The sequence below is a fragment of the Schistocerca gregaria genome, chromosome 9 (assembly GCF_023897955.1).
Source record: "Schistocerca gregaria isolate iqSchGreg1 chromosome 9, iqSchGreg1.2, whole genome shotgun sequence".
Taxonomy (NCBI): domain Eukaryota; kingdom Metazoa; phylum Arthropoda; class Insecta; order Orthoptera; family Acrididae; genus Schistocerca; species Schistocerca gregaria.
The window spans coordinates 99,334,495-99,614,905 of NC_064928.1; the positions used below are offsets into that span (position 1 = coordinate 99,334,495).

The window sequence follows — 280,411 nt, forward strand, 5'->3', positions numbered from 1 at the left end:
AAATGTGAACACCATGAGTTTTAATTAACGATCGACACTAGTATTACGCAAAAAGGGGGTGTAACAGATGAGACTTCTGCAGTTCTAAGTGAAGCCTTATGCGCTCAAAAATGCGGCATCGCGTGCGTTCATTACCTTGTCGGTGTTAAGCAGCGTCAGGGCGACAGCGGCCGGCGCAGTAGCCATCCAGCCCGCCGTCTCGGAACCAACTCTCTCTAACTTCTCCTTACTACAATTTACCGAAGTTAGTTAAAAAAAACTATCTGGCTATGTTTTTATCTGACCAATCAGGGTCTCAATGTTAACCTTAAGCTCCGCCTACAAAAATTCTGTCTATCCAATGAGAAACGTTATACTTTTCGTGGTGGGGCAATGTTTTTAAAGTTTGCAACGTAACAGAGACGCTAAAAAGTCTCAAGCTAAAACCTGCAGCTAGTGTGGTCCTTTTAGCGTTATCGTAAGATCTATACTGCTCTTCTGGAGGGCTCTATCTTTTAACATGGGCTGGGGAGTGATCCTAATGTAACAGACACGCGAAAAAGTCTCACGCTAAAACTTGCGGGTGGTAGTGGCCCTTTTTGTGTTATCGTAAGATCTATACTGCTTTTCTGGAGGGCTCTAGCTTTTAACATGGGCTGGGGGTTGTCCTTGACATACCTGAGACGCGAAAAAGCCTCACGCTAAAACGTGCGGGTTGTATAGTTGTACAGGTAGGCTCGCGGCGTGGGTGCCCAGCCCCTCCCTTTTCTAGCTTAACACGGTTCTGCTCTCGGCTTCTGTCCTCGTTTCTCCCCTCGGAACTGCGTCTGCCTCACGGTGGGAAGGTACGACATGCATTTAGGCATTCTTGTGTTAGTCTGTGGTATTCCATTTGCTCACTCGTTACTCGTATTACTTTGGTTAATTTAATGTCACGGTTTATTCCGAGCTATGTGACATACCACTGGATTTGCTTATCATGTCAGGGTTTTCATGTAAGGTGTTGGATTTGCCTGACACCTTACAAAGGTTCAAAAATCGGGTGTAAGTGTAGTGCGTCCTCTGAGCCAAAATCACAAAAATTAGTGGGTGGCCATATATGTACACTACTGGCCTTAAAATCGCTACACCAACAAGAAATGCAGATGATAAACGGGGATTCATTGGACAAATATATTATACTAGAACTGACATGTGATTACATTTTCACACAATTTTCGTGCATAGATCCTGAGACATCAGTGCCCAGAACAACCACCTCTGGCCGTAATAACGGCCTTGATACGCCTGGACATTGAGTCAAACAGAGCTTGGATGACCTGTACAGGTACAACTGCCCATGTAGCTTCAACACGATACCACAGTTCATCAAGAGTAGTGACTGGCGAATTGTGATGAGCCAGTTGCTCGGTCACCATTGAGCAGACGTTTTCAATTGGTGAGAGATCTGGAGAATGTGCTGGGCAGCGCAACAGTCGAACATTTTCTGTATCCAGAAAGGCCCGTACAGGACCTGCAATATGCGGTCGTGCATTATCCTGCTGAAATGTAGGGTTACGCAGGGATCGAATGAAGGGTGTAGTCACGGGTCGTAACACATCTGAAATATAACGTCCACTGTTCAAAGTGCCGTCAATGCCAACAAGTGGTGACCGAGACGTGTAACCAACGGCACCCCATACCATCACGCCGGGTGATACGCCAGTATGGCAATGACGAATACACGCTTCCAATGTGCGTTCACCGAGATGTCGCCAAACACGGATTCGACCATCATGATGAGGTAAACAGAACCTAGTTTCATCCGAAAGAATGACGTTTTGCCATTCGCGCACCCAGGTTCATCGTTGAGTACACCTGTCTGTGATGCAGCGTCAAGGGTAACCGGAGCCACGGTCTCCGAGCTGATAGTCCATGCTGCTGCAAACGTCGTCGAACTGTTCGTGCAGATGGTTGTTGTCTTGTAAACTTCCCCATCTCTTGACTCAGTGATCGAGACGTGGCTGCACGATCAGTTACAGCCGTGCGGATAAGATGCTAGTGATTCGTGGCCGTCGCGATCCAGCACGGTGTTCCGTATTACCCTCCTGAAAACACCGATTCCATATTCTGCTAACAGTCAATGGATCTCGACCAACGCGAGCAGCAATGTCGCGATACGATAAACCACAATCGCGATAGGCTACAATCCGACCTTCATCAAAGTCAGAAACATTATGGTACGCATTTCTCCTCCTTACACGAGGCATCACAACAACGTTTTACCAGGCAATGCCGGTCAACTACTGTTTGTGTATGAGAAATCGGTTGGAAACTTTCCTCATGTCAGAACGTTGTAGGTGTCGCCACCGGCGCCAACCTTGTGTGAATGCTCTGAAAAGCTAATCATTGGCATATCACAGCATCTTCTTCCTGTCGGTTAAATTTCGCGTCTTTAGCACGTCATCTTCGTGGTGTAGCAATTTTAATGGCTAGTAGTGTATCTCCGCTTGCTCATCGTCAGTTGGCTCGTGAAGGACACCGATCTTTCCTATCCTGTATTGTTACTGGTAATGAGAAATGGTGTCTTTATGCTAACTCAAGGAAAAGAATTGAGTGGTTGAGCCAAGACTATGCAGCAACTTCCCGTACAAAGACCTTCACCCATACGCAGACATAATGTCATGCATGGAACAGCGGCGGTGTGGCGTACTGTGGATTGCTTCCGCGATGTGTAACAATGAGGGCTGACATTTACTGTCATTAGCTGAGACGTCTTGCAGGCGCAGTCCAAGAATAACGACCAGGAAGAGTGCGTGAAGTGACACTACTCCATGATAACACCCTCCTGCATTCTGTCAGACTGACAAAAAACACTGTACAGGAGTTGGGTAGGAAAGTCATACCGCATCCAGTTTATTCACCAGACCTCGCGTCTTCAAGATTATCACCTTTTACTTTCTTTATGGAACAACGTCCAAGGACTTCCCTCTCCGGATGAAAATGCACTTCCAACATGGCTCGACGAGTTCTTTGGCTCAAAACCACACTATTTCTACAGTCGCAGAATAGAAAAGTTACCTTAGCGTTGGAAGACAATTGTAAATAGTGAAGGAGAATGTATTATTGATGAGGAAAGGTTCTGTTACGTTTATATGTTGCGTTTATTAAAATTATGGAATGCACTGCGAAAATATGCACCCACCCAATATTTGTTGTTGTTGTTGTGGTCTTCAGTCGTGAGACTGGTTTGATGCAGCTCTTCATGCTACTCTATCCTGTGCAAGTTTCATCATCTCCCAGTACCTACTGCAGTCTACATCCTTCTGAATCTGCTTAGTGTATTCATCTCTTGGTCTCCCTCTACGATTTTTACCCTCCACCCTGCCCTCCAATACTAAATTGGTGATCCCCTGATACCTCAGAATATGCCCTACCAACCGATCCCTTCTTCTTGTCAAGTTGTGCCACAAATTTCACTTCTCCCCAATTCTATTCAATACCTCCTCATTAGTTATGTGATCTACCCATCTAATCTTTAGCATTCTTCTGTAGCACCAAATTTGGAAAGCTTCTATTCTCTTCTTGTCCAAACCATTTATCGTCCACGTTTCACTTCCATACATGGCTACACTCCATACAAATACTTTCAGAAACGACTTCCTGTCACTTAAATCTATACTCGATGTTAACAAATTTCTCTTCTTCAGAAACGCTTTCCTTGCCATTGCCAGTCTACATTTTATATCTTCTCTACTTCGACCATCGTCAGTTATTTTGCTCCCCAAATAGCTAAACTCATTTACAACTTTAAGTGTCTCATTTCCTAATCTAATTCCCTCAGTATCACCCGACTTAATTCGACTACATTCCACTATCCTCGTTCTGCTTTTGTTGATGTTCATCTTATATCCTCCTCTCAAGACACTGTCCATTCCATTCAACTGCTCTTTCAAGTCCTTTGCTGTCTCTGACAGAATTGCAATGTCATCGGTGTACCTCAAACTTTTTATTTCGTCTCTGTGGATCTTAATACCTACTCCGAATTTCTCTTTCCTTTGCTGCTTGCTCAATATACAGATTGAATAACATCGAGGAGAGGCTACAACCCTGTCTCACTCCCTTCCCAACCACTGCTTCCCTTTCATGCCCCACGACTCATAACTGCCATCTCTGTACAAATTGTAAATAGCCTTTCGCTCCCTGTATTTTACCGCTGCCACCTTCAGAATTTGAAAGAGAGTATTCGAGTCAACATTGTCAAAAGCTTTCTCTAAGTCTACAAATGCTAGAAATGTAGGTTTGCCTTTCCTTAATCGTTCTTCTAACATAAGTAGTACAAAAAGAAAATGTTAGGAGCAGTAATCTGGCAGTAAAGAGCGTGCCTGGAACCGAGAGTTTTCCGAATCGAATCCTGTCCAGATGACAGAAATTTTGTTTGTCGTTGCCTTCACTTCTTAGCAGTGAATACGGAAGGACTCGTGGTTCGGATTCCATATTAGATTGTAGGCCCCTTTCTCCTTAGCAATACTGTTGTAGGTCAGGGACACGCAGGTCACCGAATCGGCGTACAATCTAAAGATGACGATGTTTGGTTTGTGGGGCGCTCAGCTACGATGTCATCAGCACACGTACAAAGTACCAAATCTTTCACAGTCCAATCTAGCCACTGTCACGAATGATGATGCAATGATGAGGACAACACAAACACCCGGTCAGAGAAAATTCCCATCCCTGCCGAAAATCGAACCCGGGACCCCGTGATCCAGAGGCAGTAGCGCTAGCCACTACATCTACATCTACATACATACTCAGAAATCCATCATACGGTGCGTGGTGGACGGTACCTCGTACCATAACTATCATCTTCTCTCCCTGTTCCACTCCCAAACAGAACGAGGGAAAAATGACTGCCTATATGCCTCTGTACGAGCCCTAATCCCTCTTATCTTACCTTTGTGGTCTTTCCGCGAAATGGCGCCAGTTCAATTGTACTGCAGTCAGCCTCAAATGCTGCTTCTCTAAATTTCCTCAGTAGCGATTCACGAAAAGAACGCCTCCTTTCCTCTAGAGACTCCCACCCGAGTTTCTGAAGCATTTCCGTAACACTCCTGTGATGATCAAACCTACCAGTAACAAACCTAGCAGCCCGCCTCTGAATTCCTTCTATGTCCTTCCTCAATCCGACCTGATAGGAATCCCAAACGCTCGAGCAGTACTCAAGAATAGGTCGTATTAGTGTTTTATAAGCGGTCTCCTTTACAGATGAACCACATCTTCCCAAAATTCTACGAATGAACTGAAGACGACTATCCGCCTTCCCCACAGCTGCCATTACATGCTTGTCCCACTTCATATCGCTCTGCAGTGTTACGCCCAAATATTTAATCGACGTGACTGTGTCAAGCGCTGCATTACTAATGGAATATTCGAACATTACAGGATTCTTTTTCCTATTCATCTGCATTAATTTACATTTATCTATATTTAGAGTTAGCTGCCATTCTTTACACCAATCACAAATACTGTCCAAGTCATCTTGTATCCTCCTACAGTCACTCAACGATGACACCTTCCCGTACACCACAGCATCATCTGCAAACAACAGCACATTCCTATCCACCGTATCCAAAAATTCATTTCTGTAGATAGGCACTCCAGATGATACTCTCACCTCCGATGAATACTCACCATCGAGGACAATGTTCTGGGTTCTATTACTTAAGAAGTCTTCGAGCCACACATACTTGGGAACGCCACTGAACCACACCTAATTATTGTTGTCTGCCGGCCGCGGTGGCCGTGCGGTTGTAGGCGCTCAGTCCGGAACCGCGTGACTGCTACGGTCGCAGGTTCGAATCCTGCCTCGGGCATGGATGTGTGTGATGTCCTTAAGTTAGTTAGGTTTAAGTAGTTCTAAGTTCTAGGGGACTGATGACCACAGATGTTAAGTCCCATAGTGCTCAGAGCCATTTGAACCATTTTTTGAATTATTGTTGTTTACAAAATTCACATAAACTTTTCTGCTTCAAAGGTGGAGCGATGCTCGTGTCTGCCACAGCGTGTGACGTTTCCTGGAGTCTGTCCAGTCTTCTGCTGGAGGGTCGGCCTATCTCTCACCACGTGCAGTGCAGGGCGCTGCTCTGTTCTTCCTTTGAGAGTTTCCACGCCGTGGCTTCCTCATCAATACTGTAAGACCGCCTTGGCTCTCTCTCTGTCTGTGTGAACGCGCTAATCTCCAAAACTACTACACGAATTTTCATGAGGTTTCCACGTGTAACTTGATCGCAGCTTGGTACTACATATATGCTTTATTTCATCAAAACAGGATCATGGAAAAAAATCGTGATTTTAAGGAGGGTAGGACATGAAACGTGCCGACTTGAATCGGAGAGGTACCACAGGACATTTTAATTTACACTGTCTATACTTTTATAAATAAATTCATAAAACTTTGTTAGCGTGACCAGGAAAGATTCATGATTCAAACTCATAGCAGAGGAAGTTCAAAAACATAACAAAACAATTTTTTTCATGTGAAATTTCATCATTTTTTCACTTGGTATTGGCTGCATTTGTTGCTGTAGGTACACTTTTGTTCATAAGTAAGAGAGATTCTTCGACGAAATTTGCACAGCATACAAACCATACTTACAGGTGTATGAAACTCTAGAATTTCCCAAATCTGTTAAAAAATGTGGTAAAAATTGAGATAATTAGCTATAAAATTCGAGTTTTCTCTAAACTTGAAGTTTAAAACGTAACAGCTCACTCATTTTTCCATAGATTAAATAAATTCTAGAGTTTCATACACCTGTAGGTATGGTTTGTAAGCTGTGCAAAATTCATCGAAGAATCTCTCTTACTTATGAAGAAAAGTGTACCTACACCAACAAATACAGCCAACAGTAAGTGAAAAAAATCATGTAATTTCACGTTTAAAAAATATTATTTTTTCGTGTTTTTGAGCTTCCACAGCTATGAGTGTGAATCCTGAATTCTTCCTGGTCATGCTGACGAAGTTCTATGAATTTATTTGTAAAAGTATAGACAGTGCAAATTATAAGGTCCACCGGTGCCCCTCCTTCTCAAAGTCGTCCCGTTTGACGTCCTACCCCCCCCCCCCCCCCACCCCCTTTAGCTTTATTTAAAATTGTTTGCTCAGGTTACTACTTCGGACGATTAATTGTTATGGCGTAGAACACCAAAGAACAAATAGATGGTGCTGCTAGTTTTTTAGTACATTAAATAATCAATAGACGTCACCGATAGATTAAAATCACCGACAGATTGAAAACCAGTCGAAAGCCAAGATCGAACAAAATAATTTTTTTTATTCAGGACAATCGGTTTCAGCAGTCTTAGCTGTCATCTTCAGGTCTTAACATGTTTATTTTACTCTGAAACGCATGCACAAGATGTCAACTTTGGAAAAACGTTGCGAACTTAAGCACCAACCCAATATTTACAACCGAGAGTTTGCGGAATCGAACCCTGGTCGGACGACAGAAATGTTGAGTCTACCTTTAATCTGGCCTTCACATCAAAACAGTGCGAATATACCTTGCACACCGTTTTAAGTGGGTTTGCACTGCTTGGGACGTGTCCGGCACTAGTAAATAGATGTGCTGTTGTGTACCATATTTATATCATGCAGCAAGTATGTGGACATGTCCTCCTGGACAAGCTGCTGTGTGTTTTCAAATATTTCAGCGATGACTAACGTTAATAATAAGCTGCATTTTATCCACTTGACGTCTTTGGCATGGGGTTTAGCGTAAAATGAGCATGGTTTACCACCAAAAAAAATGTTTACGGCCTGAAGATGATAGCTAAGATGATCTCGAATAAATTTTTTTTGTAGGATCTTGGCTTTTGAACGGTTTTTAACAATTAAAATAGATCTCTCATAATGAGAAATTCAATCAGTGGCAAATCTACACTCCTGGAAATTGAAATAAGAACACCGTGAATTCATTGTCCCAGGAAGGGGAAACTTTATTGACACATTCTTGGGGTCAGATACATCACATGATCACACTGACAGAACCACAGGCACATAGACACAGGCAACAGAGCATGCACAATCTCGGCACTAGTACAGTGTATATCCACCTTTCGCAGCAATGCAGGCTGCTATTCTCCCATGGAGACGATCGTAGAGATGCTGGATGTAGTCCTGTGGAACGGCTTGCCATGCCATTTCCACCTGGCGCCTCAGTTGGACCAGCGTTCGTGCTGGACGTGCAGACCGCGTGAGACGACGCTTCATCCACTCCCAAACATGCTCAATGGGGGACAGATCCGGAGATCTTGCTGGCCAGGGTAGTTGACTTACACCTTCTAGAGCACGTTGGGTGGCACGGGATACATGCGGACGTGCATTCTCCTGTTGGAACAGCAAGTTCCCTTGCCGGTCTAGGAATGGTAGAACGATAGTTTCGATGACGGTTTGGATGTACCGTGCACTATTCACTGTCCCCTCGACGATCACCAGAGGTGTACGGCCAGTGTAGGAGATCGCTCCCCACACCATGATGCCGGGTGTTGGCCCTGTGTGCCTCGGTCGTATGCAGTCCTGTTTTTGGCGCTCACCTGCACGGCGCCAAACACGCATACGACCATCATTGGCACCAAGGCAGAAGCGACTCTCATCGCTGAAGACGACACGTCTCCATTCGTCCCTCCATTCACGCCTGTCGCGACACCACTGGAGGCGGGCTGCACGATGTCGGGGCGTGAGCGGAAGACGGCCTAACGGTGTGCGGGACCGTAGCCCAGCTTCATGGAGACGGTTGCGAATGGTCCTCGCCGATACCCCAGGAGCAACAGTGTCCCTAATTTGCTGGGAAGTGGCGGTGCGGTCCCCTACGGCACTGCGTAGGATCCTACGGTCTTGGCGTGCATCCGTGTGTCGCTGCGGTCCGGTCCCAGGTCGACGGACACGTGCACCTTCCGCCGACCACTGGCGACAACATCGATGTACTGTGGAGACCTCACGGCCCACGTGTTGAGCAATTCGGCGGTACGTCCACCCGGCCTCCCGCATGCCCACTATACGCCCTCGCTCAAAGTCCGTCAACTGCACATACGGTTCACGTCGACGCTGTCGCGGCATGCTACCAGTGTTAAAGACTGCGATGTAACTCCGTATGCCACGGCAAACTGGCTGACACTGACGGCGGCGGTGCCCAAATGCTGCGCAGCTAGCGCCATTCGACGGCCAACACCGCGGTTCCTGGTGTGTCCGCTGTGCCGTCCGTGTGATCATTGCTTGTACAGCCCTCTCGCAGTGTCCGGAGCAAGTATGGTGGGTCTGACACACCGGTGTCAATGTGTTCTTTTTTCCATTTCCAGGAGTGTAGATCGCCTTTAATACTCTCATAATAAGAAATTCAATCAGTGGCAAATCTATTTCGGGGCGTTTAAGTCATTGACAGAATTAAGGCTGCATTTTATCTTTGCGAATACAAACTAACAACAAACTCTCTTGGCTAGGATATCCCAGTTATTGATCCCGCTTTGGGTATTAAAATCTTAACGACATTGCTTTGCTTCTTTCGACATGTTGTATCGGAAAGACCACTTTATTCAATTTGTTTTCTGATATGAGTGCCTACTCATTACTTTTGATTTCGTCTTGTTTACGCACAAAAATGCGTAGAAATCAGTCAAGTATTTCTGAATAATCCATAATGGCTAAAAGGGTGAAGACTGTGCAGCCTCAAGAATCCATTGACTATCAGAAACATCAGGCCTTGACTCTCTATTTCGAAACTTCTCCCGAAAGCGAGATGCGACGTAACTCCGACTGAGAGCGTCATGTGTTATCTCGCTTCTCAGAAGCCTCTTCACTAACAGAGGCTTCAAGTACTTTGTCTCCAACGTAATATCATAAAAGTGGAAGTTCTTGCGATAAATGGCTAGACGAGCGAATTTTTATAGGCTTTTCGCTTTTAACGTGCACAATTCGCTGTAGGCTCACCGTACGACATGATGATAAACAAAGCGCAAGGCCACATGCTATCTGCGGCGTGCTCGGACGTTAGTGCCAGTAGCTTTGTACACAGCCAGTTATAGGTGGCTCTCTCCCATGTATGTGAAGCAAACAAATTCTTCGTTCACGTCCGGTCATACTGCCTCAAACTTGCGCATAAAAAAGCTTTAAAAGTCAAAAATAAATTCCATTTATACGAATTCTCGGGCACAGGTATAAATGAATGGTGAGGCGACGCCGGATTTCTGAGCTACTAAACCAATATACACTATGTGATCAAAACTATCCGGACGCCCCGAAAAACATACGTTTTTCTTATTAAGTGCATTGTGCTGCCACCTACTGCCAGGTACTCCATATCAGAGACCTCAGTGGTCATTAAGACATCGTGAGAGAGCAGAATGGGACGCTCCGCGGAAATCACGGACGTCGAACGTGTTCAGGTGATTGGGCGTCACTTGTGTCATACGCCTGTACACAAGATTTCCACACTCCTGAACATCCCTAGGTAAGCTGTTTCCGATGTGATAGTGAAGCGGAAACGTGAAGGGACATGTACAGGATAAAAGCGTACAGGCCGACCTCGTCTGTTGACTGACAGAGACCGCCGACAGTTGAAGAGGGGCGTAATGTGTAATAGGCAGACATCTATCCACACTATCACAGAGGAATTCCAAACTGCATCAGGATCCACTGCAAGTACTGTGACAGTTGGACGTGGGGTGAGAAAACTTGGATTTCATGGTCGAGCGGCTGTTCATAAGCCACACATCAAGCCGGTAAATGCCAAACGACGACTCGCTTGGTGTAAGGAACGTAAACACTGGACGATTGAACAGTAGAAAAGTGTTGTGTGGAGTGACGAATCACGGCACACAATGTGGCGATCCGATGGCAGGGTGTTGGTATGAACGTCATCAGCCAGCGTGTAAAGTGCCAACAGTAAAATTCGGAGGCGGTGGTGTTACGGCGTGGTCATGTTTTACATGGAGGGGGCTTGCACCCCTTGTTGCTTTGCGTAGCATCATCACAGCACAGGCCTACACTGATGTTTTAAGGAACTTCTTGCTAGCCCACTGTTTAAGAGCAATTCGAGGATGGCGGTTGCATCTTTCAGCACTATCGAGCACCTGTTCATAATGCACAGTTTGTGGCGAAGTGGTTACACGACAATAACATCCCTGTAATGGACTGGCCTGCACAGAGTCTTGACTTGAATCCTACAGAACACCTTTGGGATGTTTTTGACCGCTGACTTCGTCCCAGGCCTCACCGACCGACATCGATACCTCTCCTCAGCGCAGCACTCTGTGAAGTATGGTCTTCCATTCCCCAAGAAACCTTCCAGCACCTGATTGTACGTATGACTGGGAGAACGGAAGCTGTCATCATGGCTAAGGGTGGACCAGTACCATACGAAGGGAGCCACCAACTTGTAACTCATTTTCAGCGACGTGTCCGGATACTTTTGATCACATAGTGTATGTTCAATAGATTAGCTTGTTGACGCATTTGTACCTTTCGTGCTGTGACTGTACCGTTTTTTCACTGCAAAATCACACGCATTAACCACAAGGGGTTCATAGAGTTCGACTGATCATTCTTGAACCCATCAGCTACGTTGTCAATTGAAGGTGCCTTGAAGTAAGCAGTGCTCCACAGATGTTCAGCAGGTGACGACGTCGTGAAACGGAGCGAAGTGGCGCAGTGGTTAGCACACTGGACTCGCATTCGGGAGGACGACGGTTCAATCCCGTCTCCAGCCATCCTGATTTAGGCTTTCCGTGATTTCCCTAAAATCGTTTCAGGCAAATGCCGGGATGGTTCCTTTGAAAGGGCACGGCCGATTTCCTTTCACATCCTGCCCTTGCCCGAGCTTGCGCTCCGTCTCTAATCACCTCGCTGTCGACGGGACGTCAAACAGTAACCACCACCACCACGTCGTAAATTACCCGGATCATCTACATACATACTCCGCAAGCCACCGTACGAGGCGTGGCGGAGGGTACTCTTTACCACAAATAGTCGCTTCCTTTCCTGTTCCACTCACAGACAGAGCAAGGGAAAAACCACTGTCCACATGCCTCCGTATGAGCCTTAATTCGTCGCATCTTATCTCTGTGGACCCTACGCGAAATGTTTGCTGGCGGCAGTAGGATCGTTCTGCAGTCAGCTGCAAAGACCAGTTCTCTAAACGTTCTCAGTAGTTTTCTTCGAAATGAATGCCTTCTTGTCTCCTTGAACTCCCGAAGCATATTCGTAAGACTTGCACCTGAAGAATAATTTGGAAAATATTTCGAGTAGATTTCCCCACCATGTTATAGTTCTGGGTGGAGATTTTAATTTGCCGGATATAGACTGGGAGACTCAAACGTTCATAACGGGTGGCAGGGACAAAGAATCCAGTGAAATATTTTTAAGTGCTTTATCTGAAAACTACCTTGAGCAGTTAAACAGAAAACCGACTCGTGGCGATAATATATTAGACCTTCTGGTGACAAACAGACCTGAACTATTTCAATCAGTTAATCCAGAACAGGGAATCAGCGATCATAAAGCGGTTACTGTGTCGATGATTTCAGCCGTAAATAGAAATATTAAAAAAGGTAGGAAGATTTTTCTGTTTAGCAAAAGTGACAAAAAGCAGATTACAGAGTACCTGACGGCTCAACACAAAAGTTTTGTCTCAAGTGCAGATAGTGTTGAGGATCAGTGGACAAAGTTCAAAACCATGGTACAATATGCGTTAGATGAGTATGTGCCAAGCAAGATCGTAAGAGATGGAAAAGAGCCACCGTGGTACAACAACCGAGTTAGAAAACTGCTGCGGAAGCAAAGGGAACTTCACAGCAAACATAAACATAGCCAAAGCCTTGCAGACAAACAAAAATTACGCGAAGCGAAATGTAGTGTGAGGAGGGCTATGCGAGAGGCTTTCAATGAATTCGAAAGTAAAGTTCTATGTACTGACTTGGCAGAAAATCCTAAGAAATTTTGGTCCTATGTGAAAGCGGTAGGTGGATCAAAACAAAATGTCCAGACACTCTGTGACCAAAATGGTACTGAAACAGAGGATGACAGACTAAAGGCCGAATTACTAAATGTCTTCTTCCAAAGCTGTTTCACAGAGGAAGACTGCACTGTGCTTCCTTCTCTAGATTGTCGCACAGTTGACAAAATGGTAGATATCGAAGTAGACGACAGAGGGATAGAGAAACAATTAAAATCGCTCAAAAGAGGAAAGGCCGCTGGTCCTGATGGGATACCAGTTCGATTTTACACAGAGTACGCGAAGGAACTTGCCCCCCTTCTTGCAGCGGTGTACCGTAGGTCTCTAGAAGAGCGAAGCGTTCCAAAGGATTGGAAAAGGGCACAGGTCATCCCCGTTCTCAAGAAGGGACGTCGAACAGATGTGCAGAACTATAGACCTATATCTGTAACGTCGATCAGTTGTAGAATTTTGGAACACGTATTATGTTCGAGTATAATGTCTTTTCTGGAGACTAGAAATCTACTCTGTAGGAATCAGCATGGGTTTCGAAAAAGACGATCGTGTGAAACCCAGCTCGCGCTATTCGTCCACGAGACTCAGAGGGCCTTAGACACGGGTTCACAGGTGGATGCCGTGTTTCTTGACTTCCGCAAGGCGTTTGACACAGTTCCCCACAGTCGTTTAATGAACAAAGTAAGAGCATACGGACTATCAGATCAATTGTGTGATTGGATTGAGGAGTTCCTAGATAACAGAACGCAGCACGTCATTCTCAATGGAGAGAAGTCTTCCGAAGTAAGAGTGATTTCAGGTGTGCCGCAGGGGAGTGTCATAGGACCGTTGCTGTTCACAATATACATAAATGACCTGGTGGATGACATCGGAAGTTCACTGAGGCTTTTTGCAGATGATGCTGTGGTGTATCGAGAGGTTGCAACAATGGAAAATTGTACTGAAATGCAGGAGGATCTGCAGCGAATTGACTCATGGTGCACGGAATGGCAATTGAATCTCAATGTAGCGAAGTGTAATGTGATGCGAATACATAGAAAGATAGGTCCCTAATCATTTAGCTACAATATAGCAGGTCAGCAACTGGAAGCAGTTAATTCCAAAAATTATCTGGGAGTACGCATAAGGAGTGATTTAAAATGGAATGATCATATAAAGTTGATCGTCGGTAAAGCAGATGCCAGACTGAGATTCATTGGAAGAATCCTAAGGAAATGCAATCCGACAACAAAGGAAGTAGGTTACAGTACACTTGTTCGCCCAATGCTTGAATACTGCTCAGCAGTGTGGGATCCGCACCAGGTAGGGTTGATAGAAGAGATAGAGAAGATCCAACGGAGAGCGGCGCGCTTCGTTACAGGATCGTTTAGTAATTGCGAAAGCGTTACGGAGATGATAGATAAACTCCAGTGGAAGACTCTGCAGGAGAGACGCTCAGTAGCTCGGTACGGGCTTTTGTTAAAGTTTCGAGAACATACCTTCACCGAAGAGTCAAGCAGTATATTGCTCCCTCCTACGTATATCTCGCGAAGAGACCATGAGGATAAAATCAGAGAGATTAGAGCCCACACAGAAGCATACCGACAATCCTTCTTTCCACGTACAATACGAGACTGGAATAGAAGGGAGAACCGATAGAGGTACTCAGGGTACCCTCCGCCACACACCGTCGGGTGGCTTGCGGAGTACGGATGTAGATGTAGAGTAGATGTAGATGAACCTACAGGTAACAAACCTAGCAGTTCACCACTGAACTGCTTCGGTGTCTTCCTTCAATCTGACCTGGTGCGTATACCACACACTCGAGCAGTACTCAAGAGTAGGTCGCACTAGCGTCCTTTATCCGGTCTCCTTTACAGGTGAACCATACTTTCCCAACATTCTCCCAAAAAACCGAAGTCAACCATTCGCCTTTTCTATCACAATCCTCACATGCTCATTCTATTTCATATCGCTTCGCAGCGTTACGCCCAGATATTAAAACGACGTAACTGCGTCAAGCACGACACTACTGATGCTGTATCCCAACATTACCGGGTTTGCTTTTCCTACTCGTTCACGTTAACTTGCACTTTTCTGTATTAAGAGCCAGGGAACGAACAGTCTTAACAAGGTCCACAGTGAAACATGATTACACTAAAAGTATAAAGTGGGCCAAAATATTATGGACTAGTCTCCAATTCGGATTGCCGGGAAGAGGCTGCTAAGGAGGAGGTGACCACGAGAAAAAGATCGAATAACCGACGAAAGGATAAAGTTCTGCGAGCGGTGGCGTGGAATGTCAGAAGTCTGACATGGCAGGGAAGCTAGAAAATCTGAAAAGCGAAATGCTAAGGTTCAGTTTGGATGTGGTAGGCGTCACTGAAGTGGAATGGAAAGAAGACAAAGATTTCTGGTCATATGAGTGTAGGGTAATATCAACAGCAGCAGAATGTGGTATAGCTGGAGTAGGATTAGTTGTGAATAGGAAGGTAGTCCGGAGAGTGTGTTTCTGTGAACAGTTCAGTGATAGGCTTGTTCTCACCAGTATAGACAGCAAATCGACACCGACGATGACAGTTCAGGTATACATGCCAAAGTAGCTAGAAAAAGACATGAAGTAGAGCAAGTATATGAGGGTATTTAACGGGTAATTCAATACATAGAGAGAATGAAATCCTGCTAATCATGAAGGATTGGAATGCGGTTGTAGGGGAAGGAGTAGATGAAGGGGTTATGGAAGAAAACGGGCTTGGTAATAGGTATGCGAGAGCGGAAAAGTTAACTGAGTTCTGCAATAATTTTCAGCTAGTAAGAGGAACGGTCTATTCAACAATAGCAATAGCAATTCTGGTGAAAAAGGCCGAAAGGTATGAGAAGATTTCAGTTAGGTTATATTAAGGTCAGACAGAGATTCCAAAATGAGATATTGCCAAACCTATGAGCAGATGTAGACTCGGATCGCAATTTAGTGATGAAGAAGAGCAGGCTGAAATTTAAGACACTACTTAGGAAGGACCAATACGCAAAGAAGCGGAATGTAGAAGTATTAAGGGATGAAGAGACACCTGGAGGTGTCTGAGGCTATAGAAACTGCGATAAGGAACAACTCAATAGGCAGTTCAGTTGAAGTGGAATAGATATATCTAATCACAGAAGTGGTAAAGAAAAACAAAGGAACAAATAAGAGAACTGCAAAAAAGCAATGGGTAATGGAAGAAATACCTCAGTTGATCGATGAAAGAAGGAAGTACAAAAATGTTCAGAAAATTCAGGAATACAAAGTCACATACCAATGAAATAAACAGGAAGTGCAGGGAAGCTACGGCGAAATGGCTGCTTTAAGAGGAGCCGGAGGTGGTCAAATCCAAAAAATTACGATTGTTTTGCTACTGAAAATTAATTGAAACATTCCTCTTTCATCTAAACTTTGAATTATTGTTCTACTTGCCCTAGAAGTGGAGTTATTAGCATTTTCCACCCACGCCTGCAGAGGAAATGGGCGGCCGCTGAATGCATCTAACACCCTCTCGTGACTTCCAGGCGAACTGCTTGGGATTTTCTCGGCCTGTTACGCATACAGCGCCTTATGTTACGCATACGGCGAGTCTGCAAGGGTTGGCTACATTGTTTTCTGTGACAAATGAAGCGCTAAGAGCGCGGAACATCGTCTCCTTGCTGTTTACCGTTTCGAATTAGTTCAGTGTTGCGCCTGTTGTTGGTAGTATTATACTTCTTGTGTAAAGCGTTGTTCTGGTTACGATGCCACGTTTTAGTAACCGTGTATATAAGAAGAAAAAGAACGTACGGAAATGAAAATTAACACTAATACCAAGTTGCGATACCACAATTACTGAAACAGTGCGTTCTTCTGCTAAGCAACACATGGCCGGCCGTAGCCCTGTGACATCTTCTAGCTGACTGGTGGAAGTGACAGATTTCGTGAATATGTTAGTGACAGTGATGATATTAACGGAGTACTGAATATTGGATTATTATCTTCTGTGCTGAAAGAAAGTGTTCTGTGCAAAATGTGTTCAAGTGTAGGAGTGGAACTAGAGATAACAAAGCACTTTGGTTTAGCTTGTGAGATGAAGATAATCTGTGCATGTTGCAAGTATCAAGTGACTTTCTACAATTCGCATGCCACTCTCTTTGGTGAAAATGGACGTTCTAGAGTGTTTGATGTGAATGTTCGACTTGTGTGTGGTCTTCGATCCATTGGAAAAGGGGCTGCTGTTGGGAAACTGTTTTGTGGTATTATGAACTTGCCATCGCCTCCAAGCAAATTTGGGTACTACTGTGAACTGGTAGAATCCTCTGTTGAAGATGTGGCTTTGAAAACCATTAAGGAAGCAGTGGAGGAATCTGTAGAAATGAACAGTGGTTCTAGGGATTTGGTAGTGGCATTAGATGGTTCCTGGCAAAAGAGGGGTCATAAATCCCTGAATGAGGTTGTAACTGCTACTTGTGGTGATAGTGCAAAAGTGATAGATGTTGCAATATTATCAAAACATTGTAGGTGCAAAAATAAAATCAAAGGAGAGCACAGTGGAACCTGTGAGGCAAATTTTAGTGGATCAAGTGGAGCAATGGAAGTGGATGGAGTGAAACAAATTTTTCAACGTTCAGTTCCCAGATACAACGTTGGGTACAAATACTACCTTGGGGATGGTGACTACGAAGGTTTCAAGACTATAAAGGAACTGAAACCATATGGAAATGAATTTGTAGTTGAAAAGTTGGAATGCATTGGGCATGTGCAAAAGTGTATGGGTGCACAGCTTTCAAGACTCAAACTTTGGGTTCAAGCAAGCTCAGTGATGGAAAGACAACAGGAGGGAGAGGCAGGCTTATTGATGAGGTGATTGAACGTCTACAGAGATACTATGGGTATACTATAAGGCAAAATACTAGTAATGTTAGTGACATGCGAAAATCAGTGTGGGCATTGTTCCTTCACACTGCCTCTTCCAATGAATACCCTCAACACAGCCTGTGCCCAAAAGATTCCTGGTGCAAATATAATGCAAAACATGGTTTGCCAGCAGCTGTGATAAATGCAATAAAACCAATTTTTCATGACTTAGCACAGCCAGAATTGTTACACAAATGTCTACACGGAAAGACACAGAATACTAATGACAGCGTAAACAATTTGATTTTGAAAGTGACTCCTAAAAGTGTGTTTGTAAGCATAAAAACACTGCACTTTGGCATTTATGATGCAATAGCAACCTACAACCAAGGGAACAGTGTGAAGGCATTAGGATTTACAGCTGGGGTGAACACTGCATGAGCACAGAGAAAGGATAAGAGGAGCAGAAAGAAGAGAAAGGCATATGAAGTATGATGGAACAACATGCCAGAAAAGAAGACAGAAGAGGAAGCTTTTGGAGGATGAAGAAGAAGACCCTGATAATCCGTCCTATAGTGCAGGAATGTATTGAGAAACTTTGATAGCCATTTCCTATAAATTATAATTTTTCGAATATAAGGAACATTTTCTCAAAATCCACTCAAGCTAGAGAGATGAAATTTTTATACAGCACTCCTAGTGGTCAACTTATATTGTAACACAGCCACTTGGCAATATGTTCTGTAGTTTCATATCAGTTTAATTATAAATCAATTGAAACTTCCTGGCAGATTAAAACTGTGTGCCCGACCGAGACTCGAACTCGGGACCTTTGCCTTTCGCGGGCAAGCGCTCTACCATCATATCAGCGCACACTCCGCTGCAGAGTGAAAATCTCATTCTGGAAACATCCCCCAGGCTGTGGCTAAGCCATGTCTCCACAATATCCTTTCTTTCGGGAGTGCTAGTTCTGCAAGTTTCGCAGGAGAGCTTCTGTAAAGTTTGGAAGGTAGGAGACGAGGTACTGGCAGTAGTAAAGCTGTGAGTACGGGGCGTGGGTCGTGCTTCGGTAGCTCAGATGGTAGAGCGCTTGCCCGCGAAAGGCAAAGGTCCCGAGTTCGAGTCTCGGTCGGGCACACAGTTTTAATCTGCCAGGAAGTTTCATATCAGCGCACACTCCGCTGCAGAGTGAAAATCTCATTCTATAAATCAATTATTTGTAAAAAAATTGGGTCATTAATAAAAAATAATTGGAAGGAAACCAGAAAAGATACTCCAAAATCTCTCTGTCATAACTGCAATACTAAACCACTCTATATGTAAAAAAATTCAAATTTTTCTATTTAGTAGTTTATTCATAAATGTTCCTCAAACTTAGTGATTTTAACATGGGTAGCATAGGCACCTCCGGCTCCCCTTAAAAATGTGAAGAATTCGAAAAAGAAATGATTGTCAGAAGGACTGACTCAGCATCTAGAAAACTGAAAAAACCCTTCGCGGAAATTAAAGGCAAGGGTCGTAACATCAAGAGAGCTGTGGGGATTCCATGGCTAAATGCAGAGGAGAGGGTGGATAGGTGGAAAGAATCCTCTATAAAGGGGAGACTTATCTGATGGCCTGATAGAAAAAGAAACAGGAGTCGATATAGAACAGATAAAGGATCCAGTATTGAAATCAGAATTTATTAGGGGAAGTCACAGAGTAAAGGGACTTCTGAGAAAAGGAATATTTATTCTAATGATAGAAAACTTAAACATACATTTCTTTTCTATATAACCTCCCTCACCTCAACGCATTTTGTCCATCGTTTCACAAGTTTTTTGATTCCATCGAAAAAAAAGTTTTTTTGTTGCACCTGTAACCAATTTTGCACCACATCGATGGCTTGTGCATCGGCTGCGAATCTTCCTCCCCTTAGTGTATCCTTCAATGGTCCAACCGTATGGAAATCGCCTGGGCCCAGGTCTGGACTGTGTTGTCAGTGTTCTAGCAATTCGGTTCCCAAATCCTTTATTGTTTCCGCCGTCTATTTGGCAGAATGTGGCCTAGCCTTATCTTGATGCAGGATGACACCTTATCGTACTTTTCCGCGACATGGATCTGATTGCAGGTTTCATTTTAGTTCGCAACACATCTCAACGGTTCTCACTGTCCACAATTTCGTCTCTTGGGATCAAATTAATGGCTAACATGCCTTCTAGGTCCTAGAACAGTGTCAGCATAATCTTACCTGCTGATGGTTGACGTTTCAATTACTTAACTTCAGGTGACGATGGGTGTTTCCAGACCAGCCTTACTTTCCCGTTCGTGATGGTACAACCTTTATTTCGTCTACAGTAACGATTTGCTGTAAAAATCCATCTTCCTCACAACCGTAATGGGCCAAACGGTTACGAGAGATGTCTATCCTTGGTGCCTTATGCTACGCTGGCAATTATTTCGGTACGCACCTTGCACATGTTTTCCGAAAATTTAATGTCTCGTGTAAGATGGAATACGCTGAACCGTAACTGATATGTGAAGTATTGGCGATTTCGTCCACTGTGACTGGTCCGTTTTTCCATCACCATATCAATGACTTCCACATATATTTAATTGTTGTTGTTATTTTCTATTCAATAGAACGTTATTTATAATGGTCAAAGGCAAGAGTTTTGCGTTATTACTGATAAGTGCGAAGGGTGTTGATGAATAACAGAAACATATTTATATATACTCGACGAAGTACTGAAGTTATGTTTCACAAGTTTTTTTTAATTTAACTTTTTTTTTTAGAAGCTTGTATTTTCTAGCGCTACTTGATAAACCTGTATTGGATTATTTTTATTTTTGCTATAACATTACTCTGTTTCACGTTACAGATCAACAATTTTCGATCGCACACGCAAACAAAGCCATCGAAAGATGGTAACGCCCGATATGTGTGCAAAACACTCAACGTACAGGGAACGCGGGTATGATCTTAACTGACCAAAGCTACTAGGAAAAGTACCGTAGGCTACTTCTGATAGTCGATAGACTTGTGCAAACGAGGAAACCGATCCTGAGGGAAATACTTGGAAAAATTTGGAATTCGTTATATTCTCTGCAGCAGTGAGGATCAGTTATTTCTAGCTGCATATCTGCGGGCATTGCATAGTGAAATAGTTTTCATTTCCCTTCCAGTTACGCTAAAAGTTCTGAGTTATGTCCCAAATGACTGAGGATCAATTTTCAAACATACAAACCAATAATTTTCCGCAAGAAACCTACGTTTTCTACACTATCTTCACTGCTGCTAACAAGGGAATCTCCCCATCGCACCCCCTTCAGATTTAGTTATAAGATGACACAGTGGATAGGTCTTGAAACACTGAACACAGATCAATAGAGAAAACAGGAAGTGCCGGCCGCGGTGGTCTCGCGGTTGTAGGCGCGCAGTCCGGAACCGTGCGACTGCTACGGTCGCAGGTTCGAATCCTGCCTCGGGCATGGATGTGTGTGATGTCCTTAGGTTAGTTAGGTTTAAGTAGTTCTAAGTTATAGGGGACTGATGACCACAGCAGTTGAGTCCCATAGTGCTCAGAGCCATTTTTGAAAACAGGAAGAAGTTGTGTGGAACTATGAAAAAAATAAGCAAAACATACAAACTGAGTAGTCGATGCGCAACATAAGCAACATTAAGGACATTCTGAGCTCAGGAGCTCTGTGGTCCCGTGGTTAGCGTGAGCAGCTGCGGAATGAGAGGTCCTTGGTTCAAGTCTTCCCTCGAGTGAAAAGTTTACTTTCTCTATTTTCTCAAAGTTATGATCTGTCCGTTCATTGACGTCTCTGTTCACTGTATTAAGTTCAGTGTCTGTGTTTTGCGACCACACCGCAAAACCGTGCAATTAGTAGACGAAAGAACGTGCTCTCCAATGGGAACCGAAAACATTTGATCGCAAGATCATAGGTCAACCGATTCCTCCACAGGAAAACACGTCTGATATATTCTATACGACACTGGTGACGGCATGTGCGTCACATGACAGGAATATGTTGTCGACCCACCCAACTTGTACACTTGGCGAATAGGTAAAAAGATTCTCCTACCTTGCCCGATTTAGGTTTTCTTGTGGATGTGACAATCACTCCCAAAAAAGTGATGAAAACATAAGAGTTTGACACATGAACTGCAAAAAATGAATGCAACAGTTTCACAGTCGCACAGTTTTCCCTGTGCTCTGTCAAAACATATGTTTTTAACGTTTTCAAGTTTTTCCGTGTGTAGACCGTCAAATCCTGCTTATGTCCAAGCAAATCAGAACATGTCCTGGAATTTTGGAGAGCGAAGTTGATTATGTATGAGTGCCTGAACTTTGATAATTGACACACGATCACGTAAAACTGCTCTGTGTACCTGTGCAGAACTGTCTGAAAATAAAATATTAAACTTTTCACTCGAGGAAAGACTTGAACTAAGTACCTCTCATTCCGCAGCCGCTCACGCTAACCACGGTACCACGGCGCTCCTGAGCTCATATAATCCTTGATATTGCCTCTGTTGCACATGGACTACTCAGTTTGTATATTTTGCTTAATTTTTTCCATAGTTCCACACAACTTCTTCCTGTTTTCTGGATTGATCTGTGTTCAGTTTTTCAAGGCCTACCACTGTGCCAACTTATAATTAAATCTGAGGGGGGTGCGATGGGGAGGTTCCCTTGTAAGAATGTTACATCCAGCTGAGTTGCCTCCAGTTTCACAGGGGGCTAAAGAATATGCATCAGACTCTTAAATCAGATTTTACGAGCTGCTCAGAACACTGTCGTCTGCAAGCAGTGTGAGACATATGATTGTCATGTCTGATAACGGCAAGATGCCAATGTGATCTGATGGGGGCGGAAATATTGCAGCTGCAACTACCCAATACTGTTTTATTAAATCACCATTCATGAAATGTCTGTAAGACCTCGGCAAAATTAGTGCAACGTTGCAGCCTTATGGCTTCGCTTTGAGTTTCGTACTTAGACAGGTCCTTGCCATTTTCTATTTCCGTATTCTCTAAAAATTGAACTTACTGCCGTGTACCGGAAGTCTCTAGAGGAACGAAAGATTCCAAATGATTGGAAAAGAGAACAGGTAGTCCCAGTCTTCAAGAAGGGTCGTCGAGGAGATGCGCAAAACTATAGGCCTGTATCTCTGACGTCGATCTGTTATAGAATTTTAGAACATGTTTTTTGCTCACGTATCATGTAGTTCCTGGAAGCCCAGAATATAATCTGTAGGAATCAACATGGATTCCGGAAACAGCGATCGTGTGAGACCCAACTCGCTTAATTTGTTCATGAGACCCAGAAAATATTAGATACAGGCTCCCAGGTAGATGCCATTTTCCTTGACTTCCGGAAGGCGTTCGATACAGTTCCGCACTCTCGCCTGATAAACAAAGTAAGAGCCTACGGAATATCAGACCAGCTGTGTGGCTGGATTGAAGAGTTTTTGGCAACAGAACACAGCATATTGTTCTCAATGGAGAGACGTCTACAGACTTTAAAGTAACCTCTGGTGTGCCACAGGGGAGTGTTATGGGACCATTGCTTTTCACAATATATATATATATATATATATATATATATATATATATATATATATATATATATATATGACCTAGTAGATAGTGTCAGAAGTTCCATGCGGCTTTTCGCGGATGATGCTGTAGTATGTAGAGAAGTTTCAGCATTAGAAAATTGCAGCGAAATGCAAGAAGATCTGCAGCGGATAGGCACTTGGTGCAGGGAGTGGCAACTGACCCTTAACATAGACAAATATAATGTATTGCGAATACATAGAAAGAAGGATCCTTTATTGTATGATTATATGATAGCTAAACAAACACTGGTAGCAGTTACTTCTATAAAATATCTGGGAGTATGCGTGCGGAACGATTTGAAGTGGAATGATCATATAAAATTAATTGTTGATAAGGCGGGTACCAGGTTGAGATTCATTGGGAGAGTCCTTAGAAAATGTAGTCCATCAACAAAAGACGTGGCTTACAAAACACTCGTTCGACCTATACTTGAGTATTGCTCATCAGTGTGGGATCCGTACCAGGTCGGGTTGACACAGGAGATAGAGAAGATCCAAAGAAGAGCGGCGCGTTTCGTCACAGGGTTATTTGGTAAGCGCGATCGCGTTAGGGAGATGTTTAGGAAAGTTAAGTGGCAGACTCTGCAAGAGAGGCGCTCTGCATCGCGGTCTAGCTTGCTGTCCAGGTTCTGAGAGGGTGCGTTTCTGGATGAGGAATGTATTGCTTACCCTTACTTATACCTCCCGAGGAGATCATGAATGTAAAATTAGAGAGATTCGAGTACGCACGGAGGCTTTCCGGCAGTCGTTCTTCCCGCGAACCATACGCGAGTGGAACCGGAAAGGGAGGTAATGACAGTGGCACGTAAATTGCCCTCCGCCACACACCGTTGGGTGGCTTGCGGGGTATAAATGTAGATGTAGATGTGCTGACAGAATTCAGTGTCAACACTAAAAGTTTTGTGTAACATAACCATCTTTTTTGTGTAAAAACATGAAATTCCTCGCTCTGCGATTTGAAATGCCAAGACATTGTCGGTATTATACAGTGCCGACTCGTCATTCGTGCACCGCTGACACGCGGCCAACAAGAGCCGAGGGTCTCAAAGTGTATTACAACACTTGATACTCGGCGGTAGAGGAATGGAATACACGGCCACAAGAGTTCCTTACCAACGGTGTGGGAAAAAGGTGGGAATTTAAGGACATGCGACCTCTGTCAGAACCAGAGGTTGTAGGCAGTTTCAGGGAGAGCATTAGGGAACGATTGACAAGAATGGGGGAGAGGAATACGATAGAAGAAAAATGGGTAGCTTTGAGAGATGAAATAGGCAGCAGAGGATCAAGTAGGTAAAAAGACGAGGGCTAATAGAAACCCTTGAGCAACAGAGGAGATACTGAATTTAATTGATGAAAGGAGAAAATATAAAAATGCAGTAAATGAAGCAGGCAAAAAGGAATACAAACGTCTCAAATTTACATCGACAGGAAGTGCAAAATGGCTAAGCAGGGATGGCTAGAGGACAAATCTAAGGATTTAGATGCGTAAGATACTGCCTACAGGAAAATTAAAGAGACCTTTGGACAAAAGAGAACTACTTGCATGAATATCAAGAGCTCAGATGGAAACACAGTTCTAAGCAAAGAGGGGAAAGCAGAAAGGTGGAAGGAGTATATAGAGGGGCTATACAAAGGCGATGTTCTTGAGGACAATATTATGGAAATAGAAGAGGAAGTAGATGAAGATGAAATGGGAGATACGATACAGCGCTAAGAGTGTGACAGAGCACTGCATGACCTGAGTCGAAACAAGGCCCCGGGAGTAGACAACGTTCCATTAGAACTACTGACGGCCTTGGGAGAGCCAGTCCTGACGAAACTCTACCGTCTGGTGAGCAAGATGTATGAGACAGGCGAAATATCCTCAGACATCAAGAACAATACAGTAATTCCAATCCCAAACAAAGCAGGTGTTGACAGATGTGAAAATTAACGAGCTATCAGTTTAATAAGTCACAGCTGCAAAATACTAACGCGAATTCTTTACAGACGAATGGAGGAACTGGTAGATGCGGACCTCGGGGAAGATCAGTTTGAATTCCGTAGAAATGTTGGAACACGTGAGGCAATACTGACCCTACGACTTATCTTAGAAGCTAGATTAAGGAAAGGCAAACCTACGTTTCTAGCATTTGTAGACTTAGAGAAAGCTTTTGACAAAGTTGACTGGAATACTCTCTTTCAAATTCTGAAGGTGGTAGGAGTAAAATACAGGGAGCGAAAGGCTATTTACAATTTCTACAGAACCCATAATTAGATTAGGAAATGAGACGCTTAAAGTAGTAAATGAGTTTAGCTATTTGGGGAACAAAATAACTGATGATGGTCGAAGTAGAGAGGATAAAAATGTAGGTTGGCAATGGCAAGGAAAGCGTTTCTGAAGAAGAGAAATTTGTTAACATCGAGTATAGATTTAAGTGTCACGAAGTCGTTTCTGAAAGTATTTGTATGGAGTGTGGCCATGTATGGAAGTGAAACATGGACGATAAATAGTTTAGACAAGAAGAGAATAGAAGCTTTCGAAATGTGGTGCTACAGAAGAATGCTGAAGATTAGATGGGTAGATCACATAATTAATGAGGAGGTATTGAATAGAATTGGGGAGAAGAGGAGCTTATGGCACAACTTGACTAGAAAAAGGGATCGGTTGGTAGGACATGTTCTGAGGCATCAAGGGATCACCAATTTAGTATTGGAGGGCAGCGTGGAGGGTAAAAATCGTAGAGGGAGACCAAGAGATGAATACACTAAGCAGATTCAGAAGGGTGTAGGTTGCAGTGAGTACTGGGAGACGAAGAAGCTTGGACTGGGTAGAGGAGCATGGAGACCAGTATCAAACCAGTCTCTGGACTGAAGACCACAACAACAACAACAACAACCGAGTCTCGAGCACGGGAGCTCGTTACAGGCCATGCAATGCCGCTCGTAGTGACGTCACACCATATTAAGAAACTTGTCCTGCTTTTTGTAATGTCCAGGTTGCCGTCATGAACGGCGATGAATTCAGTGCAGTTATTGCCTTTGAATAAACGTCTCATTTTTGGTGGTCCCATTGTGTTTTTTTGTCAGCTGCCTCCTGTACTACACTGCAGCAGCTCCTTCTCTGTATGATAAATGTTTCCTCCATGTAATTTGGCAGTGACACATATTGCGAAAGTGATTTTCGTCCTGAAGTTATGCACACTGATGTATTTCGAACGTGTTAAGGCTGCGGGCGTTTTCCATATTCAAGGCCGCTGTGATGTTGTCTTTCAACAAGATAACGCAATACGGGATGTTTCCCGTGCTACCCTGACCTACTTGCAAACTGCACTGTACTGTACGCGTAGTAGTTCCTTCTCTAGATTGTGGCACAGATGACAAAATGGTAGATATCGAAATAGACAACAGAGGTATAGAGAAACAATTAAAATCGCTCAAAAGAGGAAAAGCCGCTGGACCTGATGGGATACCATTTAGATTTTACACAGAGTACGCGAAGGTGCTTGCCCCCGTTCTTGCAGGGGTGTATCGTAGGTCTCTAGAAGATCGTAGCGTCCCAAAGGATTGGAAAAGGGCACAGGTCATCCCCATTTTCAAGAAGAGATGTCAAACAGATGAACTATATCTCTAAAGTCGATCAGTTGTTGAACTGCCCGCATCTCGTGGTTGTGCGGTAGCGTTCTCACTTCCCACGCCCGGGTTCCCGGGTTCGATTCCCGGCGGGGTCAGGGATTTTCTCTGCCTTGTGATGGCTGGGTGTTTTGTGATTTTCTTAGGTTTTTTTTTGGTCATTAGTCTACTGACTGATTTGATGCGGCCCGCCACGAATTCCTTTCCTGTGCTAACATCTTCATCTCAGAGTGGCACTTGCAATCTACGTCCTCAATTATTTGCTTGACATATTCCAATCTCTGTCTTCCTCTACAGTTTTTGCCCTTTACAGCTCCGTCTACTACCATGGAAGTCATTCCCTCATGTCTTAGCAGATGTCCTATCATCCTGTCCCTTCTCCTTATCAGTGTTTTCCACATATTCCTTTCCTCTCCGATTCTGCGTAGAACCTCCTCATTCCTTACCTTATCAGTCCACCTAATTTTCAACATTCGTCTATAGCACCACATCTCAAATGCTTCGATTCTCTTCCGTTCCGGTTTTCCCACAGTCCATGTTTCACTACCATACAATGCTGTACTCCAGACGTACATCCTCAGAAATTTCTTCCTCAAATTAAGGCCGGTATTTGATATTAGTAGACTTCTCTTGGCCAGAAATGCCTTTTTTGCCATAGCGAGTCTGCTTTTGATGTCCTCCTTGCTCCGCCCGTCATTGGTTATTTTACTGCCTAGGTAGTAGAATTCTTTAACTTCATTGACTTCGTGACCATCAATCCTGATGTTAAGTTTCTCGCTGTTCTCATTTCTACTACTTCTCATTAACTTCGTCTTTCTCCGATTTACTCTCAAACCATACTGTGTACTCATTAGACTGTTCATTCCGTTCAGCAGATCATTTAATTCTTCTTCACTTTCACTCAGGATAGCAATGTCATCAGCGAATCGTATCATTGATATCCTTTCACCTTGTATTTTAATTCTACTCCTGAACCTTTCTTTTATTTCCATCATTGCTTCCTCGATGTACAGATTGAAGAGTAGGGGCGAAAGGCTACAGCCTTGTCTTACTCCCTTCTTAATACGAGCACTTCGTTCTTGATCGTCCACTCTTATTATTCCCTATTGGTTGTTGTACATATTGTGGATTACCCGTCTCTCCCTATAGCTTACCCCTACTTTTTTCAGAATCTTGAACAGCTTGCACCATATTATATTGTCGAATTGTCGAACGCTTTTTCCAAACCCTATGAATGTGTCTTGATTTTTCTTTGTCCTTGCTTCCATTATTCGTCGTAACGTCAGAATTGCCTCTCTCGTGCCTTTACTTTTCCTAAAGCCAAACTGATCGTCACCTAGCGCATTCTCAATTTTCTTTTCCATTCTTCTGTATATTATTCTTGTAAGCAGCTTCGATGCATGAGCTGTTAAGCTGATTGTGCGATAATTTTCGCACTTTTCAGCTCTTGCTCTTCGGAATTGTGTGGATGATGCTTTTCCGAAAGTCAGATGGTATGTCGCCAGACTCATATATTCTACACACCAACGTGAATAGTCGTTTTGTTGCCACCTCCCCCAATGACTTTAGAAATTCTGATGGAATGTTATCTATCTCTTCTGCCCTATTTGACCGTAACTCCTCCAAAGCTCTTTTAAATTCCGATTCTAATACTGGATCCCCTATCTCTTCTAAATCGACTCCTTTTTCTTCTTCTATCACATCAGACAAATCGTCAACCTCATAGAGGATTTCAATGTATTCTTTCCACCTATCTGCTGTCTCCTCTGCATTTAACAGTGGAATTCCCGTTGCACTCTTAATGTTACCACCGTTGCTTTTAATGTCACCGCCGGCCGCGGTGGTCTCGCGGTTCTAGGCGCGCAGTCCGGAACCGTGGGACTGCTACGGTTGCAGGTTCGAATCCTGCCTCGGGCATGGATGTGTGTGATGTCCTTAGGTTAGTTAGGTTTAAGTAGTTCTAAGTTCTAGGGGACTAATGACCACAGCAGTTGAGTCCCATAGTGCTCAGAGCCATTTGAACCATTTTTAATGTCACCAAAGGTTGTTTTGACTTTCCTGTATGCTGAGTCTGTCCTTCCGACAATCATATCTTTTTCGATGTCTTCACATTTTTCCTGCAGCCATTTCGTCTTAGCTTCCCTGCACTTCCTATTTATTTCATTCCTCAGCGACTTGTATTTCTATATTCCTGATTTTCCCGGAACATGTTTGTACTTCCCCTTTCATCAATCAACTGAAGTATTTCTTCTGTTACCCATGGTTTCTTTGCAGCTACCTTCTTTGTACCTATGTTTTCCTTCCCAACTTCTGTGATGGCCCTATTTAGAGACGTCCATTCCTCTTCAACTGTGTTGCCTACTGCGCTATTCCTTATTGCTGTAGCTATAGCGTTAGAGAACTTCAAACGTATCTCGTCATTCCTTAGAACTTCCGTATCCCACTTCTTAGCGTATTGATTCTTCCTGACTAATGTCTTGAACTTCAGCCTACTCTTCATCACTACTATATTGTGATATGAGTCTATATCTGCTCCTGGGTACGCCTTACAATCCAGTATCTGATTTCGGAATCTCTGTCTGACCATGATGTAATCTAATTGAAATCTTCCCGTATCTCCCGGCCTTTTCCAAGTATACCGCCTCCTCTTGTGATTCTTGAACAGGGTATTCTCTATTACTAGCTGAAACTTGTTACAGAACTCAATTAGTCTTTCTCCTATTTCATTCCTTGTCCCAAGCCCATATTCTCCTGTAACCTTTTCTTCTACTCCTTCCTCTACAACTGCATTCCAGTCGCCCATGACTATTAGATTTTCATCCCCCTTTAAATACTGCGTTACCCTTTCAATATCGTCATACACTTTCTCTATCTGTTCATCTTCAGCTTGCGACGTCGGCATGTATACCTGAACTATCGTTATCGGTGTGTGTCTGCTGTCGATTCTGATTAGAACAACCCGGTCACTGAACTGTTCACAGTAACACATCCTCTGCCCTACCTTCCTATTCATAACGAATCCTACACCTGTTATACCATTTTCTGCTTCTGTTGATATTACCCGATACTCATCTGACCAGAAATCCTTGTCTTCCTTCCACTTCACTTCACTGACCCCTACTATATCTAGCTTGAGCCTTTGCATTTCCCTTTTCAGATTTTCTAGTTTCCCACCCACGTTCAAGCTTCTGACATTCCACGCCCCGACTCGTAGAACATTATCCTGTCGTTGATTGTTCAATCTTTTTCTCATGGTAACCTCCCCCTTGGCAGTCCCCTCCCGGAGATCCGAATGGGGGACTATTCCGGAATCTTTTGCCAATGGAGAGATCATCATGACACTTCTTCAACAACAGGCCACATGTCCTGTGGATACACGTTACGTGTCTTTAATACAGTGGTTTCCATTGCCTTCTGCATCCTCAAGTCGTTGATCATTGCTGATTCTTCCGCCTTCAGGGGCAATTTCCCACCCCTAGTACAAGAGAGTGCCCTGAACCTCTAGGTTAGTTAGGTTTAAGTAGTTCTAAGTGCAAGGGGACTGATGACCATAGATGTTAAGTCTCATAGTGCTCAGAGCCATTTGAACGAGTTGTAGAATTTTGGAACAAATTTTATGTTCGAATATAATGACTTTTCTGGAGACTAGAAATCTACTCTGTAGGAATCAGCATGGGTTTCGAAAAAGACGGTCGTGTGAAACCCAGCTCGCGCTGTTCGTCCACGAGACTCAGAGGGCCATAGACACGGGTTCCCAGGTAGATGCCGTTTTTCTTGACTTCCGCAAGGCGTCCGATACAGTTCCCCACAGTCGTTTAATGAGCAAAGTAAGAGCATATGGACTATCAGACCTATTGTGTGATTGGCTTGAAGTGTTCCCAGATAACAGAACGCAACATTCTCAATGTAGAGAAGTCTTCCGAAGTTGGAGTGATTTCAGGTGGGCCGCAGGGGAGTGTCGTAGGACCGTTGCTATTCACAATATACATAAATGACCTGGTGGATGACATCGGAAGTTCACTGAGGCTTTAAGCGGATGATGCTGTGGTATATTGTGAGGTTGTAACAATGGGAAATTGTACTGAAATGCAGGAGGATCTGCAGCGAATTGACGCTTGGTGCAGGGAATAGCAATTGAATCTTAATGTAGACAAGTGTAATGTCCTGCGAATAGATAGAAAGATAGATTCCTTATCATTTACCTACAAAATAGCAGGTCAGCAACTGGAAGCAGTTAATTCCATAAATTATCTGGGAGTACGCATTAGGAGTGATTTAAAATGGAATGATCATATAAAGTTGATCGTCGGTAAAGCAGATGCCAGACTGAGATTCATTGGAAGAATCTTAAGGAAATGCAATCCGAAAACAAAGGAAGTAGGTTACAGTACGCTTCTTCGCCCACTGCTTGAATATTGCTCAGCAGTGTGGGATCCGTACCAGACAGGGTTGATAGAAGAGATAGAGAAGATCCAACGGAGAGCAGCGCGCTTCGTTACGGGATCATTTAGTAATCGCGAAAGCGTTACGGAGATGATAGATAAACTCCAGTGGAAGACTCTGCAGGAGAGCTCGGTACGGGCTTTTGTTGAAGTTTCGAGAACATACCTTCACCGAAGAGTCAAGCAGTGATTTGCTCCCTCCTACATATATGTCGCGAAGAGACCATCAGGATAAAATCAGAGAGATTGGAGCCCACACAGAGGCATACCGACAATCCTTCTTTCCACGAACGAGACTGGATTAGAAGGGAGAACCGATAGAGGTACTCAGGGTACCCTCCGCCACACACCGTCACTTGGCTTGCGGAGTATGTATGTAGATGTAGATGTAGCAAAGTATGCAGAATTGGTTTTTTTCTCTGTCCTTCTTGTTATTGCAGTTTTAATGGCCAGAAGTGCATTTTCGAAGCGAGACTTAGGGTAACTCCTCCCATTCAACGATAAGAAGCGACCAGCTGACTTGGTGGGACAGTCGGTATCAGCGACAGTGATCACGGACAAGCCCGGGTGTGGTGGCCCGCTTATCTCGACGCCGGCAGAGCGAGTGCTGATAGTGAAGTGGAGGCGGCGTTGTCGCGAGCTATCAGTCATCAGAGAGCGAGATTAGCAGACGGCTCCACTCCCGGATCTGTTACTGGGTCGGTGCCAGCCCTGCCGTCTTACACCACTGCAGGCCTTCCTGTTGTGAGTACAGAGCGACGGATAATTAACGACCGCATTTGTATTTTGTGTAATCTTGTTCACGTTGAACTTGCAGCTATAAAATTGAACTGTTTACTGCTATAGTGGATGGAAATATTGGAAAACTAGAAGAGAAACCCGGGCTTCTCAAGTATTTATTTACAGCTGTGCTTCCACGCCCGTAACATGCAGTGATTGGCCTTGTGCGTAACGTTTATGACTTCATATCTCCTGACCTATCTCGTATAATCACATAATATTATAGACCCATTCAGCGACATATGTGGATACTGTTTGCAAATGGAGTTACCAGCAATGAAGTAATAAATTACAACGTCATGCCCCATGCGGCAGTTTTTCACGCATCTCATGGTTTATGGCGTTATATCTCCTGAATTACATGTTGCACAATGATATAATTTTGCAGTTCCATTCAGTGCTTTATGTGCATCTTAATCTGCAAAATGTACAGCAAAAACAATTAGTAGTAAAAAAAAAGTAATACGCTACTGGCCATTAAAATTGCTACACCAAGAAGAAATGCATATGATAAACGGGTATTCATTGGACAAATATATTATACTAGAACTGGCATGCGATTACGTTTTCAGGCAATTTGGGTGCATAGATCCTGAGAAATCAGTACCCAGAACAACCACCTCTGGCCGTAATAACGGTCTTGATACGCCTGGCCATTGAGTCAAACAGAGTATGGATGGCGTGTACAGGTACAGCTGCCCATGCAGCTTCAACTCGATACCACAGTTCATCAACAGTAGAGACTGGCGTATTGTGACGAGCCACTTGCTCGGCCACCATTGACGAGCACGTTTTCAATTGATGAATGTGGTGGCCAGGGCAGCAGTCGAACATTTTCTGTATCCAGAAAGGCCCGTACAGGACCTGCAACATGCGGTCGTGCATTATCCTGCTGAAATGTAGGGTTTCGCAGGGATCGAATGAAGGGTAGAGCCACGGGTCGTAACACATCTGAAATGAACGTCCACGCCGGCCGGTGTGGCAGAGCGGTTCTAGGCGCTACAGTCTGGAACCGGGCGACCGCTACGGTCGCAGGTTCGAATCCTGTCTCGGGCATGGATATGTGTGATGTCCTTAGGTTAGTTAGGTTTAAGTAGTTTTAAGTTCTAGGCGACTGATGACCTCAGATGTTGAGTCCCATAGTGCTCAGATCCATTTGAACCATTTATTGAAATGTCCACTGTTCAAAGTGCCGTCAATGTGAACAAGAGATGACCGAGACGTGTAACCAATGGCACCCCATACCATCACGCCGCGTGATATGCCAGTATGGTGATGACGAATACACACTTCCAATGCGAATTCACCGCAATGTCGCCAAACACGGATGCGACCATCATGATGCTGTAAATAGAACCTGGATTCATCCGAAAAAAATGACGTTTTGCCATTCGTGCACCAACGTTCGTCGTCGAGTAAACCATTGCAGGCGCTCCTGTCTGTGATGCAGCGTCAAGGGTAACTGCAGCCATGGTCTCCGAGCTGATAGTCCATGCTGCTGCAAACGTCGTCGAACTGTTCGTGCAGATGGTTGTTGTTTTGCAAACATCCCCACCTGTTGGCCCAGGGATCGAGACGTGGCTGCACGATGCGTTACAGCCATGTGGATAAGATGCCTGTCATCTCGACTGCTAGTGATACGAGGCCGTTGGGATCCAGCACGGCGTTCCGTATTACCCTCCTGAACCCACCGATTCCATATTCTGCTAACAGTCATTGGATCTCGACCAACGCGAATAAATACGATAAACCGCAATCGCGATAGGCTACAATCCGATCATTATCAAAGTCGGAAACGTGATGGTACGCATTTCTCCTCATTACACGAGGCATCACAACAACGTTTCACCAGACAACGCCGGTCAACTGCTGTTTGTGTGTGAGAAACCGGTTGCAAACATTCCTCATGTCAGCACGTTGTAGGTGTCGCCACCGGCGCCAACCTTGTGTGAATTCTCTGAAAAGCTAATCATTTGCATATCGCAGTATCTTCTTCCTGTCCGTTCAATTTCGCGTCTGTAGCACGACATCTTCGTGGTGTAGCAATTGTAATGGCCTGTAGTGTAATAAAGCATAACTCATGCCTCATGTGGTACTTTTATTGCAAGAATGCCCTTCAAAGAAGTAAGCGATAAGGATTTCCTTTCACAGTTTTATAGGGGTTGTCAGAATGAAAAAAGTGTCGGAAAGCTTTGAAATTATGTGTAAAGTTTGTTGCAAGTCGCTTAGTTATGTGATTCTCAAATATCGGACGAATACAGTCTGGAAATTCTCATGTCACGAGGTACGGCTATCACCCTCACCCAAAGCCCTTGGATAGGTAGGTTTGCTCTTATCCCCACAGCGATTATTGCGTGACAGTAATGTACATGTGTGCCAAGTTTGGCTGCAATAGGTCCAGTGGTTTAGGAGGAACTGTGAACCATACTTACACACACATAGTCACATCCGTTTTTATAATACGTAATGATAACAAACAGTGTAATTTTCTTTATACTACAGACTGCAGGTATCCTTCATTGGATTGTATGCATTTTTGACTACGAACTAACCTTTCATCCATAAATTTTGCTTGTCCTCTACTTGATATCATTTCAGTTTCATTTCTAATGGCTGCTTTCATTTGTTTAGTTAATTGACGTGGACTTTACACTTTTAATAACGCCATACAAAATATGGAGAAATGAAGTCTTGGGAATCGGTAGGCCATCTAGTGTCGCCAAACCTCGAACTGGTGATTGGTAAATTTCTTTTGCAATAACTACCTTATTTAATAACTGTCCTCTTTGTTGAACCATCTTGCGGAAACAACGTGTCCAAAAATTGCGCTTCCGATGCCGCAGCTCAGAAACAAAAGCTTCTGTAATCATTTGCGTAGAATGACCGCCATTAACAGTTACAGCAACACCATTTTTGTTCTCAAAAAGGATATGTGCCTTTAAAACACGAGCCTGATACTGCGCACCGTACAGTAACTTTTGCACTGTGTGGAGGACGTTCGTGAGTCCAATAGGGGTTTTCGTCCAGTCCATTATCCCACTTTGTGTTTATTCAAGTAACCGTACCAATCGAATGTGCTTCATCATTCATAACGTGCCTTCCTCCAAATTGAATCGAATCATGGTGCTCAAATGCTCCAATTGGGTCTAAGCACTGCGTGAGTTCTTGTAAGGGTACAGTACCCTTATGTATTATGCACTATGCATTCATCATAATATCCGACTCTTGTCCCTGTTCCGGAGCGGGTCGTCTCCGAAACTTTGCTTGGTTTAACTGTTCAGATCGCGGCTTCTTGCACGTTCTGGCGATCGATACTGTCCTCTGTCTCTGTCATTGTGTGGCCGATTCGGCGGATGATTTGACCTAAATTCATCTTGTACATTGTATTCGTTTCTCCTGTGTCTATCATCGTCTCGGCGATCAAATATTTACGGTCGTTCACAACTTGGGATTCCTTCCCGCTCTGGGCCGTTATGACGATTCAGGTAATTGTTATTACTGTGTCGCTTACGCTGATCGCGTTCGGCGTTGAGCAATTCCATTCGGTCAATTAGCAAAACACACTTGCTCCATTGATAACCGTGGTGTGAGCGCTAACTTCTCAAGCACCAAAAATGGCAATTTCTGGATTTAATATAAGCATTAGCTCTTCTTCTTTAACCGGATTGTCCATGTATTCATTGTCGTTCGAGTACCTTTGTATCAACTCAAGCGTTGTACCGTGATGTCTTGCATAATTTGGCGGGTTGAGAATTTTTTATTTTACGTCCCACTGGTTTTCTTTCGACCAAATTTTTTTTTTAAAACGCTGTTTCAAATCCTGCATACTTGGTGCAATTGTCGGATACTTTTATACCCCAAATATGTGCCTCACCCTTCATGTGGCTGGCGCAAGTATCAATTTTAGCACGTTCCGTATAATGCCTGGGAAACGCATGTTTGAATTGTCTAATGAACGCAACTGCGTGGATGCCTTTTTTCGGTTTATATTCATGAAATTTTCGACCTCTCAGTGAATTGTCAACAATTGCTTGCGGCAAACCAACAATATTGTTATCTGGTTCACGTAATACTGCATTAATTTCATCGCACAAAATCTCTTTATTAATTCCATTTGACATTGCGTCGTTGTTCGTTACTTTTTGTCGTATCTCATGTACCTCATTACTTAGTTAATCACATCGCGTTTGTACGCCGTTAACCATCTTAATTATCGACTCTTTGTTGGCTTTACAAGAACTTTTGACGATTACGTCATATTGAGCCTTAACTTGGTCATTAACTTTGCAAATAAAATCTTCCGTTTGCCTACACCATCCGTTAACCTGAATTTTAAGATCTGTAATTTCGCTGCCAATGGCCTCATGTTTGTCTTGACATTCTTTTCAAAGCTCATCATGCTTTTGTTCAAATGAGCCGGTGAGTTCCGTTCGCAAATTGCTAATCGCATTAGTTAGTGACTGATAATCATTTTTGATTTCCTGATGGAACTCTCTTGTTTCCACATTAAATTTTGTTATTTCCTCACGCAAATTTTTATTTTTCTCATGAAACGCTCTTGTTTCTACATGCGCCTGTCTGTTTTCTTCATGAAAAGCTTTTATTTCCACACGCTCCTGTCTATTTTCTTCATGAAAGGCTTTTATTTCTACACGCGCCTGTCTATTTTCCTCATGAACATTTCGGATTGCTTCTAAAAATTGAGATATACAATCTTTACTGACAATAGCAGTTTCTGTTTGCTGGATAACCATCGGTGCTGAACTTCTGTTAGGAAAATCAAAACTAAGAATACCACTGTCCTCTGTCGAATTAACTGTAGTGTTTTCCATCACATTAATTTGTTCTCCGTCAACCACGTTATTAAATTGTCATCCCTCGTCTTTAGTAACACTACCGTTTTGTTCTGAATTAGTCATATTAACACTGTTCACAACAATCACTATTGGTTATAACTTATGCTTGCTCTAAATTGAAAAGTTCACTCGCTACTTAAAAGTCAGTAATAGTATTGATTATTCCTACTCCTGTTCATTGCTACACAACGTTGAGTTCACTTAATTTCGAAGCGCTGCTGTGCTGAAATATTGCGGTCTCACCGTTTGCTGTGTTGTCTTCTCCATCGTTTCTAAATATTGCTGTGGGATCGAAGTCCGACACACGCGTCGCCATATGTAACCTCCCCCAGTTTCGCACCGAACTATATTATTCGCATACGCTATAGGTGAATTTATATTTTAATAATTTTAGCATAATATATATCTTTCCTTCTTGTCATGAGACTCATTGTTGTCCACTTCCGTTGTTGTGAAAACTACTAAATGATAACATCTCCTTTCTTAAATGCTGGAATTTATTAATTAAATCACTCAATTTATAAACATTTATGAACATCAAACACTGTGTGCCATTCTGCCACTCATCTCCGACCTCGCTACCGAGCAACCTCTCTCTCTAGCCTCTCACACCCGACTTCCACCCACGGACTCCAACACTCGACTACTACTTACCCACTCGCACATTGTTGACTGCACTGCAGTCTTTGCTTAAACCATGTATGATCTCTGCATAGTGCATAATCGATGCTACGTAAGGGCACTGTACCCTTACAATCTGAGATCATCAGTCCCCTAAACTTAGAACTGCTTAGACCTATCTCACCTAAGGACATCACGCATATCCATGCACGAGTCAGGATTCGAACCTGCGACAGTAGCAGCAGCGCGGTTCTGGACTGAAGCGCCTAGAAACGCTCGGTGTCTCAGAGCGCCAGACAAATTTGAAAATAAACTTTGCGATAGCTTAAATTTATAGGCAAACAAGTTATCTTGCTCACTGTTTCTCTATTGACAGACATTTCTTGAGACAACCTATTTTCTAATTTCTTTGGACTGCTTGTGATCGCAGGTCTCTCGTTTACAACGGTTTCTTCACCGCGTACAGATCTATTCCCTACCCGTATGTTTCACGTCGCTCACACTGCATTGGCTGTGTGGAATTAAACATACCGCAGCATTGCCTTTCGCCCACCAAACGTAGCGTGCAACTTTCTTTGAGCCGCGATAAATGAATATGTGTTAGCAAAATAAAATAACACTATTCCTGCTCACTGTAGTATAGAAATAGACATAAGAGGGATAGAGAAACAATTAAAATCGCTCAAAAGAGGAAAGGCCGCTGGACCTGGTGGAATACCAGTTCGATTCTACACAGAGTACACGAAGGAACAAGCCCCCCTTCTTGCAGCGGTGTACCGTAGGTCTCTAGAAGAGCGAAGCGTTCCAAAGGATTGGAAAAGGGAACAGGTCATCACCGTTTTCAAGAAGGGACGTCGAACAGATGTGCACAACTACAGACATATATCTCTAACGTATATTAGTCGTAGAATTTCGGAACACGTATTGTGTTCGAGTATACTGACTTTTCTGGAGACTAGAAATCTAGTCTGTAGGAATCAGCATGGGTTTCGAAAAAGACGGTCGTGTGAAACCCAGCTCGCGCTGTTCGTCCACGAGACTAAGAGTGCCATAGACACGGGTTCCCAGGTAGATGCCGTTTTTCTTGACTTCCGCAAGGCGTTCGATACAGTTCCCCACAGTCGTTTAATGAGCAAAGTAAGAGCATATGGACTATCAGACCTATTGTGTGATTGGCTTGAAGAGTTCCCAGATAACAGAACGCAGCATGTCATTCTCAATGTAGAGAAGTCTTCCGAAGTAAGAGTGATTTCAGGTGTGCCGCAGGGGAGTGTCGTAGGACCGTTGCTATTCACAATATACATAAATGACCTGGTGGATGACATCGGAAGTTCACTGAGGCTTTAAGCGGATGATGCTGTGGTATATCGAGAGGATGTAATAAAAGAAAATTGTACTGAAATGCAGGAGGATCTGCAACGAATTGACGTATGGTGCAGGGAATGGCAATTGAATCTCAATGTAGACAAGTGTAATGTGCTGCGAACACATAGAAAGAAAGATCCCTTATCATTTAGCTACAATATAGCAGGACAGCAACTGGAAGCAGTTAATTCCATAAATTATCTGAGAGTACGCATTAGGAGTGATTTAAAATGGAATGATCATATAAAGTTGATCGTCGGTAAAGCAGATGCCAGACTGAGATTCATTGGAAGAATCCTAAGGAAATGCAATCCGAAAACAAAGGAAGTAGGTTACAGTACGCTTCCTCGCCCACTGCTTGAATACTGCTCAGCAGTGTGGGATCCGTACCAGATAGGGTTGATAGAAGAGATAGGGAAGATCCGACGGAGAGCGGCGCGCTTCGTTACGGGATCATTTAGTAATCGCGAAAGCGTTACGGAGATGATAGATAAACTCCAGTGGAAGACTCTGCAGGAGAGACGCTCAGCAGCTCGGTACGGGCTTTTGTTGAAGTTTCGGTAACACACCTTCAGCGAGGAGTCAAGCAGTATATTGCTCCCTCCTACGTATATCTCCCGACGAGACCATGAGGATAAAATCAGAGAGATTAGAGCCCACACAGAAGCATACCGACAGTCTTTCTTTCCACGAACAATAAGAGACTGGAATAGAAGATAGAACCGATAGACGTACTCAAGGTACCCTCCGTCACACACCGTCAGGTGGCTTGCGGAGTATGGATGTAGATGTAGATGTAGATGTTACACCACCAAAATTCTCAGATATTGGTCTTGTTGTTCTCCTGTGAAGAAAAAAAGTAAGCAAAGGAGACTGTCGTACATAGAAGACAGTCTACTTACGAACCAGTGACCAATTTCAGAATCACGTAAATGAACATGAACTACAGACGTCCGAACGCAGACTCAGCCAACTGCTAAGGTTCTTTTCGTGTTCCTAGGGATGAGGTCGTGTTTTGTGCAGCGTTTGTAAATATTTCACGTTCTCCTTAATTGGTGTACAATGAATTAAAACCGCACTGAAGAATCAAAGAAACTGTATACCTGCCTAATATCGTGTAGGGCTGACGCGGACACGCAGAAGTGCTGCAACACTACGTGGCATGCAATCGACTGATGTCTGCAGTAGTGCTGGAGGCAACAGACTACACGAATCCTGCAGGGCTGTCCATAAATCCGTAAGATTACTTGGGAGTGGAGATCTCTCTCGACAGCACGTAACAAGGCATCCCGGATATGCTGAATGATGTTCATGTCTGGGGAGTATGGTGGCCAGCGGAAGGGTTTAAACTCAGAAGAGTGTTCCTGGAGCCACTCTGTAGCAATTCTGGACGTGTAGGGTGTCGCATTGTCCTGTTGGAATTGTTCAAGTCCGTCGGAATGCACAAAGGACATGAATGCGCGCACGGGAGCAGGCAGCATGCTTACGAACATGTGACCTGTCACAGTCGTATCTACATGTGTCAGGGATCCAATATCACTCCAGCTGCACACGCCCCACCCCATTACAGAACCTTCACCAGCGTGAACCGTCCCATGATTACAAGCTGGGTCCACGGATTCAGACGTCCAACCACTCGATACAATTTGGAACGAGACTCGTCCGACCAGGCAACATGTTTCCATGTTTAAAAATATGTCGGCTCGGCCCCTTGTTTATAGTGTAGAACACTAAGACTGACGCGTTCCGGAAGTCAAGCTTCCGTCATCAGAATAATAAAAAGTAAAAGAACGTGTTAAAACTCGCTAAAATGGAACATGCACCAGGCACAATAAAATTGATAATAAAATTAAAACATCGTGGCTACTTCCCTTGTTGCAACCGTGTCTTCCAAGGTGCATCTCCACATAGTCTTCAAAATGTAAGAAACTAAATTGGGATCGCCTATGGTGTTCAACATCTAACCACATGGCTCCCTCCTCTTCTCCTCTATCGTCGTAAACTGCCCGTGCGTCTTCGTTGATACCACACACCACGTAGCCAAACACGACACTGAAACGCGAGTGAGCTCACGCGCAAGTAAAAAATTTCAGTGTAACACGTGCAATGCAATCTATGTAGGACAAACTGGTAGGTCCTTTAAAGTACGTTACAAAGAACATAGCGATGCTTTCCGGCTTAATAATTTCGAAAAGTCAGCTGTAGCCACGCATATTTGGGAAACGGGACACCCCATGTTGGGAATATATCAGGATGTGGTTATTTTACATAGACAGGACAAAGGCAAAAAGCTGGATCTACTAGAAGAGCTGGAAATTACGATACATAGCGTGGATAATCAGAACACACTGAATGAACAGCTAACTGGTGATACAAATAACTTTTTCAAACATTTCACTGGTTTCTTTTAGTAACCACATTTTTAGCAATTGTCAGGATACCATCATTTCATGAGGTCCTTGGAACATGTATACGTTATCTGTTTGTATAGACATACCTGTGAATTCCTTGTTTACTTGCGCGAGAGCTCACTCGCGTTTCAGTTTCGTGTTTGGCTACGTGGTGTGTGGCATCAACGAATTTTACTGTGCGTGTATACAGGCGCTGGTTCCATATGGCGTAAGGCAGTTGACAGGGATGGAAATTATATGGAGAAACGAAAATATTGTTCCTAAAGTATGTATCTACACACTGTAAAACTTTCAAACAAGTAGAATTTTAAAAAAATGTTCATTTCTTTCTCGTATAAGGCTTTTTATTGCTTTGCTTCATAGTATCTCGTCCCGATATACGAAGAGCAAGAAGCTCGCAGTAGAAGAGACCTGTTTCGCAGTATCTAAGATGAAAACGTACCCATAGGTCTCAAGGTATGCGTTTTAGAGACCATGTTAATTGCACTTTTTCGCTTCTAATGATCGTTCGTGTCATATCCCTGAATACTAACCCTTCCTACCGGGAAACCCTGATGTTGAAAGGTTGAAAGAACTGCGAACATGGGTAAAATAATGTTTAAAATTTTTGTTTTACGTGTTAAAGCAAGACGTATTTATGAGGGGGGGAATTAATGGACTTAGTTGCTTGTCATTTACCTATGTTTCCACTACAACGATTTTGTATTCGATGTCCACTCGTAACAGATTTTGATTCTAAGAATATCCCAGTGATTCTATAGAAGAGGCATAGTATTTACTCTCGTCGGTCTCCATTAGCGAATATCTTACAAACTGTAAGAGACATTCAGCCGACTTTGTGTGGTTTCCAGGTAACACCAAAAGGAGATTCTTTACGTCTCCCATTAAACTTATTTACTATACTCGGTGTTTTCAAGATTTCCAATGTGTAGAACGTGCATTAAAATTCTTTTCACTAGCTGTATGATTTCATATGGTTGAGATATTTCATTCTTTACTGTAATTTTTGAGCATATGCCACACAAGTTAAAATGATTTTAAAACTCGTCAGTGTGGAGTCTTTTTAAATCCTTAGCTATACTCTCGTCGGTATCATTAGGTGCCTTCATTCTTCCATTCCCATCGAATTTAAAATTAATCGGTCAATCTGGTGGCCGTGCTACTCTACGTCTTCACGAAGATTTTATACTAGAGAGGAAACATTTGGATGAACTTATGATATTAATGCATTTGTCCTTAGCTTCCATCCGTGTCCTTAGTGCGATGGCTCCTTCCACTGGAATTCTCTGTATGGCTTGACATATGCTCGTTATCGAGCTACTGGTCTAGAAAATAATCGTGGAGGTCGTGAAGCTAATAATTTTGAGATGTGTGTCTGTGCTCTCCTGAACACACAGCCAACCATCATCCAACGTTTTCAGTGGAAAATGTGTCAGAACTGAATACTATCTAACGCGACATCGTATTGCTTCGTTTTCCGTGTAGGAAAGAACAAGGACACAACACTGAACTTCTTCCGACAAACATTGATTAATATGATAATTGCAACCCACAATGTTCGTTTCAGGAAACTAACTTCTAGCTGATTGGACGAGAGCAGTTTCGAAGGCTATCTCATGATAGGGTTCTATCCAGGCACGTTATTTTTTACAGCTTTTAGGTAACTTTCCTGCGAACACCTGGAAAAAATACTAACAATTTTCATAAAGTTTACAGGGCTCTAACTAAAAAAAAACTTAAATTCTTAGTAGGATGAACTCTGTAGGAGTGTTTCCTGCTGAACATTTTGATATACAATTTATCACATTATTATTTTTGCTAACTTTATTACAGTTTTTTATAACTACAAGTAAATTACCGGGTGATGAAAAAGTCAGTATAAATTTGAAAACTAAATAAATGACGGAATAGGTACAAATTGACGCACATGCTTGGAATGACATGGAGTTTTATTAGAACCAAAAAAATACAAAAGTTCAAATAATGTCCAACAGATAGCGCTTCATCTGATCAGAATACCAATAATTAGCATAACAAATGGTTCAAATGGCTCTGAACACTATGGGACTCAACTGCTGTGGTCATTAGTCCTCTAGAACTTAGAACTACTTAAACCTAACTAACCTAAGGACATCACACACATCCATGCCCGAGGCAGGATTCGAACCTGCGACCGTAGCGGTCACGCGGTCCCGGACTGCGCGCCTAGAACCACGAGACCACCGCAATTTGCATAACAAAGTAATACAAAGCAAAGATGATGTTCTTTACAGGAAATGCTCAATATGTCCACCATAATTCCTCAACAATAGCTGTAGTCGAGGAATCATGTTGTGAAGAGCACTGTAAAGCATGTCTGGAGTTATGGTGAGACATTGGCACCGGATGTTGTCTTTCAGCATCCCTAGAGATGTCGGTCGATCACGATACACTTGCGATTTGAGGTAACGCGAAAGCCAATAATCGCACGGACTGAGGTCTGGGGGCCTGGAAGGCCAAGCATGACGAAAGTGGTGGCTGAACACACGATAATTACCAAACGACGCTCGCAAGAGATCTGTCGGACATTTTGTGAACTTTGTTTCCTTTTTTGATTCTAATAAAACCCCATGTCATTCCAAGCATGTGTGTCAATTGTTACCTCTCTATCTACATTATTACGTGGTTTATTAAGTTTTCAAATTTATACTGACTTTTTGAGCACCCGGTACATTCTATATGCTGGTCTATACTGGGAATCTCTTCAGTGAGTAACTATCTTAGTTAGATGCTTGAAACTTTAGGTACATGTGAACAACATGTCTATCTACAAAGTAGACTAGAGTCATGTCATTTCAATTTTTTGTCATTTCAAGTTTTTACTGTAGAAGTGTTTATACACTCCTGGAAATTGAAATAAGAACACCGTGAATTCATTGTCCCAGGAAGGGAAAACTTTATTGACACATTCCTGGGGTCAGATACATCACATGATCACACTGACAGAACCACAGGCACATAGACACAGGCAACCGAGCATGCACAATGTCGCCACTAGTACAGTGTATATCCACCTTTCGCAGCAATGCAGGCTGCTATTCTCCCATGGAGACGATCGTAGAGATGCTGGATGTAGTCCTGTGGAACGGCTTGCGATGCCATTTCCACCTGGCGCCTCACTTGGACCAGCGTTCGTGCTGGACGTGCAGACCGCGTGAGACGACGCTTCATTCAGTCCCAAACATGCTCAATGGGGGACAGATCCGGAGATCTTGCTGGCCAGGGTAGTTGACTTACACCTTCTAGAGCACGTTGGGTGGCACGGGATACATGCGGACGTGCATTGTCCTGTTGGAACAGCAAGTTCCCTTGCCGGTCTAGGAATGGTAGAACGATGGGTTCGATGACGGTTTGGATGTACCGTGCACTATTCAGTGTCCCCTCGACGATCACCAGAGGTGTACGGCCAGTGTAGGAGATCGCTCCCCACACCATGATGCCGGGTGTTGGCCCTGTGTGCCTCGGTCGTATGCAGTCCTGATTGTGGCGCTCACCTGCACGGCGCCAAACACGCATACGACCATCATTGGCACCAAGGCAGAAGCGACTCTCATCGCTGAAGACGACACGTCTCCATTCGTCCCTCCATTCACGCCTGTCGCGACACCACTGGAGGCGGGCTGCACGATGTTGGGGCGTGAGCGGAAGACGGCCTAACGGTGTGCGGGACCGTAGCCCAGCTTCATGGAGACGGTTGCGAATGGTCCTCGCCGATACCCCAGGAGCAACAGTGTCCCTAATTTGCTGGGAAGTGGCGGTGCGGTCCCCTACGGCACTGCGTAGGATCTTACGGTCTTGGGGTGCATCCGTGCGTCGCTGCGGTCCGGTCCCAGGTTGACGGGCACGTGCACCTTTGGCCGACCACTGGCGACAACATCGATGTACTGTGGAGACCTCACGCCCCACGTGTTGAGCAATTCGGCGGTATGTCCACCCGGCGTCCCGCATGCCCACTATACGCCCTCGCTCAAAGTCCGTCAACTGCACATACGGTTCACGTCCACGCTGTCGCGGCATGCTACCAGTGTTAAAGATTGCGATGGAGCTCCGTATGCCACGGCAAACTGGCTGACACTAACGGCGTCGGTGCCCAAATGCTGCGCAGCTAGCGCCATTCGACGGCCAACACCGCGGTTCCTGGTGTGTCCGCTGTGCCGTGCGTGTGATCATTGCTTGTACAGACCTCTCGTAGTGTCCGGAGCAAGTATGGTGGCTCTGACACACCGGTGTCAATGTGTTCTTTTTTCCATTTCCAGGAGTGTATTTCGTTGGAAATTTGGAAATTTGTGGTAAGTTCCTATGGGACCAAACTGCTGAGGTCTTCGACCCCTAGGCTTACACACTTCTTCATCTAACTTAAACTAACTCCCTCTAAGGACAACACACGCCCATGCGTCGAACCTCCGACAGGGGGAGCCGTGCGAACCATGGCAAGGCGCCTCGACCGCGTGGCTACCTTGCGTGGCCTTATATCTGATAATCAAAATTACTGTTAGTTTTTGTAAGCAATCAGTATGTATTTAGTACGTTAGTGTCAGTAGTCAGCTTTCTTCCAGACATGCCCCAAAACTTTAGTCCTCTAGTTCAAAAACATTTTTAGTGCATAAAATAAACGTGCCAGAAAATTTAATTCTTGAGAAACCCGATTCAAAGTTATATTTCATCTATGAACCATCTCTGTTGTTTGTAATACACTCCAGTTGTATAACCTTGTTGGTTTACATTTCTGTCATCGTCTCTCTTCATTTCTTGTTACTCCGGGGTCTATAGTTGCCTCCAGAACGCTCTGTTTTGCTTTGGGCACTGTCATGGAATCAACTGCCAACAGTGACTGCCTCATATTAAACCTAGATTATTATCATAGCAGCTCTGAAACTTCACACCTACTAAGTGCCCCACAGTAAAACAAATTGCAGGCATACTAACTTTCGACAATGACAAAATAGTAGCAAGTCCAACTACAGAAAAGTTACACACACAGTAATTGGCTGCAAGCGGGCATTGGTTTTAATCAATGGACCAAGATTCGAACCCAGGTCTCCTGCTTACTCGACAGAAGCACTGACCAACTGCATCATCCAGGCAGTGGTCACTGCAACAGCACGGAATACCCTTATTACACCTCCTGTCAATCCCAAATTCATAACTCAGCCAGACTAATGCATTGCCTTCACCCATTATCCTCATTTCACCGCATCTTATAAAGAGTTAGTGTGTTTCTGCACTGACGAGATCATTGGCCGTTCACTCTTTAATTACATATATGTGTATGTGATGTCCGAAAGCACAGACACCACATACACATATACACAGAAGCGGCAAAGGTACTCGCATTGACATGCGTGTTCAAATACAGTTATATGTAAACAGGATGAGTACGGTGGTGCGGTCGGCAGCGGCTATATAAGACAACAAGTGCCTGGAGCAGTTGTTAGATCGGTGACTGCTACTACAGTGGCAGGTTATGAAGATTTAGGTGAGTTTGAACGTAGCGCATGAGTGATGGGACACAGCATTTCCGAGGTAGCGATGAAGTGGAGACTTTCCCGTACGACCATTTCACGAGTCTACCACGAATACTAGGTAAAACATCAAATCTCCGACATCGCTGCTGCCGGAAAAAGACCCTGCAAGAACGGGACCAACGACGACTGAAGAGAATCGTTGAATGTGACAGAAGTGCCACCCTTCCGCAAACATTGCTGCAGATTTCAATGCTCGGCCATCAACAAGTGTCAGTATGTGGACCATTTAAACGAAACATCATCGATATGGGCTTTCGGAGCCGAAAGCCCACTCGTGTTCCATTGATGACTGCACGACACAAAGGCAGCCTTGCCTGGGCCCATCAACACCGACATTGGGCTGTTGATGACTGGAAACATGTTGCCTGGCCAGACGAGTCTCGTTCCAGATTGTATCGAACGGATGGATCCTGCATGTTAGCAGGGGATTGTTTAAGCTGATGGAGACTCTGTAATGGTGTGCGGGGTGTGCAGTTGCAGTGATATGAGACCACTGATACACCTATAGGGTGTTTCAAAAATGACCGGTATATTTGAAACGACAATAAAAACTAAACGAGCAGCGATAGAAATACACCGTTTGTTGCAATATGCTTGGGACAACAGTACATTTTCAGGAGGACAAACTTTCGAAATTACAGTAGTTACAATTTTCAACAACAGATGGCGCTGTAGGTGATGTGAAAGATATAGAAGATAACGCAGTCTGTGGGTGCGCCATTCTGTACGTCGTCTTTCTGCTGTAAGCGTGTGCTGTTCACAACGTGCAAGTGTGCTGTGGACAACATGGTTTATTCCTTAGAACAGAGGATTTTTCTGGTGTTGGAATTCCACCGCCTAGAACACAGTGTTGTTGCAACAAGACGAAGTTTTCAACGGAGGTTTAATGTAACCAAAGGACCGAAAAGCGATACAATAAAGGATCTGTTTGAAAAATTTCAACGGACTGGGAACGTGACGGATGAACATGCTGGAAAGGTAGGGCGACCGTGTACGGCAACCACAGAGGGCAACGCGCAGCTAGTGCAGCAGGTGATCCAATAGCGGCCTTGGGTTTCCGTTCGCCGTGTTGCAGCTGCGGTCCAAATGACGCCAACGTCCACGTATCGTGTCATGCGCCAGAGTTTACACCTCTATCCATACAAAATTAAAATGCGGCAACCCCTCAGCGCCGCTACCACTGCTGCACGAGAGACATTCGCTAACAATATAGTGCACAGGATTGATGACGGCGATATGCATGTGGGCAGCATTTGGTTTACTGACGAAGCTTATTTTTACCTGGACGGCTTCGTCAATAAACAGAACTGGCGCATATGGGGAACTGAAAAGCCCCATGTTGCAGTCCCATCATCCCTGCGTCCTCAAAAAGTACTGGTCTGGGCCGCCATTTCTTCCAAAGGAATCATTGGCCCATTTTTCAGATCCGAAACGATTACTGCATCACGCTATCTGGACATTCTTCGTGAATTTGTGGCGGTACAAACTGCCTTAGTCGACACTGCGAACACCTCGTGGTTTATGCAAGATGGTGCCCGGCCACATCGCACGACCGACGTCTTTAATTTCCTGAATGAATATTTCGATGATCTTGTAATTTCTTTGGGCTATCCGAAACATACAGGAGGCGGCTTGTATTGGCCTCCCTATTCACCAGACATGGACCCCTGTGACTTCTTTCTGTGGGGACACTTGAAAGACCAGGTGTACCGCCAGAATCCAGAAACAATTGAACAGCTGAAGCAGTACATCTCATCTGCATATGAAGCCATTCCGCCAGACACGTTGTCAAAGGTTTCGGGTAATTTCATTCAGAGACTACGCCAAATTATTGCTACGCATGGTGGATATGTGGAAAATATCGTATTATAGAGTTTCCCAGACCGCAGCGCCATCTATTGTTGACAATTGTAACTACTGTAATTTCGAAAGTTTGTCTGCCTGAAAATGTACTGTTGTCCCAAGCATATTGCAACAAACGGTGTATTTCTATCGCTGCTCGTTTAGTTTGTATTGCCGTTTCAAATATACCGGTCATTTTTGAAACACCCTGTAGGTACGACTTTGGCAGTTGACAGGTGCGTAAGGATCCTCTCTGATCACCTGCATCCATTCATGTCCATTGTGCATTCCGACGGACTTGGGAAATTCCAGCATGACAATGCGACACCCCATAGTTGACAATTGCTACAGAGTGGCTCCAGTAACGCTGGCCAACAAACTCCCCAGACATGAACAATATTATCTGTGATGCCTTGTGACGTGCTGTTCAGAAGAGATCTCCACACCCTCGTATTCTTGCGGATTCATGGACAGCCCTGCAGGATTCATGGTGTCACTTCCCTGCAGCACTGATTCAGTCCACACGACTCCGTACTGCGGCACTTGTGCGTGCTAGAGGGGGACCTACACGATATTAGGCTGGTGTACAAGTTTCTTTGGCTATTCAGTGTATATACATAAAGCGTATAAGTAAAATAGCATTCCAGAATCAAAGATATTGATTTACAAGGGTATATTATATTTTTTCGAACAGGAGTCTAATGACAACAATGACGTGTGAAACTAGCGGAAACATAGTTGTAGAACACAGCGAAAGATCTCTAATTTGATTTCTAAACAGCTTCATGATGTTTAGTTCAGTTTTTTTGATCACCACTTTGTTGAAAAACTCTAAATATTAATCTAAGATGAAAAATAAACAATCGATTTTTTGATGCGGATAAACAGGTGTATTACCTTCGAAGACGCGATTACTTGTTGCTCGCTTTTTTTTCGGCAGCAGAGTGTAGCCAGTCAGAATAGTGTTTATTTCCTCCCAGGAACTTGCAAGATCGCCTTGTGGTATGAACAATTGCCCAGTAGTAGATCGCACGTTGCGGCCGACAGGCAAAGTGTATCGTTCTTGTGGAAAAGCGCGTTCCGAAGTCTGTTACCTCAAGGGTCCCGGGCTCCACAGAAATATCAACACATTCTATCTCGGCACACGTCTCACAAACTGGCGTCTCTGGGCGGTAGCTGGACCACTGCGAGCACTGAGCACACGCACGGTCAGGGGAGCTGCAAACTGAACACATTCTCCGTTGCTCATATTTGTGGTTCACTAAGCAACATAATCAGATACATAGTAAGTTTCAGGTCTTTAAGAAATCTTAATGACGTATATATATAGTATTTCTGTCATGGATTCACTGTAATGAGTCACATTATTTTGTGAGTACTTTGAAGTGGCTCAGTTGAGTTTCATTACAAAGTTGCACAAGATCCATGCAAAATTTTGAATTTTATCACTACTTGTGTTTGTAAAACTGTAACGTATTTTAGTGTTTGAAGATACGATGAGTTTGTTTTTTTGGTACTTTGAGGTTAATTTCTGTCATGAGATGGAAAAAAGTAATTAATCAGCATTTTTATGCACTATAAACATTTCTGAAAGTTGAGAGACTGGTGTAAAGAGTTGGAAATAAATTTCTTTACTGTTATTCCACTCAAGGAGGCACCAATTTCATCTTTGTCATAGAAGTTACTTACTATGTCCTCCCAGAGATGACCTCGGTAAATAATATAATTGAGTTACATCTAGTGCATGATAGCCAGACGTATTTATGAGTGACGGAACGCTTTTGTATCAGCAAATCTCAACTTGAAACTTCCTGGCAGATTAAAACTGTCTGCGGGACTGAGACTCGAACCCTGACCTTTGCCTTTCACGGGCAAGCGCTGTACCAACTGAGCTACCCAAGCACGACTCACGCCCCGTCCTTACACCTTTACTTCTGCCAGTACCTCGTCTCCTACCTTCCAAACTTTACAGAAGCTCTCCAGCGAACCTTGCAGAACTAGCATTCCTGAAAGAAACGATATTGCCGAGACATGGCTTAGCCACAGCCTGGGGGATGTTTCCAGAATGAGATTTTCACTCTGCAGCGGAGTGTCCGCTGATATGAAACTTCCTGGCAGATTAACACTGTGTGCCCGACCGAGACTCGAACTCGGGACCTTTGCCTTTCGCGGGCAAGCGCTCTACCAGCTGACCTACCCAAGCACGCCTCACGCCCCTGTCTCTTTGACTGTACTACTGCAAATTAGCGCATCTTTCACACAACTAGCTGTAGCCAGCTACTGAAGGCGCACACCAACTCTACCATCTAAAGTAGCTCTAACCTTCTCAACAACAAAACTATGAAACTCAAAACCTCTATGTTTCACCCATTTACTACGAAGACTTCAAAGTATCTCTAACCGAAATCGACGACTTCTTCAAGTACACTGTCCAGTCACATTAATGTGACCACCTGTTCAAGCCTGAACAAACACCTTTTGGAGTGTGGACCACCGCGAGACGTGCAGGAAGAGAGACAGCGAGATTCTGGGAGACAGTGACTCCAGTGCTGTGGTCTGCTACACTAGGTTTCTCGGTGGAGGATCCATGGAGCAGACAGTCTACCAAGGTGGTCCAACAAATTGTCGATTGGATTTAAATCAGGAGATGCTGGTGGCCAGGAGAGTAGAGGTGCTCTTTGAACCTCGCACGTGCACTACGTGCTGCGAGATATGTTGGATTGTCCTCCTGGTAGATGCTATCGTGCCGAGGAACAAACAAACTGCATATAGGACATGGTCCCCAAGATTGGATACATACTTCTATTGATTCACTGTGCCTTCCAGAATGACGAGACCACCAAGGGAAACCACGAAAACATTCTACTCTGGCGATTGTTGCAGGGCGTCTTTCAGACGTTTCACGCCGATGGAGCAGGAAATGTGATTTATCTAAGAAGCCAGCCTTTGTCCCCCGATGAGCAGCAGCCACAATGAATGCATGAACCAGACACTAGTGAGCGGACGATTTGGATGGGATTCGGTTACTGAAAACGGAGCATACAATTCAAAGTTTATTTCCCCAAAACAATTAATTAATTGTAACAAATTACTCTGTTGCTTACAAATTACAGTGACACAAACAAATCAAGCTGCTTACAATATGAGGTAATAAAAATGTTATATGCTACAGGTGAACAGAGAAACTTATTTGTGTCGTTTGAATCACTGCCAAACAAAACTGTTTACACTTTGATACATTAGCAAATAATCATTGTGCATTAAACTTCATACTTTCACCTAATACAGTTAAATTTTATAATGTGAAGCACAAATGTATAATTTACAATTAAATTTTCGGTCGAAGTCACTCCTTCCTTTACCTTCTTTAAAAGAGTGATAAAATTTCCAAGAGGTATCTCAATTAAAAATGCCCTAAAGCCCTTAACACAAAACACGTACATGACTAGCTCAAATAATAGATATACGTACGGCAAGGCCCAACATTTGCTTCCTTACAGAAAGTTTGCTGATTTCAACAGCGCAGACCACGTTCAAACTCTAGCCAACATGGGGCGCTTCCCGGTCAAAACATGTTACAACTGCGGCAGTACATGAAATGTAATGAAAGAACACAGGCCACGTAGCAATCTTACCAAAATCAGTTTACACGAAGGAGGAAGAGGGGGGGGGGACACAATAAATACTATACGCAAGATCACTTGCCAAACCTACTACTAAAAGTACAGTATAAAGGCTCTCAGTTAACGACAAATCCGGGATAGACCCGGCAATATTGCACCTGAGCGCTAGTAGCCAAAATACTGTTGACAGATACCAAGGTCTGACATCATCTTAGGGCTAACTGGCACAACAAATAAATAAGAGTAAAATAACAAGCAAATGGCAATGCCCAAGAATTTAAATAGGATTAAGTACACACGAGGCTAAAATCAATTGCTTTCGTCTTAGGCTTAATTGACACTATAAATAAATAAAGGTAACAGAACAGGCAAATGACAATGCCCAGCAATTTAAATAAAAATAAGTAAGCACACGGGTAAAAGCAATTGCTAGCAACTTAACGAGCACACATAAAAATATCAGACTGCTGCCACATCACAAAACAGAAGAGGCGCAGATCGCAGCAAGCCAGAAAACCAACAACACACACTCCAGCAACCGAGCCAACCTGACCACAGTAATTTCAACTCAGAATCAGGGCGCTTGAGTACACCGGGTCCGCGCAAGACACACACTGCCAAATAATCCCCACCAACAGATACGGCTGCCCCTCGGGCGGGAAAACGGGGGCGACAACCGGGTACACACCAGCAGAAAACTGGACCCCTAGACTCTGGCCAAAACGGAATCACGCAGAAAATACGAACAACAGCTGAAGTAAGGTGAAACGAACCCCGCCACGCAGACCGGACAGAGCAAACACACAGAAAGCCTGCCCTGCAGTCCTTACAACTCCTGGGTGCGGAAACCCGAGCGATATCGCGGCAGCCTTTTCAGAGGCGGAGTACTTCGAGGGATCGCGTGCGGGACTCCATCAGTTGTCCACTACAGCACGTCACCGACCCGCCACACCGCCCAACGTCCAAACCAACGAGGGCCCGCCAACAACGAGACCACACCTCCGTGCCGGGGCGGAAGGCCAAATACCGCCAGCTCGGTGCGAATCCAACTGCCGAGCCGAGCGAAAAACGCTCCAGAGGGCAGCAGCCGCCTCAGCGCCTGCGCAGGCCGAACCAGGCGGAAACAGAAATACAAGTCGGTATCGACAGTGCCGGACACGCAACGCGCCAGATATGGCACAACCAGTTACGGGGGCCCAAACGCAGCAACATTTGTTGAACGATCTTTGAGGAGACACTGTTGGTGGTCCCCTGACTCATCTGAGTGATCAGTTTCCTGGACAGTCACGTGTTTGCTCGTCCATACGCGTACTCACAGCCGTCGTCCATCCCTGCTGTCTGTGGCCTGCGATGCTGCGCAGTTGCCTCGCGGCCAGTTCTGGACAGTGCCGTTCTACCATGCACGCTATACTTAAAGCACGGCTGCACGCAGAAAGTTTAGGAGCATAGCCGTTTCGGAGGTGCTTCGAAGTGGTTCAAATGGCTCGAAGCACTATGGGACCATCTGAGGTCATCAGTCCCATAGACTTAGAACTACTTACTCTTAAATAACCTGAAGACATCACATACATCCATGCCCGAGGCAGGATTCGAATGTGTGACCGTAGCAGCAGCGCGGTTCCGGACTGAAGCGTCTAGAACCGCTCGGCCACAGCGGCCGGCCAGTCCTTCGATCCGTAGCCAATGATCACAGCCTTTGGACGTAAGTTAATTCGCTCCGTTTCTGCTCTACGAGAAACTCTGAATTGTTTTCCACATCCCCTCGACGCGAGACACTATTTGATCAAAAGCATTCGGACACCTTCAAAAACGTACGTTTTTCATATTAGGTGCATTGTGCTGCCACCTACTGCCATGTACACCACATCAGCGGCCTCAGTAGTCGTTAGACATCGTGAGAGAGCAGAATGGGGCGCTCCGCGGAACTCAACGGACTTCGGACGTGGACAGGTGATTGGGTGTCGCTTGTGTCATACACAGTACGCGACATTTCCACGCTCCTAAACATCCCTAGAACCATTGTTCCCGATATGATACTGAAGCGGAAACGTGAAGGGACACGTACAGCAGCACAAAAGAGTACAGGCCCATCTTGTCTCTTGACTGACAGAGACCGCCGACATTTGAGGAGGGTCGTAACGTGTAATAGGCAGACATATATCCAGACCACCAAACAGGAATTCCACAATATCCACTGCAAGTACTATGACAGTCAGTCGGGAGGTGAGAAAATTTGATTTGTCGGTTGAGCGGCTGCTCGTGAGCCACACATCACGCCGGTAAATGCAAAACGACGACTCGCTTGGTGTAAGGACGATTGAACTGTGGGGAGGCGTTGTGTGGAGTGGCGAATCACGGTACACAATGTGGTGATACAATGGCAGGGTGTGCGTATGGCGAATGCCCTGTGAACGTCATCTGTTAGTGCGTGTAGTGGGAACAGTAAAATTCGGAGGAGGTGGTCTCATGGTGTGGTCGTGTTTTTCTTGGAGGGGGCTTTCACCCATTGTCGTTTTTCGTGGCGCTATCACAGCACAGACCTACAGTGATGTCTTAAGCTCCTTATTCCGTCGCACTGTTGAAGAGCAATTCGGGTATGGCTATTGCATCTCCCAACACGATCGAGCACCTCTTCATATCGCACGGCCTGTGGAGGAGTGGTTACACGACAATAATACCCCTATAATGGACTGGCCCCCACAGAGTCCTGACCTGTGTCCTGTACACCACTTTTGGGATGTTTCGGAACGCCGGCTTCCTGTCAGGCCTCACCGGCCGATATCGATAGCTCTCGTCAGTGCAGCACTGCGTGAAGAATGGGCTTTCAATCCTCAAGAAACCTTCCAGCACCTGATTGAATGTATGCCTGCGACAGTGGATGCTGTCATCAAAGCTAAAGGTGGGCCAACACCACGCTGATTCTAAAATGTAGACTTACACGGCCGGAAATATCATGTCCATTATAATTATCCGGGCTGTTATGCCGTGGTCGGTTGATGAATTTGGTCTCAACTCCCAACGTTTCGTCTCCGACTGCGGGAGACATCTTCAAGGGGATCCGTAGGTCGATGGGAGGTCCAACACACCCACTGGGTTGCTACTGACTGCCGCTAAATTCCGTGTCCGCGACATGGAGACATGGTAGGGAGGAAATAAGCCGGTTCCACGAACATCTAAACAGCATAAACTCGAGAATTCAGTTTACAATGGAGGAGGAGGTAGACGACAAATTACATTTCCTCGATGTGCTTGTTTTTAGAAACGAAAATGGTAGTTTGGGCCACTCAGTATACCGCAAACCCACGCACACGGACCGTTATTTGTACCGGGATTCGAACCACCACCCACAACAGAAGCGGGGTGTTATCAAGACGGTAGCGGACAGAGCTAGAATATTTGTGAACCTGAGTTGCTCGACGCTGAGATGGAACATCTCCACAATGCACTAATGAAGAACGGATATTCGTCCACCGAAATAAAACGTGCGTTGAAGCAGCCACGCAGAAATCATACTGACGTACAGGCTACTGCAAAATCTAAGGTTTTCCTGCCGTTTGTTAAAAAATGTAACGGAAAGAATAGGGAGGATCTTGACGAAGCGGAATATTACCGTAATTTACAATCCCCCAGGAAGATACAGGAATACCTCAAGCCTGCCAAGGACGCTCGCAAACCTCTGGAAAAAGCTGGAGTGTATAGGATCCCACGCAGCTGTGGTGATGTTTACGTAGGTACAACTAAAAGAACGGTTTCTAAACATTTGGAAGAGCACAAGGGCAGTGGTAGAAGAGGAGAAACGGAACGATCAGCTGTTGCGGAGCATGCTTTCCAGCCAGGGAACCACCATATTCGTTTCGAGGAGACGCAAGTACTAGCGGCCACAAGCCGATATTACGAAAGGCCCTACAGGGAGGCAGTCGAAATCGCTAAACACCCAAATAATTTCAACTGAAAGGAGGAGGGCGTGAAATTAAACGGTATATGGATGCCGGTGTTAAAGAAGATGTGTACCACCCGTCCACTACTGGGTGATCGCAACGGCAATCGACGGCGCCGGACAGCGGCCAATTGCACTGACGTTTTCAAAACACGTGACGTCACACCGCGGTACGGGAGCGCGCGGACACGGAATTTAGCGGCAGTAAGTAGAGAGCCAGCGGGTGTGTTGGACCTTGCATCGAGCTACAGACCCCCTTGAAGATGTATCCCGCAGTCGGAGACGAAACGTTTGGAATTGAGACCAAATTCATCAACCGACCACGGCATAACAGCCCGAATAATTATAATGGACACCATACTGATTTCTAGTATTACCAATGGAGGGCGCCACGAACTTGAAAGTCATTTTCAGCCAGATGTCCGCATACTTTTGATCGCATAGTGTATATACCTCCTCTGCTCGTACTGCCATATGCTCCCTGTCAGTGGTTATTGAACGCTGGTGTCGAATGTAGGCGTTGGTTACATTAGTGAGACTGGACCGTGTGATGTACATTAACTGTGCAGTAGGCAGATCCTCAGCGACCAGTAGAGCACAGCTCAGAGTCAATAGAGCGACTCACAATGAGGCTTCAAGCCAGACTGCTGTAAATGGTCAGTGTAGCTACGCTGTAGACGTGTTTACGGCTTTGCCAAACTTCCTTTCTTTGACATCCATTTTCTACCGGAAACATGTACGGTATCAAATTGTGTAAGCGACAACTTTGTACTGTTGACTTACAGGGAATTTCACAGTGGCGTCCGAGGGCGAGCATACCTAGTTCTCTGAAACAGTGATGTAAATGGCCGTATCTTTTGATAGCATTGACGTAGAAGCTTAACTCTTTTACATCAACAAATAGCAAGTTTTTTGACGAAGTCTGTGCAAGAGTAGGTAACGCTCCATCCACAGGCTGTTGCACGCAGAGACTGTTATGTTGACTTGTAAATAATAGATTTCAGATATCAGTCTGAGCCGTGTTTTGACTCGTGCTACACCTTGTGTTTAAATTGCAAGTGGCTGCTTGGTTGTCTTAGCCCTCTGCTATCGATATCTGCGTTTCTGCTTCCGGGAAACTGCTATGGAGGAAGTGAGATCTTTGATCGGCTCTAACCTCGTGTGGTGGCGCGAAAGTAGGGGCGTTGCGCGCTGAGAGAGTGTGGTGGACACGGGAGGGCAGTGTGGCTCTCCAGCGCGAAGCAGGCGTGGTCGGTTGTACCGAGTCGCCACGTGATGTATGTCGGTCGTGTGTAACGAGCGGGTCGAGTTGACGGAAGAGCTACCCGCGTGTTGGTTGTACACAGAATCGCCCCACGAGTAGTTGCTGTTCATTTTCGCTTTGGTCGGACGTTAACAAGCTTCTTTAAATCCACCGTTTCAACGCTGGAGTTTAAAAAGGAGATACCTAACATGAAAGAGCGGTCACTACCCGTCAACGTTGCAGGAAGACGTGAACACCGGTGACAGACCGTGTTGTCGCGTGACCGTGGCGTGTTGGGTACGCTGGCGACGCGTGCGCGGTCGGATGTGTGGATCCTTGCCATCGGAGGTCGTGTACTGCCTGTTCGAGCATAACTGCAAGTTAAGTTACTCAAAGGTTTAATCATTATGTAATAAGTTTGTGTAACCAGTGTCTCGTCTGCCTTGTGGCCTCCGGCGATTGGGTTTCTTGTCCCTGGCACCAGTGTAACTGAAGACAGTGATCTTTCCTCCTCCTCTCGTTACTGCTCAATAGGAGGTGTAGTTTTGGCAGTTTAATTGTTTCGCCGTTCTGTCGTGGGTTATGAGTAAATTCATGCTTCTTGTTGGTTGATAAAGTGGTCGCTCATTCAGGACTGTGTGGTTAATGTTTCCTTGCACGACGTTAGCTCTAATTCTGTCAGCAAGTTAAGCCATCTTATAACAAGTTTTCGCTGGCTAAAAGTCAGTGCAGTGACCAGCCTGAGAGTGGCAATTGTGTTTACGGGCGTATTTAAATTGGTCAGTATTCTGCCTAGCCTGAGCGTCTCTGAGTGGGTGATTTGTGGCCACCTTACACGGGTCCGTCATATCTGTTATGTTCTGATGATATTCCAGGACACTTTTGTTCAATTTTTTTTTAATTCCTCCAAGTTCGTAGATTCCTTTTATTGCCACTAATCGTGTTCTTGCTGAGACCAATTTAATTTTTTTAAATGGCGGTGTTGGTAGCTTCACTACCTCACCGTACCTGATTTAAAAAGTTCTGTGTTTACTTTAGTAGCCTGTTTACTAATGTTCTTTAATTTTTTTAAATTGTTGTATTGCTATAAATTACTTTGATTGGCGTTAGCGGCGTGTTTTAAAAGGTAGTTTATTGCCGTACTGCTGGCTTCTATGTTTTTTTTTTAAAAAAATTTAAATCTGTTGTATTGCTATAAATTACTTGATTGCCGGTAGCGGCGTGTTTTAAAAGGTTGTTTATTGCCATACTGCTAGCTTCTGTGTTTTTTAAAAAAAATTTAAATTGTTGGTTTGCTATAAATTACCTGATTGCCGTTAGTGGCGTGTTTAAAAGGCTGTTTATTGCCGTACTTCTAGTTTCTGTAAGGCACGAATAAAACATTTGTGAAAATCTCAACTGGACAGTAAACTACTAGAAATTTGGCCCCGTTTTCCAACTTGTGGTGTGGCTTGTAGCAACCGCAACCACTGTGTGTGTCGCAGTCGTCCTTTTTAAATTTTGTTGGCAAAAAAAGTGTGTGAAATCTAATGGGACTTAATGCTAAGGTCGTCAGTCCCTAAGCTTACACACTACTTAACCTAAATTATCCTTAGGACAAACACACACACCCATGCCCGAGGGAGGACTCGAACCTCCGCCGGGACCAGCTGCACAGTCCATGACTGCAGCGCCTGAGACCGCTCGGCTAATCCTGCGCAGCTTTTATTGGCAGTTCTAGATTTCAGCTAGAAACCAGCCATTCTCAATGCAATATTACTTTTGATCAATACGTGTAATGCCTGTTGGTTGGGCTTCGTCCACAGTTCATTAAATACTACTGTTGTATGCACTGATCAAAAATGATAGTGCATTGAGAATGAATAGTTTCTAGCTGAAATCTTTGCAAGATGTCGTAGAAGATATAACTTTTGTTTTACTGTCCTGTGTTGAGAATACCAGCCCTGTGAGTGGAGTTCCTCAAAAAATGGCACCGCAGATGAATAGTAAATTGAATATGTATAATGAAATGGTTGCTTCAGTTTTAGGGTTCCTGACCTCGATTACTAAGAACTAACGCGTTTCATAGTATCGCTTTATTGTCCGTCTGCCCGTCTGACTGCCTGCGTGTCCAAAGATCCCTTTTTCTGAGGAAAGGGTAGAGGTATCGAAATGAAACGTATGTGACACACCAAGGTCTACGGTCTCTTGCCGATGTAAAAGAGTTAAGTTTCTACGTCAGTGTAATCAAAAGATACGGCCATTTACATCACATATTCTGACACGCGCTCTATCACTCATCAAAACCTATAGGGTACTCCCCGTTGACCTACAATCACGAAATTCTGCAAAAAGTAAAGTAAAAGTAAATAAGTTTTACAGTAAAAGTAAATAAGATAATTGTTAATTTTTATTTGTATCACACGAAACAAATATTTATTTTGTCATGCTATCCGACTGTTCGTTTGTTAAGACCCCTTTCTCTCAGGAACGGGTCTCTTAGTGGTGTACAAAATTTAAGCGTCGACGTCCGTGCACTCAAAAAGATATGACCATTTATATCAAGTATTTGCCAGCATCGATATCGATAACAGGTAAGAATCGTCGACATTCTTGATTTCAGGGACCGATGAACTATCTTCAATTATAATTAAGTTTGCATAGAATCCTCGGTGCGAGAGTCTTCTTCGCACTTACCTGTATTTTGTTTTAATCGCATATGGCAGTATGCAAATGATGTTGAACTAAGGAACTTTATTGATTATAGTGTGTAGGCATTCCAGTTAAGATTCTTATCTCAAAAATACACACATCAAAAAATTTTTGCCTCACCTCAGTTCCGAGAGTTCCGGAACCTTTACAGAAAATTGGAATAGAGATCAAGATAAACATCATTCCCGCCCTTTTCACTGCTCGTGAAAATCACACATTGCATGTTGTACCACCATGTAGAGAGATCTTCAGAGCCGGTTGTCCATACTGCTGTACACACCGGTACCTCTAATACCCAGCAGCACCTCCTCTTGCATTGATGCATGCCTGTATTCGTCGTGGCATACTATCCACAAGTTCATCAAGGCGCTGTTGGTCCAGATTGTTCCAATCCTCCACGGCGATTCCGCTTAGATCCTTCAAAGTGACTGGTGGGTCACGTCGTCCATAAACAGCCCTTTTCAGTCTATCCCAGGCATGTTCGATAGGGTTCATGTCTGGAGAACATCCTGACCTCTCTAGTCGAGTGACGTCGTTATTTCGAAGGAAGTCATTCACAAGATGTGCACGATGGGGGCGCGAATTGTCGTCCATGAAAACGAATGCCTCGCCAATATGCTGCCGATATGGTTGCACTATCCGTTGGAAGATGGCATTCACGTATCGTACAGTCGTTACGGCGCCTTCCATAACCACCGGCGGAGTACGTCGGCCCCATATAATGTCACCCCAAAACATGAAGGAACCTCCACATTTCTGCACTCGCTGGACAGTATTTTAATGCGTTCAGCCTCACAGGGTTGCTTCCAAACACGTCTCTGACTATTGTCTAGTTGACTGCATATGATACTCATCGGTGAAGGGAACGATACCATTCGTGAACGGTCCATTCGGCATGTTGTTGGGCCCATCTGTGACGCGCTGTATGGAGTCGCGGTTGCAAAGATGGACCTTGCCATGGACGTCGGGAGTGAAGTTGCGCATCATGCAGCCTATTGCGCACCGTTTGAGCCGTAACACGACGTCCTGTGGCTACACGAAAAGCATCATTCAACTTGGTGGCGTTGGTGACAAGGTTCCTCCGAGCCATAATCCATGGGTAGCGGTCAACCACTGCAGTAGTAGCCCTTGGACGGCCTGAGCGAGGCATGTCATCGAACAGTTCCTGTCTCCCTGTATCTCCTCCATGTCTGAACAACATCGCTGTGGTTCACTCCGAGATGCCTGGAAACTTCTCATGTTGAGAGCCCTCCCTGGCACAAAGTAACAATTCGGACGTGATCGAATCGCGGTATTGACCGTCTAGGCGTGGTTGAACTACAGACAACACGAGTCCTCTACCTCCTTCGTGGTGGAATGACTGGAACTGTTCGGCTGTCGGACCCCATCCCTCTAACAGGCGCTGCTCATGCATGGTTGTTTACATCTTCCGGCAGGTTTAGTGTCATCTCGGAACAGTCAAAGGGACTGTGTCTGTGATACAAATCCACAGTCAACGTCTATCTTCAGGAGTTCTAGGAACAGGGGTGATGCAAAACTTTTTTTTGATGTGTGTATCTGGACACCACTGTGTAAAGTGAAAGTGACCACCAGATGCCACTACTGGCAGTCCAGTCAGTATAAAAGGAGGCGGATAGTACACTGTTATCAGTAGAGACGCAGTGACAGCAGACTGGGTTGGTCAGGAGATTTCAGTGACTTTGAATGAGGTCTAATCATTGGATGTCACACGGGTTACAAATCCATCAGGGACATTTGAACACTTATAAGCTGCCCAGGTTGTCTTTGGTGATGGGAATGTGAAGTGGTAACGTCAAGGAACAACCACAGGTAAAACGAGACTGGACACACCTCATGTATTGACAGACAGGGAACGCTGAGCATTGTGGAGCAATGTTGTGAAAAAATCGCATGAAATCAGCGGGAGGATTCAGTTGTGAGTTCCAAAATATTACTGGAAGTTCAGCAAGCACAATGGGCTGTGCGAAGGGATTCTGTGCAATGGCTGTGCAGGTCCTCATGAGCCACACATTTTTGGAGACAGTGCTAAGCGACACTTGAGGTGGTGTGAAGAGGGACGGTACTGGATGGTAATAAACAGCCTTTTACACATGCGGCTAACGGCAATCAAGTAATTTATAGCAATACAACAATTTAAAAAATATTTGAAGGACAGTAGTTCAAAAATGGTTCAAATGGCTCTGAGCACTATGGGACTTAACATCTGAGGTCATCAGACCCCTACACTTATAACTACTTAAACGTAACTAACCTAAGGACATCACACACATCCATGCCCGAGGCATGATTCGAACCTGCGACCATAGCAGTCTCGGGGTTCCGGACTGAAGCGCCTCGAACCGCTCGGCCACAACGGCTGGCGACGGCCCTGGACAATGGATGATTTGGAACGAGTGATCTGGAGCGATGAGTCACGCTAGACCTTGTGGCAATCTGGAGTAAGCGTTGGGTCTGGGAAATGCCTGGAGAAAGTAACCTGCCAACAAAGAAATTTGGAGGAGGTGAGATTACGGTGTGGGTGTGTTTTTGTGGTTAGCGTGCAGTCTCCTTATTGCGCTTAAGAAAACCTTAAATGTGGCAGGATATCAATATACTTTTACAACATTGTTTACTGAGTACAACAGAGAAACGGTCTGGAGACGATGACTGTTTGTATCAGCAATGCAATGCACCATGTCATAAAGCAGCATATGTGGGGCAGTGGTTTGTTGACTCTTAACGATCCTGAAATTGACTGGTCTGTCCAGAGTCCCAACCTGAACCGAATGGAACGCCGTTGGGGTGAGTCAACCGTCGACTTAGCTCCACCACTCTAGCGTCCAGCATGAGTATCTTCTCAGGCTCTTGAGAAACAATGAGATACCATTTTTCCACAGACCTTCAGCCACCCCAATCCAAGTGTGCCAAATATACACTCCTGGAAATGGAAAAAAGAACACATTGACACCGGTGTGTCAGACCCACCATACTTGCTCCGGACACTGCAAGAGGGCTGTACAAGCAATGATCACACGCACGGCACAGCGGACACACCAGGAACCGCGCTGTTGGCCGTCGAATGGCGCTAGCTGCGCAGCATTTGTGCACCGCCGCCGTCAGTGTCAGCCAGTTTGCCGTGGCATACGGAGCTCCATCGCAGTCTTTAACACTGGTAGCATGCGGCGACAGCGTGGACGTGAACCGTATGTGCAGTTGACGGACTTTGAGCGTGGGCGTATAGTGGGTATGCGGGAGGCCGGGTGGACGTACCGCCGAACTGCTCAACACGTGGGGCGTGAGGTCTCCACAGTACATCGATGTTGTCGCCAGTGGTCGGCGGAAGGTGCACGTGCCCGTCGACCTGGGACCGGACCGCAGCGACGCACGGATGCACACCAAGACCGTAGGATCCTACGCAGTGCCGTAGGGGACCGCACCGCCACTTCCCAGCAAATTAGGGACACTGTTGCTCCTGGGGTATCGGCGAGGACCATTCGCAACCGTCTCCATGAAGCTGGGCTACGGTCCCGCACACCGTTAGGCCGTCTTCCGCTCACGCCCCAACATCGTGCAGCCCGCCTCCAGTGGTGTCGCTACAGGCGTGAATGGAGGGACGAATGGAGACGTGTCGTCTTCAGCGATGAGAGTCGCTTCTGCCTTGGTGCCAATGATGGTCGTATGCATGTTTGGCGCCGTGCAGTTGAGCGCCACAACCAGGACTGCATACGACCGAGGCACGAAGGGCCAACACACGGCATCATGGTGTGGGGAGCGATCTCCTACACTGGCCGTACACCTCTGGTGATTGTCGAGGGGACACTGAATAGTGCACGGTACATCCAAACCGTCATCGAACCCATCGTTCTACCATTCCTAGACCGACAAGGGAACTTGCTGTTCCAACAGGACAATGCACGTCCGCATGTATCCTGTGCCACCCAACGTGCTCTAGAAGGTGTAAGTCAACTACCCTGGCCAGCAAGATCTCCGGATCTGTCCCCCATTGAGCATGTTTTGGACTGGATGAAGCGTCGTCTCACGCGGTCTGCACGTCCAGCACGAACGCTGGTCCAACTGAGGCGCCAGGTGGAAATGGCATGGCAAGCCGTTCCACAGGACTACATCCAGCATCTCTACGATCGTCTCCATGGGAGAATAGCAGCCTGCATTGCTGCGAAAGGTGGATATACACTGTACTAGTGCCGACATTGTGCATGCTCTGTTACCTGTGTCTATGTGCCTGTTGTTTTGTGAGTGTGATCATGTGATGTATCTGACCCCAGGAATGTGTCAATAAAGTTTCCCCTTCCTGGGACAATGAATTCACGGTGTTCTTATTTCAATTTCCAGGAGTGTAGATCAAGCCTTCATAAAGTGTGGGCACACCCCATATTGATCTCCAATGACAAATGTCCAGACATTTTGGATCAGGTAGTGTTTCTGCAGTCTCAAATTGCTATAGAAGTTGTAGGAAAGTTCTGGTGGAATGCAAATATTTCTGGATCAATGGAGACCACTCACCGAAAACAGAAGCGCTGTGTTGTGGATAATCATACTCAAAAAAAAAAAGGAACAGCTTTCGGAGGAGTCCTCTTCGAAATAAGGTAAAATACACAGAGAAAACACACACACACACACACACACACACACACACACACACACTCTGGACACAGACACATGCATTCACACAGGTACACAAAATCACGTGTACGTATGGCTATGCCTCTACATGGTTCGTAGGCTTGTGTTTGCGCGTGTGTGTGCGTGCGATTGCATGTGTGTGTGTGTCTATTTTACTCAAGTTCGAAAAAGTGTTACTCCGGAAGTTAGCAAGTTTTCTTGCTTTTTGTGTAGGCCTATCGATTGCTCAACGGTTCTGCTTCTTCGGTGAGTGGTTTCCTTTACTCCAAACGTATTTGCAATCTTAAGGTTATCCGCTTCTTGACTTTCGTGGTTTGGGTAGGCAACTTTTATAGCTTGTTTAGTTCCAAGATAAGTACTGAATTTGACGTCAAAATTTTATGATAATCCATTTGCCTTGCATTTTGGTGCATATCATGAAATTTTCGGATTGGTGATTCGATGTTCATAGTTTTTTTTATCGATTTTACTGAAACGTCCACTTTGAAAATTTTTATAAATTACAGTGCTGGAAATCCTCCACGTTATTTGATTTTCAAACAGCTGAGCAGAACTGAACGTACTCAAACATTTCTCTCTTTACTTATTCTGATCAACACTAAATTGACACACAATATTTTTAGCGCAACACAAATTGACTTTCAATAATCCCTACAAAAGAATGGCCCTGACTAACAGTAACCTATACCTTTCATGAATCACTTACCTCACAAAAATCTCCTTTACTCGAACTACTGCAATACAGCGAGCGCCAATACTGCCAGCTAAATAAAAGATTCAAACTACTGAAGGCACTAACTACTGATAGGCATAGTTAGCAAATGAAAGATTTTGATAAAGAGCAAAAAATGCATTTACCTTAATAATGTGCCAAAGTCATCATATCAGTTGATGATATCCAATATTACAAATATACTCTTTCTGATGGAAACACGTCCAGACCATCCGCTCTCAAAATTCTGCCATTTCTCTCCCCACATCCACCACTGTATGGCGGCTCACCTCCAACTGCGCAACGCTACGCGCTGTTCACATCCAACTGCCCAACACTACAATAGCGAATATTCCAACAATGCAAACCAGTCACAGACTGCACACAGCACAGCCAGTGATTTTCATGCAGAGCGGTACATGGCGTTACCAACATAAAAACCTAAACACCCTACTTACGTTACGAATGAGAATTTGTGACGTGTTCTATAAGACCTATGATTTTTTTAGCTTATAAGTATGTTTTATCTCGCATGTTACTGTCTTCATGTTTTCATCTTCCATCACATTTCACACATAGTTACTCGTATCACTACCTAGTGCTAGTGCTTCGTTGACCAATAATTTTTTTGTCAAAATAATGGATGATCTTCTAAAATTAGTGTGTTTGCTTCTTGTTACAGGGACGACCAAATGAAGGAAACGGCCCAGAGCAGAAGACTGATATCTGGGACCCCTGCCTCATTCTTCGAGCGTTAAGACATGTGAATGAAGTGAACGGCGCAACACGCGGATGTACTTGGCAGAAAAAAGTAGGAAATGATACAGCTTGGAGGAGTATCTCAGAGAATAATGGAATAGTACGTTCGCTGGTTGCAGACAACAGTCCATTCAGTGGCCAAGTCTGGCTCTCTGAACTAGGTGATCTCCTGGAGATCCATCCGTGCTCAGTCATATGCTGGATATTCGTGACTCATAGACTCATCCGTTCTGGTGGTACAAACTGGGAAACGTACCGTCAGCGTGAGATCTCCCCATGGTAAGCACAGGTGCGCTGATATCCTGACACAGTCTGTACCGACGGAACCCAAAATGCAGTACACGATACCCGAGCGTGGAGACATGAGGACGGAGATTGACTCGCTCATCGCCAGCTTCACCAGGGACGTCGACCTCATCACCGTCAACGTCACCGACTGCACCAACGTGGAGATACCGTCCACTCACCAGTACTACGCCAGTAAGTACACTCTTGATCCTGTTACACATCGGTTTCTGAAGAAGTTCGTTTGTACTTTGCTGTACTTATAAGTGATCCCTTCATTTAATGATTTGTCCTTGGTGAGGGACCAAAGTTTTGTACCGGTTGATCAAAAAGTCAGTATAAATTTGAAAACTTAATAAACCACGAAATAGTGTAGATAGGGAGGTAAAAATTGACACACATGGTTGGAATGACATAGGGTTTTATTAGAACAAAAAAAAACAAAGTTCACAAAATGTCCGACAGATAGCGCTGGACAGCAAAACGTCAGTGACAGCTACCGTGACGGGTGATAGGTACACCGATATGTTACAGAATCGCATCATCCCCAGCCTGGCTGATAAACACCTGCTGGAACGTACGACGTTTATACAGGATGGCGCTCCACCCCATATTGCTAGACGCGTGAAAGATCTCTTGCGCGGGTCGTTTGGTCATGATCGTGTGCTCAGCCGCCACTTTCGTCATGCTTGGCCTCCCAGGTGCCCAGACCTCAGTCCGTGCGATTATTGGCTTTCGGTTTAGCTGAAGTCGCAAGTGTATCGTGATCGATCGACATCTCTAGGGATGCTGAAAGACAACATCCGACGCCAATGCCTCACCATAACTCCGGACATGCTTTACAGTGCTGTTCCTAACATTATTCCTCGACTACAGCTATTGTTGAGGAATGATGGTGGACATATTAAGCATTTCCTGTAAAAAACATCATATTTGCTTTGTCTTACTTTGTTATGCCAATTATTGCTATTCTGATCAGATGAACCGCCATCTGTTGGACATTTTTTGATCTTTTCTATTTTTTTGGTTCTAATGAAACCCCATGCCATGTGTGTCAATTTGTACCTCTCTATATACGTTATCCCGGTATTTATTCAGTTTTCAAGTTTATACTGACTTTTTGATCACCCGGTATTTCTTTTTGAAAGAAATTTCCGCCAGTTCACTGGAAACTGCTAACCACTTTTTTTCTACCATACATGATTTATAGCCAGGCTGAAGCATCACAAAATGTCCAGCCTGCTTAAATGACACGCCACCCCGAAATAAAGTGTATCATTTTGGCTGGTCGGACATTTCAACTTGAGAACGGCTATAAAGTCTAAATCACGATTGTGATAAGTAAATGACCAGTCATTAATTATTTATATGTCCGCCCCCGGTAGCTGAGTGGTCAGCGCGAGGGACTGTAAATTCTAAGGGCCCGGGTTCGATTCCCGACTGGGTCGGAGATTTTCTCCGCTCAGGGACTGGGTGTTCTGTTGTCCTAATCACATCATTTCATCCACATCGACGTGCAAGTCTCCGAAAGGGCGTCAAATCGAAAAACTTACACCCGGCGAACGGTCTACCCGACGGGAGGCCTTAATCACACATTTCTATTTACAATAATTTCACACATTTCCATTTACAATAATTTATATGGCAGAAGGCTCTTTAAAAATATTCCCTTTACTAACGCGGTCCGGAGTTAATGTCTGCGCCCACTAGGAAATAAACTTCCGAAAATCGCTCGCAAAAGCTATTTCTTCAAGTTCTTTGGTGGAAACACCATCAAGCAAGTCGACTTCCGCAAGTTCCGCCTACTTCCGGAAGTAGCTTCCACAAGTTGGTGAAAACAGTTTCTTTAATTTCTTTAACGTCAGTACCGCCAAAAAATGTGGCTCATTTACAGTGTTACATTTAACCTTTCACTTTCTTGATTTCGGCTTCAGAGTGCCATTATCAAGTGTTTTAAGTGGCACTTTGAAGCCGAAATCATGATTGTGAAAGGTTAAATGTAACACTGTAAATAAACAGCAGTCTAATGGCGGTACTGACTGTAAAGAAATATGTTGTGACTGTGGCCCCACATTATGAAAAAGTTGTTAAGTTTCTTTCATTATGCCGCAAGTACCTGCTGATCTTTCCAGGTCCTAGTTCGTTGTTATGGTCTTTAGTCGAAAGACTACTTTGATGCAACTCTCCATGCTATTCTATCCTGTGCAAGCCTCTCTGATTAACCTCCTGAATCTGCTTACTGTATTCATCTCTGTCTCCGTCTACGATTTTTACCTCCTACGCTTCCCTACAATACTAAATTTTGTCAAAAAAACGCAAAGAAATATTTGGAAAAAATCTTCCACTTGACGTTATGAATAGTATTACTATATACTTATTTATTTATTTAAAATGATCTGATTAGGGCCAACAGGCCCTCTCTTACATATTTACGTAAGAAATAATATGACAAATACTGTATTATTCAAACGATTTGAGTGTTTATAATGAGAATATGAGAAAATAACACAATAAACTAATAAAACCAAAACTGACAGTACTTGTACGATTGTTGCTGCTGCAATTAATACTGGCAATAGTAATAATAATAATAATAATAATAATAATGATAGCGGCAGATGTAAAAAGACTTTGTAAGTGTACAAAACAGATGGTCTCTAGTATGGCGAGCTGGGAAATCAGGAATATTTGGTTGGACAGATGGGTGTACGAGGGTACGGTCAGTGCACAGGGACATTGGTAATCGTCGTTGCTTTAGAAGACATTTCAGTATCTTCCGAAGCTGGAGACGTTATGCAGTACTGTAATATAATGGGCGTGGTTATTCCAGAGTTCTTCAACTTTTTTGGTCCTGTCTTCCTCTGTAGCGTGTAATATTATGGTATATTGATAATTTCTACTTATGGACCGTCTGACAGCAACTGAATAAAACACAATTTTAGTGCCGTACGCGTTTCGCCTTTATTTTCTGCAAGGCATCATCAGTGGCCTGGACTATGTACATATGTTAGCTATTTTAATTTACATTTTTGACACTGTGCCTATAGGTTATAAACAGTTCTGGCGGTTGGTATTTCCTATTAAGTAGTAATGTTTTGAACTGTACTCGCAGGTTGCGTGGACAATTTCTTACATATTACGTTCCTGTTGCATTTTTGGTAGTGTTCTTCTTCTTATGAATGCCAATTTGCGGTTTTTTCCCCACATACCACAGCACTATGAACTGAACCCTTGTTTCAATGCAATATTTTCGTTTCTGTTGCTGACTGCCAAATGTTTTTACCAAAGATCGAATGTTATTGCCAAACTTTCGAGTGTAATTATTGAAGTATCTGTGATGTGTTCGTGTATACATTTCTGTGTGTGTGTGTGTGTGTGTGTGTGTGTGTGTGTGTGTGTGTGTGTGTGTGTTTTGGTGTGATACAATTTTTTTGTGCGGTGTGTGTGTGTGTGTGTGTGTGTGTGTGTGTGTGTGTGTGTGTGTGTGTGTGTGTGTGTCCACACCCTCAGCACAGGAAAAAAAAATTATATCACACACACACACACACACACACACACAAGCACACACAGTGGGAAAGTTGTGTACGCGCTGACTACGTGGAACTATGTACACAACACCCGAGGAGTGATAGAAGCTGCTTACAGTGCTTGCACAAGTTGTATTTGGTATGGATGCAGCAGCAGGTTCTCATGTGGCACTCTCCACTCTTGTGCTCAACATTACTTGTTGCAGCTAACTGTCTTACAATTACGCTAGAGTTGTCATCAACTGCACGAAGAAGTTCCTCTTCCAGCTGGGGTGCCCTCGTCCTTCTAGGCTTCTCCCAGTCGCGAGCAGTAGGCTTAAACGTCCAATGCTTCCCAAGAAGACGATCAGTTGTTTCAAACGTCCTCCTGACATGGCACCGTCGTTCTGAAACTCTGCCTCGATACAAACGTTGAACGCCTCGGCCTTTACCGACTGCTCACCCGTGCAGCAAATGGGCATCTTCGAACTACGCATGTCAATACACTTCCACTGCATAGCTCCAGGAACGAAGTCCACGATGAACACTAGACAGTTGATGCTATGTAGTTGATGCTAGTAGAGCAGTGAAGTTAGTCGTATTTCTAGATTTCCGGAAAGCTTTTGACACCGTTCCTCACAAGCGACTTCTAATCAAGCTGCGGGTCTACGGGGTATCGTCTCAGTTGTGCGACTGGATTCATGCTTTCCAGTCAGGAAGGTCGCAGTTCGTAGTAATAGACGGAAAATCATCGAGTAAAACTGAAGGGACATCAGGTGTTCCCCAGGGAAGCGTCCTGGGACCTCTACTGTTCCTGATCTATAAAAATGACCTGGGTGACAATCTGAGCAGTTCTCTTAGAGTGTTCGCAGATGATGCTGTAATTTACCGTCTAGTAAAGTCATCCGAAGACCAGTATCAGTTGCAAAGCGATTTAGAAAAGATTGCTGTATGGTGTGGCAGGGGGCAGTTGGCGGTAAATAACGAAAAGTGTGAGGTGATCCACACGAGTTCCAAAAGAAATCCGTTGGAATTCGATTACTCGATAAATAGTACAATTCTCAAGGCTGTCAATTCAACTAAGTACCTGGGTGTAAAAATTACGAACAACTTCAATTGGAAAGACCACATAGATAATATTGTAAGGAAGGTGAGTCAAAGGTTGCGTTTGATTGGCAGGACACTTAGAAGATGCAACAAGTGCACTAAAGAGACAGCTTACACTACACTTGTTCGTCCTCTGTTAGAATATTGCTGCGCGGTGTGGGATCCTTACTAGGTGGGATTGACGGAGGACATCGAAAGGATGCAAAAAAGGTCAGCTCGTTTTGTATTATCACGTAATAGGGGAGAGAGTGTGGCAGATATGATACGCGTGTTGGGATGGAAGTCATTAAAGCAAAGACGTTTTCCGTCGCGGCGAGATCTATTTACGAAATTTCAGTCACCAACTTTCTCTTCCGAATGCGAAAATATTTTGTTGAGCCCAACGTACATAGGTAGGGATGATCATGAAAATAAAATAAGAGAAATCAGAGCTTGAACAGAAAGTTTTAGGTGTTCGTTTTTCCCGCGCGCTGTTCGGGAGCGGAATGGTAGAGAGATAGTATGATTGTGGTTCGGTGAACACTCTGCCAAGCACTTAAATGTGAATTGCAGAGTAATCATGTAGATGTAGATGTTCAACATACAATGGCAGTGAATCTAAGAATTACAATGTACTGCACACTCTGACCAAACGTAACCAAGACAGTATTTTCAACATATGTAAGAAAAGTTTCTTGTAATGCTGGTATGTCCGGTTTTTGTGTGTTTTTCATAATTAATGATAGTCTGAAGAGAAGTAGAAAATGATCTCTGACATGAAAAATGATTTTCCGATGCCTGTCAATATAACACATTTTATTCCTTTTGTCGTGTCCTGACATAGGAGGGAGAGGGACAAAAGGGGTTACTGGTCGGTCTGCGCTCCCGAACGGTGCAGAGCAGAAGGCAGAAGGACAATTCACGGTGAGGGCATTTGATTGTTTTCTTCTATCTGAGCCAACACTGGTGCAGGCATTTACTAGAAATGCAGGTGGCGAGGCTCGGTAGGGAACTCGCTGTGGAGACTCTTGGACAAACAGGGTTTTGAAATAGTTGTTTATTCCAGACAGGAGTAACTAATACACTGGAGGCTAGTTCTAGGATTAGAAAAAGCGTGTATAACACCGTTACAATAGAAGCCAGTGCAGAAGCCCCAGGAGTGGATAGTAACCACAGTAGCAAACACTAGGAGCATCTTAAGGCAACAACTTAGTTGCAAAACAAGACATACTGAATGTGACACTGTTCACTGAAGCAGTGCAAGTGAGAGAGCTGACTTACGCGGAGCTGGACCGAGGCTGGAGTCGACGGACGCGGATTCGGCGCCCAGATCGTCTGACTGAGAACTCTGCCAAAATGCGGAAACTAGGGGTTTTATAGAGTCGCGTGGGGGCACTATTTGTCCCACTTAAACCCACCCAGCCAAACCCGCAGGTCTCTTGCAGGCGCCTGCCAATCACGGTTTACTTAGGTCCCCTCTACTGCTCCTAAGGCAGGGATGTTAATGCAGTTGCACTAACTAAGCCCGTATTTGGTATCAACATTGTTCAGCTGAAAGCTAAACTTAACTGCTCTGCCCCATAAGGCTTGCAACATTGTTATTCGTCATTTATCCCCGCCACTCGGGCTGCCCGTAGTAGACTGCTAGGTCAACATTTTTTGGAGTTTTCGCTCTCTTTCTAACCCTTGTGAACTCATTGACGTTGCTGTTCTCAGGGCTGGTATCAAGCAGGCTTTATACGCTAGTACGTGCCTGTTGGTTGCTAAGTTCTACAGATGGCAAGCTACCACAGCGTCTAGACGACATATGACGTTACATGTTAATTCCCCGAAGAGTAACTAGCGCCCTAGGACCGCATCTGCGGACGTCTGCATTTTCGCAAGGCTCTCCTCTTAATATTTACTTCACGTAACAATATCTCTCCTAGTTTCGTCTGCCCTCAGCATCGTCTCTGCTTCCGCCTGTCCTCCTTTCTCGCAGCTTCAAGATAAGGAATACTAAGTATATTGTCCGCCCCCAGTGGCTGAGTGGACGCCGGCACGGTAGCTCAGCGTGTTCGGTCAGAGTGTTAGCTGCCGTCTGTAATAAAAAAAAAAAACTGAGTGACTGGATCAGTAACGAACTTCAATGGGCGTCAGGTGACGTCCGCCACGAACAATTGAAATGAACAATAACGAACAAAATGAGATTACAAGGTAAAAAAAAAGTGGTCAGCGCGACGTAATGTCAATCTTAAGGGCCTGGGTTCGAATCCCGGTTGGGTCGGAGATTTTTTCCGCTCAGGGACTGGGCATTGTATTGTCCTAATCATCACAATATCATCCCCATCGACGCGCAAGTCGCCGAAGTGGCGACCTGGAGGTAACAAGCCTAAGGGCTCCTTCCAGGTATAAGGGAGGTCTCAAATCACGAACAAGCATACATTTTCATTATCACTTTATGCGTTTGGCCATTTACTAGTCGATAGTTATGAATATTACGTTATTTGTGATGATAAAAATTGGTAGACTGCCAAATAACATTGTAAATTTAATAAAATTTCATCCGATAACACGCATGTTCCCCATTATATCAATTGTAATATAAATAATAAAGAAAATGACTGTTGTAAATAAGAATACTGGCGAACGGAACTCGATCCACCGATCCAACGGCTTGAACGCCAACCACTTAAAACAAAAATTCAGTTTTATATTGTTCGTTGAATTTGTTCAGGGCGGACGTCCGATCATACCCGTTCGTTTTGTGCGATGGTCACATCGCTCAGTTTTTTTATTAGAAAGGTGAGCTAACGCTCTGACCGAGGCCGCCACCGCTTGCCAGCCGCCGCTTCACGGTTAATATGGTCACACACACACACACACACACATATATATATATATATATATATATATATATATATATATATATATATATATATATATATAGACACTCCTGGAAATTGATATATATATATATATATATATATATATATATATATATATATATATACTCCTGGAAATTGAAATAAGAACACCATGAATTCATTGTCCCAGGAAAGGGAAACTTTATTGACACATTCCTGGGGTCAGATACGTCACATGATCACACTGACAGAACCACAGGCACATAGACACAGGCAACAGAGCATGCACAATGTCGGCACTAGTACAGTGTATATCCACCTTTCGCAGCAATGCAGGCTGCTATTCTCCCATGGAGACGATCGTAGAGATGCTGGATGTAGTCCTGTGGAACGGCTTGCCATGCCATTTCCACCTGGCGCCTCAGTTGGACCAGCGTTCGTGCTAGACGTGCAGACCGCGTGAGACGACGCTTCATCCAGTCCCAAACATGCTCAATGGGGGACAGATCCGGAGATCTTGCTGGCCAGGGTAGTTGACTTACACCTTCTACAGCACGTTGGGTGGCACGGGATACATGCGGACGTGCATTGTCCTGTTGGAACAGCAAGTTCCCTTGCCGGTCTAGGAATGGTAGAACGATGGGTTCGATGACGGTTTGGATGTACCGTGCACTATTCAGTGTCCCCTCGACGATCACCAGAGGTGTACGGCCAGTGTAGGAGATCGCTCCCCACACCATGATGCCGGGTGCTGGCCCTGTGTGCCTCGGTCGTATGCAGTCCTGATTGTGGCGCTCACCTGCACGGCGCCAACCATACATACGACCATCATTGGCACCAAGGCAGAAGCGACTCTCATCGCTGAAGACGACACGTCTCCATTCGTCCTTCCATTCACGCCTGTCGCGACACCACTGGAGGCGGGCTGCACGATGTTGGGGCGTGAGCGGAAGACGGCCTAACGGTGTGCGGGACCGTAGCCCAACTTCATGGAGACGGTTGCGAATGGTCCTCGCCGATACCCCAGGAGCAACAGTGTCCCTAATTTGCTGGGAAGTGGCGGTGCGGTCCCATACGGCACTGCGTAGGATCCTACGGTTCTGGCGTGCATTCTTGCGTCGCTGCGATCCGGTCCCAGGTCGACGGGCACGTGCACCTTCCGCCGACCACTGGCGACAACATCGATGTACTGTGGAGATCTCACGCCCCACGTGTTGAGCAATTCGGCGGTACGTCCACCCGGCCTCCCGCATGCCCACTATACGCCCTCGCTCAAAGTCCGTCAACTGCACATACGGTTCACGTCCACGCTGTCGCGACATGCTACCAGTGTTAAAGACTGGGATGGAGCTCCGTATGCCACGGCAAACTGGCTGACACTGACGGCGGCGGTGCACAAATGCTGCGCAGCTAGCGCCATTCGACGGCCAACAGCGCGGTTCCTGGTGTGTCCGCTGTGCCGAGCGTGTGATCATTGCTTGTGCAGCCCTCTCGCAGTGTCCGGAGCAAGTATGGTGGGTCTGACACACAGGTTTCAATGTGTTCTTTTTTCCATTTCCAGGAGTATACATATATATAGTGTACGAAGTATGCACTAAATCCGCGTTCCAAACGTAGTGGCCGCCCCTTATCAGTGAGGTTCTGGAACGCACCGACAGGGATGTGGAGCCATGCCAACTCCAGCGCTGTGACCAGCTGCGCTAGGTTTCTCGGTTGAGGATCCGTGGCGCGAACATTCCGTTCAAGGTTGTCCCACTGATTCTAGATTGCGTTTATATCCGGGTAGTTTGGGGGCCAGCGAAGTACGTTAATCTCATATAGGTGGTCTTTGGACCACGCTCATACACTGCGAGCTGTCCGACATGTTGCATTGTGCTGCTGGTAGCCGGCCGCGGTGGTCTCGCGGTTCTAGGCGCGCAGTCCGGATCCGTGGCCTGCTACGGTCGCAGGTTCGAATCCTGCCTCGGACATGGATGTGTGTGATGTCCTTAGGTTAGTTCGGTTTAAGTAGTTCTAAGTTCTAGGGGACTGATGACCACAGCAGTTGAGTCCCATAGTGCTCAGAGCCATTTGCTGCTGGTAGATACCATAGACTAGACGAAAAACAGGCCGCACGTAGAGGTGCATATGGCTCGCGAGCATAATGCATACTTGTACTATTAGCTTTTCAGAATGACGAGATGATCCTGAGACCGTCACGAAAAAACTCCACAGACCGTGACGCTCCCTGCCCTGGCCTGGACTTTCTAACGATGGCTGCAAGATGTTTGCTTTCGGATGTTTCACGCTGTACATGGCAACGGCTTTCTGTCTGATACAGCGTAAAATGTGATTCATTTGAAATGGCCACATGTGGCCACACAGCGCTCGTTCATTTGCAGTTGTTGTTGTTGTTGTTGTCTTCAGTCCTGAGACTGGTTTGATGCAGCTCTCCATGCTACTATATCCTGAGCAAGCTTCTTCATCTCCCAGTAACTACTACAACCTACATCCTTCTGAATCTGCTTAGTGTATTCATCTCTAGGTCTCCCTCTACGATTTTTAGCTTTCACGCTGCCCTCCAATACTAGATTGGTGATCCCTTTATGACTCACATGTCCTACCAACCGATCCCTTCTTCTAGTCAAGCTGCGCCACAAACTTCTCTTCTCCCCAATCCTATCCAATACCTCCTCATGAGTTTTGTGATCTACCCATCTAATCTTCAGCATTCTTCTGTAGCACCACATTTCAAATGCTTCTATTTCTTCTTGTCTAAACTATTTATCGTCCGTGTTTCACTTCAATACATGGCTACACTCCACACAAATACTTTCAGAAACGACTTCCTGACTTTTAAATATATACTCGATGTTAACAAATTTGGTGGGGAGGCTTGCGTGCCTCAACGATAAACATAGCCGTACCGCAGGTGCAACCACAACGGACGGGTATCTGTTGAGAGGCCAGACAAACATGTGGTTCCTGAAGAGGGGCAGCAGCCTTTTCAGTAGTTACAGGGGCAACAGTCTGGATGGTTGACTGATCTGGCCTTGTAACACTAACCTAAACAGCCTTGCTATGCTGGTACTGCGAACGGCTGAAAGCAAGGGGAAACTACAGCTGTAATTTTTTCCGAGGACATGCAGCTTTACTGTATGATTAAACGTTGATGGCATCCTCTTAGGTAAAATATTCCGGAGGTAAAATAGTCCCCAATTCAGATCTCCAGGCGGGGACTACTCAAGAGGACGTCTTTATGACGAGAAAGAAAACTGGCGTTCCACGGATCGGAACGTGGAATGTCAGATCCCTTAATCGGGCAGGTAGGTTAGAAAATGTAAAAAGGGAAATGGATAGGTTAAAGTTAGATATAGTGGGAATTAGTGAAGTTCGGTGGCAGGAGGAACAAGACTTTTCGTCAGGTGAATACAGGGTTATAAATACAAAATCAAATAGGGGTAATGCAGGAGTAGATTTAATAATGAATAAAAAAATAGGAGTGCGGGTAAGCTACTACAAACAGCATAGTGAACGCATTATTGTGGCCAAGATAGACACGTAGCTCACGCCTACTACAGTAGTACAAGTTTATATGCCAACTAGCTCTGCAGATGAAGAAATTCATGAAATGTATGATGAGATAAAAGAAATTATTCAGGTAGTGAAGGGAGACGAAAATTTAATAGTCATGGGTGACTGGAATTCGACAGTAGGAAAAGGGAGGGAAGGATATGTAGTAGGTGTATATGGACTGGGGCTAAGAAATGAAAGAGGAAGCAGTCTGGAGACACTTAAAGTAGTGAAGGAGTTTTGCTATTTGCGGAGCAAAATAACTGATCATGGTCGAAGTAGAGAGGATATAAAATGTAAACTGGCAACGGCAAAGAAAGCGTTTCTGAAGAAGAGAAATTTGTTAACATCGAGTATGGAAGTGTCAGGAAGTCGTTTCTGAAAGTATTTGTATGGAGTGTAGCCATGTATGGAAGTGAAACATGGACGATGAATAGTTTAGACAAGAAGAGAAGCTTTCGAAATGTGGTGCTACAGAATAATGCTGAAGATTAGATGGGTAGATCACATAACTAATGAGGTACTGAACAGAATTGGGGAGGAGTTTGTGACACAACTTGGCCAGAAGAAGGGATCGGTTGGTAGGACGTGTTCTGAGGCATCAAGAGATCACCAATTTAGTACTGGAGGGCAGCGTGGAGGGTCAGGGTCAGGAAGTCGTTTCTGAAAGTATTTGTATGGAGTGTAGCCATGTATGGAAGTGAAACATGGACGATAAATAGTTTAGACAAGAAGAGAAGCTTTCGAAATGTGGTGCTACAGAATAATGCTGAAGATTAGATGGGTAGATCACATAACTAATGAGGTACTGAACAGAATTGGGGAGGAGTTTGTGACACAACTTGGCCAGAAGAAGGGATCGGTTGGTAGGACATGTTCTGAGGCATCAAGAGATCACCAATTTAGTACTGGAGGGCAGCGTGGAGGGTAAAAATCGTAGATGACTACACTAAGCAGGTTCAGGAGCATTTAGGCTTCTGTAGGTATTGGGAGATGAAGAAGCTTGCACAGGATATAGTAGCATGGAGAGCTGCATCAAACCAGTCTCAGGACTGAAGACTACAACAACAACAACGCTCTGTACGACGCACAGGAGAAATTTGAATGAACACTCCGTTCGCTGTGGCTGACATTCAGCTAGATATTAGCTGTAGCGTAGTTGAGCTCCCACTGTGGAGAAACGAACCAGCCAGTTAGTTAACTGTACCTGCGAGGACTGAGAGGGCATTTTAATACGCATGCTGCTCCACCCGTCCGCGTGCATATTGCCATATTCCAAGACTAGGGATGAATACATGTGTTCTCACATAAAAAGGAACATGGGAGAGTTTCTGTGGAAAAATCAGCAAAGGCTTATTTAGTTTTTATAGGAATTTCAGTGGATGAGAGCAGCCACACAGAGGATAGCTCACTGGAGCTAAGGTAAATACCGCGAGCTGTAGCGTAAACTTGTTGGTTCACCAGCTTGCATCTACTGTAACCTCGTGCGACCTTTGGTAATCTTTTGCTCAACTTGTCACAAAACTAACCATCCTCCGTAGAGTTGTGATCCTAGATAGAACCGAACTTTGAACTGGAATCGGATGATTTATCGCAGCACTGGCCAACATCATGACGTAGTCGTAAGAATAATTTTACTATCAAAATACAGCGACCAGCCACTTTTTTATGCGTTTTATTTATGCCAATATGCATTTCGGGTTTGCACCCATCTTCATCTGGCAAATTACATGTATCTTCAGTTTCTACAGTGGTACAATCTCGACAGCAGATTGGATGCTGCAGCTGGACTGTGCAAAAGCAACGATTCCAATAATTTACTTCAATTTCGCGAGTTTAAAGTTATACACTATCAGTTGTCCATTTTACTTATATTCTCCTCTCCTTGTTTTTCATTGGCTTTTTCTTTTTTATGACAACACACACTTTTTGTCACTTATTTTACGCAGGCGCACTGCTTTATCCGCCATGTTGTCGACTGACAGTTTTTCTTCACATACAAGCAGTTTATCTATGAACAGAGTTATATTTTACGAAAGTTTCGAGGTTCTAGATAAGCTACTGCTTACTAAACATTGACTTGGGTGATGTAAGTACGATGTATACAATTTCGTTGTTTTTTTTAAGTTACTTAGTCAGTGTTGAATATAATAAACTAACATAACACATTTATACAAAGCAGTAATTCATACATTTACAATATAACAAAGATAGAATTAAGATTTTTATGTTGTATATTATTACATGCATTTGTTGGGTTTATATTAAATTATGTTATTTCTTGATTGTCCTTAGTAAGTGGTTTGATAAGTAGTGTGTGGAAGTTTTTGAGAAATATCCGGTTTGATAACTGTGTTTGGTCGTTAAGTATGTCAGAAGGGGATGCATGTTTACGTGAATAAATTTCGATTTCTTCTAGGAGGTTCATTCTTTTTCTTTTGTTGGCTAGGTGGAGAACTTGTAGGTTATGGGATATGTCTGTTACTTGATGTTCTTCTTCTGCTACATGTTGGGCAAATGTGGATTTATGTAAGTTTTTTAAGCGAAGAGCATTCATGTGTTCACGAAACTGTATGTTGAAGTTTCTCCCTGTTTGGCCTATGTATGTTTTTGGACATGAGTTGCAGTTAAGTTTGTATATTCCTGATTGATTGTACGGTTTGGTATTATTTTTAATGTTAAGGATAGCTTTGTCCTTTATTTTGTTATTTGTATGGTAGCTGATTCTGATATCTGTTGCTCGGAACAGGTTTGCTATTTTATATGACAGTTTTCCTATAAATGGCAAGCTGACATATTTTTCTTTTGGCTTTGTTGTGGTTTTCTTTAATGCTTCTAGTTAACTTCTAGTTAAAATTTGCGATTGTGGGGTTTAGGATTATTTCACTTTCTGAGGACGAAATGCGTTCGTTTGACAACTGTCATAAGATTGTCAGATTGTAAACTGGGTAAATGCATGTATTTCTGTGATAAGATGGCAACATTAAACCAAAGTTATTTACAGCAAACGCAGTTGTTCTGACCTCCAAACCTTACGTGCTGCATGACCGGCTTCAACAACTTCACCAAAAACTGGCATGTGACTGGACTGCCTGACTCACTGCTGAACCGATTAATGCACCTGTTTCTTCAAATTTCTTGATCACATTCTTCAGTCCATTTATTGACTTCACAGTTGTTTCTGTCGGCAATATTCATGTAATGCAAAGCTGCTACTGCTGCCGTTCTGATAGAACAACTTAACTAGCAGTGCACCGTCTTTCTTCTCAATAGTCATAGCATTTCGTACGCAAAACTTCATCTTTCGCGAATCTTTACACCAATAGTCACTTCACAAATGAGATCAGCACGCGTCCACAAACGACAGTATTGACTTAATTTTATCCATTGTTTTTCAGTGTTTCGTCCACGACTGTTTAACTTTCGTAAAATGAAGAGCAAACCGCCTTCAGTCACAAGTTACGTTTATCTACTGCACTATGCATTTCGAGCCGTGGAGGCTCATCTTCAGGTGCTTTTTAGTGGTTTACAGCAGGTTTTTTAGTTGTTTGCCTGTTGATGTTACATTTTTGTGTTACAACATGGTATATTGTAGATATATGTTTAACAGCGTTAATAATATGAAAAAACTTACAGTTTTACATAGTGTGATGTCTGCTTCTGTTGTGCAGTTGGTTTACACAATATACATCTTTAATTTTGCAGTACATAATGGGATATACCATAGTCACACACTTTTTTCGCACATTGTAGTAGCAGAACGTAAACATGCCAGAGATTCTCGTTCATACAGATGTTCTAATTCTAAATATAATCGATTTACTTGTTTCACAGAAGATAATATGATATAGTATTATTAGCATACAGGTATTATTATAATAATTATCTGGCACCATGTTGTAGGTTGCCAGCTGTTTGTACTGTTATAGATTTGATTCCTCAGGGAAAAATAAACTTTTAAAGGTGTAGAAAAAATTGTGGCTGTTAAAAACTCTGTTTGTTCATTCAACAAGTTTTCGGAATATTTTTCTTTGTGTAGCATTATTTCTAACTATTCTAGTACATTACGTTTTTTACTGTTGCGCTCTGTGTGAAGTACAGTTATGTTGTTGTGGATGTCGTCAAGTCTGTGTTTATTAATATAAATGTGGTTAGCTGTTGTAGATTTTTCAAAATGGTTTAATCGAAAGGCGTCGGTGTGTTCCTTACGCCGTGTGTGGAAGGTTCTTCCAGTTTTTCTCCACAAACAGCAACTTTAATACCACTTACCTCACACAGTGAACACAAACAAGCCAATAGCACAACACAGTGGAATATATAAATTACAATGTAACAGTTGCCCTGCATTTTACATAGGAAAAACCCAGTTCTAAGCAAAGAAGGGAAAGCAGAAAGGTGGAAGGAGTATGTAGAGGGTCTATACAAGGGTGATGTACCTGAGGATAATATTATGGAAATAGAAGAGGATGTAGATGAAGATGAAATGGGAGATACGATACTGCGTGAAGAGTTTGACAGAGCACTGAAAGACCTGAGTCGAAACAAGGCGCCGGGAGTAGACAACATTCCATTAGAACTACTGACGGCCTTGGGAGAGCCAATCCTGACAAAACTCTACCATCCCGTGAGCAAGATATACTGGCGAATAACAATCGGACTTCAAGAAGAATACAATAATTCCAATCCCAAAAAAAGCAGGTGCTGACAGATGTGAAAATTACCGAACAATTAGTTTAATAAGTCATGGACGCAAAATACTAATGCGAATTTTTTACAGGCGAATGGAAAAACTCGTAGAAGCCGACACTCGGGGAATATCAGTTTGGATTCCGTAGAAAGATAGGAACACGCGAAGCAATACTAACCTTACGACTTATCTTAGAAGCTAGATTAAGGAAAGGCAAACCTACGTTTCTAGCATTTACAGATTTAGAGAAATCTGTTGACAATGTTGACTGGAATACACTCTTTCAAATTCTAAAGGTGGCAGGGGTAAAATACAGGGAGCGAAAGGCTATTTACAATCTGTACAGAAACCAGATGGCAGTTATGAGTCGAGGGACTTGAAAGGGAAGCAGTGGTTGGGAAGGGAGTGAGACAGGGTTGTAGCCTCTCCCCGGTGTTATCCAATCTGTATATTGAGCAAGCAGTGAAGAAAACAAAAGAAAAATTCGGAGTAGGTATTAAAATCCATGGAGAAGAAATAAAAACTTTGAGGTTCGCCGATGACATTGTATTTCTGTCAGAGACAGCAAAGGACTTGGAAGAGCAGTTGAACGGAATGGATAGTGTCTTGAAAGGAGGATATAAGATGAACATCAACAAAAGCAAAACGAGGATGATGGAATGTAGTCGAATTAAGTCGGTTGATGCTGATGAAATGATTAGGAAATGAGACACTTAAAGAAGTAAAGGAGTTTTGCTATTTGGGGAGCAAAATAACTGATGATGGCCGAAGTAGAGAGGATATAAAATGTAGACAGGCAATGCGAAGGAAAGCGTTTCTGAAGAAGAGAAATTTGTTTACATCGAGTATGGATTCAAGTGTCAAGAAGTCGTTTCTGAAAGTATCTGTATGGAGTGAAACATGGACGGTAACTAGTTTGGACAAGAAGAGAATAGAAGCTTTCGAAATGTGGTGCTACAGAAGAATGCTGAAGATTGGATGGGTAGATCACATAACTAATGAGGAGGTACTGAATAGAATTGGGGAGGAGAGGAGTTTGTGGCACAACGACTAGAAAAAGGGATCAGTTGGTAGGGCAGCGTGGAGGGTAAAAGTCGTAGAGGGAGACCAAGAGATGAATACACTAAGCAGATTCAGAAGGATGTAGGTTGCAGTAGCTACTGGGAGATGAAGAAGCTTGCACAGGATAAGGTAGCAGGGAGAGCGGCATCAAACCAGTCTCAGGACTGAAGACCACAACAACAACAACAACAACAACAACAACAACATTACTGTCACTTGCGTATTAACTTAATTGGATGGCAGCGCTATCTGTCAGCCAGTTTTGGTGTGGCCATGACATTACATCTCGACCAGTTGGATGACAGCTGCCGCACAGAAACGTACATGTTCTTGATACGAATGTTGTAAACGATAACTTGTTTACATACACTCATGGGCGCTGTAGCTCACTGCTGCCGATCGTTTGTACATACATGTGACAAAATTGGAACTGTTACAACATATGGTTAATTATTAACGCTGTCAATTCACATAACCAAGATTTTCACATTAGGTAAGGTAATTCATATTCTCACCATATATTTTTGCATTTTTATTGTGACACGTTTGTTGTATTTTCACGTTATGTCTATAGGATTGCACGTCCAGCTATTGGGACAGTCTTATTAGGGAGGCAGTTGAAATTAAATTAGCGAGCAACCTCGTTAACAGGGTTTCTGTTTAAACTCTGTTTGGAATCCGGCTCTCTCCCTTGTCAAAAAACAGAGGGACAGAGTCAATGCTACCTCACCTGAAAATTCATAGTCTCACTATCGATATCTCTGACTTTCGTCATCTTTGGTGTCACTAGTGTTCAGTGTGTGTGTTATCTTTCCTGTTTCAGTCCGAGAAGCGAAGTTTTAAATTTCCATGTACGCCGCCTGTCCGTTGAAGTTTGTCTTAAAAATGGTGGGGTGTTCTCCCGCCGATATATCGGCGGTCGCTGAAAGTGTTACCTGGCTGAATTCCCGGAAGTTATTTGAGAGTTGTATACGCCAGGAGAAACTCAGGTCTCACAATTTATAATACGTTCATTTGGTGATTTTACCTTACATGTAATATCGTTGCTGCTATATCCTGTCTTTTTCAAAAATTGTTAGTTTCTCCTTAGATGTACGTTGGACACGTATATTCGACTTTAGTCGGTTTTTACGTATGCTATTTTCTCTTGAGAGCTTGGATGACAGTGTATCAACGATATTAGTTAACATTATAAGTAAGTGATGTGTGGAAATTTGGCTCTATTTTTATTATTTAGTTCGGTTCTAATTATACTTTTTCCGGGTATTTTTCTGAGTGTGCTAGTTGAAATAGAAATGAGCGTTTGGCGTCATTGGCCGGGAGGCAGCTTACGGGGCAGGTACGGCCGCCTTGCTGCAGGTCTTATTACATTCGACGCCACACTGGGCGACCTGTGCGCTTGATGGGGATGAAATGATGATGAAGACAACACAACACCCAGTCCCTGCGCGGAGAAAATACCCAACCCAATCGGGAATCGAATCCAGATCCGTGGGACGGCAATCCGTCATGCTGACCACTCAGCTATCGGGGCGGACAGTTTTAGCTGAGATTTTTATGTTATATCGTTATTTTCTCGTAATAATTTTGTTATTGTCTATGTTTGTGATGTTTCCTTGGTGTTGTGTCTGTTGTATACTCTTCATTTTGCTATCGCTGTTACTATGGATATGTACTGTTTAGTGCCTGTGATTTATTACTTTAACCGTTTCTTGCTTTATAATGTGAATTAAATATCCATAATAACAGCGTAACAACATGAAAAGTATACAACTGACACATAACACCAAGGAAACATCACAAACACAGACAATAACAAAATTATTACGAGAAAATAAGAATATAACATAAAACTCAACTAACTCTAAAACAAATTACAGACAAAAACATAATTGGAACCAAACCTATAAAAACAATTAAAAACAGCCGGATTACCACACATCACTTCCTCATAACGGTAACTACGTAACAATACAATATCGCTGATACATTGTTACCCAAGCCGTCAAGAGTAAAACAGTTTACTTAAACGCCGACTAAATTCAGATATACGTCTCCAATGTGCATCTAAGGAGAAACTAATAATAAAAAAACGGGACATGTCAGCTACGACATTACATTTAAGGTAAAAAACACCACACGAATGTATAACTTTTCTTAGCATAGTTACAGATCATTATATTAACCATCACTTACCATAGAGTAAATATCTCTGGAGTGAGCATTCACAAGCGCAGAACAGATTTTGTGTTGTCGACATACAGTGCCGGCCTGGTCACGTGTTCTAGGGACGTCATGTGTTTGTCCGTATAGCGCCTTGTATATTTCGAATGTCACTACATCCCTAGTACAGACGGATTCTTTTCGTACGTGTCGTGGATTATTCATATATGTTGTGCAGACATTTTAACAGTATCCATTTGACACCGGGAATAAACCACCTACGTAACTTTTAATGGCAAGTGATATTACATTCTGCGTCTTTGCGATAGGTGTCACAGTTCAGATGCACTCGATTTTTGGTAGTTTTCGGTATGACACGGCACTTTATAGTATTACAGAGCCTGACGTACATTTTTGCAGTTATTATCTTGCAAAACGACTTGCGAGTACGCTAGTACTTTTGCAAGTGTCCGAAAAACACCGATTTTACTACACATTAGCGATTATATCTCTTCTAATTCATCCATTTTTCTGCTATTTCTGCGTATTTATTTTCTCGTTTTTGCGACGTAAGCACAATTTTTCTTACTGGAGACTCGTTGAAGTATTTATTTAACGCATTTTACATACTTGCTCCCAGTTCATTAGATAAATAGTGGACTGAGTAATCTATATACATAATCGACAAGTCACTGATAAATGCATGGAGGATAGTATTTGCTGAAACAACTAACCATTCCCTTTCCTGTTCCAGTAGCAAATTTACGAGAGGAAGCGATTGTTTGTAAGCTTTTGTACGAGCCGTAATATCGATTATGTAGTCATAAAATCGTAGAAAAATAGGTCTACAGAAACAAAGCGTTAATTATGAGTCTCGAAACTTTTAAACATATACAGTGTCTCTTACTAATATAACTATAATTAGAGCTACATGGTATGTACCCATGAAAAGTTACTATCCCTCCTTTCACAAATTTTTCTTTGCATCCGAAGCAATAACAGTAATTCACCATCGCTATTACACTATCAACAAACGGTGAAACACAACAAAAACTCTTGATTTATATTCTTCAAAAGCTGCGGAAAGCACACACGCACAGCCAAATTCCGCAAACACGTGACAATCCTGGTTTAATGTTGACAACATGCGCAGAACGCAATGGTCACTCCAGAGATATTTACTCTGTCACTTATATATTTACATAGCACCTGATGATAGCAACTTGCCGAAATGGGCTCACCATTAGTGATTTATAAACTAAAAACCATGTAAAGAGCAGTGCAGCTGGCTGATATTCATAACTTTGTATCGTATTATGTAGAACACATCAAACTTCACAAACATTTTCAGAAATATAATAAAGTTCAAAAGTCAAAGAGGAAAACATTTTTTAAAGAGTGGCTATTGTTCCGTATTTGCGTTATACCGTTAAAATCAATAAATATCTTGTACTACAATAGGCTCTACATTTAACCTACGTCTATAGAAAATTTCATAAAGATCGATTGAACAGTTTAGTCGCGAAAGCGTAACAGAGTTACTTTCACATGTATAATATTAGTATGTATTATGATCAACATCAAGGAGTTTAGCAAACTAGTCCGTATTATTAACAGCAAATCACATGATGAAGCACATGTGAAGGGAAAACAGAATTTGAATTTCGAGACGCTTGAGGATAACTTTCAGGAAAGTAAAAGCTTTCTGTTTGCTTTTGTTGCTAACGTTTATGTACGTATTGTATTTACTCTCTCGTGAAGAAATGAGTCTTGAAGTATTGGAGTTTTGTAACATTTGTACGTCATTTCTTACAAATTTATTTTGCCATGTCGACGTTTCTCATCGCTGGTCTATTGTGTTTGGTTTAACCGTTGTCACGAAGCATCGTTGCAACTACTGATTAAAGTTGGCATGATGTGTTGGATGTTTTATATGAAAGTTTGCGGAAACTGTCTGGTTCAAATGGCTTTGAGCACTATGCGATTTAACAACAGAGGTCATCAGTCCCCTAGAAATTAGAACTACTTCAAGCTAACGAACCTAAGGACATCACACACATCCAAGCCCGAGGCATGATTCGAACCTGCGATCGTAGGAGTCACGTGGTTCCGGAGTGAGCGCCTAGAACCACTCGGCCACCGCGGCTGGCAAACTGAATATACGTGTAACAATATGGGCATTGCTATACATAAAGCAATATAGCAGTAAAACTAAACTTATGTTTCCCCAACGATGCCCATTTGTTCACCCAGAGAGGTATAGAGAGAGAACCAGTAAGAGTTTTTAGAAAGTGTTTTGCCCCTCATCAGACATAGGACTCGTTTTAAACAAATGTACAACCATCAAGTTCATTAATTTCCCACGTTCGTCTACCGAATTGATCTGCAGTTGTAGATATAAATTCCATATCCATGTTACGAAACCGGAATTAACTTCAGACGCTAGAGAAACTAATTTCGAAATCGTTCTGATAACCTTATACTGGGCCAGGATAATGCTTTGTTTATTAACTAAATTATTTTAAAATATGAGACCATAGGAGATAATGAGATAATTACAGGGAAAGTATACAAGCTTTCACGTTTCATAGTCACGAACAAAGGAGATTTTTCCCATATTGATGATAAAATCACGCAGTTTTCTGAGTATATCATATTCATTTCCGAGAAAACTATTCATTTTTAAAATGCTTTTTTATTCCAGTCTCTGATCACAAATGAATTCTTTAGACGATGACCGGTTTCAGTCTGTAATGACCATCTTCAGATCTAAACTATATAAATATATACATCTAGTGAGCAGCGTGTCTTTTAACATAAAACAGCAATATGATCACACTATACTGTCATACACCAGGGAAATGTACAGATAAAATATGGGATAACGTACCTTTTTTACACCATGTCCTAAAGTGATACGGCCATAATGGCATCGTCAACACATACAAATATAATCAGCATAGCATCGTCACATAGATTTAAAATATGATGTAGAATAGGCCACATCGTGCACATAGTATTTCCAACTAGCTACTGAGGTACAGTAGCCTCCAGAAATCTGTTTGTCCATACCCTGCCTAGATGTCGCTACTGTGGGCTTGCTTATATATAGTCACCATTTACACAAAAACATAATCTGATAAAAGCACATTAGATAAAATGCATGTAGCAGACTTATTAAAATTGATGACTATCATAGAAACCAATTGTGATACATTAAAATGTGAATTCAGGTACCCATGTAAAACTATTAAAAGAAAATATATGAAGAGTATAGGTCCAACCCCTTTTTTATGGTGAATTTACGGTCAACAATTAATATAGAGTAACACATTGCCTGTGGCAACCTATAAATTGCTTATGAAAGATAAAATGTCTATATGACAGCAGGAAGAGACAGATCAATGAACAGCACCCTGTGTTGGGTCGGCCGCTAGGATCTTATGTAGGCGCGCACCGATCCTAAGAACTTAACCAGTAGAGGGCTTTGCATACATCGTGACATGTCTCCCACAGAAAACTTTTAAACAACATATAAGCATTCAATAAATAAAATTATATAGTTTGGCTATACGTTCCATGAGTAGGTGGGAGATAATCAGTTAAAAGATTAGAGTGACTACTGTGCGGAAGTAAGGGAAATGCCTTCTGTTCTCAACATAACTCATCAAGTAAGGCTAGGTATAAATACACGAGGCAATGTTTGGTTATCGTAGCGTGTTATCAAACAAAGCAAAGTAGGTGTTGGGTACAAAATCGCTTTGTCCATTGAGTACCCTAGCGGGCTCATGCATTTTGGCTTTGTAAATTTCAAACTCCTCCAAAATGTCGAGAGCGCGACCCTTTTCTGCCCTATGTGACATACGCATACAACTCTCAATATTGTCTACAGTGTGGCCGATTTCTGCTAATGCATTCCTAATGCAGTTTTGTTATGTGATTGCAAATGCTCCCTGAATCTAGTTTTAAAAGAGGAGTCAGTTTGACAGACGTAAAATTTGTCACAACTACTACAAACGATTTTGTAAACCCCAGAACCGTCAAATTTATCAGTCTTTACTCAAACTGTGTTGTAAACGAAGTTTCAGAGTGTTGTTAACTTGAAAACCACATCTAACCTTAGTTTTATTCAAACACTTTTCTATTTGTTGGGACATTTTTCCGTAAAATTTCATTGGAATAGTTTTCAAGTTTTCTTTATTCTTTCTTTTTTCTAGATGATTGTGAGTCGGCCTATTATTTACTTTGTTTTTTTTTATCCTATTGTATGGGCGCATAACATTTTTAGCTGAAAAACCGTTGACTACTGCAATTTGCTTCAATATACTAAGTTCAGGCGTATTCCACTGTAGGCCAATGGTAATCTAAAAAGTCGGTGGGTCATAGAGGTGAAAAAATCCCTTTTATATCGAGGCGGATGGCATGAACTGGCTCCAATAGTAGTATCTGTACATGTAGGCTTTCTGAAAATCGAAAATTTATGTCTGTTGTGAACCTTCTTAATGGTACGGTCTAAATAGTTAATTGAGCCCGCGTCTTCTATTTCTGTAGTAAACGCTACTTTTTTGTGCATGTTGCCTATGGCTTGAGCAAATACGGTAACCCCGTTCTCGTCCCCCTCTAACAGTAACATTCTTACTTCTTTTTTTAGTCACCAATGTTCCGACTGATCCGAGGCGGCCCGCCACGAATTCATTTCTTGTGCTCCTGTGCCAACCATCTGAGTCGCACTTGCAACCGACGTCCTCAATTATTTGCCGGATGTATTCCGATCTCAGTCTTTCTCTAGGGTTTTTACCCTCTGGAGCTTCCTCTACTACCATGGAAGTTATTCCATGACGTCTGAACCGAAGTCTTATCATACTGTACACTCTTCTTGTCAGTGTTTTCCATGTATTGCTTTCCTCGCCGGTTCTGCGGAAAACCTTCTGATTTCTTACCTTATCGGTCCATCTACTTCTCAAAATTCGTCTGTAGCACCACATTCTCTTCTGCTCTGGCTTTCCCACCGTCGATGTTTCGCTGTCATACAACGCTGTCCTCCAGACCTACGTTCTCTGAAATTTCTGTCTCAAATTAAGGCCTACGTTTGATACTTACACTTCTCTTCGTCAGTCCGGAGATTACACAAAATACGGTTTTTTTTAAATTTCTCTAGCAGAAGAGCTGCCTGAGTGTTTTGCCTCTAAACAAACGTATACCAGGAGCACCGGCATGAAATGAACGGTTTTTTTGGTGAAAATGAAACACTAATTTTGAATTGAAAAATAAAAGCATTGTATTCAAAGTACTGACCATTGCTTTCTATACATTTTAACCACATTTCTGGCAATTTGTGGACACCACGACAATATAAATTTTCGTCTTTTGAAGCAAACCAATCAGACACCCAATTTTCGACTTTTTGGTAGGAATCGAAGTGTTCCTCAGCCAATGCGTGTCACATTGATGAAAACAAATGGTAATCGAAAGGGGCCAAGTCTGGTGAATACGGCGGTGGGTTAGCAGATCCCAGCCAAGTGTTTTGATTGTATGCTGAACCAGTTTAGCTTTGAGTGCAGGTGCATTGTCGTGCAAAAAGATTACTTTGCCATGTCTTCTGGCCCATTCTGGTCTTTTTTCGATCAAGGCATAGTTCAAATCGATCATTTGTTGTATGTAGCGATTAGTACTCGCAGTTTCACCGGGTTTTAGAATCTCATGATACACCACACCTTTCTGATACCACCAAACACAGAGCATTGTCTTCTTGCCGAATCGATATGGTTTTGCAGTGGATGTTGATCGTTCTCCCGGATTAACCCATGATTTTTCCCGTTTAGTATTCTTAAAATAAATCCATTTTTCATCGACAGTAATAATTCGACGCAAAATTGATTTTCTTTCATGTCTTTGAAGCAAAATTTGGCCAATGGTTTTTCGGTTTTCCATCTGTCTTTCATTCAATTCATGTGGCACCCATTTTCCACACTTTTGGATCTTTCCCATAGCTTTCAAACGGTCAGAAATTGTTAGGCGTGCAACATTTAGCATTGCTGTCATTTCCTTCTGACTCGAAGTAGCATCTTCATCCAATATTGCTTGCGATTCGGCGTCTTCGAACTTTTTTGGTGGTCTTCCACCTTCTTCATTTCTTACATCAAAATCATTATTTCTGAACCGTTGAAACCATCTTTTGCATGATCACCATATGCCTTGACAAGCATCCGATACGACTCTGCAGCACTTTTTTTTTCAAATGAAAGCAAAAAATTAATGCTTTCCGCAAATCATCACTTTCTCGTACAAAATTCGACATTGTTAACACAATGAAAACATATGATGTTGTTTTTTATTCCATGACTTGATGTATACTAAATATCTTTGACAGATGTCATACCAACCAAACACAAAAAAATTAAGGCTCGTTCACAACAAATGTTCCCTATCGACACATTTGTATCCTAACGCTCATTTCGTACCGGTACACCTGGTATTTTTCTTTCTCCGCGCTACGTACACTAAAGAGTAAAAATCATATTGATTCTAGGTCAAGTCTTAAATGCCATGCTAATGCATCAATAGCAAACATCTTCTGATAAGCTATTCCCGAAATGACAACCTAGTAAACATACGCACAGATAAGATTTGGAGACATGAGAGATAGCGGTAATTCAATGCACAGTCTTACCTATAGTAACGCAAGTAATTTGCGTGATATTGTACACACCGTGTAATACACTGCTTCTTTCATAGATTGTCAGCCACAAGTGCGAGAGATATACCAGTCTCTATTCAAATCCACAAAATAACTCACTCGGAATTGTCACAGCAATGTGCACTGTCCGAGACGAAATGGGAAATATGTTTCTTGGATAGCCATCATCCTGCCACTCTGGAATGCACTCACAAGCTAAAATCGCTACCTTTGACGTCAACGAGACATAATGGTTTTCACTTAGTTTTTCAGGACTCCGGTTAGTGAAAGTTTTGTAGTACTCAGTATGTGGCCGCACAAGACACACCTCCGCTAGGTCTGCAACCTATCTAAAACGCGGTAGCTAATTTTTGACTGCCTGTCCACCACATTCCCTAAGTAAGCATTGATTTGAGATATCCTTATGGACGTTTTAAAATTCACACAGAACATACAGGGCGAAGCATTAACTATTGCAACCAAGAATAACTCCGAAAGTACACTACTGGACATTAAAATTGCTACACCACGAAGATGACGTGCTACAGACGCGAAATTTAACCGCCACGAAGAAGATGCTGCGATATGCAAATGATTAGCTTTTCAGACAATTCACACAAGGCTGGCGCCGGTGGCGACACCTACAACGTGCTAACATCAGGAAAGTTTCCAGCCGATTTCTCATACATAAACAGCAGTTGACCGGCGTTGCCTGGTGAAACGTTGTTGTGATACCTCGTGTAAGGAGGATAAACGCGTACCATCACGTTTCCGACTTTAAGGTCGGATTATACCCTATAGCAATTGCGGTTTATCGTATCGCGACATTGCTGCTCGCGTTGGTCGAGATACAATGACTGTTAGCAGAATATGGAGTTGGTGGGTTCAAAAGGGTAATACGGAACGCCGTGATGGATCCCAACGGCCTCGTATTACTAGCAATCGAGATGACAGGCATCTTATCCTCATGGCTGTAACGGATCGTGCAGCCACGTCTCGATTCGAGAGTCAACAAATGGGGACGTTTGAAAAACAACCACCATCTGGACGAAGAGTTCGACGACGTTTCCAGCAGCATGGACTATCAGCTCGGAGACCATGGCTGCGGTTACCCTTTACGCTGCATCACAGACAGGAGCGCCTGCGATGGTGTACTCAACGACGAACCTGGGTGCACGAATGGCAAAACGTCATTTTTCGGATAAATCTAGGGTCTGTTTACAGCATAATGATGGTCGCATCCGTGTTTGGCGACATCGCGATAAACACACATTGGAAGGGTGTATTCGTCATCGCCATACTGGCGTATAACCCAGCGTGATGGTATGGGGTGCCATTGGTTACACGTCTCGGTCACCTCTTGTTCGCATTGACGGCACTTTGAGCAGTGGACTTTACATTTCAGACGTGTTACGAACTGTGGCTCTACCCTTCATTCGATCCCTTCATTTGAGCAGGATAATGCACGACCGAATGTTACAGGTCCTGTACGGGCCTTTCTGGATACAGAAAATATTCGATTGCTGCCCTGGCCAGCACATCCTCCAGATCTCTCACCAATTTAAAACGTCTGGTCAATGGTGGCCGAGCAACTGGCTCGTCACAATACGCCAGTCACTACTCTTGATGAACTGTGGTATCGTGTTGAAGCTGCATGGGCAGTTGTACCTGTAACACGCCATCCAAGCTCTGTTTGGCTCAGTGCGCACGCGTATCAAGGCCGCTATTACGGAGAGGTGGTTGTTCTGGGTACTGATTTGTCAGGATCTATGCACCCAAACTGCGTGAAAATGTAATCACATTTCAGTTGTAGCATAATATATTCGCCCAATGAACACCCGTTTATCATCTGCATTTCTTCTTAGTATAGCAATCTTAATGGCCAGTAGTATAGAAGCAACCAGCTACCGTGGGCTATGGCACCCCAGACCATTAGGCAAGATGTCTCGGTGTTAGCTACCGTATACGGAAAGGGCGACTAGATTGCAAAATTCACATCCGCAAGGCGTCTAGAAATGGCTTGCGGATCACTCAGCATCTGTAGATCTCCGTGTATCGTGGAGCGAGCCACTGCAGCATCCCTGATCGCTACATGATCCATCGATCCTCTCGCCTCATCACCTTCCTGGTCGCTCCAGACCTGGTACGTCGCAAGTTGGTGCCATGTGGCGTCCATTGCTGCCAACATCGGCTGACGGAACTGAACGATAGACCTGGTGAGAAACACGACGCGTCGACTGGCCCACATTCTGCACCTACTAACATAGCCCCGAGTCGGGATGTGATCGTCACGTGTGTGAGTTGTCGACCATGTGTCTCTGCCCGATTGCAACGCCACTGCTGTGTCTATAGGCATGCTCACTGTCACCAGACTTGGGTGATTCTTATATCGGGTCTCACTGTACTTAATTGCAAAGTTTCACGTTTGTATGTTACTTCCCTCTGCATGCCCGGTTTTCAGTGTTTCTAATGTCCACTCCAGTGGCTTCTAACAACCCTACCACAACAAAGGTCAAAAATTATGATTGTACAGTTGCTCACGCTGCTAAATATTGCATTTCCGGGCAACAACAACATTATATTGTGTGGCAGGTGTCTTTTTTTTTCGTCATCAGTCTACTGATTGGTTTGATGCAGCCCTCCACGAATTCCTTTCCTGTGCTAACCTCGTCATCTCAGAGTAGCACTTGCAACCTACGTCCTCAATTATTTGCTTGACGTTTTTGCCCTCTACAGCTCCCTCTAGTACCATGGAAGTCATTCCCTCATGTCTTAACAGGTGTCCTATCATCCTGTCCCTTCTACTTATCAGTGTTTTCCACATATTCCTTTCCTCTCCGATTCTGCATAGAACCTCCTCATTCCTTATCTTATCAGTCCACCTAATTTTCAACATTCGTCTATAGCACCACATCTCAAATGCTTCTATCCTCTTCTGTTCCGGTTTTCCCACAGTCCATGTTTCACTGCCATACAATGCTATGCTCCAGACATACATTCTCAGAAATTTCTTCTTCAAATTAAGGCCCGTATTTGATATTAGTAGACTTCTCTTGGCCAGAAATGTCTTTATTGCCATAGCGAGTCTGCTTTTGATGTCCTCCTTGCTTCGTCCGTCATTGGTTATTTTACTGCCTAGGTAGCAGAATTCCTTAACTTCATTGACTTCGTGACCATCAATCCTGATGTTAAGTTTCTCGCTGTTCTCATTTCTACTACTTCTCTTTACCTTCGTCTTTCTCCGATTTACTCTCAAACCATACTGTGTACTCATTAGACTGTTCATTACGTTCAGCAGATCATTTAATTCTTCTTCACTTTCACTCAGGATAGCAATGTCATCAGCGAATCGTATCAATGATATCCTTTCACCTTGTATTTTAATTCCACTCCTGAACCTTTCTTTTATTTCAATCATTGCTTCCTCGATGTACAGATTGAAGAGTAGGGGCGAAAGGCTACAGCCTTGTCTTACTCCCTTCTTTATACGAATACTTCGTTCTTGATCGTCCACTCTTATTATTCCCTCTTGGTTGTTGTACATATTGTATATGACCCGTCTCTCCCTATAGCTTCTGTATATTATTCTTGTAAGCAGCTTCGATGCATGAGCTGTTAAGCTGATTGAGCGATAGTTCTCGCACTTGTCAGCTCTTGCCGTCTTCGGAATTGTGTGGATGATGCTTTTCCGAAAGTCAGATGGTATGTTGCCAGACTCATATATTCTACACACCAACGTGAATAGTTGTTTTGTTGCCACTTCCCCTAATGATTTTAGAAATTCTGATGGAATGTTATCTATCCCTTCTGCCTTATTTGACCGTAAGTCCTCCAAAGCTCTTTTAAATTCCGATTCTAATACTGGATCTCCCCTATCTCTTCTAAATCGACTCCTGTTTCTTCTTCTATCACATCAGACAAATCTTCACCCTCATAGAGGCTTTCAATGTATTATTTCCACCTATCTGCTCTCTCCTCTGCATTTAACAGTGGAATTCCCGTTGCACTCTTAATGTTGCCACCGTTGCTTTTAATGTCACCAAAGGTTGTTTTGACTTTCCTGTATGCTGAGTCTGTCCTTCCGACAATCATATCTTTTTCGATGTCTTCACATTTTTCCTGCAGCCATTTCGTCTTTGCTTCTCTGCATTTCCTATTTATTTCATTCCTCAGCTCCTTGTATTTCTGTATTCCTGATTTTCCCGGAACATGTTTGTACTTCCCCTTTCATCAATCAACTGAAGTATTTCTTCTGTTAACCATGGTTTCTACGCAGCTACCTTCTTTGTACCTATGTTTTCCTTCCCAACTTCTGGTCAGGTGTCATTAGAGCACAGTTAATAAAGTCAGTTCTTGAAATAATGGATAAACTAGGCACTCATATTTTCGTGTTTCCCACGCTGGTCTCGTTGTGAACTCATGGCTCAATCGTCGAAAATCTAGTTAGTGATGATTCCAAGCTCGGATGCAAAGAGGCCTAGCTGTTATTCTGCGATATTCAAAAGTTTTATAGATGTGTTTAATAAACCATTCTTGAAGATTAAACTTTCGCAAGTTAGGACAATGGTGAAGTAAAAAAAAGTAATCAGCACTCGAAATTTAAGTGACACTTCTTTTTTATTACTCTTGCTGCAATGTCACGTAACTCGTTCCAAAACATCACTTCACAATATAAAACATACTTGAAAATATTTTCCTCACTGTTAAAGTTCACATTTCATAAACTGACTACAATTTGCGTCTTCTAACATGACGACTAAAGAATGACTCTCTAATAACCGCTTACGCGCCCAAAAATCAGAGTTACAAGTACGTTAATGATCGTAGTGACAAAAGAAAGAATACATATAAGAATAATATCATTGCAGTTTATACATATCGATGTATCGAAGTACATCTACATTAATGAAATCAAATCTGAATGTTGTCCCAGAAATATGTTAACTAATTTACAGAAACACAGTAGAATATTGCTCGTATCGAGAGGTTGAGGTGAGGTGCCTTAACAGTTACATAATTAAAGTACCGTTACAAGCTGAATGACCACGCACGGGAGCCAGGGGTGGATTCCCGACTGGGGTGGGAGATTTCCTCCCCTCAGGGACTGGGTGTTGTGGTGTCACCATCATCATCTCATCCCCATAGTCGACGAGCAAGTCGCCCAATGTGGCGTCGCACTCAATAAGACCTGTACCTGGCGGCCGAACTTCTCGCCTCGGAACTCCCGGTCACTGACGCCGTACGATCATTCCCATTTCCAATGTTTCTAATCATACTTTATTCTTCATATACTCTATATCATAGTCATTGGGAGCCAATATTATTTGATTATTGACAAATGTCAAAGCAGTACATAATCCCCATCTATGTCTATCGTCTATAATAATTCCAATCCCAAAGAAAGCAGGTGCTAACAGCTTTGATGGAAACCCAGTTCTAAGCAATGAAGGGAAAGCGGAAAGATGGAAGGAGTACACAGGGACTATACAAGGGCGATGTATTTGAGGACAATATTATGGAAATGGAAGAGGATGTAGATGACGATGAAATGGGAGATATGATACTGCGAGAAAAGTTGGACAGAGCACTGAAAGACCTTAGTCGAAACAAGGCCCCTGGTGTAGACAATATTCCATTAGAAATACTGACAGCCTTGGGAGAACCAGTCCTGACAAACCTCTACCATCTGGTGAGCAAGATGTGTGAGACAGGCGAAATACCCTCAGCCTTCAAGAAGAATACAATGATTCCAATTCCAAAGAAAGCTAGTGTTGACAGATGTGAGAATTACCGAACAATCAGTTTGATAATTCACAACTGCAAAATACTAACTCGAATTATTTACAGACGAATGGGAAAACTGGTAGAAGCTGACCTCTGGGAAGATCAGTTTGCATACCGTACAAATATTGGAACACATGAGACAATACTGACCCTACGACTTATCTTAGGAGCTAGATTAAGGAAAGGAAAACCTACGTTTCTTGCATTTGTAGACTTAGAGAAAGCCTTTGACAATGTTGACGGGAACACTCTTTCAAATTCTGAAGGTGGCAGGGGTAAAATACAGGGAGCGAAAGGCTATTTACAATTTGAACAGAAACCAGATTGCAGTTATAAGAGTCGAGGGGCATGAAAGGGAAGCAGTGGTTGGCAAGGGAGTGAGACAGGGTTGTAGCCTATCCCCAATGTTGTTCAATCTGTATATTGAGCAAGCAGTGAAGGAAACAAAAGAAAAATTCGGAGTAGGCATTAAAATCCATAGAGGAGAAATAAAAACTTTTAGGTTCGCCGATGACATTGTAATTCTGTCATAGACAGCAAAGGACTTGGAAGGGCAGTTGAACGGAATGGACAGTGTTGAAGCAAAGCAAGCGCTGTATCATGTATAAGATACAGAGGCGAGCGAGTGCACGGGACTTACCCTAGTTCACTGCTAGTAGCGTCACGTCATCGTAACGCGCCTGCATATAGTATTGCACCACATTTAACATAAAAGTAAAAATTAAGATTTGTGTGTAAAACTTTGTTAAAGTATAGTTCTATGTAATAATGTTTCAGGTAACAAATCTTAATGTTATAAAATTAGTAGTTTACGTAAAATTCACGTTTTGAAAGAAAAATAGGAGGCGCTAAATAATGACGCTAGGAAGCCAAAATTTGGTGAGAAGGTGCAGTAAGAAGTCATTAATGAGTGGTGCTGGTTTCCAAAACCATAAAACTAAAATTGACTCCAGAATCCGCGTTTTTCGGAAAAATCAGAGGCGCGAAATAATAGAGCTACAATATTGAAAATTGGTAGGATGCTTCAGTTCACCCTAATAATAATAATGGAAATACCACAATCAGTTACCTCTTCTAGTTTTTTTAGTAATTTAGTAAAAACTACTTTTGTGAGTAAAATGTACATAAGCATTATAGATTAAGTACTTTAAATTTTAATGATAAAACAAATTCTTTAAGACCAATGATCAGATAGGACAATTAACAAAGCTACACCAAGTTTTAGTCTTGTAGCATAATTAACAGCTGATACAAGTCTTGATAAAGCTATGGTTCAGAGGTAACAATCTACCGTTAGTTCCATTGTAAAAATTCTAGAGAGTAAAGTTTTAATTTTAGCGGGCTGAGATTTTCTACGTGCTTCTGTACTGCTCAGATGTATGTATACAAAAATTGAGAAGTTTGTAAAGCTATTATTAAATGTGATATTTAAGATTATGTGCCTGAGATAGCGATCATTTGGAGGCTGCAGGCATCTGCATAGGAACGGAAAGAACAGATGCTCTCTTGGCGGTACGCGCCGGAGCTATATAAAAAGAGCGGCAGAGGCAGTAGTAAGCTCACTCCGCATTAGACCAACGCCTAGTCCACGCGAGCTTAACGTCCGATCGCGCCTCGCCTCGGGTGACGTCATAGCGGGCTGTGACATGCGCGTACTTAGCAATGTAAACGGACATTGAAAATCGCGAGGACTGTACACCGTCCTGGATCGTTTAGACTTCGGTAACAAACTGTTATTGTGCCGTCTGTGTGAAGTATAATTCCGCGTGGCAAGTGGTGACTAACTCCACTTTTAAGGCGAGCATTAATCTTTTTTTTTTTAACATTATTGCGAACTATTAATAGAGCACCGTTAGTTAGAGTAATGAACTATTCGGGAGGAACTTGCTGTAGAAGTCGCCTCTGAACTATTAAGCGATTGGCTGAATTAACAATATTTAATGTCTTTAGCATTTTCAGAAGTTTCGAGTAATTTGTGTGAGCCTTTAAGATAATAAAATCTTGTTTGGAACTTTAAATTTTATTGAAGCAGCCCTAATCCCGTGAAGAACTATGGATATTTTTCGTTTAGCTGGGCTGTACAGGAATGTGGCCGTGCAGACTGGGAACTAAGGTCACTAAGTTTCCTTTCGCTTTCTGACTGGCCACCAAATTAGTTGCCAGGCTCGCGTGATTTAAGGTGGCAATGTTCAACTTTCATTCAACATTAAACAACGACTTCTTCGCCGTCCCACATATGTTGCATCGGCAATAGTCTGTTACGTGAAATGAACATTCAAACAACTCATTCGACAACTTCTTCGCCGCCCCACAGTGTCTTGAAAGGAGGCTATAAGATGAACATCAACAAAAGCAAAACGTGGATAATGGAATGTAGTTGAATTAAGTCGGGTGGTGCTGAGGGAATTAGAGTAGGAAATGAGGCACTTGAAGTAGTAAAGGAGTTTTGCTATCTGGGGAGAAAAATAACTGATGATGGTCAAAGTAGAGAGGATATAAAATGTAGACTGGAAATGGCAAAAAAAGCTTTTCTGAAGAAGAGAAATTTGTCAACATCGAGTAAAGATTTAAGTGTCAGGAAATCGTTTCTGAAAGTATTTGTATGGAGTGTAGCCATGTATGGAAGTGAAACATGGACGATAAATAGTTTGGACAAGAAGAGAATAGAAACTTTCGAAATGTGGTGCTACTGAATAAGGCTGAAGATTAGATGGGTAGATCACGCAACTGATGAGGAGGTATTGAATAGAATTGGGGAAAAGAGGAGTTTGTGGCACAACCTGACAAGAAGGGACCGGTTGGTACGGCATGTTCTGAGGCATCAAGGGATCACCAATTTAGTATTGGAGGGCAGCGTGGAGGGTAAAAATCGTAGAGGGAGACCAAGAGATGAATACACTAAGCAGATTCAGAAGGATGTAGGTTGCAGTAAGTACTGGGAGATGAAGAAGCTTGCACAGGATGGAGTAGCATGGAGAGCTGCATCATCAAGCCATTCTCAGGACTGAAGATCACAACAACAACAACATGTTATCTACACTGGATCCCCCTAAAGTGAAGCAACTTTGGTCCTTTAATATTACGATTTCATTCACCAGGCGTTTTTTATAATTCGACCACACAGCTTTTCCACTAATTCGGTAATTCTATTGCACCTATAGCACTGTTATTCTTTAAGACTGCAAAGCCAGAAAGAACAGAAAAATTGTGTGCAGTCATTTAGCAACAGGAATACATTATTAAATTTGTAGGTGATCTACGGTTCTCCAGATACGAAAAATAGTTTAGTCCAGTCCCAACTGGCAGCAATAATACGAACGGACGCGAAATGGAAACGACTATCAAAATCCGATCAAGCTTGGCAAAGATGGGTTGGGCAGTGTCCCTAGTATGAGTCTAGGTACAATTATGTCGCTCTTTTCATTCCTGAGCTCTTAGTTAGCGCGTAAAGATGTTCTAGAAAATAGTGTCTCCCGCAAAGTATGAGGGCCTGGCGAGAATTTTCCCCTGAAGCTATGCAACCTACATTACATAACTGTCGTGCGGTTTCTTCAAGACAATTCTCAGCCTCATTCTGCAGGGGCAGTGAAGATGTTCCTGCATCGTTTCAATTGGAAATGTTTGGTTAGCCACAATACAGCCCGTAATTGTCTCCCAATTAGTTTCATCTCTGCTCAGACGAACCGCCTGCCTATGAAGACAACATTTTGGCTCAGACAACGAGCTTTAGGCCAGCGTAGAGAATAGGTGGAAAGCCTGGCTGCTGCCTTCTATGATGAGGGTATTGGAAAGTTGGTACAACGCTACGACGAATGTCTGAGTCAGAACGGCGACTACGTAGGGAAGTAGCTGGAAGGGTTAGCTAACTGTTACAAGTGAAACATTTCTGATTTTCACTGTGATTTTCATTTCGCGATCAATCGTAACTTACTTTCTGGACAGCCCTCATAGCTCCAACTTGGCCGATGACTGATTCGAACATAGCTTGGGTGGCAGATACGACAAGTTATTCCCTTCTGCTTCAATTCTGTGGCGAAGGTCACCGATCGCAGTCACTGGCGAACGGTTCACATGACCGTAACCATTTCGGTGAGATATGTGAAGAATGTGCTGGCGAGGGAAATAGTTGGAAATCCTCTGTATCGAGCTACGTCAGAAGAGAACGGACAATACGCAATCTTGTATCATCTTGTTGAAAGGTAAGATCCTGGAGACTCTGATGATAGGGCTGGCTGTAATACGACAGAAATGTAATGGCTGCTGTCTAAAGTACCAACTGCGCAAGCCAGAGGTGATCGTCTTTAGTACTCAGTGACACTCCATACCCTACCACCACCAGAAGACGTCGAATTTTTTTCTTTATTGTATTTCAGTGCCTCATACGGCGAGCTAGCAGCAGTATATACGCTGCTCTTCAGCCAAAAGACATTAATCATACCATAGAACACATTCAAAACAACATAAAGGTGAGACTATGGTGTACATAGATACTAAAAAGGGGAACATCATGGAAGAGAACAGACCACAAAAGGGGGGCGACTGTATAAAAGAGACAAAATCCGTAAAAAATGATGCACACAAAACAATTGGATCTTAAAAGTATCAACGGACGGCCTAGCACATAACAATCGCTGACAAGAACACTATGTACAAGTCCAGCACACAATTAAGATCACAGCTCTTGACGTCAAGGGATAACACCACCAAACACAAGACTGACGAAGTACACTGATGACGATGAGGAAACTGAGAGGATCTGCCAAGGGGAATACAGACAAGGGAGGAGGGAAGAAGGAGGGGAGGAGAGGGGGAGAAGGGAGGGAGGGAACGAGATGGTGGAGAGACAGGCGTTGGGCGCTCCGTAGAGGGCCAGGGAGGGAAGGACGTGTGAGGGAAGCAGTCGACGAGCAGATGCAGGGACTTAGGGAGGGAAGGAGAAAAATCCGCTTTGGGGGAAGGAGGGAAGAGGAAAAAGGGGGCCCTGGGGAGGGGGGGGAGAAAAGGCCAGGTTACAGTTGGAAGGAAGGGTAGATGTCACGGCGAATTTCAACATCCAGGAGGTGCTGGACATTGCCTGATGAAGAAAATAGAGGGTGTGGAGGAGGAGAGAGGGAGGGATGCAACGATAGAGATGCAGCAACGTACAGGGGGTGGAGAGGAAGGAGGAAACGAGGGGTTGGAGGCGCTCAAGCCTACTGACAGTGTAAAGGATGCAGAGACGTTTAAGGAAAATGAGGAGGTGGGGGAAGGGGATGAAGTCATACAGGAGTCGTGTGAGGGAAGGAAGGCAGATACAGAAATTGGAGCGCATGGCGTTCAAGGATTTGGAGGGCCTTGTAAAACCGGGTGGGTGTGGAGATCCAAGCAACTCTGGCATAAAAGTGGATAGGATGGATGAGAGATTTGTAGGTGGGGAGGATGGTGGAAGGATGCAGTCCTCATGTCTGGCCAGACAGGAGTTTCAGGACGTGGAGGCAGGAATGGGCTTTCTGCTGGATGGTCAGAAGGTGAAGGGTACAGGTGAGCTGATGGTCGAGGGTAAGGCCAAGGTACCTCAGGGTGGGGATGAGCTAGATGAAGAGACAATAAATGGTGAGGGAGAAATCATCATGGAGATGGAAGTAACAGGTGGTGTGATCTCAATTGCCTGGGTTTTGGAGGGGTTGAGACAAAGGAACCACTGGTTACACCAAGTGGCGAACTGGTCAAGGTGGGTTTGGAGGATGCTTTGGGACCGTTGAAGGGTGTAATAGAGAGCCAGGAAGGCGGTGTCATCAGTATATTGGAGAATGTAGATTGGTGGGGATGGCTTGGGCATATTGGCAGGAGATAGAGGGGAGAGGACGGAGCCCTGGGGGACACCAGCAGTGGGATAAAAGATGCAGGAGTTGGTGTTGTGGAGGGTGGTGTAGGAAGGACAGCGGGATAGGAAGGAAGCGACCAGACTGACAAAATTGATAGGCAGAGCGGAATTTAAAGAGGAGACTGGGATGCCATATGCAGTCAAAGGCATTTTGGAGGTCGAGGGAAACAAAAATGTTGGGGCGATGGGAGGTAAGCAGGAGGGAGAGAAGGTGGATGAGGTTAAGGAGTTGGTCTTTAGTGGAGAACGAGGGTCGGAAGTCACACTGGGTAAGGGGGAGGAGATGGTGCTGATTAAGGTGCTGATGGATATGATGGGAGAGGATGAATTCGAAGACCTTACTGAATGAAGATGGTGAGGCAGATAGGATAGGAAGAGGCGATGGAACTAGGTTTGTTGGGTTTGAGGGATAAGAGGATGTGGGAAGGCTTCTGCAGGTGGAGGTAGAAGCCCTTAGAGAGGATGATGTTATATTGGCAAGGACAAAGGAGAAGGGGCTTCCTCTAAGGTGGCAGTAGGTGACACAGTCATGACCAGGGCCGCATTGTGTTTGGACTGGAGGATGTGGGAAGGCTTCCACAGGTTGAGGTAGAAGCCCTTAGAGAGGATGATGTTATATTGGCAAGGACAAAGGAGAAGGGGCTTTCTCTAAGGTGGCAGTAGATGACACAGTCATGACCAGAGGATGATGTTATATTGGCAAGGACAAAGGAGAAGGGGCTTACTCTAAGGTGGCAGTAGGTGACACAGTCATGACCAGGGCCTCGTTGTGTTTGGACTGGAGGATGTGGGAAGGCTTCTGCAGGCGGAGGTAGAAGCCCTTAGAGAGGATGATGTTATATTGGCAAGGACAAAGGAGAAGGGGCTTTCTCTAAGGTGGCAGTAGGTGACACAGTCATGACCAGGGCCGCGTTGAGTTTGGACTGGAGGATGTGGGAAGGCTTCTGCAGATGGAGGTAGAAGCCCTTAGAGAGGATGATGTTATATTGGCAAGGACAAAGGAGAAGGGGCTTTCTCTAAGGTGGCAGTAGGTGACACAGTCATGACCAGGGCCGCGTTGTGTTTGGACTGGAGGATAAATGTCGTGTGCTGTGATTGGAGTCAGAGGGGGGCAACTGCTCCTGCTCCTGGTACTGGAGACTTGGATCAAGTGGAGCGGCCGAGGTATTGCGCGTTCCATGGCAGTGGAGAAAAGGGAATAATCAAAGTAGGGGTCATGAGAGACGGAGAAGACCTCGGAAAAGTGAGAAGTAATTGGCTTCACTGAGGTTGTCGCGAAAGAAGGCGGTCGTTATGGAGAAGGGGTAAAGATATTGAACAGTTGCATCGATGAAATAGTGTGGGACAATTGGGTGCGGCGGCAAAATCGAGACGTGTATTTGCAGCAGATGCGTCTGGAATGCCACATTAGTGTAATTGTCCATGATGTGTTTTCAGTTGTCGGTGCCTTACCACCAACCCACTAGCTGTCTGCCCACATATCGACCACGGACCCTGTTTCCTCTGTTCACAGAGCCCCACGCTGCCATCATATCCGCCATTGTGATCTGCACGCTGGCCGTGACTGCGGTGTACGCCATCTACGGCAACACAATGCACTACGTGAGGCGACACACCCCGCGTGTCCTCAGGGGGTACACTGCCTTCGTCATCTCCATATACCCGGTGAGTACGCTGAAAATTTGCTTTGGTCACCTACTTACTCTGTCTCCCTGGTTAAAAAAAGATGGAGACGAAATGAAACTGCACGCACTTACAGGGTCTGTGGTTTGGGGTTGATCTGCTATTCTGTTATTCTGTGCAACGGATTAATCTGAGATGTACTCTTTACCCTGTGGCTCCTGCAAGATGCAATTTCCACCACTACACTAGTACAGAAGTCAGACAGACGCTCCTAACGCTCTAAAGAGAAATAGCTGAAAAACTTTCACCAATAAATATCTTCTGGAGCTGTCCACTGTAAGGAAACGACACAAAGATTCACAAAATTTCTTACGTAACTAGTGGGATACTTGGGTACTGGAGTAGTGCTAGTTAGTGTAAGAAAAACATGAAACTATCGAAAATTATTATTTATTTTGCAAAAATTATGAGAAATCACAATGGCACTTTTAGTTATGAATTAAACAAGTTATATCGTGGTTCTTTTCGGAGTGTGAAGTTACCTCTCAAGGATAGGATTCGCTAATGAAATTTCTATACAAAGATTGTTATTGACTTGGCAGAATGGCTGAGAGGCGCGCCTACTCAACTTGAATAATTATCCTTTAGAATCCTGCTAGGTACGGTTGAGGCTGTCGTGTGTGAAATGCAGTGAAGTGTACTGTTGTGGAGGAAATATGGGACATGCAATAGCTGTAGCGCACAATACCATATGCTGTGATGACTGCTGTCTGTGCCGCTCGCTGTTGACAAATAAGATAACTCTCGTTCTATCTGGATAGACCGTCGCCAATCAAACTCTCCCTATGCCTTGATGAAGTGAAGGATTCCTATTCGGCCCTAGTCTAACTATTGGCGTGGAACACCGGTCAGATAACCAGTCCACCGCTACGCCACTCAAAAATTCGCTCGCAGGCGTTTAACTATAACTCTGTCCGTTCACATTGCACAATAAGTGTATTGGCCAACACAGTGAACAACGCTTAATTGCAAGGACTCAATATAGAGTCGCACTTTGATTCGCTCTTGACAGAGGTGCTCTCCCAGTGAAGTACTGAGGAGAGATTTGTTCCTCGCTCCAAGAGCGACAACGGAACTGTGCCTCTCCATGTCAGAGATGAAGGAGTATATATTTCGGTCACTTCCATTAGTCCTTCAGCTCAAAGCGTCAGAAATACCGTCTGCCAATCAGCATTGCTCTTCTAAAACGGGAGAATGACGTTTCGTTTAAGGTGACCAATTCGGAAATCTGTAATATCGGCGTCTGGCGTTCGCTGTATCCTTGTGAAAATCTCTGAAACTGCATGCTATGTGTAAAAAATGTGTAGGTTGGATGCTGCCACACAATGTAGTGGAATTTGCTTTTAAGCCGAACACAGGGTCGTTCCCCTTTCACTCGGGCACACGCTGTCTGCTCCACGGGCGGCCGAGATTCACACGTCCTCTGTAGGGACCGGCCTCCTGGTGTGTGGTATGTCTCTCTCGAACTAAAAGCTCCTGTGACCATCGTGTCTGGAATGTATGTGTGTACGCCAGCCTCGAGTATTTCAACCCTGGTGCCCTTACTTGTTATTTGCATATGGTTTATATGAATTCATACAACACTTTTATCTTATCGAGTTCGGGTTCGAATGAAGCGTCTTGATGTGCGGATTATGATTGTGAGGGCAGAATATGTAAGTAATGAAGGTCAGGAGACCACGACGTCTTGCAAGGGTACAAAATTTCTAGTTGTTGGGGTGAATCGCAGCTTGCTCTATACGTAGAAAAATTTTAGTTAATGCGGATGATTAAGAAAAACTGTCCCGTAGTGCTCGAATACACAGAACCAGTGACGTGCTGCTCGACACAGTCACTTCTGTTAAATACACTGATGAGCCAAAACATTATGACCATCTGCTTAGTAGCTTGTTTGTCCGTCTCTGGAACGAGATAATCACTTATTACGCGTATCAGGGATCCTAAAGTTTATGGGAAGGGTTTGTGGAGGTATGTGGTGTTAGATATCTACGCACAGGTCATGTAATTCAGGTAAATACCAGCCGGCCGCTGATTTGCGTACGCGCCGATGGCGCCCGATAGCCACCCAGACGGGTTGGGTTGACTTGTTTGGGGGAAGAGACCAAACAGCGAGGCCATCGGTCTCATCAGATGAGGGAAGGACGGGGAAGGAAGTCGGCCGTGCCCTTTCAAAGGAACCATCCGAGCATTTGCCTGGAGCGATTTAGGGAAATCACGGAAATATATTAGAACAAATAAGCCCTCGGTCACAGATATTAAGTCAAAATTGACCAGGTTTCGACGCTACTATGAGCGTCGTCTTCAGGAATAGACTAACTGTTCTAAAACGTGTTAGGTATATAATACATTAATAAAATTAAAGTTTGTACTGACTGGAAAAGATGCAGTACTTACAAATCACACATTAAAAAAGATCTAAGCCGGAAAGGCGACGTCATGAATAGTTGTGAGATGGCGAGCCGCTAAGCGCTGCTCGAACTGTGAACAAGGGCTGCAACCTGACTGAGGTGCCCACGTCAGAAAGTGTGGGCAAGTAAACATGGTGTTGCTACGAGCGCCATCTAGTAGCCGCAGAAACAACTAGGCTACTGTACATTCAAAAGTAGACACATGATATTGTGATGCAGCTGATTCAGGCATAACGTAAGCACTAAGCAACACCATGTTTACTTGCCCACACTTTGTAACGTGGGCATCTCAGTCTGGCTGCAACCCTTGTTCACTACAGTACGAGCAGCCCTTAGCGGCTCGCCATCTCGCAACTATTCATGACGTCGTCTTTCCGGCTTAGATCTTTTTTAATGTTTGACTTGTAAGTACTGCATCTTTTCCAGTCAGTACAAACTTTAATTTTATTTATGTATTATATACCTGTTTTAGAACAGTTAGTCTAATTCTGAAAACGACGCTCATATTTGCGTCGAAACCTGGTCAATTTTGACTTAATATTTGTGACCGAGGGCTTATTAGCAGCTATGTTCAAAGTTTTATAAATCACGGAAAACCTAAATCTAGATGGCCGCACGTGGGATTGAACCATAGACCTCCCGAATGCGAGCCCAGTGCGCTAACTACTGCGCCAACCCGCTTGGTCACCCAGAGGGCTTCCTTAGGATTGACATTAGGTGAATTCGGTTGCCGAGGTATCAACGTGAATTCATTGGCTGCTCAACCGATTTGAGCACGGCTCTGGTTCCGAGATAATGCTAAAGACGACATCGCCATCGGGGAAGGGATAAAGCTGGTTCGCAGTTGTCAGCGTGTCTTCGTTTACTACCACAGGTCCCATGCAAGAGCAGCATAATGTATCACACAGTATAATACTGCTCCCACCACTCTTGGCGCGCTGAACGTTTCGAGCAGCCGTTCACCTCGATGACAGCGTTTGTGGAGACGATCATCGATCATCGATGTTAGATCTTCTGGTGACAAACAGACCCCAACTATTTGAAAGAGTAACGCAGAACAGGTAATCAGCGATCATAAAGCGGTTACTGCATTGATGATTTCAGACGTAAATAGAAATACACTCCTGGAAATTGAAATAAGAACACCGTGAATTCATTGTCCCAGGAAGGGGAAACTTTATTGACACATTCCTGGGGTCAGATACATCACATGATCACATTGACAGAACCACAGGCACATAGACACAGGCAACAGAGCATGCACAATGTCGGCACTAGTACAGTGTATATCCACCTTTCGCACCAATGCAGGCTGCTATTCTCCCATGGAGACGATCGTAGATATGCTGGACGTAGTCCTGTGGAACGGCTTGCCATGCCATTTCCACCTGGCGCCTCAGTTGGACCAGCGTTCGTGCTGGACGTGCAGACCGCGTGAGACGACGCTTCATCCAGTCCCAAACATGCTCAATGGGGGACAGATCCGGAAATCTTGCTGGCCAGGGTAGTTGACTTACACCTTCTAGAGCACGTTGGGTGGCACGGGATACATGCGGACGTGCATTGTCCTGTTGGAAGAGCAAGTTCCCTTGCCGGTCTAGGAATGGTAGAACGATGGGTTCGATGACGCTTTGGATGTACCGTGCACTATTCAGTGTCCCCTCGACGATCACCAGAGGTGTACGGCCAGTGTAGGAGATTGCTCCCCACACCATGATGCCGGGTGTTGGCCCTGTGTGCCTCGGTCGTATGCAGTCCTGATTGTGGCGCTCACCTGCACAGCGCCAAACACGCATACGACCATCATTGGCACCAAGGCACAAGCGACTCTCATCGCTGAAGACGACACGTCTCCATTCGTCCCTCCATTCACGCCTGTCGCGACACCACTGGAGGCGGGCTGCATGATGTTGGGGCGTGAGCGGAAGACGGCCTAACGGTGTGCGGGACCGTAGCCCAGTTTCATGGAGACGGTTGCGAATGGTCCTCGCCGATACCCCAGGAGAAACAGTGTCCCTAATTTGCTGGGAAGTGGCGGTGCGGTCCCCTACGGCACTGCGTAGGATCCTACGGTCTTGGCGTGCATCCGTGCGTCGCTGCGGTCCGGTCCCAGGTCGACGGGCACGTGCACCTTCCGCCAACCACTGGCGACAACATCGATGTACTGTGGAGACCTCACGCCGCACGTGTTGAGCAATTCGGCGGTACGTCCACCCGGCCTCCCGCATGCCCACTATACGCCCTCGCTCAAAGTCCGTCAACTGCACATACGGTTCACGTCCACGCTGTCGCGGCATGCTACCAGTGTTAAAGACTGCGATGGAGCTCCGTATGCCACGGCAAACTGGCTGCACTGACGGCGGCGGTGCACAAATGCTGAGCAGCTAGCGCCATTCGACGGCCAGCACCGCGGTTCCTGGTGTGTCCGCTGTGCCGTGCGTGTGATCATTGCTTGCACAGCCCTCTCGCAGGGTCCGGAGCAAGTATGGTGGGTCTGACACACCGGTGTCAATGTGTTCTTTTTTCCATTTCCAGGAGTGTAGTAAAAATGATAGGAAGATTATTCTGTTTAGCAAAAGTGACAAAAAGCAGATTTCAGAGTACCTGACGGCTCAACACAAAAATTTTGTTTTAAGTACAGATAGTGTTGAGGATCAGTGGACAAAGTTCAAAACCATCGTACAATATGCGTTAGATGAGTATGTGCCAAGAAAGATCGTAAGCGATGGAAAAGAGCCACCGTGGTACAACAACCGAGATAGAAAACTGCTGAGGAAGCAAAGGGAATTTCACAGCAAACATAAACATAGCCAAAGCCTTGCAGACAAACAAAAATGACGCGAAGAGAAATGTAGTGTGAGGATGACCATGCGAGAGGCGTTCAATGAATTCGAAAGTAAAATTCTATGTACTGACTTGGCAGATAATCCTAAGAAATTTTGGTCTTATGTCAAAGCGGTAGGTGGATCAAAACAAAATGTCCAGACACTCTGTGAACAAAATGGTACTATAACAGAGGATGACAGACTAAATGCCGAAATCCTAATGTCTTTTTCCAAAGCTGTTTCACAGAAGAAGACTTCACTGTAGTTCCTCCTCTAGATTATCGTACAGATGACAAAATTGTAGATATCGAAATAGACGACAGAGGGATAGAGACACAATTAAAGTTGCTCAAAAGAGGAAAGGCCGCTGGACCTGATGGAATACCAGTTCGATTATACACACAGTAAGCGAAGAAACTTGTTCCCCTTCTTGCAGCGGTGTACCGTAGGTCTCTAAAAAAGCGTAGCGTTCCAAAGGATTGGAAAAGGGCACAGGTCATCGCCGTTTTCGAGAAGGGTCGTTGAACAGATGTGCAGAACTATAGACCTACATCTCTAACGTCGATCAGTTGTAGAATTTTGGAACACGTATTATGTTCGAGTATAACGACTTTTCTGGAAACTAGAAATCTACTCTGTAGGAATCAGCATGGGTTTCGAAAAAGACGATTGTGTGAAACCCAGCTTTCGGTATTCGTCCACGGGACTCAGAGGGCCATAGACTCGGGTTCCCAGGTAGATGCCGTGTTTCTTCCGCAAGGCGTTCGATACAGTTCCCCACAGTCGTTTAATGAACAAAGTAAGAGCATATGTACTATCAGACCAATTGAGTGATTGGAGTGAAGAGTTCCTACATAACAGAACGCAGCATGTCATTCTCAATGGAGAGAAGTCTTCCGAAGTAAGAGTGATTTCAGGTGTGCCGCAGGGGAGTGTCATAGGACCGTTGCTATTCACAATATACATAAATGACCTGGTGGATGACATCGGAAGTTCACTGAGGCTTTTTGCAGATGATGCTGTGGTGTATCGAGAGGTTGCAACAATGGAAAATTGTACTGAAATGCAGGAGGATCTGCAGCGAATTGACGCATGGTGCACGGAATGGCAATTGAATCTCAATGTAGACAAGTGTAATGTGATGCGAATACATAGAAAGATAGGTCCCTTATCATTTAGCTACAAAATAGCAGGTCAGCAACTGGAAGTAGTTAATTCCATAAATTATCTGGGAGTACTCATTAGGAGTGATTTAAAATGGAATGATCATATAAAGTTGATCGTCGGTAAAGCAGATGCCAGACTGAGATTCATTGGAAGAATCTTAAGGAAATGCAATCCGACAACAAAGGAAGTAGGTTACAGTACGCTTGTTCGCCCAATGCTTGAATACTGCTCAGCACTGTGTGATCCGCACCAGGTAGGGTTGATAGAAGAGATAGAGAAGATCCAACGGAGAGCAGCGCGCTTCGTTACAGGATCATTTAGTAATTGCGAAAGCGTTACGGAGATGATAGATAAACTCCAGTGGAAGACTCTGCAGGAGAGACGCTCAGTAGCTCGGTACGGGCTTTTGTTAAAGTTTCGAGAACATACCTTCACCGAAGAGTGAAGCAGTATATTGCTCCCTCCTACGTATATCTCGCGAAGAGACCATGAGGATAAAATCAGAGAGATTAGAGCTCACACAGAAGCATACCGACAATCCTTCTTGCCACGTACAATACGAGACTGGAATAGAAGGGAGAACCGATAGAGGTACTAAGGGTACCCTCCGCCACACACCGTCAGGTGGCTTGCGGAGTATGGATGTAGATGTAGATGTAGAACATCATTTTTCGGCATAGTCACCTTGTGTTTAAACGCACTTGGTCCATCGTTGTACAACCTTCTTGATGCCCTCATAAAACAAGGTTGTCGGGTAAACTGCGAGCTAGGAATGCACCGCTCCTTTCACTGCTTCGTCCGAGGCATATCGACGGCCCCTGGATGCCTGTTTCAGTGGACCAAACAAGTGATAGTCAGATGGGGGCTGTATGGAGGATGATCCAGTACTTCAGATTTGAGTTTCTGGAGCGTTTCAGCAGTGGGGCAGCAGTATGCGGACGGGCGTTGTGAAACAACACAACACCTTTTCACAGCAATCCTCGGCGTTTGCTTCGAATTGCAGGCTTCAGCCTGGCAGTAAGCACCTCACTGTAACGTACACTGTTTACTGTTGTGCCGCTTTCCCCCGTAATGTTGCAGTACTGGACCTTGTGCGTCCCAAAAAACCGTAAGCATCAGTTTTCCTGCGGACGGTTGGGTCATGAATTTTTTCTTGCACCGCCAATTTGGATGTTTCCATTACATACTCTGCCGTTTACTCTCCGGCTCGTAATGATGGATCCCTGTTTCGCCACCAGTAATGATCCTGTCATAGAAGTTGGCCCATTCGTTACCGTAGCGATCCAAATGTTTTTTGCAGATGTTCAAGCGCTTTGGTTAAGCAACTGTGTGAGTTATCTTGGAACCCATCTTGCACAATCTTTATGAAACCCAAGTCTGTTGTGGATGATATCGGAGGCAGAACTGTAATTTGCGGACGATGTGCCACTTCGTCAATAGTTAATCGCCTGTCTAAGAGAATCATTTCACATGAACACTCAATGCTTTCTTCATTTGTGGCAGTAAACGGTCGTCCGGCTCCTTCACCGTGCGTAACACTTGTGCGACCATTTTGGAATTTTTCAATCCATTTGTAGACACTCCGTTGTGCCACAACACTGTTCCCGTACTGTACCTAAAATCTTCTATGAATTACGGCTCCTGATACGCCTTCCGGCCACAAAAAACGGATCACTGAACGCTGCTCTTCTTTGGCACAAATAGACAGCGGAGCGGCCATGGTTAACAGCACGGCAGCGATGACGAAACTAACACAGCAGCTTGAAAATTGCAAAGATATAACAAGAAATAAACAAAGAATGCGTCATCAATGTAAAATGACAGTACTACCAATGTTGTTGTTGTTGTGGTCTTCAATCCTGAAACTGGATTGATGCAGCTCTCCATGCTACTCTATCCTGTGCAAGCCTCTTCATCTTCCAGTACTTACAGCAACCTACAACCTTCTGAATCTGCTTAGCGTATTCATCGCTTGGTCTCCGTCTACGATTTTTACCCTCCACGCTGCCCTCCAGTGCTAAATTGGTGATCCTTTGATGCCTCGGAACGACTTCCTGACAAATCTATACTCGATGTTAACAAATTTCTCTTCTTCAGAAACGCTTTCCTTGCCATTGCCAGTCAACATTTTATATCCTCTCTACTTTGACCATCATCAGTTATTTTGCTCCCCAAATACCGAAACTCCTTTACTACTTTAAGTGTCTCATTTCCTAATCTATTTCCCTCAGCATCACCCGACTTAATTCGACTACATTCCATTATCCTCGTTTTGCTTTTGTTGATGCTCATCTTATACCCTCCTTTCAAGACACTGTCCATTCCGTTCAACTGCTCTTCCAAGTCCTTTGCTGTCTCTGACAGAATTACAATGTCATCGGCGAACCTCAAAGTTTTTATTTCTTCTCCATGGATTTTAATGCCTACTCCGAACTTTTCTTTCGTTTCCTTCACTGCTTGCTCAATATACAAATTCAATAACATCGGGGAGAGGCTACAACCCTGTCTCACTCCCTTCACAACCACTGCTTCCCCTTCATGTCCCTCGACATATGGTTTCTGTACAAATTGTAAATAGCCTTTCGCTCCCTGTATTTTACCCCTGCCACCTTCAGAATTTGAAAGAGAGTATTCGAGTCAACATTGTCAAAAGCTTTGTCTAAGTCTACAAATGCTAGAAACGTAGCTTTGCCTTTCCTTAATCTTTCTTCTAAGATCAGTCGTAGGGTCAGTATTGCGTCAGGTGTTCCAACATTTCTACGGAATCCAAACTGATCTTCCCCAAGGTCGGCTTCTACTAGTTCTTCCATTCGTCTGTAAACAATTAGAGTTAGCATTGTGCAGCTGTGACTTATTTAATTGATAGTTCGGTAATATTCACATCAGTCAGCACCTGCTTTTTTGGGATTGGAATTATTATATTCTTCTTGAAGTGTGAGGGTATTTCGCCTATCTCATGCATCTTGCTCACCAGATGCCAGAGTTTTGTCAGGACTGGCTCTCCCAAGGCTGTCCGTGAAACCGCCACAGTCGCATGTATGTGTGTGGTGTCCTTAGGTTAGTTCGGTTTAAGTAGTTCGGAGTTCTACGGGACTGATGACCTCAGATGTTGAGTCCCATAGTGCTCAGAGCCATTTGACCCATTTGAACCAAGGCTGTCATTAGTTCTAATGGAATGTTGTCTACTCCAAAATAAATAAAAATGTAACTAAATTGCGGATAATGATTGACTATTGCTACCGTGTCACGTGACCCTAACGCCACCAGGTGGTATCCAATGTCACGGTGGGCGCTGGTCATGTTGTTTTCGTTGATCAATGTGTCTAAGCATGAAGCTGCAAAGCCATCTGAAATGGAACAAACATGTAACGACCGTAGTAGCGAAGTGAATGGTTAACTTCGGTTTATTGGAAGAATTTTAGGAAAGTTAATTTCATCTGTCGTGGAGAGCACGCATAGAACCCTAATGCGACTCATTCTTGAGTTTCGCTTGAGTGTTGGGGATCCCCATCAGGTTGGATTAAAGAAGACACCGAAGCACGTCAGGTTTGTTACCGGTAGGTTCTATAAACACGTGAGTATTGTGGCGATGTTTCGTGAATTCAGATCTACATCTACATACATACTCCGCATTCCACCATACGGTGCGTGGCGGAGGGTACCTCGTACCACAACTAGCATCTTCTCTCCCTGTTCCACTCCCAAACAGAACGAGGGGAAAAATGACTGCCTATATGCCTCTGTACGAGCCCTAATCTCTCTTATTTTATCTTTGTGGTCTTTCCGCGAAATGTAAGTTGGCGGCAGTAAAATTGTACTGCAACCAGCCTCAAATGCTGGTTCTCTAAATTTCCTCAGCAGCGGTTCACGAAAAGAAGGCCTCCTTTCCTCTAGAGACTCCCACCCGAGTTCCTGAAGCATTTCCGTAACACTCGCGTTATGATCAAACCTACCGGTAACAAATCTAGCAGCCCGCCTCAGAATTGCTTCTGTGTCCTCCCTCAATCCGACCTGATATGGATCCCAAACGCTGGAGCAGTACTCAAAAATAGCTCGTATTAGTGTTTTATAAGCGGTCTCCTTTACAGATGAACCATATCTTCCCAAAATTCTACCAACGAACCGAAGACGACTAACCGCCTTCCCCACAACTGCCATTACATGCTTGTCCCACTTCATATCGCTCTGCAATGTTACGCCCAAATATTCAATCGACGTGACTGTGTCAAGCGCTACACTACTAATGGAGTATTCAAACTTTACAGGATCCTTTTTCCTTTTCATTTTCATTAATTTACATTTATCTAGAGTTAGCTACCATTCTTTACACCAATCACAAATCCTGTCCAAATCATCTTGTATCCTCCTATAGTCACTCAAGGACGACACCTTCCCGTACACCACAACATCATGAGCAAACAGCCGCACATTGCTATCCACCCTATCCAAAAGATCATTTATGTAGATAGAAAACAACAGCGGACCTACCACACTTCCCTAGGGCACTCCAGATGATACCCTCACCTCCGATGAACACTCACCATCGAGGGCTACGTACTGGGTTCTATTACTTAAGAAGCCTTCGAGCTACTCACATATTTGGGAACCAATCCCATATGCTCGTATCTTAGATAGGATTCTGCAGTGGGGCACCGAGTCAAACTCTTTTCGGAAGTCAAGGAGTATGGCATCGGTCTGATACCCTTCATCCATGGTTCGCAAGATGTCATGTGAAAAAAGGGCGAGTTGCGTGTCGCAGGAGCGATGCTTTCTAAAGCCGTGCTGATGCATGGACAGCAACTTCTCTGTCTCAAGGAAATTCATTATATTCGAACTGAGAATATGTTCGAGAATCATGCAACAAACCGATGTTAAGGATATTGGTCTGTGATTTGAGGATCCTACCTTCTACCCTTCTTATATACAGGCGTTACCTGCGCTTTTTTCCAGTCGCTCGGGACTTTACGTTGGGCAAGTGATTCACGATAATTGCAAGCTAAGTAAGGAGCCAATGCAGTAGAGTACTCTCTGTAAAACGGAACCCCATCAGGACCTGGCGGTTTATTTATTTTCAACCCGTTCACCTGCTTCACAACCCCAGGGATGTCTATCAGTTTGTCATCCATACGGGAATCTGTACGAGACTCAAACGGCGGTATGTTTGTACGATTCTCCTGCGTGAAAGATTTCTCAAATGCTAAATTTAAAATTTCAGCACATGAAGTTCTTCTACAGAACAATGAGCGTGCTAGTTACCATCCATGAAAATGAAATTTCCAAATAAGTGTTGGTGACGTAATCCCACAGTTGGTTACAGAATCACGTACCTGTACCATAGACCAGTATGATTTCCCTCAACAACCACGAGCGGTATACGATGCCCCCATGTAACGCACGCCAGGACATTACTCCACCACCATCTTGTTTCTTGTCGCCCATGTAGAACACAGTGTTTGAGGCGTAAAGTATTACGAGCTGTCTGCGAAAACGTTGCGCGCTGTTATCAGGGTACAAACAGATCCGATTTTCGTCCATAAACAACAACCGAAGCCAACCCTGGGGCGTCAATTGTGGATGATTTCTTGACCATCTCTAATGGTTTTGTTATGTACGACGGGGTGCACGCCATTGGCGTCGTCGGAAATGGAGATTCGCATCATGCAATCGTCTCCTAACAGTTCGGTGCGACACATCTACATCTACGTTTATATTCCGCAAGCCACCCAACGGTGTGTGGCGGAGGGCAATTTACGTGCCACTGTCATTACCTCCCTTTTCTGTTCCAGTCGCGTATGGTTCGCGGGAAGAACGACTGCCGGAAAGCCTCTGTGCACGCTCGAATCTCTCTAATTTTACATTCGTGATCTCCTCGGGAGGTATAAGTAGGGGGAAGCAATATATTCGATACCTCATCCAGAAACGCACCCTCTCGAAGTTGGACGGCAAGCTACACCGCGATGCAGAGAGGCTCTCTTGTAGAATCTGCCACTTGAGTCTGCTAAACATCGCCGTAACGCTATCACGCTTACCAAATAACCCTGTGACGAAACGCACCGCTCTTCTTTGGATCTTCTCTATCTCCTCCGTCAACCCGACCTGGTACAGATCCCACACTGATGAGCAATACTCAAGTATAAGTCGAACGAGTGTTTTGTAAGCCACCGCCTTTGTTGGTGGACTACATTTTCTAAGGACTCTCCCAATGAATCTCAACCTGGTACCCGCCTTACCAACAATTAATTTTATATGGTCATTCCACTTCAAATCGTTCCGCACGCATACTCCCAGATATTTTACAGAAGTAACTGCTACCAGTGTTTGTTGCGCTATCACATAATCATACAATAAAGGATTCTTTTTTCTATGTATTCGCAATACATTACATTTGTCTATGTTAAGGGTCAGTTGCCACTCCCTGAACCAAGTGTCTATCCACTGCAGATCTTCCTGCATTTCGCTGCAATTTTCTAATGCAGCAACTTCTCTGTATACTACAGCATTATCCGCGAAAAGCCGCAGGGAAGTTCCGACACTATCTACTAAGTCATTTATATGCATTGTGAAAAGCAATGGTCCCATAACACTCACCTGTGGCACGCCAGAGGTTACTTTAATGTCTGTAGACGTCTCTCCATTGAGAACAACATGCTGTGTTGTTTGATAAAAACTCTTCAATCCAGCCACACAGCTAGTCTGATATTCCGTAGGCTCTTACTTTGTTTATCAGGCGGCAGTGCGGAACTGTATCGCACGCCTTGCGAAAGTCAAGGATAATAACATCTTCCTGGGAGCCCGTATCTAATATTTTCTGGGTCTCATGAACAAATAAAGCGAGTTGGGTCTCACACGATCGTTGTTTCCGGAATCCATGTTGATTCCTACGGAGTAGATTCTGGGTTTCCAGAAATGACATGCACAGCGAGCAAAAAAGTGTTCTAAAATTCTACGGCAGATCGACGTCAGAGATATAAGTCTATAGTTTTGCGCATCTGCTCGACGACCCTTCTTGAAGACTGGGACTACCTGTGCTCTTTTCCAATCATTTGGAACCTTCCGTTTCTCTAGAGAGTTGCGGTACACGGCAAGGGGGACAAGCTCTTTCGCGCCGAAAACAGTTCTGGAGCACTCAGAAGTCGGTTTCTTTTACTCGAAAGGGTACCTGTCGGGCGTGGATAGCCTGTGCGGTGTAACTCCTCAGCACCACCTGTCAATTTTAACCTATTTCACATAGGCACCGCATCATTAAGACTCCAGTGCACACGTTGAGCGACCTCCCTGGCTGACAATTCTTCTGCGTTTAATGTGACCGAACGGGGTCAGCACATTGGGACTTGCATTCGGGAGGACGAGGGTTCAAACCAGCGTCCAGCCATCCTGATTTCCGTTCTTCGTGATTCCCCTAAATCGCTTCAGGCAAATGTTGGGATGGTTCCTTCTCTAATCCCATTGGACCGATATGACCTCGCTGTTTCGTCCCCTTCAGCAAATCAACCAGCCAAACTTTCGAAATAAACTGTGTCGTGGAGAAGAGCATATATAACTTACTAGAAAATGAAAGTCGAAACAAGGTCCCGGGAGTAGACAACATTCCATTAGAACTACCGCCAGCCTTGGGATAGCCAGTCGTAACAAAATTCTACCGTCTGGTGAGAAAGATGTATGAGACAGGCAAAATTCCCTCAGACTTCAAGAAGAATATAATAATTCCAATCCCAAAGAAAGCAGGTGCTGACAGATGTGAAAATTACCGAACTGTCACTTTAATAAGTCACAGCTACAAAATATCAACGCGAATTCTTTACAGACGAATGGAAAAACTGGCAGAAGCCGACCTCGTGGAAGATCAGTTTGGATTCCGTAGAAATGTTGGAACACGTGAGGCAATACTGACCCTACGACTTATCTTAGAAGAAGGATTAAGGAAAGGCAAACCTACGTTTCTAGCATTTGAAGACTTAGAGAAAGCTTTTGACAATGTTGATTGGAATACTCTTTTCCAAATTCTAAAGGTGGCAGGGATATAATACAGGGAGCGAAAGACTATTTACAATTTGTACAGAAACCAGATTGCAGTTATAAGAGTCGAGGGGTATGAAAGGGAAGCAGTGGTTGAGAATGGTGTGAGACAGGGTTGTAGCCTCTCCCCGATGTTATTCAATCTGTCTATTGAGAATGCAGTGAAGGAAACAAAAGATAAATTCGGAGTAGGTATTAAAATCCATGGAGAAGAAATAAAAACTTTGAGCTTCTTCGATGACAATTTAATACTGTCAGAGACAGCAAAGGACTTGGAAGAGTAGTTGAACGGAATGGACAGTGTCTTGAAAGGAATGTATAAGATGAACATCAACAAAAGCAGAACGAGGATAATGGAATGTAGTCGAATTAAGTCGGGTGATGCTGAGAGAATTAGATTAGGAAATGAGACACTTAAAGTAGTAAAGGAATTTTGCTATTTGGTGAGCAAAATAACTGATGATGGTCGAAGTAGAGAAGATATAAAATGTAGACTGGCAATGGCAAGGAAAGAATTTCTGAAGAAGAGAAATTTGTGAACATCGAGTATTGATTTAAGTGTCAGGAAGTCGTTTCTGAAAGTATTTGTATGCAGTGTAGCCATGTATGGAAGTGAAACATGGACGATAAATAGTTTGGACAAGAAGAGAATAGAAGCTTTCGAAATGTGGTGCTACAGAAGAATGATGAAGATTAGATGGGTAGATCACGTAACTAATGAGGATGTATTGAATAGAATTGGGGAGAAGAGGAGTTTGTTGCACAACTATGCAAGAAGAAGGGACCGGTTGGTAGGACATGTTCTGAGGCATCAAGGGATCACCAACTTAGTACTGGAGGGCAGCGTGTAGGTTAAAAATCATAGAGGGAGACCAAGAGATGAATCCACTAAGCAGATTCAGAAGGATGTAGGCTGCAGTAGGTAGTGGGAGATGAAGAAGCTTGCACAGAATAGAGTAGCATGGAGACCTGCACCAAACCAGTCTCAGGACTAAAGACCGCATTAGAAACAACATGAAAATGACAGCACTCTTTCTCTCAACATAAAGGTGTTCATGTAATGGGCAACATACTTCATTATTAGCACAGTGCACTGCACAATTGATCACTCACTCTGTGTTCTGCCTTACGGCAGGTCTTGACATGGGGGAAGCCTCGTCGGAGAGGTCCACCGCATGAGTGTCCAGGGAAGTGATTCCAGGGATGGTTTCCCGTTGCCTTCCACTGATGACGATGAAATGATAAGGAGGATAACACAACACCCAGTCCCTGAGCGGAGAAAATCTCCGACCCAGCCGGGAATCGAACCCGGGCCGCTTGGCGTAACACACGGCCGCGCTGACGACTCAGCTATCGGGGCGGAAGCACAACTGATGATGCTCACCAAATAAATCAGCTTATCAAGAAGTGTCAGTAATTTTAATACACTCCTGGAAATGGAAAAAAGAACACATTGACACCGGTGTGTCAGACCCACCATACTTGCTCCGGACACTGCGAGAGGGCTGTACAAGCAATGATCACACGCACGGCACAGCGGACACACCAGGAACCGCGGTATTGGCCGTCGAATGGCGCTAGCTGCGCAGCATTTGTGCACCGCCGCCGTCAGTGTCAGCCAGTTTGCCGTGGCATACGGAGCTCCATCGCAGACTTTAACACTGGTAGCATGCCGCGACAGCGTGGACGTGAACCGTATGTGCAGTTGACGGACTTTGAGTGAGGGCGTATAGTGGGCATGCGGGAGGCCGGGTGGACGTACCGCCGAATTGCTCAACACGTGGGGCGTGAGATCTCCACAGTACATCGATGTTGTCGCCAGTGGTCGGCGGAAGGTGCACGTGCCTGTCGACCTGGGACCGGACCGCAGCGACGCACGGATGCACGCCAAGACCGTAGGATCCTACGCAGTGCCGTAGGGGACCGCACCGCCACTTCCCAGCAAATTAGGGACACTGTTTCTCCTGGGGTATCGGCGAGGACCATTCGCAACCGTCTCCATGAAGCTGGGCTATGGTCCCGCACACCGTTAGGCCGTTTTCCGCTCGCGCCCCAACATCTTGCAGCCCGCCTCCAGTGGTGTCGCGACAGGCGTGAATGGAAGGACGAATGGAGACGTGTCGTCTTCAGCGATGAGAGTCGCTTCTGCCTTGGTGCCAATGATGGCCGTATGCATGTTTGGCGCCGTTCAGGTGAGCGCCACAATCAGGACTGCATACGACCGAGGCACACAGGGCCAACACCCGGCATCATGGTGTGGGGAGCGATCTCCTACACTGGCCGTACACTTCTGGTGATCTTCGAGGGGACACTGAATAGTGCACGGTACATCCAAACCGTCATCGAACCCATCGTTCTACCATTCCTAGACCGGCAAGGGAACTTGCTGTTCCAACAGGACAATGCACGTCCGCATGTATCCCGTGCCACCCAACGTGCTCCAGAAGGTGTAAGTCAACTACCCTGGCCAGCAAGATCTCAGGATCTGCCCCCATTGAGCATGTTTGGGACTGGATGAAGCGTCGTCTCAGGCGGTCTGCACGTCCAGCACGAACGCTGGTCCAACTGAGGCGCCAGGTGGAAATGGCATGGCAAGCCGTTCCACAGGACTACATCCAGCATCTCTACGATCGTCTCCATGGGAGAATAGCAGCCTGCATTGCTGCGAAAGGTGGATATACACTGTACTAGTGCCGACATTGTGCATGCTCTGTTGCCTGTGTCTATGTGCCTGTGGTTCTGTCAGTGTGATCATGTGATGTATCTGACCCCAGGAATGTGTCAATAAAGTTTCCCCTCCCTGGGACAATGAATTCACGGTGTTCTTATTTCAATTTCCAGGAGTGTAATTTAGTAATACAGTCTCTAAAATGCAGGGACGAGTTGTACTGTTTTAACTTGTTTATTGTAAGATTATATGATAGCGGAACAAACAGTGGTAGCAGTTACTTCTGTAGATTATCTGGGAGTATGCGTTGGGAACGATTTGAAGTGGAATGATCGTATAAAATTAATTGTTGGTAATGCGGGTACCAGGTTGAGATTCATTGGGAGAGTCCTTAGAAAATGTAGTCGATCAACAAAGGCGATGGCTTACAAAACACTCGTTCGACCTATACCTGAGTATTGCTCATCAGTGTGGGATCCGTACCAGATCGGGTTGACGGAGGAGATAGATAAGATCCAAAGAAGAGCGGCGCGTTTCGTCACAGGGTTATTTGGTAAGCGTGATAGCGTTACGGAGATGTTTAGCAAACTCAAGTGGCAGACTTTGCAAGAGAGGCGCTCCGCATCGCGGTGTAGCTTGCTGTCCAGGTTACGAGAGGGTGTTTTTCTGGATGAGGTATCGAATATATTGCTTTCCCCTACTTATACCTCCCGAGGAGATCACGAATGTAAAGTTAGAAAGATTCGAGAGCGCACGGAGGCTTTCCGGCAGTCGTTCTTCCTGCGAACCATACGCGACTGGAACAGGAAAGGGAGGTAATGACAGTGGCACGTAAAGTGCCCTCCGCCACACACCGTTGGGTGTCTTGCGGAGTATAAATGTAGATTTAGATGTAGCAGAAAATATAATCGGGAGGCACTCGTATGTTACGACAGTGTAACAACATACCGCTAGTAATGAACCATATTCTTATGCCACGTCTTTTTTTCTGAGGAAAGCTCTTTGCGTAATAATTTCCGAAAAATAATCTTATCAAAATACAATGAAACCTCACTATTTTAAGGCTTTTAGGAGATGTCGGAAACTCATGTTAGCAAACAGCTGTATTACCCCAAAATTCATTACACAACAGGTTTCAATCGTTAACAGGCCATCTTCAGGTGGACTTTGAAATCTAAATCAGCTTTGATACAACTCATTATCTTCATAAATCATTATGGCACAAGTCAACCTTTCCAGTAGCGGCAAACACAAAAACAGTTATAGCGTCTTGTAATTTCGTGATGAAGCGCTAGACAAAACTAGACTTCACTAATTCGCGCAAATTATGGTGAGTCTCCGTCTGAATTATTGACAGAATTACGGAAATGTTTTCTAAAACAGGATGGTATAATTACGGTTATAACATTCATTGCATGCAGTGGTTAAATAAAACTAGATAAACTCTAATCTTATATGAAATAGTGTTCAGTATATTTAATTTAAAAGAAACTGTTGTAATGATATCAGAATAATTCGGAATAGCGTTACCCAAACTAAAGCTACAATACATATTCAAAAGATACTGTCAACAAGTTTGATATACAAACTATTGCACATATACATAAGTTATGTATTCAAAAATGAAACTATGCCCTGTACTGGAAATCCATACGTTACATTTACTGTAGAATGGTACATAATTTACCAGTACGTACTTTACTAGCTATTTGTCGCTTTCATCTGAATGTACAGTTGTATTATTTATTAATTTATTCATTAATTCACCTGTAGAGAATTTCTGTTGTATAGATGTAGTCAGGATGTTCACTATTTCTATTATACTTATACACAGAAAATAGAATTTAACCAAAACGTAATTCAATCTCACTTACATGAATAACCAACACCAACATGCGCTTAACATACGCTCATGAGGTAAACACATGAAATATAATCCTTTGATGTCGACACGAATCTACACGTGTTTCTTCACATTTGACAATGGACATATTTTGTATGTTTCAGTCCTCGGTACATTATTCCATTTCGTTTTTCGTACCTCAATCGGTGAAAACGGAACCCTTATAGTATCCTTTTTCTCAGGAACGAGAAGACGTATCATGTTGAAATTTATGTCGCATACTAAGATCTACGACCCCTTTGCAGTATAATAAACGTTAGCTTCTAAGTCAATGAAGTCAAATGACACGGCCGTTTGTGCCATATATTCTGATACTCGCTCATGAAAACCTATAGAGTACCTGCCGTTGACCTAAAATCATTACATTTTGCAAGAAGCAAGCTTTCACGATACAAGAAAGGAAAAAAAAATTATTAGTCTGTAATTATATCACAGGAAAAAGTATTTCTTTTTCATTTGTTATCCGACTTCAGTCTTGAATTTAAAACATTCTCGATGGTCGTAGTATCCTATACGTCGTCTGTATGTATGTCGATAACAGGTAGAAATTGTCGAGATTCTGGATTCCCGGACTGCATGAACTGTCTATACACATAATTAGGTTTGTACGGCACACACAGAGTGCAAGCCCTACTCCCACGTGGCCAATTTTTAAATATAGATATTACTATAGCAGGATCCAACTTGAAGAACCATTTTCAGGAGCCACGACTGATTATTAATTCGTGCTTTTTTCCTTATCTGGACAATCCTTTAATTAAATCCATATTGATACTACCGAAGCCACAGACCTTTTTTTGTTTCTGTTCTTCTTTCTCGGATTCGTCTGCCTTCATCCTTCTCGCCTGTGCAGTAAACGTTGCCGTTATCTCCCTATGCGCGTGCTAGTAACTTCTTGTTCCATGACGCAAGAGCTTATTCCTCGAAACAACGATATCACCCGAACTACTTCTGATGTAATGTGATAAATGAATGAATGGTCTCTGATAGTCACAAGTTTAGATATATGAGAACGCAAAGACAAAAGTTTCTCAAACACAGCTGACACTTGCTCGGTAATTCAATAAAAGATAGGAGTGACAGTTCGAAGTTACTGTTCAGTGCTACAAATCACCCGATTCCGAAAATAATTTAGATATTTTAATTACATTCTCTGTAGGTACTGTGCAGGAATAATGCTGCATTATGCAAACAACCATCTTGTGAAAGTGAACTGGCTCTGTTCGTCCACAGCAGCCACGAGATAGTTAAGAACCGGGGTGCACGTTTTAAGTATGTGTTACGTAGAGGTGCTATTCAGTGATATCTCTGTCTAACGGAAAATACACTGAAGCGCCTAAGAAACAAGTATAGGCAAGCGTATTCAAAAACAGATATGTACACAGCCAGAATACGGCGCTGCAGTCGGCATATGTAAATAGCCAGAATACGGTGCTGTGTTCGGCACGCCTATATAAGACAAGTGGCTGGCGCAGTTGCGAGATCAATTACTGCTGTTAAAATGGCAGGTTATCAAGATTTAAGTGAGTTTGAACGTGGTGCAACAGTCGGCGGACGGGCGATGGAATACAGCATCTCCGAGGAAGCGATGAAGAGGGGATTTTCCCTTACGACCATTTCACTACTGTACAATGAATATCAGGAATCAGATAAAACATCAAATCTCGAACGCCGCTGTGACCGGATAAAGATCCTGCAAGAACGGACCAACGACCACTGAAGAGAGTCGTTCAACGTGACAAAAGTGCAGCCCTTCTGCAAATTACTGCAGATTTCAGTGCTGGGCCATCAACAAGTGTCAGCGTGCGAACTATAGAACGAAACATCATCGATATGAGCTTTCGGAGCCGAAGGCTCACTCGTGTGCCCTTGACGACTGCACGACATAAAGCTGGGTGCGTCCACACTGACATTGGATTGTTGATGATTGGAATCATGTTGCCTGGGCCGACTAGTCTTGTTTGAAATTATATTGAGCGGATGGGCATATATGGTATGGAGGCAACCACGTGAATCAATGGACCCTGCATGTCAGTAGGGGACTGTTCAAGCTATTCATTTTTGCAACCCAACCTACGACCAGCTTAGAAGTGATGACACTTTCTGCAGGACCTGACCATCATTTTGCAGGACAATGCTCAACCCCGTACAGTGCAAGCAGTTACTGATTTGTCTGACTGATGGGGCTGGTAAGTGCTATACCACCTACAGCACTCCCCTGACTTAAGACTCGGTGAGTTCAACTCGATTTCTAAACTGAAGAAAACCCTTCACGGCATTCGCTTCAGAACTGCTACAAGTTCGCCGGGCAATAAACGCGCTGCTCAACTGGCACTGCTAAGACTATCCTGCGAGTTCCACATCGCTGGCAACGGGTTATACACAATGCTGGTGACTACTTTGAAGGTCAGTAAAACTTTGAAACACGTATATATCTTGTACGAGCTGTAAATAAATAGTTACCACTATTAAAATTCCAACCCTCATATATATATATATATATATATATATATATATATATATATATATATATATATATGAGGGTACGGCCAAATTTTCAGGAAACATTCCTCACGCACAAATAAAGGAAAGATGTTATGAGGACATGTGTCCGGAAACGCTTAATATATATATATATATATATATATATATATATATATATATATATATGAGGGTTGGAATTTTAATAGTGGTAACTATTTATTTACAGCTCGTACAAGATATATACGTGTGATATATATATATATATATATATATATATATATATATATTAAGCGTTTCCGGACACATGTCCTCATAACATCTTTCCTTTATTTGTGCGTGAGGAATGTTTCCTGAAAGTTTGGCCGTACCTTTTTTGAACACCCTATATATGAAGTTTTGCATCACCTCGGTTCCGAGGGTTCCAGGACCTGTACAGAAAATTGGAACAGAGATGAACATGAATATCATTTCTGTCCGTTTTACTGCTCATGAAAACCACACATTGGATGTTGTACCACCATACAACGAAACCTTCAGAGGTGGTGGTCCAGATTGCTGTACACACCGGTACCTCTAATAGTTAAGTAGCACGTCCTCTTCCGTTGATGTATGCCTGTATTCGTCGTGGGCTACTATCCACAAGTTCATAAAGGCAATCTTGGTCCAGATTGCCCCACTCCTAAACGGTGATTCGGCGTAGATCCCTCTGAGTGGTTGGTGGATAACGTCGTTCATATACAGCTCTTTTCGATCTATGCCAGGCATATTCAATAGGGTTCATACCTGGAGAACAGCTGGTCACTCTAGTCGACCGATATCGTTATCCTGAAGGTCGTTATTCACACGATATGCACAATGGGGGAGCGAATTGTCGTCCATGAAGACGAATGCCTCGCCAATATGCTGCCGATTCGGTTGCACTGTCGGTCGGAGGATGGCATCCACGTATCCCCCTTCGGTGACCCCCAGCAACGTACGTCGGCCCCACATAATGCCACTCCAAAACACCAGCTAACCGCCACCTTGCTGCACTCGCTGGACAGTGTGTCTAAGGCGTTCAGCCTGACCGTGTTACCTCCAAACACGTCTCCAACGATTGTGTGGATTAAGGCATATGCGACACTCATCGGTGAAGAGAACGCAATGCCAATCCTGAGCGGTTCATTCGGCATGTTGTTGGGCCCATGTGTACCGCGCTGCATGGTGTCGCAGCTGCAAAGATGGACCACGCCATTGGCGTCGGGAGTGAAGTTGCGAATCATGCAGCCTATTGCGCACAGTTTGTCGTAACACGACGACCTGTACCTGCATGAAAAGCATTATTCAACATGGTGGCGTTGCTGTCAGGGTTCCTCGGAGCCATAAATTGAAGATAGCGGTCATACGCTGCAGTATTAGCCCTTTGGCGGCCTGAGCGAGGCATGTCGTCGACAGTTCTTGTGTCTCTGTGTCTCCTCCATGCCCGAACAACATCGTTTGGATTCACTCTGAGACGACTGAACATTTACCATGTTGAGAGCCCTTTCTGGCAAAAAGTAACAATGCGGACGCGATCGAGTCCCGGTACTGATCGTCTAGGCATGGTTGAACCACAGACAACACGAGTCTTGTACCTCCTTCCTGGTGAAATGACTGGAACTGATCGCCTGTCGGACCCCTTCCGTCTAATAGGCGCTGCTCATGCATGGTTGTTTACATCTTTGGGTGCCTTTAGTGATATCACTGAAGAGTCAAAGGGACTGTGTAATACAATATCGACAGTCAACGTCTATCTTCAGGACTTCTGGGAACCGGGGTGATGCAAAACTTTTTCATATATATGAAAAAAAAATGTTTTTACGGCATTGTTGTTGTTGTGGTCTTCAGTCCCGAGACTGGTTTGATGCAGCTCTCCGTGCTACCCTATCCAATGCAAGCTTCTTAATTTCCCAGTACTTAGTGCAACCAACATCCTTCTGAATCTGATTATTGTATTTATCTCTTGGTCTCCCTCTACGATTTTTGCACTATACGCCGCCCTCCAGTATTAAATTGGTGATCCTTTGATGCCTCAGAACATGTCCTACTAACCGGTCCCTTATTTTTGTCAAGTTGTGCCACAAACTCCTCTTCTCCCCATTTCTATTCAATACTTCATCATTGTTATGTGATCTACTCATCTAATCTTCAGCATTCTTCTGTAGTACCACATTTCGAAAGCTTCTATTCTCTTCTTGTCCAAACTATTTATCGTCCATGTTTCACTTCCATACATGGCTACACTCCATACAAATATTTTCAGAAACGACTTCCTGACACTTAAGTCTATACTCGATGTTAACAAATTTCTCTTCTTCAGAAATGCTTTCCTTGCCATTGCCAGTCTACATTTTATATCTTCTCTACTTCGACCATCATCAATTATTTTGCTCACCAAATAGCAAAATTCCTTTACTACTTTAAGTGTCTCATTTCCTAATCTAATTCCCTCAGCATCACCCGATTTAATTCGACTACATTCCATTATCCTCGTTTTGCTTTTGTTGATGTTCATCTTATATCCTCCTTTCAAGACATTGTCCATTCCGTTCATTTGCTTTTCCAAGACCTTTGCTGTCTCTGACAGTATTACAATGTCATCGGCGAACCTCAAAGTTTTTATTTCTTCTCCATGGATTTTAATACCTACTCCGAATTTTTGACGTCATATTAAGTGAATATTTTAATATGGCGTCAAATATGTTTGAGAAACTGCTGCATTATGCACGAAGTTTTAGTATATATATTCTTTACTAGTAAGACAAAGCCAAGTCAACTGAAGGAAATGTCTAACATCTGGCAGGGCTTTTGACAGGTTTCAATTGCGAAGTGAATAAGGCTGTAGACGAAATCAATAGCCGTCCACAGAGAGATGAAGAGGCGTCGATGGAGAAATGATTACAAAATGTCGTTGTAGACGCAAGAATGTTGCTTCCAGCGAACAGAAACCGTCCAGGATTATCTCTTACCGAGTCTATCACAGGAGTAAATGTGGGGCTTTGTTTCTAATGGAATACTGGCGAAACTATCACCCACACATAGCCGTATTTTTCAGCTGGTATTGTACATAAAATAGAAACAATAACTTGTCAGAAAACCTGGAAGCACACGGTTCATGAGTCACGCCAACAAAACTTGAGAGACAGTACATCATCATGCTCTGGGGGGGATTCTGGGGACACTCTCTGAAGAGCACGATTCCTCTGTGTATAAAGGCACCCGTTCTCTCTGTCGCGAAGAGAAACATCTTTCCTCAAATTCTTGATATCGCCAGGTGGAGCACTTGTGATTCTCACATCTAGCACGTGACAAGTGGCGATAAGCGCCCAAGTAATTGTAGAGCTTTGAGCATCGATAAGCGATATCACGTGGCTCAGTGACATGCTTTTTAGTAGATGATGAAACTTTGTAACAATCAGATGTGTGACTAAGAACGCCTACTTGTTGGCAAGCGAGAACTGTCTACTCAGTTACGTTACGACTTGAAACGTCCCTTAGAAAAATTAATGAATTACTGTGCTGATAAACCTCTTACATTATTTGATTTTCAAACAGCTGAGCAGAACTGAACGTACTCAGACATTTCGCTCTTTACCTATTCTGATCAACACTAAACTGACACACATATTTTTAGCGCAACGCAATCTGACTTCCAATAACCCCTACAAAAGAATAGCCCTGACTAACAATAATCTATACCGTTCATGAATCACTTATCTCACAAAAATCTTCGTTACTCAAACTACTGCAATATAGCGAGCGCCACTACTGCCAGCTAAATAAAAGATTCAAACTACTGAAGGCACTAACTACTGATAGACATAGTTAGCAAATGAAAGATTATGATAGAGCACAATGTATTTACCTTAATAGTGTTCAAAAGTAATAAAATATATAGAAGTTCATGGCATCCAGTCTTACAAATTTACTGTCTCTGATGGACACACGTCCAGATCATCCGCTCTCAAAACTCCGCCAACTCTCCCCCCACATCCACCACTACTGGCAGCTCACCTCCAACTGCACAACGCTACGCGCTGTTCACATCCAACTTCCCAACACTACAATAGCGACTATTCCAACAATGCAAACCAGCCACAGACTGCACACAGCACAGCCAGTGATTTTCATACAGAGTGCTAGGTGACGTTACTAACATAAAAACCTAAACAGCCTTCTGTTGTGTACATAGTTCCGCGTAGTCAGAGCGTAAACAACTTTCCCAATAGAACGCGCCCTGCTAAGCGCAACAGCGCAGGCGCAGCGCTTGTCCGTCTCCGCACTACGAGATGGCGCTGTCTTAGAGACGGACCAAATTCTGTTTCCGCTGATCCGCGTATTAATTATGTAACGCAGCCAATGAGATTGCTGCTAACGTAGAACCTTTTCTCCTCACCGATCAAACTCGAACAGTGATGCCTAAATGCACGAGGTATTATAATGAGTGTACAGACCTCCAATTAGTCAGTCTGCATTAGTCTGTACCAGTCTATAGTCAAGTTTCAGTCTGTGCCTAATACGATAACCAAGTGGTTGAGCCGATATCTATTTTTTAACATTGGACAGTCACAACCATGACCTCTCATCCAGTATGGATAAAATCAAAGATTATATTGTTTTTAAGATAGATCAAAATCGTTAAATAATTGAATATTATAATATATAAATATAATTATATTCATATTTATAAAAATTTCGGCTGAAAAAAGAATGATGTAAAGAAAAATAAAACAAATTAAAAAGTTCCAACGGTCATTAAAATGATGTGACAAAGGTATAGAAATTTAAAAAATGCGTTTAAACTAAGCAACTGAATAAAAATAATGCTCGAAGTAATTTCGATGAAGATTAAAAAATAAAATAAAATGTGACCACCTGACGATATTTGAACCCACAACCTCCTACACGAGGAACTGTTATCCAAATCATTACACCACGTAACAGCATTACTGAACTTATATTTTTTTAAGATCCTTACGTGTTGCACAAAATTTTGTCATTTACTTGAAAACTAGGGCCCACTAGACTGTATGGCTCCAGTGTGTGATACCTGGGATCTTAATCTACGTCGTTGTACAGATAATTTCAAAGTGCCGATCGCACCACTCGAGACTTCTCCTTGTGAGGGAAGAATCGTTGGCATTAAGGGTGAAGAAGGTCACGACCAAATGGGTCCCGCTACGAGAAGGAATGGCACCCCAGGGCTTCACTCCTAGTTGTTGGGTCGTTTGGCTGGCGACAGTCAAGTTGGACTGTCCAGTCCACCTGGAGTCACATTGACTGGAGTGGAATTGTCTTCACGGGTGCCACCCGCTTAGGACTGAGCCCCGATCACCAGCGAAGATGTACCAGGAGAGGTCCTGGACAGTAGTTAGTTACCAACCTGACCATCGGCCGCCATGGGCACAACAGCTAGGGGTGAGGGTCTGGGGTGCCTTTTCATATCAGGACCGCTTTGGTTGTCATCTGTGGCACCCTTACAACACAGTGAAACGCCCACGATATTCTACACTTGCTTTTGTTGCCATTCATGGCTAGCCAACCTGTGCTAAGATAATACTGCTTGCATTCGTGGTTGCCAAATCTTACTTTGGCTAGCAAGGCCAATGGATCTCTTCCAAATTGAGAAAGTTTGGAGCATCTTTCGCAGGTTCGTTAGACAGTTCGGTATTTTGACGACACCTGAACTCGAAAACACACTTAAATCACCTTCTGAACAAAACACGACTGAGACAGGTTCAAGGACGCTTCCGTTGCAGCGACGAAACAGCCCTACATACATACAAAACATTTATAAGGCCAATACTCGAATACGCAGTCGCCCCACTCGCGGGATTACATAGCGGAAAACTGTACAAAACAGGAAGAAGACTAATACGCATCATCACCAAGCTACCCCCTACAACCCCCAGCAATGAAGTATACACAAGCTCAAGCATAGAACCACTCCAAACCAGAATGGACAAACTTAGGGTGAAATATAGAAAACACATTCTCCCCAACAGACCGGATATGTAGGATATTCTCACTATTAAAGCAAGAGGACGCAGAAAAACTAAGTACAAATACATTCCCCCATCACGCACAATAGCCCAAAACACAGCTAAAACATTCCATGACCTCATCCCAATCCTGCTACCCTTAACTGCAGACACAACGATACCAACCCACCTTGACGAAAGAATAGCAGATTAACCACAAACGCACGCGGACGCGCAAACACAGAACAAACCGCCACAGGAAACACAAACAATCTACGCAACAACAAACACCGCTCACCCTCTCTCAGGATAAAACAGGATAAATAATGTAATACATATACCTAGTTATTATATATATTTCAAATTAAACTATTCACCAAACAAAAAAATTGTAGATCCAGCTACAATCGGAACCCGTAATACACAACATAATAGGTTTATATATATATATATATATATATATATATATATATATATATATATATATATATATATATATATATACTTCTCACACCACATTATCAACCACACACACAAACATATACACAATACATATATTTAACTCAATCATCCAATAAATTCCTATCATGTGAACATAAATTTGTATTTTATGTCTTTTTGTATTCCAATAGTTTTGTACTGTATATGTCTCTTCTCTTTATTGCTATATACACTGTGTACTTCATTCTTCTGTATACTTAAAATTTTATTATGTTAATATATTTATGTTGTTTTCATTTTGATAAAAACCTGCAGTAACGAAATGGTCAACCATATATAACAATGCACTTGCAGGAAAAATAAATTGCGTCAAATAAAAATAACTATGTAAAAGCCCCACGGCTGAAAAGGGACGCCAGAATGCCCTCAAACAGCCCGCCTTCCTCCATCAGGGGAGGGAATGAAAAGTGACAAAAAAAAGAAAAAAAAGACGATCTAATGCGCCAATTGTACAGAATTTGGAACATTTACCCTCAGGAGGACGTTCAACAACTCTATCAATCAATGCCAAGCCGAATATTTGCTTACTGACGTACTCTATCTGTGAGGGCTTCGCTCTCAAACAACTCAGCCTATTTTTCTGAAATTTTAATAATTTGTTTGTCTGTACATCACACCTACGGACTTCCATCCCATTCGGATGATTCCTTTGTGGTGGGTCTTTCTTTTTTGTCTTACAGTGTGCACATCATATTGAATAAAGTGCGATACTTCATACTAATTCTTTACAGACGAATGGAAAAACTGGTAGAAGCCGACCTCGGGGAAGATCAGTTTGGATTCCGTAGAAATGTTGGAACACCTGAGGCGATACTGACCCTACGAGTTATCTTAGAAGAAAGACTAAGGAAAGACAAACATACGTTTCTAGAATTTGTAGACTTAGAGAAAACTTTTGACCATGTTGGTTGGAATACTCTCTTTGAAATTCTGAAGGTGGCAGGGATAAAATACAGGGAGCGAAAGGCTATTTACAATTTGTACAGAAACCAGATGGCAGTTATAAGAGTCGAGGGGTATGAAAGGGAAGCAGTGGTTAGGAAGGGAGTGAGACAGGGTTGTAGCCTCTCCCCGATGCAATTCAATCTGTATATTGAGCAAGCACTAAAGGAAACAAAATAAAAGTTTGGAGTATGTATTACAATCGATGGGGAAGCAATAAAAACATTGAGGTTCGCCGATGAGATTATAATTCTGTCAGAGACAGCAAACGACTTGGAAGAGCAGTTGAACGGAATGGAGAGTGTCTTGAAAGAAGGGTATAAGATGAACATCAACAAAAGTAAAACTAGGATAATGGAATGTAGTCGAATTAAGTCGGGTGATGCTATGGGAATTAGATTAGCAAATGAGACAAAGTAGTAAAGGAGTTTTGCTATTTGGGGAGAAAAATAACTGATGATGGTCGAAGAAGAGAAGATATAAAATGCAGACTGGCAGTGGCAAGGAAAGCGTTTCTGGAGAAGAGAAATTTGTTAACATCGAGTATAGATTTAAGTGTCAGGAAGTCGTTTCTGAAAGTATTTGTATGGAGTGTAGCCATGTATGGAAGTGAAACATGGACGATAACTACACTCCTGGAAATTGAAATAAGAACACCATGAATTCATTGTCCCAGGAAGGGGAAACTTTGACACATTCCTGGGGTCAGATATATCACATGATCACGCTGACAGAACCACAGGCACATAGACACAGGCAACAGAGCATGCACAATGTCGGCACTAGTACAGGGTATATCCACCTTTCGCAGCAATGCAGGCTGCTATTCTCCCATGGAGACGATCGTAGAGATGCTGGATGTAGTCCTGTGGAACGGCTTGCCATGCCATTTCCACCTGGCGCCTCAGTTGGACCAGCGTTCGTGCTGGACGTGCAGACCGCGTGAGACGACGCTTCAGCCAGTCCCAGTTATGCTCAATGGGGGACAGATCCGGAGATCTTGCTGGCCAGGGTAGTTGACTTACACCTTCTAAAGCACGTTGGGTGGCACGGGATACATGCGGACGTGCATTGTCCTGTTGGAACAGCAAGTTCCCTTGCCGGTCTAGGAATGGTAGAACGATGGGTTCGATGACGGTTTGGATGTACCGTGCACTATTCAGTGTCCCCTCGACGATCACCAGAGGTGTACGGCCAGTGTAGGAGATCGCTCCCCACACCATGATGCCGGGTGTTGGCCCTGTGTGCCTCGGTCGTATGCAGTCCTGATTGTGGCGCTCACCTGCACGGCGCCAAACACGCATACGACCATCATTGGCACCAAGGCAGAAGCGACTCTCATCGCTGAAGACGACACGTCTCCATTCGTCCCTCCATTCACGCCTGTCGCGACACCACTGGAGGCGGGCTGCACGATGTTGGGGCGTGAGCGGAAGACGGCCTAACGGTGTGCAGGACCGTAGCCCAGCTTCATGGAGACGGTTGCGAATGGTCCTCGCCGATACCCCAGGAGCAACAGTGTCCCTAATTTGCTGGGAAGTGGCGGTGCGGTCCCCTACGGCACTGCGTAGGATCCTACGGTCTTGGCGTGCATCCGTGCGTCGCTGCGGTCCGGTCCCAGGTCGACAGGCACGTGCACCTTCCGCCGACCACTGGCGACAACATCGATGTACTGTGGAGACCTCACGCCCCACTTGTTGAGCAATTCGGCGGTACGTCCACCCGACCTCCCGCATGCCCACTATACGCCCTCGCTCAAAGTCCGTCAACTGCACATACGGTTCACGTCCACGCTGTCGCGGCATGCTACCAGTGTTAAAGACTGCGATGGAGCTCCGTATGCCACGGCAAACTGGCTGACACTGACGGCGGCGGTACACAAATGCTGCGCAGCTAGCGCCATTCGACGGCCAACACCGCGGTTCCTGGTGTGTCCGCTGTGCCGTGCGTGTGATCATTGCTTGTACAGCCCTCTCGCAGTGTCCGGAGCAAGTATGGTGGGTCTGACACACCGGTGTCAATGTGTTCTTTTTTCCATTTCCAGGAGTGTATGTTCAGATGTGCTAACAAAACTAACGGGGTTCCACTTAAAAGAAACGTAGGTTTGTGTTTAAAAACATACTTCCGTGCATTTTGTTATGGTTTGTATTATCCAATTACACTAGCCCCTCCCCTCTCGTATAAGTATACGTCATGTGTTGCAGGTGTCGGCCACCATCACGTATCTGGCAGTGCTGGTACCCCGCGCGCACTTCCTGGTGCAGGTGGTGACACAGGGCATGTTCGTGGTGTGCCTCTACCAGATGTTCTCGCTGTTGGTGGCCTACCTGGGCGGCGAGGAGGAGTTGTCCGAGCGGCTGTCCACAGCCACCATACAGCCAGTCACGGGGCCCTGCTGCTGTTTCCCATGTTGCCGCTACTGCTGCAAGCCCGTCCCTGTCACCAGGTGAGTGCACAGGGATACACTATCTGTATCGGGCACCCATACGTAATGCGGAATTGACCGCTAGTTGCCATTAGAGGGGGGCGGGGGATCAGTAGAGATGCAGTAGCAGGGGGAAGGGTTGGTTAGGAGAGCTCAAAAGGGAACCTCCCCATCGCACCCCCCTCAGATTTAGTTATAAGTTGGCACAGTGGATAGGCCTTGAAAAACTGAACGCAGATCAATCGAGAAAACAGGAAGACGTTGTGTGGAACTACGAAAAAAATAAGCAAAATATACAAACTGAGTAGTCCATGGAGCGCCGTGGTCCCGTGGATACCGTGAGTAGCTACGGAGTGAGAGGTCCTTGGTTCAAGTCTTCCCTCGAGTGAAAAGTTTACTTTCTTTATTTTCGCAAAGCTATGATCTGTCCGTACGTTCATTGACGTCTCTGGTCATTGTAATAAGTTTAGTGTCTGTGTTTTGCGACCACACCGCAAAACCGTGCGATAAGCAGACGAAAGGACGTGCCTCGCCAAAGGGAACCGAAAGCTTCTGTTCTTTGGGGCCCGCAGCGCGAAATATGTCTTTTAATGACATAATTATTTATGAAATATCCAGGTGCACTGCTATGTAAGTTGTTTGTTTTTTATTTTATTCACAATGAGCCCATTTCGGCAACTTGCCATCGTCAGGGCAAACTGGTAGAAACTTCAAAATTAGATATAAAGAGCACACCAGAGAAAGTGAAAACAACCCATCTACATTTTTTCAACATTTACAAGCTGAGAAACACTATGTAAAACCCATAAACGAAGCACTTGAAATCCTACATATCACGCAAAAGGGAACACTGTTGAACATCCTGGAGGAAATAGAGATATATTCACATGCATACAGCAACCCAACAAATTTACTGAACGAACAAACCGACCTAAAGCACAAAAATTATATAGAAAACTTTATTCACATTATAAATCGGGAAAACGGGTAAATTTAATATCAGCGACTCTAAACAACACATATCCATAGCAACAGCGATAACATGAGTAGTGCAAAACAGAGACAGAACACCAACATAAATCATAGATGACAATTATTACGAAAAATTAAAAACGTAAAATAAAACTAAAACTAACTTTAGGCAAAAACGTAATCAGAAACAAACCTACATGAAAAATAGTTATAATAAACAACTGACTTTCATACATCCTTTGTTTATAGTGGTAACTATGTAAACATATGACATCGCTGACCCACTGTCATCTAACTGTCAGAAAAGTAACGTAGTAACATCTGATTTATATGTCCACTCTACACCTGGAAGAATCAATAATTACAAAACAGACAGGACATGACAGCAACGATGTCACATGTAAGGTAAAACACCTAAGAATATATTATAAATTCTCAGTTCGTAGTTACAAAACCATTATAATAAGACCATCACTTATCCATGTATTTACAGAGCACCTGACGATGGCAAGTTGCCGAAATGGGCTCATTGTGAATAAAATAAAACACAAACAACTTACATAGCAGTGCACCTGGATATTTCATAAATAAAGGAACCGAAAGCATTTGATCGCAGTGTCATAGGTCAGCCGATTCCTCCACAGGAAAACACGTCTGATATATTCTATACGACACTGGTGACGGCATGTGCGTCACATGACAGGTATATGTTGTCGACCCACCTAACTTGTACACGTGGTGAATGGGTAAAGAGATTTTTCTACCTTGCCCGATTTAGGTTTTCTTGTGTATGTGATGAAAACATAAGAGTGTGTCACATAAACTGCAACAAATGAATGCAACAGTGCCACAGTCGAACAGTTTTCTCTGTGCTCTGTCAAAACATATGTTTCTAACGTTTTCAAAATTTTCCGTGTGTAGACCGTCAAATCCTGCATATATCCATGCAAATCTGCACATGTCCTGGAATTTTGGAGAACGAAGTTGATTATGTGTGACTGCCTGAACTCTGATAATTCTCTGAAAATTTAAACTTTTCACTCGAGAGAAGACTTGAACCAAGGACCTCTCGCTCCGCATCTGCTCACGCTAACCACTAGACTACGGCATTCTTGAGCGCACATTATCCTTGATGTCTCTTACGTTGCCCATTGACTACTCAGTTTGTATATTTTGCTTATTTTTTCATAGTTTCACACAACTTCTTCCTGTTTTCTCGATGGATCTGTGTTCAGTTTTTCAAGTCATATTCACTGTTCCAACTTATAACTAAATCTGATGGGGATGCGATGGGGAGGTTCCCTTGTCAGTGACTTTGAAAGTCGACTTGTCATTGGATGCTAAGTGAGCAAGAAATCCATCAGGTAAATGTCAGCCGTTCTAAGGCTGCCCAAATCGTCTGTTGATGATGTACATCTGCATCTACATTTATACTCCGCAAGCCACCCAACGGTGTGTGGCGGAGGGCACTTTACGTGCCACTGCCATTACCTCCCTTTCCTGTTACAGTCGCGTACGGTTCGCGAGAAGAACGACTGCCGGAAAGCCTCCGTGCGCGCTCGAATCTCTCTAACTTTACATTCGTGATCTACTCGGGAGGTATAAGTAGGGGGAAGCAAGAAATTTGATACCTGATCCTGAAACGCACCCTCTCGAAACGTGGCGAGCAAGCTACACCGCGATGCAGAGCGCCTGTCTTGCAGAGTCTGCCACTTGAGTTTGCTAAGCATCTCCGTAACGCTTACCAAATAATCCTGTGACGAAACGCGCCGCTCTTCTTTGGATCTTCTCTATCTCCTCTATCATCCCGATCTCGTTCGGATACCACACTGATGAGCAATATTCAAGTATAGGTCGAACGAGTGCTTTGTAAGCCACCTCCTTTGTTGATGGGCTACATTTTCTAAGGACTCTCCCAATGAATCTCAACCTGGTACCCGCATTACCAACAGTTAATTTTATATGACCATTCCACTTCAAGTCGTTCCGCACGCATACTCCCAGATATTTTACAGAAGTAACTGCTACCAGTCTTTGTTTAGCTATCATATAATCATACAACAAAGGATTCCTCTTTCTACGTACTCGCAATACATTACATTTGTCTATGCTAAGGGTCAGTTGCCACTCCCTGCACCAAGTGCCTATCCGCTGCAGACCTTCCTGCATTTCGCTACAATTTTCTAAAGCTGCAACTTCTCTGTATACTACAGCATCATTGGCGAAAAGCAGCATGGAACTTCCGACACTATCTATTAGGTCATTTATATATATTGTGAAAAGCAATGGTCCCATAACACTCCCCTGTGGTAAGCCAGAGGTTACTTTAAAGTCTGTAGACGTCTCTCCATTGAGAACAATATGCTGTGTTCTGTTGCCAAAAACTCTTCAATCCAGCCACACAGCTGGTCTGATATTCCGTAGGCTCTTACTTTGTTTATCAGGCGAGAGCGCGGAACTGTATCGAACGCCTTCCGGAAGTCAAGCAAAATGGCATCTACCTGGGAGCCTGTACCTAATATTTTCTGGGTCTCATGAACAAATTAAGCGAGTTGGGCCTCACACGATCGCTGTTTTCGGAATCCTTGTTGATTCCTACGGAATAGATTCTGGGTTTACAGATATGACATGCACAGCGAGCAAAAAAGTATTCTAAAATTCTACGACAAATCGACGTCAGAGATATAAGTCTATAGTTTTGCGCATCTTCTCGACGACCCTTCTTGAAGACTGGGACTACCTGTGCTCTTTTCCAATCATTTGGAACCTTCCGTTCCTCTAGAGACTTGCGGTACACGGCTGTTAGAAGGGGGGGCAAGTTCTTCCACGTACTCTGTGTAGAATCGAATATGTATTCCGTCAGGTCCAGTGGACTTTCCTCTGTTGTGTGATTCTAGTTGCTTTTCTATTCCTTGGACACTTATTTCCATGTCAGCCATTTTTTCGTTTGTTCGAGGATTTAGAGAAGGAAATGCAGAGCGGTCTTCCTGTGTGAAACAGCTTTGGAAAAAGGTGTTTAGTATTTACGCGTGTCATCCTCTGTTTCAATACCATCACTATCGCGGAGTGTCTGGATATGCTGTTTCGAGCCACTTACTGATTTAACGCAAGACCAGAACTTCCTAGGATTTTCTGTCGAGTCGGTACATGTAACTACGAGGTCTGTTCAAAAAATTCCGGAACTTTGTCCACAAATTTTTCTGCACTCATCTACCACTTACTGTGCATGGTGACCTTGTAAATACTCTCCTCCACAGTTGATACCCCCCCCCCCCCCCTGCCGCCAACGCTGTTTCCACTTCGGGAAGCAGGCACTCTTGGTACGCCTGTTGCTGGATCGCGCGAAGTACCGTCTGCGAATTTATTTTTATCTCGTCCGTCGTTGCAAATCTCCGTCCTTTCAACGGGGTTTTCAACTTTGTAAATAAAGAAAACTCCCCAGGGGCCAGGTCCGGGGAGTATGGAGAATGAGGTAGCACAGTGATTTCGTTTCTTGTGCAACAGACACGCACCAGCAGGGATGAATTTGCTCGTGCGCTATCGTGGTGCAGGAGCCGTGAATTGTCTCTCCACATTTCAGACCGTTTCCTTCTCGCATCTCGTTGCAGGCGTCGCAACACGTCCGGTAGTACTATCGATCAACAGTAACATGGATTATGAACCACAAATGAATAAAAACTCGTTTAATCATAGCATGTAAGCTTTCACTGCCGGCGTCTTCATTAATTAAAACTTCCGGACAGTATTGGCAAGGTTTTGGCCAAGTTTCAAGTGGAGACAATCCTTCGACCTACCAAGAAAATTAGTGAAAGTTTAAGATCGGTGAAAGACGCACGACACCCCTTCGCTACCCCAGGTGTGTATAAAATTCCGTGTAGCTGAGGCATGGTTTATTGGAACAACTAAAAGCAGTGTTAATACCCGCCTAACGGAACACAAAAGGAACTGTAGAGTGGGACAGATTGAGAAATCAGCTGTAGCGGAACACGTTTTCAAAGACGGTGATCACGAAATAAACTTTAGTGAGACAAACGTGATAGCTAGGACCTCACATTATTATACTCGCATGTATAGAGAAGCTACAGAGATCTACAAGCACGGAAATAATTTTAATAGAAAAGAAGAAGGATTAAAACTAGACACGATATGGCGGTCGACTATGTACCAACGAAGTGACAATCGACTACCTGCAATCGAGAGAGATGGCACTAGCCAGAGATAGTTTTAAAGTCGAAAGCACGTGACGAGTGGTGGCGCCATCTAAGCGCTCTATATAAGCGGGACCTCCAGCGCCTAGCAGCCAGTCGCCGACTCACCTCAGAAGATGTTGCCCGCAGTAGGCAACGAAACGTCAGGAAGGAGAAGAAGTTTTATGTATGGACCAGGGCAATTCAGCCCAGAAGTTTTAATTAATGATGAACTCGTTTCTTGAGTAGTTAAATTTTGAAGATAAATACTTAAAAATGGAGAAGAAATAAAAACTTTGAAGTTCAGCGATTATATTGTAATTCTGTCAGACAGCAAAGGACTTGGAAGAGCAGTTGAACGGAATGGACAGTGTCTTGAAAGGAGGGTATAAGATGAACATCCACAAAAGCAAAACGAGGATAATGGAATGTAGTATATTTACGTCGGGTGATGCCGAGGGAATTAGATTAGGAAATGAGACACTTGAAGTTGTAAAGGAGTTTTGCTATTTGGGGAGCAAAATAACTGATGATGGTCGAAGTAGAGAGGATATAAAATGTAGACTGGCAATGGCTAGGAAAGCGTTTGTGAAGAAGAGAAGTTTGCTAACATCGAGTATAGATTTAACAGTCAGGAAGTCGTTTCTTAAAGTATTTTTATCGAGTGTAGCCATGTATGGAAATGAAAAGTGGATGATAAATAGTTCGGACAAGAAGAGAACAGAAGCTTTCGAAATGTGGTGCTACAGAAGACTGCTAAAGATTAGATGGGTAGATCACATAATTAATGAGGAGGTATTGAATATAATTATGGAGGAGTTTGTGGCACAATTTAACTAGAAGAAGGGGTCGGTTGGTAGGACATGTTCTGAGGCATCAAGGGATCACCAATTTAGTATTGGAGGGCAGCGTGGAGGGTAAAAATCGTAGAGGAGACCAAGAGATGAATACTCTAAGCAGATTCAGAAGGATGTAGGCTGCAGTAGGTACTGGGTGATGAAGAAGCTTGCACAGGATAGAGTAGCATGGAGAGCTGCATCAAAGCAGTCTCAGGATTGAAGCCCACAACATCAACTTAAAAATGAAGACTCAAAACGATGTGTAAGTTGTTGGCAACTGGATGACGCCAATGCCTTTGGCTCTGGAGCGTCCTCTCTCTACGCGATGGACGGGGTGTTCAGAAAGTCTCTCCGCAGTGCCGTAAGATTGTTAGCCGTGCGTGCCTGCCTGGGTCACTTCCCTTAAAGTGGACTCTCCCAACATTCCACCGCTTCGTTTATCTTAGCCAGCATCAGTAGTATCGTTGGTGTGTGCGTTACGTGTTGATGTGAACGTTTAACTTTAGTTCCTTTTTTCGTTTGTTTCGCTTTCGTCACTGTTATAATGCTAACCATTGCAGAACGTGTGTTTTTAGTCGAACAAGTGTTCAAAGCTGGCGGTAAATACACACTTTCAGTTCGTGCCAAACATGTAATTCAATTTTCCCGGAGACAACACTTCCACTTCACGAAACTGTGCCAGATTTAATTAACAAATTTCAAAGTACGGGTTCAGTGACAGATGCACCGAGAAGCGATCGTCCTAGCGTTTTGTCTGAGGATAAATTAGTCGTTATTTCCGAAAAATGTCCATGAGTCCGAATAAGTCAGTAATAAAACTCGCCCAGGAAATCGATGGTGGTGTCGGAACGGCCCACACAGCTCTAAGGAAAAAATTAGAACTTTTCCCGACAGTCGTGAAAGAACTGTAAAATACTGATTATGGCAAGAGACTGCATTATTGTCTATGGCTAAAAAATTTCGTTCAAAAAAATGGAAGGGATGTTCTTAATGAAACGTTTTTCACTGATGAGGCGTGGTTTCATTTATCCATGTGGATGAACTCGCAAAATTCTCGCATGTGGAGTACTGCAAATCCACTGTGTGTTCATGAGAAACTATTTCATTTTGTGAAAATAGGAGTTTGGATTGCAATTTCTAGACGTCGAATTGTGGGTCCCATATTTTTCAACAAAATAGTAAACGCACAACGATACTGCAGTGAAATTCTGTACCCACTCATAGGAGAACATGTATTAAGTGGAATATTGAACGGTTATTTTCAACAAGCTAGTGCAACCGCGCATACAGCACGCGTTTCAATGCTGATGTTTTTGGTGATCGCATAATTTCACAGGGATTTTAGCCTCCACGATCGCCTGACCTAACACCACCAGACTTATTCTTCTGGGGTGCAGCGAAAGCAACTGTCTATAAAGACCATCCAAAATCCATCGATGAATTGAAAATTGCAAAACCCACTTTCACTGCTTGTGGTACAGAAGAAATGTCTTAGCTTGTGTTTGAAAACATGCTTAGACGAATTGAACTGCGTATTCATCAACATTTAATGTGAAAATTTGTAAGTAAAAATGAATATTCAATAAATTAATAACTTGTATTTCATTAAGTTTCATTTCGTTATATTTGCTGCGGCATTCGGCATGCGCGGCTAACAATGATACGGCAGTGCGGAGAGACTTTTTGAACACCCTGTAGTTAGTGGCTGCTTAACCATCAGCACCAGTTGCAGTGACTGAGGCTTCCACGGCGGATTAGGTGCCATCGCCCTTACCCAGATGGGTAACGATGCATCGGTTTACATCATTGGCTTCTCAATGTAATATAGCAATTTTACTTTTGTTATTACAGTGCAAACTCTGATGTTGGCCTGTAATTAAATATCCGAAACCGGTCAGAAGTTAACATCGACTGCCATCGAAAATGTTTTTGATTAATTTTATAACAGTTGGTCCCTGTGGCCCGAATTCATGATGAACTAAGGTAAAAATCGTAGAGGGAGACCAAGAAATGAATACGCTAAACAGATTCAGAAGGATATAGGTTGCAGTAGGTACTGGGAGATGAAGAAGCTTGCGCAGGATAGTGTAGCATGGAGAGCTGCATCAAACCAGTCTCAGGACTGAAGACCACAACAACATAATTCTTCAAAGTTAAAGAAAACTATCAGCTTGGCTCATATATTTGACCTGACTGGACGAGGTCCTTTTGATAGTGGAGAACCTTTCCAGACACATTGTGTAGACTGAAACTTGGTCTGAACATCATAACCGTAAACCTACGTCTCATCACCAGTTACGATCCTCTTAAGGATCATCTCTGCTATCTAGAAATTCACAAACTGTGCGACACAACATTCTAGAGTTGTGGCGATTCGTGAATGAGTCGTTCATTCTAAGTTCCAACGATTCATCGATTCTTAGTACGCTATGCTTCGACGGCAACTTCCGAATCATGGCGAGTGGTGCCGAATGATTACGACCGCCAGATGGCAGTCAAGTGGAGGATGCGTGTGAACAAATGAAGCTCGGAACGAACAAACGAAGTCCGTGGGCCGTAATATTACTCGTGAAAACCAAGCTGACACTTGGCGGTGTCGTCTTCTAACGTAAATAGTAGTGACAGCGGCAAGTTCTCAGACAAATTAAAAGCAAAATGCCTATGCTTTGTATTTAGAAGAAATGAAAGTTATGTTAAATTTGCCTTGTGGGAGGGCTGTCAGCTGCGTTATGAATTGGAAAGACAGCACAGAAAAACATAGGATGATATGAGCCAAACCACGTCTGCCACACTGATAGATTTTGTTACTATAAAACAGACGTCTGTATTAGATACGTTCAAGCCACACAACCAAACTGGCATACCACGTAATTTTGCACCATATTTCGCACAAATCGACTCCTCTTTCCTGGCATACTGAAATAAAACAATAGATGCAATCAAATCAAACGTGACCTTTCATCAATTAAGGCATTACACGTATAAATCGAGAATCACACTTGTAAAGTCTTATGCATGTTTACTCATAAATAAACTATTTCTGGCATATCATGACGCAGTTCGATTCTAACCCCATTGACAATTTCAGACAAGTCCTGCCATCTGTGAGTAAGATGTAGAACTTTTTGCATTCCGTAAGAATCGTGCCATCGCAGACTAGAATGAATCGTGAACGAATCGTAGGAACCGATTCGGATTGTGAGATTGAATCGTAGGAATCGAATCGGAAAAAAGAATCGTGTTGCCCAGCTCTACAACGTTCTACTCAATACAGCACTGGACAATAACTAACAAACATACAACAATGAAACTTCTGGCGGTTATACATTAAACAAAGGCGTGTGCAGGGAGACCAACCGCATTTCGCTCCAACACACCATTGGCGCGAAATTATGAATTTTTTGAACAGACCTCGTATTAAGCGAAAACGTGAAGGAGGAACCGCAGTTAAAGCGATACCAGTCAAACTTCACGTACTAATAGAACGGGACCATGAAGCACTGCAGAATGGAGTTGTTAAAACCGCATGAAATCAGCAGACGGCGTCTCTCTTTAAGTTTCAATGTGCTACTAGTAACCAAACTGTCACAATGATACCGAGTTAAAAAGAATAGGATACGACGGTCGACTTGTCCCTCATAAGCCAGGTATTTCTGTAGTCAGTGCTAAGTAATGCTAAGTGACAACCGCCCCCGGTATCTTAGTGGTCAGCGCGACAGAATGTCAGTCGTAAAGGCGCGGGTTCGATCACCGGCTGGGTCGGAGATTCTCTCTGGTCAGGGACTCGGTGTTGTGTTGTCCTAATCAACATCATTTCATCCCCATCGCCGTGCAAATCGCCAAAGTGGCGTCCAATCGAAAGACTTGCTCTCGGCGAACGGTCTACCCTATGGGAGGCCCTAGTCACACGACATTTACAATGCTAAGCGACGCCACTAAACAATGGACGCCTGGAAACGAGTGATCTGGAGTGATAAATAATGCTACACCCTGTCGCAATGCGGTGGTAGTGTTTAAGTGGCGAATGTCTGGAGAGCGTTACATGCCATCAGGTGTAGCGTCAGCAATGAAATATAAAGGGGGTGGTGTTACGGCGTAGGGTGTCTCTCGTATTTAGGATGCACTTCTGTTTTTGCACTTCAGCAAAAGGTTAAATACGGAAGAAGAGGGCGATATTTTACAGTACTGTGTACCGGAACAAAATAATAATTGGATCCTTCTACCGACCTCCCAATCCAGATGATGCAGTTGCTGAAAGGTTCAAAGAAAACTAGAGTTTCATTTCAAACACGCACCCGAATCATACGATTATAGTTGGTGGTGACTTAAATTTACCCTCGATATGTTGGCGAAAACACATGTTTCATTCCGGAGGTACGCATAAAACATCATCCGAAATTGTGCTAAATGCATTCTCTGAAAATTATTTCGAGCAGTCACATGAGACCACGCGAATAGTAAACGATTGTGAAAACACACTTGACCTCTTAGCAACAAATAATCCTGAGTTAACAAGGGCATCAAAACGGATACAGGGATTAGTGAACACAGGGTTGTCGTAGCGAGATTGAATACTGGAATCCCCTAGATCCTCCAAAAATAAGCGAAAAATATACCTATTCACAAAAGCAGATAAAAATTCAATTGACGCCTTCCTGAGAGACAATCTCTACTCATTCCAAATTAATAAGTGTAGACCAGATGTGGCTTGAATTCAAAGATAGTATCGGCAGCAATTGAGAGATTTATGTTGTTGTGGTCTTCAGTCCTGAGACTGCTTAGATGCAGCTCTCCATGCTACTCTATCTTGTGCAAGCTTCTTCATCTCCCAGTACCTACTGCAGCCTACATCCTTTTGAATCTGCTTAGTGTATTCATCTCTTGTTCTCCCTCTACGATTTTTACCCTCCACGCTGCCCTCCAATACTAAATTGGTCATCGCTCGATGTCTCAGAACATGTCATACCAACCGATCCCTTCTTCTAGTCAAGTTGTGCCATAAGCTAGTCTTCTGCCCAATTCTATTCAATACTTCCTCATTAGTTATGTGGTCTACCCATCTAATCTTCAGCATTTTTCTGTAGCACCACATTTCGAAAGCTTCTATTCTCTTCTTGCCTAAACTATTTATAGTCCACGTTTCACTTCCATACATGGCTACACTCCATACAAATATTTCAAAAACTACTACCTGACACTTAAATCTACACTCGATGTTAACAAATTTCTCTTCTTCAGAAACGCTTTCCTTGCCATTGCCAGTCTACATATAATATCCTCTCTACTTCGACCATCATCAGTTATTTTGCTCCCCAAATAGCAAAACTCCTTTACTATTTTAAGCGTCTCATTTCCTCATCTAATTCCCTCAGTATCACCCGACTTAATTCGACTACATTCCATTATCCTCGTTTTGCTTTTGTTGATGTTCATCTTATACCCTCCTCTCAAGACACTGTCCATTCCGTTCAACTGCTCTTCCAAGTCCTTTGCTGTCTCTGACAGAATTACAATGTCATCGGCGAACCTCAAATTTTTTATTTCTTCTCCATGGATTTTAATTCCTACTCCGAATTTTTCTTTTGTTTCCTTTATTGCTTGCTCAATACACAGATTGAATAACATCGGGGATAGGCTACAAACCTGTCTCACTCCCTTCCCAACCACTGCTTCCCTTTCATGTCCCTCGACTCTTATAACTGCCATCTGGTTTCTGTACAAATTGTAAATAGCCTTTCGCTCCCTGTATTTTACCCCTGCCACCTTCAAAATTTGAAAGAGAGTATTCCAATCAACTTTGTCAAAAACGTTTTCTAAGTCTACAAATGCTAGAAACGTAGGTTTGCCTTTCCTTAATCTTTCTTCTAAGGTAAGTCCTACGGTCAGTATTGCCTCACGTGTTCCAACATTTGTACGGAATCCAAACTGAACTTCCCCGAGGTCAGCTTCTACTAGTTTTTCCATTCATCTGTAAAGAATGCGCGTTAGTATTTTGCAGCTGTGACTTATTAAATTGATAGTTCGGTAATTTTCACATCTGTCAACACCTGCTTTCTTTGGGATTGGAATCATTATATTCTTCTTGAAGGCTGAGGTTATTTCGCCTGTCTCATACATCTTGCTCACCAGATGGTAGAGGTTTGTCAGAACTGGCTCTCCCAAGGCTGTCAGTATTTCTAATGGAATATTGTCTACTCCAGGGGCCTTGTTTCGACTCATGTCTTTCAGTGCTCTGTCAAACTTTTCTCGCAGTGTCATATCTCCCATTTCATCGTCATCTACATCATTTCCATAATATTGTCCTCAAGTACATCGCCCTTGTATAGTCCCTGTATACTCCTTCCACCTTTCTGCTTTCCCTTCATTGCTTAGAACTGGGTTTCCATCAAAGCTCTTGATATTCACACAAGTGGTTCTCCTTTCTCCAAAGGTCTCTTTAATTTTCCCATACGCAGTATCTATCTTACCCCTAGTGAGATAAGCCTCTACATCCATATATTTGTCCTCAGGCCATCCCTGCTTAGCCATTTTGCACTTCCTGTCGATCTCATTTTTGAGACGTTTGTATTCTTTTATGCCTGCTTTATTTACTGCATTTTTATATTTTCTCCTTTCATCAATTAAATTCAATATTTGTTCTGTTAGCCAAGGGTTTCTACTAGCCCTCGTCTTTTTACCTATTTGATCCTCTGCTGCCTTCACTATTTCATCCCTCAAAGTTACCCATTCTTCCTCTACTGTATTTCTTTCCCCCCATTCCAGTCAGTTGTTCCCTTATGTTCTCCCTGAAACTCTGTACAACCTCTGGTTCTTTCAGTTTATCGAGGTGCCATCTCCTTAAATTCCCACCTTTTTGCAGTTTCTTCAGTTTTAATCTACAGTTTACAACCAATAGAATGTGGTCAGAGTCCACATCTGCCTCTGGAAATGTCTTACAATTTAAAATCTGGTTCCTAAATCTCTGTCTTACCATTATATAATCTATCTGATACCTTTTAGTATCTCCAGGATTCTTCCATGTATACAACCTTCTTTCATAATTCTTAAACCAAGTGTTGGTTATGATTAAGCTATGCTCTGCGCAAATTTCTACCAGACGGCTTCCTCTTTCATTTCTTAGCCCCAATCCATATTCACCTACTATGTTTCCTTCTCTCCCTTTTCCTACACTTGAATTCCAGTCACCCATGACTATTAAATTTTCGTCTCCCTTCACTATTTGAATAATTTCTTTTATCTCCTCATACATTTCATCAATTTCTTCGTCATTTGCAGAGCTAGTTGGCGTATAAACTTGCACTACTGTAGTAGGCGTGGGCTTCGTGTCTATCGTGGCGACAATAATGGGTTCACTATGCTGCTTGTAGTAGCTTACCCGTACTCCTATTTTTTATTCATTATTAAACTTACTTCTGCATTACCCCTATTTGATTTTGTATTTATAACCCTGTATTCACCTGACCAAAAGTCTTGTTCCTCCTGCCACCGGACTTCACTAATTCCCACTATATCTAACTTTAACCTATCCATTTCCCTTTTCAAATTTTCTAACCTACCTGCCCGATTAAGGGATCTGACATTCCACGCTCCGACCCGTAGAACAACAGTTTTCTTTCTCTTGATAACAACGTCCTCCTGAGTAGTCCCCGCCCGGAGATCCGAATGGGGGACTGTTTTACCTCCGGAATATTTTACCCAAGAGGACGCCATCATCAGTTAATCATACAGTAAAGCTGCAAGCCATCGGGAAAAATTACGGCTGTAGTTTCCCCTTGCTTTCAGCCGTTCGCAGTACCAGCACAGCAAGCCCATTTTGGTTAGTGTTACAAGGCCAGATCCGTCAACCATCCAGACTCTTGCCCCTACAACTACTGAAAAGGCTGCTGCCCCTCTTCAGGAACCACACATTTGTCTGGCCTCTCAACAGATACCCCTCCGTTGTGGTTGCACCTGCGGTACGGCATCTGTATCGTTGAGGCACGCAAGCCTCCCCACCAACGCCAAGGTCCGTGGCTCATGGGGGGGAGAGGTTTATATCAAATAAATTAACAAACGACGGAGCTGATCCTCCTTGGTACACAAAACGGGTCAGAACACTGTTGCAGAAACAACGAAACAAACATGCCAAATTTAAACAGATGCAAAATCCCCAAGATTGGCGATTTTTTACAGAAACTAGACATTTAGTGCGACTTCAATGCGAGATGTTTATAACAGCAACTAAACTTTGTCTCGTAACCTGGCAGAAAACTCAAAAACATTCTGGTCGTATGTGAAGTATGTTAGCGCCAAGAAACAATCAATGCCTTCTTTGCGCGATAGCAATGGAGATACTCTCGAAGACAGTGCTGCCAAAGCAGAGGTACTAAACACAGCCTTCAGAAATGCCTTTACAAAAGAAGACGAAGTAAATATTCCAGAATCTGAATCAAGAATAGCTGCCAGCACGAGTAACTCAGAAGTAAATATCCTCGGAGTAGTGAAGCATCTTAAATCACTTAACAAAAGTAAAATTACAGGCCCATATCGTTAACGTCGATATGCGGCAGGGTTATGGAACATACATTGTGTGCGAAAGTTACGAATTACGTCGAAGAAAACGAACTATTGACACACAGTCAACATGAGTTTAGAAAACATCGTTCTTGTGAAAAACAACTAGCTCTTTATTCGCATGAAGTGCTGAGGGCTATTGATAAGGGATTTCAGATCGATTCCGTATTTCTGGATTTCTGGAAGGCTTTTGACACTGTACCACACAAGCGGCTTGTAGTGAAATTGCGTGCTTATGGAATATCGTTTCAGTTACGTGACTGGGTTCGTGATATCCTGTCAGAGAGGTCACAGTTCGTAGTAATTGACGGAAAGTCATCGAGTGATTTCTAGCGTTTCCCAAGGAAGTGTTACAAGCCTTTTGCTGTTCCTTACTTATACAAACGATTTTGGAGAGAATCTGAGCAGCCGTCTTAGGTTGTTTGCAGATGGCGCTGTCGTTTATCGACTAATAAAGTCATCAGAAGATCAAAACAAATTGCAAAACGATTTCGAAAAGATATCTGAATGGTGCGAAAACTGGCAGTTGATCGTAAATAACGAAAAGTGTGAGGTCATTCACGTAAGTGCTAAAAGTAATCAGTTGAATTTCGCTTACACTATAAATCAGTCAAGTCTAAAGGCCGTAATTCGACTAAATACCTAGGAATTACAATTACGAACATGTTAAATTGGGAGAAACACAGAGAAAACATTGTGGGGAAGGCTAACCAAAGACTGCGTTTTATTGGCAGGACGCTTAGAAAATGTACCAGATCTACTAAGGAGACTGCCTACAGTACGCTTGTCCGTCCTCTTTCAGAATACTGATGCGCTGTTTGGAATCCTTACCAAATAGGATTGACGGAGTACATCGGAAAAGTTCAAAGAAGGGCAGCACGTTTTGTATTATCCCGAAATATGGGAGAGTGTCACTGAAATTATACAGGGTTTGGGCTGGACATCATTGAAACAAATGCGTTTTTCGTTGCGACGGAATCTTCTCATGAAATTCCAATCACCAACTTTCTCCTCCGAATGCGAAAATATTTCGTTGACATCGACCTACATAGGGAGAAACTATCACCATAATAAAATAAGGAAAATCAGAGCTCGTACGGAAAGATATTGATCGTTCTTTCCGCGCGCTACACGAGATTACAATAATAGAGAATTGTGAAGGTGGTTCGAGGAACTCTCTGCCAGGCAGTTTAATGTGATTTGCTGTGTCCATGTAGATGTAGATGTAGATGCATACAACTGAGGAGCACGTCAGAGACGGTGACTCACAGCATCTGTGTGGCAATGGATTGTGATCAGTAACATTCCTGAAATGAACTGTCCTGGCCAGAGCTCCGACCTCAGCCCAATGGAACACGTTAGTATCGGGTTAGAATGTCGACTTCATTCCAGACGCCAGTGTCCAACATCACTAACTTCTTGAGGGAGAATTTGCTCCATAGACATTTAGACGCCTCACTGAAAGTAATCCCAGCGGAGTGCAAGCAACCATAAACGCAAAGGGTGGACACTCCCTGTATCCATATCAACTAATAGGTGTTCTCTCCCCGATGTTATTCAATCTGTATATTGAGCAAGCAGTAAACAAAAGAAAAATTTGGAGAAGGTATTAAAATCCATGGAGAAGAAATAAAAAATTTGAGGTTCGCCGATGACATTCTAATTCTGTCAGAGACAGCAAAGGATTTGGAAGAGCAGTTGAACGGAATGGACAATGTCTTGAAAGGGGAGTATAAGATGAACACCAACAAAAGCAAAACGAGGATAATGGAATGTAGTCGAATTAAGTCGGGTGATGCTAGAGGGAATTAGATTAGGAAATGAGACACTTAAAGTAGTAAAGGAGTTTTGCTATTTGGGGAGCAAAATAACTGATGATGATCGAAGTAGAGAGGATATAAAATGTAGACTGGGAATGGCAAGGAAAGCGTTTCTGAAGAACAGAATTTTGTTAACATCGAGTATAGATTTAAGTGTCAGGAAGTCATTTCTGGAAGTATTTGTATGGAGTGTAGCCATGTATGGAAGTGGAACATGGACGATAAATAATTTGGACAAGAAGAGAAGAGAAGAGAAGCTTTCGAAATATGGTGCTGCAGAAGAATGCTGAGGATTAGATGGATAAATCCCATAATTAATGAGGAGGCATTGAATAGAATTGGGGAGAAGAGGAGTTTGTGGCACAGCTTGACAAGAAGAGACAGGTTGGTAGGACATGTTCTGAAGCATCAGGGGATCACAAATTTAGCATTGGATGGCAGCGTGGAGGGTAAAAATCGTAGAGGGAGACCAAGAGATGAATACACTAAGCAGATTCAGAAGGATGTAGGTTGCAGTAAGTACTGGGAGATGAAGAGGCTTGCACAGTATAGAGTAGCATAGAGAGCTGCATCAAACCAGTCTCAGGAGTGCTGACCACGACAACAACAATAGATGTCCGGACACTGTTGATCTGATAATGTAATTTACCAGAGTCTTTGTTTTAATACCATATTTTACGGACTATAAGACACACTTTTTCCTTCGAAAACTTTCCTCCAAAATTCAGCTGCATCATATACTTGAAATGACTATAAAAACGACCAGTGTTTGATTTAAAATTCCCGCCAGTCTTACAAAGGCCGTATATTGGATATCGCGGGAGACCTGTCTCTAGCTACATCTACATCTGCATACATACTCCGCTAGCCACCGAGCGGTGTGTGGCGGAGGGCACTATACCCGCCGAGCGAGATGGCGCAGTGGTTAGCACACTGGACTCGCATTCGGGAGGACGACGCTTCAATCCCGTCTCCGGCCATCCTGATTTAGGATTTCCGTGATTTCCCTAAATCGTTTCAGGCAAATGCCGGGATGGTTCCTTTGAAAGGGCACGGCCGATTTCCTTCCCAATCCTTCCCTAACCCGAGCTTGCGCTCCGTCTCTAATGACCTCGTTGTCGACGGGACGTTAAACACTAACCACCACCACCACTATTCCCGCCAAAGTCATATTTTCCCCCCTCTGTTCCGCTCGCGGATCGCGCGAGGGAAAAAAGACTGAACGCCTCAGTACGAGCTCTAATTTCCCGTATCTTTGAATGGTGATCATTGCGCGATTTGAATATGCTCTACATCCTCGGCGAAGATCGTATTTTGGAATTTAGTGAGCAGCCCCTTTGTTTAGCGCGTCGTATATCAGCAAGTGTGTCCTACTTCAAACTTTCTATGAGATTTGTAACGCTCTCGCGATGGCTAAATGTACGAGGCACAAATCTTGCCGCTCTTCTTTGGATCTTCTCAGTCTCTTGAATCAGACCCAACAGGTAAAGACGAACAATACTCTAAGACTGGACGACCTAAAGTATTCTAAGCAATTTCCCTCGTTGAAGGACTGCATCGCTTCAGGATTCTACCAATCTAGAGTTCTCCTTACCCGTTACTTGTGTACTCTGATCGTTCCATTTGAGATCATTTCAAATAGTCACACCCAGATACTTGACGGATGTTACCGCTTCCAAAGACTGGGCAAATATTTTGTACTCGTACATTAATGAGGATTTTCACCTTGTTATAGGCAGTAAGTTACACACTAATACTGAGAGATAACTGACAGTCATTACACCACGCATTAATTTTTTTGCAAATCCTCATTGATTTGCTCACAACTTTCGTGTGATACTACTTTCCTGTAGACTACAGCATCATCGGCAAACAGCCTAACGCCGCTGACAATACCATCAGCCAGATTGTTTATGTAAATCATAATACGCTGCCCTGGGGCACACCTGATGTTACACTTGTTCCTGTGGAAGTCTCCTCATTGAGGACGACATGCTGATCTCTATCCGTTATAAAACTTTTGTCCAACCGCATATGTCATCGGATAGACCGCAAGCGCGCACTTCTTTGAGCATGCGACAGTGCGAAACTGAGTCAAAAAAATGGCTCTCAGCACTATGGGACTCAACATCTTAGGTCATAAGTCCCCTAGAACTTAGAACTAATTAAACCTAACTAACCTAAGGACATCACACACATCCATGCCCGAGGCAGGATTCGAACCTGCGACCGTAGCAGTGCCGCGGTTCCGGACTGCAGCGCCAGAACCGCACGGCAACCGCGGCCGGCGAAACTGAGTCGAACACCTTTCGAAAGTCGAGAAATATGGCATCAACCTGGGAGCCGGAATCTAGAGCCTGTTGTATATCATGCACAAAGAGGGCCAGCCGTGTCTTGCATGACCGCTACTTCCTAAAACCGTTCTGGTTTCTGCGGTTGTCTGGAAAAGTCATTACGTCTGAGCACAAAATACGCTCCATGATTCTACAACAAATCGATGTCAGTGAAATTGCTCGGTAATTATGTGCATCCGATTTTTTACGCTTTTTGTATATTGCTATGACCTGGGCCTTCTCCTTCCAGTCCCGTGAAACTATGTGGCAACAATGGATTCAGCAGGCAGCAGCAGTGCATCGAGGCGACAAACGTGGGTTGCTGGGATTCTCTAGCTTGCCAACACTGTCTGCCTCTCGTGGTCTAGTGACTAGCATTGCTGCCCCTTCTTTTGCCCGGGGATGGTTGTTCCTCATAGTTTCATCATCATCAGCATTCTTGACAGTGGCTAAATTGGATTGAGTAAGTATTGGACTGTATCAAAATTGGTAGTCTGTACGGGCGCTGATGACCGCGCAGTTGAGCGCCTCACAAACCAACCACCATCATCATTACTGTCTTCCTGCCGCCCGTCATAACAAATACATATAAATGACGTAGTAGATAGTGTCGGAAGAACTGCAGCGGATAGGCACTTGCTGCAAGTAGTGGCAACTGACCCTTAACATAGACAAATGTAATGTATTGCGAATACATAGATAGAAGGATCCTTTATTGTATGATTATGTGATAGCGGAACAAACACTTGTAGCAGTCACTTCTGTAAAATATCTGGGAGTATGCGTGCGGAACGAACTGAAATGGAATGATCATATAAAATTAATTGTTGGTAAGGCAGGTGCTAGGTTGAGATTGATTGGGAGAGTCCTTAGAAAATGTAGTCCATCAACAAAGCAGGTGGCTTACAAAACACTCGTTCGACCTATACTTGAGTATTGCTCATCAGTGTGGGATCCGTACCAGGTCGGGTTGACGGAGGAGATAGAGAAGATCCAAAGAAGAGCGGCGCGTTTCGTCACAGGGTTATTTGGTAAGCGTGATAGCGTTACGGAGATGTTTAGCAAACTCAAGTGGCAGACTCTGCAAGAGAGGCGCTCTGCATCGCGGTGTAGCTTGCTGTCCAGGTTTCGAGAGGGTGCGTTTCTGAATGAGGTATCGAATTTATTGCTTCCTCTTACTTATACCTCCCGAGGAGATCACGAATATAAAATTAGAGAGATTCGAGCGCGCACGGAAGCTTTCCGGCAGTCGTTCTTCCCGCAAACCATACGGGACCGAAACAGGAAAGGGAGATAATGACAGTGGCACGTAAAATGCCCTTTGCCACACACCGTTGGGTGGCTTGCGGAGTATAGATGTAGATGTAGAACCCAGAAGGCTGTCTAGTCTATGGTCCGTCACTGCAGTCTACGGTGCCAGTGAACTTCAACTGGCAGTGATTTGTGTAATCGGTAACGGTACAATATTTTTGTTAGTAGCTAGTTCGAAAATGAACTGTGACAGAAGCCCGGACAACGAGGGACTGATGTACCAGGACAAGTATTGAAACTATGAAATAGTGCACTGATAATGAGTAAGCACTCGCCGAAATCTAGATTTGTTTTAATAGAATCTGAAAGAAAAGGGAGACTGATTTTTGTGCTCCATCATTTTGAAATGAGTTGCTATCTCTACAACCGTCCGCTATGCACATATTATACTCAGAAGCCATTGAACAGTTCTTGAGAGCGTCATATATTTTCCGGCACTATGTTAATTGAGATATATTTCGAAAGGACAGAGTATGCATCATAAAACAGCGTAATATAAAAACAAACAAAATAATAAGGTGGCAAAGCGTAACGTGATTTTCGTAGTACGATAAAGTATTCACCATAAAAAAGCGGAAGACTGCATTTAAAAGTTAAACCAAAAAGGCAAGGAAGTAGAATTCAAGTGGCGGAAATGAAATTGTTCGGAGGAGTTAAGGGCTGTACAAGATTAGACAAACAAAGAAACGACGTATTAAAAATGAGCAGCTGCAGTCTAATCGACAAAGCTGGCTAGAACATCTTCAAAGAGTGCCAGATCGAAAACTACCACAATAACTCTTATTTCAGAATGAAATTTTCACTCTGTAGCGGAGGGTGCGCTGATATGAAACTTCCTGACAGATTAGAACAGTATGCCGGACCGAGACTCGAACTCGAGACCTTTGTCTTTCGCGGGCAAGTGCTCTACCTACTGAGCTACCGAAGCACGACTCACGCCCCGTCCTCACAGCTTTACTTCCGCCAGTACCTCGTCTCCTACCTTCCGAACTTAACAGAAGCTCTCCTGCGAACCATGCAGGACTAATACTCCTGAAAGAAAGTATATTGCAGAGACATGGCTTAGAAGGAAGTTTCATTTCAGCGCACACACCGCTGCAGAGTGAAAATCTCATTCTGGAAACATCCCCCAGGCTGTGGCTAAGCCATGTCTCCGCAATATCCTTTCTTTCAGGAGTGCTAGTTCTGCATGGTTCACAGGAGAGCTTCTGTAAAGTTTGGAAGCTAGGGGATGAGGTACTGGCAAAAGTAAAGCTGTGAGGACGGGGCGTGAGTCGTGCTTGGGCAGCTCAGTTGGCAGCCGGCACGGTAGCTCAGCGTCTTCGGTCAGAGGACTAGCTGCCCTCTGTAATAAAAAAAAACTGAGTTAATCGATCAACAACGAACTTACACGGATGTCTTACGACGTCCGCCCCGAGCAGATACAACGAACCAAAGCGAACAATATGAGATTAAAAAAAAGTTGGTAGAGCACTTGCCCGCGATAGGCAAAGGTCCCGAGTTCGAGTCTCGGTCCGGCACACAGTTTTAATCTGCCAGGAAGTTTCAACCCTTATTTCAGTCTTTTAGGTACATCATCCATAAGAGGACCAAGAAAAACATAGTTGGATACTCAGAAATCGGAACGGGTCTATGACCTAGAGCACGATGAAACAAGAAGGAGGAGGACGAGGAGAAGAAGAAGATGAAGAAGAAAAAGAAGAAAAATAACGAGTACAATATGCGTAGGTAAGAGGCCATTTCGTAGAACGTTATGTGGACCATGGAAGAAAAGTGTTTCTGAAGAAGAGAAATTTTTTAACGTCGAGTATAGATTTGTTAGGAACTCTTTCTTGAAAGTATCTGTAGGGAGTGTAGTCATGTATGCCACTGAGAAAGGGGGATAAACAGTTTAGACAAAAAGAGAATAGAACCTTTTGAAATGAGGCGCTGCAGAAGAATGCTGAAAATTAGATGGGTCGATCACATAACTAGTGAGGAGGTACTGAATTGGGGGAAGACAAATTTGTGGAACAACCTGACTAGAAGAAGGGATCGGTTGGTAGGACACATTCTGAGACATCAAGGGATCACCAGTTTAGTAGTGGAGGGAAGCCTGTGTGGGTGTGGGTGGGGGGAGGGGGGAGGAAAATATCTCAGAGGGAAACCAAGAGACGACTGCAGTAAACAGATTCAGAAGTGTATAGGTTGCAGTAGGTACAGGCAGATGAAGCAGCTCGCGCAGGACAGAGTAGCACTGGAAACCAAATCAAGAACATCAGTGTTTGTACAGATATTACAGTCAAACACGTCGGAAATTATTCCGTAGATCTTCAACATTAGATGACCTTAGTTTCCTGGCCTCTGTCAAGTTAATCCTGTAAGAGTTTAATGGCATTTAAATCAGATGACTGACTTGCCTGGATCATATTCTTCAGTTCCACTCCTTTATCTTTTCTATTTACATATCCTCTGCACAATTTACAAGCATGTTTGGGATCATTGTCATGCCGCAGGAAAAATCCAATCCCAGTAACTCTCTCCTCAAATGGGAGTGCATTATTGATCGGTACTATGTGATATGTTTCCTTCTTTCACGTTCCATCAATTCTCACTAGATCATCCACTTTATCACCCACAAAACATTCACACACCGTAACCGACCCTCCACCGTTCTTAATCGTTGGTCTCACACCCTGACACTCCATACATTCCCCACGAAGTCGACGAACAATCATTCGACAATGGCTTCCAAATACTTCAGACTTATATTCGCCAGTGAATAGTACCTTGGACCACACTCCACCTTTTATGTTGGTGTTCCCACTGCAATCATTTCACCTTAGTTTGTTTGCACAATAAGGGTTTTTGTCCGCTATGTGGTCCTTTAAACCACTCTCGCGAAGACGGCGTTAAACTGCTGAGACATAGATTGAGACTGCCCGCGCACTATTTACTTCCTCGCCAATTTCAGATATAGTACAACTCCTCCGGCAATTACTCTTTACATACATGAACTGATTTGCCTTGTAAGATGTTACTTGGGCTCTTGCAGATGGCGACACACATGCTTTGGCACCAGTTTGCTTGAACCACTGCAATGAATACACCACTGTAGACTGGACTACGCCAAATATTGTCCTACGAGAATAGCCTTGCTGATGCAGAGCTACAATTACAGCATGTTCTTCAATTCCAGTCTCCTGCTACTGTCCCATTAGGAGGTAACATGGTATGTAGTACCTGACCAGGTGTACAAACACAATCTACCGTAAACTAATGCAAACTGGTTGCTACACATATAGCTGAAGGACTACGACCTATTCGAATGGATCCTATTCAGCATTGCTTTACGCAAACAACCAGTCAAATACTGGGTGATCAAAAAGTCAGTATAAATTTGAAAACTTAATAAACCCCGGAATAATGTAGAGAGAGAGGTAAAACTTGACACACACGGATGCTTGGAATGACATGTGGTTTTATTAGACAAAAAAAATTGACTAAATGTCCGACAGATCTCTTGCGCCCGTCGTTTGGTGATGATCGTGTGCTCAGCCGCCACTTTCGTCATGCTTGACCTCCCAGGTCCCCAGACGTCAGTCCGTGCGATTATCGGCTTTGCGGTTACCTGGAGTCGCAAGCGTAGCGTGATCCACCGACATCTCTAGGGATGCTGAAAGACAACATCCGACGACAATGCCTCACCATAACTCCGCACATGCTTTACAGTGCTGTTCACAACATTATTCCTCGACTACAGCTATTGTTAAGGAATGATGGTGGCCATATTGAGCATTTCCTGTAAAGAACATAATATTTGCTTTGTCTTACTTTGTTATGCTAATTATTGCCGTTCTGATCAGATGAAGCGTCATCTGTCGGAAATTTTTTGAACGTTTGTATTTTTTTGGTTCTAATAAAACCCCAGGTCATTCCAAGCATGTTTGTCAATTTGTACCTCTCTATGTACATTATTCCGTGATTTATTCAGTTTTCAAATTTATACTGACTTTCGTCTACATCTACATCTACATTTATACTCCGTAAGCCATCCAACGGTGTGTGGCCGAGGGCACTTTACGTACCACTGTCATTACCTCCCTTTCCTCTTCCAGTCGCGCATGGTTCGCGAGAAGAACGACTGCTGGAAAGCCTCCGTGCGCGCTCGAATCTCTCTAATTTTACATTCGTGATCTCCTCGGGAGGTATAAGTAGGGGATGCAATATATTCGATACCTCATCCAGAAACGCATCCTCTCGAAACTTGGACAGAAAGCTACACCGCGATGCAGAGCGGCTCTCTTGCAGAATCTGCCACTTGAGTCTGCTAAACATCTCCGTAACGCTATCACGCTTACCAAATAACCCTGTGACGAAACGCGCCGCTCTTCTTTGGATCTTCTCTATCTCCTCCGTCAATCCGACCTGGTACAGATCCCACATTGATGAGCAATACTCAAGTATAGGTCGAACGAGTGTTTTGTAAGCCACCGCCTTTGTTGATGGACTACATTTTCTAAGGACTCTCCCAATGAATCTCAACCTAGCACCTGCCTTACCAACAATTAATTTTATATGATCATTCCATTTCAGTTCGTTCCGCTCGCATACTCCCAGATATTTTACAGAAGTAACTGCTACAAGTGTTTGTTCCGCTATCACATAATCATACAATAAAGGATTCTTTTTTCTATGTATTCGCAATACATTACATTTGTCTATGCTAAGGGTCAGTTGCCACTCCCTACACCAAGTGCCTATCCGCTGCAGATCTTCCTGCATTTCGCTGCAATTTTCTAATGCAGCAACTTCTCTGTATACTACAGCATCATCCACGAAAAGCCGCATGGAACGTCCGACACTTATCACCCGGTACATAACAGCCGCGCGAGGTGGCCGATCGGTTTAAGGCGCCGGGATTTGAGTCCTCTCTGGGGCATGGGAGTGGGTGTTGTTCTTAACATAAGTTAGTTTATGTAGTGTGTAAGACTAGGGACCTATGACCTCAGCAGTTTGGTCCTTTAGGAATTCAAACACATATAGCGATTTTTGAAATACACAACAGTTGCGCTTAGTCTTTATATGTTTATGCTTGGTTTGTTATCAGAATGGAGGTGTGATGGAATGTTCAAAACGAAATCCCTGCTTTAAACAAAAATCCGTAGTTATGATAGGTGATCGAAAACTTTTGAACGCTACTCAACTTGTTTGCTGCTGACCGATGGAGAACAGCAAATGTCACCTGATCGTCATTCTGTTTCAGGAAAAGTGTTTCACGACTACGTCTGCTGGTATTCCAGCTGCCCCTGGTGCAGTGGCTGTTGTACGTCATCAGTTTCGTCATGGTTGCTGAGGACAAGGTGAGCACAGCTCTTCAATACCTACTGAGAGTTCAAGCACACTGATGGAAATGAGTGTTACACCACGATGCACCGGTCCGATATTCATCAAACTTTCTGGAGATGTTCTTTGTATAACTGCTATCAAATGATTAAAATTACATTCGATTTGGGAATAGTGTCCAAAATCAAGCGTGTGAATCATAAAGGCACTATTCCAGTCGTTTAGGGATCGAAGAAGACAGCCTCCGATTGTCATATTTCTTGCCGTAGCTGAAAGCCTCGCTGTCTCAGTTCGTGAAGGCTGCTGCTATATATGTGTTCCAATCTCCTGCCAGATTTACTACACTACTGGCCATTAAAATTGCTGCACCACGAAGATGACATGCTACAGACGCGAAATTTAACCGACAGGAAGAAGATGCTGTGATATGCAAATGGTTAGCTTTTCGGAGCATTCACACAAGGTTGGGGCCGGTGGCGACACCTACAACGAGCTGACATGAGGAAAGTTTCCAGCCGATTTCTCATACACAAACAGCAGTTGACCGGCGTTGCCTGGTGAAACGTTGTTGTGATACCTCGTGTAAGGAGGAGAAATGCGTACCATCACGTCTCCGACTTTGATAAAGGTCGGATTGTAGCCTATCGCGATTGCGGTTTGTCATACCGCGACATTCCTGCTCGCATTGGTCGAGATCCAATGACTGTTATCAGAATATGGAATCGGTGAGTTCAGGAGGGTAATACGGAACGTCTTGCTGGATCCCAACGGCCTCGTATCGAGATGAAAGACATCTTATCCGAATGGCTGTAACGGATCGTGCAGCCACGTCTCGATCCCTGAGTCAACAGATGGGGACGTTTGCAAGACAACAACCATCTGCACGAACAGTTCGACGACGTTTGCAGGAGGATGGACTATCAGCTCGGAGACTATGGCTGCGGTTACCTTTGACGCTGCATCAGACAGGAGCGCCTGCGATGGTGCACGAATGGCAAAATATCATTTTTTCGGATGAATCGAGGTTCTGTTTACAGCATCATTATGGTCGCATACGTGTTTGGCGACATCGCGGTGAACGCACATTGGAAGCGTGGATTCGTCATCGCCATAGTGGCTTATCACCCGGCATGCTGGTATGGCGTGCCATTGGTTACAAGTCTCGGCCACCTCTTGTTCGCGTTGACGACACTTTGAACAGTGGACGTTACATTTCAGATGTGTTGCGACCCGTGGATCCACCCTTCATTCGATCCCTGCGAAACCCTACATTTTAGCAGGATGATGCACGACTGCATGTTACAGGTCCTTTAGGGGCCTTTCTGCATACATAAAATGTTCGACTGCTACCCTGGCCAGCACATTCTCCAGATCTCTCACCAACTGAAAGCTTCTGGTTAATGGTGGCCGAGCAACTGGCTCGTCACAATACGCGAGTCACTACTCTAGATGAACTGTGGTGTCGTGATGAAGCTGCATACCTGTACAACCCATGCAAGCTCTGTTTGACTCAATGCCCAGGCGTATCAAGGCCATTACTACGGCCAGAAGTGGTTGTTCTTGGTACTGATTTCTCAGGATCTATGCACCCAAATTCGTGAAAATATAATCACACGTCAGTTCTAGTATGATATATCTGTCCAATGAACACCCGTTTATCATCTGCATTTCTTCTTGGTGTAGCAGTTGTAATGGCCAGTAGTCTATATAGTGATAGACCGGACAGGCCAATCAAGGACCTTGAAATTCCTCACGGCAACTGTTTTTTTAACTGCAGCGGGGTGTTGCGTTATCCTGGTGAATATGACGTTAGGTACCCTGGCCATGAAAGGTATCGCAACAGCGTTTAACGTTCTTGCCACGTAAAGGCGAGCATTCAGCCTCCCTTCAACAATCACCAAATCAGCCCTATTGTCATATCCCCACACCATTCCAGGAGTTGGAGAGGTGTGGGCCTTGAGAATCGTAATTTCATGTGAGAACTGTGGTAGGGAAGGTGAATGGTCGACTTCGGTTTATTGGGAAGATTTTAGGAAAGAGTGGTCCACCTGGAGAAGCGTCCGGACACAGGGCGCTGCTGCGACCTATTCTTGAGTACTGATCGAGGGTTTGGGATCGGTACCAGGTCGGATTAAATAAATTCGTTGAAACAGTTTAGAGGCAGGCTGCTTGTGAAGACATAGTCATTTGCGATAGATATATATTAATCTTGTTGTTTTTTTCCTTTTTTCCGTCCATACGAGGGCAGAAAGTAAGTTACGATTGATCGCGAAATGAAAATCACAGTGAAAATCAGAGATGTTTCATTTGTAAGAGTTAGCTACACCTTTCAGCTACTTCTCTACGCAGTCGCCGTTCTGACTCAGACATTCGTCGTAGCGTTGTACCAACTTTCCAATACCCTCATCATAGAAGGCAGCCGCCAGTGCTTTCCGCCAATTCTCTACGCTGGCCTAAAGCTCGTTGTCTGTGCCAAAATGTTGTCTTCATAGCCAGCGGTTTGTTTGAGCAGAGATGAAACTCAGTGGGAGACAATTACGGGCTGTATTGTGGGTAACCAAACATTTCCAATCGAAACGATGCAGGTACATCTTCATTGCCCCTGCAGAATGAAGCTGAGAATTGTCTTGAAACCGCATGACAGTTATGTAATGTTGGTTGCATAGCTTCAGGGGAAAATTCTCACCAGGCCCTCGTACTTGGCGGGAGACATTATTTTTTATATGTTTACGCGCTCACTAAGAGCTCAGGAATGAAAAGACCGACATAATTCTACCTAGAGTCATACTAGAGACACTGCCCAACACATATTTGCAAAGCTTTATCGGATTTTCATAGTCGTTTCCATTTCGCGACCGATCGTAACTTACTTTCTGGACAGCACTCGTATATCTTTGATGTTGTAGCGCATTTTTCGTTTGTCCTGTAATATAGAGATAAAAGTTGTTTTCTAGATGCAATATGTAACTGGAAATTATTTCTTTTTTGTAAGTAGATAAATATGTTTAGAGTTTATTGATTGTGGAAAGCTTTAAATTTTTTTGTATATCGTTTACTGTAATAAGTTTGGTAGAAACTAGTTGTGTAAAGACATATGCAATTTACTTTTATGTTGTACAAACCGTGGACGAGAGTATTGAGAGAGAGCAATATCGATAGTCGATCCAACAAAGCGGGTGTGTTGTTGGGTAGCTAGAGAAGCAGGCACATGTTTTACTGTGGGACTCGTGACGAGCTAGTGAAGATTGAGTTTAGTGGCAAGCGATGTACGTTTTCAAAGACTGTTTTATACCGGGACCTGATATGATAATAGTGGGTGCAGAAACTGTTCGAAGTAAATATTGAGACTGTGCCGTGAGACGAAGTAACTATGACAATGCAACCGAGAATGGGCGGTAATGTAGCTCTGTGTCTGTGAATTGAACTGCGCTTGTACTTTGACTGTGTTTTCGTACACTCAAGTACTGTAAACTTATGTATTTGTTCGCGTTTCGATGAACTATCGGACGCCTATAATCAGTAACAGTCGTTCTGAACTTTTGCGAACTGTCTATTGCATTTGAGTACATTCCCGCCCAGGACGGTTCTCGCGATCGCGGCACTCATAATACGAACTGACTTTCTACAGAATTCGCGGTCGGAAAGTTTTGTAAACTGTGTGTGGCATAAGTAAACTTAAATTGTGTGCGCCAGAAACATTAAAACTGGGCACATACGGACATCTGTAACAATAATTACATCGACCAGCCTGTGTCCTGCAAAACGCCACTGTAATCAGATTTACAGCTTAATGAATTCCACCTCCCGCCCGATTACGAGGAAAAATCATCAGCTGCAATCACACGACTAGGGAGCAGATCTCAGCGTTTCACCAGGACCATCCAGCTGCCGTCGATATCGCGACCAACGTCACAACACACAAGATAAGGTTTAAAAGCAGCGCTCTCCTCTCAAAGACTCAAAATTATTGCAAACAATTTTAATTTGTAATTTTTTCCTTTTTGCTGACATTCACATAACGTTTCTCTTGGGTTCATCACTCAACTTTGGTATTCTTTTGTTTATTGGTGTTAGAAGCAATTTTTTGCCAGTGTCATTAAATCTTATTTAATATGGCTATTCTATGCTAAACTGGGATAAATGCGCGGTCAGATAATGTGTTGGGAAGTAAAATTTGGAGAAACGTCTGTTTAGATACAACCTGATTTTGACTGCAATAAGTCACAGCTGCAAAATACTAACGCGAATTCTTTACAGACGAATGGAAAAACTGTTAGAAGCCGACCTCGGGGAAGATCAGTTTGGATTACGTAGAAATGTTGGAATACGTGAGGCAATACTGACCCTACAACTTATCTTAGAAGAAAGATTGAGGAAAGGCAAACCTACGTTTCTAGCATTTGTAGAGAAAGCTTTTTCCAATGTTGACTGGAATACTCTCTTTCAAATTCTGAAAGTGGCAGGGGTAAAATACAGGGAGCGAAAGGCTATTTACAATTTGTACAGAAACCAGATGGCAGTTACAAGAGTCGAGGGACATGAAAGGTAAGCAGTAGTTGGGAAGGGAGTGAGACAGGGTTGTAGCCTCTCCCCGATGCTATTCAATCTGTATATTGAGCAAGCATTAAAGGAAACAAAAGAAAAATTCGGAGTAGGTATTAAAAGTCCAAGGAGAAGAAATAAAACTTTTTAGGTTCGCCGATGACATTGTAATTCTGTCAGAGACGGCAAAGGACTTGGAAGAGCAGTTGAACGGAATGGACAGTGTCTTGAAAGGAGGATATAAGAAAAACATCAACAAAAGCTAAACGAGGATAATGGAATGTAGTCGAATTAAGTCGGGTGATGATGAGGGAATTATATTAGGAAATGAGACACTTAAAGTAGTAAAGGAGTTTTGCTATTTGGGGAGCAAAATAACTGATGACGGTCGAAGTAGAGAGGATATAAAATGTAGACTGGCAATGGCAAGGAAAGCCTTTCTGGAGAAGAGAAATTTGTTAACATCGAGTATTGATTTAGGTGTCAGGAAGTCGTTTCTGAAAATATTTGTATGGAGTATGGAAACACGGACGATAAATAGTTTAGACAAGAAGAGAATAGAAGCTTTCAAAATGTGGTGCTACAGAAGAATGCTGAAGATTAGATTGGTAGACCACATAACTAATGAGGAGGTATTGAATAGAATTGGGGAGAAGAGGAGTTTGTGGCGCAACTTGACTAGAAGAAGGGATCGGTTGGTAGGACATGTTCTGAGGCATCAAGGGATCACCAATTTAGTACTGGAGGGCAGCGTGGAGAGTAAAAATCGTAGAGGGAGACCAAGAGAGGAATACACAAAGCAGATTCAGAAGGATGTAGGTACTGGGAGATGAAGAGGCTTGCACAGGATAGAGTAGCATGGAGAGCTGCATCAAACCAGTCTCAGTACCGAAGACCACAACAACAAGAGTTAACACGGTACGTTTCGGGTATTTTGGCGATACTTAGTGACAGGGTAGAATCGCAGACGTCACATGCTATATTTGTTACCAGTAGATTCGAACAACACGTGTCATGGTGACGGTTCGGGAACTCAAATTGCAAACCATGGATGGAAGGCGACGCTCGTTTCGAGAGAAACTGTTGAGAAGATTTAGAGAACCTACATTTGAAGCTCACTGCCGAACGATTCTACGGCCGCCGTTGTACACTGCATGTAATGGCCATAAGGATAAGGGGAGGTAATACGGAGGCATATAGACAGGCGCTGTTCCCTGCCGTTATTTGCGAGTGAAACAGGATTACTGTATGTACAGGGTACACTCCACCATGCACCGCACTGTGGCTTTCGAGTATCTACGTAGATTCAGATGTATACATAAAAAAAAAAGTTTTGCATCACTCTAGTTCCCTGAAGACAGACGTTGACTGGGGATATCGTATCACAGACACAGTCCCTTTGACTGTTCAGAGATTGTAACCTCCCACTCACTTATTGACCTTAATAACAGTAAAAATTAAACCTCGTGTACCTAATGGAAATTTGGGAAAAGCAGTCGTCACTGAAGTTAATCTGTCGGTAAAGAGGGAGGAAAGGGTTACATCTAAATGAAAGAAAAAATGCAAATGAAACTGGTGGAAATTAATTATGAATAAGGGTAAAGTTAATAAAGAAAGTAAATGTCAGGTCGTTACGTTTACAATTAACTGGCGCTAATTAGATATTTGAGATTTGGGGAAAATTACGGTCGCCAGTCCTATGGACAACTACTATAATAGCTGAAAAAGAAAGTTCACTGTTACCAGTCACCGTTTTATTTATTTCCACGACGCGTTTCGAAGGTTTAAACCTCCATCATCGGGTGGAATTACATTAGTAAGTATTACATTTGTGTGTGTGTTGTATTACGATTTTTGGAAGAACTTGTGACACTGCCTTCAGTGGTCACACTGGTAACAGTGAACTTGTTGTTTCATTTAATGTCAGTAACAGTCACAGTGAAGCCTAACCTAAAAATGTTCGCATTTAAAGTGAAAAAGAAAGGTTATTGCACATATAATTAGCACTAAAAGCATGGCAACTGAAGGTTGACACGTGTTGTGTGAAAACTGAATTTTTGTCACAAGTAATAAATTTCGCTACACTCTGACTTAATTTAGCAAAAGAATTAATAAAACTGGAAAATTGAAAGTTAATTTAGTGACAAATTAATAGTGAACTTGGTTTCTGAAGCACTACGAAATTCAATAAAATTAGGTTAGTCTTGGGCTACCTCAACAATCATTCCAAAAGCTATTTGAATCTACACAATTTAGAAATAAGAGATTTAACTTTTAACTGGAATTAAATGATTCTGAGCAATTAACAGTAGCAAAATTTAGTTCATACCAAGCTGAGCTGCAGTCACAGGTCACAGGTCACAGGTGCTTCTGTAATCAAAATATTGTAGCCAGCTATGAATACTTTAACTGAACTTTGAAATTAAAGCAGTGAAATCGAACGATATTACTTTAATTCTGGCGTTTGAATTTCAACGACACTTGACTTCATTTAAGAAAATGAAGGGTAATGCAAATGGGACAATCAGCAACAAACGTTCATGCTAAGTTGCTGTATTTTACTGATGCTAATGGAAGAGTTTGAAAAGCTGAGGTCTGCCATACACCTCTAAAACTCTACGTGCTTTCAGTCTTCCTTGTTGGTTGATTGAAGGTTTAAAGTCGTCGATAGAGGAGGTGGCGACGATCACTTATGTCGGCCGTAGCTGTTGCAGAAGCTGGATGTTGGCATGCCTTCTTCTCGACATGGTGACCAAGCGAAACGGGCTCTCGATGTGTGCCAGCTAATGTTTCCCGTCCGCGACACCATGCCAGAAACTATCATAGCAAGTCGAGCACAATTACATGCTGTCAAACCCCGAAAGCGTGGCAACTCTCGGGAGCGTCACTCAACACACCTGCTCCACCGCCCTACTCCAGCCAGACTCAGCTCTGCCCGCACTCCACGTGGCAGAGTTAACCCTACCAAAGATCCTAAACACGTTGTTTCTCCACACGACCTATCGATGTAACCGTTCGATAGCATAGTTTTCCCTAGGCAAGACCCAGCGTAAAAACCCAAATAGTATTTACAAAACAAACCAATTATACATCGACATATATAATAGTAAAATAATTACAATATATAAAGACTCATAAATGTCATATCTTCAGGTAACAAAATAAAGTAAAAAAATTATAGTACAATAGATGGAAATAGGAGGATATGCATTTCTGGCGTTAAAAGATGTCACTAAATCCGCCCAAACATGTAAACAACCGTGCATGAGCAGTGTCTATTACACGGAGAGGGTCCGACAGCCGATCAGTTCGTCATTCCACCAGGATACTGTATTTCACAGCAAGCGATCTTGACTTCTAATAAGATGTAGTACACAAGACTGTTTGCATGGCCTCATAAAAAGAAATGAAGCGGGGTGAGACAAGGTGCTCGTGTTGGGCACGAAACAGGACCTCCCCTGCTTGTTCACTTTACGTGGAATGTGTGATACAGATGTTCTCGAACCCTCAGTCCAAAGTCCCCCATCATGTTAGAACCGTATCCGTTGACGAATAATAAGCGGAATATGTTGCAGGACTGCACTCCATCTTCAGGCCACAAGTGGCCCATCGGGACCATCCGACCGCCGTGTCATCCTCAATTGAGGAGGCGGATAAGAGGGGCGTGTGGTCAGCACACTGCTCTCCTGCTCGTTATGATGTTTTTTTTTTTTTTGACCGGAGTCGCTACTATTCGGTAGAGTAGCTCCTCAATTGGCATCACGAGGCTCAGTGCACCCCAAAAAATGACAACGGCAAAGGTGGCTGGATGGTCACTCATCCAAGTGCCAGCCACTCCCGACAGTACTCAACTTCGGTGATCTCACGGGAATCGGTGTATCCACTGAGCCAAGGCCGTTGCCTGGTGCAGGACTGCCTACCTGCAAAAGTGCCGGTATAGTTATTCCACTACCAGAGTTATCAGAACGATTATCGCTTATAACTTTCAACTCGATCATTTCCGGATCATGGTCCCTTGTGTGAAATTCTTCTCTGTCATCCCTGAAAGTTTGTGACGTCATCACGGAGTCCACCTGTATCAATTGTAATCAGTCGATTCACAAATAATCTTTCTTTTTTCCAGTGTCTCATGTGTGTGTCAGTCTAAGGTAGAACTAATGCACAATAGCTGCTATATGTATTTTTAGTTAGGGAACATATTATGCCCTTCTAGCTGTAGCATGAAATACAGTACGAGGGTTGTTTCATAAGCCTGGTAAAAAACAAGAAAAATGTTTGTTTCGAAAACAACTCACCTTACTTCTCGACTTAGTCTCCTTTTCTTTAAAGTCAGTACCGCCATTAGACTTGTTTATTTACAGTGTTACAATTGCTATAGCACTGCTCGTTGGCTGTATGCTACGAGGTGCATTCAAGTTCTAAGGCCTCCGATTTTTTTCTAATTACCTACTCACCCGAAATCGATGAAACTGGCGCTACTTCTCGACGTAATCGCCCTGCAGACGTACACATTTTTCACAACGCTGACGCCATGATTCCATGGCAGTGGCGAAGGCTTCTTTAGGAGTCTGTTTCGACCACTGGAAAATCGCTGAGACAATAGCAGCACCGCTGGTGAATGTGCTGCCACGGAGAGTGTCTTTCATTGTTGGAAAAAGGCAAAAGTCGCTAGGAGCCAGGTCAGGTGAGTAGGGAGCATGAGGAATCAAAAGTTATCGCGAAGAAACTGTTGCGTAACGTTAGCTCGATGTGGGGTTGCGTTGTCTTGGTGAAACAGCACATGGGCAGCCCTCCCTGGACGTTTTTGTTGAAGTGCAGGAAGGAATTTGTTCTTCAAAACATTTTCGTAGGATGCACCTGTTACTGTAGTGCCTTTTGGAACGCAGTTGGTAAGGATTACGCCCTCGCTGTCCCAGAACATAGACACCATCATTTTTTCAGCACTGGCGGTTACCCGAAGTTTTTTTGGTGGCGGTGAATCTGTGTGCTTCCGTTGAGCTGACTGGCGCTTTGTTTCTGGATCGAAAAATGGCATCCACGTCTCATCCATTGTCACAACCGACGAAAAGAAAGTCCCATTCATGCAGTTATTGCGCGTCAACATTCCTTGGCAACATGCCACACGGGCAGCCGTGTGGTCGTCTGTCAGCAATCGTGGCACCCACCTGGATGACACTTTTCGCATTTTCAGGTGGTCATGCAGGATTGTTTGCACAGAACCCACAGAATTGCCAACTCTGGAGGCGATCTGTTCAACAGTCATTCGGCGATCCCCCAAAACAATTCTCTCCACTTTCTCGATCATGTCGTCAGACCGGCTTGAGCGAGCTCGAGGTTGTTTCGGTTTGTTGTCACATGATGTTCTGCCTTCATTAAACTGTCGCATCCACGAACGCACTTTCGACACATCTATCACTCCATCATCACATGTCTCCATCAGCTGTCGATGAATTTCAATTGGTTTCACACCACGCAAATTCAGAAAACGAATGATTGCACGCTGTTCAAGTAAGGAAAACGTCGCCATTTTAAGTATTTAAAACAGTTCTCATTCTCGCCGCTGGCGGTAAAATTCCATCTGCCGTATGATGCTGCCATCTCTGGGACGTATTGACAATGAACACGGCCTCATTTTAAAACAATGCGCATGTTTCTATCTCTTTCCAGTCCGGAGAAAAAAATCTGAGGCCTTAGAACTTGAATGCACCTCGAAGTTCTTTATATATAACGACTAACCGGGCTTTTTTTCGGTGTCCGGTCAAAATTGACATTCCGCCAGCGCATATGAATATCTGCGATGGTCTCGTTTTTGACCAAAAGAAACGCAGTGGCCGGTCTCTGCTTGGAATGCACCCCCGTCACAGACCCCATTTTGAGGACTACATATACTGTCGGCATGTATCTGAACTTCACGAGACGACAGGGGCTGAAGCGAGAACACTCCATGATGTTCCACGGCAAATGCTGCACTTCTTCAACCGAAATGTACAAGGAAAAAAATGTGTTTCATTACTTACTGAACGCGGCTCGTAGACTTCGAATTTCGTAGCTGGATCTATCTTGCATCCTTAAGCCGTCGGCGCACGGACCGTGCATCCGAACGTTGAGCGTTGAGCGTGCCACGTTCACCGTGCTGCTGAACGCTCAGGAACGATGCGACTCGTGCACACGGCACGTGGGCCCGAAAGTGGTATACACGATCGCAACGCACCCCAGCGGCAGTCTGAGGGATGTTTCTAGTTCATAAATTACACTGTTTACGAATCGGGCGCGCATAAAATTCCCACGTTAGCTCTATTAAAACGCACATTTCCTCCATCGTCCATGAAAAGGAAAGTACCATGTCCAATCAATAAGGACACAGTTCCATTACAAACAATGCGGTACAAATTTGGAATACTTCTCTGCATAAGATAAACATTATTCCATCGTTCCCACATTTTAGTAAAACCCCAAGGCCAGTCCTACGTGATCACTGTTGCTACCCAGTAGCAGAATCTTTGCCACATGTATATTACGGAGTGTAAAAGAAAAAGGAGCAAAATATCTTTATACAAGTAGCGCAAGCTGTCATGTAACTAAGCCAATCGAACGAAGTCACCCCTCAAAAGAAGGTGAACTTAGTGAACTTATATTTACATAACATCAAATATTATAGCATACACTTATATTAAACTAATAATAAAGTATCAGAACTAAATAAAAACGCGAATGTTAGGGGGAAAGTTGGGAGCCTTTAGACGCGAAGCCCTGCATCAAAAACTCATTACAGGGCAGAGACGCTACTCATTAGTTTTTTTTAATCTCATTTTGTTCTATTTCGTTCGTTGTATCTGCTCTGGGCGGACTTCGAAAGACACCCGTTTCAGCCTGTTGTTGATCCATTAACTCAGTTATTTCTATTACAGAGGGCTAGCTGCCCTCTGACCGAACACTACCATGCGGCTGTTGCTAAACGAACAACAGGCTACTACATCTTAAGAATATTATATTGCCCCTTGCTAAAAATGTTAATCGTAGATAATTATATTGTTAGTTGAAATTTAATTATTACAAATTGTACGAAGAACAATGCGTTTTGGGTAGATCCTCAGTGCGTCGCTGCCTTCAAATAGCCTACTCTCATAATACGCTCGTTACAATAATTAAATTAATTAAAGACATAAATCCGTCACAGGAGCAGAGAACTTGCGTGCTAGAATTAGATGCCTTCTATCAGAAACGGGGACAGCTACATTAATATGTTCAGAGATTGTCGAATCATCCTAAGTGAAAAGAAACAAGATCATTTTTATCAAAACCTTTACGACATCATGCACATCATTGCCCTGAAGATCTTTACAGTCGAAAAAGATGACTAGTTTTTGATCAGCCACCAACTGATACGGACGCCAAGGTTCACGCCTAGAATCAATCAACACTTACTCGAGAAACAGAACTTCTGAGCCGGTGCAGCCAGCCATTAACAGATGAGAGTGAAACGAATATAACACTCAACAATTCATTAAATACATATTAACCCATTTAAAATATAAATTTCGCATGCAAATCTATCTGAAAATTTAAAAAAATGAAGTTCATTACTTCTAAATGCTGACAATTTTACGCATATTTCGGTCATTCAACTTACTACAGAAAACGACAGGAAAAAGCTGTCCATGAAACTCCTGATGAATGGTTTTTTGGTTAAATAGTTTCTTTCACAATAGAAATCAGTTTTAGAGGTGTGTGCGTTTTGATGAAACCATTTTGGATGAAGATCTCTTATACACAGTGTTACAAAAAGGTACGACCAAACTTTCAGGAAACATTCCTCACACACAAAGAAAGGAAATATGTTATGTGGACATGTGTCCGGAAACGCTTACTTTCCATGTTAGAGCTCATTTTACTACTTCTCTTCAAATCACATTAATCACGGAATGGAAAGACACAGCAACAGAACCTACCAGTGTGACTTCAAACACTTTGTTACAGGAAATGTTCAAAATGTCGTCCGTTAGCGAGCATACATGCTTCCACCCTCCGTCGCATGGAATCTCTGATGCGCTGATGCAGCCCTGGAGAATGGCGTATTGTATCACAGCCGTCCACAATACGAGCACGAAGAGTCTCTACATTTGGTACCGGGGCTGCGTAGACAAGAGCTTTAAAATGCCCCCACACATGAAAGTCAAAAGGAGAGTGTGGAGGCCATGTAATTGGTCCGCCTCTATCAATCCATCGGTCACCGAATCTGTTGTTGAGAAGCGTACGAACACTTCGACTGAAATGTGCAGCAGCTCCATCGTGCATGAACCACATGTTGTGTCGTACTTGTAAAGGCACATGTTCTAGCAGCACAGGTAGAGTATCCCATATGAAATCATGATAACGTGCTCCATTGAGCGTAGGTGGAAGAACATGGGGCCCAATCGAGACATCACCAACGATGCCTGCCCATACGTTCACAGAAAATCAGTGTTGATGACGTGATTGCACAATTGCGTCCGGATTCTCGTCAGCCCACACATGTTGATGGTAAAAATTTAAAATTTGATCACGTTGGAATGAAGCCTCATCCGTAAAGACAACATTTGCACTGAAATGAGGATTGACACATTGTTGGATGAACCATTGCCAGAAGTGTACCCGTGGAGGCCAATCAGCTGCTGATAGTGCCTGCACACGCTGTACATGGTACTCTTCATACAGTGACGTGGTCTACGTTACCTTGTACAGCAGCAACTTCTCTGAGGCTGACATTAGGGTTATCGTAAACTCCACGAAGAATTGCCCCGTCCATTGCAGGTGTCCTCGTCGTTCTACGTCTTCCCCAGTCGCGAGTCGTAGGCTGGAATGTTCCGTGCTCCCTAACACGCCGATCAATTGCTTCGAACGTCTTCCTGTCGGGACACCTTCGTTCTGGAAATCTGTCTCGATACAAACGTACCGCGCCACGGCTATTGCCCGTGGTAATCCATACATCAAATGGGCATCTGCCAACTCCGCATTTGTAAACATTGCACTGACTGCAAAACCACGTTCGTGATGAACACTAACCTATCGATGCTACGTAATGATGTGCTTGATGCTAGTACTGTAGAGCGATGAGTCGCATGTCAACACAAGCATCGAAATCAAAATTACCTTCCTTCAATTGGGCCAACTGGCGGTGAATCGAGGAAGTACAGTACATACTGACGAAACTAAAATTATCTCTAACATAGAAATTAAGCGTTTCTGGACACATGTCCACATAACGTCCTTTCTTTATTTGTGTGTGAGGAATGTTTCCGGAAAGTTTGCCCCAACCTTTTTGTAACACCCTGTATTTACCCTGCACGTACAAGATGTATGAGATGATTCCAGAATGAGATTTTCACTCTGCAGCGGAGTGCTAGTTCTGCATGTTTCGCAGAAGAGCTTCTGTAAAGTTTGGAAGGTAGGAGACGGATACTGGCAGAAGTAAAGCTGTGAGTACCGGCCGCGAGTCGTGCTTCGGTAGCTCAGTTGGTAGAGCACTTGCCCGGGAAAGGCAAAGGTCCCGAGTTCGAGTCTCGGTCGGGCACACAGTTTTAATCTGCCACGAAGTTTCATATCAGCGCACACTCCGCTGCAAAGTGAAAATCTCATTCTGGAAACATCCCCCAGGCTGTGGCTAAGCCATGTCTCCACAGTATCCTTTCTTTCAGGAGTGCTAGTTCTGCATGTTTCGCAGAAGAGCTTCTGTAAAGTTTGGAAGGTAGGAGACGGATACTGGCATAAGTAAAGCTGTGAGTACCGGTCGTGAGTCGTGCTTCGGTAGCTCAGTTGGTAGAGCACTTGCCCGTGAAAGGCAAAGGTCCCGAGTTCGAGTCTCGGTCGGGCACACAGTTTTAATCTGCCAGGAAGTTTCATATCAGCGCACACTCCTCTGCAGAGTGAAAATCTTATTCTGGAAACATCCCCCAGGCTGTGGCTAAGCCATGTCTCCACAGTATCCTTTCTTTCAGGAGTGCTAGTTCTGCATGTTTCGCAGAAGAGCTTCTGTAAAGTTTGGAAGGTAGGAGACGGATACTGGCATAAGTAAAGCTGTGAGTACCGGTCGTGAGTAGTGCTTCGGTAGCTCAGTTGGTAGAGCACTTGCCCGTGAAAGGCAAAGGTCCCGAGTTCGAGTCTCGGTCGGGTACACAGTTTTAATCTGCCAGGAAGTTTCATGTATGAGATGATTAGACAGTTTTTTATCCAACTGTAAACTCTCATCTCGAAGAAGCATCTTATAGAGTTCCCGTGCTGCAATAGGATCCTTAGTGCAATGGCGAAAACCGTTTGTGTATTGGAAAAGTTTATGGTCTTTCATGACGTTGAATTACGGCTGCAGTTTGTTCTATTTGTATTGTCCTTACCGTTATGTAAGTCGAAGAGTGATCTTGTGCTGCTTCAAAGTCAAAGCACCGTATTTCGATTTCAGTATTCTTTCAAAATTTTGTGCACGACGAATCACCTAAAGCTTGCGCCGCAGATATTCCCGAAATGGAAAATGCTATTGATGTGTGGTTTTCACAGAATGGATTGGTAGTTAGGGGCTCGTATTGTTAGCCAGCCAACAGTTGTAATAATACTTAGAAAGTGATTATTTTGCCAACATACACTCTTTAAGTAAAACAATGCCTATTAACATTAATATGCTAAAATTAGGGCAAATGAAAATTTATTGATGCTTGTTGCAGGATTCTAGTGCGAAACGTATACGAGATATCGTATTTTGAAAAGTTTCCGCACCTACACTTGCTTGTGCCATTCAATCTGCCTAGTGGCTAGAAGCGAAGTTATGTTTGTATACAATATACTTGAGAGTTCCTTGAGCGCATCGCGATATGCTTGTCAGTTAATGTGTGACATTCCAATCAGTCTTGAGTGGACAATAGGATTTACCAACACAGAAAACGCCGACATGCTCATGCTGTATCGAGAGTGTAGGAAGAATGCAGTTCTTTCTTGTACGGTGTTCACTGCAAGATATTCCAATAGACGTCAACCATCTCGGCAATTAATCAACCTGCTACGTGAAAGTACTAGTGTAACAGAAGCAAACAACTGACGGCAGAAAAGGTGGAACTTAATTTCCTCGCCGCTGTAGCAGTTGATCGACACGTTAGCTCCCGAGAAATCGCACGAAATAGTGACAAGAGTCAGATACGTGTCCTAAGCTTTCTCCACTGGTATAGGTTCCACCCCTATCGCAAATCTACCGATCAAGATCTGCATGGAAACGATTATGAGAATCGTGTTAAATTGCTCCAGATGTATCACATATCTTGTTTACAGACGAAGCCATATTTGCTAATCATGGCCAGACAGACCGCCAAGTTGACAATCCCCGTTGGCTTCGTCAGATGGAATGTCAGTTTCCATGGAGTGTAAATGTGTGGTGTGGGATAGTGAACCAGCAGCTCATAGGCCCGTTTTTCATAGACGGAACACTGAACACGCAGAAGTATCGCAGCCTCCTTCGTCTGTAGAACCTGTAGCAACAACATAATGGCTGTCCAGCCATTGTGCTCTAAGTAATGCAGCATGTCTTCACGAATTGTTTCCCAATCGTTGGACTGGATGCAGAGCACCTGAACCTTGGCCAGCCCGTTCCCCGGATTTGATGCCTGTAGAATTTTTCTTTGGGGAAAGCTCAAAGTCGCTGTCTACGAGGACATACGAACTACACCAGGTGATATGCAACAACGTATTACGGTAGCCTGCTCGGACAGCTCGGACATCTCCACTCATAGGCTAGCATGTGTGCCGCAGTCGTTCCATACCAGAGCGTAGGCGTGTATTGCCAGTGATGGTGGTCATTTTGAACACAACCTGTGATGGTCAGTTGTCTCGTTACTGGTCAGAAAGCACATAACTTCTCTATGCGCTTGTGTTGTTCTTTAGTGTGTGCTACCACAAATATTGTGCCCGCCTTGCTAGCTGCCCTGTCTAACACGCTGTTTCCCGAGTGGGAAGGCGTACGGTCCCTAGCACGAATCCTCTCAGCGAGTTAGTCTCGAGAGGTCCGGTGTGCCGTCCAGTCTGTGGATGGTTTTCAAAGCAGTTTTCCATCTATCTCGGCGAATGCGAGCTGGTTCCCCTCCCCAGTTACACAATCTCAGCGATTGCTGCGCAAACACTTTCTCCACTTACGTGTACACCATAATTACTCTAACACGCAAACGTTTGCAGTTAGACTCGTCTGGTATGAGACGTTCCAGCGGAGGTCCACTAGGGGCCGAACCGCACAATAACCCTGGTTTCGGTGTGGGGCAGCGATGGGGTAGGTGGACTGCTATAGCCTGTTTTGGGATTGTGTACCACTGAGGACTACGGTGGGACGAAGCATCTCTGTCGTTTCTAGATCCCTGGTTTAATACACTCCTGGAAATGGAAAAAAGAACACATTGACACCGGTGTGTCAGACCCACCATACTTGCTCCGGACACGGCGAGAGGGCTGTACAAGCAATGATCACACGCACGGCACAGCGGACACACCAGGAACCGCGGTGTTGGCCGTCGAATGGCGCTAGCTGCGCACCATTTGTGCACCGCCCCGTCAGTGTCAGCCAGTTTGCCGTGGCATACGGAGCTCCATCGCAGTCTTTAACACTGGTAGCATGCCGCGACAGCGTGGACGTGAACCGTATGTGCAGTTGACGGACTTTGAGCGAGGGCGTATAGTGGGCATGTGGGAGGCCGGGTGGACGTACCGCCGAATTGCTCAACACGTGGGGCGTGAGGTCTCCACAATACATCGATGTTGTCGCCAGTGGTCGGCGGAAGGTGCACGTGCCCGTCGACCTGGGACCGGACCGCAGCGACGCACGGATGCACGCCAAGACCGTAGGATCCTACGCAGTGCCGTAGGGGACCGCACCGCCACTTCCCAGCAAATTAGGGACACTGTTGCTCCTGGGGTATCGGCGAGGACCATTCGCAACCGTCTCCATGAAGCTGGGCTACGGTCCCGCACACCGTTAGGCCGTCTTCCGATCACGCCCCAACATCGTGCAGCCCGCCTCCAGTGGTGTCGCGACAGGCGTGAATGGAGGGACGAATGGAGACGTGTCGTCTTCAGCGATGAGAGTCGCTTCTGCCTTGGTGCCAATGATGGTCGTATGCGTGTTTGGCGCCGTGCAGGTGAGCGCCACAATCAGGACTGCATACGACTGAGGCACACTGGGCCAACACCCGGCATCATGGTGTGGGGAGCGATCTCCTACACTGGCCGTACACCTCTGGTGATCGTCGAGGGGACACTGAATAGTGCACGGTACATCCAAACCGTCATAGAACCCATCGTTCTACCATTCCTAGACCGGCAAGGGAACTTGCTGTTCCTACAGGACAATGCACGTCTGCATGTATCCCGTGCCACCCAACGTGCTCTAGAAGGTGTAAGTCAACTACCCTGGCCAGCAAGATCTCCGGATCTGTCCCCCATTGAGCATGTTTGGGACTGGATGAAGCGTCGTCTCACGCGGTCTGCACGTCCAGCACGAACGCTGGTCCAACTGAGGCGCCAGGTGGAAATGGCATGGCAAGCTGTTCCACAGGACTACATCCAGCATCTCCACGATCGTCTCCATGGGAGAATAGCAGCCTGCATTGCTGCGAAAGGTGGATATACACTGTACTAGTGCCGACATTGTGCATGCTCTGTTGCCTGTGTGTATGTGCCTGTGGTTCTGTCAGTGTGATCATGTGATGTATCTGACCCCAGGAATGTGTCAATAAAGTTTCCCCTTCCTGGGACAATAAATTCCAGGAGTGTACATACATACATAAGGACACTTACATGAAGTATTTGGTCTCACGCTTTTCACAGTATAGCAGATGTTAAAATACAGCTTTCGATGCTCTGTGTTGTGTCAAGTAGCATTCTGTATGAGATATATAAAAAGGTAACACACCCAATTCACATCTCATTTGAATACAATTAAGAGGAATCTTTAATTACTGGTAACGTACACTACTGGCCATTAAAATTCCTACACCAAGAAGAAATGCAGATGATAAACTGGTATTCATTGGACAAATATATTATAGTATAAGTGACATGTGCTTACATTTTCAGGCAGTTTGGGTGCATAGATCCTGCGAAATCAGTACCCAGAACAACCACCTCTGGCCATAATAACGGACTTGAAACGCCTGGACATTGAGTCAAACAGAGCTTGGATGGTGTTTACAGGTACAGCTGCACATACAGGTTCTACACGATACCACAGTTCATCAAGAGTAGTGACTGACGTATTGTGACGAGCCAGTTGCTCGGCCACCATTGACCAGACGTTTTCAATTGGTGAGAGATCTGAATAATGTGATTGCCAGGGCAGAAATCGAACATTTTCTGTATCCAGAACATGTGTTTGTGCACTATTCTGCTGAAATGTAGGGTTTCACAGGGATCGAATGAAGGGTAGAGACACGGGTCGTAACACATCTGAAATGTAAAGTCCACTGTTCAAAGTGCCGTCAATGCGAAGAATAGGTGACCCAGACGTGTAACCAATGGCACCCTATACCATCACGCCTTGTGATTCGCTAGTATGGCGATGACGAATACACTGTTCAAACGTGTGTTCACCGCGATGTCGCCTAACACGGATGCGACCATCATGATGCTCTAAACAGAACCTGGATTCATCTGAAAAAATGACGTTTCGCCATTCGTGCACCCAGGTTCGTCGTTGTGTACACCATCGCAGGCTCTCGTGTCTGTGATGCAGCGTCAAGGGTAACAGCAGCCATGGTCTCCGAGCTGATAGTCCATGCTGCTGCAAACGTCGTCGAACTGTTGGTGCAGATGGTTGTTGTCTTGCAAAACGTCCCCATTTGTTGACTCTGGAATCGAGACGTGGCTGCACGATCCTTTACAGCCATGAGGATAAGATGCCTGTCATCTCGATTGCTAGTGATACGAGGCCGTTGGGATCCAGCACGACGTTCCGTATTACCCTCCTGAACCCACCGATTCCATATTCTGCTAACAGTCATTGGATCTCGACCAACGCGAGCAGCAATGTCGCGATACGATAAAGCACAATCGCCATAGGCTACAATCCGACCTTTATCAAAGTCGGAAACGTGATGGTACGCATTTCCCCTCCTCACACGAGGCATCACATTAACGTTACACCAGGCAACGGCGGTCAACTGCTGTCTACGTATGAGAAATCGTTTGGAACCTTCCCTCATGTCAGCACGTTGTAGGTGTCGCCACCGGCGCTAACCTTGTGTGAATGCTCTGAAAAGGTAATCATTTGCATATCGCAGCATCTTCTTCCTGTCGCTTAAATTTCGCGTCTGCAGCACGTCATCTTCGTGGTGTAGCAATTTTAATGGCCATTGGTATCATCGATTTCAGGAAATGTACAGAAAAATTTATTATTTCATTTGTGTAGCTATCTGACAACAATCACATAGAAATGTTAATGTTAAAATCAGTTCAGTCATAGGGAAAGAATTGTCAAAATTAGATTATTTCATAAAATGTGTAACTTGATGTTTTCGGTAGACATCTGGCTAACTGGTGCACTCAGAGAGATTTTCTTTCTGTAATTGTATGATTGAGCTCTAGAACTTTCTAGACTGCGCGGCTGGCCGGCCTGGCAAGGGTCGCCATAGCATGTCCTAACAGAAACTCGTCTTAACCTTGTGGCAAACACGACGCTATGACTCGGCTGATGACCCAGTAAGATTTCATCAATGAAGTTCTGTGAGGAAGTCTTCATTGGCGTACAGTGAACGGAGCGTTCTAGAATGTCGAGAGGGCTCGTCGAGCGTGCTCCTCTGGCCTATGTTGCAGGAGACGTACACCAAAGCGCTGCCGTACCTGCAGCCGCTCTTCGTGGGCTCAATGATGCTGGCCGTGTGGGGCACCAACATGACGGTCCGCGTGCTCAACAGCATCCTGAGCGACTTCAAGGCGACGGCCAAGTTCATGTCCCTGCAGCTGATCGTCATCCTGGACGTGCTGCAGACCTCGATAGCGAATCTCATAGCCAAGAACGTGCCCTGCACCGTCCCGCTGACGCCCACTACGTGGGCCAACTGTGAGTACCACCTGTAGCCATTCGTTTGGGCGCTGGAGGGGCAAGTCTGCGACGGTCGCCGAGGTTATCTCTGTATGTACCAGGCTGACTGGCTTACTCACTCTCTGACTCAACATCGACTAACCCGACCCGCTTAGGACAGAAACTTTACATTTTGATAAGGTGTGGGTCTTCCATTGTAGGCGTCATTCAAAGTTTTTGAAATTCTCTCTCTGAGGCTACACTGACCCTACGACTTATCTTAGAAAAAAGATTAAGGAAAGGCAAACATACATTTCTAGCCTTTGTAGACTTAGACAAAGCTTTTGACAATGTTGATTGGAATACTCTCTTTCAAAGTCTGAAGGTGGCAGGGGCAAAATACAGAGAGCGAAAGGCTATTTACTATTTGTACAGAAACCAGATGACAGTTATAAGAGTGCCCGCATCTCGTGGTCGTGCGGTAGCGTTCTCGCTTCCCACGCCCGGGTTCCCGGGTTCGATTCCCGGCGGGGTCAGGGATTTTCTCTGCCTCGTGATGGCTGGGTGTTGTGTGATGTCCTTAGGTTAGTTAGGTTTAAGTAGTTCTAAGTTCTAGGGGACTGATGACCTAAGATGTTAAGTCCCATAGTGCTCAGAGCCATTTGAACCATTGAACAGTTATAAGAGTCGAGGGGAATGAAAGGGAAGCAGTGGTTTCGAAGGGACTGAGACAGGGTTGTAGCCTATCCCCGATGTTATTCAATCTGTATATTGAGCAAGCAGTAAAGGAAACAAAAGAAAAGTTCGGAGTAGGTATTAAAATCCATGGAGAACAAATAAAAACTTTGAAGTTCGCCGATGACATTGTAATTCTGTCAGAGACAGCAAAGGACTTGGAAGAGCAGTTGAACGGAGTGGACAGTGTCTTGAATGGAGGGTATAAGATAAACATCAACAAAAGCAAAACGAGGATAATGGAATGTAGTCGAGTTACCTCGGGTGATGCTGAGGAAATAAGATTAGGAAATGAGACGCTTAAAGTAGTAAAGGAGTTTTGCTATTTGGGGAGCAAAACAACTGATGATGATCGAAGTAGAGAGGATATAAAATGTAGACTGACAATGGCAAGGGAAGCGTTTATGAAGAAGAGAAATTTGTTTACATCGAGTATTGATTTAAGTGTCAGGAAGTCGTTTCTGAAAGTATTTGTATGGAGTGTAGCCATGTATGGAAGTGAAACATAGATTTAAGTGTCAGGAAGTCGTTTCTGAAAGTATTTGTATGGAGTGTAGCCATGTATGGAAGTGAAACATGGACGATAAATAGTTTAGACAAGAAGAGAATAGAAGCTTTCGAAATATGGTGCTACACAAGAATTCTGAAGATTAGATGGGTAGATCACATAACTAATGAGGAGGTATTGAATAGAATTGGGGAGAAGAGGAGCTTGTGGCACAACTTGACTAGAAGAAGGAATCGGTTGGGAGGACATGTTCTGAGACATCGAGGGATCACCAATTTAGTATTGGAGGGCACCGTGGAGGGTAAAAATCGAAGAGGGAGACCAAGAGATGAATACACTAAGCAGATTCAGAAGGATGTAGGCTGCAGTAGGTACTGGGAGATGAAGAAGCTTGCACAGGATAGAGTAGCATGGAGAGCTGCATAAACAAGTCTCAGGACTGAAGACCACAACAACAACAACAACATCTGTGAGGGAGTGCAATAGGGGATGAAAGGCTTTCTGAAAAATGTCGTTATTAAGTCAGTTTCGAAGTTAGACCTATGAAAACTATTGTTTGGTTTCTCAGTCAGAAATAAAGAAATACGTGTTTCAATATTTTTGGAAATTTAACCCCTGTTGGGGTGGAATAGACGGCGAAAATTTTTTAAAATAAATCATGATTTAAGAACTACTAAAGCGTTTTTAATAGAGGAATAAAGATTTTATGAAATATTTCATTATAAAATCATTCTTAAAGCTAAATGTATGAGAATTTGATTGTAGCTTCGCAGTTGGAAAAAAATACATCTTTCACTGTTTTTGGAAATTCAGACCCAGAGTGGGTGGTGAAATAGGGCCAAACTCAATCACTGAGACATCATTGCATAGTCCAAACCGCTAAGTATAGAAACTTAAAATTTCGAGAGGGTGCAGATCTTATATTGTAGGCATCGTTTAAGAAGGGGTTGTCAAAATTCCTCTCCTAAGGCGGTGAAATAGAGGATGGAAGGCTTTTTGAAAATATGTTTATATTGAGGCAATTTGGAAGCTATAAGTACAAAAATTGGTATTTGGTTTGTCAGTCAGAAATGCAAAAATACTTACTTCAGCCGTTTTTGAAATTTGAACATTAAGGAATAAAATAGTGGGTGAAATTTTTTAAAAAATAAATCAGTATTAAAGAACTACTAATGCACTTTTAAAGTTACAGCTATGAAAACTGAGATTTGACTCCTCAGTTAAATTCAACTCCTAAGGGGGCTGAAAAAGAGGGAAAAAATTGTAGGAAAACATTTAGCCAAAACTTTTAAAGCTAAATCTACGAAAATTGTTATTTCATTCTCTGTTAGATAGAAAGAAATATCTGTTATGGGATGAAAGTTTATATGATGGTATCACCAAAAGAACTGATTAACAAAGACTTTAGACTCCAATAATAGAACAACTATTTGATCAGCAGTACATTCGGAAAAGATCATGCTTCTACAGCCTTAATTAGCATGAATAGTTTAGAAGTTGCTTTAATTTTTAAACAGCATAAATGAGGCAACTGTATCAGCAATAGCCATTTGTTTGGATGTGGACAATGAGGTCATTCTGGGTGATCCAAGATGATGATGGCCAAGCAAACAACATGACCTGGAATATTGTTATTTTTCCTCACCCTCCCCGTCTCTCTGAAACAATCTTTTGTAGTTCAAATGCATCTGCATCTGCAGAAATTTATCCAAGAGGTACAAGATTCCAAAACTGCCATTATAGATATATCTGATTTGATAAGTCTGAAGGTGAGTCATGCCTATTTCTCTGTAGGTAGATTACTTTGATACTAACATGCGACCATATTTATTATGAACAACACCATTAGATGCAGCTTATTCCACACAAATTTGTGAAAGATAAGACATGATGTGACTACACTTTTTTACTGTGACATGAATAACAGAAGTGAGTAAATTTTTTTAATATATTCTTGATTTTAATTTTTGTGATCTTGATGTTGCTCTAACTTTTGATATTGTTTTACTATCAGGTAGCTTGAAAATGCTGAAGAGACGAAATTAACAAATAGAAAAGTCATGAAATGAAGTGTTTATTTCAAAGCAGAAACGGCCTACACAGGAAAATGATTTCCCTCAAGATATTTTTAGGGTATTAATATAGTAATGGATATTACCTTCTTGGGTTACTGATCCTAAATCACAACATTTTCTATCAATTGAAATGAAACTAGAAAATATTCACAAGTATTTATTAATGATGTCAGGTTGAATGGGAAAGGTCGAAAAATTGGGAAAAAAGTGAAATTCGTGTTGGATACTAACAATTAAAACTAAAAGGAAATTCCACTGAGTAATACTCCTCAAAGCTGAAATACAAGAAATAGGTTTAAAATCTTTATTTGAATTTGAAGTCATCTGTGGCGGTATCTGTTTACAAAGCCTGATCATGCTAATGGATTTCTGGCATTTTTTTCAGTTCTTCAATTTTTTAATGTGAACTGAAACAACCAACCTTAAAAGTGTTTTGGAGTTACTTTTCTGTGTCGACTGCATAATGTGCATCGCAGGCCCAACATATGACTAAATGGCTGTCAAAAACTTCCCAAAATTATCTTCACATTAGCCTGTAGAACTGACTCTTTAACAGCCTACCACTGATACAAGACTTTCTTCACCTCCTCATTTTAACACCATCTCATGCACCATGTGAACTTGTTTGCCGAATTGGTAACACTCTGAGTGCATGCTGCACTGTGTTGAACCTATAGAGATTGATAAGTCGTCAACTTCTGGTGAGAACATCTTTCTGACCTTAGTATATCACACGTTTTCTTTCCCATCTGTTACATTTGGGTATACAGATGAAGCATGACTGAAGAAACATGCAGTATAATACGAAAACATCTCCCATTCTGGACACCATTCCAGTCCTCCAAGCATCACTGGGAATCGAACCTAGGTCCTCTGCATGGTGTTCAACTATGTTGACCACTTGACTGCGGCAGCACAGTATAATATGGTCATTTCTTTCAGCTACTACGTTACCCCTAACATATAAAACTGAAGAGGAGGCATTTGCTCTCTGTAGCCCCTCACACCACCCCTGTTTGTAAACACCTTTGGCCAAAGGCATCAAATATTTTTTGCAATATCTGTCATGTAGGCTCTGAGGAGTTAGATCACTCTGAGAGTGTCTCAGTGATAGCCAAAAACGCATGCAGCAAAATTTTGCTGATTCTCCCTTTGTGGGTCAACGTCAAGCATCAATTTACGTATCCATTGGGCATGGGAGAGGTGTAAGCTCTGGAGTAATGAGTGATCTCATTCTCAGTTAGCTACAGTTAATGACAAAATTTGTATTTTAGAAATTTTTGGATTTCACCTTTTGCATGTTCAGCGCATTTTGATGACCTGTTGCTAATGCGAGCCCCCTTATGTGGCAGTGGTTGTGTCGACACTGGTGCTGGTGGAGATGGTTCCACTGAGTCTTTGGGCCCGTTCGCTCTACTGCCGTCCCACGCCACCCATTACAGCGCTTGTGGATCGCCATGCTAACACGTCCAGCGGTCCAGAATCTAATGGGCACATCGAGCCCATAACCACGTACAGGAGCTGTGTCATTCTGACTGAGGACTTGCCGCCTGTTCGCAGCGTGACCATGGATGGGGTCGACTCATCATCCACGGCCTAGACACTTCCAGCGACCAATCTGTTCTTGGTTTCATCGTCAACGATGGTGAGGCAGACGACTGATCAGTCCCAAAGGGCAAAAGTTCCAGTGTTCTAAGTGTAACATAAAAACTGTGATTTTGTCCAATGTTGGGGAACAATTGTACACTTCAGTGTGCAGTGGACTCTGACAGACACACTATTACTCCTTGAGAACCATTCTAATTATGTTAATGAACTGAAATGTGACCTTCAGCATTGCATTAGCATTTCAGAACAAATAAGAGATTAGATGCACTGCCTACAATTAATCATAATGCAAAAATATCAGCGATGTTCCTTATTGTCATGCTGATCACGTGATAGGACTAATAATTTTATTATTATTATATCTAATTTCAAACTAGTGTGACTGTGAATGTACATCTGTGTCAGTGTAAATATGAAAAAAGACTGTGAATCTTAATAGGCAATATATCCAGTGACAGAGGTGGTCTTGAAGATACTGCAGATGGAGATCCACTGAGGCTTTGGGGCCAGTCCTGTTAGTATCACTGGATGCACACTGCATGTAGCTTTCCAGGTTCCATGGAGCATGTCAAGATTTTAGCTACATGTTGCAGGAGATGCATCGTCCTAACCAATTACCTGTCATCATAATTGACTCATAACGTGTATGGCATTGACTGATCATCCATAGTCTAGCATTCTCTAGAAATTGTAGGCTTGCTGGTTTGATCATCAGCTATCCTGTGTCATGTGAAAGGAGAGTAAACTGTCCCACCGGGCAAAGGTTGCGGTACTATGAAGATTTCATCCATTACTGTAGAACAGTTGAAAATCTTCACATTGTAGTATGTACTTGTAGCAATGTTTTTACTTATTGAGAACTACCTTTATTGGTTGATAAACTAAAATGTGTAACTGAGTGTTTCAATAAAGAAATAAGAGAAGATTCTCAAGCTGCATCGAATTGTGATGAACATAAATTGTGAACAACCATTATTTTCATGCTGATTACGACTGTTTGTGATTGACTAATAATTTTTACTTATTATTACCCAATCTGACTGGGTGTACTGGTGGTCTAGTTGGTGGAGTACTAGACTCTGGCACTGTAGGAGCTGCCTTCAATCTTGCGTAGGAGTGGGGATTTTTCCTCGCTCCAGAATGGTTCCAGGTCCAATGATCTGCTACAAAACTCAGTATGGGTATCATTACTGGTACTAAAAGATGCTGGGATGATGGGCTCTCCATCCTCCCCATACACCTTCCCCCCCACTCCATCCCATAGCGCTCCAGCAAACAAAACGTCGCACCCTACTACCTGCAGTCAAATTGGAAGCCCATTCATGGGTTGAGCGCCACATACTTTACTTTCACCACTCTAACTGCAAATCATTACGACTGCATATCTCTGTCACTGTGAATGTTGACAAAATTTCAACATTCTTCATATTCAACAAAAGTTGTTCCATGATGTATTAACTGTACCTTCCACATTACATGACAGCAGTAGTCTTGGCAGTATTGGTGCTTTAAATATTTGTATTGAAGCTGTATGATTTTGCTTCTCCACTAATATTCAATACAACCCTGCAGAATGGTCTCGACTTCAGCTGGCATCTCGAGCTCATAGTCGCATACTACAGGAGATGTGTGATTCTATCCAAGGGCCTGCCATATGTGTGGGTGCTTAACATGTAGAGGGGTAACTGATCTCCACGACCTAACCTCTTCCATGGATTGTTGTCCTATTGGCTTAATCATCAATGTTCCTTTGCCAGCGGAGTAAACAGTACCCAAAGGTCCCAGTACTGCATAGATTGCTCAAAAACTGTTCATAGACAATTTAAGTCTTACCTCTTATTCTAGTCCATTCGCCTCCTTCATAAAATTCTCTTTTAATCCCCTTGTATCACAGTGGCGGTCTTGACGATGTAGTTGGTGGAGGTGGTTCCACTGAGCCTGTGGGTCTTTTCCTTTTACTGACATCCAACACAGCCCGTGACAGTGCTGTTGAAGCACTATGGAAACACCATAGCGAGCAGCCCAAAGTTCACCATGCATGTCAAGCCCATAGCCAGTGACTATTGGAGGTGCATCATCCAAACCAAGGACTTGACTTCTGTGTGAACTCTCAACCTACTGACAGTCCACAAGCTAGCCTCTTCTAGGAACGTTCGTGTGTCACCAGAGTATTAGTCCCATTAAGTGAAAGTTAAGTACTGTAAATTGCTTAAAATTGTGGTTTTGTCCACAATTGCGAAGCAAAGAGACACTCAGGTTGTAGTGCACATCTGTGGTAAAGTTTTTTCTCATTCGGCGCCATTTCTATTAGCTAATCAATTCAAATATGGAGTAAAGTGCGACTACTATATTTCAATAAAGAAATGGGATGAGACGCGACAGCTGCCAGGAACTGGAATGGGGCTACACAAGAAAAACAATTTTTATTTGATACCTATTTCCTGGTCTTCTTGCTGCGCCGGATTAGTTTGTATACTCAAGATTTCAACGATTTATTCTGCCATCATTGTCAGGAGTTAACAGTCGGTGTACCAGTTGGTTACAATTAAAGTGTAGCTATTCATGGAGGTACAGTGTGGGCTGTAATTATCGCGTAGCATCGATATTTTGTAGATATAGTAACACGTTAATGCGGAAACGGTTCGCACTGGAAAAAAATTAGTTCGAGTTTTGGCCCCCAGGTGCAAATCTGGTACTGTACGACATCTCATCAATGTCTCTTGTGCTCATATTGAGCAAATTATATAAGCAGCAATTAATAATAAAATCAGCATTATGCCTTCCCCCCCCCCCCCCCCCCCCCCTTGTGTGACCTCTTCTGCCCACATCCTGTTCTTAATTTGTTATATATGGAAACATTACTATACATATTTCTTGCATTCATAGCGACAGATTTGCACCTGGTGGACAAATTTTTTCCAGCACATATCGGTTCCGCATTAACGCATTAGAATATCTGCCAAGTTTCACTGTCATATGATAATTACAGCTAAAATTGGACGGCTGTGAATAGCTGCACTCGAATTGATTATAACCGCCTTATAGTGGGTCCTGTCGTTATAAAGTTGGCATACAGACTAATTTGATGGAGTAAGAAAAGAAACATTGATCCAAGAATGTCGCCATATATAACTACATTCTCAAACAGTTTTCCTGTCACACTGATTATATCTGTTTCTGATATGTCTAATAAATTTTTCCATCAGAGATCCAATTGCAAATCAATGTGTCTGTATATTTAAATAGTGGGATGTATACAAATCATTGAGATTTTTTTACAGACAGCAGTTGGTGTTAAGATGTTCACACAACTTTCGTAACATATTCCTCACATAACGCCCCTGAGTGGCAATGGTGGTCTCAGTGTCGATGATGGCGACTACGGCGCCATTGAAGCGTTTGTCGCAGGGGTTGTCACTCAACGTGCAACACGCTGACTTCATCTACCCAGTGCTGCTGAATGCTGAGAATCAATCCGACTTGTGCATATGGCACATGTGCCTCAATTTGGTATACACGACTGCTTTGCGCTCCAGTGTAAATTTACGGAGCAAACTGCATAGCACATGAGACTTTTCAAAATGGACAAAGAGCTGAAGCGTTCTCAAGCACAGGATGTCGGCTGCATCTGGCGCTCAAATGAAGCAGTTTTTGTACGAAAATCGAAGGGAATAAAAAACCTCTGTTATCTCTATTAAAACGCACTTTTTCTTTCTTGTCCATACTTTGGTCATTTCGTACTGTCTGTAGTATACGTAAATAAAAACAACAGTATCCATAAACGTATTACCAAGCAAAAACAATGTTCCATGACCAGCCAATAAGGACATAATCTTACACAAGTTCCATTACCAATAGTGCGACACGAATTTATAATAGGCTTCCACATAAGATAAATATTATTTCATCATTCCCACTTTTTAGTGGAAAGCTAAGGTCATTCTGACTTCATCACTATTTTTATTCAGGAACAGAATTCTTAGGCTTGAAACAAGAAAGTAAAAAATATCTTATTGTGACATGTACAAGCCCTCTTGTAGATAAAGCGTATCGAAAGAAACTTACTCGTTCACATAACAACGAATATTACTCAGCATACTTCTGTTGAACTAATAAGGTCCCAAAATCTTTTAGGAAACATGAAGGTGAATAAAAAAATTAGAATTAGCAAGTACAATATATGGCATTACAAAGAAAAAATTATATGTGTAAAGGTTATTAGGTAGTACTTTTTACGTAATAGTCCAAGGCTATGTTGAGTTGTCTATCTTCCGATTTCGCACTCACACAGTCCGCTATCCGCAAATAATGTAAATTTCGGGTTTTTACCTTTTATTCTTCTGGTGATTTCTTATAAGGTCTATTATACCGCCACTCCTTTCAATTGTTATTCCCGTGTTAGCAAAAAAAGGAGACGAAACTTTTGCTAAGTCTTTTTGGTTCAGAACTGACATTTATTACAGTAATTGATTATGAGTTAATTCATACACCCGGACATATTCCACACTGTGTACTTTACACATAGATTACACAAAATACAGCTTCATCTTCTTATAGAAATCGAAAGGCTTGAACCACTCACATCCTTAACGTTAAAACACGAGGAGAGATCACCTCTAAAAGGTAACAAAATAGGAGCTTAAAGCTTCATTTTCTCTTTTTCAGTTATGATTCTCTGACGACTTGTGTGATAATATTGAGTTATATACATTATTTCCCTCACAACCTTCCGCTACTCACGCAGGTTTTGAGGACACATTGTACAAATGTACTCCACCAGTTCTTTTTGTTAAAAATACGTGTCTTCTCTATTTAATGATTTTATTTGTTTTTACGTTCTCTTCGATGCATGAGTAAATTCGTTAGTAATACTTTTGAAACGAGGGACGGAATCAAACACTTAATTTTTTAAACGCAAAATGAATTTTTGTCACTACACCCATTTATTACTCGCAACATGCTACATTACACAAGAAGTAATTAAAATATTCAAAATAACTTTAATGAAGAAGTAATCACAGTAAATATGTACAATAAAAAATCACGTACAGTTCTTACAAACAGCCGGCCGAAGTGGGCGTGCGGTTCTAGGCGCTGTAGTCTGGAACCGCGAGACCGCTACGGTCGCAGGTTCGAATTCTGCCTCGGGCATGGATGTGTGTGATGTCCTTAGGTTAGTTAGGTTTAACTAGTTCTAAGTTCTAGGGGACTGATGACCTCAGAAGTTGAGTCCCATAGTGCTCAGAGCCATTTGAACCATTTTTTTCCCTTACAAACAGCACTAGGTTTTGAATGTTCAATACACACCCTTGCGTTACATTTTGCACACACTCTTCGTTTTGATGTATTTCTTGATCTGCCACTTATTTTACAACGGCCTTTGCCCTCTTTTTTTAGTTTAGCTATTTCCATTTTTTCTTCTGAGTTCTCTCCTAACAACACCAGTCCTCTGTACGAGCCCTAATCTCTCTTATCTTATCTTTGTGGTCCTTCTGCGAAATGTAAGTTGGCGGCAGTAAAACTGTACTGCGGTCAGCCTCAAATGCTCGTTCTCTAAATTTTCTCAGTAGCGATTCACGAAAAGAACTCGTCCTTTCCTCTAGAGACTCCCACCCGAGTTCCTGAAGCATTTCCGGAACACTCGCGTGATGATCAAACCTACCAGTAACAAATCTAGCAGCCCGCCTCTGAATTGCTTCCATGTCCTCCCTCAATCCGACCCGATAGGGATCCCAAACGCTCGAGCAGTACTCAAGAATAGGTCGTATTAGTGTTTTACAAGCGGTCTCCTTTACAGATGAACCACATCTTCCAAAAATTCTACCAATGAACCGAAGACGACTATCCGCCTTCCCCACAACTGCCATTACATGCTTGTCACACTTCATATCGCTCTGCAATGTTACGCCCAAATACTTAATCGACGTGACTTTGTCAAGCGCTACACTACTAATGGAGTATTCAAACATTACAGGATTCTTTTTCCTATTCATCTGCATTAATTTACATTTATCTACATTTAGAGTTAGCTGCCATTCCTTACACCAATCACAAATCCTGTGCAAGTCATCTTGTATCCTCCTACAGTCACTCAACGACGACACCTTCCCGTACACCACAGCATCATCAGCAAACAGCAGCACATTACTATCCGCCCTTTCCAAAAGATCATTTATGTCGATAGAAAACAAAAGTGGACCTACCACACTTCCCTGAGTCACTCCAGATGATACCCTCACCTCCGATGAACACTAATCATCGACGACAACGTACTGGTTTCTATTACTTAAGAAGTCAAAAGCAATCACCACACGCATTAAGCCATTAATACCAGTTGGAGATGATACGATCAGTTCCTGTTTTGCAGAGCATGGTCGGCCACTGATGGATCCACAACTGTACACGCTCTTGCGTTCCCTGGTCCAACTGAATCCGTTGTCTACGCATGTCTTTCTTTAGGTCACCAACCATGTGATAATCAAATGGCGAAAGATCCAGGCTGTATAGATGATACTGCGAGGTTTCTTTCAATGTGGGCATTATCGTGCAACACGGTGCTTCTGTCCACGAGATTACAGCAGCCCGAAGGCAAACTGCAAAGCCAGCTGTGTAAACATCCCACATCTCCCTCGCCAAAGAAATCCAAATCTGTTCACACAAGTTCCGGTAAGGTCATTATGTCCTTCCTCATCGACTGCATGGGCTCTCTGCTCGTCAAGTGAACGAGCATGGAACCACAATCAATTCACAGTGCTGTGAAGACACATTGAAGAAACTGTGACGTGTCATAAAGTCAAAAAGCCCAGCAATTCCGTCGGACGGAGTCATCCTGTTGCACGCTAATGCCCGCCTCCACACTGCCAATGGGACAAAAGCTACACTTCAGCGATTTTGTTGGGAAACAATGGAACATCCTCCACACAGCCCAATTCATTCATCATGTGATTTTCACTTCATTCGTAACTTGGAGAAGGACATGCGTGGACATCGGTTGCAGTCAGATGAGGAAGTGCATGAATGAGTGCAGTTGATCCATTGATAGTAACCATGTTCTATGAAACAGAAATTGTTCGCCTCATCTCGCAGTGGGATAATTGTCTTAACGCATATGGTGATTATTTTTAAATCAAACACTTCCATGGCCCCACTGTGGCTGGTGTTCTGTATTCATTTGACTGTCACTTATAGATTTTATCAGTATGTGTTTAGACAGGGTCCCTCTGCTCGCCAAGTTCTCGAGCTTGGAATCACAATCAACGCACAGTGTTACGAAGGCACTTTGAAGAAACTGACGTCCCTCGAAGTCAAAACGCCCCGGAATGCCGTCGGACGGTCATCTTGTCGCGCGATAGTATTCGCCGTCACACTGCAAACCAGACAAAGGCTACACTTCAGCGATTTGGTTGGGAAAAATTACATCATCTTCCGAACAGTCCGAATCTTTCACTGTGTGATTTTCACTTCATTGGTGACATGAAGAAGGACATGCGTGGTTATCGGTTTCAGTCAGACGAGGAAGTGCATGAGTGAGCTGTCGTCAGCTGCCGACTGCGTTGTATGAAACAGGGAATGATAGTTTTGTCTCCCAGTGGGATACATATCTTAATGGGTGTGGAGATTATTTTTGAATCAAATCCTACCATAGTCTCATTTGGCTGGTGTTCGGTTTTCGTTTGACTGTCTCTTATAGATTTGATCAGTACCATGTTTAGAATATCGTTGATAAAAGTTGTAAAGGTGAACCAACGACTGGCTACAGGAGGCAAGATCAAATGAACACGGGATGTGATATTTATGCAGAGAATAGAGTGGACAGCTGTATCAAAGCAATCTTTGTACTGAAGAGCACAATAACAACATAAAGCATACTTGTACGTATGAATGGCTTAAGAAGCTAGCGGTCCATGGTATTCGGAACACTTGCGATCAAAGATTGCAGAAGGGGTAATAAACATTCCTTCAGGATTTCTAAAATCATTGGCGAACGTGGCAGTCAGGCGACTATTCAAGTTGGCGTGTAAAATCTATGAGTCTAGAGACATAGCACCAGTCTTTCAGAAAAATACCATCCACACAATCATATATAGGAAAATTGTCGTTTCAGCCTAACGGTTCAAGCATCCAAGCTGATAATAAGAATAATACATGAAAAACTGCTATAGGTTTGTTCGTTCACGAACGGATTGGCGTAAGTAAAGATGAAGCTACCAGAGAAGCAGTTCTGACATTGTGGTTGATGATGGATGCAAGACTGAAGAAAAATCGAGACACGTTCATTGGATCTGTCGACCTGGAAAAAGCGTTCGAAGATGTGAAATGGTGCAAGATGTTCAAAATTCTGTGAAAATTTTGGGTAAGCTGTAGGGAAAGACCGGTAATATAGAAAATGTATGAGAAACAAGGGGGAACAACAAGAGTGTGAGACCAAGAAAGAAGTACTCGAATTATAAATTGTTTAAGACAGGGATGTAGTCTTTCGCCCCTATTGTTCAGTCTCTACATCGAAGAAGCATAAAAGAAGGGTTCAAAACTGGGATTAAAATTCAGGGTGAAATGATATCAGTGATAAGATTCGCTGATGATATTGCTATTCTCAGTGAAAATTAAGAATTATAGGATATGTTGAATAGAATGAGCAGTCTAATGACTACAAGATATGGATTAATAGAAAATCAAAGAAAGACTGAAGTAATTGGAAAAGGCAAAAATGGGATCAGTGAGAAACTAAAAATCAGGATTGGTGGTGAAGAAATGGATGAAGATAAGGAAATCTGCTAACTTGGAAGCAACACATGATGGACGAAGCAAGGAGGACATTAAAAGCACGTTAGCTTAGGTGGAGAGGACATTCATGACCAAGAGAAGTCTTCTAACGTCAAACATCAATCTTAAACTGAGGAAGAAATTTCTGAGAATGTACTTTTGGAGTACAGCGTTGTATGCAAGTGAAACATGGACTGTGTGAAAACTGGAAACGAAAAGAGTCGATGCGTTTGAGGTGAGGTGCTACAGAGGGATGTGCAAAATTAGGTCGACATGAGGTTTCCCGCGAAATCGGCGAGGAAAGGAACATATGGAAGAGCACTGGAAAGAAGAAGGAACAGGACAATAGGAGATGTGGTAAGAAGGTACTAAAGGGAACAGTAGATGGTAAAAACAGAGATTGCAATATATCCAAGAAATAATTGAGGGCACAAGTGCTACTCTGAGAGGTAGAGGTTGGCGCAGGAGAGGAAGAAGCTGAATACCAGTCGAAGGTTTTAACCACTGTGCCATTTATCTGTTCTTTATACAGTCTCATTATGACAACGTATAAAAATAAGTAGGAATCACATTTTTTTTCGTGACTGAGTCCACAGCTACAATACATTTCTTGAAAGAAGACACTTTTCAGCTTGAAGCTGTTATTTATTTGAAAATAATACGTTATTTGTTGGGAAATTAGCTGAATTATGAACCCTTGAGTATTATAAAGCAATTTCGAGCGAAAAGTTTTTTGTGTTATGTTGACTCCTAAACAACCTATTAAGTACATGTAGAGTATTGTAAGGTGTTTATGAGTGGCTGGTTGATGCACACACGTCAATGAAGAGCCCTCCACGACTATTAAAATCTTCTTTCACACTTTTGATCATTTTGCCAGTAAGCCATGATGTGCGCAGCAGTGTGGCAGGTTAGAATGAAATTTTGTCACATACACTCCTGGAAATTGAAATAAGAACACCGTGAATTCATTGTCCCAGGAAGGGGAAACGTTATTGACACATTCCTTGGGTCAGATACATCACATGATCACACTGACAGAACCACTGGCACATAGACACAGGCAACAGAGCATGCACAATGTCGGCACTAGTACAGCGTATATCCACCTTTCGCAGCAATGCAGGCTGCTATTCTCCCATGGAGCCGATCGTAGAGATGCTGGATGTAGTCCTGTGGAACGGCTTGCATGCCATTTCCACCTGGCGCCTCAGTTGGACCAGCGTTCGTGCTGGACGTGCAGACCGCGTGAGACGACGCTTCATCCAGTCCCAAACATGCTCAATGGGGGACAGATCCGGAGATGTTGCTGGCCAGGGTAGTTGACTTACACCTTCTAGAGCACGTTGGGTGGCACGGGATACATGTGGACGTGCATTGTTCTGTTGGAACAGCAAGTTCCCTTGCCGGTCTAGGAATGGTAGAACGATGGGTTCGATGACGGTTTGGATGTACCGTGCACTATTCAGTGTTCCCTCGACGATCACCAGAGGTGTACGGCCAGTGTAGGAGATCGCTCCCCACACCATGATGTCGGGTGTTGGCCCTGTGTGCCTCGGTCGTATGCAGTCCTGATTGTGGCGCTCACCTGCACGACGCCAAACACGCATACGACCATCATTGGCACCAAGGCAGAAGCGACTCTCATCGCTGAAGACGACACGTCTCCATTCGTCCCTCCATTCAGCAATTCGGCGGTACGTCCACCCGGCCTCCCGCATGCCCACTATACGCCCTCGCTCAAAGTCTGTCAACCGCACATACGGTTCATGTCTACGCTGTCGCGGCATGCTAACAGTGTTAAAGACTGCGATGGAGCTCCGTATGCCACGGCAAACTGGCTGACACTGACGGCAGCGGTGCACAAATGCTGCGCAGCTAGCGCCATTCGACGGCCAACACCGCGGTTCCTGGTGTGTCCGCTGTGCCGCGCGTGTGATCATTGCTTGTACAGCCCTCTCGCAGTGTCCGGAGCAAGTATGGTGGGTCTGACACACCGGTGTCAATGTGTTCTTTTTTCCATTTCCAGGAGTGTATTTTTGTTGACTGGTGAAATATAATACAATTATAGATGACTGGTTCTTATGCTTGTAACGAAAAAAGTACAACCTATATCTGAATTAATTCACCGTACAAGTACACAAAGTTCAGTAACATACACCAGCATGAGTCTTGGATTAATAACGCACAACTTGCATTGCTCGGTTAACAGCTTACAAATTAAAAGAAAAAGAAAATTATTTGCTAACAAATGGAAGAAAACAAGATAATTTGACAAACCCAGGCTGGGGGATATCTTATCTCTAATAAAAGAAAGTATTTGTTTCTTGGAACCAACAGTACATCACATGAAATTACTTCTTTCAGATAATAATAATAATAATACAATTTTGAAATCTTCATTAATATTATATTCTATTCCCATTATGTAATTTAATACTGTTCTACCTGATGCCACAAAAATAGCTCTGTTTGCATCTGTGTAACTTAAATCATTATTTTCATGGATTTTTATGTGATTCATACACATTTCATAAGTATGTGATTGTAGTTAATACTACTACAATCGTTGATAAATAGGTCGGAAGTGATAGCTTATTGACCTGGGACTGAATATGTCCATGACCAACTGAAACGATTTATGCATGTGAAGAAAAAAAAAAGGTCATTTAAAGCAAGACTCACACAACTGGACGTCAACGGTAGCTGCCCTCTACGTCCGTTCTTATATGGCAACTCGAAAAACATAGCAGTTATGCTACCTCCCAATGGACCTTTGCCAAATAAAAAACGTTTATTTCAAATCAGCCTGTTGGCCTATGACTGCTTTATTTTAGTATTTGTCACTAAGATCAGTGCATAAAAGGGGTTTTCCAATGTTTTATTTTGATTGGTACTTGCATGAGAAACAAATTACATGGGAAACCATATGTACTCATACCCTATGGTTCCAATGCTTTTGCCCTTTAAATCAGCTGTTTTCTTAATACACATGTATTACAGTAATTCTGTTCACTCTCTGAAACATGTAGTCATACTAAGAGACATGCGAGATTTGTGAACTTGAAGAACTACAAAATTTGTGACTATGAGAACGTAATGCCACAGTTGCAGTCAGAGAATGGAGTGGTCGACTCTTGGTATGCGCTAATTATAGTATCTTAAACTGCACTTGAGTGCAGAGTTTGCATATTACATAGAAGGATTGGGAGCCACAAGAATATATGAAGGTTAATATCAAGCACCTATTTTTATAAACACATTTCTGTTGGACCATGGATTCTTCGTCGTCTTTAGCAGTACTGCCCTTGATGGGCCTTGGCCTTCTCAACAATGATTCGCCATAAATCTCTGTTCTCTACTTTTCTCTTCCATCCTCAGCTCCCCATCTTGGTTAGGCCAGCCAACACATTGTCTAGCCATCTAGCTCTTGGTCAGCCCTTCCTTCTGGTGGACCACAATGTGCCTTTCGTTATTCGTTTGGACATCCTCTTACCTGTTATCCACTCCATATGACCTAACCAACGTATTCTTTGAGGTTTAACAACTTTTATTACATCTTTCCCTTGTATAAGCTCTCATATTTCATGGTTGCACCTTACTGCCCAACCCTATTCCTCTCTCACGGGCCCCTAACTTTTTCGCAGGGTTGTCCCTTCAAAAACGCTTAGGTTTTTCACATTTTCTTCTGAAATTGTCCACATTTCTGAGCCATTTGTAACAAATGGTTGCACGAGGTAATGGTAAAATATTAAGTTGATCTATAGTATAATTTGAGAATTCTTGAATACCTGTAAGTTTGCATAATGTGCTCTGTTTCCTGCTTGTATCCTTTCTCTAGTATAGTGTCTCATATTATAATCGTTAGTTAAGAGGATACCCTTAAAACCTTTATTAGTGGCCTTCTGGCCATGTGGTGTCCTTCCTGCTATCGAAATGTACATTAATATGTATTTGGTCTTCTTTTCGTTCACTGTAGGTCTAATTTTTGCTCCTTCTGGCAGGCGGCCACTAATAGACCCGAGATGTGGCGCAGTTCATCTGCTGACTGCTGGCCAAACTATTGGCCGAATGCGTCGGCTGACCCCGCCTTCACCTTCCCACGCTCTACCTCTTTTGCCGTCTGGTCAACAAGCGTCTCTCCAGCACGATCTAGTGGACCTACTGGATAACATTGGAAGTTCCAACAGCTTATGTTGTTTATAGAGAAGTCGCACTGTTAGAAAGTTGCGGAGAAATACTGGAAGACATGCAGAAGATCGACACTTGGTGTCCAGATTGGGAACTGAAATTCATGATAAACAAATTTAAGATATCGCACACAAATTGGTAGAAATGCCTATTATTGTATGATTTTTCGAAATTGCAGAACGATCACTGAAGCAGTCACAACCATTAAATATCATGCATATGGACTGATTTAAAGTGGAACAAGCACATAAAACTAATCACAGGTAAGGCAGATGCCAGGAAGAGATTGAGTGGACGAATCTTCAAATAGGGCCTATATGGTACATGTACAAATGAGATAGCTTACACGACCCTCGTCCTCTCAGTACTTGAATATTACTGAAGTCTGGAATCTACACCAGATAGGACTGATAGAGGAAAAGGGAAAAAATCCAAAGAAAAGTAACACTTTCGTTACAGGTCTATTCAGCAAGCGCGAAAGCGTCACGGAAATGTGCAGCCAACTCTAGTGGCAGTCACTGGAAGACAGGTGTTCTGCATCATGCTGCTGTTCACTGTTAAGGCTCTGAGAACACACATCCCTAGAAGAGTCAGTCACTATATTGCTTCCTCCTACGTATACTTCGCGAAAAGACGAAGAAATTAAAATTAGAGTTACTACAGCTCACACGGAGGCTTACCAGCAATTGTTCTTCCCTCGAACCATTCGTGACTGGAACAGAAAAAGGGAGAAGTCACATTGGTACCCGAATTACCCTCCACCAGATACCAGGAGGTGACTTGCGGAGTATAGATGTCGAAGTAGATGTAACAGAGGGTACCTAAACCAATCTCCATTACAGAAGGCACACTTTCTTACCGGAATTTCCCCTCCAAAATGTCAGTAGCAAAGTTCTGAACAGAACAGACAGCTCAACATTCGAATGTGTCTTAACTACATAACAATGAAGAAATCTTCTCCGGTGATTAGCCAAGTGGTGGCGTCGTCTTATCGCAACGTTTCGGTGAGTTTCATACCCATTATCTTCAAGATAAGATGATGGGTGCGAAGATGATGGGTATGAAACTCATCCGAACACTGCAACAAGTCGACGACACGACTCGGTTGATCACCCAAGAATGTTTTATCATTGGAATATACCGAGAAAACCTACATCACATATACGAAGGGATACCCAAACAAAACTAGAATACCATTGCCGTAGGTGCAGCTTGTGTAGTACGCATTTCTGCCTCTAGGCGTGTAAAACGAAACTCAATGCCAGTTGAGTGCCATCTGTGTTGTCGACCTGGCTTTTTCTGTTCATCTGTAGTGATTGTTTCTACTAGCGCTGTTTTGTTCTTGTTTCGTTTACGGTGACAACGTGCAGCTGTGAAATTTTGTTTTCTACTCAGTAAATATGCTGCCGAAACTGTTTTAATGTTGAAATCAGGTTTCCAAGATGACGTTATGGCAAAAACTCAAGTGTACGAGTGATTTGGTCGATTTAAAAATGAGAGCATGTCGACTGATGATAAACGTTCCGAACGTCCATCAGCTGCACGAATAGAAGAAAATATTGAAAAAATTCGAGTACGTTTGCTCACATACCATCGACAGACAACTGATCTGTTGTCAGAGATTAGTGGGTTATATTGAAGCTCGATTCAGCGAATCTTAACGAAAGATTTGGGAATGGAAAGGATTGCTGCCAAGTTGTTCCTCAGATTCTGATTGTCAATAAAAAAGAAAGTCGTGTTGAAACATGTTGTGCATTACAGTAACAGACTGAAACTGATCCATGTTTTCTGTCTAAGGTCATGACTGGTGATGAGTCAATGATTTACAGTGTTATGGTTCGACAGAGAAACAAAGCAATTGTCAAGCCAATGGAAGATATGATTGTCACACTGTCCAAAAATAAATAAATAAATAAATCGTCAAGTCAAATCAAATGTCAAAACAACGCTGATTTTAACTTTTTGATGCCAAAAGCATAGTTCATTCAGAGTTTATTCCCCCAGGTCAGACCATCAATCAGACCTTTTATTTGTAACTTTTAAGAAGATTGTGCAACAGTGTTAATCAGAAAAGATCCGATTTGCGGCAGGCAGGAGACTGGATCTTCCATGACTACAACTCATCTGCACACACATCTGTGCCTGTTACAAAGTTTACTTTCAGTTTCAGCTAAATGTATCTGGCAGTAAATTCAGTTATATTTTTCGTGTATGTTACGATACTTAACACGTATTTTTCTATTAAATGAACTAAAGATGCCGTTTTTCGATTGTGCCACTTACTTGCCAGGGTGTGATATGTGCAGTGTCTCGTTTCAGTCATTGCTTTTTCAGTTTTCTTCCATTCAATTCGCATAAACAGGCCATTTAAGTATAAAATTAGTCAAATATATGCTAATTACATATCATATTGCCACTTTTATGAAAAATGCGCTTCTAACTATACACTGCGTATAAAAATCCAGTTTTCATAGCAAACAAAAATTCTTAATCATTGATCTTTTATAAAAAAATTATTAATTAAGATTGTACACTTAACAAACAGCTAATGATTTTTTCTACCTTTTTGTACTTTACACTTCACGTAAGTGTTCATAGAATATGCAGCTTTGTTTAAAAATTGGAATCCAGCTGTAATCGAACCCATGCCCTCATCAGTGAGCAAGCATGTTCCACAGAGCCACACTGCTTGTGGGGAAAAAAAGCTATTTTATTGTAGCACATTAGACTTGATCACAGAAATTGGAAGTACATTTTCTCGATAATTTTCGAGAGTTCCATCTAACTGCTTTCTGAGAGATACATTTGAGTTTTGAACTTTGTGTACAATAAATGTTAAAAATTACAAAAATCCGACTGTCACATGATCTCCTTGTTACAAGAAAACAACAGAAGTGGAGGCTGAATTTAATTCTACTCATAGTAAGTTTGATTCACAAATTAATAAACTTTCTGGGTTCATCTTATGTATAGTGCTTAGTATATGATGCCTTGAGTCTGTCTTAGTACATCAAAGGATAACATCCCCTTAATAATGTACACTTATAAAACTGTGGTCATCTTGGGAAAACCAGAAGTGAACCATGATCCAAGATAAATGTGTTCAAATCCTTCATTTCGCTTTGATCAATGTTGGTGCACCAGAATATTGCACTGAACAGGGTTAAAGACCGACTTTGTGAAGTTAACATTTAATCAAGGCTGCTGCACTCCTAATGTTTTGGCTCATCAGTACATATAATGCAATCATTACAAATAATAAGTAGTATCCTCATGGAGGATGCGTGCAATAGTAGTGAAATCATTGTAGTTCAATCATATTCAAACATGATACAGGTGCAGTTTTATTGAAATGCTTTAACACTATTTGTTTTTCTTAATACTTTATTTTTATACTTCTGTAGTTCCTTGTAATATGTTTGCTGCTGATTGCGACTGAGCCTTGTTATTTTTTTTTCCTTGTTGTTATTTGGTAATTATTCCTTTTCTTAAATTACACATGCCAACAATGGAAAAACTTTTTGCCAGAAAATACCTAGTCTTATGTTTTTTAGGGTGGGAAATTCAAATATGATACTTAAACAACTGTATCACCTATCATTTCTTCACATTTTACAGTTAAATTTATTAAATTAAGCGATTTTCAAACAATTTAACAGCTTTTATATAGTTAGATCAATTTAAAAACGAGGTGTAATGAATGTAGATGACGTTGGTAGCAGTGCTGAAAAACATTTGATGGAAACAGTTTGATTCCAATTTTGTATTAACAGGTGGTGTTTTGTTTGCTGTAAATATAACCTCACTTTCCCATTTCCTGTACACATGCTCAGTACAATGTTTAATCATGGTTGTAAAAATACTGCCATCAGTTTTTGTTATATTTATAGTCAATTTGTGATTATAAAACACCAAAAGAACATTACAGTCTTCGTGAAAACGATTTATCTATCATACTTTGGATATAAACTTTATGATCAATACAAATCTTGGGCGCTGCGTAAGGTATATTCTGAGTGTTGAAGATCTGAGAAAATGGTCCGAAAAGGAGGAAAAAACCTTTAGATTTGCTGTTCCTATTCTATGAAGGGAGCCAAGAAATCATTCTGATGATTGTTACTTTTTCATTGTTGATATTACTGGTCATAATTCGAAAATCAAGAAGTTAATAAGCTACCATAACCTTCCATCAGCCATCTGACCGGTGTAGATGGTGAAAATTTGCTGGTTCCTGAACCACCAGATGATTTAAATTCTATTCCAAGAGAATATTTTCTGATGTACAATGTCATTTAGATGAACCAGATGATGACGAATTCCATTGTACTATAGAAAGTCTAGAGCCCAAGTTGTTTACTCAGACCTAGCTTAACGATTTGGTTAGGGATCTGGGCTTAAGAAAAGAAAAAACTGAATTGCTTGGCTCTAGATTAAAAGAAAGTAACTTGCTGGCAGTTGGAACCAGCATATACACGTATAGCAAGAGAGAGCACCATTTTTCCATGGTTTTTTTTTAACAAGAAAGTGGTTTAGTGTACTGCTCAGACATTCCCAGTCTGATGAATGAGTTTGGTATTGAATACAAAAAAGAAGACTGGAGGCTCTTTATTGATTCACCCAAAACTAGATTGAAGGCTGTTTCATTACACAATGGTAATATGTAGGCTTCTTTACCTGTTTGAGATTCTGTACATATGAAAGAAAGCTATGAAAACCTAGAAATAGTGCTACGTAAAACATGCTATTCTGCTCATAATTGAATGATATGTCGCGATCTAAAAGTAATATGCATGCTCCTTGGTCAGCAAGGTGGCTTTACCAAATTTCCATGTTTCGTGTGTGAGTGGGACAGTAGGGGTAGGGATGAACATTGGTGCAGAAAGTACTGGCCTGTGAGGGAGCCTTTAAAACCTGGCGAGAAGAACATTCTATGCAAAAACCTTTTAGAATCAAAAAACGTACACCTACCACCTCTACATACAAAGTTAGGCCTAATGAAACACTTTGTAAAGGCTTTGCCTAAAAATGGACCATATTTTAAATATCTCTGCCAAAAGTTTCCACACCTTTCAGACACTAAACTAAAAGAAGGCGTCTTTGTCGGATGTGATGTTAGAAAATTGATGTTTGATGTTAATTTTGAATCTTCAACAGCCTTAAATGAGAAAGTGCAAGTCATTACAAAGTTCTTAGGACATGGATAAGATGCGGAATATGCTTCTATTATAGCTATACTGTTAAAGATGTTTAAAACTTTAGGATGTTTAATGAGCTTGAAATTTCAGTTTTTGAACAGACACCTTGATTACGTATTCAGCAGGACATTAAAGTGATGGAAAAACGCTACCAAGACCGCTGGAACAGCAACATGATGGGGGACCACTGTCGGTCACTTCACTGAGAAGTTCTGCAAGTGGCTCATCATAGAAAAAGCTACACAAGAATATTAAAAAAAATACAAACCAATTCCAGCTGACAAGTGAAACCTCTATTAACAAATATCATTGTATTAAGTAGTTTACTGAAAATACAAACCATTCTTATGTTGAAACCAAGCATTTCATTTATTTCCCCATTTACTGTATAGCATAGGATTTTTATACTATACGGTAAAAAGCATATTGCTCAGAAACCATGGGTGATAACAACAGAACTATGGATATATTTGGATTCAGCTCATAACAATCTATAAAGATCAGACATCAAAGTAAAAAAAAACTTTTTCCAAAAAAAATTCGTTGGTCTGTGTTACTCTTAAACCTTGAGCATTTTTGTGTGTTTCACTGTAACAAACATTAACGCTGCTTAATACTGATGGGCCTAAACATTGTGACCACCTGCTTAACATCTTGTTTATCCATCTTTGGAACGAAATCCATCAGTGATTCTGCACATCACGTTTCCAACAGTTTGTTGGTAGGTTTGTGTTTGTGGAGGTTTGTGTGATTAGAAGCCTACACACACATCATGTAAATCACGTAAATAACAAGCCCCTGATTAGCATATGTGGTGATGGCGCCTGATATTGATCCAGATGCGTTCCATGGAATTTATGTGTAGTGAATTTGGTCGCTGGGATATCAACGTGGGTTTACTATAATGCTCCTCAAAACACAGTAGCACGGTTCTGGCTTCGAGACATGGACAGTTATACTGTTGAAAGATGACATTGCTTCTGGGGAAGGCATCAAGCATGAATGGATGCAGGTGGCTCATAGCTGTCAGTGTGTCTTCGATCACTACCATAGGTCCCATGCCAGTGCAGGAGAATGTCTCCCACACTATATTACTCCTCCCACCAGCCTGCGTCTGCGGCATGCTTCACGTTTGGAACCGCCTTCATCTTAGTAACGACATTTGTGGAGATGACCATTGTCACCCAAAGAGCCGACATGTTTCCATTCATTGACAGTCGAATCCCGATTGTCATGTGTCCACTGCAGTAGTTATTGATGATGTCGTAGGTTCAACATGTGAACATATAAGGGTGGCCTGCTTCAGAGCTCTATGTTCAATAACTTACAATAAACGGTGTGCTCCAAAACACTTGTGCGTGCACAGCATTGTCTCTTTCGGCAGACATGACACAGATCACCATTTTCCCTACTTTACAGAGCACAGAAGCCTTCAAATCCCACGTTCTGTGAAGAGCTGTGAATGTCCAACAATTTAGCACATAGTGGTAGTTTCAGTATCCTCTTTCCATAAATGCTGACGACGACAGGAGCATGTGAACATTCGACAAGTTTTCGAGATACTCGTTCACATGTTCTTTGTTGTAATGATATTCCTTTTATGTCAACGGATTTCCGTATTTGCAGCTCATATCTTCGCTACGGTGATTCTCCATCCATATCTGCTCTGTCAACATACTTCTGTTACCACATCACACGCCTGTAACGCTACCATGTGGCACCAACGTCGTGGTTGGCAGTGATCATAATGTTTTGGCTTAATAGTGCTGGTCATTTCATCTATACATTTGAGATGAACTAAAAAATATTCAAAAAACTTAAAATAAAAATCAAAACTATTTTTAAAGTTTAAGTTCAGTCATCAGTTGCACAATTGAAATATGTTACTGCAATATATGGCTTCGACAGATTAATCTGTCATCTTTGAAAGTATACAAAATTTTAAAAAAATATAGCAGTAACACATGACCAGAGAGGTGTGTGAAATACAAGAAGAGTATGACAAATTACTTAATATTGGCTTGTAACATGGATAAGCAGGGGTCAGATTTGGATCAGACAAATAAGAAATCCTAAAACGAATAAGTTTCGAAGTATTAAAATGTTTATGTAAAGTAAACTGATGTGAATAGCTAAGAGTCGTAAAAATAACATACTTTCGTTAATGAACCATTATGACATCACAAGATGTACAAGGCATATGCGATAATTATAACCACAGATGCATAACTTGGAGTGAATTATGTTCGCTCGTATACCATAGAAGGCCAAGTAGATGCACCACCAGTAAAGGACATACATATAAAAAATTGTAACTACGACATGACAAAAAAAAGCTACACATTAGAAAAAAGGCTGAACTGTCAATATAAACTTTCGGTTAAAATATTTCATAAAAGACTAGTAGAGAGTTTTATTTATTACAAGTTTTATTTATTAGAACTTTCGGATCAGTTCACTAACTGATTAACAAAGGTAGATGATGATCTGAACGACATAAGACCCATAGTCTTCACTGACACAGAAGAGTATGAACAAATTAGAAAATTCAAACAAAATCAAAATCAAATCAATACACAGTACAAAAGAGAAATCTGGGAAGTACAAGATCAGTTGACACAGGTAATACAAGAATTACATATTTCAGAGGACACTCGCACTCCAGTACGGGAAGAGAGACATTGAAATACGGAAAAACCACAAAATAATGCCACAGGGCACTTAGGAAACTATGAAAGAAATTGGCAAGGTACACCGAATTTTGAGATGGAACCACCGAAATGAAGTAGCAATGACCGATATGCGACTCGCCGACATGATGATTTTGACTATAAGCTGTTCATTACTACATGTTAATTCAAAACATTTAAGAATTCTGGCAACGACATTCATCCACAAACATGGCTCCATGAATTCTCTCATTGTTTTCCCCCCAACTGGTCATTGGAGCATAGGTTAGAATTTATGTGTGGCTACTTAAAGAATGAACCAGCTGTAAGAAAGCGATCAGTCATTCGTGATTGTCACAGTGAAGGAGAATTTTATCATGCCTTCCTCTCAACATATTGGTGTCAAGCTACACAAGACCGAGTAAAACGTAGCATCATAATGATGAAACATTTCGAACAATCTGAATTTTCCAGCCTTGTGAAATATTTTGAAGCAGACTCTGAACTGCACTCGCTAGTTTGTTTAGTTAGATGTATCTTATTTCAAAAAATGTCCATTTATTAAATCTCATTTATCATTAAAAATATAATTCTCACAAAGCAATTTTAACATAAATGACCACATATTAATTCATCAAAGTTTGTATTCTTTATGTATTGTAGTATAGTTCATTTTCTCCTAAATAGTTAAATAGTTGTTTTGGTATATTAACACCAAATAAATCAAAGACAACTTTTTTATAATTATTTTTATAGTAACAAATCCAATGACTACCAGGATTATGAGATGTATCTAAATTAACTATACCACATTCAATTTTTAATGGTTTATTTACTATTCATCACTCTGGTATACCCACTAAAGTGTTTAATTTTTAATTGTTTAGTAAGTTCATCTATATCAAAATTACTTAATGCATTAGCATATTTATCCATTACTTATTGAAATTTTTTTTGTTTTCTTTATTCAATTACCAGCTTTTATCTCCATTTCCAAGTTGTGTCTTTTATGTTCTACTAATTCTTTATCGTTATTCTTTTTGTTTAATACTGAATTTGCAATGGCTGCAGATCCTTCAGCTAGTGAACCAATTGTTGCTAAAAATGGCAATGCATCCCCCCCCATGAACCATGGACCTTGCCATTGGTGGGGAGGCTTGCGTGTCTCATCGATACAGATAGCCATACCGTAGGTGCAACCACAAAATACTAACGCGAATTCTTTACAGACGAATGGAAAAACTGGTAGAAGCCGACCTCGGGGAAGATTAGTTTGTATTCCGTAGAAATATCGGAACACGTGAGGCAATATTGACCCTATGACTTATCTTAGACGAAAGATTAAGGAAAGGCATACCTACGTTCCTAGCAGCGTTTGTAGCATTTGTAGACATAGAGAAAGCTTTTGGCAATGTTGACTGGAATACTCTCTTCCAATTTCTGAAGGTGGCAGGGGTAAAATACAGGGAGCGAAGCGAAAAGCTATTTACAATTTTTAAAGAAAGCAGATGGCAGTTATAAGAGTTGAGGGACAGCAAAGGGAAGCAGTGGTTGGGAAGGGAGTGTGACAGGGTTTTAGCCTCTCCCTGATGTTACTCTATCTCTATATTGAGCAAGCAGTGAAGGAATAAAAAGAAAAATTCGGAGTAGGTATTAAAATCCATAGACAAGAAATGAAAACTTTGAGGTTCGCCGATGCATTGTAATTCTGTCAGAGACAGCAAAGGACTTGGAAGAGCAGCTGAACGGAATGGACAGTGTCATTGAAAGGAGGATATAAGATGAACATCAACAAAAGCAAAACGAAGATAATGGAATGTAGTCGAATTACGTCGGGTGATGCTGAGGGCATTAGATTAGGCAATGAGACACTTAAAGTAGTAAAGGAGTATTGCTATTTGGGGAGCAAAATAACTGATGATGGTCGAAGTAGAGAGGATAGACTGACAATGGCAAGGAAAGCGTTTCTCAAGAAGAGAAATTTGTTAACATCGAGTATAGATTTAAGTGTCAGGAAGTAGTTTCTGAAAGTATTTGTATGGAGTGTAGCCATATATGGAAATGAAACATGGACGATAAATAGTTTGGACAAGAAGAGAATAGAAGCTTTCGAAATGTGGTGCTACAGAAGAATGCTGAAGATTAGATGGGTAGATCACACAACTAATGAGGAAATACTGAATAGGATTGGGGAGACCAGAAGATTGTGGCACAACTTGACTAGAAGAATGGATCGGTTGGTAGGACATGTTGTGAGGCATAAAGGGATCACAAATTTAGTATTGGAGTGCAGCGTGGAGGGTAAAAATCGTAGAGGGAGACCAAGAGATGAATACACTAAACAGATTCAGAAGGATGTAGGTTGCAGTAGCTACTGGGAGATGAAGAAGCTTGTACAGGATAGAGTAGCATGGAGAGCTGCATAAAAACAAGTCTCAGGACTGAAGACCACAACAACAACAACATGGTAGTGCAGCTAATAGCAATGGAAGAAATCCTCCTTCATGTTGTGTTAGTCCTTTTCTTTCTTTCTTTTTTGTTAAATACTCATTAATTGTTTTGCAACAGGAATACCTAACGTAATAAGTACATTTCCACCAACTTTCCTTTCTTTCTTACTTTTTAAAACATATGTTAAAATTGTTCAATAGCAATTAATTGATCATTATTTAACATTACTTGATTTTGGTTTAGTTTTGTCACTAGGTAACAGAGTATTGTCAATTGTAAAGTTATTCATTTATATACTTAAAAATTTTATAAAGAATTTCATATAGAATAAAAATTTATAATGAATTTATATAGATTAAAAATGTATAAACATTTTAAATTCATTAAAAATTTATAAAGGTTTTTTAATCTGCAACCATTTTCATCAACATCAATATTAATTCAAGTGCCAGCTGAAGCAGGTTTGCCTACATACATACCAAATTTTCGTTTTCCATACATTATTCCCATAACAGCTGTTGCTGGAACTTTTTCACCAAATGATGCATCACTTGCATGTACTCTTTCTTTTGCAGCTAACTGAAGTTGTTTTTCAGCTATATGTCTTTTTTATAAATCTTTGTTACATCTGTAAGCAGTATTATGCTGTTTAAAACCTTCATCTAATGGTTTTGTACCTTTATCTCCTTTAGCTAATCATTCTTCAAATTTTGTATCTGGACCAAAGAATCTATAACCTGGAAGATGCATTTCAAATGGTAATTTATTAATTAAAGTGTTTCCTAATCCTTTTCCATATTTATCACTTTTCCAAAATGTATGTGGAAAATTATTCAAAAATCTAATTAAATATGGAATTCCTTTTAGATTTGTTGAATAGTAACTTTTTCATTATGAAAATTATTATTTCCAGCTAGTTCTTCACGATGAATTACTGCTGATCTATTAATTAATTGTCTAACATCATTGATCCAAACAATTTTAATTGTTTTATCTGTATATCTTTAACTAAACCTTCCCCTTTTCTTTAACTAGAACTTAGTTCTGAATCATCTACAGCTGGTCTTCTTAAAACTGGCAAATAATCACCAACAATTGGTTTTATTAAATATTTGTATTTATTACCTTTACTTGACCTTATTTTATTTGGATTATCTTCAGAATACAATGCTCCAGAATTAAGTAGAATATCTGCATAATCTGATAAATCTACACCATTCATCTTATCATTTAAATCATCTACAGTAATTTGTTTTTCAGTTAAAAGTCTCATTAATCCATCTATACCATAATATGTTTTTTTACCAATGGTTAATTTATCGCCACTGAATTCAACATGTAAATTACCAACATACTGAAAGAAACTAACAGGTATTAAGCCAAATACTTTATCTTCACAATGATTAATATACCTTAACATTCTTTAACCAACATTTACCTTTTTAGTTTCATTTTGATGACTACTTGATTCTTTTTTTCCTTAGTATTTATTTAATATATCTTGAATTTCTGTTTCACTTATTATATATTCATATTTCCCAGGAATATCATCCAACCAATCTTTTAATGGTTTAGTTGGTGTTATATCTCCAAAATCTTCTATATGATTCTTTGTAATCATTTGTTTTTCAACTTCCCTATTTTTTCAATTGCTTTCAAAACATTATCAGCTAAACGTTCAAAACCTTGTTTTACTTTTTCAATAGCATCAATGACAGATTGAACTTCCTTTTTATATTTCTCATATACTTTTCTTGCTTGCTTTTTCCAAAGCTTAAATAGTTCATTTAATTCTTCAGCTTTCTTTCTTTTTGTTTAGCTTGTTTAACAACTTCTTCATCATACTTTGCAAGCATTTATTAATGAAGAAAAAACATTAATTATGTTTATGTTAATATTAGTGTTTCTGTTTAATCTTAATATTAATTTTAATGTTAATGTTCAATGTTTCTGATTTAATGTTTAATGTTTTTGTTTTAGTCTTTAATGATTATGTTTTTATTTAAAGTTTAAGTTGCTAATGTTATATTTTATTTCTAAATTTACCTTCATCTGGTTTTCTAGACATATCTATTGTTAAAAACCAAATTCATCGTTTCAACATTTACCACACATTTCTTTAATATGATCAAACTTTAAATCACCACCCACAAACTCATCGTAAATATTTTAAAAAAATTAAATAGTCTAACTATCTGTTTTCCTATTTTTGAATAAGTTTCAACTAAGTGAATGCAATTAATTAAAATATACTGAATTTTTAAAAAATCAGTCATGTAACTTATAAAATACAGAATTAATTTAAAATTGCGTTAGTGCACCAGAATCTACAATTACATTCTACTGACAAAATTATAAATACAAAAGTCATTTGGAAGGACATGTTACATATGCTACAGTCAAAACGCATTTTCAGTTACAATGCATTCTTACTAGTTAAAACTAGTTTATACTGAGCCACTTTATCTAATCGCATTTTGCCTAGTTAAAACTAGTTTTAAGTGACTTTCACTTTTGACCAGCAGTGAATTCTACTTGTAACTAGGGACTAGAATCTAAGACCCCCAGGAAAAAACTGTCTCAGGTTGAAGGGGACATGCAGATCCCCACAACATCAAAGACAGGTAGTAAGGGGATAAGGGAGGAATCAAAGACTCCCTCCTCTCTGGATAAGCGAGTACAGAACAAAACCGAGGCGAGAAACAGGAAAACAGACCTTTAGTACTGCAGTCTCGGTTTTTAGGATTGCAGTTATCCAGGAAGGTTATCCACTGGTGACCATCACCTCGCAGCAGGAGGAACTAGTACAGATGGCCCTGTTTGAGAAGATTGGGGAGGTGGGGGGACGCTGACCCAGTTCCTTCTTCAGGAGGGTCTATCTAAAAAGTGGTGCACTCATTTTTGTCTGTGAGTGGATGCACACAGTAGAATGGCTCAAGGACAAGGTGCTCATGATATCCCCATGGGAAGGTCCGAAGCTACTGGTCAAGATGGCAGCGAAGATTCTTAAGAGCGCAAAGGTATCATCAGGGGTACCCAAGTCTCTCTCAAGACACTGTTCAGGAAAATAGAGGCCCAGAACACAAAAGTCCCGACACAAGACTGGAGAGGGATTAACCAGAAGGTTGCTCTGGAAGGATGAACCCTGATGGTGGAGGTTGGTGAGAAGTCCCTGAAGGCGATGTGGGAGCCGGACCTGAAACTGTTTCTAGAGTTCTCGCAGGTCACCATCACAGTTCTCAAAGACCTAAAATATGGCAGTAAGACAGAGCCTGGAGGTGCTGCAGACTAATCTGCGGCACAGTAGAGGGGCCTTTACTACCCTGAGCCGCTGCCTGGGGAGACAGGAAGTGAATGTGGCCCTGATACAAGAGCCCTGTTTACACGAAGGGGGTGTATCAGGCCTCAGACGCACTGGAGGTAAGCTGATTTATGTTAGGAATCTAAGAAACTCCAGAACATGCATCTATGTTAGAAATGGCATTTCTTTCATGACAATGATGGATTTCTGCTCTAGGAACTTAGTGACCATCAAAATGAAACAATGTGAGGAAGGTATCACAAGGGAATTTATTTTGGCCTCTGCATACCTTCCTTATGAAGACAGTTCTCCCCCTCCCTTGGAGATGAGGAGACTGGTAGAGACTTGCCATCAACAAGGTGACCAACTGCTGTTAGGGTGCGTCGCCAATGCCCACAAGCTAGTGTGGGGCAGCAAGGACACCAACAGTGGAGGTGAATACCTTCTTGAATTCCTCTTATCTAACAACTTGGAGGTTCTGAATAGGGGCAATGAACTTAGATTCACGAACAGCAGACGAGAAGATGTAATTGACATAACATTTGGTTGCATGACGATGGGTAACTACGTCAAACAGTGGCATGCGATGTTGAAGCCATCCTCATTGGACCACATGTGCATTAAATTCAAGGTTGAAATGGGAATCAGACAGACCATGACTTATAGAAATTCCAGGAAAACAGACTGGGAGACATATAGGAGGGACCTTGAGTTAGACATTTGGAAATTAAAACCGTTATAAGGAAGCCGGTAGAATTTGAGGAACAAACCGACAGATTGGCTAGGATGGGGGCAACAACTCCATTTATTGGCCCGGAACCTGTCTTGACAATCAACACGGCTATGAGCAAATTAGAACTATGGAATTGGCTTAGGAAACAGCACATAGGATATTGGACCAGGGTCCAGGAATGATGCCAAAGCCATGTTTTAAAAGAAGCTCTGTAATCCTAGGATTGAACAGGAAAGAGATGAAACTCATGTCTGGACTGATGATCGGAATTGGGAACTTCAAAAAACACCTACACACAATGGGTATAATGAATGAGGACTCTAATCGTAGGATCTATCATGAGGGTGAAGAAACTGCATCACACCTAATCTTTGAATGCATGACATTGGAGAGTAAAAAATAAAGAATCTTTGGGACAACTAGAACTGAAGAAATTGTGTCTAACAAAAAACTGGTAGAGGGACTTCTTGCACTATCTAAGGGCACTCGTTGGCTTTACTAGATACCACACAATAAACCTAGTTTCAGTGCAGGCAGTGGTGGGTCAGACCTAAGCTCTTTTAGCTTTCCTGTTAAAATCAATCAATCAAATCAATCAAGGCTATCAGTATAAACTAGTTTCATCTAGTAATAACGCGTTCTAACTAAACGAGACAGAACTAGTTTTCAATAATTTTATTTGGGGGCAAATATTAAAATTAAGAGCAGCTATACGCTGACTGAAATAAAGAACACCATTTTTGTGCTGTGCAATGCAATATTTATAGGAATATTGAGCACATATCCAAACACTTTCCAGATAGTGAAAACAAGAAGACGCCGACACGAAAATGACGAGTGTTGCTGCAAACTCGATGACAACAGGAAAAATATAAGAGAAATGTGTATGTATTGTGAAGAGTGCGATGTTGGATTGTGTGCAATACCATGCTTTGACCCATACCATACAAAGAGTCATTTCTAATAAATATTTTTCAAGAAACTGTGATCTACCACTATAACCACCGTTATATAAAAATTAGTAATAAATAATTTTTAATTCTGAAACAGCATTCCTACTGTGAAAACCTTCGAATTTCTGGGTATTCAGTTGTTAGATAATCACTTGCCCTCTCAACAATCGCACATAAGCGTCTCAAATACGCGCCGCTACAATAAGCGCTAGAGGCGCGGAAAGAATTCCACGCATGGGAACAGTTCTAGCCGCCAAAACTCGCTGCTGTAGCAGCGCTGCAGCGGCAGACAATAGCCCACCACTGGGCGCTCTTCGCCACAACAAACAAGCCGGTCGAGGAGATAAGACACATGCAGATGCACATATTTATCGTGGCAGATCTAAATCAAGAAAGGCGATGGAAAAAAGAATTTGCGAGAAGAATGTTACAGATTGAAGAACACGACAAAAGACAAAACCACTACAATGTTATGAGAAAAGAACCTTATGATAAATTTGTGGACAAAACTGAAGAAGCACAATCAGCTGAGCAAAAGACACAGAAGCAGTACAGAAGATTAACTCCATTCAAGGTTATTAATATTTGTGAGACCAGTAAGTAGGTGACAAGAAAAGAACCTATGAACAAATTTTCGACATTATTGAAGCAGCTTGTAAGGTGTCAGGCAAATCCAACACCTTACATGAAAACCCTGACATGATAAGCAAATCCAGTAGTATGTCACATAGCACCGAATAAATTGTGACATTAAATTAACCAAAGTAATACGAGTAACGAGTGAGCAAATGGAATACCACAGACTAACACAAGAATGCCTAAATGCATGTCGTACCTTCCCACCGTGAGGCAGACGCAGTTCCGAGGGGAGAAACGAGGACAGAAGCCGAGAGCAGAACCGTGTTAAGCTAGAAAAGGGAGCGGCTGGGCACCCACGCCGCGAGCCTACCTGAACAACTATACAACCCGCACGTTTTAGCGTGAGGCTTTTTCGCGTCTCAGGTATGTCAAGGACAACACCCAGCCCATGTTAAAAGCTAGAGCCCTCCAGAAAAGCAGTATAGATCTTACGATAACACAAAAAAGGCCACTACCACCCGCAAGTTTCAGCGTGAGACTTTTTCGCGTGTCTGTTACATTAGGATCACTCCCCAGCCCATGTTAAACGATAGAGCCCTCCAGAAGAGCAGTATAGATCTTACGATAACGCTAAAAGGACCACACTAGCTGCAGGTTTTAGCGTGAGACTTTTTAGCGCCTCTGTTACGTTGCAGACTTTAAAAACATTGCCCCACCACGAAAAGTATAACGTTTCTCATTGGATAGACAGAATTTTTGTAGGCGGAGCTTAAGGTTAACATTGAGACCCTCATTGGTCAGATGAAAACATAGCCAGATAGTTTTTTTAAACTAACTTCGGTAAATTGTAGTAAGGAGAAGTTAGAGTAGAGTTAGTTCCGAGACGGCGGGCTGGATGGCTGCTGCGCCGGCCGCTGCCGCCCTGACGCTGCTTAGACACCGACAAGGTAATGAACGCACGCGATGCCGCATTTTTGAGCGCATAAGGCTTCACTCAGAACTGCAGAAGTCTCATCTCTTACACCCCTTTTTGCGTAATACTAATGGTGATCGTTAATTAAAACTCATGGTGTTCACATTTGCCACTTGAAGAACAGATCTGAAACGCGATGATTTTTCTTTTATATACACTCCTGGAAATGGAAAAAAGAACACATTGACACCGGTGTGTCAGACCCACCATACTTGCTCCAGACACTGCGAGAGGGTTGTATAAGCAATGATCGCACGCACGGCACAGCGGACGCACCAGGAACCGCGGTGTTGGCCGTCGAATGGCGCTAGCTGCGCAGCATTTGTGCACCGCCGCCGTCAGTGTCAGCCAGTTTGCCGTGGCATACGGAGCTCCATCGCAGTCTTTAACACTGGTAGCATGCCGCGACAGCGTGGACGTGAACCGTATGTGCAGTTGACGGACTTTGAGTGAGGGCGTATAGTGGGCATGCGGGAGGCCGGGTGGACGTACGAATGGAGACGTGTCGTCTTCAGCGATGAGAGTCGCTTCTGCCTTGGTGCCAACGATGGTCGTATGCGTGTTTGGCGCCGTGCTGGTGAGCGCCACAATCAGCACTGCATACGACCGAGACACACAGGGCCAACACCCGGCATCATGGTGTGGGGAGCGATCTCCTACACTGGATCGATCTCCTACACTGGCCATACACCTCTGGTGATCATCGAGGGGACACTGAATAGTGCACGGTACATCCAAACCGTCATCGAATCCATCGTTCTACCATTCCTAGACCGGCAAGGGAACTTGCTGTTCCAACAGGACAATGCACATCCGCATGTATCCCGTGCCACCCAACGTGCTCTAGAAGGTGTAAGTCAACTACCCTGGCCAGCAACATCTCCGGATCTGTCCCCCATTGAGCATGTTTGGGACTGGATGAAGCGTCGTCTCACGCGGTCTGCACGTCCAGCACGAACGCTGGTCCAACTGAGGCGCCAGGTGGAAATGGCATGGCAAGCCGTTCCACAGGACTACATCCAGCATCTCTACGATCGTCTCCATGGGAGAATAGCAGCCTGCATTGCTGCGAAAGGTGGATATACGCTGTACTAGTGCCGACATTGTGCATGCTCTGTTGCCTGTGTCTATGTGCCTGTGGTTCTGTCAGTGTGATCATGTGATGTATCTGACCCCAGGAATGTGTCAATAAAGTTTCCCCTTCCTGGGACAATGAATTCACGCTGTTCTTATTTCAATTTCGAGGAGTGTAGTTATTGAGAAGCCACATCAGCCACTGTAATTTACGACAAGTTAGATAAGTTATTAAAGATAATTGAGGGTCACTGTAGACCATTTTGATAGTTTTCTCTTTTGTGAAACTTAAATTAAACCTAGATTATAGATGTGATATGGCATAGGTCATCCTTCGATCGATTGTAGAACTTGGAAACCCATTTAGGGAATATTCGTTCACATTTTTGTTGAATTGCAGTTGGTTTTTACCATCCTGTATTAAAACATTTCCTTTTATCAATAGTGCAATTTATTAACGATTAGAATAAATTTCCAATGGTAAACTTAACTGCTTTTTCGACGTTATTTTACCAGCTAACTAAAAATAGGAAAGCCTTGAACCCTTTCCACTATATTTAGTTAGAATTAAGATTCTTTTACAGGGAGTGCAGTGGAGCTGAGCTGAGATCATTAAGCATTTGATTATATCATCGCTAGTCTCACTGAACTCTTCTGAATTCTACATGTCATGTGTGGTCTGGCGTCTCCTTACCAGCAACAGGTCCCAGGTTCAAACTAGTTCCCTAAAAAACACGCTCAGAGCGTCGTTGCGCGAAAGTGGTAGGGAGACACGATATAGAACAATCAGACACCACCATGAATGTTTAGAAGCTCATCAGGCCATTGGTCATGGAGGTCGGGACAGATTAAAGGTTGAAACTTCAAGAAAATATGCAAACATAACAGTGACGGGAAAAACGCAGATACAAGAAAAACAGATATATGGGGAAAACGCAGATACGCAAAAACGCAGATATGGGGAAAATGAGGATATGGGAAAAACGCAGATATGGGAAAAACGCAGATATGGGAAAAACGCAGATATGGGCAAATCGCAGATATGGGAAAGACGCAAATATAGAAATATGCAAATAAGGGAAAAACGCAAATATGGGAAAAACGCAAATATGGGAAAACGTATACATGGGCAAAATGGAAACATGGGCAAAACGCAAATACGGGAAAAACGCAAGTTTGGAAGAAAAGCAAATAGGGGAAAAACGCAGATATGGGATAAACGCAAATACGGGCGAAACACAAATATGTGCAAAACGCATATATGGGAAAAACACAAATATGGGAAAAACACAAATATGGGAAAAACACAAATGTGGGAACAACGCAAACGAGGGAAAAATGAAAATATGTGAAAATCGCACATAAGGGAAAAACGCGAATATAGGAAAAACGCAGATATGGGAAGACGCAGGTATGTGAAAAACGCAGATATGAAAAAATGCAGATACGGGAAACATGCAGATATGGGGATGACGCAGATATGGGAAATACACACATATGGGGAAAACGCAGATATGGCGAAAACCGAGATATGGCAAAAACCGAGATATGGCAAAAACCGAGATATGGCAAAAACCGAGATATGGGAAAAACCGAGATATGGGAAAACCGAGATATGGGAAAAACCGAGATATGGGAGAAATGCAGATATGGGAGAAATGCAGATATGGGAAACACGCAGATATGGGGAAAACATAAATATGGTAAAAACGTAAATATAAGAAAAAGGTAAATAAGGGAAAAATGCAGATATGGGAAAAAAGGAAATATGAGCTAAACGCAAATATGGGCTAAACGCAAATATGGGCTAAACGCAAATATGCGCAAAGCACAAATATGGGCAAAACGAGAATACAGGAAAAACGCAAATATGGGCAAAACGCATATATGGGAAAAACGAGAATACAGGAAAAACGCAAATATGGGAAAACGCAATTATGTGAAAAACGCAAATATGGGAAAGACGCGAATATGGGAAAAACGCAAATATGGGAAAAACGCAAATATGGGAAAAACGCAAATGTAGGAAAAACGCTAATGAGGGGAAAATGCACATATGGGAAAAAACGCACATATAGGAAAAACGCACATATGGGAAAAAGCAGCTATGGGAAAAACGCAGGTATGGGAAAAACGCAGATTTAAGAAAATGGATGACTTGGGGAAACACAGATATGGGAAAAACGCAGATATTGGAAAAACGCAGATATGGGAAAAACGCAGATATGGAAAAAACGTAAATATGGTAAAATGTAAATATAAGAAAAAGGTAAATAAGGGAAAAACGCAGATATGGGCAAAACCCAAATATGGGCAAAACACATATATGGGCGAAATGCAAATATGCGCAAAATGCATATATGGGAAAAACGAAAACATGGGATAAACGCAGATATTGGCAAAAGGCAAATATGGGTGAAACGCATATATGGGAAAAACGAGAATACAGGAAAAACGAAATAATATGGGAAAAACGCAATTATGTGAAAAACGAAAATATGGGAAAGACTCAAATATGGGAAAAACGCAGATATCGGAAAAACGCGGCTATGGGAATCACGCAGATATGGGGAAGACGCAGATACAGGAAAAAAACACAAATGGGAAAAACGCAGATATGGGAGAAATGCAGATATGGGAAAACGCAGATATTGGAAAAATGCAGCTATGGGAAAAACGCAGATATAGGAAAAACGCAGATATGGGAAAATGCAGCTATGGGAAAAACGCAGATATAGGAAAAACGCAGATATAGGAAAAACGCAGATATAGGAAAAACGCAGATATGGGAAAAAAGCAAATATGTGAAAAAGCAAATATGGGCAAAACGCAAATATGGGCAAAACGCAAATATGGGAAAACGCAAATATGGGGAAGACGCAGATATGGGAAAAGAGCAAATATGAGAAAAACACAGATATGAGTAAAACGCAGATATGGGAAAAACGCAGATATTGGAAAAACGCAGCTATGGGAAAAACGCAGATATAGGAAAAACGCAGATATGGAAACACGCAGATATGGGAAAAAAGCAAAAATGGGCAAAACGCAACTATGGGCAAAACTCAACTATGGGCAATACTCAACTATGGGCAAAACGCAAATATGGGCAAACGCAAATATGGGGAAAACGCAAATATGGGAAAAACGCAAATATGGGAAAAACGCAAATATGGGGAAAACGCAAATATGGGAAAAACGCAAATATGGGGAAAACGCAAATGTGGTAAAAACACAAATGTCGGAAAAACCAAAATATGGGAAAAACGCACATATGGGAAAACCGCAAATGTGGGAGAATTGCAGATATGGGAGAAACGCAGATATGAAAAAAACGCAGATACGGGAAAAAGGAAGATACAGGAGATACGCAAATATGTGAAAAACGCATTAAGTGTAACACGCAAACACGGGTAAAATGCAAATACGAGAGAAACGCAAATACGGGAAAAACGTAAATACGCGAGAAACGCAAATATGGGAGAAACGCACAGTTGGGGAAAACGCAAATGTGGGAAAAACACAAATATGGGGAAGACACAGATATTGTAAAAACGCATATACCGGGAAAACGCAGATATGGGAAGATGCAGATATGGGAAAGACGCAAATATGGGAAAATGCAGATATGGGACAAACGCAGATGTGGGAAAAATGCAGATATAAGAAAAAGGTAGATATATGAAAAACGCAACTATGGGAAGAACGCAAATGTGGGAAAACGCAGATACGAGAAAAATGCAGATATGGGGAAGACGCAAATATGGGAAAAAGGCAGATACTGTAAAAACGCAGATAAGGGAAAAGCGAAAGTATTGGAAAAATGCAAAAATCAGAAAACGCAGATATAGGAATAACGCAGATATTGGTGAAACGCAAATCTGTAAAAAACGCAAATTTGGGAAAAACGAGAATACAGGAAAAACCCAAATACAGGAAGAACACAAAAACGTGAAAAACGCAAATAAGGGAAACATGCAAATACGGGAAAAACGCACATACATGAGAAAAGCAAATACAGGAGGAACGCAAATATGGGAATAATGCAAACATGGGAAAAACCCAAACACAGGAAAAACGCAAACATGGGAAAACCATAAACATGGGAAACACGCAAATACGGAAAAAGCGCAAATATAAGAAAAAGATAAATAAGGGAAAAACGCAAATATGTGAAAAACGCAAATGTGGTAAAAACACAAATGTCGGAAAAACGAAAATATCGGACAACGCACATATGGGAAACTGCAAATGTGGGAAAAACGCAGATATGGGAAAAACGCAGATATGGGACAAATGCAGATATGGGAAAAACGCAGATATTGGAAAACGCTGATACGGGAAAAACACAGATATGGGGAAGATGTAGATATGGGAAAAACGCAGATATGGAAAAAATTAAGATATGGAAAAACGGAGATATGAGAATAACGGAGATATGAGAATAATGGAGATATTGGAAAAACGCAGATGTGCGTAAAATGCAGATATGGGAAAAACGCAGACAGGAAAAACGCAAATGGTTCAAATGGCTCTGAGCACTATGGGACTCAACTGCTGTGGTCATTAGTCCCCTAGAACTTAGAACTACTTAAACCTAACTCACCTAAGGACATCACATACATCCATGCCCCAGGCAGGATTCGAACCTGCGACCGTAGCAGTCACACGGTTCCGGACTGCGCGCCTAGAACCGCGTGACCGCCGCGGCCGGCGGAGAAACGCACATACGGGAGAAACGCAAATACCTGAAAAATTTAAATACGGCAGAAACGCAAATATGGGAGAAACGCACATTAGGGGAAAACGCAAATATGGGAAAAGCACAAACATGAGAAAGAGGCAGATATTGTGAAAACGCATGTACCGGAAAAACACAGATATGGGGAAGACGCAGATATGGGAAAGACGCAAATATGAGAAAAATGCAGATATGGAGAAGACGCAGATATGGGAAAAAACGGAGATATGGGAAAAACGCAGATATGGGAAAGACGGAGATATGGGAAAAAACGGAGATATGGGAAAAACGCATGTATAGGAAAAACACAGATATGGGAAAACGAAGATATTGGAAAAACGCAGATATGGGAAAAACGAAGATAATGGAAAAATGCAGATATCGGAAACCGCAGATATAGGAATAAGGCAGATATGGGTTAAACGCAAATATGTGAAAAACGCAAATTTGGGAAAAACGAGAATACAGGTAAAACGCAAATATGGGAAAAACGCAAATACGTGAGAAACGCAAATAAGGGACACTTGCAAATACGGGAAAGATGCAAATGCGTGAGAAAAGCAAATATGGGAAGAACGCAAATATGGGAAAAACGCAAATATGGGAAAAACGCAAATATGAGAAAACGCATTATCGTAAAAACCCAAACATGGGAAAAACCCAAACATGGGTAAACCCAAACATGGGAAAAACGAAAACATGGGACAAACGTAAACATGGGAAAAACGCAAATACGGAAAATGTGCAAATGTAAGAAAAAGGTAAATAAGGCAAAAACGCAAATATGGGAAAAACGCACATATGGGAGACCGCAAATATGGGATAAACGCAAATATAGGAAAAACGCAAATATAAGAAAAAGGTAAATAATGGTAAAACGCAAATATGGAAAAAACGCATTTATGTGAGACCCACAAATATGAGAAAAACGCAATTATGAGAGAAACGCAAATATGAGAAGGACGCACATACGGGAAACAGGAAGATATGGGAGAAATGCAGATATTGGAAAAATGAAGATATGGGAGAAACGCAGATATAGGAAAAACGCAGATATGGGAATAACGCAGATATGGGAGAAACGCAAATATGGGAAAAGTGATAACACAGGAAAAACGCAAATATGGGAAAAACGCAAATATGGGAAAAAAGCAAATATGGGAAGGACGCCCATATGGGAAAAACGAATATATGGGAGAAATGCAGATATTGGAAAAACGCAGATATTGGAAAAACGCAGATGTGGGAAAAACGCAATTATGGGAAAAACGCAAATATGGGAAAAATGCAAATATGGAAAAATGCAAATATGGAAAATGCGAACATGGGCAAAATGCAAACATGGACAAAACGCAAATATGGGAAAAACGCAGATATAGGAAAAATGGCAATATGGCATCAACGCAAATATGGGCAAAACGCAATATGGGAAAAACGCAATATGGGAAAAACGCAATTTGGGAAAAACGCAATATGGGAAAAACGCAAAGATGGGGAAGCTGCAAATATAGGAAAAACGCAGGTATAGGAAAAACGCAGATATGGGTAAAATGCAAATGTAAGAAAAAGGAAGATAGGGAAAAAACGCAGATAAAGGAAAAACACAGTTATGGGAAAAACACAAATATGGGAAAAACGCAAATATGGGATAAACGAGAATACAGGAAAAACTCAAATAAGGGAAAAATGCAATTATGAAAAAACGTAAATACAGGAAAAAGCAAATACAGGAAAACCGCAAATACAGCAGAAACGAAAATACGGGAGAAACACAAATATAGGAAAAATGCAAATATGGGAAATACGCAAATATGGGAAAAAGCAAATATGGGAAAAACGCAGATATGGGGAAGACATAGATATGGGAAAAACGCAGTTATGGGAAAAATTCAGATATGAAAAACGGAGATATGGGAATAACGGAGATATGGGAAAAACATAGATGTGCGAAAATGCAGATATGGGAAAAATGCAGATATGAGAAAAACGCAGATATGGGAAAAACCCAAATATGGGAAGAACGTAAATACGGGAGAAACGCAAATGTGGGAAAACACAAATATGGGGAAGACGCAGATATTGTAAAAACGCATATAGCGGAAAAACGCAGATATGGGGAAGACGCAGATATGGGAAAAAAACCAAATATAGGAAAAACATAGGAAAATAGCAAACATGGGAAAAACGCAAATAAGGGAAAATGGAAAAATGGGGAAAATGCAGATATGGGAAAAACGTCAACATGGCATTAACGCAAATATGGGCAAAACGCAAATATGGAAAAAACTAGAATACAGGCAAAACGCAAACATGGGAAAAAACAAATACGGAAAAACGAAGATATGGCAAAAACGCAGATGAGCGAAAAACGCAGATATTGGAAAAATGCAGATATGCGAAAAACGCAATTATGGGAAAAACGCAGATATTTGAAAAACGGCAACATGGCATCAACACAAATATGGGCAAAACGCAATATGGGAAAAACGCAATATGGGAAAAACGCAAATATGGGAAAGACGCAAATATGGAAACAACACAAATATGGGAAAAACGCTAATATGGGAAAAAACGCAAATGTGGGAAAAACGCAAATGTAAGAAAAATTCACATATGGGGAAAATGAAAATATGGGAAAAATGCAGATATGGGAAAAACGCAGGTATTGGAAAATCGCAGGTATGGGAAAAAATCAGATATGGGTAAAATGCATATGTAAGAAAAAGGCAGATAAGGAAAAAACGCAGATAAAGGAAAAACACAGTTATGGGAAAAATACAAATATGGGAAAAACGCAAATATGGAATAAACGAGAATACAGGAGAAACACAAATAAGGGAAACATGCAATTATGGGAAAAACGCAAATACAGGAAAAAGCAAATACGGGAAAAACGCAAATACAAGAGAAACGAAAATACGGGAGAAAAACAAATATGGGAAAAACGCAAATATGGAAAATACCCAAATATGGGAAAAAAGCAAATATGGGTAAAACGCAAACATGGAAAAAACGTCAACATGGCATTAATGCAAATGTATGGAAAAAACGCAGATATGGAAGAAGGAAGATATTGAAAAAACGCAGATATGGGAAAAACACAGATATTGGAAAAATGCAAATGTCGGAAAACGCAGATATAGGATTAACGCAGATATGGGTGAAACGCAAATCTGTGAAAAACGCAAATTTGGGAGAAACGAGAATACAGGAAAAACGCAAATACAGGAAAAACTCAAATACATGAAAAACGCAAATAAGGGAAAAATGCAAATACGGGAAAAACGCAAATACATGAGAAAACCAAAAAAATGGTTCAAATGGCTCTGAGCACTACGAGACTCAACTGTTGTGGTTATCAGTCCCCTAGAACTTAGAACTACTTAAACCTAACTAACCTAAGGACATCACACAAATCCATGCCTGAGGCAGGATTCAAACCTGCGACCGTAGCAGTCGCACGGTTCCGGACTGCGCGCCTAGAAACGCGAGACCAGCGCGGCCGGCAGAAAAGCAAATACGTGAGGGACGCAAATATGGGTAAAACGCAAATATGGGAAAACGCAAATATGGAAAAAACGCAAATACGACAAAATCGCCAACATGGGAAAGAGGCAAATATGGGAAAACACAAATATGGGTAAACGTAAATATCGGAAAAACCCAAACATGGGAAAAGCGCATACATGGGAAAAATGTAAACATGGGAAAAACGCAAATATGGAAAAGGTGCAAATATAAGAAATAGGTAAATAAGGGAAAAACGCAAATATGGGAAAAGGCACATATGGCAGAACCCCAAATACGGGATAAACAAAATATGGGAAAAACGCAAATATAAGAAAAAGTTAAATAAGGGAAAAATGCAAATATGGGAAATACGCATTTATGTGAGATACACAAATATGGGAAAAACGAAAATAAGAGAGAAACGCAAATACGGGAAAAACGCAAATATGGGAAAAACACAAAAATGGGAAAACGCAAACCTCGGCAAAACGCAAACATTGGCAAAATGCAAAAATGGGCATAACGCAAACATAGGCAAAACGAAAATATGGGAGAAGTGATAATACAGCCGGCCGCGGTGGTCTCGCGGTTCTAGGCGCGAAGTCCGGAACCGTGCGACTGCTACGGTCGCAGGTTCGAATCCTGCCTCGGGCATGGATGTGTGTGATGTCCTTAGGTTAGTTAGGTTTAAGTAGTTCTAAGTTCTAGGGGACTAATGACCACAGCAGTTGAGTCCCATAGTGCTCAGAGCCATTTGAACCATTTTTTTGATAATACAGGAAAAACGCAAATATGGGAAAACGCAAATATGGGAAAATTGCAAATATGGGAAGGAAGCACATATGGGAAAAACAAAGATATGGGAGAAACGCAGGTACTGGAAAAACGCAGATATGGGAAAGACGCAGATATGGGGAAAACGCAGATATGGGAAAAACGCAAATATGGGAAAAATGCAAATATGGGAAAAACGCAAATATGGGAAAAACGCAAATATGCGAAAACGCGAACATGGGCAAAATGCAAACATGGACGAAACGCAAACATGGGAAAAACGCAGATATGGGAAAAACGGCAACATGGCATCAAAGCAAATATGGGCAAAACTCAAATATGGGAAAAACGAGAATACAGGAAAAACGTAATATGGGAAAAACGCAAATATGGGAAAGGCGCAAATATGGGAACAACACAGATATGGGGAAAACGCTAATATGGGAAAAAACGCAAATGTGGGAAAAACGCAAATGTAAGAAAAATGCACATATGGGATTAACGAAAATATGGGAAAAACGCATATGTGGCTAAACGAGAATAGAAGAAAAACGCAAATAAGGGAAAAATGCAATTATGAAAAAAACGTAAATACAGGAAAAAGCAAATACAGGAATAGCGCAAATACAAGAGAAACGAACATACGGGAGAAACACAAATATGGGAAAAACGCAAATATGGGAAATACGCAAATATGGGAAATACGCAAATATGGGAAAAAAGCAAATATGGGAAAAACGCAGATATGGGAAAAACGCAGATATGGGAAAAATTCAGATATGGAAAAACGGGGATATGGGAATAACGGGTATATGGGAAAAACACAGATATGCGAAAAACGCGGATATGAGAAAAACGCAGATATGGGAAAAACGCAAGATACAGGAGAAACACAACTACGTGAAAAACGCAAAAAGGGTAACATGCAAACACGGGAAAAACGCAAATACGGGAGAAACGTAAATATGGGGAGAACGTAAATACGGGAGAAACGCAAATGTGGGAGAAACGCACATTTGGGGAAAACGCAATATGGGAAAAACACAAATATGGGGAAGACGCAGATATTGTAAAAACGCATATATCGGAAAAACGCAGATATGGGGAAGATGCAGATAGGGGAAAAATGCAAATGTAGGAAAAACGGAAATATGGGAAGAACGCAAATGTGGGAAAAAATGCGACTGTGGCAAAAACGCAAATATGGGAAAAACGCACATATGGGAAAATGTAGATACAAGAAAAATGCAGATATGGGGAAGATGCAGATATGGGAAAAAGATGGAGATATGGGAAAAACGGAGATACGGAAAAAACGCATGTGCGGGAAAAACGAAGATATTGGAAAATGCAGCTATTGGAGAAACGCAGGTATGGGAAAAAAGCAAATATGGGAAAACGCAAATATGGGAAAAACCCAAATATGGGAAAAACGCAAACATAGGAAAAAAGCAAACATGGGAAAAACGCAAATATTTGAAAATGGAAAATATGGGAAAAACGCAGATATGGGAAAACGACAACATGGCATTAACGCAAATATGGGCAAAACACAAATATGGAAAAAACGAGAATACAGGCAAAATGCAAATATGGGAAAAACCCAATATGGGAAAGACGCAAATATGGGAAAGACGTAAATATGGGAAAAACGCAAATATGGGAAAAACGCAAATGTTGGGAATAACGCAAATGTAAGAAAAACGCACATATGGGAAAAACGCAAATATGGGAAAAACGCAGATATGGGAAAAACGCAGATATGGGAAAAACGTAGATATGGGAAATATGCATATGTAAGAAAAAAGCAGATATGGAAAGAATGCTGATATGGGAAAAACGCAGATGTGGGACAAATCCAGATATGGGAAAAACCTAGATATTGGAAAAACGCTGATACAGGAAAAACACAGATATGGGGAAGACGCAGATATGGGAAAAACGCAGTATGGGAAAAATTCAGATATGGAAAAACGGAGATATGGGAAAAACGCAGATATGGTAAAAACGCAAATACAAGACAAAGGTAAATAAGGGAAAGTCGCAGATATGGGAAAAAGCAAATATGGGCAAAAATCAAATATGGGCAAAACGCAAAAATGGGAAAAACGAGAATATAGGAAAAAAGCAAATATGGGAAAATCGCAATATGGGAAAAACGCAAATATAGGAAAAATGGAAATATGGGAAAAACGCAAATATAGGTAAAGCGCAAATGTGGGAAAAAGGCAAATGTAAGAAAAACGCACATATGGGAAAAACGCAGATATGGGAAAAACAAAGATTTGGGGAAAACGCAGGTACGGGAAAAACGCAGATATGGAAAATATGCATATGTGAGAAAAAAGCAGATATGGAAAAAACGCAGATATGGGGAAAACGCAGATATAAGAAAAAGGCAGATATGGGACAAACCCAGATATGGGAAAAACCTACATATTGGAAAAACGCTGATACGGGAAAAACACAGATATGGGGAAGATGTAGATATGGGAAAAACGTAGATATGGGAAAAATTCAGATATGTAAAAACGGAGATACAGGAGAAACGCAAATATGTGAAAAACACATTAAGGGTAACATGCAAACACGGGGAAAACGCAAATACGGGAGAAACGCAAATATGGGTAGAATGTAAATATGGGCAAATGTAAGAAAAACGCACATATGGGAAAAACTTAAATATGGGAAAAATGTAAATATGGGAAAAACACAAATATGGGAAAAATGGAAATATAACAAAAAGGTAAATAAGGGAAGACACTAATATGGGAAAAACGCAATTATGGGAAAAATGCAAATATGGGAAAAATGCAAATATGAGAGAAACGCACATATGGGAAAAACGCAAATATAATAAAAAGGTAAATAAGGGAAAAACGAAAAATGGGGAAAACGCAATTATGTTAAAACCGCACATATGGGAATAACCCAAATATGAGAAAAACGCAGACATGGGAAGAACGGATATATGGGAAAAACACGAATATGGGAAAATGCAAACATGGGCATAACGCAGACATTGGCATAATGCAAAAATGGGCAAAACGCAAACATGGGCAAAACACAAACATGGGCAAAATGCAAATATGGCAAGAAGCAAATATGGGAAAAACGAGAATACAGGAAAAACGCAAATATGGGAAAAACGCACATGTGGGAAAAACGCAAAAATGGGAAAAAAGGATTTATGGGATAAACGCAAATATGGGAAAAGGCATATATCGGAAAAACCTAAACATAGGAATAATGCAAACAACGGAAAAACGTAAACATGTGAAAAACGCAAGAATGGGAAAAAGGCAAAAATGGGAAACTCGCAAACATGGGAAAAACGCAAATATGGGAAAGACGCAACTATGGGAAAAACGCAAATATGGGAAAATGGCGGATATGGGAAAAACACAGATATGGGAAAAATGCAGATATTGCAAAAACGCAGATACGGGGAAAACGTAGATATGGGGAAGACGCAGATATGGGAAAAACGAAGATATGAGAAAAATGCAGATATGGAAAAAACGGAGTTATGAGAATAACAGAGATATGGGAAAAATTCAGATATGAGAAGAACGAAGATGTGGGAAAAACGCAGATATGGGAAAGACGAGAAACCTGGAAAAACGCAAATAGGGGAAAAGCGCAAATAAGGGGAAAATCGCAAATATGGGAAAGACACTAATATGGGAAAAACGCAATTATTGGAAAAATGCAAATATGAGAAAAACGTAAATACCAGAAAAATGCAAATATGGGAGAAATGCAAATATGGGAAAAACGCAAAAATGGGAAAAACGCAAATATGGGAAAGATGCAGATATGGGAAAGATACATATATGGGAGAAAAGGTATTTGTGCACAACTTGACTATAAGTTGGAAGCATGGGAAAAAGGCAAACATGGGAAAAACGCAAACAAGGGAAAAAGGCAGACATGGGAAAAGCGCAAACATGGGCCAAATGCAAATATGGGCAATCGAGAACATGCGAAAAATGCAAACATGGGAAGTACGCAAACATGGGAAGTATGCAAAAATGAGAAGTACGCAAACATGGGACACACGCAAACATGGGAAATTCGCAAACATAGGCAAAACGCAAATATGGGCAAAATGCAAATATGGGAAAAACGCAAACATGGGCAAAACGCAAACAAGGGCAAAACGCAGACATGGCAAAAACGAAAACATGAGAAAAACACAAACATGGGAAAAACGCAAACATGGGAAAAATGCAAACATGAGAAAAACACAAACATTAGATAAACGCAAAAATGGGGTAAGCGCAAATATGGTAAAAACGTAAATATAAGAAAAAGGAAAATAAGAGGAAAACGCAGATATGGGAAATAAACAAAAATGGGCAAAACGCAAATATGGGGAAGACGCATATATGGGCAAAACGCATAAAGGGCAAAACGCAAGAACGGGAAAAACGCAAAACAGGGAAACACGGAAATACGGGAAAAACACAAATACGGGAGAAACGCAAAATAGGGAAAAACACAAATACGAGAGAATCGCAAATACGGGAGAAACGCAAATACAGGAAAAATGCAAATACCAAAAAAACGTAAATATGAGAAAAACGCATCTATGGGAAAAAACGCATATATGGGGAAAACGCAAATATTAAAACAACGCAAATATGGTAACAAAGGAAATATGGGAAAAACTCAGACATTGGGAAAACGCAGATACGGGATAAACGTAGATATGAGAAAAACGGAGATATGGGAGAAACGCAAATATGACAAAAAAATAGATATGGGAAAGATGCAGATATGGGAAAAACAAGAATACAGGAAAATCGCAAATAAGGGAAACATGCATATACAGGGAAAATGCAAATATGGGAGAAACGCAAATACGTGAAAAACGTAAATGCGGGAGAATCGCAAATACTGGAGAAACGCAAATACGGGAAAAAAGCAAATATGGGAAAAAGCATATATGGTGAAAACGCAAAAATTGGAAAAACGCTAACATGGTAAAAAGGCAAACATGGGAAAAACGAAAATATACGGGAAAACGCAAATACGGGAGAAACGCAAATATGTGAAAAACGTAAATTCGGGACAATCGCAAATACGGGAGAAACGCAAATACGGAAAGAACGCAAATATGGGTACAAAGCATATATGGTAAAAACGCAAAAATGGGAAAAACGGTAACGTGGTAAAAAGGCAAACATGGGAAAGACGGAAATATGGGAAAACGCTAATTTCGGAAAACCCAAACATGGAAAAAATGCAAACATGGGAAAAACTATACAAGGGAAAAACTAGACATGGGAAAAAGGCAAACATGGGAAAAAGGCAAACATGGGAAAAACGCAAACATGGGGAAAATGCAAATATAGGAGAAACACGACTATGGAAAAGACGCAAATATAGGAAAAACGTAAATATGGAAAAAACGCAAATACGGGAAAAACGCAAACATGGGCAAAACGCAAATATGGGCAAAACGCAAACATGGGCAAAACGCAAACATGGGCAAAACACAAACATGGGCAAAACGCAAACATGGGAAAAACGCAAATATGGGAAAAACACAAACATGGGAGAAACAGAAACATGAGGAAAATGCAAACAAGGGAAAAACACAAACATTGGACAAACTCAAATATGGGGTAAACGCAAATATAGGAAAAACGCGACTATAAGAAAAAAGTAAATAAGGGGAAAACGCAGATATGGGAATAAAACAAATATGGGCAAAACGAAATATGGGCAAGATTCATATATGGGCAAAACGCATATATATATAAAATGCAAGAATGGGACAAACGCAAAAAAGAAAACACGCAAATACGGAAAAACGTAATAACGGGAGAAACGCAAATACGGGAAAAACGTAAGTACGGGAGAATCGCAAATACAAGAGAAATGCAAATACAGGAAAAGTGCAAATATGGGAGATTTAGGGAAAACGCAAATCTATGAAAAACGCAGATATGGGGAAAACGCAGATATGGGAAAACGCAAATATGGGAAAAAAGCATATATGAGAAAAACGCAAAAGTGGGAAAAACACAAATATGGAAAAACGCAAATACAGGAAAAACCCAAACATGGGAAAAACGTAAACATGGGAAAAAGCAAACATGGGAAAAGGGCAAATATATGCAAAAAGCAAACATATGAAAAACGCAAATATGGGATAAAATCATATACGGGAAAAACGCAAATAAAGAAAAAATGCAAATATGGGAAAAGCGCAAATATGAGAAAAACGCATCTATGAAAAAAACTCAAATATGGAAAAAAGCAAATATGAGAAAAACGCAAATATGGGAACAAAGCAAATATGGGAAAAACACAGACATTGGAAAAACGCAGATACGGGAGAAACGTAGATGTGGGAAAAACGGAGATTTGGGAGAAACGCAGCTATGGGAAAAATGTAGATGTGGGAAAGACGCAGATATGGGAAAAACAAGAATACAGGAAAATCGCAAATACGGAAAAAACAAAAATAAGTGAAAAAAGCAAGTACGGGAGAAACGCAAATAAGGCAAACACGCAAATACCGGGAAAACGCAAATAAGGGATACACGCAAATACGAGGAAAACGCAAATACGGGAGAAACGCGAATACGTGAAAAACGTAAATACGTGAGAATGGCAAATACGGGAAAAACGCAAATATTGGAAAAAAGCATATATGGGAAAAACGCAAAAATGGGAATACGCTAACATGGTACAAAAGGCAAACATAGGAAAAACGCAAATATAGGAAAACGCAAATATCGGAAAAACCGAAATGTGGAAAAAACGCAAACATGGGAAAAATGTAAATATGGGAAAAATGTAAACATGGGAAAAATGTAAACATGGGGAAAAAGCAAACATGGGGAAAACGCAAATATGGGAGAAAAGCAAAAATGGGAAAACGCACATATGGGAAAAACGCAAATGTGGGAACAATGCAGATATGGAAAAAATGCAGCTATGAGAAAAGCGCAGGTATGGGAAAAACGAAGATATGGGAAAAACGCAAATATAATAAAAATGCAAATATGGGAAAAACCGAGAGATATGGTAAAAACGCAAATATGGGAAAAACCGAGAGATATGGTAAAAACGCAAATATGGGAAAAACGCAAATATGGGAAAACGCAGATATTCCAAAAACGCAGATACGAGAAAAAAGCAGATATGGAGAAGACAGATTTGGGAAAAACGCAGACGTGGGAAAAATGCAGATATGAGAAAAAACGAAGATACGGGGAAAAGGAGATTTAGGGAAAACGCAAATCTATGAAAAACGCAGATATGGGGAAAACGCAGATATGGGAAAAACGAGAATACAAGAAAAACGCAAGTTTGGCAACAATGCAAATATGGGAAAAATGCAGATATGGGAAAGACTCATATTTGGGAAGAAAGAAAATATGGGAAAAACCGAAATATGGGAAAATAGCAAATATGGGAGGAACACAATTATGGGTAAACTATAAATATGTGAAAAACGCAAATATGAGAAAAACGCAAATATGGGAGGAACGGATATACTGGAAAACCGCAAATATGGGAAAAACGCAAATAGGGGAAAAATGAAAATGTGGGAAAAACGCAAATAGGGGAAAATGCAAATGTGGGAAAAACGCAAATGTGGGAAAAATGCAAATATGGGAAAAATGCAGTTGTGGCAAAATCGCAGGTATGGAAAAAAACGCAGATATTGGAAAAACGCAAATATGGGAAAAACGCAAATATGGGAAAAACGCAAATATGAGAAAAACGCAAGTATGGGAAAAAGCCAAACATGGCAAAAACGTAAATATGGGGAAAAAACAATATAAGAAAAAGGTAAATAAGGGAAAAACGCAAATATGGTAAAGACTCAATTATTGGAAAAGCGCACATTGGTAAAAATGCAAATATGAGATAAACAGTCACATGGGAAAAACGCAAATATGGGAAAACGCAAATGTAAGAAAAAGGTAAATAAGGGAAAAACGCAAATATGGGAAAAACGCAATTATGGGAAAAACGCAAATAAGGGGAAAATGCAAATGTGGTAAAAACGCAAATATGTGAAAAACGCACATATGGGAAGAGCGCAAATATGGGAAAACCGCAAATATGGGGAAGACATAGATATGGGAAAAACGTAGATATGGGAAAAATGCAGATATCTAGAATACTTACATATTGTTAAAACGCTGATACAAGAAAAACGCAGATATGGGGAAAAAGCATATATTGGAAAAATGCAAATATGGGAAAAACGCAAATATGGGATAAATGCAAATATGTAAATAAACGCAGGTATTGGAAAAAGCATATATAGGAAAAACGCAAATGTGGGAAAAACTCAAAAAATGATTCAAATGGCTCTGAGTACTATGGAACTCAAGTGCTGTGGTCATTAGTCCCCTAGAACTTAGAACTACTTAAACCTAACTAACCTAATGACATCATACACATCCATGTCTGAGGCATGATTCGAACCTGCGACCGTGGCAGATGCACGGTTCTGGATTGCGCGCCTAGATCTGCGAGACCACTGTGGCCGCCAAAGGAAAAACGCAAATTAATGACAAACGCTAACACAGGAAAAAGGCAAATATGGGAAAACCCAAATATGGGAAAAACGCAAACATGGGAAAAACGCAAACATGGGAAAAACGCAAACATGAGAAAAACGCAAATATGGGAATAACGCAGATATGTGAAAACCACAAATATGGGGAAAACGCAAATATAAAAAAACGAAAATATGGGAAAAACACAAATATGGGGAAAACGCAAATATGGGAAAATGCTAACGTGGGCAAAACGCAAACATGGGCAATACGCAAACACAGGCAAAACGCAAACATTAGTAAAATGCAAATATGGCCAAAACGCAAATATGGAAAAAACGCTGATATGGGAACGACGCAGATATGGCGAAAACGCAGATATGGGAAAAACGCAGATATGGGAAAAACGCAGATATGGGGAAAACAAAGATAAAAGAAAAACGCAGATATGGGACAAACGCAGATATAGAAAATACGCAGATATGGGAAAAACGCAGATATGGCAAAAACGCAGATAAGGGAAAAACGCAGATAAGATAAAAACGCAGATAAGATAAAAACGCAGATATTGAAAAAACACAGATATAGGAAAAACGCTGATATGGGAAAAACGCAGATATGGGAAAATCACAAATATGGAAAAAACGCAAATGCAGGAGAGAAGCAAAAACGGGAGAAACACAAATACGAAAAGATGCAAATACGGGAATAACGCAAATACGGGAGAAACGCTAATGTGGGAAAAACGCAAATATGGGAAAAACGCAAATATGGGGAAAATGAAAACATGGGAAAAGCGCAAACATGGGAAGTACGCAAATGTGGGAAAATCGCAAATATAGGAAAATTCAAATATGGGCAAAACGTAAATATGGGCAAAACACAAATATGGACAAAACGCAAATATGGGAAAAACGCAAAAATGGGAAAAATGCAAACAAGGGCAAATCGCAAACATGGGCAAAAACGCAAACATGGGAAAAACGCAAACATGGAAAAATCCAAACATGGGAAAAACACAAACACTGGAAAAACGCAAAAATGGGCTAAACGCAAATATGGGAAAACCGCGACTATAAGGAAAAGGTAAACAAGGGGAAAACGCAGATATGGGGAAAACGCACATATGGTAAAAACGCAAATATAAGAAAAAGGAAAATAAGGGGAAAACTCAGATATGGGAAATAAACAAATATGGGCAAAACGCAAATATGGGCAAGTTGCATATATGGGCAAAACGCAAGAACAAGAAAAACGCAAAACAGGGAAACACGGAAATACGGGAAAAACGTAAATACGGGAGAAAAGCATATATGGGGAAAACGCAAATATGGGATAAATGCAAATACGGGAAAACGCAAATATGGGAAAAACGCAAATATGGTAACAAAGCAAATATGGGAAAAACTCAGACATTGGAAAAACACAGATACGGGAAAAACGTAGATATGAGAAAAACGGAGATATGGGAGAAACTCAGATATGAAAAACTGTAAATATGGGAAAGATGCAGATATGGGAAAAAAAATACAGGAAAAACGCAAATACAGGAAAAAATCAAATACCGGAAAAACGCAAATACGGGCAAAATGTAAATAAGGGAAACTCGTGTATACGGGGAAAACGCAAATATGGGAGAAACGCAAATATGTGAAAAACGTAATAAATACGGGAGAATCGCAATTACGAGAGAAACGCAAATATGGGAAAAACGCAAATATGGAAACAAAGCATTTATGGTAAAAACGCAAAAATGGGAAAAACCCTAACATGGTAAAAAGGCAAACATGGGAAAAACGCAAATATGGCAAAACGCAAATATCGGAAAAACCCAAACATGGAAAAAATGCAAACATGGAAAAAATGCAAACATGGGCAAACTTAAACATGGGAAAAAACGTAAACATGGGAAAAACGTAAATATGGGAAAAACGTAAACATGGGAAAAACGTAAACATGGGAAAAAGGCAAACATGGGAAAAACGCAAACATGGGAAAAACGCAAAAATGGGAGAAACATGACTATGGAAAAAACACACATATGGAAAAAACGAAAATATGGGAAAACGCAAACATGGGGAAAATGCAAACATGTGCAAAATGCAAACATGGGCAAAAACGCAAACATGGGCAAAAACGCAAACATGGGTAAAACAAAAATATGGGCAAAACGCAAAGATGGGAAAAAACGCAGGTATGGGAAAAAAGAAGATATGGCAAAAACGCAAATATGGGAAAAAAGCAGACATGAGAAAAACGCACATACGGGAAAAACGAAGATATGTCGAAAAACGCAGATATGAAAAAAAGCAATTCTGGGAAAAACGCAGAAAAGGTAAAGTTGCAGGTATGGGAAAAACGCAGATATGGGAAATACGCAAATATGGGAAATACCCAAATGTGGGAAAAACGCAAATATGGGAAAAACGCAAATATGGGAAACACACAAATATGGGAAACACACAAATATCTGATACACGCAAATATTGGAAAAATGCAAATACGGGAAAAACGCAAATATGGGAAAAACTCAAATATATGAGACGAGAAATTGGCGGCACAACTTGGGTGAAAGCGGGAATCAGTGGGAGGCATGGGTTCATGAGTATTGGGATAATCGCAAATATGGGAGAATAAAATTTTTTGGCACACCTTGACTAGTAGAAGGACACATTTGGGAGGTTGGATTCACGAGTAATGGGAAAAACGCAAATATGGGAAAAACGCAAATATGGGAAAAACGCAAACATGGGAAAAACGCAAACATGGGAGAAACTCAAACATGGGAGAAACGCAAACATGGGAAAAACGCAAACATACGAAAAACGCAAACATGCGAAAAACGCAAACATGCGAAAAACGCAAATATGCGAAAAAGGCAAATATGTGAAAAACGCAAGTATGGGTGAAACACAAGTATGGGTAAAACACAAGTATGGGAAAAACGCAGATATGGGGAAAAACGAAAATATAGTAAAGAGGCAAATATGGGTGAAGAGGAATTTGTGCACAACCTGACTAAAAGCAGGAATGAGGTGGAATCAGGGTTTCATGAGAAATGGGATAATCGCATTTATAGGAGAATACAAATTTTTGGCACACCTTGACTAGTAGAAGGAAACGGTTGGTAGGTTCGATTCATGAGTAATGGGGAGAACTAAAATATGGGAAAAACACAAATATGGGAAGAACGCAAATATGTGATAAACGCAAACATGGGAAAAACGCAAAAATGGGAAAAACGCAAAAATGGGAAAAACGCAAAAATAAAAAAACGCAAACATGGGGAAAACGCGAATGTGGGGAAAACGCGAATGTGGGAAAACGCTAACATGGGAGAAACGCGAATGTGGGAAAACCGCGAATGTGGGAAAAAAGTGAACATGGGAAAAACTCGAACATGGGACAAACACGAACATGGGACAAACGCAGACATGGGACAAATGAAAACATGGGACAAATGCAAACATGGGACAAATGCAAACATGGGACAAATGCGAAGATGGGACAGATGCGAACATGGGACAAACGCAAACATGGGACAAACGCACACATGGGACAAAAGCAAACATGGGAAAAACGCTAATATGGGAAAAACGTGAATATGGGAAAAACGCGAATATAGGAAAAACGCGAATATGGGAAAAACGAAATATGGGAAAAACGCAAAAATGGGAAAAACGCAAATTTGGGAAAAACGCAAATTTGGGAAAAACGCAAATTTGGGAATAACGCAAATATGGGAGAAACGCAAACATGGGAAAAACGAAAATATGGGAGAAGTAGAATTTGAGGCACAACTTGGCAAAAAGCAGGAATCAGTTGGAAGCATGGGTCCATGAGTAATGGGATAATGGCAAATATGGGAGAATAAAATTTTTTGCACACCTTGATTAGTAGAAGGAAACGGTTGGTAGGTTGGATTCATGAGTAATGGGGAAAACGCAAATACACTCCTGGAAATGGAAAAAAGAACACATTGACACCGGTGTGTCAGACCCACCATACTTGCTCCGGACACTGCGAGAGGGCTGTACAAGCAACGATCACACGCACGGCACAGCGGACACACCAGGAACTGCGGTGTTGGCCGTCGAATGGCGCTAGCTGCGCAGCATTTGTGCACCGCCCCGTCAGTGTCAGCCAGTTTGCCGTGGCATACGGAGCTCCATCGCAGTCTTTAACACTGGTAGCATGCCGCGACAGCGTGGACGTGAACCGTATGTGCAGTTGACGGACTTTGAGCGAGGGCGTATAGTGGGCATGCGGGAGGCCGGGTGGACGTACCGCCGAATTGCTCAACACGTGGGGCGTGAGGTCTCCACAGTACATCGATGTTGTCGCCAGTGGTCGGCGGAAGGTGCACGTGCCCTTCGACCTGGGACCGGACCGCAGCAACGCACAGATGCACGCCAAGACCGTAGGATCCTACGCAGTGCCGTAGGGGACCGCACCACCACTTCCCAGCAAATTAGGGACACTGTTGTTCCTGGGGTATCGGCGAGGACCATTAGCAACCGTCTCCGTGAAGCTGGGCTACGGTCCCTCACACCGTTAGGCCGTCTTCCGCTCACGCCCCAACATCGTGCAGCCCGCCTCCAGTGGTGTTGCGACAGGCGTGAATGGAGGGACAAATGGAGACGTGTCGTCTTCAGCGATGAGAGTCGCTTCTGCCTTTGTGCCAATGATGGTCGTATGCGTGTTTGGCGCCGTGCAGGTCAGCGCCACAATCAGGACTGCATACGACTGAGGCACACAGGGCCAACACCCGGCATCATGGTGTGGGGAGCGATCTCCTACACTGGCCGTACACCTCTGGTGATCGTCGAGGGGACACTGAATAGTGCACGGTACATCCAAACCGTCATCGAACCCATCGTTCTACCATTCCTAGACCGGCAAGGGAACTTGCTGTTCCAACAGGACAACGCACGCCCGCATGTATCCCGTGCCACCCAACGTGCTCTAGAAGGTGTAAGTCAACTACCCTGGCCAGGAAGATCTCCGGATCTGTCCCCCATTGAGCATGTTTGGGACTGGATGAAGCGTCGTCTCACGCGGTCTGCACGTCCAGCACGAACGCTGGTCCAACTGAGGCGCCAGGTGGAAATGGCATGGCAAGCTGTTCCACAGGACTACATCCAGCATCTCTACGATCGTCTCCATGGGAGAATAGCAGCCTGCATTGCTGCGAAAGGTGGATATACACTGTACTAGTGCCGACATTGTGCATGCTCTGTTGCCTGTGTCTATGTGCCTGTGGTTCTGTCAGTGTGATCATGTGATGTATCTGACCCCAGGAATGTGTCAATAAAGTTTCCCCTTCCTGGGACAATGAATTCACGGTGTTCTTATTTCAATTTCCAGGAGTGTATCTGAAAAACACAAATATGGGAAAAACACAAATATGGGAAAAACACAAATACGGGAAAACGCAAATATGGGAAAAACGCGAATATGGGAAAAATAAGGATATGGTCAAAACGCAGATATGGGAAAAACGCAGTATGGGAAAAACGCAGACATGGGAAAAACGCAGACATGGGAAAAACGCAGACATGGGAAAAATGCAGATATGGAAAAACGCAGATATGGGAAAAAAGCAGATATGGCAAAAACGCAGATATGGGAAAAACGCAAATATGGGAAAAACGCATATATCGGAAAAAACGGAAATATGATTAAGACGTAAATATGAGAAAAACGCAGATATGGGAAAAAAGGAGTAATGGAAAAACGTAGATATGGGAAAAAAGCAGATATGCGAAAAACGCAGATATGGGAAAAACGCAGATATGGGAAAAACGCAGGTATGGGAAAAACGCAGATGTGGGAAAAACGCAGATGTGGGAAAGAGCCAGATGTGGGAAAAACGCAGATGTGGGAAAAACGCAGATGTGGGAAAAACGCAAATATGGGAAAAACGTAAGTATGGGATAAACGCAAACATACGAAAAACGCAGATATGGGAAAAACGCAAATATGGCAAAAACTCAAATATGAGAAAAACGCAAATATGGGAAACACGCAAATATGGGAAACACGTAAGTATGGGAAAAATGCAGATATGGGAAAAATGCAGAAAAGGGAAAGACGCAGAAGAGGGAAAGATGCAGATATGGGAAAAACGCAGATATGGGAAATACACAATTATGGGAAAAACGCAAATATGGGAAAAATGCAAATATGGTAAAAACGCAAATATAAGAAAAAGGAAAATAAGGGGAAAACTCAGATATGGGAAATAAACAAATATGGGCAGTACGCAAATATGGGCAAGTTGCATATATGGGCAAAAAGCAAGGACAAGAAAAACGCAAAACAGGGAAACACGGAAATACGGGAAAAACGTAAATACGGGAGAAACACAAAAAAGGGAATAACGCAAATACGAAAGAATCGCAAATATGGGAGAAACGCAAATACAGGAAAAACGCAAATACAGGAAAAACGCAAATATGGGAAAAAAGCATATATGGGAAAAACGCAAATATGGGATAAATGCAAATACAGGAAAACGCAAATATGGGTAAAACGCAAATATGGTAACAAAGCAAATATGGGAAAAACTCAGACATTGGAAAAACACAGATACGGGAAAATCATAGATATGAGAAAAATGGAGATATGGAAGAAACTGAGATATGAAAAACCGTAAATTTGGAAAAGATGCAGATATGGGTAAAAAAGAATACAGGAAAAACGCAAATACGGGAAAAAAGCAAATACAGGAAAAACGCAAATACGGGCAAAACGTAAATAAAGGAAACTCGCATATACGGGGAAAACGCAAATACTGGAGAAACGCAAATATGTGAAAAACATAAATATGGGAGAAACGCAAATACGGGAAAAACGCAAATATGGGAACAAAGCATTTATGGTAAAAACGCAAAAATATGAAAAACCCTAACATGGTAAAAAGGCAAACATGGGAAAAACGCAAATATGGCAAAAGGCAAATATCGGAAAAACCCAAACATGGAAAAAACGCAAACATGGGCAAAAACGCAAACAGGGGCAAAAACGCAAACATGGGCAAAACGCAAACATGGGTAAAACGAAAATATGGGTAAAACGAAAATATGGGCAAAACGCAAATATGGGCAAAACGAAAATTTGGGAAAAACGCAAAAATGGGAAAAAAGCAAACATGGGAAAAACGCGAATGTAGGGAAAACGCTAATATGGGAAAAACACGAATATGGGGAAACGGAAATGTGGGAAAAACGCGAATGTGGAATACACGAGAATGTGGAAAAAAAGTGAACATGGGAAAAACTCGAACATGGGACAAACGCAGACATGGGACAAACGCGGTCATGGGACAAATGCAAACATGGGACAAATGCAAACATGGGACAAATGCGAACATGGGACAAATGCAAAAATGGGACAAACACAAACATGGGACAGAAGCAAACATGGGAAAAACGAGAAAATGGGAAAAACGCAAATATGGGAAAACGCAAATATGGGAATAACGCAAAAATGGGAAAAACGGAAATATGATAAAGACGTAAATATGGGAAAAACGCAGATATGGGAAAAAAGAGATATGGAAAAACATAGATATGGGAAAAACGCAGATATGGGAAAAACGCAGATATGGGAAAAACGCAGATGTGGCAAAAACGCAGATGTGGGAAAAACGCAGATGTGGGAAAAACGCAGAAATGGGAAAAGCGGAAATATGGAAAAACGCAAATATGGGACAATATGGATTTGGGGCACAACTTGGCTAAAAGCAGGAATCAGTTGGAAGCATCGTTTCATGAGTAATGGGATAATCGCAAATATGGGAGAATAAAATTTTTTGGCACACCATGACTAGTAGAAGGAAACGGTTGGTAGGTTGGATTCATGAGTAATGGGGAAAACTCAAATATGGGAAAAACGCAAATATGGGAAAAACGCAAATATGTGAAAAACGCAAATATGTGAAAAACGCAAACATGGGAAAAACGCAAACATGGGAAAAACGCAAATATGGGAAAAACGCAAACATGGGAAAAACGCGAATATGGGAAAAACGCAAATGTGGGAAAAACGCGGATGTGGGAAAAAAGCGAACATGGGAAAAACTCGAACATGGGAAAAACTCGAATATGGGAAAAACTCGAACATGGGACAAACGCGAACATGGGACAAATGCGAACATGGGACAAACGCGAACATGGGACAAACGCGAACATGGGATAAATGCAAAAATGGGACAAATGCGTACATGGGACAAATGTGAACTTGGGACAAATGCAAACATAGGACAAACGCAAACATGGGACAAACGCAAACATGGGACAAACACAAAAATAAGAAAAACGCGAATATGGGAAAAACGCAAATATATCAAAAACGCAAATAAGGGAAAAACAAAAGAATGGGATAAACGCAAACATGCGAAAAACGCAGATATGGGAAAAACGCAAATATGGCAAAAAAGCAAATATGGGAAAAACGCAAATATGGGGAACATGCAAATATGGGGAACACGCAAATATGTGAAATACGCAAATATGTGAAACACGCAAATATGTGAAACACGCAAATATGGGAACCACGCAAATATGGGAAAAACACAGATGTGGGAAAACGCAAATATGGGAAAAACGCTAATATGGGAAACACACCAATATGGGAAAAACGCAAATATCGAATACACGCAAATATGGGAAACACGCAAATAAGGGAAACACACAAATATGGGAAACACGCAAATATGGGAAAAATGCAAATATGGTAAACACACAAATATGGGAAACCCACTCATATGTGAAACACGCCAATATGGGAACACGCAAATATGGGAAAAACTCAAATATGAGAGAAGAAGAACAGGGGCATAACTTGGCTAAAGGCAAGAATCAGTTGGAAGCATGGGTTAATGTGTAATGGGATAATTGCAAATATGGGAGAATAAAATTTTTTGCACTCCTTGACTAGTAGAAGCAAACGGTTGGTAAGTTGTATTCATGAGTAATGGGGAAAACGCAAATATGGGAAAAACTAAAATATGGGAAAAACGCAGATATGGGAAAAACGGAGATATAGGAAAAACGCAAATATGGGAAAACGCAGATATGGGAAAAACACAGATATGGGAAAAACGCAAATATGGGAAGAACGAAAATATGGGAAAAACGCAAATATGGTAAAAAAGCAAATATGTAAAAAACGCAATTATGGGGAAAACGCAAATATGGGAACCACGCAAATATGGTAAAAACGCAAATATGGGAAACACGCAAATATGTGAAAAACGCAAATATGAGAGAACAAGAATTGGGGCACAACTTGGCTAGAAGCAGGAATCAGTTGGAAGCATGGCTTCATGAGTAATGGGATAATCGCAAATATGGGAGAATAAAATTTTTTGCACTCCTTGACCAGTAGAAGGAAAGGGTTGGTAGGTTGGATTCATCAGTAATGGGGAAAACGCAAAAATGAGAAAACGCGAATATGGGAGAAACGTAAATATGGGAAAAACGTAAATATGGGAAAAACGGAAATATGGGAAAAACAGAAATATGGGAAAAAAGAAAATTGGGGAAAAAAGCAAATATGGGAAAAACGCAAATATGGAAAAACGTAGATATTGGAAAAAAGGAGATATGTGAAAAACGCAGATATGGGATAAACGCAAAATTGGGAAAAACGCAAATATGGGAAACATGCAAATATGGTAAACACCCAAATATACGAAACACACAAACATGCGAAACACACATATATGCGAAACATGCAAATAAGGAGGAAGCGAAAATTGGGGAAAAATGCAAATATGGGAAAAACGCAGATATAGGAAGAACGCAGATATGGGAAAAAATCAGATATGGGAAAAAAGCAGATATGGGAAACAGGCAGATATCCGAAAAACGCATATATGGGAAAGATGCAGATATCGGAAAAAAGCAGATATCGGAAAACTGCAGATATGGGAAAAATGCAAATTTGGGACAAACGCAAATATGGGAAAAACGCAAATATGGGAAAAACGCAAATATGGGAAAAATGCAGATATGGGAGAAAAGGAGATATGGGATAAACGCAGATATGGGAGGAACGAAAATATGGGAGAAGAGGAATTTGGTTCACAACTTGGCTAAAAGCAGGAATCAGTTGCAAGCATGGGTTCATAAGTAATGGGATAATCGCAAATATGGGAGAATAAAATTTTTTGGCTCACTCTGACTCTAAGAAGGAAACGGTTGGTAGCTTGGATTCATGAATAATGTGGAAAACGCAAATATGGGAAAAAAGGCAAATATGGGAAACACGCATATGTGGGAGAACAGGAATAAGGGGCACAACTTGGCTAAAAGCAGGAATCAGTTGGAAGCATATGGACATGAGTGTGGGATAATCGCAAATATAGGAGAATAAATTTATTTTTCACACCTTGACTAGTAGAAGGAAACGGTTGGAAGATTGGATTCATGTGTAGTGTGGAAAACTATAATATGGGAAATATGCAAATGTGGGAAAAACGCAAATATGGGAAAAACGCAGATATGGGAAAAAACGCAGATATGGGAAAAACGCATACATTCGGAAAACGGAAACATGGGAAAAACGCAAACATGGGAGAAGAAGAATTTGAGGCACAACTTGGCTAAAAGCAGGAATCAGTTGGAAGCATATGGACATGAGCGTGGGATAATCGCAAATATAGGAGAATAAATTTATTTTTCACACCTTGACTAGTAGAAGGAAACGGTTGGAAGATTGGATTCATGTGTAGTGTGGAAAACTATAATATGGGAAATATGCAAATGTGGGAAAAACGCAAATATGGGAAAAACGCAGATATGGGAAAAAACGCAGATATGGGAAAAACGCATACATTCGGAAAACGGAAACATGGGAAAAACGCAAACATGGGAGAAGAAGAATTTGAGGCACAACTTGGCTAAAAGCAGGAATCAGTTGGAAGCATGGGTCCATGAGTAATGGGATAATGGCAAATATGGGAGAAAAAATTTTTTTGCACACCTTGACTAGTAGAAGGAAACGGTTAGTAGGTTGGATTCATGAGTAATGGGGAAAACGAAAATATCTGAAAAACACAAATATGTGGAAAACGAAAATATGGGAAAAACAAAAATACGGGAAAAACGCAAATATGGAAAAAACGCAAATATGGGAAAAACGCAGATATGGGAAAAACGCAAATATGGGAAAAACGCAATTATGGGAAAAACACAATTATGGGAAAAACGCGAGTATGGGAAAAACGCAGATATGGAAAAAACGTAGATATGGGAAAAACGCAAACATGGGAAAAACGCAAATATGGGGAAAATGGAAATATGGAAAAAACGCAAATATAGTAAAAACGCAAATATGGGCGAAGAGGAATTTGGTGCACAACCTGACTAAAAGCAGGAATCAGGTGGAAGCATGGTTTCATGAGAAATACGATAATCGCAAATATGGGAGAATACAAATTTTTGGCACACCTTTACTAGTAGTAGGAAACGGTTGGCAGGTTTGATTCATGAGTAATGGGGAAAACTCAAATATGGGAAAAACACAAACATGGGAAAAACGCAAACATGGGAAAAACGCAAAAATGGGAAAAATGCAAATATGGGAAAAACGCAAATGTGGGAAAAACGCGGATGTGGGAAAAAAGGGAATGTGGGAAAAACGCAAATGTGGGAAAAACACGAATGTGGGAAAAAAGCAAACATGGGAAAAACTCGAACATGGGAAAAACTCGAACATGGGACAAACGCGAACATGGGACAAACGCGAACATGGGACAAACGCGAACATGGGACAAACGCGAACATGGCATAAATGCCAACAATGGACAAATGCGTTCATGGGACAAATGCGAACATGGGACAATTGCAAACATGGGATAAACGCAAACATAAGAAAAACGTGAATATGGGAAAAACGCATATATATGAAAAACGCAAATATGGGAAAAACAAAAGTATGGGATAAATGCAAACATGCGAAAAACAGAGATATGGGAAAAACGCAAATATGGCGCAAAAGCAAATATGGGAAATACGCAAATATGGGGAACACGCAAATATGTGAAACACTCAAATATGTGAAACATGCAAATATGGGAAACACGCAAATAAGGGAAACACGCAAATATGGGAAACACACAAATATCAGATACACGAAAAATGGGAAACATGCAAATATATGAAACACGCAAATATGGGAAACACGCAAATAGGGGAAAAACACACATATGGGAGATACGCAAATATGGGAAAAACGCAAATATGGGAAACACACCAATATGGGAAAAACGCAAATATGGGAAACACACAAATATGGGAAACACGCAAATAAGGGAAACACGCAAATAGGGGGGAACAGGAATAAGGGGCACAACTTGGCTAAAAGCAGGAATCTGTTGGAAGTATGGGTTCATGAGTATTGGGATAAACGCAAATATGGGAGAATAAAATTTTTTGGCTCACCTTGACTAGTAGAAGGACACATTTGGTAGGTTGGATTCACGAGTAATGGGAAAACACAAATATGGGAAAAACGCAAACATTCGAAAAACGCAAATATGGGAAAAACGCAAATACATGAAAAACGAAAATATGGGAAAAACAAAAGTATGGATAAACGCAAACATCCGAAAAACGCAGATATGGGAAAAACACAGATATGGGAAAAACGCAGATATAGGAAAACCGCAGATATGGGAAAAACGCAAATACGGGAAGATCGCAAATATGGGAAAGACACAAATATGGAAAAACGTAAATTAGGCAAAAACGCAAATATGGGGAAAACGCAAACATGGGAGAAACTCAAACATGGGAGAAACGCAAACATGGGAGAAATGCAAAAATGGGAAAAACGCAAGTATGGGAAAAACGCAAATATGGGAGAAGAAGAATTTGGGGCACAACTTGGCTAAAAGCAGGAATCAGTTGGAAGCATGGGTTCATGAGTAATGGGACAATCGCAAATATGAGAGAATAAAATTTTTTGCACTCCTTGACTAGTAGAAGGAAACGGTTGGTAAGTTGTATTCATGAGTAATGGGGAAAACGCAAAGATGGGAAAAACTCAAATATGGAAAAAACGCAGATATGTGAAAACCACAGATATGGGAAAAACGCAAATATGGGAAAAGCGCAGATATGGGAAAAACGCAAATATGGGAAAACAAAGAAATGGGGGAAAAGGAGATATGGGAAAAACGCAAATGTGGGAAAAACGCAAATATGAGAAAAACGCAGATATGGGAAAAACGCAGATATGGGAAAAACGCAGATATGGGAAAAACACAGATATGAGAAAAACGCAGATGTGGGGAGAACGCAGATGTGGGAAAAACTTACATCTGAAAAAAACGCAGTTATGGAAAAACCGCAAATATGGGAAAAAGGCAAATATGGGAACCACGCAAATATGGTACAAACGCAAATATGGGAAACACGCAAATATGGGAAAAACGCAAATATGAGAGAAGAAGAATTGGGGCACAACTTGGCTAGAAGCAGGAATCAGTTGGAAGCATGGCTTCATGAGTAATGGGATAATCGCAAATATGGGAGAATAAATTTTTTTGTACTCCTTGACTAGTAGAAGGAAAGGGTTGGTAGGTTGGATTCATCAGTAATGGGGAAAACGCAAATATGAGAAAAACGCGAATATGGGAGAAACGTAAATATGGGAAAAACGTAAATATGGGAAAAAACGGAAATATGGGAAAAACACAAATATGAGAAAAAAGAAAATTGGGGGAAAACGCAAATATGGGAAAAACGCAAATATGGAAAAACGTAGATATTGGAAAAAAGGAGATATGTCAAAAACGCAGATATGGGATAAACGCAGATATGGGAAAAACACAGATGTGGGAAAAACGCAGATGTGGGAAAACGCACATGAGAGAAAAAAGCAGATTTGGGAAAACCGCAAATATGGGAAAAACGCAAGTATTGGAAAAACGCAAGTATGGGAGATGAGGAATTTGGGGCACAACTTGGCTAAAAGCAGGAATCAGTTTGAAGCATGGGTTCATGCGTAATGGGATAATCGCAAATATGGGAGAATAAAATTTATTGGCACACCTTGACTAGTAGAAGGAAACGGTTGGTAGGTTCGATTCACGAGTAATGTGGAAAACGCAAATACGGGAAAAAGGTAAATATGGGAAAAACGCAAATATGGGAAAAACGCAGATAAAGGAAAAAAGAGATATGGGAAAAACGCAGATATGGGAAAAACGCAGATATGGGAAACACGCAGATATGCGAAAAACACAGATATTGGAAAAACGCATATACCGGAAAAACGCAGATATTGGAAAAACGCAGTTATGGGAGGAAAGGAGATATGGGAAAAACTTAGATATGGGAAAAACACAGATATGGAAAAAAACGCAGATATATGAAAAACGCAGATATGCGAAAAACGCAGATTTGGAAAAATCGCAGATGTGGGAAAAACGCAAATATGGGAAAAACCGCAAATATGGGAAAAAAGCAAATATGGGAAAAACGCAAATATGGGAAAAACGAAAATATGGGAAAAACGTAAATAAGGGAAATTCGCATATATAGGAAACATGCAAATATGTGAAACAGGCAAATATGAGAAACACACAAATATGGGAAACACGCATATATGGGAAAAACGCAAATATGCGGAAAACGCAAATATGGGATAAACCCAAATTTGGGAAACACACAAATATGTGAAAAACTCAGATGTGGGAAAAAGAGATATGGAAAAAACGCAGATATAGGTGAAACGCAGATATGGGAAAAATGCAGATATGGGAAAAACGCAGATATGGGAAAAACGCAGATATGGGAAAAACGCAGATATTGGAAAAACTCAAATATGAAAAAAACGCAAATATGGGAAAAATGCAAGTATGGGGAAAACGCAAATATGGGAAAAACGCAAATATGGGAAAACGAAAATATGGGGAAAACGCAAATATGGGAAAAACACAAACATGGGAGAAACACAAACATGGGAGATACGCAAACATGGGAGAAACACAAATATGGGAAAACGCAGATATGGGGAAAAATGCAAATATTAGAAAAATGCACATATTAGAAAAACGCAGATGTGGGAAAAACGCAGATCTGGGAAAAACGCAGATGTGGCAAAAACGCAAATATGTGAAAAACGCAAATATGAGAAAACCCAAATATGGGAAAAACGCAAATATGGGAAAAGCGCAAATATGGGAGAAGAGGAATTTAGGGAACAACTTGGCTAAAAGCAGGAATCAGTTGGAAGAATGGGTTCATGAGTAATAGAATAATAGCAAATATGGGAAAATAAATTTTTTTGGCACACCTTGAGTAGTAGAAGTAACTGTTGGTTGGTTGGATTCATGAGTAATGAGGAAAACGCAAATATGAGAAAAACGCAAATATGGGAAAAACGCAAATATGGGAAAAACGAAAATATGGGAAAAACGCAAATATGGGAAAAACGCAAATATGGAAAAAACGCAGATATGGGGAAAAATGAGATATTTGAAAAATGCAGATATGGGAAAAACACAGATATGGGAAAACGCAGATATGGGAAAACACAGATGTGGGAAAACGCTGATATGCTAAAAACGCAAATATGAGAAAAACGCAGTTATCGGAAAAACGCTAATATGGGAAAAACGCAAATATGGAAAAAAAGCAAATATATGGAAAATGCCAATATGAGGAAAACGCAAATATGGGAATATGGCAAATATGTGAAAAACGCAAATATTGGAAAAACGGAAAAATGGGCAAAGGCAAATATGGTTAAAACGTAAATATTGGAAAAACGCAATTAAAGGGAAACACACAAATATGGGAAACATGCAAATATGGGGAAAATGCAAACATGGGGAAAACGCAAATATGGGGAACACGCAAATATGGGGAACACGCAAATATGGGAGAAGAAGAATTTGGGGCACAACTTGGCTAAAAACAGGAATCAGTTGGAAGCATGGGTTCATGAGTAATGAGATAATCGCAAATATGGGAGAATAAAATTTTGTGGCACACCATGACTAGTAGAAGGAAACGGTTGGTAGGTTGGATTCATGAGTAATGGGGAAAACGCAAATATGAGAAAAACACAAATATGGGAAAAACACTGATAAGGGAAAAACGAAGATATGGGAAGAATGCAGATATGGCAAAAACACAGATATAGGAAAAACGCAGATATGGGAAATACGCAAATATGGGAACATCACTAATACGGGAAAAACGCACACATGGGAAAAGCGCAAATACTGGAAAACCGCAATTGGGGGAGAAGAGGAATTTGTAACATAACTTGGTTAAAAGCAGGAATTAGTTTGAAGCATGGGTTCATAAGTAATGGGATAATCGCAAATATGGGAGAATAAAATTTTTTGCACTCCTTGACTAGTAGTAGGAAACAGTTGGTAGGTTGGATTCATGAGTAATGGGGCAAACCCAAATATGGCAGAAATGCAAATATGGGAAAAACGAAAATATTTGAAACAGGCAAATATGGGAAAAACGCAAATATAGGAAAAACGCAGATATGGGAAGATAGGAGATATGGGAAAAACGCAGATATGAGGAAAACGCAGATATGTGAAAAACACAAATATGGAAAAAACACAAACATGGTAAACACACAAATATTGGAAACACACATATATGTGAAACACGCAAATATAGGAAACACTTAAATATGGGAAAAACGCAAATGTGGGAAAAACGCAAATATGGGAAAAACGCAAATATGGAAAAACCCAGATAAGGGAAAAAAGGAGATATGGGAAACACGCAGATATGGGAAAAACGCAGATATGTGAAAAACGCAGATATGGGTAAAACGCAGATATGGGAAAAACGCAGATGTGGGAAGAACGCAGATGTGGGAAAAACTCACATGTGAAAAAAACGTATTTATGGAAAAACCGCAAATATGGGAAAAACGCAAATATTGGAAAATTGCAATTATGGGAGAAGAGGAATTTTGGGCACAATTTGGCTAAAAGAAGGAATCAGTTTGAAGTATGGGTTCATGTGTAATGGGATAATCGCAAATATGGGAGAATAAAAATTTTTGGCACACCTTTACTAGTAGAAGGAAATGGTTGGTAGGATCGATTCATGAGTAATGTGGAAAACGCAAATACGGGAAAAAGGAAAATATGGGAAAAACGCAAGTATGGGAAAAACGCAGATAAAGGAAAAAAGAGATTTGGGAAAAGCGCAGATATGGGAAAAACGCAGATACGGGAAACACGCAGATATGCGAAAAACATAGATATTGGAAAAACACATATATCGGGAAACGCAGATATTGGAAAAACGCAGATATGGGAAATACACAAATATGGAAAAATGAAAATATGGGGAAAACACAAATATGGGAAAAACGCAAATATGGGAAAAACGCAGATATGGGAGGAAAGGACATATGGGAAAAACTCAGATATGGGAAAAACACAGATATGGAAAAAAACGCAGATATATGAAAAACGCAGATATGCGAAAAACACAGATTTGGAAAAATCGCAGGTGTGAGAAAAACGCAAATATGGGGAAAACGCAAACATGGGAAAAAAGCAAATATGGGAAAAACGCAAATATGGGAAAAACGAAAATATGGGAAAAACGCAAATAAGGGAAATTCGCATATATAGGAAACACGCAAATATGGGAAACACGCAAATATGGGAAACACGCAAATATGGGAAAAACGCAAACATGGGAAAAACGCAAATATGGGGAAAACGCAAATATGGGGAAAACGCAAGTATGGGGAAAACCCAAATATGGGAACAACGCAAATATGGAAGAAGAGGAATTTGGGGCACAAATTGACTAAAAGCAGAAATCAGTTGGAAGCATGGGTTCATGAGTATTGGGATAATTCCAAATATGGAAGAATAAAATTTTTTTGGCGCACCTTGAGTAGAAGAAGGAAACGGTTTGTTGGTTGGATTCATGACCAATGGGGGAAACGCAAATATGGGAAAAAAGCAAATATGGGAAAAACACAAATATGGGGAAAATGCAGATATGAGAAAAACGCAGAAATGGGGAAAATGAAGATATGGGAAACATGCAGATATGGGAGAAACGCAGATATGGGAAAAACGCACATATGGGAAAAACGCAGATATGGGAAAAACGCAGATATGGGAAAAACGCAGATATGGGAAAAACGCAGATATGGCAAAAATGCAGATATGGGAGAAACGCAGATATGGGAAAAACGCAGATATCGGAAAGACGCAAATATGAAAAAAACGCAAATATGGGGAAAATGCAAGTATGGGGAAAACGCAAATATGGAAAAAAGCAAATATATGGAAAATGCCAATATGAGGAAAACGCAAATATGGGAATAAGGCAAATATGTGAAAAACGCAAATATTGGAAAAACGGAAAAATGGGAAAAGGCAAATATGGTTAAAACGTAAATATTAGAAAAACGCAATTAAAGGGAAACACACAAATATGGGAAACATGCAAATATGGGGAAAATGCAAATATGGGGAAAACGCAAATATGGGGAACACGCAAATATGGGAAAAGCGCAAATATGGGAGAAGAAGAATTTGGGGCACAACTTGGTTAAAAGCAGGAATCAGTTGGAAGCATGGGTTCATGCGTAATGGGATAATCGCAAATATGGGAGAATAAAATTTTTTGCACACCTTGACTAGTAGAAGGAAACGGTTAGTAGGTTGGGTTCATGCGTAATGGGAAAAACGCAAATATGGGAGAAACGCAAATATGGGGAAAACGCAAATATGGGAAAAACGCAATTATGGGAAAAACGCAAATATGGGGAAAACGCAAATATGGGTAAAACACAAACATGGGAGAAATGCAAACATGGGAGATACACAAACATGGGAGAAACACAAATATGGGATAAACGCAGATATGGGAATAACGCAGATATGGGAAAAACGCAAATCTGGAAAAACACAGATGTGGGAAAAATGCAAATATGGGAAAAACGCAAATATGGGAAAAACGCAAATATGATAAAAGCGCAAATATTGGAGTTGAAGTATTTAGGGTACAATTTGACTAAAAGCAGGAATCGGTTGGAAGAATGGTTTCATGAGTAATAGCATAATAGCAGATATGGAAAAATAAAATTTTTTGCCACACCTTGACTAGTAGAAGGAAACGGTTGGTAGATTGGATTAATGAGTAATGGGAAAAACGAAAATATGGGAAAAACGCAAATATGGGAAAAAGCATATATGGGAAAAACGCAAATATGGGAAAATAGCAGATATGGGGAAAAAGGAGATATCTTAAAAATATGGGAAAAGCGCAGATATGGGAAAAATGTAGATATGGGAGAAACGATGATATGGGAAAAACACAGATGTGGGAAAAACGAAGATGGGGGAAAAACGCAAATATGGGAGAAGAGGAATTTAAGGCACAACTTGGCAAAAAGCCGGAATCAGTTGGAAGAAAGGGTTCATCAGTAATGGAATAATCGCAAATATGGGAGAATAAAATATTATGACACACCTTGACTAGTACAAGAAAACGGTTGGTAGGTTGGATTCATGAGTAATGGGGAAAACGCTAATATGTGAAAAACGCAAATATGTGAAAAACGCAGATATGGGAATAACGCAGAAATGGGAAAAACGCATATACGGGAAAAACGCAGATATGGGAAAAACACAAATATGCGAAAAACGCAAATATGGGAAAAACGCAGATATGGGAAAAACGCAGAAATGGGAAAAATGCAGATATGGGAAAAACGAAGATATATGTGAAAAATGTAAATATGGTTGAATTGTAAGTATGGGAAAAACGCAAATATGGGAAAACGCAAATATGGGAAAAACACAGATATGGGAAAAATGCAGATATGGGAAAACTGCAAATATGGGAAAAACGCAGATATGGGAAAAACGGAAATATGCCAGCAAAGGAATTTTGGCCACAACTTGGCTAAAAGCAGGAGTCAGTTGAAAGCATGGGTTCATGAGTATTGGGATAATCCCAAATGTGGGAGAATAAAATTTTTTTGGCACACCTTGAAGAGTAGAAGGAAACGGTTGTTAGGTTGGATTCATGAGTAACGAGGAAAACGCAAATATGGGAAAACCGCAAATATCGGAAAAACGCAAATATGGGAAAAATGCATATATGGGAAACCCGCAAATATGGGAAAAATGAAGATATGGGAAACATGCAGAAATGCGAAAAACGCAGATATAGGAAAAACGCAGATATAATGAAAAAACGCAAATGTGGGGAAAACGCAAATATGGGAAAAACGCAAATATGGGAAAAACGCAAATATGGGAAAACGCAAAAATGGGAAAAACGAAAATATGTGAAAACACACATGTGGCAAAAAAAGGAGATATGGGAAAAACGCAGATATGGGAAAAACGCAGATATGGGAAAAACGCAGATGTGGGAAAAACGTAGATGTGGGAAAACGCAGATGTGGGAGAAACGCAGATATGGGAAAAACGCAGATGTGGGAAAAACGCAAATATGGGAAAAACGCAAATATGGCAAAAACGCAAATATGGGAAAAAAGGAATTTAGGACACAACTTGGCTAAAAGCCGCAATCAGTTGGAAGAATGGGTTCATAAATAATGGGATAATCGCTAATATGGGAATAACGCAAATATGTGAAAAACGCCAATATGGAAGAAACGCAAATATGGGAAAAACGCAAATATAGAAAAAACGCAGATATGGGGAAAAAGGAGATATCTGTAAAATGCAGATATGGGAAAAAAGCAGATATGGGAAAAACACAGATATGGGAAAACGCAGATATGGGAAAAACGCAAATATGAGAAAAACGCAGATATCGGAAAAACGCAAATATGGGGAAAACGCAAATATGGGAAAAACGCATCTATGGAAAAACGCAGATATGGGAAAAACGCAGATATGGGAAAACCGCAAATACAGGAAAAATGCAGATATGGGAAAAACGGAAATATGGCAGTAGAGGAATTTGGGGCACAACTTGGCTAAAAGCAGGAGTCAGTTGGAAGCATGGGTTCATGGGTAATGGGATAATTGCAAATATGGGAGACTAAAATTTTTTTGGCACACGTTGACTAGTAGAAGGAAACGGTTGGTAGGTTGGATTCATGAGTAATGGGGAAAACGCAAATATGGGAAAAACGCAAATATGGGGAAAACGCAAATATGGGAAAAACGCAAATATGGGAAAAATGCAGATATGGGAAAACTGCATATAGGGGAAAATGAAGATATGGGAAACACACAGATATGCGAAAAGTGCACATATGGGAAAAACGCAGATATAATGGAAAAACACATATGTGGGGAAAACGCAAATATGGGAAAAACGCAAATATGGGAAAAACGCAAATATTGGAAACACACAAATATGTGAAAAACACACATGTGGGTAAAACGCAGATATGGGAAAAACGCAGATATGTGAAAAACGCAGATAGGGGAAAAACGCAAATATGGGAAAAAAGCAAATATGTGCAAAACGCAAATATGGGCAAAACGTAATTATGGACAAAACGCAAAATTGGGCAAATCGTAATTATGGGCAAAACACAAACATGGGCACAATGCAAACATGTGAATAACAGAAATATGGGAAAAACAAAAATATGGGAAAAACGCAAATATGAGAAATATGCAAATATGGGAAAAAAGCAAATAAGGGGAAGACGTAAATATGGTAAAAACGCAAATATGTGAAAAACGCAAATATGTGAAAAATGCAAATATGGGAGAAACGAAAATGTGGGAAAAACGCAAAAGTGGGAAGAACGCAAATATGTAAATATCGCTAATATAGGAAAAGGTCAAAAAATGGAAAAACGCAACTATAAAGAGACTCAAATAAGGGAAAAACGTAGGTATCGGAAAAAAGCAGATATGAGAAAGTGACAGGTATGGGAATACCGCAGATATGAAAAAACGCAGATATTAGGAACACGCAAATATGGGAAAAACAGAAATATGTGAAAAACGCAGATATGGGAAAAACGCAAATATGGGAAAAACGCAGCTATGGGAAAAACGCAGATATAGGGAGTTCGCAGATATGGGAAAAAAGCAGATATGGGAAAAACACAGTTATGGGAGTGTGGCAGATTTGGCAGAAACGGTGATATGGAACAAACGCACAAATGAAAAAAACCAAAATATGAAAAAAATATGAAAAATATGAAAAAACACAGATATGAGAAAAACGCAGATATGAAAGAGACGCAGATATGGAAACAAAGCAGATATGGGAAAAACGCAAATATGGAAAAACGCAGAAATACGCAATGTTGGTCAACCACAGATACGGGAAAATGTAGATATGGGAAAAACGCAGATATGGGAAAAACGTTGATGTGGGAAAATCGCAAATACGGGAAAAAACAAATTAGGAAAAAACGCAAATATGTGAGAAACGCAAACGTAATTATGTGAAAAATGTAAATTGGGAAAAACGCTAATATGGGAAATCGCAAATATGAGAATAACTCAGATATGGGAAAAAGGCAGATATGGGTAAAATGCAGATATGGGAAAAACGCATTATGGGAATACCAGAGATATGGGAAAAACTCAGATATGGGAAAATTGCAGACATGAGAAGAACGCAAATATGGGAAAAACGCAAATATGGAATAAACGCAAATATGTGAAAAACGCAAATATGAAAAATCGCAAATATGACAAAAACGCAAATATGGGAAAATGCAAACATGGGAAAAACGCAGATATTGGAAAAACATAGATATGGGTAAAACGCAAACATGGGAAAAACGCAAACATGGGAAATGTGCAAACATGGGTTCAACAAAAACATGGGAAAAACGCAAAGATGGAAAAACATAAATATGGGAAAAACGCAAACATGGGAAAAGCGCAACCATGGGAGAAACCTAAACATGGAAAAAACGCAAACATGGAGAAAACGCAAATATGGGAAAAACGCAGATATGGGAAAAACGCAGGAATGGGGAAAACGCAGATATGGGAAAAACGCAAAATTGGAAGAACACAAATATGGGAAAAACGCACATATGGAAAAACTCGAACTTGGGAAAACGCAAATATGGGAAATACGCAAATATGGGAAATACGCAAATATGGGATAAACGCAAATATGGGAAAAACGTAAATATGGGAAAAACGCAGATAAGGAAAGAACGCAGATATGGGAAAGACGCAGATATGGGAAAAAGGCATATATGCAAAAAAATGCAGATATGGGAAAAACGAAGATATGGGAAAACGCAGATATGAGAAAAACGCAGATATGGGAAAAATGTGAAGATGGAAAAACCTAAACATGGGAAAAACGCAAACATGGGAAAAACGCAAATATGGGAAAAATGGAAATATGGGAAAAATGCAAATATGGGAGAATAGAATTTTTTGGCACACCTTGTCTAGGAGAAGGATACAGTTGGTAGGTTGGGTTCACGAGTAATGGGAAAAATGCAAATATGGGGAAAACGCAAATATGGGGACACACAAATATAGGAAACACGCAAATATGTGAAACACACAAATATGGGAAACACAAATATGGGAAAAACGCAAAAAATATGACAGATGAAGAATTTGGGGCAAAACTTGGCTAAAAGCACGAATCAGTTGGAAGCATGGGATCATGAGTAATGAGATAATCGCAAACATGGGAGAATAAGATTTTTTCACACCTTGACTAGTAGAAGTAAACGGTTGGTAGGTTGGATTCATGAGTAATGGGGAAAACGCAAATATGAGAAAAACGCAAATATGGGAAAAATGCAAATATGGGAAAAACGCAAATAAGGGAAAAACGCAGCTATGGGGAAAAAGGAGATATCTGGAAAATGCAGATGTCACAAAAACGCAATTATTGGGAAAACCGTAAATTTAGGAAAAACGCAAATATGGGAAAAACGCAAATATGTGAGAAGAAGAATATGGGACACAACTTGACTAAAGGCAGGAATCAGTTGGAAGCATGGGTTCATGGGTAATGGGATAATCGCAAATATGGGAGAATATATTTTTTGGGCACACCTTGACTAATAGGAGGAAACGGTTGGTAGGTTGGATTCACGAGTAATGGGGAAATCGCTGATTAGTGAAAAATGCAAATATATGAAAAACGCAAATATGTGAAAAACGCAAATATGGGAAAAACGCAAATATGGGAAAAACGCAAATATGGAAAAAACGCAGATATGGGAATAATGCAGATATGGGAATAACGCAGATATGGGAAAAACGCAGATATGGGAAAAACACAGATATGGGAAAAACGAAGATATGGGAAAAACGAAGATATGGTAAAAATGCAGATATGGGAAAAACGCAGATATTGGAAAAACGCAGATATGGGAAAAACGCAAACATGGGAAAAACACATATATGGGAAAAACGGAAATATGTGAAAAATGTAAATATGGTTAAATTGTAAATATGGGAAAAACGCAAATATGGGAAAAACGCAAATATGGGAAAAACACAGATATGGGAAAACTGCAAATATGGGAAAAACGCAGATATGGGAAAAACGGAAATATGGCAGTAAAGCAATTTTGGACACAACTTGGCTAAAAGCAGCAGTCAGTTGGAAGCATGGGTTCATGAGTATTGGGATAATCCCAAATGTGGGAGAATAAAATTTTTTTGCACACCTTGACTAGTAGAAGGAAACGGTTGTTAGGTTGGATTCATGAGTAACGAGGAAATCGCAAATATGGGAAAAGCGCAAATATGGGAAAAACGCAAATATGGGAAAAATGCATATATGGGAAAACCGCAAATATGGGGAAAATGAAGATACAGGAAACACGCAGAAATGCGAAAAACGCAGATATGGGAAAAACGCAAATATAATGAGAAAACGCAAATGTGGGAAAAACGCAAATATGGGAAAAACGCAAATATGGGAAAAACGCAAAAATGGGATAAACACAAATATGTGAAAAACACACATGTGGCAAAAAAAGGAGATATGGGAAAAACGCAGATATGGGAAAAACGCAGATATGGGAAAAACACAGATATGGGAAAAACGCAGATATGGGAAAAACGTAGATGTGGGAAAAACACAGTTGTGGGAAAAACTCAAATACGGGAAAAACGCAGATATCGGAAAAACGCAAATATGGGGAAAACGCAAATATGGGAAAAACGCATCTATGGAAAAACGCAGATATGGGAAAAACGAAGATATGGGAAAAACGAAGATATGGGAAAAATGCAGATATGGTAAAGACGCAGAGATTGGAAAAACGCAGATATGGGAAAAACGCAAATATGGGAAAAACGCCAATATGGGAAAAACGCAGATATGGGAAAAACGCAGATAATGGGAAAAACGCAAATATGGGAAAACCGCAAATACGGGAAAAACGCAGATATGGGAAAAACGAAAATATGGCACTAGAGGAATTTGTGGAACAACTTGGCTGAAAGCAAGAGTCAGTTGGAAGCATGGGATCATGGGTAATGGGATAATTGCAAATATGGGAGACTAAAATTTTTTCGGCACACCTTGACTAGTAGAAGGAAACGGTTGGTAGGTCGGATTCATGAGTAACGGGGAAAACGCAAATATGGGAAAAACGCAAATATGGGAAAAATGCATATATGGGAAAAAACGGAAATATGTGAAAAATGTAAATATGGTTAAATTGTAAATATGGGAAAAACGCAAATATGGGAAAAACGCAAATATGGGAAAAACACAGATATGGGAAAACCGCAAATATGGGAAAAACGCAGATATGGGAAAAAACGGAAATATGGCAGTAAAGCAATTTTGGACACAACTTGGCTAAAAGCAGCAGTCAGTTGGAAGCATGGGTTCATGAGTATTGGGATAATCCCAAATGTGGGAGAATAAAATTTTTTTGTACGCCTTGACTAGTAGAAGGAAACGGTTGTTAGGTTGGATTCATGAGTAACGAGGAAATCGCAAATATGGGAAAAGCGCAAATATGGGAAAAACGCAAATATGGGAAAAATGCATATATGGGAAAACCGCAAATATGGGGAAAATGAAGATAAAGGAAACACGCAGAAATGCGAAAAACGCAGATATGGGAAAAACGCAAATATAATGAGAAAACGCAAATGTGGGAAAAACGCAAATATGGGAAAAACGCAAATATGGGAAAAACGCAAAAATGGGATACACACAAATATGTGAAAAACACACATGTGGCAAAAAAAGGAGATATGGGAACAACGCAGATATGGGAAAAACGCAGATATGGGAAAAACACAGATATGGGAAAAACGCAGATGTGGGAAAAACGTAGATGTGGGAAAAACACAAATATGAGAAAAACGCAGATATCGGAAAAACGCAAATATGGGAAAAACTCAAATATGGGAGAAACGCAGATATCGGAAAAACGCAAATATGGGGAAAACGCAAATATGGGAAAAACGCATCTATGGAAAAACGCAGATATGGGAAAAACGAAGATATGGGAAAAATGCAGATATGGTAAAAACGCAGACATTGGAAAAACGCAGATATGGGAAAAACGCAAATATGGGAAAAACGCAAATATGGGAAAAACGCAGATATGGGAAAAATGCAGATATGGGAAAAACGCAAATATGGGAAAACCGCAAATACGGGAAAAACGCAGATATGGGAAAAACGGAAATATGGCAGTAGAGGAATTTGTGGCACAACTTGGCTGAAAGCAAGAGTCAGTTGGAAGCATGGGTTCATGGGTAATGGGATAATTGCAAATATGGGAGACTAAAATTTTTTTGGCACACCTTGACTAGTAGAAGGAAACGGTTGGTAGGTCGGATTCATGAGTAACGGGGAAAACGCAAATATGGGAAAAACGCAAATATGGGAAAAACGCAAATATTGGAAAAACGCAAATATGGGAAAAACTCAAATATGGGAAAAACGCAGATATCGGAAAAACGCAAATATGGGGAAAACGCAAATATGGGAAAACTGCATCTATGGAAAAACGCAGATATGGGAAAAACGAAGATATGGGAAAAATGCAGATATGGTAAGAACGCAGACATTGGAAAAACGCAGATATGGGAAAAACGCAAATATGGGAAAAACGCAAATATGGGAAAAATGCAGATATGGGAAAAACGCAGATATGGGAAAAACGCAAATATGGGAAAACCGCAAATACGGGAAAAACGCAGATATGGGAAAAACGGAAATATGGCAGTAGAGGAATTTGGGGCACAACTTGGCTGAAAGCAGGAGTCAGTTGGAAGCATGGGTTCATGGGTAATGGGATAATTGCAAATATGGGAGACTAAAATTTTTTTGGCACAACTTGACTAGTAGAAGGAAACGGTTGGTAGGTTGGATTCATGAGTAACGGTGAAAACGCAAATATGGGAAAAACGCAAATATGGGAAAAACGCAAATATGGGAAAAACGCAAAAATGGGATAAACACAAATATGTGAAAAACACACATGTGGCAAAAAAAGGAGATATGGGAAAAACGCAGATATGGGAAAAACGCAGATATGGGAAAAACGCAGATATGGGAAAAACGCAGATGTGGGAAAAACGTAGATGTGGGAAAAACACAGATGTGGGAAAAACGCAGATATGGGAAAACGCAGATATGGGAAAAACGCAAATATGAGAAAAACGCAGATATCGGAAAAACGCAAATATGGGAAAAACTCAAATACGGGAAAAACGCAGATATCGGAAAAACGCAAATATGGGGAAAACGCAAATATGGGAAAAACGCATCTATGGAAAAACGCAGATATGGGAAAAACGAAGATATGGGAAAAATGCAGATATGGTAAAAACGCAGACATTGGAAAAACGCAGATATGTGAAAAACGCAAATATGGGAAAAACGCAAATATGGGAAAAACGCAGATATGGGAAAAACGCAGATATGGGAAAAAAGCAAATATGGGAAAACCGCAAATACGGGAAAAACGCAGATATGGGAAAAACGGAAATATGGCAGTAGAGGAATTTGGGGCACAACTTGGCTGAAAGCAGGAGTCAGTTGGAAGCATGGGTTCATGGGTAATGGGATAATTGCAAATATGGGAGACTAAAATTTTTTTGGCACACCTTGACTAGTAGAAGGAAACGGTTGGTAGGTCGGATTCATGAGTAACGGGGAAAACGCAAATATGGGAAAAACGCAAATATGGGAAAAACGGAAATATGGGAAAAACGGAAATATGGGAAAAATGCAGATGTGGGAAAACCGCGAATATGGGGATAATGAAGATATGGGAAACACGCAGATATGCGAAAAATGCACATATGGGGAAAACGCAGATATAATGGAAAAACGCAAATGTGGGAAAAACGCAAATATGGGAAAAACGCAAATATGGGAGAAACGCAAATATGTGAAAAACACACATGTGGGGAAAACGCTGATATGGGAAAAACGCAGATATGGGAAAAACGCAGACATGGGAAAAACGCAAATACGGGAAAAGCAAATATGTGCAAAATGCAAATATGGGCAAAACGTAATTATGGGCAAAACGCAAAATTGGGCAAATCGTAAAATGGGCAAAACACAAACATGGGCACAATGCAGACATGTGAATAACAGAAATATGGGAAAAACGAAAATATGGGAAAAACGAAAATATGGGAAAAACGCAAATATGAGAAATATGCAAATATGGGAAAAAAGCAAATATGTGCAAAATGCAAACATGAGCAAAATGCAAACATGGGCAAAAGGAAAACATGGGCAACACGCAAACATGGGCAAAATGCAAACATGGGAAAAATGAAAACAATGGAAAAAACGCAAATATGAGAAATACGCAAATATGGGAAAAAAGCAAATAAGGGGAGGACGTAAAATTGGGAAAACGCAAATATGTGAAAAACAGAAATATGGGAAAGACGCAGATATGAGAAGAACGCAAATATGGGAAAAACGCAGAAAGGGGAAATACGCAGACATGTGGAAGTCGCAGATATGGGATAAACGCAGATATGGGAAAAATGCAAATATGGGAATAAGTCAGATATGGGAAAAAGGCAGATATGGGTAAAATGCAGACATGGGAAAAACGCATATATGGGAATACCAGAGATATGGGAAAAACTCAGATATGGGAAAATTGCAGACATGGGAAGAACGCAAATATGGGAAAAACGCAAATATGGAATAAACGCAAATATGGGAAAAACGCAAATATGAAAAACCGCAAATATGACAAAAACGCAAATATGGGAAAATGCAAACATGGGAAAAACGCAGATATTGGAAATACATAGATATGGGTAAAACGCAAACATGGGAAACACGCAAACATGGGAAATGCGCAAACATGGGTTCAACACAAACATGGGAAAAACGCAAAGATGGAAAAACCTAAATATGGGAAAAACGCAAACATGGGAAAAGAGCAACCATGGGAAAAACCTAAACATGGAAAAAACGCAAACATGGAGAAAACGGAAATATGGGAAAAACGCAGATATGGGAAAAACGCAGGAATGGGGAAAACGCAGATATGGGAAAAACGCAGAATTGGAAGAACACAAATATGGGAAAAACGCACATATGGAAAAACTCGAACTTGGGAAAACGCAAATATGGGAAATACACAAATATGGGAAAAATGCAAATATGGGAAAAACGCAGATAAGGAAAGAACGCAGATATGGGAAAGACGCAGATATGGGAAAAAGGCATATATGCAAAAAACGCAGATATGGGAAAAACGAAGATATGGGAAAACGCAGATATGGGAAAAACGCAGATATGGGAAAAACGTAAAGATGGGAAAACCTAAACATAAATAAGGGGAAGACGTAAATATGGTAAAAACGCAAATATGTGAAAACCGCAAATATGGGATAAACGAAAATGTGGGAATAACGCAAATAAGGGGAAGACGTAAATATGGTAAAAACGCAAATATGTGAAAAACGCTAATATGTGAAAAACGTAAATATGGGATAAACGAAAATGTTGGAAATACGCAAATGTGGGAAGAACGCAAATATGTAAATATCGCTAATATAGGAAAAGGGCAAAAAATGGAAAAACGCAACTATAAAGAGATGCAAATAAGGGAAAAACGTAGGTATCGGACAAACGCAGATATGAGAAAGTGACAGATATGGGAATACCGCAGATATGAAAAAACGCAGATATGGGGAACACGCAAATATGTGAAAAACAGAAATATGTGAAAATCGCAGATATGGGAAAAACGCAAATATGGGAAAAACGCAGCTATGGGAAAAACGCAGATATAGGGAATTCGCAGATATGGGAAAAAAGCAGATATGGGAAAAACGCAGTTATGGGAGTGTGGCATACATGGCAGAAACAGTGATATGGGACAAACGCAGATATGAAAAAAACCAAGATATGAAAAAACACAGATATGGGAAAACCTCAGATATGAAAGAGATGCAGATATGGAAACAAAGCAGATATGGGATAAACGCAAATATGGAAAAACGCAGACATACGCAATGTTGGTCAATCACAGATACAGGAAAATGTAGATAGGGGAAAAAAACAAATTAGGAAAAAACGCAAATATGTGAGAAACGCAAATATGGGAAAAACGTAATTATGTGAAAAACGGAAATTGGGAAAAACGCTAATATGGGAAATCGCAAATATGGGAAACATACAAATTTCGGAAACACGCAGATATGGGAAAACCGCAGACATGGAAAAAACGCAGATATAGGAAAACCCAGATATGAGAAAAACGCAGATATGGAAAAAACGCAGATAAGGGAAAAACGAACATATAGGGAATTTGGAGATACGGGAAAAAAGCAGATATAGGAAAAACGCATTTATGGGAGTAACGCAGATATGGCAAAAACTTAGATATGGGACAAACGCAGATATGAAAGAGACGCAGATATGGAAACAAAGCAGATATGGGAAAAATGCAGATATGGAAAAACGCAGATATACGCAATGTTGATAAAACACAGATATGGGAAAAACGCAGATATGGGAAAACCGCAGATATGAATAAACGCAAATATGAGAAAAACGCAGACACGGGAAAAACGCAAATATGGGAAAAACGGAAATATGGAAAAAAAGCAAATATGGGAAAACGCAAATGTCGGCAAAGCGCAAATGTAGGCAAAACGCAAATATGGGCAAAACGCAAACATGGGCAAAACGCAAACATACGCAAAACGCAGATATGGGCAAAACGCAAACATGGGCAATACGCAGATATGGGCAAAACACAGACATGAGAAAAACACAAATATGGTAAAAACGCAAACATGGGAAAAACGCAAATATGGGAAATACGCAAATATGGGAAAAAAGCAAATATGTGCAAAATGCAAACATGAGCAAAATGCAAACATGGGCAAAAGGAAAACATGGGCAACACGCAAACATGGGCAAAATGCAAACATGGGAAAAATGAAAACAATGGAAAAAACGCAAATATGAGAAATACGCAAATATGGGAAAAAAGCAAATAAGGGGAGGACGTAAAATTGGGAAAACGCAAATATGTGAAAAACAGAAATATGGGAAAGACGCAGATATGAGAAGAACGCAAATATGGGAAAAACGCAGAAAGGGGAAATACGCAGACATGTGGAAGTCGCAGATATGGGATAAACGCAGATATGGGAAAAATGCAAATATGGGAATAAGTCAGATATGGGAAAAAGGCAGATATGGGTAAAATGCAGACATGGGAAAAACGCATATATGGGAATACCAGAGATATGGGAAAAACTCAGATATGGGAAAATTGCAGACATGGGAAGAACGCAAATATGGGAAAAACGCAAATATGGAATAAACGCAAATATGGGAAAAACGCAAATATGAAAAACCGCAAATATGACAAAAACGCAAATATGGGAAAATGCAAACATGGGAAAAACGCAGATATTGGAAATACATAGATATGGGTAAAACGCAAACATGGGAAACACGCAAACATGGGAAATGCGCAAACATGGGTTCAACACAAACATGGGAAAAACGCAAAGATGGAAAAACCTAAATATGGGAAAAACGCAAACATGGGAAAAGAGCAACCATGGGAAAAACCTAAACATGGAAAAAACGCAAACATGGAGAAAACGGAAATATGGGAAAAACGCAGATATGGGAAAAACGCAGGAATGGGGAAAACGCAGATATGGGAAAAACGCAGAATTGGAAGAACACAAATATGGGAAAAACGCACATATGGAAAAACTCGAACTTGGGAAAACGCAAATATGGGAAATACACAAATATGGGAAAAATGCAAATATGGGAAAAACGCAGATAAGGAAAGAACGCAGATATGGGAAAGACGCAGATATGGGAAAAAGGCATATATGCAAAAAACGCAGATATGGGAAAAACGAAGATATGGGAAAACGCAGATATGGGAAAAACGCAGATATGGGAAAAACGTAAAGATGGGAAAACCTAAACATGGGAAAAACGCCAACATGGGAAAAACGCAAATATGGGAAAAATGGAAATACGGGAAAAACGCAAATATGGGAGAATAGAATTTTGTGGCACACCTTGACTAGGGGAAGGATACAGTTGGTAGGTTGGGTTCACAAGTAATAAGAAAAACGCAAGTATGGGAAAGACGTAAACATGGGGAAAACGCAAACATGGGGAAAACGCAAACATTGGAAAAACGCAAACATGGGAAAAATGCAAAAATGCAAAAAGCGCAAACATGGGATAAACATAAACATGGGAAAAACGCAAAGATTTGAAAACCTAAACATGGGAAATCCGCAAACATTGGAAAAACGCAAATATAGGAGAAACGCAACTATGGAAAAAACGCAAATATGGGATTAACGCAGATATGGGAAAAACGCAGATATGGGTAAAATGCAGATATGGGAAAAACGCAGATATGGGAAATCTGTAGATATGGGAAAAATGCAGATATTTGAAAAACGCAAGAATGGGAAAAACACAGATATGGGAAAACGCAGATATAGGAGAAACACAGATATGGGTTAAACGCAGATGTAGGAAAAACGCAGATATGGGAAATATGCAGATATGGGAAAAATGCAAATATGGGAAAAATGCAAATATGGGAAAAGCGCAAATATGGGAAAAAACGCAAATATGGGAATAACGCAAATACGGAAAAAACCCAAATATGGGCAAAATGCAAAAAATGGCAAAACGCAAATGTGCCAGAAACGCAAATATGGAAAAGACGCAAATATGGGTTAAACGCAAATATGGGAAAAAACTCAAATATGGGAAAATCGCAAATATGGGAAAAACGCAATCATAGGAAAAATGCATATATGGGAAAAACTCAAGCATGGGAAAAACTCAAACATTAGAAAAACGCAAACATAGGAATAATGCAAATAAGGGAAAAACGCAGATATGGGAAACACGCAGATATAGTAAAAACGCAGATAAGGGAAAAACTCAGATATGGGAAAAACGCAGATATGGGAAAAACACAGATATGGAAAAACGCAAATATGTGAAAAACGCAAACATGGGAAAAATGCAAACATGGGAAAAAAGGAAACATGGGAAAAACGCAAACTTCGGAAAAACAAATATGTGAAAGACGCAACTCTGAAGAAAACGAAAATATGCGAATAACGCAGATATGGCAAAAACACAGGTATGGGAAAAACACAGATATGGGAAAAACACAGCTATGGGAAAAACGCAGATATGGGTAAAACGCAGATATGGGAAAAACGCACAGATGGGAAAACCTAAAAATGGGTAAAGCGCAAACATTTGAAAAACGCAACTATGAAAGAAACGCAAGAATGGGAATAATGCAGATATGGGATAAATGCAGATATGGGTAAAATACAGATATGGGAAAAACGCATATATGGGAAAACCGCCGATATGGTAATAACGCAGATATGGGAAGAAGTCAAATATGGGAGAAACGCAAATATGGAAATACGCAAGTATGGCAAAACGCAAATATTTGACAAATGCAAATATGGGAAAAATGGAAATATGGGAAGAATGCAAATATGGGAAAAACACTAATATGGGAAAACGCAAACGTGGGCCAACCGCAAAAATATGCAAAATGCAAACATGGACAAATCGCTAACATGAGCAAAACGCAAATATGTGAAAATCACAAATATAGGAAAAACGCAAATATGGGCAAAACGCAAATATGGGCAAAATGTGATAGACTCAGTAAATCAGACTCGTGTTGAACTGGAACTATCACACGACTAAGAGGAGGTAGTGTTTACGGCTAGTAGGAATGGAAAGATTACAGCTGCAGCCAGATAAGAAGACTCAGAAGCTTTGTCAAGTACAATTATAGTCTCCAACAACAGCAGAAGCCAATCAAGAGGATCCAGAAGCCATAGCTAGTGCGAGTGCAGAGCCTCAAATAACTCCAGCTCCTCACGAAGATCCAGAAGCTGTAGCTATTAGAAAACGACAATCTCAAATACGAACAGTTAGAGAAAATGCTCATGAAGACCTGATGAAACAGGCCAAACGAATGAAGATGGCTTCAGATTCAACACACGCCACTGTGGAAATTGGTGACAATATAATTATACTGATTCCTGTTATTGACAGAGCAAAAGCACATCTCCCCAATATTATAGGAGTTGTTCTTCAGAAAGTTGAACCGGGCTTGCACAAGATTGGAACGAAATATGGGATACTCGATGAATTGTGTTGCAGGTATGTGTTTGTGAATTTATTTCAATAATTAAGGACAAATGTCAGATATATTCATTATTTCATTCATAATGCTCTGGAAATGTTGTTAACTATTCAAGTAATTAATTAATATTTAAAGTTTTAATACATTGTAATATATTTTATAATATGTATTAAGTACCTAATCACCTTTCAAACAAGCTAATTAAAAGTTTTCTTCCAGATCTGAATACAATGTGTCCAAAGAGAATTTCTTGGTGCTGGAAGACGTGCCAGAGACAACGATATCATTAAAAACTGCTGCTGAGATGGCAGCCTTAGGGTCAGGACAAGGATTTGTTCGCAGGGTGTGTAAGAAGGCATGTATTTCAAAAAGGTGCTTTTGTATGAAAAACTTAAAATGCCATGACAGTTGGACTTAATCAAAATTTAATTGTTAAATTTTTTGTATGTTTCTCTTTTATTAACAGCGTAGCAACTTTAGTCAAATGTATGATTAATTAATATACTTTTACTGTATGAATATTTTGTTTCCACTTTCGTAACTAATACTGTTAATATGGCTCTGTAATGTTCCTTAAAATGTGTGTATGGTTATTTTTTTATTGCTGTAGTTAACATTAATGACTTAGATGTATGATCAAAATTCTCAATAAATATTGCATTGCACAATACAAAAATGCTCTTTTTTATGTCAGTCAACATGTAGTTGCTCTTCATTTTAATATTTGCCCTAATTAAATTTAGAGAAAACTAGTTCTGTCTCGTTTAGTTAGAACCCATTCTTACTAGCTGAAACTAGGTCATCCTGGTAGCCTTAGTTTCAACTAGAATTTACTGCTGGTCAAAAGCAGTCAGTTAAAACTAGTTTTTAACTATGCAAAATGCATTTTGACAAAGTGGCTCAGTATAAACTAGTTTTAACTAATAAGAACACATTCAAACTAAACCGGGTTTTGACTGTAACATATCCATTAAATTTAATATAGACTGATTCATTAAATATTTAAATTGCAGTTTTATTGGCGTAATGTTTAAAGTAATGTATTACCAGGAAAAACGTGCTACTTGTATATATCAGAATAGAATATAATGGAAGTAAAACTATATATCTGTTAAACATTGTGTCAACTAATTTTGAAATTAAAAACTATGTTTGAAACAATAAAAATACTGAAATGAAATTTCCACCCTGATTAAAACTCTGTACAGCACTTTCTCACAAAAGGCAAAGTTCCAAATTCGAGTCTCGGCCCAACAGACAGTGTTAATATGCCAGGAAGTTTGATATCAGTGCACTCTCCACTGCAGAGAGAAAATTTCATTATTGGCAAGCAGTTTCTCTTTGCTATTTTAACTTCATTAGATAAAGTCGTAACAAGTGTAAAATATATCATCACTTTCTTCCAACATGCATTTCTCAACTGAGTGAAAAAAGTTGCATAAAACACTCTACCTTTTTCTCTGCAATACTCCTTCAGAACCTTGAATTCTGATACTTTACCTTTGACGGTGCCAGAAGGCCTGTAAAGGCATTTTATTGTTATTATTATTATTAGCATTATATAAAATAAGATTTTAATGTTTTTTTATATTTTATCTCTGTCAGCAGGAGACGGGTATTCTCAAGACTGCTGAAGTCGCTGTGAAGCTCTCACCACTGATAAAATACAAGTTCCATTCTAAGTTCCTCAGTGTTGAATTAGGCAGGGATGTTTTTCTGATAACTACTGATGAGTTTTGTTAGGAAAGGACATTTTCTCGAATATTTCTTCTTCGGAAATGACCCACAATTTCGTGTCATATTTTGACTGACCATGACAACATCAAAAGGTTTAGGTTTACATAAGCTTCAACTATGATCTGCAACAAATCTATTGGAACTTCTGCTGATTCTTATAATGTTAACGAGCCCCATATTATCATCACACTCCATGAAAGAGTGTCTTATAATAGTGTAAGTTACTCCCATTGTCACCAAAAGTTTCAGTTCACTTGCAGAGTAATTAAGATACTTTGGGACAGTTTAATTCTTGTTCTGCCCTAAACATGTGTAAGTAGGCTGTTTAGGTTTTCTTACTGGTAAGACCACGTAGCGCTCTGTATGAAAAATCACTGGCTGTGCTGTGTGCAGTCTGTGGCTGGGTGGCATTGTTGTAACATTCGCCATTGTAGTGTTGGGCTGTTGGCTGTTAACAGCGCGTAGTGTTGCACAGTTGGAGGTGAGCCGCCAGCAGTGGTGGGTATGGAGAGAGAGATGGCGGAGTTTTGAAATTTGTAAGAATGGATGTGATGAACTGCTATATATACACTCCTGGAAATGGAAAAAAGAACACATTGACACCGGTGTGTCAGACCCACCATACTTGCTCCGGACAGTGCGAGAGGGCTGTACAAGCAATGATCAACGCACGGCACAGCGGACACACCAGGAACCGCGGTGTTGGCCGTCGAATGGCGCTAGCTGCGCAGCATTTGTGCACCGACGCCGTCAGTGTCAGCCAGTTTGCCGTGGAATACGGAGCTCCATCGCAGTCTTTAACATTGGTAGCATGCCACGACAGCGTGTACGTGAACCGTATGTGCAGTTGACGGACTTTGAGCGAGGGCATATAGTGGGCATGCGGGAGGCCGGGTGGACGAACCGCCGAATTGCTCAACACGTGGGGCGTGAGGTCTCCACAGTACATCGATGTTGTCGCCAGTGGCCGGCGGAAGGTGCACGTGCCCGTCGACCTGCGACCGGACCGCAGCGACGCACGGATGCACGCCAAGGCCGTAGGATCAGTGCCGTAATGGACCGCGACGCCACTTCCCGGCAAATTAGGGTCACTGTTGGTCCTGGGGTATCGGCGAGGACCATTCGCAACCGTCTCCATGAAGCTGGGCTACGGTCCCGCACACCGTTAGGCCGTCTTCCGCTCACGCCCCAACATCGTGCAGCCCGTCTCCAGTGGTGTCGCGACAGGCGTGAATGTAGGGACGAATGGAGACGTGTCGTCTTCAGAGATGAGAGTCGCTTCTGCCTTGGTGCCAATGATGGTCGTATGCGTGTTTGGCGCCGTGCAGGTGGGCGCCACAATCAGGACTGCATATGACCGAGGCACACAGGGCCAACACCCGGCATCATGGTGTGGGGAGCGATCTCCTACACTGGCCGTACACCTCTGGTGATCTTCGAGGGGACACTGAATAGTGCACGATACATCCAAACCGTCATCGAACCCATCGTTCTACCATTCCTAGACCGGCAAGGGAACTTGCTGTTCCAACAGGACAATGCACGTCCGCATGTATCCCGTGCCACCCAATGTGCTCTAGAAGGTGTAAGTCAACTACCCTGGCCAGCAAGATCTCCGGATCTGTCCCCCATTGAGCATGTTTGGGACTGGATGAAGCGTCGTCTCACGCGGTCTGCACGTCCAGCACGAACGCTGGTCCAACTGAGGCGCCAGGTGGAAATGGCATGGCAAGCCGTTCCACAGGACTACATCCAGCATCTCTACGATCATCTCCATGGGAGAATAGCAGCGTGCATTGCTGCGAAAGGTGGATATACACTGTACTAGTGGCGACATTGTGCATGCTCTGTTGCCTGTGTCTATGTGTCTGTGGTTCTGTGGTTCTGTCAGTGTGATCATGTGATGTATCTGACCCCAGGAATGTGTCAATAAAGTTTCCCGTTCCTGGGACAATGAATTCACGGTGTTCTTATTTCAATTTCCAGGAGTGTATTTTGACTATTAAGGTAAATACATTGTTTGTTCTCTATTAAAATCTTTCATTCGCCAACTATGTGTATCAGTAGTTAGTGCCTTCTGTAGTTTGAATCTTTTATTTAGCTGGCAGTAGTGGCGCTCGCTGTATTGCAGTAGTTCGAGTAACGAAGATTTTTGTGAGGTAAATGATTCATGAAAGGTATAAGGCCATTCTTTTGTAGGGATTATTGTAAGTCAGATTGCGTTGCGCTAAAAATATTGTGTGTCAGTTTAAGCACAGTCATGTATAATTTTTCATATGTCGACCCTTAGCCGAGGATACCTCACTGGAATCATCTGATTTTTTCTTGTAGTTTGTATAATTAGTGTAGATACTGTTTATTGCTAGCGCGTAATTGTAGAGAGAATCTCTTTTGTGGTTGCAGTCTTTCATTGTTGTACAGTAAAACAGTTGTGGCATGCAGGTAGATTTGCACCAATTATTTCGCAGCCGCGCTTGCAATTAACTAGATTTTATTTTGAGTGCTATGTTAATGTGTTCTCTTATTTTTGCTCTTCAAATTGTGCTTTTATGTGTTATTGTGTGAAATATTGTGACAATAATGGCGTGTGAAAAACGTAATACTAGGCTCCAAAGTAAACTGAGAAATGACAGTGAAGACGAAAGGAGTGTATTAGCGCCACCATGTAATGAATTAACTAATGTTCAAAGTAGTAATTTGGTGATTGTGCATAAAGAAATGGAGCGGGCTGCAAATAATGGTGTAGACAGTGAAACAATAAGTGAACAGGGAAGCATTATCGATCGATCGGTCGGCAACAGCTCGCCTCACGATTCCGAAATGACAGGACACAATCTTGCAAATACTATAGATTCAGGTTTTGCGTCCTCACCGTTTTCTCAAATAAATCAAGACACATTTTCTGCTTTTCAAAATGCGAATATTGCCGGTTCAAATGCACTGCCGAATAGCACTGAGGAACATGTTTCAGACACCAGTACCACTATTTCTACAAGGACTGCAGTGGGTCTGCACCTCTGGTGGCCCACCAATAACATAATCTCTACCAGGACTACAGTGGGTCTGCTCTGTGATGACCAGCCTACCAATATTCTTCAAAACTTCGACTGACTCTTCTGTGGGTTTGCTCTGTTGTGGCCCATTACCTGTCTGCATGTCAAGAGTCAGCACTGTCTTTCCACTGGAAGGACAACACTACTTCTTCAAGACTACATGGAAATCCACTACTTCCGTGTGCATTCTCTTTTACTGCTCAGACTTTGAGAGAAAAAAAAAACACTGCAATTTCACTGTGATGGATGATCAGAACTGTCTTTATGGACTGTGAGAAAATTTTATCTTTTGAACAACATTGTATCAATAAGTGTATGCATTTGATTTCTTTGTTATTGTAATTATGAAAAATTTTTTCAAATCTGTATTGGCCACTGCCCAAAACAATTTGTAAAATTTTTTGTGGGAAGCATGGGGGCTATGTAATTAGGCTGTTTAGGTTTTCTTATTGGTAACGCCAGGTAGCGCTCTGTATGAAAAATCACTGGCTCTGCTGTGTGCAGTCTGTGGCTGGGTGGCATTGTTGTAATATTTGCCATTGTAGTGTTGGGCTGTTGGCTGTTAACAGCGCGTAGCGTTGCGCAGTTGGAGGTGAGCTGCCAGCAGTGGTGGATGTGGAGAGAGAGATGGCGGAGTTTTGAAATTTGTAAGAATGGATGTGATGAACTGCTATATATATTATGACTATTAAGGTAAATACATTGTTTGTTCTCTATTAAAATCTTTCATTCGCTAACTATGCGTATCAGTAGTTAGTGCCTTCTGTAGTTTGAATCTCTTATTTAGCTGGCAGTATTGGCGCTCGCTATATTGCAGTAGTTCGACTAACGAAGATTTTTGGTGAGGTAAGTGATTTGTGAAAAGTATAGGTTAATGTTAGTCAGGGCCATTCTTTCGTAGGGATTTTTAAAAGTCAGATTGCGTTGCGCTAAAAATATTGTGTGTCAGTTTAAGCACAGTCTTGCATAATTTTTCCAAGGGGACGTTTCACATGAATCACAAATTCTTAAAGGTGTTTGGTGTTCTTCTGCAAATAATTCTGTCTCAAAGCGATTTATATAGGAACAACTTCACTTGCCCATTTTCTTCCAATATATTCAATTTAAAAGTAGCATACTGAAGTTGCATTTGAGAGCAGAGAACACTGAAAGAGCAAACAGACAACTGCCTTATGTAATAGATGTCATTAGTACTTATGTACGGTAAGCATATATTTTTTTGATAGTCCGTGCAGATTACTTCTGTTTCATGAGACTTTTGGCTTATTAAATGAGCGTTTCTTTTTCTGAAATAAAGTGAAATTAAGTGTTTCAGCTTTGACTTTCTAGGCAAGTCGATCTTATTAAATTCTTTCAAGACTTGTTTCCGTGTGTCATCATGTAAATTTTCAGATAACACTGCATTCAGCACTTTAATCTAAGCAGTGTACTTGTTGCAGTTTTAGCATGCAACATTTCTTGGTTACCTAAATGCCATATTGAATTTGGTGTTAAATACTGTTCTATGCACTTCATATCAAATGTCAAAATTTGACTATTTTTCCTGGAACATTTCACGTAATTTTTTTCACCAATATTTCTACTGGAACATACAACCTATTGGTTTTTCATTGTTGTAATGATTTGGTCTATCCTTAAATGAATGAATGTGAGCATAAGCTGGCATTCCTACATCTTCCTTAATTTTCTATGGCCTATTTCCATGCTTACCTCTTCCAGCATGAACAGACTTGTCCAGCTTCAAGAATTTGCTAACTTAATGCTACTACATGTACTGCCATGAAGGCTTTTTCACATATAAGAATTTCATGTACCATGTCATCACCTTTCACTCTTACTCTGTGGTTGAAATTAAACCCTTGAAGCTGTGCTTTATCTTCATTCTTCCTTAATAGCATTCTGTGAAGCAAAAGCATTGTAATGATACAATGATTATTCAGTCCACTCTACCATAATATCACTAAACTTTCGTATAATATTTGATTTTTGTTGAGCAATTACTACCGCAAAACACTTTAATTTACAGTAGCAGTCTTTTCCTAGTTCACACGACAGAACCCTTAATTCCTTCATGACTGTACTCATTCGTCCTGATATGTTGCCTAACCTGACACTGCGAGAATCTGAAGGACTCTGTCTTTCATCCTCAGATGAAGTACTCATAATTAACTGTTCAAACTGAAACGAATCACAACACCTAATGCACAATAAAGGAAAATTCTCTGTTTCTGGCTTCAATATTGTTTGCCAAACCACAAGGAATCTACAACCTAATACACAATATTGGACGAAGCATATATATTCCATGTAGTGAGAGACATTAGTACATTTTCCCTGCATGTCAGTCTAAAATGGGGTATAGAACATAGACTATTCACATTTCCACACTGGTGGGTTAAAAGTATTTAACAACATATGAAACGTCCCCTTAGAAAAAATTATGAATTACTGTGCTGATAAACCGCTTACATTATTTGATTTTCAAACAGCTGAGCAGAACTGAACGTACTCAGACATTTCTTTCTTTACTTATTCTAATCAACACTAAACTGACACACAATATTTTTAGTGCAACGCAATCTGACTTTCAATAATCCCTACAAAAGAATGGCCCTGACTAACAATAACCTATACCTTTCATGAATCACTTACCTCAAAAAAACCTTCGTTACTCGAATAACTGCAATACAGCAAGCGCCAATACTGCCAGCTAAATAAAAGATTCTAACTACTGAAGGCACTAACTATTGATAGGCAGAGTTAGTAAACGAAAGATTTTGATAGAGGACAAACAATGTATTTACCTTAATAATGATCAAAGTCATCATATATATATATATATATATATATATATATATATATATATATATATATATATATATATATCAAAATCTTTCGTTTACTAACTCTGCCTATCAATAGTTAGTGCCTTCAGTAGTTAGAATCTTTTATTTAGCTGGCAGTATTGGCACTTGCTGTATTGCAGTTATTCGAGTGACGAATATATATATATATATATATATATATATATATATATATATATGTATAAGTTATATATATAAGTTCATGATATCCAGTATTACAAATTTACTCTTTCTGGTGGACATACATCCAGATCGTGCACTCTCAAAATTCAGCCATCTCTCTCCCCACATCCACCACTGCTGGCGGCTCACCTCCAACTGCGCCACGCTATGCGCTATTCATATCCAACTGCCTAACACTACAATAGCAAATATTCCAAATATGCAAACCAGCCACAGACTTCACACAGCATGGTCAGTGATTTTCATATATAGCGCTAATTGGCGTTACCAACATAAAAACCTAAACAGCCTACTTACACATAGAATCCTACATCTCTTGGCATACATAACTCGTTTTTGAAAGACAGTGGACAAAGAATGTTCTACTGACTTATATTTTTATAAATTTTGAAGACCAGCAGAGAGGCTCTGTCAAAAGCAGATAAGTGCAGTAAAGTAATCCCACTGTACCACTGACGTCTGAGTTTTATTTTGAAATATATATGTTGTGTACATAGTTCCGCATAGTCAGTGCGTATACAACTTTCCCACTAGAGCGCGCCCCGCTAAGCATAACAGTGCAGGCGCAGCGCTCATCCGTCTCCACACGACGAGATGGCGCAGCCTTAGAGATGGAACAAGTTCTGCTTCCGCCGATCCGCGTATTAATATATGAGATTGCTGCTAATGTAGAACCTTTTCTTCTTGCGGATCACACAGGCGCAGTGATACCTGAATGCACGAGGTATTATAACAAGTGTACAGACCTCCAGTCAGTCAGTCTGCATTAGTCTGTACGAGTCTGTATTTGTCTGCATTAGTCTGTACCAGTCTGCATTTGTCTGTACCAGTCATATTCCTGTACATAGCCATGAAGAGAAATGTATAAACACTTTTTCAAGTATCAGAGATATGTGAGAATAAGATTAATGAACCAAGACAAAAGCAAGATCAGATTTTCAATTGTAAATAGCATCCAGAATCAAGTTACGTAATGTTTATGCTTATTATCATTTTAATAAATGTGTGTGAAAATTAATCAAGTTCTGTTTAAAGTTGGTCACCGTCAATCTGCTACTCTAAGTGTGAAAGTGTCATTTCTATCGTCTGACCTAACGGCAGAAGACAAACACGCCGTGATAAGACCACGAGACATATTGCTGACACTCGCCTACTTTGTTAGAGCGACAAGTCAAATAATCTGATGGTGTGTACACTGAAGGTCTTACAGTACGCACACCACAATATAAATAGCTATAAATAACAATCACAAGTCTAATATCTTTATACACGGCATTTACAAGAATTTGTTGTTGAGATTAAACTTTTTCACGAAAATTTAGTCATTATACTGCCAGTTTTAGTACAAAGAGCGAAATTCGGTTTCAGTACTCTCGCAATCTTCGAAGTCGGACGGAACACTATGACCCAGACAACATCCACATCTTGCAAGACACTGGAATTCCAGACTGGGGTCTAGTGGAGCAGGGGATACAACCCATCGGCTTTGACCAATGATGTCATAATTGGCCAGAGAGCATTTATTACACAGATGAAACAGTTGACAAGACTGCAAGACTGTTCAGAAACAAAGGAATACGGGAGATGAAAAATATAGTTGATTTATATAAATGCCAGTAGTATTTTCAAGTTAAGGATGTCACGTATTTGTATCGTA

The 280,411-nt window shown here is 42.1% G+C and overlaps 1 protein-coding gene and 2 non-coding genes across 4 annotated transcripts; all 3 read left to right on the top strand.

Moving 5' to 3' along the window:
• The first annotated feature begins 32,104 nt into the window (after positions 1 to 32,104).
• On the top strand, positions 32,105 to 188,800 carry LOC126292243 (organic solute transporter alpha-like protein). Of its 2 annotated transcripts, none has more exons than XM_049986139.1 (7): positions 32,105 to 32,158; positions 66,429 to 66,985; positions 105,529 to 105,680; positions 136,816 to 137,057; positions 162,297 to 162,393; positions 182,729 to 182,975; positions 187,607 to 188,800. In XM_049986139.1, exons 2-7 carry the CDS (start codon positions 66,838 to 66,840, stop codon positions 187,852 to 187,854), a joined length of 1,134 nt encoding a protein of 377 aa, XP_049842096.1. In that variant the 5' UTR covers positions 32,105 to 32,158; positions 66,429 to 66,837; the 3' UTR covers positions 187,855 to 188,800. The 2 variants fall into 2 exon arrangements, with proteins under 2 accessions (XP_049842096.1, XP_049842095.1); XM_049986138.1 differs by having other exon boundaries at positions 32,111 to 32,204.
• Positions 176,395 to 176,469, top strand: Trnas-gga (transfer RNA serine (anticodon GGA)). Its single transcript has one exon. It is a non-coding gene; the product is annotated as a tRNA-Ser (tRNA).
• Positions 176,695 to 176,769, top strand: Trnas-uga (transfer RNA serine (anticodon UGA)). The gene has a single exon. It is a non-coding gene; the product is annotated as a tRNA-Ser (tRNA).
• Positions 188,801 to 280,411: the final 91,611 nt, after the last annotated feature.

What these genes read in the sequence shown, in the direction of transcription:
- LOC126292243 (XM_049986139.1), top strand. Translation starts at nt 66,838, where the DNA reads ATGCAGTACACGATACCCGAGCGTGGAGACATGAGGACGGAGATTGAC. An exon ending in CACTCACCAGTACTACGCCA is followed by an intron (nt 66,986 to 105,528) that starts GTAAGTACACTC and finishes CTCTGTTCACAG; the next exon opens with AGCCCCACGCTGCCATCATA. An exon ending in AAGCCCGTCCCTGTCACCAG is followed by an intron (nt 137,058 to 162,296) that starts GTGAGTGCACAG and finishes ATTCTGTTTCAG; the next exon opens with GAAAAGTGTTTCACGACTAC.